The sequence below is a fragment of the Lethenteron reissneri genome, chromosome 14 (genome assembly GCF_015708825.2).
Source record: "Lethenteron reissneri isolate LAM-NWPU_2019-01 chromosome 14, ASM1570882v1, whole genome shotgun sequence".
In the NCBI taxonomy this organism is placed as follows: domain Eukaryota; kingdom Metazoa; phylum Chordata; class Hyperoartia; order Petromyzontiformes; family Petromyzontidae; genus Lethenteron; species Lethenteron reissneri.
The window spans coordinates 11,435,111-11,718,540 of record NC_083792.1 but is presented as its reverse complement, the minus strand read 5'-3'; the positions used below and the strand labels follow the sequence as shown (position 1 = coordinate 11,718,540).

Genomic DNA, 283,430 nt, shown 5'->3' with positions numbered 1-283,430 from the left:
TGGCTCTATGCCTACCCGGGAAAGAGTAGTCACACATCTGTTACCTATAATATCCTTAGACTCTTACAATATGCCGATGTGCTGTACTTTACTTACACACACACACACACAAAAACTGCAAAGGGTTCCTCCCGTCAATTTTAAGCTAGTTAGTTTAGGACAGCCTTATCTTTTGAGGAAATATTACTTTTTGTTTAAGTTTGTAATTCATTTAGGAAGCAATTCGTCTTCGACGCAGTGTTGTGTCAATGGAAGATTGCTGAAACAAATATAGCGTCAATACCCAATGAAGGTTAAGAACATTCAATTTTGCCCTCTCAATCTGAAGGTGCAATGCGGTATTAAAGACATCCTGCAAGGAGGTCCGGTGGCCTCAGAGGTCAAAGTTCACCGAGCTGGCACTGCTTAGGTGCTTGGTTTGAATCTGGCTTCCAGCTGCCTGTGATAAAAACAGGATTCCTCAAGTGTAGGGAGTTGATTGATGGTCTCAGCCCGGTCACCATGACTACAAAAAAACCCTCAATATACTATATTTGGGCTTTCACTTAATTTGGTAAAATGTCATCTTTGAGAACTGAAAATATTGGTTTGACTGCCAGGATGGTGAAACCAGTCCTGAGTTTTCATTCTTAAAGAAACACGTCGGCCAATAAGCCCATCGACTAGAATATATATTTTCGTGAAAATATGGGAAGAAAGGGTTTTTATTTCGTGTCAGATATGGAATGCTCCACTCGAGTGCTTGGTGAGATGTCCTCCATTTTAATTACAGTCCGAGGAAATCCCCATGCAGCTCAACGTGAGCACCAGGGCTACACTATTTCAGCAATTGTCATAAATAGCCGACGACTAAATCATCTTGAATCTGCCTCGTATTGTCAGATCTCAGCAGGCATGAGCCTGGCCAATTGTAGAAGTGATCAAGAGATGGCATTGAAGCGACTGATAGTTCAATCTATATGGGCAGAGCTGCCCGTGCCAGTTCATCATAAGCATGGCTTTCTGCGTGTACTCTGAATTACCTTACTATATTATCTGAATTGTAGCCAAGTGAAGCTTTCCTGGGTAAATGAAGGGCATCATTATTATTATGAAAACGATACCGTCATTTTGTCACACTTAAATTAAGATTCCGTTAAAAATAAGTTATATTGTATATATAAAATACCGAGTCTGCATGTTTTCCCACTATTTGTAGGAATCTGAAAACAATTTAGTCAATATACGAAATGTCATACAATCCGAAAAAAAAAGTTCCAGATTAATCTGAAAACATGACATCATCAGAAGCAATATCACTTTAATAACATCACTTATGTGCCTTTCCTGCCAAATTCTACGTCGCATAGTAACATCGAGGAGTCTCGTATAGCCACGGCATATGAAGCCAGAAACAGAGCCAAACGAGTTACAGGGTCAGCCAAGTGGGAGCACAGTCTAATCCTGGGAATGCAGGTACGCCCGCAGATACCACAAGTTAAGGTCGTTTCCAACCATTATTTCTCGTAACATCACTACGACATGAGCGTTTAAATTATGTCTCAGTCAGTCACGTACATTCCAAAATTGCATCACTAAAGCACTATGATGTGCCTGACAGTGACTGCGGAAGTCTTCATCATTAACAAATATTCTAACCCGTGTCAAAATTAAAGACAAATATTCCACGTGTAGCCTTTAACATACTTTGGGGAAGCGCTGTTAGCGAGCACCTATGAAGGCGGGCATGGCGCACAAGAGAGTGGGTGGCCAACACCATACCCGGCCACCCGCGTCTTCCCAGTACCGATGTTTACACACAATACCAGGTACTCATTTAAGATTGATTGGACCTAGGGGAGGCCCAGGACCGGTGAAAATATTCCCCACTCTTATTGTCGTGAGCAGGAATTTTATTCGGGTGACTGGGTTAAGAGTGCAGTGCGCCAATAACTACACTCACCCATGTCACACGTCCAAGGAACACACATCCAGGCTAGGCGCTATTTGCTTTTGTGTGTGATTCAGCTTGCTTTTAAATGCAACGCGATGCAGGCAAGGCACTTTAGGCTTTCCTGGGTTATGGCCATTGTTATTGCGAATGAGCTTGGGCTGTAGGAGGTTTGATGAAGAATAAAGAGAACCCCACCCCTTGGCAGGATTTTCAGTGAGGCTAATGTGTGTCAAGCTGCCAAACGAGACCGAAACTCTGCTGGAAATGGAATGTGTTCGTGTGCACGTGAATGTCTGCCCGCGTGTGTGCGTGGACGCATACAGGTCTTTTGTTTCAGCCAGCAAAGTTCTCTGTCGGGCGATGTATGAACATCAACAAAATGGTTCCGATATTTTACACGCGTGAAGTGCTTCGGAGCAATGTCCCAAGTTGACCCGATCGCATCGTGAATAAGCCCCGTGACACATTGCGTAAACAAAGCAAATGCAAGAGGGATGGAAAAAGTGCACTTTGTGCTTTTTTTTTAGGCGAAACGCCCTTCGTTGTATTTTAATTGTGAGAAGAGATGTTATGAAACAAGTCTGCTTTGGATATGAAATGTGATTTGTAAATATACAAACGTTTAAAAGTCAGCCCCTCACATAATAGCGCGCTAACATCGCGAGATTTACTGTTTGACTATACTATTTTTTTTTACATTCATTGCGAAACAGTTTAAATGTATGTGAAATGCAGCCTCGGTTTTGGAGAAAAACAACACTTGAGGCATCTATCCAACCGCGCTCAAACCTTCCGTAACGACCACAGCAGACATCAGCATCACAGTTAACCCCATCAGCAATGAATTAAAACGGACACATGCCACGCAAAAGTTACAGTCTTGAATCCGCGAGCATTTAGCCTTAACACGCAGGAATTCAATTTGGTTAAGCTGCAAGATGATGAAGTTTGTGTTATGGATGGCAGCGGGTGGCCACTTCCTCTATTTCATCAAAAAGCCCTCTACATAATGGATTCTCCAGCTGCGTCTTGCCAGATTCACTTCCCAGAGTGTTTTTCACGTAAACAAAAAACGCATTTCCATGGGAACAGCAATTAAACCGCTCTCCACACGTGCAGCTTGCAGCATCCCACCCGTGTATCCTGCTTTGTGATGGGTGCGCAGCGTGACCTTTCCTTGCCACCTTAAAAAAAAAACACACTCCAGGTTTTCTCAACGAGGCGAAAAGAATGCGCGTGGGTCTGTAACAATCAAACGGTCAAAACCCGCTCTAAAAAAATCAGAAAGCGTTGACAAAAAAATATATAACGGCACGAAAGCCTACAAAAAGATGGGCCTTACACACAAAGGCGTATTTGTACGTAACTGTTTTGTGTCCTGCACAGTTTACATGGTACTCATCGCTGCTCGCAGTTCTGACCTGCAAAAACATCTGTGCGTAACATTGCACGCTGTGCATACACGTGTCAATTATTGACAGCGTGCCGCCCATACCCACCCAGCACCCTCCTGCGTCAATTCACCGCTGGATGTTGGCCGCCGAGTTGGTTTGACGGGGACATTCTTAGGTTTTTTCGGTAACGTCACGTAGGTAAAAACATTAAAAAGTAAAATAAAATAAAAATCACGACGTTTCGGAGGCAACACAAGCTTCCGTCTTCAGGTGGTACCGTCACAGCCACGACAGCTGTATCAAGTAAATGAGAGATTGCAGTAACGGAGTGGTAGCTCCTGCAATCTCTCATTTACTTGATACAGCTGTCGTGGCTGTGACGGTACCACCTGAAGACGGAAGCTTGTGTTGCCTCCGAAACGTCGTGATTTTTATTTTATTTTACTTTTTAATGTTTCTACCTACGTGACTTTACCGAAAAAACCTAAGAATATGAATCATTGCAGTCACGAAAGCTTCAAATCTAGAATTGACGGGGACAGTTTGACCATGCTTCACCACCGCGCTGTTCAGTGAGCGCGAGTGATGTGGGTGGCTTCCTCTGGAATGGTGCAGATATCACCCTTCACTGATGGCAGCTTGTGACCGCGAATCGAACTCCAGTCACCGGGTTCGTAATTGAACGTGGCCAAACATTACGCCACCACTCCGTCCCAGACCTGTGTTATGGTACGTACAATGTACCGAAGCGTTTTAGTAATATTTACTTTGTCACGGACAGCCAAAGTATTATTTTCCTTCACGTATTTATTGGAAATGTGCCAACCAGTGTTTTGTTGTACAGCCTCCTTTTAGAAACCGAGCACAAAGACATTTTGTTTTTTTTTGGTCTTGCAAGCACAAGCTGGCGGTTATGTGCAATTATTCAGTGCGTAATTATATCGGTGATGGATTTTTTTTCATGCAAAATAATGCCAAATTATATCAATGTTGATCCGTGGCTTGAACACGTGAGCAGAGCATACGTAAGTACTAAATATTACCTGACGAACGGTACAAAGACTGGCACGAAGTCTATAAAGAATTACACACATAAGTCGTATGGGTCAGTCAGTTTTATGAAACTAATAAATAACAGAACAAGAGGGGGTACTCATTATGAGTTAAATCTATGCGGGGGATAGACGAGACTAGATAGATACACGTTAGTCAATAACAATGCCTTTAATGTAGACAAATATTTTTAAATTAACGGCTGTCTCATTTCTTTGGCAAAATAGTTTAGATATGGGTGAGGTTTTGGGTACTCGTGATTGCTTGGCAAGTATGTCTATGCAGTACAATGAGAAGATTTTAAGTAACTTCATGTGTGGACGTTAACCGCTGACTCGGATTTAAATTTCGATTTAAAGCTTTCGTGACTGCAGGGATTCATCTTCTTGGTTCTTTCGGTAAAGTCACGTAGAATGGAAATAATAAAATAATTAAAATAAAACATAATAAAATTATTCTCACGACGTTTCGGCCACAACGCAAGCAGCCGTCCTCAGGTGGAGAGCAGGTCATTCAGACTCTGTCTTCTCGACAGACCTGCTCTCCACCTGAGGACGGCTGCTTGAGTTGTGGCCGAAACGTCGTGAGAATTATTTTATTATGTTTTATTTTAATTATTTTATTATTTCCATTCTACGTGACTTTACCGAAAGAACCAAGAAGATGCTGACTAGGACGTTGGAAAACCGCCTAAAAAAAACGACAGCGGCTCCAAAACAACTTGTCGGGTCTGCTGTCCTGGGCATTAGGCATGGCCACATGGCTTCCGTGGCGTCACTTCCTCTTCTTCTTGTCGTATGGCTACAATTTCACATTCAGGTGGTCACGCCAGACAATGGCGTCAGGAGCAGCGGAGTGTATCACTGTAATGTCGCCTTTGTATTTGTGGATTGGGCATTGCGTCGTTTATATGTTGTACGGTCTGTTCTGGATGAGCACAGTCGCACACTTGAGTTTTTAAGTTTCCATTTGTGCATCAGGTATCCACATCTGCCATGGTTTGTGCGGATGCGATTTAGGATGGACCATGAGCTTTGTGGAAAAACGAAGCTCATGGTTTCACTAAAAACCTTGCACTGGCTCCCCATAAATCGAGGCTGATACATTACAAAATCTCTATCCTGTGGCACCGAGATGTTGTTCAAGATCTCCTGCCACACCGCTCCCCCCTTCTCACACCAATAACCACGGAAAGCCAGCACGTCCTACAGAGGACGTCTAACAATCTGCTCATCACACCCAGAACCAGGACTGTCCTGGTTGGAGTGGCGTTTCTCCATCACTGCTTCAGCAACTGTCTGAAACTCTCTCATGCGCAACTACCAAGCAACATCCATCTTCAAACAGCAGCTCAAGTTTCACCTGCTCGTCTCTCACCTGTCCAGGCCCTCACCTATCCAGGCCTTCACTTGTCCAGGCCTTCACCTGTCCAGGATGGCGTAAGGGGACGTTGAGCTCTGACTTTGCGCCTTCAAGTTGGAGTCATAAAATATATGCGTGATATACATTGTCTATTATCACTGTATTATCTCTACACAATGGTTCACATCTGTGTCAAGTAATATCTGAAACGGTCCTGCTCACCCTCAAACTTCACAAACCTGTACTATCGTGGTGAAAAATGGTCAAACAACCCCCATGACTGACACGTACGAGGAGAATGTCCATCCAGCATTAGACTGAACATCAATGAGTAGTTATCTTATAGTACAAAGCATAACAACAACACAACAAAGAGAGAGAGAAAAAAAAAAACCCACGCACTTTAGTTTTTTTTGGTCAAAAGTCAAAGAACAATGGCGGGGAAACTGCAAGAAAATAATGTAATGTCATTACAACAGAATTGTTTTTGTGCGCAAGGTTTGTGCACACGATTTAAGATGACCCTGCGGTATTCTCACATCTGGAAATGGTTCAGGGTCGGCACTACCACGACAGACTTGCTTCTGTGCCTCGTTAGGGCTCGGCAGATTTATGGCAAGTAAACAGGGGCAGTCCCCCAAAGGCATTACCCCTGAAAACCATACGACCATTGCATACCCTCCTGGACAGCACACAGCTCTCGCTGGGCCCTCTGTCTTTGTACTAATACCAGTCACTAGTAGTGGGGGTTTGCCCACTCTCGGTTTGCTTCAGTGACATGATCCTTAATAAAAAAAAAAGTACAAGAAAAATGTGGTTACATTACCTATGCAGGGCTTTCGTGGTTGAGCTGCTGTAGCTCTTGGGGTTGTACCACCTGTTGTTTTGGCTTTATGTCTGAGGTTTTTGCAATCCACGTGCTTGGAGCTTCTTCATGAAAGAGAGCTTCTTTATGGGAAAACTTCCGAGCACGTGGGGCGAAACTTCAGGACATTTTTGGCAAACATCACGAGGTGCACGACCCGGTAACACGTCGGAGCTAAAAATGCAGTTGTCGAAAACGTTCAAAACCACCAGCTACAAACTTTTGCAAGACGAAGGTTCAGAATTGGAAATGTTCAACACCTTTACCCTCTGGCTTGAACACTTTGATAGTATGTTATTGCCCCTTGTCAGTCCACTTCTGATGACGGCTTCTCTATGCCATAGCGGTCACCTTGCTGGCCAGCGCGGGTTGGTGAAGGCAGGGCAGCACCAGTTCAGCCATCACTCGCCATAGATGTTGGCAGTGGCTTGGAATCAAACCCATGTTGCTGGGTTCGCAGAACAGTGTGCTCACCACTGCGCCTCCACTTCACTCTCCTCTCCCAAATGTGTAGGCGGCCCAACATCTAAACTGTTGTTTTTCAGTTTGTCTCATTATAAGCTCAACTACATTTTTGAAAAATTATGCTTTCTAGCTCCTTTAGACTATAATTATAATTAGAACTCACGCACTTTCGTATATATAAATATAATAACTGCATAAACAATTGCACTATTGCACGTGATAACTTAATGGTCTAACATCATCTTCGTGAAGGGTATTTCGACGTGGCATGGTGTGTAAAAAAACCCACAATGTTTGTGTTTGGTGCAAACATCACATTATCATTAAACTCATCATGGGCCATCGCCTATTCAGCTTCCCCATGTGCCACCCTATTCACCACATCCCTGCATTATTTATACCGAAACATGATTTCCCTGCATTTAGGAAATCGAAATGGATAGTTGTCACAGAGTTGGCAAAGAAGTTTATAATTGACGATAATATTTCTGCTCTTAAAAAAGCACCCCACACAGAACATGAGAACGTTGCACATACGGTGATAAATTCCCATTTTTATATTTCTTTGGAAAATTGGACCTACGCCAACATACATATTCTTTTAAATCCGTAATAGGGAGGCCCACGACACCTGGTGCCTACAACATTGCGCGTTTAACAGCCAAACGATCTGCTACCCTTGCGTTACCGTATTTTTTTAAACAACTTCTGCCCCTAATTGGGGGAGATGCGGCGACAATGTGGGGGGCCTTCGCTGCGGCACACACCAGGGTAGAACACACGTCATCGTGCTCGTTGGAGCAGAACTTGAAGATGCAAAGTCAGAGCTCAATGTCCCCCTTATGCCATCCTGGATAGGTGCGTACCTGGATACGTGAGAGACCGAGCAGGTGAAACTTGAGCTGCTGTTTGAAGATGGATGTTGCTTGGTAGTTGCGCATGAGAGAGTTTCAGACAGTTGCTGAAGCAGTGATGGAGAAACGCCACTCCAACCAGGACAGCCCTGGTCACGAAGTTCTGCGGAAAAGCTTTACGGTTGTAGAGTTGTTCTTCCGATGTGTATCGTGATTAAAAGAGTTTTACATTCATCTTCTTGGTTCTTTCGGTAAAGTCACGTAGAAGGGAAATAATAAAATAATAAAAATAAAACATAATAAAATACAATTCTCACGACGTTTCGGCCACAACGCAAGCAGACGTCCTCAGGTGAAGAACAGGTCTGTCGGAAAGTCGTGAGAATTATTTTATTGTTTTATTTTTATTATTTTATTATTTCCCTTCTACGTGACTTTACCGAAAGAACCAAGAAGATGAATCCCTGCAGTCACGAAAGCTTTAAATCGAAGGTTTACATTCATTAAAGGAGTTGTTTTGAGAGCATCCTGAGTGTGAATAAGGAAATCGACTCTACGTCCGAGTGGACAACGGATCGTCTCCCAGGCAGTAGGCAGCGTGCTGGGTATCGGCTCCGGCAGAACCGGCCCTAGACCTTTGGGGGCCCTAAGCAAAATTTGGTTGGAGGCCCCTTTGATGTATGATTTTTTCACCCACTAGCTAGCAGTGACTCTAGGGGGCCCTCTGCTGGCCACGGGGCCCTTTGCAATTGCAAGGGTCGCTTAGTGGCTGGGCCGGCTCTGGGCTCCGGTCATGAACTAACGAGACACAGCTGCCGTGAGCCGCTTACAGTGGCATCACAAAGTCGATTTGTTTAAATTCCCATGACACTTGTGGCGATTCCCAAAGACCAAGAGGACCGGTGGAAATGAACGGCCGCTCAAATCCACACCGAATGAACATCCGACCAGAAGGGAAGAGAGAGCAGCGAGATTTTAAAAAAGCAACGTCTTTGTTAACTCACGTGAACTCAGACAAGCCGAGAGGAACTCTGGAGCTAATTGAGTTAATGTTAGCATAATAAGTTCAGGAAATTTTGGGTGTTTTTTTTAACCAAGGGGGGTCACTTGAAGGAATGTACTAAGTGTGCAAACGTCAGGATGTGGAATAATGATACTTACATACGTAAAACAGGACTCACCGTGTAATGTAAAATGTGGTTGCGATGGTTATTTTTGTGCACGTTAAATAAGTTACACATTTTCGTGTTTGTGTAAGTCGTGTTGAAATGAGTAAAGGAATCAGAGGATGCTTTAAAATAGGTATGCAGAAACATTGAATGTATGGAATGATGCATTATCCATCCGTCTCGAGCCATTAATGCATCATTCAAAGAATGGATTAACACACACACAAACATAGCAATCACATGCGATGCACCTCTTGTATAGAAGGGTGAAAATAGCCGAAGGATTTACTCGGAAACAAGCTTTCTTCAATTCCAGGAAGGATGCTGAGCATTACAATCCCTGAAAATAAAAAACAAAGGGGCTAATGATGGCATTTCAGAGGACGGGCGTGCGAGGAGGGGCTGATGGCAATGTTTAAAAAATGAAACGATAAATTGCAGTAGCGTTTTTAGATTTTTCTTTTTAGAAATCGTTTGTTTCTTCTCCTCCTCCTCCTCTCTCTCTCGCCATTTTAAACAAACACATTACTCAATTGATGAAAGGGTGGAATGTTGTTTGTTGGGGTATAATGCATTATGGCTCGGACACGATGCACGTGCGCGGTAGGGGTTTGGTTCTGTAATGTAACATTTGAAAGCAGGGCTTGTGGAGCACGCACAGATTAGCTCGGATGCAGAACCGGTTTAATATTGAATCGTATTAAATATCCATTAAACTCTGTCCCATCGCTGCTTCTTTTCACGAGAAGCTTATCAACGTCATCACATTGTGAACGAGAACACTGTTCGCACGGGGCAGCTTGAGAGTAAAGTCGAGCAACGATTGGAAGTTGACCTTCATCCAGCAGTGGATGGAAAATGGGGTTTCTCACCCTTAAAAAAACAACAATGAGAGCTCTAAATTAATAATGTGAACGTTGGAGATGTGTACGCAACATTACAAATGTATATTTTAAAATAGGAAACACAAACAACCGCATCATGTTCTTGGTTCTTTCGGTAAAGTCACGTAGAAGGGAAATAATAAAATAATAAAAATAAAACATAATAAAATAATTCTCACGACGTTTCGGCCACAACGCAAGCAGCCGTCCTCAGGTGAAGAACAGATCTGTTCTGTCTTTCCGACAGACTGCAGTCACATAAGCTTTAAATCGAAATTTAACCGCATCATGTGTTTTTTTTAGAAGCCAAATTTAGTTCGTTTTGGATGTCTGTGCTGGTCTGTGCTGCTCTCTGCTGGATGAATATAATACAACGTGAATTGCGTCTCCGAGAAATGAAACAGCCGTTACCACATAATGTTAAAACGGACATGAAATTGTCTTGAATATATTATTATTGTAGATACATTCCACAAATAATTCTTACAAAGGAAAGTTGCTGCCTACGTTGTCCACAAACATCATCTGCAGACTAAATATTTGCCGTCTGGCAGTGTGACTTAACGTTACTTCCTTCAGCTTAGGACGTGCATATATACGATTTTGAGAGTAATGGAATAACCATCTTTCAACAATCCTGTAGTAGGCATTGTACTTTGTACAGACTGTAGCAATAAAATATATACTAATGTGTTTTAAAAAGTTCAAAGTGTTATCTAGAAAGCGGCATTTTCTTATTTTAAAGAATACGAATTTGCTCCAACACATTACTATCATGACCGCCAGTTCGTGATATAAAATAACTCATAACAACCAATGTATTTCACCAGAAAAGCTTCACCGATTGTTAACACTTATTCACGTGGGCCTTACATTAGGATGTTGCAACTGTTCTCATTTTGTGATTTTGCATGAAGGAAATTGCAGTACCCAGAGCAAAGCCATGAATGTAGAGGACAACATGCACATCTGCACAGATAGACTAAAGCCACCGACACCGGATTTAATCTTCGCGGAGCAAATCTATTCGGTGGACAACACCCATTGTTCTTCTGTCCTCTCCTAGCATCTCACAACCCCTGCGGTCATGTGCCTATAACACCTGGTATGCAACGAGAGAGTATATGGGCGATTAGATGCAAACTTAGATAAGTATATATATAAATACTTCCATTATTTTTTGCGTAGTCTCCCATTTTATTCTGGCCTTAATAAAATCATTTCTAATTTCCCAACGGGCACAAATACGCCGGATTACTTTCAGCTCCTGGCGAGGATGTAAATTTACTTTAAAAAATGCAATGTTAATTGAGGGGCGATGTTTTCTCTTTCAGTGGGAGACACTTCGTGCGTGTGCACACACTGTTTGCAGAAGTTGTATATTAACCTATCAGCTCGATATTAAATATTGACACCTTAGCCGAGATTACGAGACTGCAAATAGATTTAGCTGCAGCACGTGCATTTACACTGCAGAAACATATATACACACACACACAGTTGCAGATGACTGGATACATTGTTCGTTATTAATGACTCTGAAAGTCTGTCTCAGCCATAGCCTCTTGCAGTGACGTATCACATCAGCAAATCTGGCTGGGTGTCACTGTGCCAAAGCTCCCGGACTCAGGATCGGATGTTTGCGAGGTAAAATCTGGCCGGAAGGCGATTCACGTCATCATCTGCTCGGGGATTTATAAAGCAAAAACATTTGCCGAGTGTCTGCACACGACTCGACTTCATTGCTCCATCTCCTAAGTTGACGTTCGCTCGATCACGTTTTCCTCATTTGGCTGGCAATGCATCGCCTGGTATGCAGGAGGTCGTGGGTTCAATCCCGGCCCTGACGCCTGCTGCTGTATATTTGGAGTTTGCCTCTTCTTTCTCTCCGTGGTAGCGTGGATTTTTCTCCAGGTCCTCCCATTTCCCTTCCACATTTAGAAACATGCGTTTAGAGTTTGTGACTGCTATAAAAGAGCTCTGTAAGCTCAGTGGGACTAACCTGGTAAAATAAAAATAAAAGTTAAAAGTTTTTCGTTTTAGATTAGTCTTGAACACTGGCTTCTTGGGACCTTTTCCGCCCAATACCACCTTATGTCTTAACGATCAAATATAATTTCTGTACATTGCACATTTAAGCTACATTCAGGTTATGTGTTTACATTTCAGTTGGGGGCCAACTCAACGATTTATTCCTCTGAAGTGGACAAAATAAATACCTCTTTGTTGAAAAACCAGAGTGGTTATCATTTAGTTTTAGGCATGGGAATGTGAAATATTCACCAATATTGATACGCACAATATTTAAATATTATTTATTGGCCAAAAAAATTGAGAATTTTTTTATGATGTTTCAACGACAATTACCCAGACAGTATTTAAGGCCAAACATAGTTTGTAATCTACTTGAGCAATTTTGATAAAATTTAATATATACAACATATTAATATATCACATTCATATGCCTAGAAAGACCTTGTAAAAGGTGTATGGCCTGAGATGGCAAGGGTTCGCTTCTCAATAAAACAGCAATATAAAAAAAAAACATTAAAATGTCTGCTCTTTCCACATGACATTTAAGAGCGATCAGTCTTTGTGGCAAGATACAGTCCATAAAATGCCAGATCCACATGTCAGATGTGCGTGACGAACATCAGACACAATTGCCCTTTACAGCGGGCCCGAACAGTACATGGCAAGGGGCAAGCGACGCAAAATAGTGGGACAAAAGGCAGATGTTGTGACACTTTAATAAACAACTGTCGAACAATGGGGCAGCCACACACCAGCGGTGCCAGACCTCTGGGAGGTAAGGTATGCAGAACGGTTCACGCACTCCCAGTTTTGGCTTCGTATCCTTCCAGGTGCACGTACAATTTTGGATTTGCGCAAAAAAAAACTGAAAGAGAAACTAAATAATTAAATGCATAATAGGAAGAGATTGTCGGAGTGCGTTTCATTTGCTGCATTGTATTATCGTTAAGCGGATTTAATGCAGGGCATGTATTTGAACTGGTGGGGGCATCATTTTATTAAGTTTGCCTGAATGGTGCAGCATAAGATACTGGATAGAATTTTCTTATGTTTTTTTAAACATTGTTTATTGCATTCTTCATGTTTTTTTTAAACACTGAATTATATGTTTCAATAAATGCAGCACAATAACATTATTCAAAAATTTACTACACTTGGGAAGTCATACTTTTAAAGTAATTTCCCGTGAAATCACAGCAGTAAAAGCATATGCCACCACTACCTTATTGAAAGTCACCTTGAAAGCTACCTTGAACATAGTTCCAGTCAAGCACTTTGCAACAATTGGAAACTCTGCTTTTGAAATAAATCTTCAGAGAATAAAACTGAATCTAAGCCAAACATTTAATTAACAAGGCCATCACACCATGCCTTCATTTTGGAATTCCTAATAGCGATTGCTATTATCAAGCAACAAGAAAAAGAACTTGACAGCTTTCAAGTTATGCTCTGCTTCTTAATTTATATTTCATTAATTCCCTCCATTTGAAATGCGTTTTTTTTGTTCTTCTTTGTATCATGGAGCTGTTCCCTGCAATGAAAAAAGATGAAAGCTGTGAAGTAAACAACGGCTGGTCAAACGTGTCAGACAAAGTTTGGATCTCTTTGTCTTCAATCAATGTGGTTGATAGGGCAACATCTGGAGTGTGGCTTCCTTGGAAAATGAGGGCAGTTCGTGGCAGGCATTGTGTAGGTGAGATGCCAGGTGAGTGCTCAGCACTCCAATCTCAGCAATGTTCCCTTTGATCAAACCAATACACTGGTTGAAAAATATTACTCCTTGGCTTTTCCCCCCATAGAGCACCCAGACATGCAGCTGACCGTGTTAAATGATGGGGGTGAATCTGAGAAGAGGCATCGCTCTTGATGGGTTATATACAGACAGTGCTGCTGCTATTTCATTACTCCAATACACACACACGCACATGTAATCTCTGGAACGACCAGGGCATTGGGAGACGGTGACCAATCCGATGGACATCCATTTAAATATTTACAATGGCTAGGACACTTTGTAAGTGCCTTTCTTATGGGCACCGGAGATTGGCCAAGAAAACCATTGCCTCGGAAAACACGGTCTTAAAATCAAGTCAGGGCCAGCCGAAACTTATATCTGAGGTATTATGTGCAGGTGTTATGTGGATTGTTGTGTCGCTGGATAATCGGAGATAGTAACTTCTTGGGGATTCCATCATCCAGGAGTGGATTGATCATATCTGATGATGATGATCTGTGGTACTCTACACCTGCGCCAAATAAATTTTCTAGTTTGAAATTGATATTTGGGCTTGTTAGGTCTCTCACCGAAAACTCAACGCTGAAGAATGTATGAACAGCTTCTACTAAATTGAAAATGTTACTCGAAGCCATTGCAATTTAACCTAGTTGTCGATATTCAGGAAGAATTATCGTAAAAAAAATACCATCGCTTTTAAAGCCACAGTAATATGAAGGAGTTGCGGTGACCAAAGTCCATCACGGCCACCCGCTGATGTTATTTCCATTACCATCACTGTAGCTACAGTTTGTATTTCATACACAATATATGGCCAGCAAGTCTCGTTCAGACAAAACAACACTGCAATGAGGTTTATAATAAACAAATAGTAGGCCATGTAACCGCGACATCAATTTAATATCTCTAAAATGCCAATTTAATGCGCAAACCCTCACTCCCTGAAGATAGCCAGCAGAGCCCACCACTTAAAGGATACTTTATCCTCAATGTCTGTAAATCCTATCAAGAATCTGCCTGGCAATTAAGAGTTTAATACAATTTCTGGCATATCCAATACTCATGAAAAAGTCATCCCAATTGTTGTGCAGTCTATGCAGTTATGAATAGACATTTAATTGCATCAGGAGAGCGGGTGTTCACACTTTTTTTATTTAGTCCCCCCCCCCGCCTCTGCAGTGCCCTTTAACATCAATATGAAAGCTACAACCGAACTTAACCTTCTTGTTAAAGCATTTGTCTTCAATAGATGCCAAAATGCACATCCAGCGCTTAAGATGCACTGATTTTATATCACTTATTACAGCTCAGCCAAATGTGTAAGATAACAGTAAATGGACCTTTTTTATGAAATGTTTTCACACCATTGTACGATAACTAGTTTATGCATGCTTAATTAGACTTTCCACTCCAATTACATTTTAAAATTAGTTATTATAATATAATGAATTATCTACAGTATCCATTGCAAAAACCAATGTTCTTTTCGAACGCAATCACTATATTCATTAACTGGAATATTTCTGTACTCATTAAAGTTTATGAATTTTTACAGCACTTTTATATTTTTACATTTCGGCCCACGCGTAGATTATTACTGATTAGTTTCAACAGTTGTGATGCATATATTACCAAAAAAATTGACACACACATCGACACAAGGACAATATCGATTGATAATTAAGCCATGTATATTGCTGCCATCATCATCAGCCATGTTCCTTGACCTCTGCCTGAAGGCCTCCCCACCTGGTCGCCATCGCCACGTGTCATGCGAGGCAACAGTCAACTCACCGATCTCGTTTCTCGTGGTGGTCATCCTCTTGAGCACATTTCCTCCTTTGGCCATTCCATCACCGGTGATACCCATCTGCTGTCGTTCTTTCTAACGACGTGTCCCTGCCCAGGCCCACTAACTTTCACGAACAGTAAACATGGTCTCTGTTGTTGGCGCGTTTTCTTTTATCCATGTCACGTTCTTATTACTCTCATTGTAATTCCCAGCATGCCTTTTTTCCTCGCAGTACTTCTTCACGGTCTTTTCAGCCTCTTGCTCCGCACATCGGAGATGGAGCGATGACATTAGCTCACGTTCCAGAGCTGCGTGGATTGTTCCATCACGAGAATATGAGGGATGGCAATGCGACTTTACAAAGGCCTTCATCCAGCAGTGGGCAGAGCAAGGTTGATTATGACTATACAGGTTGTTGTGTTTCTCTGTTGTGTCCCTCCAGCGATGAGGTCCAATTGTTAGGAAGACTTTGTTACCTGTGACTTATTTTGCTCATATTTTATTTACCTTAAGCTCCATGTTGCAGCCTTCTGTATTACATTCTTCAATCAGTTCATGTAGTTAATGTCCATTGGTTGTTATGACTGTTAGGGACTGATATGGTTAACACATCTACCATTTGCGTTTATGCCTTTATTTCTCCAATCCAATTTTAGGAAAAGATTGTGCGATTGTCGCTGTGAATAGCCTTGGTGAAAATGTATTCCCTTGCCCAAATCTTCTTCTGATAGACAAGTTGTTTCATTCTTTATGTAATCTCAGTGGAGCCGTTCAATCTCCACAATTAATTTAGGTAATTTCTACATTTTTGCATTAAAACCTTGGGTTGCTGAAGACCATCGTTCCCACCAAAGTAAATGCCTTTTCATCGTCTACAAATGCTTTGCATAATTTAGACGTTATTTGTCCTTTATACAATCCTATTGGTCGTATGTATGTGGCCAATGGTAGAAAATAATAACATAACTAACATAACAATGGTCAGTAGTCAGAATGTAGGGGGCAGCGTAAAATAAAAAAAAATGTATAAGTTAATACAACAACGCCTAAGATCATATCACTGTAACTGCTTCCAATCGTATTGGATCTTGGAAGCTAAGCAAGGTTAAACCTAGTTAGACTTCGGATGGTTGGTCACCAAAGTTGTCCAGGTGTTATAGGCACGGGGCTGTGAAGTGGCCAAGAGAGAGGAGTGTTCCCTCTGCTGTGCATGGTGGGATTTCTCTGGGTACTCTGATGTCTTCCTACATGGAGCCAGCCTTTCAATCATTGTCAACATATCCAAATGTGGCAGCAGCAACCTGAAAAAAAGTGTTGAGGCTTCCTTGAGTAAATTATACTTCACATTTTGTTGTTTCGATGGCTGAACCTCAGCAAATAGTTTGGAGATATGAACTGGGAATGGAAATATATTAAATTTCTCACCGACTTGCTATTAGAGATTTTGTTTATGCATGTTGGTAAGGCTAATAACGTGGTTCAGTACGTGTAAAAAAAAATCTTAAAATGACGCCGAGGAATAAAATTAACGTGGTGTAGATGAGAAGTAATCTCAATGACATTTAGTCTCTCTGTTAGAATATCGCCCTGACTGACCCCTGTTCATCGCCAAAAACACAGCGCAGCGCCACTCGCCTTGTAAGCTGTCCGATTTCAATGTCTCTTTTCATCACATTTTCATTTGTCTCCCACACAACACATGCTTCTGTAAATATCCTTTGTACTCAATATCTCACAGCAAAACGAAGCCCTTAGTTGGATGTATTATTCTCAAACAGGGGGGGGGGGGATAACATTTGTCACAAGTGTGTATGCACATATGAAAAATAAAAAAGACTCAGGAGCACATTGGAAAACTTTTTTTTGTTAACTTACAATGTTCGCCAAAATCTAGTATTGTTTGGAATAAATTATTTAAACTTGTACGACAACTAGTTAGTCGACATGGCAGGTCCTCTATGGGTGGGTAAAGTGTGGGTCCTCCCACCTCTTCCAAGACATCTGGTCAGCGTGGAAGAGTAGACCAAATTACTCTCCGCATGGCTGCATATTTACCTTTTAGAAAAGAGTCTAATTAGCTTTTCCCAATGAACTTGACATGCAATTTGTTGCACGACTCTGAACACTGAAATTAACTATTATATGTACAAAACAAAAAACACATTGAATTGTTAAAATAAAAACCCACAAGCGTTCACATTCATGCCGTCATGACAATTCTTACTATCGTTCACACTATGAGAACATGTTTGCATGCCTGTGTGCCCGTATGCTATTTACCCTTTAAATACGGTTGCTTTTTCTTCCTCTTCTATAAAAAAAGGCTCACATTTATCAGAGGCTTGAAGCCTAATCGAAGGCAGCTGTCTGCCGGTCAGCACCCGCATTTAAAAGGGGCTTCCTATAGCCATTTGCCATTAAACTCTCATAACATATTCCAACAAGGTCGGCTGAAGGTTACAGCGCTTGATAAATGAAGATATATTCACCACTTGGCCTGCCACGCCATGTATCAGGATCGCACACGCGAATGATCAATGTATTCAATTCTTAATCTGCATTTAATACAGACTCAACCTCAACCCTGGGTTTGTCCTGGAAAAGGACCAAGTGTGTGTGTGTGTGTAAGTGTGTGTGTGTGTAAGTGTGTGTGTAAGTGTGTGTGTGTGCATGTGGGTATGTGTGTGGGTTGGAACTGGTAGAATAACAGTTAGCGCTACGCTGCGCTACGAACGCAGTGACCAGGGTTCAATTCCCGCTCACGGCCAACACCAGTGACGATTATTTGAACCAGTCCTGGGCCTCCCCTAGGTCGACTCAGCCTCACATGAGAACCTGGTTCTCTGTGTAAAATAGTCACAGGGGAGACAAAGGCGGTAGGGCGTGGTGCTGTCCACCCACCCCATCGTGTGCCGTGCAGACCTTCAGAGGTACTCATTTACAGCACTTTCCACAAGTTTGTTGAGGCTATTAGTGGAATCTTTGTCTTGTGTGGGTATGGATGTGGGATTTAAAAAGTCTAATTCAATGCGGTTATAAATGTTAATTACCAAGAATGGCAATAACTAAAGGGGGGATTGGTGATGCGGTGGTTTGTGCGCTGTGCTAGAGACCTGGTGTTCTGAGTTAAATTCCCAGCCATGAGCTAACATCAGTGGCGAGCGATATCTAAACGGGTCCATCTTCTTGGTTCTTCTGGTAGTCACGTAGAAGGGAAATAATGAAATAATAAAAAGAAAACGTAATGTAAAAAAAACATATTTTATAATGTTTAATTTTTTTATTTCATTATTTCCCTTCTACGTGACTTTACCGAAAGAACCAAGAAGATGAATCCCTGCAGTCACGAAAGCTTGAAATAGAAATCTAAACGGGTCCTTCACCAACCCGTACTGACTAATGCAGTAAAGTGCAAAGAAATATCCATAACATCCATAACCGACGCCGTGTTTGGAGGCCTTCACCCAGCAGTGGTTTGACAAAGGGATGATCATTATTATAATGATTCTCACGTTGTATAATTAAAACACAGCACATGCATGTCAGAGTCCACATTTACAAATGTACCGTCAAAATTGTCTCGTCAATTTTACATAATAGAATATTCTTCATAATGTATTATGTATATTCATTATGCATTTATGTATATTTATGTATATAGTATGCATTTTTGTGATTCTAAACCTCTGCTTTTTGTGGTTTGTGTGTCTTAGGCGTGAAAAAAATGTACTAAGTATAACTTAATGAACCATAAAACAACATCGCTTTGGACATAATTACCTCCATTATTAAGCTTAATGTGTATGTAATTTGAAACCAATTCACAAATACATTGCCTCTGTTATTGAATTCATGGTTTGTCACTTTATATTTTGTTCTGTATGCTTGCAAGCAAGTGACGCTGCATGTAAACTGTATTCGGATTTAACCTGTAATGAATACAATGGTGACCTCTCAAAGTCGAGTGTGCTAACCATTGCACCACGGTAGCATGTAATGCTCATTCTCTCGGCGCGGCAGTTGAAGCAATGGAAACCTTTCTTAATCCCCACACATCCATCCACCCAGCAGTACAAATGGGTTCACTACAATTAGTCGATTGGCAGGTCACCAGGTAAGGCCCACTGATCTCTGTCGGTGTTTTCAGAAGCGACCTGGCCACAAATGATAGCTCAACGAAGTGGCTTATCACGTGGAAATTTATAGCAGCCAAATACTCTAAAAGCATGTTGATTCTAAATGTGGAGGGAAAAACCGGAGGACATGGAGAAAAATCCACGCGACCACGGGGAGAACATGCAAACTCCAAATATATAACAGGCGTCAGGGTTGGGATCGAACCCATGACCTCCTGTATACCAGGCGAGGTAGTTAACATCTCGCCACCATGGCGCCCTGTTTACCCTCCAGACGGGCTCTATAGAGCTCCCTCCAGTGGAGGTTCTTCCATAAGCATCGGGATGAGCAGGAAATTGAAGAGCTGCACCTTTACCTTTGTCTGAATACAAGAGCACAATTGTACACTTGACTTATTCTTGTTATATTCATAACGCAAACTTACCCAACCCATTTGCCTCCAAGTCCAATAAATATATATCTCAATCGTAGTCCGATTATATTTTAACGCTTGCTTGTATTTGGTGCATAAATTATTGCCTGTGCTTCATGGTTGTACAAGTTGTCCACTGATGTACAGATGAAGACAGATGCGTGCGCTGGGCGCTTGCAGTAAGTCACCTTCACTGAGAGAACTTCCCTTTAAAAAGAATCATATTGGTCATCAGCAGCCACGATCCATCCACCGCTGGATGAACATCCCCCCACATACAAGTGATTTCTCTCACAGTTCTACGATCCCTCGCAAAAACAATCATCGAAATAATTTAAAACGCACCGAATTTCCATTTGAATTCAACGGACAGTCAAAGCCATGTGGACAAAAGTTTATTTTCTCAGGTTGGCGAACAAATGCAAAGGCGAGGGCGGACGGGGGGGCGGGTTAACACAGCACGCACAATGCTCCCTGAGCCTTTGTAGCACAAAATTAAATGATGTGGCGATATCCATTTGGGTAGCAGTGTCCAGCTGGCGTGTGCCACAAAAAACCTTTCTGAGCCAGTGAACTAAAAATACCACTGTCTCAATCCATCTGGCTGGGGAGCTTTAGACAAGCCTCCCATTTCGATTCAAGGGCTGTTCCAACAATGACCTTTTGCAAAGCATCGCAGAATCCAAACATTACGCTAAGTTGATGGAGCATGGCAAAGACTTTTCAAGGGTAAGCGGTTGGCTTGACACTGAGCATGGATCGACACTGGATTAGAGGCGTACCTTGCCACGAGGCAATGCAAACATTTCATTTCATCCAAACCATTGCCCCCCTCCCCCACCCTCGTCTTGACTGCTCAGTCTCCCCGCGGTTTTAACATCTGACAATAACGAAGGACTACCCGGTTATGTCAATGCCAGTGAGATGTGTGTTTGCCTGTCAGAGCCCAAAGCTTCCGCACACCTGAGCCTTCGCTCACCCAAACATAAGAGGCGAATGTAAAGATTTAATACGTCCCCCCGCTTTCAACCGCCGCCCACCTCCCCCCCAACCTCCCTTTTTGGCTAATAATTATTTGTGCAGTGACCACAAATATTTGCATTCAATAAAAATAAAGAACCGTCTATAGAGTTCACATTCATTCGTAGTAGTAGTATTGTTGAATCAATATTTCTCTGGTTGATAATATTGACCAACAATGGGGCATGGGAAAAAAAATGTTCATTATTTGGTACACAACATATGTTGGTCTGTGGCACCGTTGATATCTCACAGTACCACTCATGTCTGGACCCCAGCTGGCTCATAGGTGATATACCTGGTCCGCACTTGTTAATAACCGTATTCAAGTCTATTTATTTTTTACTGATTCAATACTGTATATACGGACAGCGGTGGCATGGCGAGTTAACGCACACTCTGCTATGAACCTGGCAACCCGACTGTGACTCCCGGCCACAGGTATCATCAGTGACGAGTGACATCTCGACTGCTCCAGCCCCCTCTGGCCCCCCACTTCACCAACCGATGTGGCGAAGCAAGGTCATACAACCCCCTCTGAATGACACGGAATGGCCTTCATCCCGCAGTGAAATGAGAAGCTACTGTAAAACCATTGAAATCTATTCATATGGAATTGTTGTAAGAATGGCATCGTTTAAGTTAGCGTTATTTCATTGCTGAAACAATTTTGGTTAACGCCAGAAAATCGAGTTGACGTTGCATTGTGATATACTGTACCGTTCTTTTAGGCAACCTTATGAAATAAAATGCTTAGTAAACCCTATTTAATCGGAAGGCAAAGTCAATTATGTTTCAAATTGGAGGATACACTCTGTCACATGAGTCACGTTGCTCAACAAAAGCAATTGAAAAACAACCGCCGCTCGACGGATTCACCTTCGCACGCACGCGCTCGCACGCACACGCGTGCCACTCGCTTTAACGTTGTTGCAAGCCACTGCCGAAGAAAACTTTAAGCCGTTGGCGCACCGACGGACGACGGAAGGTGTCCTGCAAAGGTTACGCGGGATGCCAAGTGCTTTGCTGGCGAGTGAACACTCGCATGTCGGTGGCAGTGGGGGGAATTTGAGCAGCATGCTTCACAGCGGGCTACCGCTGCTTGTTGATTGTCCATAGCCCTGCTCAAAAATCAAGAAAGCTCAGAGGCATGAAAACATGAAAAATGTGCCCGGACCATCGAGCAGGTCACTGGCCTTAACTGTGGACAACTTACTCGGCGTCAAGGAAGTGACAAGGCTCTGTGGAATGGGACTGAATATTGATGGGGGGAAACAAGTCAATGCCGCATGCCAGCTCCCTAGCCTCAACCATTCCGTGCGGCATACGACCGAATGCATTTGGACAGGAATACTGTGCACACAGGGACACTCTGCTGTGGTTTTGAAAGGTTAGTGCATGGGAATTGCAAATCAAAGTTTGCCGATTTTGTTCAATCTCCAGGCGTGGCATTGTTGAAACAACGATGCAAGTTTCTTCAAATCGTCCCCACCGACCTCTCGTCCACCCAGCAGTAGAAACGTGTACACCACAGTCAGTCAATGGGCAGGTCACGTGGTGTGTGGTGGGGTCAAGTGTGTGGTGGGGTCACGTGTGTGGTGGGGTCACGTGTGTGGCGGGGTCACGTGTGTGGTGGGGTCACGTGTGTGGTGGGGTCACGTGTGTGGTGGGGTCACGTGTGTGGTGGGGTCACGTGTGTGGTGGGGTCAAGTGTGGGTACCTCCACGTGGACAGCACGGGAGAGGAGGCCAAATCGCATCTAAATGGGCGTTCTCGTGCCATCAGTGGCATGAGCAAGTCATTGCAGGGCTGCAGCTTTACTTTTGCTAAGCACACGCTGCACGGTCATGTTTTGAAAGTGCGTTTACGTCGCAATGTGGGAGGTGAAAACTACATACATTTATTTTTTACGTAAACAGGTAACATGGTTTAATTCAAACAAAACCTATGTGCCTTTCATATCAATGTCTCCCAGTAGCACTTTGCTAAACAACGATGGGATAATTGTCGATTTACTTAGTCTGTCATCAATGGGTGGCCTGTTCTCATCATCATAACTAGGAGCCACTTTTATCCACCGTTATTTGTCCCCATGCCATCACCATCCGTGGGAGTCCCGTGATGCTACGTAATCCACCTCACTCCCGCACATGAGCTAATGTCATCGCTCCGTCTCCTCAGGAGTCAATATCTTGCTTCATGTTCTCTCCTTTGGCTGTTATTCCGTTAGGCCTTGACCGTTAATTATCAACCTCTCCAGCGATGCACCCTGCTAAATATTTTTTTTTTCCCTTAACAATGTGATGCCTCTCATTTGTATTTTACTCTCTGACCCATGTGTTCTTCTTTCCGTTTCTCAATGTGATGCCCGGCATACACCTCTCCATGTATCTTTGTTTACGTTTCAGCTTGTTTAATTTTCGTCAGTGTCCGTGATTCCAATCCGCATGCTACAGCGGTGAACACGCTCGTGTTGAAAACCTTCAGATTCACGCACAACGGCAGATATGTTTCATTATCAAATGCAGTTTCCTAAAAGCACTGAAAACTTAACTCACTTTGCCACTTTCATTCGTAATTAGTTTTCAATCCTGGTCTGCCATGAGTAATTATCCGATATATACACAGTACATAGTGTTTTTTCAAGCCGAGTTCCTCTAAGAGATGTATTCTTTTTGTTCAGCAAACTTGCGTACGACTTTTGTTTTCGCTCGTATCTATCTTTTAACCCAACTTTGCAGTCTTCTTTAAGTTTAATTGCCATTAATCGCTATGATGACTATGCCATTATCACATCTGAGATGATTAATACTATCCATATTAGTAATGTCTCAAATGTTATTTTCAGAAAATATCTTCTGACATCGATTCACATGGTTTGCTACGTACGATGCGAAATAAGTTTAACATACATATATGCATCATTGTGAATAGCCTACTGGTGAGAGCGTATCTGTTAAACCTTTGCTAATGGCAAACATATTTCGTCTCTTTTGTTTTTATAAAGATCATCTTCATCTTTACTCGGATCTCCGATTTACACCAACACCGCTCTAAGGATCCTAAGAATCACATTCAAAGTAGGCTTTATATCTATGCAAATTTTGTGTTTAAATATAGTTTGTGAAATTAAGTCTGTTTTTAATTTAATGGCGTAATTTGTTCGATCGAATTAGCAGCAGGATTGTTCATTAGCATTAAAATAAGATTGGCCCCAGCTTATTTATGAGTTATCGCAAGAATAACACAGTAATTTCACAGTCACTGGACAAATAAAATAAAATGCAGCTGCCGTTTAGCATAGAGCTCTGCAACCACGCATTAATTAGGCTGATAGAGATGTGATTCACCATTTCACAATGCGGGGAGAAGAGCATGAATTACAGAAGAATGACACGAACATGACCATAAAGCACATCATGTGCCTCAATAACGAGCAAGTTCACATCTCAGACTTAAGTCTAGATGCTATAACACAGGCTCTGAAAAAAAATAGATTTGTCTTTGGGTTTATATTGTAAATGTTAAACTTAAGGACTATGCTATTTTTGATTAAAAGAGTAGTTATATAAACAGTGAATGTTTTTTAGTTGTATTCATAATTTGAAATATCATTTACCAGTGTGTATACTATAGTGCTAAAGAGAATGCAAGTTTATTAAATCGCAGCTTTTAGTCAATTCGCTTCTGGATGAAGGCCTCCCTGAAGGCATGTCAGACCATACTTCACCACGCTGGTGAGTGCAGATTGCTGATTCAGGTAAGACTCACCGCTGATGTGAGCCATGGTCGGGAATTTAGCTGAAATCGCGAGGTTCATAGCGCAGTCTGCTAACCCCTTCACGACCGATCCATCACATAAATACGATATTTTACGTGGGGTAAAAAACAATGACAATAAAAACCACTAGCAGTGCTTCTATTTCTTCATGTTGTAATAAATATAAACTGTATTAATGTAATTCTGTTTTAACAAAATTCATCCAGTATTCTGTTTACAATATTGACAACAAACACAACAACAGTGTTATAAATTCTCCTCTTAGAACATTTCAACAAAAACAGGGCACTCCTCTGCTGCATGAATATGCATTCAATCAGCGGCAACAACAGTGACCAAAGGCTCCGTTGACAGTTGATCTGCGTTTGCCTCATGGCAGGGGGGCCGAGGTGGGTGGCTCAAGACAGGTTGACAGCACAGCCCCTATGAAGGGGGCCTTGTTACATATTAATTTGGCTCAGTCCTGTCACTCAGTGGCCCAGGCCTGCAGCGCTGCATCGAGTGGCAGCTGGCTTGGGTGGCACCTGAGTAAGCGACGTCTCTGCTTGCAGCGGCTGGGTGTTGTTGTTGTTGTCCGTTCGTTTAGATTGTGAGCACGAACGTGGACGGAAGGGTTGGTGGATTGCCGCACATGCGAGGACCTCCGATTAGCACGGTTGGCTACGTACGGTGCGCGAAAGCAGTCCAACATACAAGCATACATGACACTTACTCGACATTGAGCAGGTTGCATCACTACAATTTATTGCTAGAGGGAGAGGAAATTTTGGCCTACTCTTTCATCCCGGCCAGAAGTCTCGACCGTAGGAGTACCCATACTTTATCCGACCACATGCAACCTGCTTGTCGAATAAACTGTGGTGTACACATTTATACTGTTCGCTGGACAGACGCGGAGGGATTTAAGAAACTTGCCAATTGTTTCAGCTGCCCTCCTGGCAGATCGAACCGAAGACCTCGAGATTACATCGCCGCAGCATCCCCTACTGAGCAGCCTATGTCGTGTGTACATTGTAGCACCGTTTCTGTAAATTTGGGAGCAAGCTGTCACTCTTTGATAGATTTCCAAAGGGTTCCCTTTTCATACTATAAAGTCACTGTTTATTTTAGAGTAGAGATTCCGTCAGGAATTTGTAACAGCATAGACAAGAATAAGTTCCGTAAAAATGTGTTATAAACTCCCCGAAGGAACAAGCAAGATTTACACTGCTGTGCCTCAACATCTTTTAGCACATTTTCAGCAATGCCTCTTCATATTTTGCTGTACATTCAATGCTGCGCGAGACTCGAATTGTTTGAATTCGTATTATTGTTATCTTACAATAGGACGGTGCCACACGTGCCAATTATTTCATAGTAGTAATATATATGATCAAATGAATACAAAAAGTTGTTGATTTCTCAAATCTATGTCATTTAGCGCGGGGCGATAGCGCTCATCTCTTGTTTACAGGCGTGAGCTAAAGTGGTGGAAATTCCCCATTCCTTTGGCACGGCATGAGTCTCTCAACAAGACAGCCATTGTTGACTTATCTACAAAGTCGTACACACATTGAATCTACTCGAGGGATGATGATGGACCGATGGATTTGAGCTCGCAACGTTCTGATCGCGAGCCGCTTCCTCTACCACTGAGCTATCGGACCGATTATGAAATGAACAATCAATTTAAAACTCATTATATATAAAATGTCATCATGAAATTCATATACATATGCAACACAATTACGCGGTCAATGAGGCCTTCCTGAAAGACGGCTCAGCTGCATGGATATTCACATTTACATGGTGGGGCTCAGCACGCGAACAGCCTCAGAACAAACATCGAGGGACGAATAATTTGTCCAAAAAAAAAGAAAGAGGTGCGAGATCAGATGTAGTGAGATATATAAAAACACTAATACCCTGTGTTCTGTTAACAAAGCATCTCCGTATAAGGAATTGGCAGATGTCACAGCGGGGAGAGTGGAGGTGGCGCGGTGAGGTGTGTGGTGCAATCGCGCCACTCACGACAATGCCACCACGGGGGCCTCCACCTCCTCCGTGGTTTCTGTGCGGCTGCCTCATATCCTATGCTAATGCATGCAGCATGCCTTTTTACTTGACATTATTAAATAATGTCACCTGGTGATAATGTAAATGTTTTTTTTTTGCTCTCCCCCCCCCACGCCCGCCCCCCTTATTCATCGGATGAAAGGGCATAATTGAGTGCTCCGAATTAAGATGTACAAATGTGTTTGACTGCGGCTGAAGTTTCTAGGGCATGTGCGTATCAGCACTCAGTGGCGTGCAGAAGGGGGCACAACTTTACATCATCGCAGGGGCGACGTCGGCGGAATGATCCCCCCCCCCCCCCTGAATACACGCTCGGGTTATCTAGACTACGCAGGTCATTTATATCGTGACCTCCCATTTTTAGGGCCACCCAGTGCCAGATTAAGCTAGTGCGGAGCCTGTAGCATATGTTATCAAGGGGCCCTAAATATATATTTAAAAAAATTGCAAATATTAAAACACATACATGTTTAGCTTGCATAGTAAAGGTATTGTATTGTTTAATTTGCTATACAGCCAGATAATACGACCAATCGCTAACCTTAAACACCCAGTCGTTCGTAAAAGTTGAAGGCGGTATAGTACTATAGTAATAGAGCAAGTGCAGAATTACTGAACCGGAATTGATAGCTTGAAAGCATTTAGCGCGGGGCCCTTGATAGTGCGGGGCCCGTAGCATATGCTACTTTTGCTACTAGGATAATCCGGCACTAGCCCCCCCCCCCCCAACAATACGCAATGGTTTATAATGTGGTTAACATACGCCACTATCGTGATGAACCCAAATTCGGTACAGTATGTAGTTTGGTAATTAAAGCCGAGGCATTGCTGTGTCAGTTACGTGCCGAAATGAAAACAAGTTTTGTTAGTTTTTGACTTTGATTTGAGACTTTGCAATTCGTACATCGCATGGGAAAAAAACTGGGACAGAATAAGTAATGGTGGGGTGTTGGCCATCGGGCAATGGGTGATGATAAAAGAGTAAAAGGGAAGAAATTACATTTACAAAGAGCCTAGCCAAACCCGACCCTAAAAAAACCCAATAACAGATACAATGCCGCCCATCAAAACTAATCTGGCCTAAGTAAGACTCAGTCTACCACATTGGTTACAACCTCGACATATGCCGGTCTCCTATGGCAGGGTAGCAAATGGGCTCTCACTAACGCGACTACTGACGCCTCCAGATGAGCCGCATCACGTGACTTGTATCTTGGTTTTGAATATAAAAATGCACGCCCATCCTTTAAGGAAAACGAAACACGTGCAAATATGTTGGTCATTTATATTTTTACCGTTTAAAAAAAATAACACGTGTGCAACTTCTTTGTCCAGAAATCAGAGTTTAAAAAAAAGACATAAAAACTTATTTCCATGTTTTTGACAACAAAAATCTTCACAAAAGGAACGTTTTTAACAATGTTCTGTTTGTATACGGCAAATAGCTAATCAAAAAAGGCCAGAAAGAACACAAGCAAGGAATCTGCTCAAGGCGGTGGCTGTGGGGGTACCTAGGAGGGATGCTGTTATTTATTTCATAAACACAGAAAGCAGCGGTGATGTTTGATAATGTCAATAATTGTGTTTTTACCCAATATCAACCACAGCAGGATTTCGGCTTTCAAAAAAAAATGGCAGAAATTTTGCTTCTTGGCAGGACAGCTATTGAATCATGATGCTATCTGTTCCAAAGAGGGATGTTATACTTTGAAGCAGCATGCAGGGGGGGGGGGGCTTTGATTTACTGAGTAATCATATGTCCTTGATGGAATATTTGACCGTTTTCTCCAACAAAGCTTTGATTGTTCACCCATCGGGGAGGCCCAGCTAGTCAATAGCCAAATCAAAACAGCCCAAAGTAAATTTGCTCTTATTATGTACATCCAAAAAAATCCATATTCAATTATGAGAGCCTCTTCTAAACAATCCAAACCAATAAGCTTCCCTCTTTTTCTTAGTACCTCCCTACCATTCAGTCTCAATTGTCTGTTTATAAAGAAAAGCACCAAGATAATTACATTTTTGCTGTGTAATGTCCCATCTCTCGTGGGTAAATAGGCTGTTCCTGAAGCAAAAGCCAGCCATCGGTCCTCCCACAAATGACCGACGGATTATAATTATCATGAAGACACACACACACAGGCCATATTGCACTGAAATTTAAGGCAAGACTGCAATTTTTATTTCAAGTTTTCATGACAAAATCAAGCAAAGTGTGAGTGGTGGCAGAGTCGGTAGCGCACTATGCTATGAACTCGATGACTTGAGCTTGATTTCTTGACATGAGAAAAAATTGTTCTTCCATGCACTTAATCAGCATGTTTCGCTTAAAGAGATTTTCTAGAATGGCAATCACGATGCCTTTATGTGCACACATCTCTCTCTCTATCATGTACCTGGCAGCTGTGTGCCTGCTATGACCATTTAGCCCAAAGAACAATGAATTACATTAATCTGTACTGCCATCTATTACAGTGTTGCTTGCCGATAGTGTTTTGGGGCTCTGCTGAGACGGCAGAGCAGTGCGACTTTAATTTTCAAAATACTTTCACCGTATAATTCGGAACAAAGCCGCTGTCCAGAATTATTTGCAAGCATTTTATTGTTGTTCAGTTTAAACAAAAGGGCCACTTTGTTGGTGTTGTTGCAAAGAGGTGGATGGAGAGCTTGAAGAATGTAAAGGAAATGACTGAAGTGTTGAAAAAAAAACTGCAACTAGGGCACAATCTCTTAAAATCTCTGGAAAGATAAAAGGGCCATTCACAACCACAAGCAGTACTGTACATCTGTTTTATCGGAAGCCACTTGCCTTATCTGGGCAGGCTGAAAAAATATATGCCCATATATTTTTTTTCTTAGAGTCAATAAAAAAAGCCGCAAGGACAAACGGGAGAAATTGCATTGTTCGGGACCCACCATTGATGGCATGAAATATATTGCAATTTTTAAACACGATTGCATCAGATGTTTACTATGGATAACAGGATTATAAGTGGAGCTTTTGATTGCAACATATTGCAAGAGCAATTTCTCCTCCGTGCAATTCCCGACAATTCGTTCGGAACTAGGTTCTGCAATTATCAGGACGTGTGCCTCTTCGGCGTTCTTGCTATCGTGATGAGGCTGCGGAGAGCCGACTCGCACTTATTGCAAAATGTAGCATTCCAGCCCCCGCCGATTGTTGTCTTCGTCTTCTTTAAATAACGAAACCAACAACAATATTCGTCACCTTCAAAGACGTGAACACAACATTTCCAACGTAACGCTGCACAAAGAGACACGGTGGTAATTTCCACTCGATGATTGATCTTGTTATTGGTGATGGGCAAATACGCTACACGTTGGCTTGTTCGATACACGGCACAAGTTGAAAAGAAAAGGAAATCCAATGTGCTCATCATCTCAATAGCCGGGGCTCTCTTATACATTGGAAACACGATGTTCCTTCCCCCCACTGAAACGGCCTGCTGTGATAAGGTCAATGTGAACCTAGCGGGTGACTTTCACGAGGGCTCCGCTCCCACCTCATTCCACTGTTTTCCCACATCCTTGCATATGTGTGTATAACTTCTTTCACACCGTACGTAGTCAACCATGATAACCCGGGGGATGCAGGGGGAGGACAACGAACTAAGCACAAAAAAGCAGTTCTAACGAATAGAGTGTTCCATCTAGATTTAAAAGTCTGTAGCTCCGTTCGGATTCCTAATATCGGAAAGAAGAGCATTCACAGACGGTTGGAGAGGTGCTTTTGAAAGCGCGCGATTCTGTGGCAAGCAGGTTGCTATACCTTGCCAGTGATGCCACCATAGGGAAACGATCAGCCACATTAACGACAAGATCTTAAAATTTTCAGTGGTTATTTAAATATAAAAGGAGGATTACGGAGGAGTAGCAGCGGAGTCGTTTGTGAACTTTGCTCTGAACCTAGTGACCTAAGTTTGATTGCTGGTAAGCTGCTAGCATCAGTAATGAGTGGTATGAGAACCAGATTTGCCCCCCGCCCCCGCTCCAAATGTGATGACCAACGTGGACTGACCAGTGTGGTGAAGTATTGCCAAACAACTCCCGTAGCAAAGCATGGGGAGACATTTTTCCAGCAGTGAATTCACAAAGCACAAAAGGTTGTAGGTTAATGATAATTAAACACAAAAGTGAATATACATCAGTCTGTGTTGCTGTGACATTTGTCAAAAAGCCATAGCAAAACAAAATGATAATTTCGCTTATTAAATAAACTAAAGGACAGCTCGACTCATTAAACTTCAAACATTCAGGGCACTGCCACCAGACAATCGTTTTACTGTCCTCTTGGTTCATATCTAGCTCTTGACGAAAGGCATTCAAGTTTCGAGAATTACTTATTAATTAGTTGTGTTTTGCTTTGTTCTAGAAACTGCTGAATTCACAGAATAACACACTTTGTAGTGCTCCTTACCTTCAAAAGTTAAAAACAAACGTCCCATTTTGTTTGTTAATAAGGTTAATGACGATTGTCAATGACGATGACGGTAAATCATTTTCAGCCAGTGCCGCTCCACGGCTGTCAACATAGTTAGTGAAATGTTTACGGCGCATCGAGTTCACCTGCCATCCGTATTCATCTCTCTTGCGCTTCTACATTTCTCATAATACTAAACCACGTGGGCACACGTTAACATAACACGGCACACCGAGTGAACAATAAAATGTAAATATATTCAGTGTTGTTCATTTCTGAGTTCAAAGAGATGATGAGCATTTTTTTTTTAATCGAATACCACAAAACATTTTCTTGCGCATTCTCCACCTACCCCACCCACCACCACCGTCCCGTCCCCCCTCCTCAACCAGAAAAGAAGGAAATTTGCTTTCTGCCAAGCCTGCAAAAGGGATAATCAATTTCGAGTCCTGACGACGACCTTTCCCTGTCCTTGCAACTTCATCTCACCCCCCCCCCCCCCGTTTGGCCCAGCGTTGTGGTATTCACGCCGTGCTGGCAGCCACCTGTGGGTTGGTGAGATGATGACATATCCACGTGCCCCGTCCCCGCAGCTCCCCCAAGGCACCAACACAATGCGCAGGCATCCCAAATCAGAGCTGGCAGCGCAAAATCACCGCATTAGAGACACGCCGCTGTAGCAGATCAACGTTGTAACCTTCACAAGTCCCCGTCTGCATAACACACACACACACACAAGTGCGCATTTCATAATAAATATATTTTCATCACGCATTAGTTTCCAATGTAAAGCTTGGTCCGATGGCAGGCAAAGGTGTTTATTTTTGTGCCTGCGCATGTTAATTTCGCTTTGAGGTCGCGACCAATGAAGTGTGTGTGTGTGTGGGGCGGTAGTGCCGCTGTTAGCGCAGCGGTTAGCGTGCTGCATTACGACCTGGCGACCCGAGTTCGATTCCTGCAAAACGGTCAACAGTGACGATTATCTGAACCGGTTCTGGTCCTCCCCTAGATCGACTCGGCCTCAAATTAGTACCTGCTGCGGTGTGTACAAACATCGCCACGAGGGAGACAAAGGAGGTTGGGTGTGGTGCTGGCCACCCACCCCCTCGTGCGTCGTTCCGGCTTTCATAGGTGCTCGCTAACGGAACTTTCCCTAACAGCATGTTAAGGCTATACAGGGGATCTTTGTATGTTCGTTTGTTTGTTTATTCTTTGTTTGATATATTTTTTTCTCTCCATGTTTCCAGTTTGAAATACAAGTTCATCGAAACAATGCGATCGCAAGTGCACGTCTCTAACCAAACAGTCAGTGGAGTGGGTGCCGTGTGCATTACACAGGACCCAGGGGCTGATGACATGTTGGGTAAATGTCACTGTAAGCCTCGACCAGCCCTCTATTATTTTCTCTATCACCAGCGTCTTCAAATATTAATGACGGCAGGCACCTCGGTTTCGAGGTCCAAAAAGCAAATGCTGACTGCACGTATTGCGAGGAAAAGGTCTGCTCACACATGACCCCTGTTTACACAAGATAGTGCACCATTTTAATAAAATATTCATGTGCCAGGGATAACTTCCAGCATCGGCGATGGGCTCTTACCAACCGAGGGTTGTGCGTGCAAACTCGAGGTTTACTCTTGCCGGTAACAGGATGGAAGACCGCCGTGCTCTGAAGGTGTTTTTGATTAAATTCCGTGGTCGTGGTTTTAGGACACCGTGGCTATTATAATGTCAGACTTTTTAGTGGCGGCAAAATAAAATCAGTGGAAGTAAATTAATTGAGCAACATTCGAGAGTTTAGACTTTTTCATATTCAAAACATTAACCGTTTTTGCATATACAATGTATTAATAGTGCGTGCTACGCATAATAAAACAAATGACTATTTTTATATTTGGCAAAGTTTTTTTGTTTTGTATCAGAAAGTGAGAACATTACATGCATGAGTACTGTATATTGTAACATTTATACGTGGGGTAAAATTATCTAATCTAATTCATTATTACGTGTGAGTTAATGATGCCAAGATTCAATATCCCAGAGTCATTAAAAATGCACGGCGAATGTGATTGCTTCCCGTGTTCTGATACAACTGCTCTCCCAGTGAAGGAGAGACTTCAAAATGTGTATTGCAATCTACTTGGCAAAATTTAAATCAGGAGGTGTTTATTGCGGTGCATATTACTGCTCAGTGGCACAGAAAGCTTGCGTCCCTTTTTATGATTTTTTTTGCTGACTTTAACCCTTGTGTAACTTAAATAACCCATTTTTATTTTGCATGGTACCTGCATGTCAGCACGATGCTGTTAATTCTCTGATAAACAACCACCTGAAGTGCTCGGAATTTCATGACGATCTTCAAAATATTTAAAAACTTTTCCAACAGCTCCAGAGAAGCATGGGAAAAAAACATTATGCTTTTCAACTCGATACAGCCACGATGTGTCTGCCGACAGTTTGTGATACGTAACATTATTGCTTGTTTACGTCAACATTGTACACAACATAATCACAAGGGAAAAAAATGTATTTAAGAAAATGTATTTTTTAAAGCACGTTTGTATTTCATTAATTGTGCTTATTAAATGCAAACGTGTTTAGTTGTGCAAGATGGATTAGCCCAACAAAACATTACGTACAAATTATATTACGTAAAAGTTTTTGTTTACCATCAGCCTTAATCTGTCTACTTGTGGGTAAACGTTTCCCCCATTCCTCACGGTCCTGCGAATGCCACGATCCATCTTGCCCCTGTGCATGAGCGGAGCGCTCATTGGCTTCATCTCTGCAGTCGTCATTGCTTTCAGGTGTGTTCCCTTCTTTGGCTGCCAGTCTGTCATCAGTCTCATCCACTTGCTATCATCCCTTCGAGTGATGTATCATTCCCAATCCCACTTGCTTTCTTTCACAGTCAACACCATGACGACTCTCACTTCAATTGATTACTCTGATCCACGTGTCACTCTTTCTGTCTTGTAGAATTACAGAATCCTTCAGTGCTAAAGTACTAGCCCTGCTTTCAGTCGCAACTTTAACTCTATCTTATTATGTAAATACATTAACCGAACAATGCAATGAATTTTACTCAACCAATGCATGTTTAAATTATTACACGACAACATAAGTGTATTTGTAAAATCACAGTGTCTGCACGATCGTGCTGCAAAATATATTGACACGTGCATTCTGCAAATTGTTTGACTATTTGGAACTAATTTTCAGTTGTGTGAGTGTGGCTGCAATCATGGACATTTTTACATTAGCAGCATCCAGCCAAGTAAATCTGAGAAGACGACAAAAAAACTACTCATTTTCATTGGTAAAAAAACAAAACCATCCAAAAGGGTGTTAAAACATTCCATAGTCAGTGGTGGAAAATGTAAAAAAAAACAACTTTGCAATGCCCGGGCATAAAATTTGTATGCAAGCACTTCGAAAAAGGAAGGAGTAGAGGCTACAGTGACTGCACATGGATTAAAATTATGAAGTGAATCATCACATTTTGGGTAACAGTAATGAGAGTGGTTTTCAGGCATGAAATCGCAACTCCGCTCTGATATTCATGAAAATTAAAAATATCGTTCTCTCGCTGAGCCATTGAGAAGTTGTAATTGAATGACCAGAGTTTGAGAACGCCACGGATTCTTCTCCAGCCACAGCTATGCAGCCCAGCAGAACCCAATTCGAAACGCAGCAACACAAACCAATATCACTCGCAAGATGCTTTTGACAATCATTGCTCAAGATATGTAAAATGTTTAAAATCCAGGCACACCTTAACACGATTTCCAAATACATCAACTACAAAGTAAGTACATTTATAAACATGCAACTCTTATAACCCAGGTTATCATGAGTGCACAGTAGTATAATCAGTACACAGTATAAGTTATGCATTGCTATTAATGTGATTGAATTTCAATTTCTATATAAAATATATAAATACACAATTATACCAGTTCAGATAGCACCTCACCGCTTACGTCAGCTATGGCCAGGACAAAAAATCAGGTTGCCGCTAACCTTAAGTATAATTATGGCGATTTAAAAATAATCATCTCAGCGTTTTATACCATGAAGTCTGGGTCTACACAAAACTTTGGGATGTCGCCTTTGACACATCAACCATATCCACTATTTACCATTTCCCATAATCTGCTCGTCAGCTTGTTGACTCTCAACCATGAAATCAAACGTTCCTGATTTCAGCTGCTGCTTGACCTTAGTCATTTATGAGTAAATCATTGGGCTCTGTGGATGGAGTTGTGCGACCAATCAGACTAAAGTGTTTGCGATCATAATACTTGTCTGAATGAAGGAAATGTGCCGAGAACAGAAACATGGCAATACATGTCATTAGCTTTGCTGTTGAAGATCATCTGATTAAGCCTTTATTGCTGATGCACATCACTTTCCCAATACGATGATTGCTGGGATTCCTGTGGTAGTGCATGGGCAAAACCACACGCTTCGTTTTCCATGGATAGTGTAAACCATGCCTCGTTGGCCAATATCTTCCACATCCACCATTCCGCTATTCCAGCTGCCACTTAGATCCTCATCCATGCCTTCATCGTGTAGCAACTGAACTATTGCAACCCTCCCTGTGACGGCGTTCCAAAATCCCTCAACTCCCAAATGCCTTTGCCACAATATCCAACATGCAGCCTGCGAGGATTCCCTCCTGCACCCTTGAAAGAAGGCCATTTCACTGAAATTCTCCAATGCCTCTCTCTAGCTCCCAATCCAATCGAGATCAATCTTAAGATTGCACTCAAAAAAACTGCAACATCATCCATGGACTCACCCCTGTCCACCTCTCTCTTCTCACATCACTCTACTCCGCTCCAACAACCAAGGTGTTCTCTGGAAACTCCCAGTCAACCTTAGTTCAGCAAGAGGACACTCGCTCCTCTCCACTGCTGTCTTCCCAACGTCTGCAAAACCTCTTCTCCAGCTCACCGTGCTGTTGACTCCCTGCCACTGTTCAAGTCCAGTCCCAAGGTCGCCCTCTTCACTTTTGGTCACATTTGGACTTTAAATGGTAGAGTGATCGTATTATAACGGTGTGCTGACTATAGCGCCACTGCTCCCCAAACAGATACAAAATTGTTTTTTAAAGATCCGTCCCCTGTAAAATAAGCCACAAACTTGACACCAATATGAAACAAATTTTGTATAAGTACAGAACTAAATATATGATGCGTACTGCTTATATATGCATACAAAAAAGAACAATGACTTTTCAAGCAAGCAGTCTAGCAAGAAAGGCACACACAATTGCTATGTATGTAGAACTTCGTTCGCACCGTAGGTAACCAACCACGCTAATTGGAGGTGTGGGATTAGAATCTCATTTTGAATTATTAGAATCACGCTGTGCTTGTATGTATGTAGCATCACGGATATAGCAGTATAAAATTGATATGTGACAAATCATTCGGTTCAAAGTGTACTATTGCATGATTGTTGAATTTCAATCAATTCACCATGTAATTTTTTGAAAGCAAAAAAGGCAAATTTTCCATATATAAAACAATTTAAACTATGAACCTGGCAAACCTAAGTTTGATTCCCAGCCAATGGCTAACACCAGTGGTGAATGGCATCTGAACCGGCCCTGGGGGGGGGGGGGGGGGGGATCCCTCCAACTTCATAAACCTGCACTGACCAGTATCGTTAAACAAACCTGACAAGTTCCACAGCATAGATAGGCCTTCATCCAGCAGTGGATCAATCAAAAGGGTCGTGCATCCAACTTGAGGTCGCAAGGTGAGCCAGACAATAGGCCGCACTCGATGCAGCAGACGTAGTGGAGATGAATGCACTGCCTTTCATCTGAACGCACAGGAATTCGGAACATTTGGCAAATACTTGTAGATGTCTTGTTACGCTGAAAAGTATGGCATGGCAACGAATGCGATTCATAATGGGGTCAGTTTAGCAACGGAAACAATGCCGAGCCAAGAGCAGGAGCCCACCCGACCAATCCCGCATTGTTTTGTGAAATGCCTCTCCTTGAGCAATTCAAGATGTTGCAAACACCGCGGAGCTAATTCATGAAGGCGAAGCCCACACGCGGCCATTATCAGAAATGACCCAGGCAATCTACGGACAGTTACACGACACTGCGGTGTCCATCCCATCACCTATTTGTGCTAAAATTGCTTTGTGGGCTTGTGATTCAAGCACCTGGCTTCTACCCAGGCCTTGGCTCTCCATCCCTTATAGCCAGCAGACAGCCCGTTAAATATTGCACACTTGAGAGGCACTTAAATGCGGCCAACAGACTGGAAATGTGCTAGGTTAACTGCCCTCTCCATTTCCCAAAGGGCCATTATGTTGGCTCAACTTTTGCTCTAATTTTAATTACTCTACATGCAAGTAAGAACTCTAGAAAATGTTCACTGTAATGAACGCATCATTACAGCAGACTAACCTATTTAATTACTTTTTAAAACCATTATTGCATTCAGTTTGTACGCTGTGCTATCTGCGTGTGCGTGTGTCAGTTAGTGTAGCTTTAGACTGTCTATACAAGTGGGGAGTGGTGGTCTAGCGGTTAGTGCGCTTTGCTACGAAGCCGGCGACCCGAATTTGATTCCCGCTCACAGCCAACACCAGAGACGATTATCTGAACCGGTCCTGGGCCTTCGCTAGGTCGACTCAACCTCAACTGAGTACCTGGTGCGATATGTAAAAACATCGCCACTGGGGAGACGAAGGCAGCTGGGCATGGTGCTGGCCACCACCACCCCCTCGTGTGCCGTTCCGGCCTTCATAGGTGCTCACTACTAGGGGATCTTTGTCCTTGTCGCTTTAGACTGTATATACAGCTCTCAGTCCACTGTTGTCTCGTTGCTGCAAAAATAATACATAAAACAGGGATTTTATAGGTGGGCATACAACATTCGGCTTTGAAAAAAGGTACAGTAACCAATGAGCACACCAGTAAATTTAGCGACTTAACAAAGCTTTATGGAATTTCTGTGACCTCACACAGTCCACGGGGACCTGTGAGCACCCAAGCATTATGCCATGCCATGCTGCCCCTGAATTTAATGCCACATGATTCGCCATGCGGCAGGCCCTGGGCAGCAGTCTTGGAGAAAATTACCCACATCCCAGGTCCCAATTCTATTTCCCGATGCAAATTACCTTTGGATCTGCACTCGTAAAAATGGCCTAAACTTGTCTGCATGGGTTCCTCCAAATTAGAAGTGCAGCCCCTTAATGTTTGAAGGAATTTATATCCTCATACGTTCACAAGTCTTGGTGCGGCATGCTTGTCTTGTTTTTACAGAAAACCATTTTCTCTAAAGAGCACATGAATCCAGAAAAGAATATTGAACATGATTTTTTTGTTTAAAATAACCATTACATTGACGTCTCCCCTATTGAACAGCATTTTTTTTAGATCGTATTTGTGTCCCAAAGATTTTTTTTCTCTTAAAAGTCTAAACACAGCACACATTTCCATCGTGAATCGTAACTTTTTATTCTTCTATGGTGGCTTATTTTAATCTATTTATTTAATCTGGTTATCCACACTCAAAACTGAGTACCCTTTTTAATTATTATTGTTATCCAGCTGATAACAAACAAAAATCATCAACCAAATATACCAAGCAACTAACAGGTTAAAAATGTAATCATTTTACCACTGAATCTAATATATTTTAAGGTATTACCTTTTTCAAGCCTTATAATTCAAGTGCCAAGTTGAATCCATACATTTCCTAACAATACCAGCTTTTTTAGTTGGCTCAAAGCCAGAACCTTCTTGTAGTAATTGTCCTTTGTAAATAGAAACTTCTACCAGGGGACTGAATGTTCTACAGAATGTGATTTTATGGTTAATTTATTAAAGGGCCCAACTTTTGGTCCCCTGCGGCAGTTTGCCTGTAAGAGTGGTGTGTCTGCTCGTGGCAGGACTTGCATGCATGAGAGAGAGAGAGCATGTCCACAGTCTGAACTGCAGTATCAGCTTACAGCCAGCAGCGAGTACAATAAAAGATGATCATGCCAGAGAGCGGCATGCAGGGCCAGGATCCACCGCTTTCAGTCACAAATTTAATTCAAATTTCGATTTAAAGCTTTGTCAAGGCGCCCCTTCCCCCCTCCAACCCAGCTTAAATATACGCTGCCAAGCCTGGTGGTGCCCATTCAGACGCTGTCTTCCCGACAGACATGTTCTTCACCTGAGGACGGCTGCTTGCGTTGTGGCCGAAACGTCGTGAGAATTATTTTATTATGTTTTATTTTTATTATTTTATTATTTCCCTTCTACGTGACTTTACCGAAAGAACCAAGAAGATAAATTGTATTCAGTATACGAGCAGCAACTGAGAGGGCCTTTGTCAACAGTCACCTCTACAATAATTGTTTATGTGTGCTTAGAATTCTACAATGAGCTATTCTTAAAGTTCTTATGGGAACAATGCTTAATTAAACATTAACCATGAGCTATGAATGATGTTTCTAGAATAACCAATTATCACGTGTTTTATACGCATGGTGGAAAAAAATGCAGCCCTGCAATTCCTTGCTCACGAAACGACTGGTTAATAAAAGGCAGCTCTAGGGAGCCGAATCCAGAGAGCCTTTGGCCTACTCTTCCATGCTGGACAGATGTCTTGTAAGCGGTGGGAGTAGCCACACTTTCCTCAAACGCACACGACCTGCCTGTCGATCGATTGTGGTGAACCCAATTATACTGCCGGCTGGACAGAGGTGGTGGTGGGGAGGGATTTGGGACCCTTGCGTTGTTGTCGTTGTTTCAACTGCCACGCCGGGAGAACAAACCGATGACCTATCGTGCTCCAAATATTTAAACGGAGCAAACAAACGAAATATATACATTCTTACTCTTAATTTTTTCGGTAAAGTCACGTAGGTAAAAAATAAAATTAAAATTGAAAATGAATAAAAGTAATAATAGAAACAAAATAAAATAATAAATCACGACGTTTCCGAGGCAACACAAGTCTCCGTCATCAGGTGGGACCGTCACAGCTACATTTACTGTATCAAGTTGATGCAGTAATTTTAGCTGTGAGGCAACACAAGTCTCCGTCATCAGGTGGGACCGTCACAGCTAAAATTACTGCATCAACTTGATACAGTAAATGTAGCTGTGACGGTCCCACCTGATGACGGAGACTTGTGTTGCCTCCGAAACGTCGTGATTTATTATTTTATTTCTATTATTACTTTTATTAATTTTTTATTTTTATTTTATTTTTTACCTACGTGACTTTACCGAAAAAACCTAAGAGTATGAATCCTTGCAGTCACGAAAGCTTCAAATCTAGAATATACATTCTTGTTACCAGGTAGGGCCCACTGAGCTATATAGCTCTTCTGCAGAAGCGACCTGGCCACAAATGATAGCTCAACGAATTGGCTTATCGTGTGTAAATTTAGATTAGCCAGATAAGCGAGATTTTAAATGTGAATGGAAAAAAAACAGAGGACCCCGGAGAAAATCTACACGACCAGGGGTTAAAGAGACATGCAAAGTCCAAGTATACAGGCATCAGGGTCGGGATCAAACCCACGACCCTCCTGTATACCAGGCGAGGTATTTAACATATTTCCACTGCGGCTAAAACGAACTCAAAATTAGTTAACCTGTCTATTCATGGTTGCTGTTTATTTAGCTGAAATTGGGCAATAAAAACACATCAAACTGGGCTCTTATTCAGGCGTTCTGCAGTGGCGAGCTTTGTAGCCTTCTTTACCAATGTTCTTCAATCAGTTCCTGTACTTCATTTCCATTTCTTGTTACGATGTTTTCCTGACTGCCCATCTAATATCGGCGCCACGGTGGCGAGATGTTAACTACCTCGCCTGATATACAGGCGGTTGTGGGTTTAATCCCGACCCTGACGCCTGCTGTATATTTGGAGTTTGCATGATCTCCTTGTGGTCGCGTGATTTTATCTCCGGGTCTTCCGGGTTTTCCCTGCACATTTAGAAGCATGCGTTTAACTAGTTTGGCTGTTATACACATTCCACACGATAAGCCACTTCGTTGAGCTATCATTTGTGGGCAGGTCGCTTCTGAGACAGAGCTATAGAGCTCAGTGGGCCTTGCCTGTTAAAATAAAATTAGTTAAAAAAAGTTGAATTGATCGTGGGTCACCGTTCATCCTTGTTCATGGCCATTAGCCGGTGGTAGAAACTCCACATTTCTATGGTGGGGGTCCATCCTCGCCTGAGATTTGAACTCACAACCTTCTGTCTGTGAGCCGCGCACTTTACTTTCTGCACCACTCAGCCGAAACTGGAGTTGCGTACACACTCTACAAATTGTTTGCAAAGTTATTCATGGCAAAAAATACCATCAGCATTTTTGTGGGTGGTAATTCGTACCTTTGACACATTGCTATGCACTCTGCAAATGCAGCGTGTTTCTGCAATACCGTGAGCATACGTATATTTTTATACTAATATGATTTGGCAGGAAAGGATGAAGCGTGCAAATTATTGTACTGTGAAACTAATACTGGTATCTAAAACATATACCTACACCAACAGAGGTCACGTCTCTGTAGTGATTTAATTCAAACTCAACTGCAATTGCTTTTAAATTATACAGCAGGCTGCTGCTGCGCTGAACATTCAAATGCGTTATGGCAGACAGCTTATAAAGCAGGTATTATATTCTACTAATTTCCTCTGTAGAGGGCAGCCTTGCATCATACGGTTTTGATGCATTAGGCCTCAGTCTTAGTTGAGGACTGTAGACCTACAGAGATAATGCGTCGTATTGTGCTAAATTAACGGACAATTTAATACAATGTAAAGGCGCGCACACGATCTAAACCGAATGCATTCGTTGTGGGTTTTCTGGGAGGTGGATTGTCCGGGAATGGACCTAGGTCCTCCTAGCTCTTATACTGGAGCCGCCCTGCATCTGAAGCACATTTAATCTGGAACTGCCTATACCCAACAGACAGCGCTTATTACACAAGCTTAACGTTCGCCTCAATAAATGATGCACTTGACTGCAAAACACTGCTAAAAGCCATAACCGACTGATAGATCGATACATTTTAAATCATTCTCTTAAAGCTAACTTCGGTACAGCATCCACTTTCCAGTCTCACAACCCGTGATGAATTCCTCTATTTACAACAGACACCACACTTTTTCTGCCATTCTTTACCTGGCTATCTGATCTGCTTTTGGGTCGAAGGTTCTATCCATCACTGCCTTAGAATAGGTAACTGGAATTCGGGATGGGTTTCAGTTGCTGCTCTATAATTATCATCCACACAACCGAGATGATAGCGCTGGGGTCTTGTAAGCAGCCAAAACTAACACATGCGTATTGATTGCATCTGCTCCCTTACCAGCATCAAATTATCTGCACTAAACATATGCAAAATTGTGCCCTGTCATTAGGCACGTTTGTGAGATAAAAGAGTGCGTGTGGGTTTTTTTTGCAATCGCAATTGTATGGTGCTGTGCACAGAAACAACATATGGTGATTAACAAGCAGTCTTTGCTTTTGAGTTACAGGTAAACATCCAATTAATGGATGAGGCGTTACAATATTTGCATAAGAACCATTTACACACTGAGGCGGTGTGTATAATGCTATGCGCTGACGTTAAAAAGCGTCTGCGTTATTATGCCTCGCCATCCCTTCAGGTGCTTATGAGATTTCAGGGCATTTATGAGTTTCAAGAGTGATTACCGCTAAAAAAAGAGCCGTCTATTGTGATAAATAATCCAGTTAACCTATTTTTTCATTGACTTGGCAGAATTATCCATTTTGTCTCATTGCCAAACCTCATGAATTCAGCACATAATACAAAGCATATATATTTGTTGTCTTTCAGTTTCAGTATGATTAAGCTGCTTGAAATAGACTCAAGGCATGTCACCAGTATGAACAACTGACAATTATTCAAAGTAAGCACGTGTGTTCAACTTAAAACAGGCATATCAGAGGAGTATGAGATAAGGCCCAATTGTTGCAACGTTAAATGTGGGCACGGCAGGGTAAAGGGTTGAGAGAGTTGCCCTGGGATGTGGAATGTTGACATCTGCCACATCTGGAGGCCCCTGCAAGGACAGGAGGACACCTGCCCCGTGGTCCGAGCACAACTCAAGCAACAGCTGCCAGAGTTGACAATTTACCCATATGGGATATCCCAGCTGCCTGGCCACATTGAACAGGAGAATTGCAACGCAGGATGAAAGCAAAAGCATATAAACCACATTCTACAAACAAAAAAAGCAGGATGAAAGTAACATTGTATCAACATTAAACATATATATAATTACAACGACAAGGAATGGTTTACAAACTGGTCCTGCAATCCAGAATTCGCTGCTTCAATCTTTTGGCACACAACACGTGACAGATGAAGCACGGGGACAACTTTCTTAAATCCTCCCTTGCCTCCCAGAAATATAAGTGGAGGTGTATCGGCAGGTCGTGTGTGGTGGGGTAAAGTGTGGCTCCTCCCACCTCCTCCAAGTTGTCTGTGCAGTGTCGAAGAGCAGGCCAAAAACACCCTCTAGGAGGTGCTTCTACAGTGGCCTCAAGTGGAGGCCCTGATGACAACAGTGGCGTGATTAAGCTATTTCAGGACTCCTACCATCCATTTAATTTACGCACATAAACTGATCGCGCTCAAAGTCCCATCTCCATGGTGGTCATCCTCTTGGACATGTTCTCTCATCTGGCTATCATTCTGTTGCCAGCGTTGTCAATCAGCAATCAGCTCATCAGCCCCTTTTTGTTTCTTACTCGCCATTGGTGGCGTCTCTGATTTGTGTTCGGTCCCTGAAAAATGCGTTTTCCGTTTTCAGTTTATTTCCAAAGCGTGCATCTTTCACGCTTCTTTGCGTACTGCTCGGCGTTTGTTTCACATTCTTTGTCTGCGCCCGCGTTTCTGCTCCGTATGCCAAAGCTATGCACTATCACGTTGGTGAAGAATAGTCGGGGATTAAATATGGCTTCTTGTACAGGAATAAATGACTCTCTCCATTGTTTCTCGCTTGGTGAAACAAAAATAAAACATTCGTAAAAATGTGAAGTGTGAAAACAGGAGCAAACATATGCACTTTCCACACAGTATATGCATATTAAAACTCTACACATATAAAAAAAAAACATAATTAATAGAACCACACTAAATATTCAATACCACAACACAATTACAGTCACATGATATTCCATATTAACACTAATGTGCAAATAAATACCTGAAGATGTTCCAGAAAAGAAAAAAAACGTGTAACAGTATGCACATCATGTACTGATGACCTCGGTGTAGCACTGTATGGTAATAATACATGGTGTTACAAGGGAAGAGAGATTTTTTTTATATACCATTTTTGGGCTTATTTGCTCTTGGCCATGTGGGTAGACACAGACCTGAAGAGGGATCCACAGAGAGCCACAGATCTAATATTTATGCCCTTTGCAAAGGTCACCGGGAAGCAGGCATTAACCCTGCTATCGAAAAAGTCCACAAAATGAGGACAGATTAAACATTAAGGAACGGTAGTTTTGTGCTCACTAAAACCTGCCTTTCTGCAACTATTGGCTGCGACTTAGTAAAATGTTCATCGTTTGCGCAAAAAATGATTAAGTGCAATCTAGTGCTGCCTCATTATCGATACGTGTATGAATATCTAAACAAAAGTGGTGCTGCGGATCAAATAATAAACAACTGACTATGGTAAAGTGTTAATGTAGCATAGTTTTGTCTTCCATAGCCATGCATGCTAATTCTGATATGCATGTAAATAAATAAATTAATACCACCATACAATATCCCAGCGTGATAAAACGTTAACAAACCTCCCCTGTAAGGAAAATGCGACAAGATATTTCACAACATGGGTAACAAAGTTCAATTATTCGGTGCTCCAAGTGAAAAAAACATGACATTAACAGAATAACTTTGCAAGTTTAATACAAAACGGAATAATTAGCCAAAACTAGTAATTTCAAACTATGAAAAGTGAGGGTTAGGGTGATACATACATTTTAGTTAAACTTGTTTTAAGTAAAGGTATGTAGAAGGGAAATAATAAAATAATAAGAATAAAAATAATAAAATATTTTATTATTTTATATTATTAGATTATTTAATTAAGTTTTATTTTTATTATTTTATTATTTCCCTTCTACGTGACTTTACCGAAAGAACCAAGAAGATGAATCCCTGCAGTCACGAAAGCTTTAAATCGAAATTTGTTTTAAGTAATACAATTTGGAATTTGGTTGCGTCTTAATATTATCTTTTCTAACAATTGGTCATCAAGATCATCATTTCTATTCCTCCGGGTAAGAAACCAGAGAATTCAAGTCTCTTCTACGTGGGTCGCCTTAGTCACACAAATAAATCTATGAGATAACCGTGCAGTGTAATCTTTTGGGTCTTCACTTTCAAAGATCAAAGATCCCCGTATAGCCTTAACAGACTGTAGGGGCAAGTGCTGTTAGCGAGCACCTATGAAGGCCGCAACGGTACACGAGGGGGTGGGTGGCCAGCACCACGCCCGACCGCCTTTGTCTCTCTAGTGGTGATGTTTACACACCACACCAGGGACTCATTAGAGGCTGAGTCGACCTAGGGGAGGCCCGGGACCGGTTCAGATAATCGTCACTGGTGTTGGCCATGAGCGGGAATCGAACTCGGGTCGCCAGGTTTATAGCGCAGCACGCTAACCGCTACACTACCGCTCCCCATCGTGTGTGTTACTGTGTCACTTTAGACACAGTAACACACACACGGGCCAGAAACATTTCACATCTTGCAGCACGGAAGGGCACTGGTGGCCTGTTGTAGAACAAACGTCTCCTTTTTGACTCATAATGCTGGATTATCAACTGTCCAATTACGTCAACACAAGGTGAATAGGTCACCACAGGCAATGTCATTGCTACCAACCACACCTCGCAATTGCATCCTACTGTTAGATCCCATAGTTGTTGCTAAATCGACACCAGACCTCAAAGATCTGCTCATACCTTATCCCACCATCTGGCTTAAGGTCTTCTCCGTGGCCACTAACCTCTGGGTGCCACTCACATGCGTGTATCAATAACTGGGCCTCATCCGCCCTGTAAATGTGCCCAACCCATTGCAATATCTTCTTTATGATTACATCTATAAATACTTCAACGTTCCAATCATCTGTTCCAAACCTTCAAGTTGCTTATGCTATATTTAAAATAAAACAATACTGTCCTTCGCATGCACCTGTATTCAAAGACTAACCGCGTATCGCCTCGTTGCTTGCCAATGCAGCCACACAGACATATCTTGCCTCAAACATCCATGTTTTATAGCTGAATATGACCAATCCAAAGTGGCTTCTATAGTCCATCGAAAACTTACCTGGCCAATGCGACGACTCCAAGTCTCTATTCACCTATTCTCAAACCTCCGTATTTGGAACAAGATATTAATGAGCTCAGGCATTGAGACAAAGGACAAAATAAATTACGGCAAGTATGCAAGTCAGTGTACCCAACCGTACCCTGAACACGACAATCAAATACTCGGCTGATAACCATAACAGCTATCGTACAAGATTGTGTTGATGACGTTGACTGGTTATTATGCAGCAGCAGATGTTCACGTGTTAACGGTTGCCTTTAGACAATGGCTTTACCAGGGCTAAGGTGGGGTGAGGGTTGCAGCGCATTCTGGCCTGGGCCTCCAGCCCGGTGCTTTTACAGCCGAACTCCGGTCATCCTCGGAGCAGCAGCAGCAGCTTTTGGTTTGGCCATTCTGCGGCCGTCTGGAACGTTCTTCCTTCCGATATTAAAAGCTCCTGGAGCTACGCACTTTGAAATTAACTAGATTGAAACTCATTTATTTAAGAATAGCTTTTTTGTGTTTAGTTTGTTGTCCGCCCCGCGCACCTCCGATTAGCACGGTTGGCTATGTACGGTGCGAAAGAAGTTAAACAAACATACATACAACATACGTACGCGTTTATTATAGCATTTCCCCACTGTGGGATTTCTTGTGCCCCTCTTTCTATGAACCTCTGTTATAGGAGTGGGGGGAAGACGGCTGGAGAGTGGATTTTAAGCAGTTGTGAGAACGTGGTATGATCATCACGCGTTTACCGAGTGACCAACAACGCATATCACGTGCGAGTTCTGAGATGTCACTGGTGTCACGGGCAGCGAAACAAATATATGTTGATGTGTTAACATGCAAAGGAGAGAGAATTAACTGGTGCAGACTGGAGCCGAGGGACCGTCGTGAAGAGTGCAGAATGCGCCAGTCGTGCCACGAGTTATTTCAGAGCAATGAGACCCAGTCTTGGCTTAAAACAGATGTCCCCAGTAGAGGCTAACACACACTGTCACGCTGTCATTTTACCTATGAAGAAATATCGTGTCACCTTTAAAAATACCACATCCGAACTATTTATGTGCTCTAAATCTATTTGACAATCGGGCTTAAAAGCTCACAAAGCTTGCATGCAATAAACAAGGGACAGGAAAAAAAAAACTCCATATAAAGCAGTGGAATGTTTGCCTAAGATATGACATACATAAAAAAAAATGCTGATATATATACGTAAAGCATGCAGGAAAACACCACAAAGCATGAAGACACATGCTCTATTTGAACATGCACATGCAACCTGCTGTCTGGAGTGTTGTGCCACCATCAATATTTTATTAGGGACCTTGAAGCTTGCAGAATACTAGAGTAATCTCTGCCACGGCACAGATCGTCACTTTACTGTTGTTCCTTTTCGTCGCATCTTGTCTTGAGCAGATATTTAACTTTTCATGCAGCCCGAAACTGCACTGTGTGGTGCCTTCAGAGAGCAGTAACGCACGTCAAATTAATATTTAACCTCAATGAATGCTACGCCTTGTAATGGAACCTAATTACTAAATCCCAGGAGGTTTTTTTCCTACTCTCAAACACATTTCTGTCTAAAAGCATGCGTTAATTGTAACAAAGGCATTCTAACGCCAGAGGTCCAATATACTACAATACTACATACTAAGCTGTTTACATGCCACCCATATACATTTAAAATGTGCTTTCACATAGTTTTAACTATGACCAAATTACCCGCAATGCGTCCACTCCCATCAAATCTCGGATGCCAAGCAGATTGAGGCCTGAAGAGTGTTTGGATGGGTGGCCACCGTGCATTCAGGTGTTGTAGGCTGCTGCGGGGATACGTTATCAAGAGGGTAACTGTGAAAAAAACTACTTTGTTGCACTGTACTCTGCTCGAGCATACATGCTCCCTGCCATCTGCACTTAGCAGCGTGGGGAGATCGGGTGGAATCATCCACACGATCCACGAAGCGTTGGGAGGCCCTCACCTAGCCATTGGATTGATAAAAACAAAGTGCTGTACGTGTAACTGCTTTACAGTTGCTGTGTCCGTTCAGCGAAATACCATGTTTACATAAATAAAGAAGTATTAATATGGCAATAGATGCTGCGTACAAGTTGAGTCCTGCTCCAGTGTGGGGTGAACACCATTTGCCGTTTACAGTCCTGAGCTGGTTGTGGAATTTTCCACATTCCTTTGAAAAAAAAACAATTATTGATATCACACAGAACAGTACTTATTTTATTGACGATTCGAACTTGCTGCCTTCAGACTGTGAGCCGGCATACTCTATCCAAATTCAATATCAAGTCTCACTTCCATTGATGATGGTCTCTATCAAGTTGTAGACATTCCACATTCATCTGCAAGGGCACAGCCAGGATTTGGTGGTGCATACCTGTGATTCAGCTCGTTGGTGATAACAGTTGTTGGGTGACACAGATTTGTGGAACTCCCAAACCCATTGGGTTATGAGGTGGCGAGGAGATGACAGTTCAGCAAATGTATTAATTAACCGAGCTGCGTGTAACGTTGCGTGCTATCACCTTACATACGTGCGGGTTTCTCCACATATCCCGGTTTCCTTCGACACTCAAATAACTCACTTATGTTATTTGGCCAAACATCCGAATGACGGATCCTGCTGAAAATGAGCCTTGAGAAACGGCGAGGCTTTCCCGGAGGACGACATCATAGAGTCTCTACAGGATGACTAATTTGACTTACAACAAAGGGATACAACTGGTTTGATCGACTCCAGGGGTATGACGGGTTGAGTTCACCTCTGTTGGGAGGATAAAAACATTTTTTAATTTGTCCAACTTAAATTTCGATTTAAAGCTTTCGTGACTGCAGGGATTCATCTTCTTGGTTCTTTCGGTAAAGTCACGTAGAATGGAAATAATAAAATAATAAAAATAAAACATAATAAAATAATTCTCACGACGTTTCGGCCACAACGCAAGCAGCCGTCCTCAGGTGAAGACCAGGTCTGTCGGGGAGACAGCGTCTGACGTCGTGAGAATTATTTTATTATGTTTTATTTTATTATTTTATTATTTCCATTCTACGTGACTTTACCGAAAGAACCAAGAAGATTGTCCAACTTGTTTTCGGCGTTGCACCACGTGTCCGTCGGCATGATGCTCTACACTTCATACCACGTGCTGGGCGCTTCTTCAGAAACCGAATTGTAATCTGCTATGATCCATTGTCGATGTCCCCTGCCTTGCGACATCATTCTCCATGCAACGGTAGCTTGGAAATGTAGTTCCCGAAGAAGCATCCGTCAAAAAAAAAACCGTCGGACATCGTGCCGAAGAACACCAAATGGCACGACCCGAACCACACGCCCAAGAGCCACGCAGCACAACCGCGAAAACCCCACGCGGGAGAATAAATTAAACAGATTTTTCAAGATGACCCATTCACATCGTAGTCATCTGACAACAGCCAGTCATGTTTCCTTTGGCGTACATTCTGTTCATTTATTAATCGCAATAATGTGTTGGCCCTTGCCATGTCGATTACGACCATTCTTCAACCCGTCCCTTTGATTGCGTTCGTGTTGTATGTATTTATTTATTTCGCATTCAATAACGGTTCATTATTAGCTGTTGTTATAAATGTGGGCTTTGTTTTGCTTATTTGAAAAAAGTAACTTTCAGAAAAAATAAACATTTATTTTGCTAAATTCCAATGAAGACATTTTAATTTCTAATGGCCTGGCCTAACTTGAAATATGAACATATCTTAAAACATTGCCTTTTAAACATTACAATCCATTAACTATTAATTCAGAGATATTCAAACATCACACTCATCGCTGAGGATTATGTTAAGGGTATCGACACAATAGCGCTATTGCCCGATATATTTCAATTAACGAAATAACCACATTACGTCTTTGTAGCGAGCGAGCGAGCACACGACCAACAGAGGCCTCAATTTACACCGTGCTCATTTCGCCAGTCTGTATCGTCATTAGTTTTATTATTATCATTGCACCTGCGAAACATTTTGCTTTAATGAAAGCGCATGATCAGGTGCACGGTCAGAGGGTAACGGTGGTGGAGCATTAGCTCATTGTTTACGTTGGCACATCTTGGGCAGGAAGAGGTCCCTTCAAAGGGTTAATCCAGGCAGTGTGGGAGGTAGCGGTGAGCTCGTGTGGTGACATTTGTTTAGTGTCTGCCGCTGAATTGGCGATGAAGTAAGATGATCTGCGGAGAAGGTCTCTTGGGCAGGCTGGCCTGACAGAATAATTTATGGGAACCTCTCCAGAGAGTTCTGCTGCTGCCAACCTCCCCCTAAACTCCTGCCAGCTCTTAAACTGCTTTGCATCACCTGCTCGCGCTATGCTCGCCGAGCAAAACAACAAAAACAACGAGAAAAAATGGAACAGAATCTGACATTGTTATCTTAAGTATGCCGTTTGTTCCCTAAGTCAGTTAAGCTGACGTAGCCTCTTTTCATACGGTCACCTTCATATCCTCCATCATGCTCAACACACTTCCATCATCAACAGGCCTGACTATTAATCTTATGCTTCTCCATGACTATTGCTACAGTTTCTATACAAAATGTTTGTACAACGCGTTATATATATATATATGAGGTGAGAATGTTTCCCCAAGTTGGCTGTGAAGAAAATAATCATCAGCCATGATCAATCTGCTGCTGGATGAAAGCCGCCACAAGCTGCCGCCATCTGTTGCAATTCCACGATGTTTGAATCTACCTAGCACCTGCAAAGGGGCCAAGTGGTTAACAAAATAGCACGGGGATTTAAAAATATATATATATAAATGACAAATTAAACAATATATATATTTTTGTCATTTTTGCACAAAAGCCTGCCAATGCAAATGCCATTTTAGAATAAAGTCTAATGTGTTTGCAAGTGACATGGCACATTGTTCCAGCGTGAAGCAATTTGCTAGTGACCTATCATGTCAGCTTTTTGTGTGGGCAACACCTTCACTAATCATTAAAGGCAGTGTTTATATTGCTGACACATACGCAACAGGACATAGCAATAAATAAGCTGACATTCATCTTCTAACCTAGCCCTTCACCGCAACCTAATTACGTGTTTGGGAGAACATGCAAAAAAAAAATCAATTTCCCGTCAGTCTCGGCGACTCTCATCACACTGCTAAATCATTCATTTACACCGCAGACGCTCCCCGAAGCCTGACCCAAACCGCAGCATCTCGCTGCCTTTTTTAATTCTCACTCGCTTGTGCCGTTGCATAGTCCACGAAGCTCTTCACAAAGACCTTCAGCTTTAATTTGGTTACCTTCCAGAGCAAGAAGACACCCCCAAGGGATGCAAATGCACTCGCTTTGCGAGTCTACCCAGAGAACGGAGACCTCCTCCCCCCCACCCCCATCCCGTTGTGCGGACAAACGGCAGAGCAAAGCCCCTCCGGTCTGTACATTTACAAGGCTGCTAAAACTCTATTTTTTTGCATGCCAAATATGTTTAGCCGCTCTTTTATGTTGAGATTTGCACAGGCTTTAACTTAACATGCGGCATGGAAATATATCGTCTACGGTGACAAACAATGTGCGTTGTAACTTATTCCTGTCTATGACAAGCTCAACTCTTCTAAATGTATTTATTGTGTATGCATATGCATACAACGACAAAGACCCCCCACCCCCCCTTTCACCCCTATCGGCCAAGCATATTTGTTGGGTAAAGTGTTGTTCGCGAGCACCTATGAAAGCCGGTACGGTACACGGAAAGGGGGGGGGGAAACCTCGCCTGTTCACACACAAATGTTAATTGATTTCAAATTCTCTCCACTGCAATTGTCTTGACAAATATTTAATAAATAAAGTGGATTTTAATTACCACAAAAAATATTATGCACAACAATCGAAAAACGGTCAATTGTTATGAATGTTTACTTTGGTATCGGAATCTTACGTAAATTAAAATGTCCAGTATAATAATATTTTAGAAGGAAACATTTAATTAGAAAATTAAATGTAAAGCTTTCATAATTTTAAATATGTAAATTAGTAAGACATGCTGAATTTTGAGCCATTTGAGCCCAAAATAGTAATGTGTTTTGCCATTTAAAAAAAAAATCTGTTCGCAATTAACATATTTTAATAGACCTTATAAATTGCAAATTGCACATTCACGTTGTCATCAGCCAGTGGTGGACAATTAAACAGGGTTGCAGAGAAACGTAATCCCTCACAATTGTTATCCCCATTGCAATTTCAGAATAAAAAGCAGACATATACTTGAAAAGTTTAAAAGAATGGAAATTTATCGCGGCGACTTACATATTATTTATTTATTTGGATTTAGATGCATAAAAAATACAAAAAACAGCTATTAACAAAAACCCGGTGAAGGCTTTAACGCGAAAATGTAACCTTTTTACACGCAGACAAACGCTTGACCTTTAGGCAAGTGAAAATTGGTTTCGTTCATGAAAGTTCACAATTCGCTCACCTACCCAGTTTCGTGCCGAGCTAATTCCCGGATGGAAGAAGAGGCCATGGAAACGATATTCTTCCCTGAAAATCAATTTTCTGCAGTCATTACCATACATCTGTGCTCTGGGAGCACCTCATTTGTCTCACTGAATGTTCCATTTATCATTTCAGGCCATTTCCGTTCAAACCCCCTTATAAAAAGTATAAAGAGAGTGCCTGCACGCTGGTTTAAAGTCGGGGATGACATAATCCCATGAAAATTGCATAACCTTTCTAAAGAGAAAAGAACAAAATCTATCCAAAAGATAAGACTGCACCGTGAAAAACAAATTACGAATGGCACACTTACATTTCTTTTGCTCCAGTGTGATTGTTTGACCTTCATAATACCACTTATACGTGCCAGTCAAGATAATTTAGAAACTATCGTTTTGCTTAAACAAAAGTCCTTCATCTGAAATGCAAAAAGCATATGCTCTAAAACGAGACAGCACGCTGCTGATACTTATTTGATAAACATGACAGCCATGTTCTCATTGGTGCAGCTGTCCTTTAATTATATTGTTTCGGCATTTGAACTCGTACACATTATTTCTGCGGCTTGTTTGTGGACAATGAGACACACTACAGACTAAGGACCAACATACAATTCTCAACAAAAAAAAACAACCGTCTGGCGTGCCACACGAGTTATTAAGTACGCAGGTTAAGACGAGACAAAAGTTTAAGGTTGTTCCAAAACAAACTTTGTTTTATCTTCACCGCGCAAGGTTGCTGCTTTATAGTTGTAAACAATGAGTGTGACGCATTTCGCGGATAGTATGATAATTATCACGTAATGCACAGTCTGGTGGGTATGGTGAAGCTGTGTGTTACGTAAATATGGACAACTAACTGTGTGTGGGGGGGGGGTCAACACACATGGACACACATCCCTCAGCTACCACGTGGCATTTTGGACGATGCTGCCAGGGCATTAGTAAAGTGTGCCATCTGCTGTGGAGTGAATGTTCACAACATTGTGATATCCATCACACAAAAAACGGGCCATGTAAACCGCAGGCATGTGAATATCGATTGATAAAAAATCGATTCTTATGCTCACGAAAGATGCATTGTTTCACCACACGTATGAGAACCATTATTCAATTTTCCTGAAACTGAATGCTAAAGTTATGTTAAGGCTAATGCAGCAAACTAAAACGGTACAAACAAGACAGCAAAATTAGAAACAATACAGATGACAGTAAAAATGAGATAAACGTTTTATTTTTGGGGATTGCAGCGAAGCCCATAAATATGACCATTCCTCGTGGTGGTGTTGAATCCTAATATGCCTCGTAACATTCTACTTGCTACTTGTATGGTTGTGGGATGTTGTATTGTTGCATACAAAGCAAGTTCTTCCCCAGGTATACACACTCTGATGTGGTTTCCAGGTGTGTTCCTTTGACATACATTTTAAATTGTTTATCAAACCTGTTGTACAAGACTTTTGTTTTTTGCTTATATGTTCTTCAATACATTCCTGTACTTCATTTAAATTTCTTGCTATGACTAAGTCATTGGCAAATCTGAGATGCTGCTGTGAATAATTAGCAAAAGAATGTTTCCCTGTCTGACTGTCCTTCCAACATGGGGTGCCACGGTGGCTAGAAGATATTAACTACCTCGCCTGGTATACAGGAGGTCGTGGGTTCGATCCCGACCCTGACGCCTGCTGCTGCTGTATATTTGGAGTTTGCAATTTCTCGTGCATTTTTCTCTGGGTCCTCCGCGTTTTGCCTCCAAAGTTATAAATGTGCGTTCAAAGTATTTGGCTGCTCTCCAACTCAGCATGATTGGCCACTTTGTTGAGCTTTCATTTGCCGCTAGGTCACTTCTGAGAAAGAGCGAAATAGCTCAATGGGCCTTACCTTGTAAAATAAAAACAGTAACAAATAGTATATTTAATTTACTCTTCTTCATTGAGTATCAGTGTTGCATTAATAAACAGTTATTATTGTTGCATTGATTTCGGCTTTGATTCGTGAGAGCGTGGATGACAATCAAGTTGGAAGCAAGCAAGTTGGCGTGCTTTGGCAAAACTGAACTCAATAATTAAAGGCAACATACGAATGTGCTTAAAGGTAAAATATATTTATCCATTCTTATTTTTTGCTTTGAAATGAACGTGAACAATGGCAAATAAATCGAACAAACGCTGAAGTGTGCAGCACATAAGCATTGGGAGGTGCAATGCGTTCAATTTCCCTTATATGGATCAGAGAGCATATGCAGGTTCGAGACATTGTATTGACTTTTCGATATAAAGCTTTCGTGACTGCAGGGATTCATCTTCTTGGTTCTTTCGGTAAAGTCACGTAGAAGGGAAGTAATAAAATAATAAAAATAAAACATAATAAAATAATTCTCACGACGTTTCGGCCACAACGCAAGCAGCCGTCCTCAGGTGGAGAACAGGTCCTTCAAGTGGCCGAAAAGTCGTGAGAATTATTTTATTATGTTTTATTTTTTATTATTGTATTACTTCCCTTCTACGTGACTTTACCGAAAGAACCAAGAAGATTGCATTGACTGTTCAGAGAAAAGTTAGGTGCACTTGGGAAGAACAGGTGGCTAGAAGGGAGGACGGACGGTCAGTAAGGTTGAGATTCACGAAGAAGGAGTGGCAGCCGAGCCCGAGAGGACATTCACCACGGAGACAGGACTACGTCTTCGGCTCGTGTTACATCGCGATAGCATTAGAGATGGCGGCGGATTCGTAAGGCCTTCATTTCGGCAGTGAACAGATCATGTGTGATAATGATATGCAGTCTATAAAGCGATACAAGGTTAAAGGGAACTGCAGAGCTTACGTCATAGCCGTGTGCCTTTTCGTGTTCGTTATTCCACGCTTGTCATGTGCTCTCATTAAGATGCTCTCTCTCTCAGTTTGTGGTTGGTATTCCAAGCCACGGGCAATTCCCACTGAATTATAAGAACCCTTACATGTGTCTACACACACTACATACCTTTGTTAGATGTGTAACTTTGTCGGACAATGTTTTTTTATACAAATCTTTCATCAGCCTGACAGTGGGATTTCAGTTTGCTTTTGGCATGTAATAGTCCAAAGTAATCGGGCCCATTATCACTCGCTTTTCTTTTTAAAACACAACACAGAAGATGGCTTTAGATGGCCTCTATTAGGGTAGCTGCCACTGTATCCAGCATCTCCAATATATAAGATCAGAAAAAACAATGGGCGTCTCTGAAATGCGACTGTTTATTGTTAAACTGGAGCCAAGTGCTTGTTATCGAGAGTGGGTTTTGCATTTGTTTAGATTTTTTCTCCATCTGAAAAATACAGAGCACAGATTCACTTCCAATGCTAACGAATGTCGATAAGGTGACAATAGCCACAGACAAGTGTCTCTAGATGACAACTTTGAACGATTGAGAATAACATGTAGACCATTTACATGAATTAATCTAACAATGTGCATGTTTAAATATATATTAACATGTACACATTCCAAAGAAAGATAAATTACATATTCAAAAGACAATATTTTATCCGGTGACTTATAAGTGTACATGTATAATACTCCCACCAAACAGACTACGGAGAAAAAAATATCATTGAATGTTTTATGTAGGTTATAAAATCTTGTCAAAGTATATTTAGTTAAAGCAATTTTGCCTTTCAGGTTACAGTATCACTTTGAAATATAGGGGCAACTACCTTTTAAATTGAAAACTGGTGACCATTATATCTATGTAAACCATATTTACATATTTAACACCATTAAATTACCAAAATAGTTTTCATAAGAATGACCGGAGTAGCCACATAAAGGAATCCCTTTAATGTTGTTTGTTTTTATTATACTGAACAGTTCAATAGTTTATATAGAGTAAACCAATAATGTCTAGTAACTAAGCAGCATATATTTAATTATCAAGATCCTGCTGATGAGACCCAGAAAATCGAAAGTAAAAACAGTCCAGAGTTGACTTGCTAAAACAAAATCTTCTTAATAATGGTCAGCAAAGCTCATAGGTTGATGGACCAAAACATTTTTAGTTATATGTACAGACACACAAAGGTCTGCTTATATATATATATATTTTATTATACTGTACAGTAGGTACAAAAGATATGAAAACATACCGCATAGTTGTACAAAAAAACACAACCTCAGAAGACCAATACAAAGGCAGCAATGGTCACCTCTTCTCTATTCTACCCACAGGGGTTGGGCATAGAGAGCAGTCACTCACACCACATGAAAAGGCCCCTGGTTTCAGCTAGGGAGGCATGTGGCCCTCCTGCCCGACCTTCTCACCACTGCCTCATACCCTCTCACACCCCATCGCACCCCCCCCCCGCCACCCCAGATATCACTAGTTACAGGCAACTTCGCCTTTTTTTTTCTCCCACTCTCCGAACCTTGACAGTACAAAGAGCCATGCCCTGCGGCTATCTGATTTCAGTGAATATGGAAATGTGCCAGCTCTTGATCATCCTGCAAATTTTCCCGCCATCTGCTCCCACGGTGAGGCCCCATCTCCGTGCGTGCTAATGGCTGAGAAGCCACACAGTCTCCACTTGGCTCCGCTTACATCAAAACACTGCGGTTTATTTCATTTCAGGGGCTGCTAATCTGGAATATTTGCTTTCCTGTGCAGACAAACTATCGAGGACAAAAAACTTTATCTGGACAGAGTAGCTGGATTTTTTTTCCCTTTTGAATTGCATGTGTTTTGTTTTAATTGTCGAAAAATTTCAGTTAAAATATCTTTTGTTTTACATGCGATTCCAAATCGCCATTGGGCAACTGGCAAATAAATGTATAATTGGGATGAAAACAATTCAGTGACGACCCGTGATCCCTTTGAACGTAGTCAAACATATATTGGAAACACGCAAGAATAGATTGCCAAAAGGAATGTTCTCCAATACAAATTGAGGGAAGAAAGTGTTTGTAATTCTGCAGACAAAAGCCACTCAATTTTATTGAATTTCAACAAGCTTTTTTCAATCAATTGAGAGGACTTTTCATTACCTTTTTTTACCCAAGTGTGGGGCGTCTCGGCTCAAGACACGAGTCACGATAAGCGATTCGAGGGGATGTGCTTGAACACCCAATCCGGTGGCAGGCTCGACAGAATATTCGCTGAATCATTTAAAGTTTCAATGGGAGCCCTGCCAGAGTGTTTTATCACCCTTTATTTTTCACATGGCAATGGACTATGTCATGCACGCAGCAATGGTCTCATCACGGGAGAGTTTACAGCGTGAGCAGGACTTGGCTCACACCGATATTGATTTTGCACTTGATATGTGGCCACTTCTGGAGCAGCCCTCTTTGGATATGTATACAGTAAAGCAATAGCACCACACTCACAGCGGTTGCTACAACTTGGTATTTCATATTCCACGAGACACAAACTGCGGTTGAGAACTTTTTTTTTCTGTATCACGAATTGTTGAACGAATATATGCAAGGTACAGGTGCTGCCCTGTAATTGCTCGCTCAAACCATTGCTGGTGGAAGGGGCCCTTTGATTCAAGTGAGCTTTCGAGAGTTCGTCGAAAGGGTTTTGGCCCAACTCTTTCATGCTGCCTAGTTGTATTGGAAGAGGTTCAGCTCACCCACGCTTTACTCCACCAACGTGCGAGCTGCCGACCAACAGTGGCGTGCTCATGGACAGAGGCAGAGGGACTTGGTAATCGGAATGCAAGTCTAGTGTGCTAAGCATAATAAACACGTGGCGGCATCCAAAATGAATGCCGTATAATTATTTCAAAATATGCAGCCATTTTTAAATCCACCCATGGCTGAAGGCTTCCACATGATGTGTCGGTCGTGGAGGTTACTTTGAGCATACTTTACCATGCTGGTGAGTGCGGGTTGGTGAAGTTAAATGTGACTTTAAGTGTTCAACTGCTGAAAACAGTTGTCTCATTCTCGGGGCCACATGGAGGCATTGAGCAGCAGGAAGTGCAATGCATATGGCTAAATCTTCTACCCAGAGCAATTTAATAGACTATGCAATATCTAAAAAAGATATATATTATCACTGTGCAAGTTACGTTAACGATATGTAATTAATTGGTCGTGACTGTGAGATATAGTGCAGAAACCTGGACAATTCATAAAGAGGCAGAGAAAAAACTGGACATATTTAAAGGTTTCTGTTATCGGAGGTTTCTTAACTTTCAATGACAGGATCATGTATCAAATAATGGCCTCGATGATAAATCTGAACAGCCACCACTTAACGTAATAACTCAAGAAGAATAACTGTGTTGGCTTGATCATGACTCAAGAATATGCCTATATGGATCTCCCAGGTCAGAAAATAGAAGCGGGGGGAAAATACAATACAATTTTGATTTATTAGTGTCTAAATTGCAACCGGATCTCAAGATGCTGTACAAAACAGTGGGGCGTGGGCTTTCTGGAGGAGAGGAGTATTTACTTGTATTGTTTATCTTCTTGGTTCTTTCGGTAAAGTCACGTAGAAGGGAAATAATAAAGTAATAAAATAAAACATATTAAAATAATTGTATTATATTACTTTATTATATTATTTTATTATGTTTTATGTTAATTATTTTATTATTTCCCTTCTACGTGACTTTACCGAAAGAACCAAGAAGATGAATCCCTGCAGTCACGAAAGCTTTAAATCGAAATTTGTATTGTTTATTAATGTAATACACAGCAAGCGACGACACGACCGGGTACGGTTCTCGCGGTTGTGCTTACGAGCCTCTCCAACCACACTTCCGGGTTGCGCAATGTGTTGCTCGCGATCACGGCTGACGTATCACTCAAGAGTAGCGGGAGAACTCTTTTGGGCACTTCCGCACTTGAACACGTGTTGCTGACGCTTCAAACAGCACGCGGAGCTGAGCGGCAAGCATCGTGACGAAACAATGCGCGGCACGACCGGAAGGCTCCCTAAAAACAAAGGGAGCTTGAAAAAGATGGTCATAGGCAGTGGAGAATTAAGAAAGTTCTTGAGTTTGGAGCTGCATAGAGGGCAGCAAGTCAAGAGCAAGGGATGGATGGGGCCAGCAGAAGAGGATGAGTGACATCCCATTGAGTGAAGGTTAATTAGGACCTTGACCAGAAAGCCTTGTTTGATGGGGAGTGCATGGAGTAGAATAATGGAAAGATATATTTGGGGGATGGCGGTGAATCCATGGAATATCTTGAAGATGGCGGGGGTGACCTTGCAGTTGATCCAGGACGGATTAGGAGTCAGTGAAGGTATCAGTTTATCGGGGTGTCGTGGTCACATTTACAGGTGAAAGTCCAAAGTCTGGCAGTTTTAGAGCATCCGGGGTTGAGATGAGGGATTCGGGGTGGCCATAGGAGGAGAAAGTTGAAGTAGTCAAGATGCGAATGGAGACCAACGGTAGTCTCGTGGGGAAAGCTGGAGTCTGGATGTGGGAGGTATGGAGCTTTGAGGCCCCTGCAGAGTCGCGTTAGGCAGGAAGACAGAGCGAGCTAAGGATACATGACAATTAGGGATGTTTGGTACACTCGTTGACAATGAAATATCAGTGTTTAGGAGGTGCATGCTCAAACAGGCAGAACGTCTTAGCGAATGGGAGGGTCTTGCTTAAAAAAAAATAGAAGCTTAGAAAATGCAGCTCATCTTTAAATGACCTTGAAAGTAAATCCACAAATAAAATGATCAGGTTTAAAAGGACTTGTTGGCTTCAGCAGCTTAAGGCTATAATAAGATGATGGAAGATAATACACTGTGGATGGCAATGATGGATGACTGCAGATACAATATTTTTGAATTAAATTGTATCAGTCAATAGTGACGTAACAATGTATGGCCGCTTGTCAATCCACTGCTGTATGAAGGTCTCGACTTGCTGTATGGGTCGTGGGGATTGCTTGACCGTAATTTGTCATGCTCGTCAGTCCACGTTGGTGAAGTGGGAAGGGGGTAAGAAAGAATGGTTCAAACTATAAACTAATTTTTATTTTACCAGGTAAGGTCCACTGAGCTCTATAGCTCTTTTTCAGAAGCGACCTGGCCACGAATGATTACTCAACGAAGTGGCTTATCACGTGGAAATGCATAGCAGCCAAACACTCTAAAAGCATGTTGATTCTAAAAATTGTGGAGGGGAAAATCGGAGGACCCGGTGAAAAATCCACACGACCACGGGAAGAACTTGCAAACTCCAAATATACAGGCGTCAGGGTTAGGATCGAACCCACGACCTCCTGTATATCATACGAGGGAGTTCACATCTCGTCACCGCGGTGCCAGAGATCACTCACCACAGATGTCAAAGCCGTGGCAGCACATTTCACTCAGTTCTCATTGTTCATAGCCTATTGTGCTAACCACTGCGCCACGAGTCCCTCATTAACCACATAAAATCAGTATATTTAGGAGCAGAATAGCAAACAACGAACACAAGACCAAGAAAGTGTTCCTCGCACACATTGCGAACTGCTGAGCTCTAGAGATAAACACACCCTGCGGGTGGCAAGTTCATAAACACGTTACTTGCTATGCACACTTGATTTAGTTCACCCCTAATGCATCGATCTTTAACTGTTTGCACCACTAATGTGCATTGCGCACACCTTACCCGCAAATGATCATGCATTCTTAACGCGACCATCAAATGCCCCCGTAAGAAGCACATTTTCACACAGCGCAAGGGCGGGTGTTCTTTAAATAACAATTGGTCAACTGGTTAAATAAAGGTCACGGAGATACAATCCAGCTCGGTGTTTTATAACGCGATCAGATGGTTCAATTTCTTAGGAAAGGTCACCAAAAGGTTTAAGGATTTCTTGGGATTCACGCAAGATTTTACGGCAGGATCCTCGGTTGGCTTTTTAACTGTGTCGCCCCGAGCCCAGAGCATTGCTGCTTGTGGCTCTCTTGTGCCTACAAAGTCGCCCTGCAGGAGTAAGACTTTCAAAAGGTTGGAGAGCTGCTCAAGTCGGCGGTGATAATGAGCCTAAGAAGAAAATCACCAAGAGTTTTTTCTTTTTACATGGTGCGTTCATTTAGTTAACACTGGATGCAGGATGGTAAAGAAATAGTCAATCTTGCGCTGTGCAGCGTCTGCTTGAAGAGCGCCCTTTTAAGTAGTGGGCTATACATCACGTTTAGCAGGTGGTTAATTTGTTCATGACACCGGCACACAATGGCTTTCTCGCCAATAGTCCACGAGACTGCGTCAGGGACGTGAAGATGCTCGCTTGTGTATCAGTTCCCCGCTGTACGGTGCGATGGATCTGTCTTCTGGTCAATGTGTAGGATTAATGATGATAATAGTAATATGTTTAACGTTCTTACGTTTTCAAAGGAATCTTCGCCAAGTCGTAAGACTGCTCCAGCAGAGTCCTGCTATTGAGATGTTTGGCATATTCCATGACATTGTGTTTAACATGTGGGAGGAAGCTGGGGTACTTGGAAGAAACCCAGACATACAAGGCGGTAAGCTCCACACAGATAGATCCAATCCACTATTATATTGCCATCTCTTGGACACCTTTTACTGAGGCTGGATGTAGCCATTTATTTTAGCAAATTATACCCCAAATTAAGATTCTGTGTTTACATTTAATAGAATATATAGTGTTTGGGATTTTGTATTTTGCAGCTCTCCATACGTGCATGAAAAGCATAGCATATAAAACAACTGCATAGGCCTCATTATGGCAGGTTTGTATATATGTAGAACTTCTTTCGCACAGCACATTGGCTGACCGTGCTAATCGCAGGAGCGGGGAAAGGACAAACTGAACACAAAAAGCAGTTCTAAAGAAACAAGTTTTAAATTTAGATTTAAAAGTGCTTAGCTTCAGTGCCTTCTGAACATCGGAGGGAAGAGCATTCCAGACGGCCGCAGAAGCACATCTGAGAGCACGCGAAGCAGTGACCGTCTTTGCGCTGGTGATTTAAGTACAATACAACTGATGGTGTGTCTTCGTAGAACAGTGGTTCTTAACCTTGACTGCATACAGCCGGGACACCTTTGCTTCTCTAAAAGGGCATCTCTCACCCCCAAGGGTGCATGCACTCCAGGTTCAGACCCACTGCCGTAGAACATGAGGGGTAAGCGCAAACCTAAGAAGAACTCCATTATGTATCTACCTATATGAATGCAAATATATTTTAGTCCAGAATTGTGTTTAAACAAGCAAGCTCTGGGCTAGTTTTGACCTTTTGGGTCTCATCAGCACAGCCAAGCTGGTTAAACGAATACGACTGGATTCCAGATGTTATGAGCAAACAATATGAATTAACATGTTTTAATAGCAAAAAAAACAGTCGGCATATATTTTAGCATAAGTATCGGCGTGCCACATTAACCGGACATTAGTTAACACGTGACGAGATTATTCAGTGCTCACAATTTGTTAGGAAAGGGTTTAACCCACTATGTTCAAGTGAGATGCTTGTGAATACATTGCATGGGCCTCAGAAAACTCAGTTCAATTCTTACCCATGCACCTCATTGGTGGAATGAGAATCAGCCCTTATGTTGGGCCTTCACTTAGATTAACCCAGTTGGAAACAATTTGCATGTAGCTGTAAACCAATACTGGTACGAATAGAACAAAGGTCAGATGGGTGATGATGAAACCGTTAACTTTTGCCATCATGTCATTCATGCTAGGCAAACCACGTGCTTCTTAATAGGAATTGCCGCCACAATCGAACAACATTCATTCAACAATTTAACAACATTTCCCCGCAGTGTTTATTGACATACAATTAGTTGTATGCTGCATGCTAAGAGTACCCAACATAATTCCATAAGCCTCGCTTTACAATTTAGAGGCTGGTCACAACATTGTTCCCACCAGTTGTGTGCTTTGAGATATATAGGAAATTGTTGTCAAGTTGACGCAGATAAATGGCTAATAACATGTGAATGGGAGGTTTCTCCTTCTCTGCTTCTGCCCCCCTCCAAAGTCAGCAACTCCTTCCCCACAACCAACCCAACCATCGGTACAGCCGCTCATGGCATTCGTCTCCTCTGCCAACGACACTGTCTGCTATCTACAAACCAATTTCAAATCGCAGATTTCCCTTAATACTCAAACGCCTCATTTTTGGCCTTGTGACGCACATCTCACTTTTGGTGAAAAGTTTCGTGACGCGGCTGCTACGTAGACGCTATAGAAATCGAATTTGAATCGCAACAACGAGTGGCAATAGCACCGCTTGCTTGGCCAACATGCTGCCATTCCTCGTCTTACCCTCACGCACTGGACAAAACCCGACTAGATGTGTATAACCAAACAACCCCCATGGCGATTCGATGCAACGTCACAAATCCGGGGTGACGACGATTCTATTCTAGGATCGCTTCTTCTTTTTTTTGCCATCGTCTCCTTTTGCAACGGTGCCGTCTCACTTGTTCCGTGCAACTCTTCGGTGCGTCGCTCCACGTGTCATTCGCGACGACAGCGTGCTGGCACCGGTGTCTGACATTTCCCTCCACGTGCCGAAAAACGTCAGACATCGTGTACAAGCCGAAAACACTTTGGAGAGAGCTCTACGGCACAACTGTGAAAACCCATGGCCTGATATTATTTTGGGTCTATTTTGTGTCCCGTCGCGTTTGCTCCATGAGCCTCACGGTACATATCTGAACATCAGTTCTAACGTGCACGATTCGTTGCATGCTCTGTAGAGTAACAAATTGACTTTCGCACATCCATTCTGCATCTACGAATGCCGTCTTACGTTGGATACTGAAGCAGATGTACAGGCACATTTTAAAAAAAGGAAAAAAAACACATTAATTTGTGGGAAGTTAGGTTTGGGAAAATAGACATTTGTTTGGTTAATTTTCCATGAATGTGCTTTATACGAATGGAAGCAGGATTGCATGGTGCAACTTGTGGGATTTTGGATTAACAAACGATACGGAAAGAAAAAATCTACATGTAATTGTTTCAATTTATGTTTTGTATCTGGTGCAACTTTAGTCGCATGCATATTGTACGAAGCATGAATTGCGCATTGTAGGTTTTAGACACTCCACGTATTCCTTATTATATCTACTCACATCCAAAACTCATTATCCTCAGCCATGATCTATCCACTGCTGGATGGCGGCCTCCCTAAGCTGTTGCCATCTCTCGTGGTCTTGCGATGCAAAACTCCATCTCACAACGGAGAATAGCAATTGGCTGCTAAATTATGAACTGCTATCAGCAAAAATGTGTGAAATCATTAATGTTTTAGCTTTGTAAGGAAATATATATTTTTTTAATTACATGAACATATATAGTAGTTGATTGCATGCCATTAGGGTGCAGAATTTTTTAGTGAGCAGTTCACAAATGGACTCGTATGTAATTGCCTTCCCCGCAAATTGTTAAAACAATTTTCTCAAGGCGGCTCATTTGTAATGTAATCAGAACGGCTCTCAAAGCGACTCGGGAAACGTGCCACTTCCTGAACTCTCGTGACACACGGGAATGATGATGTGAACATTTAAATGACCGTAATGATAAACCTGTAAGTTATTATTAGTGAATCAGCTGAAAAAATTAAGGTAATTTTCAATCAGTACTCAGAATGATTGTTTAAAAAAAAATGTGAACATGTTTCTTATAAAAACACGTAGTAAAATTAATTTGCAACATCGCATTTAAGTTTATTTCTAGTTTGCCGTTTAGAACAACGGCTTAGGTTTGTTATAAATACATTACTACACTAATTAAATCTTAATGAAATTGAGGCACGGCTTGAAAATATGCCCTCAAATTTTTTCATCAATAAACTGCTTTAATGTGACTCATTACACGAAATAGATAACCATCACCACACCAAAATCTATTCCAATACAGAGTATTATAAAAATCCATATTTTTATTGTTCTTGGAGAATACGAAATAAGGACACCTCGTTTATGATGATAAATAGCCATATTTTCACTAACATTATGAGTGAATGGACCCCGATCTTCTTGGGGGTTAAACAAGTGGAACTGTAACACAATCAATACTAATTTGTATAACTGATTGCTCTCTTTACAGCTATCATTCCCTTAATCACGGGGGCTTTGTGTGGGCAAAATAAAGCTGTAGGAGGCTGATGATTGCGAAGTCGTTCTTTTTTTAAATTGCTGTTATTAATCAAGCAGATAAAAACGGAGGGGGGGTGGATGGGGGGGGTGGACACGCCTACACTTTTGTTTGCACCCCCCCTCCCCTTTACAAAGTTATCCCGATAATGGGGGAAAAAACCTGCACCACCTTGTTAGGACAATTTGCATACACAATAGCGGCGCAACATTCACTCCACGCATGAACGTCATCGCCCTCGGCGGGTTTTCTTTTTTTTATCTCACAGCGGCAAGGTTGCAAACGCCCAAAAGCTGGAGGATGAGCCAACGCACGGGCAGCCGTCGTTCACGTGACACCAAATGGTCAGCAAAAGGGTCGTTTGTTTGTCTTTTTGGACGCGAGTAGATTTTTATTTTCTACGGCGCCCGGCTTTATACGGGCACGTGTGTTAAGTGCGAGGAAATAAATGCGAAGCTCCCTAAATGCTAATTTCCTTATCGTTTGCCAGAATTCATGTCGTATTTAGCTGAAGGAGGGTTAACCAAAAGCTTCCCATGGACAAGGCCAATGAGCGGGTCCATTAGAGATAATTTGCATTGTTTTCACATCGACTTTTTTTCCATCTTCAAATGTTTGTGAACATTAGTTTGTCGTTTGCGTCACGTCTGAAAGTTGGCGTAATGAGCGCACAACTGCGAAACGCAGAAAAAAATATCCGTAGAATTCCCCCCACCACTTCCCCAATCACCTCCAAAATAATAAAAACAGTCGGGGTACGATAATGAGAGCATCTTGAGGCTCCGTGACCACTGTCTTCAGAGCAATTGGAGGAAAAAAAAACAGGTTGTGGCCTCCTAGTGCTACGCAAAAAAAACACGATTAATTCTGTAATAAAAACTTCTGTTACCATTAACTATGATAATTAACTTTGGAAGGCATTCAGCGAGAACATTCAATGAACTAAGGGAATGGATGAGCATTCTGAATTATGCACAATACGTTTCATTGCGGATTTTACTTTCCATATGTATTATGAGCGAAGACCATGCTTGCTGTTTTCAATTTCCATGATGAAATCCATTTGGGTGGAGCGGTGGCACAGTGATTAGCGCAGAGTGTTATCAACCTGGTGAACCCAAATTAAATTCCCGGCCACAGCTAACGTCAGTCGTGGGTGATACTTGAATCAGTCCTGTGCCTCTCTCTTCACCACCATGGTAAAGTGTGGTCATATAACCCTCAACCAGCATGAGATATAGTCATATAACCCTCAACCAGCATGAGATATAGTCATATAACCCTCAACCAGCATGATGTGGGTATACCTTCATCCAGCTGTTATTTTCAAAACTGCTGTAAATCAATTGAAAACGATATTCATTCGTTTGTCATGCTCAAGCACTGCTTAAATAAACGAAACGTCTCCAAACCACAATTATTTCTGTTTTGCATGTATATATTGCCAACATAAAAATCGCTCTTGCAAACCGCATGTCGTTTGCTATCTGCATGAAATAATCACGGAGAATGCTGCGGTAACAATTACCTACTACGCCAACAGGATCGTAGAGCTCTCCCTATACAACAGGCTGATATAAGAAATGCAAGCAGTAAAGTTAAATTAAATATTTATTTTGTCATTATCACACGCATTTGATTCCCGTCACGGGTGAGTGAGCGAGCAAGCTGCCTGCTTAGTTGGCTGAGCTCGGACCGAATGACTTGCATGGGGTTCCTCTTGAAATTCCTCTTCTGTCCCCTCAGCCCAAACCAATGAATCACATCTAATCACTCTACAACCTTAATTCCCTCCTTAATCAATAGAGGGTGCCTTCATTTCAAGCATGTGGGAACACTGCAGGGTTATTAGTTTTGGGTAAAAAAAAAAGCATTTACAAAAATAACTCTTTCTATATATTGTACTCTATATCTGCACGAGCACACACACACAGAACAAATAACAGCAGGGCTTACTGTGGCGGTTTTCCATAAGCCATGACTTATCATTAGGAACCACACTTTTGGTGTTAATGTACTATGGACGATTGATGAATACAGCTCCGACTTTGTCAGCATGAGCTATCCATTCCATTATATCTGTTCTATTGCTAAGAAAGCATCTGATCATCATCATCCTACTCCTCATCCTCCCCATGATTTATCCACAGCTGGATGAAGTTCTCCCTAAGTTGTCAACATCCTTCTTGGCTTCACGATTCAATAATCCACCGAGCTTCTTCTGGGCAGGTTCCATCCTTTAGCTGCCATTCCATCACCAGTCTCATCAATAATGCCGTCATTCCCTTCTAGCTACACCATCCCATTCAAGCACTAAAGTCACCACGATGTCTCAAATGTGTTATATGTTCTCCGAAGCATATGCTACTCTCTATCTTCGTGTAATGCCAGCCATGCATCTCTACAAGCTTCTTTGCATACTGTGCAGATATGATCTAGGTAAGTCGGCAGCAGTAGCCCGCACCACCAGTCACGTGCGTTAGCGGTTGTGATATCTATTGGGCAACAAAGAAGAACCCACGGGTACTGTATGTAGGTGGCCCCATTATCACCATGTATTGGATACTTTCAATCAAAATATAATGTATTTATGCCAAAATATTTCAGAGTGTCAATGTCAGCAATTGTGGAGGGTCATAATTCGTAAATACTTCAATAGATTAATTGTTATTTGTTAAATGATAGAGCATCTAGACAATGCACGTTTTGTGTTGGGTCGTGATAGGTTAACAACAATAATGATAATGGCATGTGTATCCAGGAAAGCTTCACCGTGTCCTAAGACTCGGTTTCAGGAGTCTTGAAATTGGGATGTTTGGTCAATTTCAGTTGAGTGTTTGGCATTAAGGCAGCGTGAGGTCCTGTCAACATTTTTTGTCATATGCTCAGCTAACATCATCTGCAAAAACACAAAACGGGGACTTTCATTTATCCAATCACAAAAGGTCACGCACAATGTTAAAGCACATGCAGCCACATTGAGGTCAATATTTAATTCCCACCACAGTTATTGGGTATTTTAAAGAATAGCCAAGCATAGCCTTTCCTAGAATTGTTGGTGGCGAATTATTGTCATAAAAAAAGAGGTTATTTTATAAGCTGATTTATTTTGTTTTTATGTTGGATGACCCTTTTAAAGAGTTTATCTCAAAGGAACCAGTCTTTCTCTATGGCTTCATTGTTGCTTATTTTGTAAAAAGGACTATAATGCGATTATAACATTTCATGGTATTAAAAAACACCCTACAAAATGCAACCCTTTATTACCAAAGCGTGACTTAGCAGCTGCATTATTATATGGTGAATGGTTTATTTTTGTTCAAATATTAAAATCTTGATAAGCAAATGTAACATGTTTGTTGCAGTGCCACGAGTGTAATATATAATATATTATATTTTTACATATCATCAAATGTAGTTAACAAGGTATTTAACCACGTGGTTTTAACGAAAGTGCTAATTAGGAATGAAGCGATAAATTAAACAAGCGGTTACACAGACATCGTGTTGTGGAGGAGGCTCCGAAAAAAGGAATTGATATAATTCCCTGCGTCAGTCCTACAAATACCACTGACATATAGGAAACATGCCCTCGCTTTAAAACTCAAACTAAAACACTGAACTCTGTCGGCGAGATTGTCAAAGTGAGCAGGCGGATCGAGATTGGCAACTCGTAGCAGCTGACAAGGGCTCCGGAAAAAGAAAAAAAGGTAAGAAGGAGACGGAGGCAATGGCCTACTGACCCCAGTGTTCCCCAGTCAATCTTCCTCTATCGATCACGGCATGCTGCCACGGACAATCTGCTTTCCGGCTTGATTTAAACCTCCTGCTGGCCCACCGGACAGAAGTGCCGACATTGGCGTCGACAGGGCTCGATGCGGCACCTCCGTGTGCCGAGGACTAATCGACCAAATTAACCAAGATGAAACATTTCTTGCCACATATCTGGCAGAGCTGAAGCGCAGCTAGCAGGCAAGGGTCTCTGTTTGCCTGCGAGATTATCGATAGCAATACTTTTAAATATGCGAAACGTATTTACGACATCGTCACGTGCGGATACGCATCTGTCACGTTCGACACACTTTTCTGATGAATCTTGGATAAGATTAGTATAATATTTGAAAAGCAATTGCTTATATTGTGTACGAGAGGTGACGCAGTGGTTAGCGCCTCGCGCTCAGAACCCGGCAGCCCGAGTTCGATTCCCGCTCACGGCCAACACCAGTGACGATTTTTTGAACCGGTCCTGGGCCTCCCCCTAGGCCAACTCGGCCTCAAATGACAACCTGGTTTGGTGTGTAAACATCGCCACTGGGGAGATGAAGGTGACCCTGGCGTGGTGCTGGCCAGCCACCCCCTCGTGTGCCGTGCCAGCCTTCATAGGTGCTCGCTCAATGCACTTGCCCCCATAGTCTGTTCAAGGCTGCACGGTTTTTTTTTCTTTGTACGCACATGCGTGCATGTACACAAATTACCAGGCATTTTATGTATAAGCAAAGGTTCATATAAGCATTCATTTTATAATCCAAAATGTATACTTATTTGTTAATAAGCGTTTGCGGTAACACAATAAAAATTGTTGTGATATATACGTGAGATGCCATATAGCAGCAAAATAAGCGTGAAAACTAACATGAATTGTCAGCTAAATTGCATTATTTATGTGAAAATAAGAATTTGTGAAAAGCTATTTGTTTTTTGGGTTGAGTATATTTTTATTATGGAGGGGGAGGGTCATGTCACACTTCAATAATTTCAAAATTGCCGTTTTTGTAAACAATACCATTGTGTATTTATATATAACAAATTCTTGATGCATTACGTGCCTCTGTAAGTTCCACATATGACTGACTCAGTGGCATATGAACATCAGTGATTTATGAAGGATCCTTCCGCCATTCCCACGAAACTTCATTTTGAAAACTGCTGATGTGTCCTTTTATTTATTATCTCTTGCCACTGCTTGTTCGTAGATTTAGATGTAATTAATCCATCACATATCAAGTTTAAAACAGAGACATTTTGCCCCCCCCCCCCCCCCAAAAATGTCACGATCATTCAGAGGAAAAAAAGTCGTGTTAAGATATTGCTGCTCCCGTTTTCTACCGCATTTACTTATCTGAAATGTAAGGGAAAAAACACTGCACATCAGGCCTTTTGCCATTTGCACAAACAAATGGGGAAATGGCAAAAAAAAACTCTCAGTTTGCATCACTGAAAAAAAAATACAGTATAGCGCATGACAGCTGGAACAATAACAGAACTTTCCAGATGGAAAAAAAAACTGGTTTTCCAACTTATCAAAAATATTAAAATATACATAGAATCTTTCCAGTCCGTTGAAATGTGATTTTTTTTCCCTCTCTCCAGAAATTTTTACTTCTCATTATTTGAAAACACTGGATAAAATCCCACTATTTAAAAACAATTTGCTTGCCAGAAACCCCAGTAGGCAATAACATGATACCATGATTGTTTAACTAATAAACAATTACATTGAGTTTTAAAGCTTGTCACATTTTTACCAAAAAAATTATTGCATAAAAGGTTCATGAAGCCTCCATCCAAGACAGCTTAATTAAACTGTCACATTGCGCACCAACGCATGCTTTATCAGGCCAAGGCATTACACAAAGCATTCAGACTTGGTAGGCTGAAAGCCAACATAATTCGATATTTAAGTTTAATTTTCAGCTGTCAATCACTAAACTGGCTTCTTTTTGTATTCCGTCTGCGAGAGTGGACAGTGATGAGAAGTTGTGTAAAATCAATGCCACAAGAGATCTGAACCAAAGCCTTAATGGTCATGTACAAATTGAGTGAGCCAAAATATACAATCACTTTCAAAGTCAGAAATCACTTGAATCACGAAAAATATAGCATATTGCCTGCTCAGTCTGTGTGTGTGTGCAGGTGTGCGTGTGTGCGTAACATGCATAGTGTATAGTTTCCTTGATTTCAAAGTAAATTTTATTTTTTTCCAAACATGAGCTGCCGTACATCTTTACGCTCGAGCAATTGAAAATGTCAACAGTATCCATCAAATGCTGCCACAACTTGTGGACCAATTGGTCTAAAACATTGTTTTCAGGTTGTTGTGAAAGGTATAATCTCAAATATATACTGCAACATAAAATTTATCATGAATAGCAGTGATCAACCATGACAGGGGCTTTTTTCCCCCCTCTACCACAATTTGTTCTGGCAAAACACTTAAAAAACAATAACAAGAAAAGTACAAAAAAAGCAGCTTATACAAGAAGTCAGACTATTTCTCTCCTAAATTTTTAAAGAATATACATGCAAAACATTAAATATTTTCTTTAACAGGCATTCGTGAGCACACGTTGAAAAAAAAAAGTTGATGCACAATGGCATTTCGTTGACAAATTAAACTACACAAGACAATTAAATACATGACAAACTCAGGGGGCATATGGACAGCTTTTTCAGCTGATTATTAATTGCATTCGCAACCACCGCAGGTTGACATCTGGCAAAAAAATGTGATGGGCTGATTACAGTGGAACGCCGACAGAGATTGATAATTGAAGATAGCACCCGCGTGGCATGCCGACACCTCAAAGCCACCTCCTGGGTTTCATCATCATCATCTCTGCCAGAGCCCTATAATTACCTCTCCGCTGTGGTGCAAACCTTTTTCCATGTCTTTGCTGCTCTGGCCAGCAATTAGCGAGAGGATTGCACACACTCTCGCAACTTGAAAACAAAGTGGGAATGTGAGAGGGATTTGATTGATGTGAAAACAAAATATCCAGAAGAAAGGACGGAACAAGCAAACAGATGTTGCCTCGATAGTCGTCAGATGTAATTGTTCAAGGTGTGAAGTACAAGATGATTCAAGAGGTAATATTTTCAGGCTTAGATTTTTAACTGTGATAATAAACAGGTGATTCATTCAGAATATATATATTTTTTCATTTCATAAAAAAAACTATTTATCCTAGATATGTTTCTGCAAATAAATTGTATTGTTTTTCTCAGCCTTCTGCACTTGGCATGACATTCGATACGTTTGTTTTTACCACATTACAGCAATAGCAATGAAAATAGTAAATCCTTCGAAGGTATACTTTAGAAATATTCATGAATAAATAATTTAAACTCCAAAACCGCCTTGTGGAATTGCTCATATTGCATTTCTTGTTTAGTTTTTAAGATACGGCTCTTGTCATTTCCTCAATTGCCATTGTTGAATGGGTCACATTTTAAGCTCATCCCTCTAGCTACCATCGAGACAGAATTTCCCACCAGTGGGCTTGCGTTTAGAAAAGTATTCACTCCTGTGCCAACAGTTATACATTTGTTAACATTTTTTTGTCTTTATATTTTCTAAAACAATACAGATACAAATAGGCAAGGTACCCGTCCTCAACATTAGCAACAGGTACACAGAAATTCGTCGTGCTCCCCAGCTCCGGTCTAGGGAGCAAAAAAAAAGCAGAAAAAAGATTAAAAGAGAGAGGGATGAGGAGAAGATAAGACAGACAAGAAAGAGAAAGGAAGAAAATGGATGGTTGAAAGAAATCACTTTGTTGGGAGAGAGCCAGATCATGAAGAATACATTAAATGGGACCATTAAAAACGTATCTACACATTTACCCTTATGAGATCTAGCCTCTTCTCCCAGTGCAAAATCGGATACCGTGAAATATTGTCTGGACAATTATTGGGTGCAACTGCTTCTGTTGCAAAAAAATGTCCTACCTCACCACCTACTGAGAGACGTGCTGATGACATCTGTTGTACGCCAAGCCAATACGATGCAGCAGGATTCCTCATCAAACACCTTAATCATATTATGTCTTTGTTGGAAGTAGCAGTGATTTGTTTTCCCCTATAAAATAGTTTTCTATAAATTGTTTAGGACCTTTTTGCACCTGTTTGTGGAGCAGCTGATATGCAGCATTATCATCAGGAGGAAAATAGACATACATACGCACAGACATATATTGCAATTAAAATAACGTAAACATATGCTTGCTCATGCCACTGCTAACAAAAGGAGGCCTTCCACTAGAACAAGCCCGTCGAGAGGGTAAATGGATGATTCTTCATGCTGGCCACACGTCTTGGGAAGAGGTGGCAGTACTCCACGCTCAACCCAGTGCGCGCGACCTACTGATCGACGAACTTCGATGTACCCATTAAAACTGCTGGGTGTGGACAGAGGCAGATGTGATCTAAGAAACTTGCACCAGTACTCAACTTCTGCACGGGGAGTATGAATCTAGCCAGCGATCTCTGCATTTCCAAGTCCATTGTGCTAACAATTATACCACGGCAGCATTTATTGCAATACATGTACAGAAGCAAACTCCAAACAATGAAGCGGTATATATTACCCAAACTCCTGTTTGCAACCGAAACTACATTATTTTCAACTTTATTTTCAAACCAGTTTGCAATGCGAAAGCCAGGGCAAACGACGATGGTGAGCTCTATTTTGATTGGGTGATCGTTCACATTGTATCCACTTAATGGTGTGCAAGTGGCTCCGGGTTCTAAAGCAACTGTGGAATCGAGCCACATGCAACTCGTTAAAACCTCCCGTGAGCGCGGTTGGCTACGTACGGTGCGAAAGAAGTTCAACATAATACACCAACCAGTGAGAAGTCGTAAGCCACAAGGTGTACGGCACTCTGTTATGCACATATTTGTTTATCATTTTAGATGTTAACTCTTATTTGAATACAAGATGCTCTTAATTTTTTTCGAATCACTGTTAAGAGAGTGAACACACCATTCAATACACATAGCCAAAACACACAAACGCACGCTGCTTTGTATACAAAATGAAGGATTTGTAATAACAGCCATAGAGGGTTCACGTGGGGATTGGCTTGCCGGTCCTGCTCGTAACCAATAAGGGTTGAGATTGGGACCATGGCCCATGCGTCATTACGACAGGTCATCGGAAGTGATTGGCCTAGCCATTCGGGGCCCCAGCGAATGGGGAGCCGGATGAGGGGCGTGGTCCCGGGATTGACAGGGAACCATCGAGAATGGTGAGAGCTGTCCATACATGATTGGCTGGGGGAACCACGTGACGAAGGTCTTAAGAGCGAGCGAGAGGGAACGATCGAGAGCAGACTGAAAATAACAGAAGCAGGGTCACGTGCGGACGGAGCCTCGGGTTGCCACGTGCGCGAAGGGAACTTCGTGTGGAGTCTGTCCTCTCTCTCCGTTGTCTGCCAGCAACGGAGAGTGAGGGAGTGGAAATAAAAGGACTGATTCCGAAGCCGTCTCCTGGAAGATTATTACAGATTTAAGCTCTCGTTTCCCACCCCCCCCCCCCCCAACTTTTTCTGTTTAGGGCCAGCAAGCAATGTTCTTGCCCTCCTTGGATTACGAGCTTACCCCAAGATGGAGAATGTATAACGCGTTGGCATCTATCGCTTTGTGGACGTTCTCGTCTGGAATAAAACATCTCGGGAGGCAAATTACAAAGCCCGACCCCGCCACGCCAATTTCAAAGTGCAGCTGCGTTTGAATCAGAAATATGCGGCCACGTCATCGCGACGGAATGCAAAATGCCCTGCATCGGGACGAGCTCGGCCTTCAAGATGTACAGACATTTGACACGCACATGAAGGGATTCCGATGTTGCCATGCAACAACGAAGAAATCCGCACACGCGCACGCACGCACACGCACGCATTTCAGCTTCTTGTTTATAGACGAAACCTAATGCCAGATCTTGCGTGCAGACCCGTATACCCACGCTTCACGTGTGTCTGGGTCCATATGCAAAGGACGGGCAAAATAAAACAGATAATAAACAATCGAATCCAGTGAGCAATTGACACGTGGCCTGGGTTCTAACGCGCTTGGTTTTGGGGATTTTAAAACAAAGTTCAAGGTAACGAACAAATGTACACCCCGATCAAATGACACGCATTAGTTCTGGACACTGTAGATTTGAGTTTACATTCGGGAGGCAGCGTGTCCAATGTTCACAAAGATGACAATCTTGGAACTCTTTTTTTTGCTACATCAAATTTTAAGCTGTTTGGGCTGACCAATCAGTCGCAGGCGCCGGCTGTGCCATGGCAGTCCTCACGATACATGGACAGGCGACCCTGCAGCGTGGCAGACACCACGCCGAGTGTGCAGGCTGCCGAGATTACGATGTCTGAGATCGGCATTAAATGGTGCGAGTCCAGGTCAGCCTCCACCCGTCGCTGGTAACCCGTGTTAATTGGGTGGGATAGACATCACCAATGAATATTAAAACACACACGGGGGGGGGGAGGAGGGGGGTTAACCCATCAGGAAAGATTCCTGCACCTCCGATTAGCACGGTTGGCAACGTACGGTGCGAAAGAAGTCTAACATGTATGCGGTAAAATTTCGATTTAAAGCTTTCGTGACTGCAGGGATTAATCTTCTTGGTTCTTTCGGTAAAGTCACGTAGAAGGGAAATAATAAAAAATAAACAATAAAATAATTGTAGCCGAAACGTCGTGAGAATTATTTTATTATGTTTCATTTTTATTATTTTATTATTTCCCTTCTACGTGACTTTACCGAAAGAACCAAGAAGATGTATGCGGTACTCCTTTCGCACCGCACGCAGCCAACCGTGCCAAATCGGAGGTGCCGGGAGAAGGACAACAAACGGAACACAACAAGCAGTTCGAAAATAAAAACTATAAAAGACTCGTCAAACCGAAAGCATCTCATGGCAAACAACGTTGTCGCATCGCTCGTTCGTCGTTCCGCTGCGCGCGTGTCCGCGTGCACTGCGGCCATGCATCAGCTCGTGCAGCCGCGCAATCATTTGGCGGACCGCTCGAGTTCACCCCACGCAGCGCCGCCGCCGCCGCCGCCTCGGGTAACACAATATCCGTCACGCGAGGATGGGGAAAGATCTCCCAGATTACCAATATCATCATCCTGGGGCCCCGCAGGTAGTGTCCAAGATAGCGCGCTGCGAGCGCCGTGCATTGACCTCCCATCAGTGGCTGGCGACGGGCGACCGGAGCGCCACCGCTTCATTTGAAGGTAATTTTCAAACAAAGCCCCTCTGACAGCTAAATCAATCCCCGTCTCCCTGGCCAGTTTGTTCCCGACCGCGATAAAAGGAATGAATTTGCAGCCGCTTACTCCGCACCCTGCCGAGATCTTTGATTATCTGCTTTGCTAGAATGGGTCAACAGCCTTCTACCTGCACGCACAGAATGGAGCCTATTTGGAATGGGAATGTAAATAAAACATTGCTTTCGTTTCTTTCACGCCCCCCCATGCCCCCCTTCCCTGCCCCCCCCCCCTTTTCCTGCAACGCTCCCCCCCCCCTTTTTCCCTCACGACCCCCAACATTTTATTCGTTTTTTTTTTTGCATTTAGGTACCAGCCACAAAATTCGGTCACACACGTTGGCTATGGCTGGACCCAAGTTTGCTTCGGGCCAGGAAGGATGTCTGCGTGGTGTCGTTTGAGTGCGCGTGTCGTGTGCGCTACTTGTGTTGAGCATCCAAAAACGATAACGAGCGTACGCAAAAGTTTGTGCGAAATTACCTTTAAAGAGAGTTCCTCGTGAGCTCGGAAGAATGTGTACACATGCAGGCAGTAGCGAAATAAATATGCACGTGTTGTATTAATAATAATAAAGATTGACGAGCATCAGAAAGCAATGTTCTAGGATGTTTTTTTTTATTCTTTGCACTGCTTATTCATAGATGTTATCTTTAAACATGGCAGAATAACTTTTTGTAATACCCTGAAGCCTTTCACAGCACAGGAGAAGTTACAAATAGAGACACTTATGAGAGAAAGGGTTAAGCTGCACACGACCAGCAAGACATTGTCTCTCTCCCTTCAGTCACAATCAATAATGATACACGCTATGCCATGCATTTATTGTTATTGCCCTGCACGAGTTTATACATATACATATTTGCACAATTTTCGAGTATGTTTTTCAACTGCCACAATGTGATTTTAGATAACATGGGGGGCAGGAGGGGGGGGGGGTATTTTTCCCGCACTAACCACTTCGGTGTAGAAAGGAAAAAAATCTCATTTTAGGGTGTTGCAGATTGCTCCAGAAAAATAGCACACTGTACTATGGCTTGCAGCGCACCTCAATTTTGATAAATTTGTCAGGAAATAGATCTTGTCACCTCTTAGTTCTATTTAGATTCCCTGCAATAGGACACTTACAGACATGTGCTTTATTGCTTTGCACGGAGTCCCCCCCTCCCCCACAAAACAATACCCTCAATACAATGAATTCACGCCGCAAATAAATAAGCCGGAAAATGAAATGATAATAAATAAACAACAATTTTCCCTCAGAATTGATCTAATCTTACGGAGTGTGCATTTTAAAATGTGACACCAAAATCCATTACAAGAAACGCTATTGAATCAGAATAACTCCCGCGATGTACCAATAGAGTGTGATAGGGTGTTACAGCCTGCAGTGTTAAAACAGTGTGCTTCCTCACACCTTGCCTGGGTGTGACCCAGCAATGTTGTAAATTGAACAGGTCGTCCAAGTTTAAAAACAAGACCACAACAATCGTCTCTTGCTGGCAAGGCAATGCATGTCCCCCCCCCCCCCCTCAAATCGGCATTTACATTACAAATCCGAAGAACACCTAATTCCAGTGGCACACTTTGAATTTAAAGTCACTGTGCTCAGTTACAAAACTCCATCCATGGGAATGTGATGTGGGCTAGCTTTGGGTCCCATTAATAGTAAATGTGCTTATTGTTATTTGAGTGCCGAGGTCTTATGGTTTGGTACTGCCCTTTGATTAGTGCGCCAGCTCACCAACTAATGTACTCTAGTCTTCCACGAACCGACCAAGAGAAACACTGATTATAATTATCCATTATTATAAACTGCCATAGTTAATCCACTGCTGGATGTAGGCCTACACAAGCTGCTGCCACTTCTCGTGATCCTGTTACAATAATCCACCGAGAGCCAGCGCATTGTTTGCGTTACTCCATCTCCTCAGTGGCCTTGCCGTTGGACACATTCCATTCCTCATAACCGACAGTTATTCATTCAAAAATATATGTGCTGAATATGCTCCAATTCAAATCACATTATCCCCACCCATTATCAAACACCACACATTGTGTACATTTCTTCTGGGCTTACAATAACAACACAAAATGCAACGTTTGGCTTAGCTCATATGCAACAATAAACCATGGCCATAATTGCAGCCAGGCAAGAAAGGATGGAAAATTGATCGTTAAAATTAGCCTGGCAATTCTCACTTGTGAGTGAGTGAGTGGGTCAGAGCGGGGGTGAGGAAAGGAGGGGGGAGATGGCGCGCTAGATATGGGAAGAGGTTTGAGTTGAAGGAGAAGATGATGATCATTCATTCTTAGGACTCTTAGGATTCTGGGAAAATGCCTCACGGCTCGGAGAGCCACGACACAGCACCACAGCACGAGGCATGGCTCAATTCAAAATGCTCGCCACAATAATAATAATAACAATACCACGACGTGTTTTGTTGTTGCTGGGCTCGATGCTGTTTTATAATGGTGAGGTGAGATGTTTACGAGAGAGGGTGAGCATCTCGATAATGTATTGAAGAAGTGCGCCTCGATATCTATTCATACAACACTAAAAATTAGTTGGGTGACACATGCAAACTATTCTATTCAATGGGAAGTACTAAATTAGAAACATTGAGCAATAATCCATATTTGTTTTTGGGTGAGGCAACGTGGTAGTTTTATGTTAAAATCCTTGTCGTTAACCCTCCACTACAAAATATTGTCATTAATACAAATACTTTATTTATATCTTCCAATATACAGTATTGATCAAGTTCCAATGAACCCCATCGGTGGCTGAATACTTTTTATGACTGAAATCTAACGTCAAAATACAACGTTTCGCCGAAACAGTTTTGACCTTCTTTAGATAGTTCACCTGGAAATCGAGTGAAATCTTTGATTACGTTACAATCCTGTCAGGTGGTGGAGAGTTAGCAAACACAGTTTGCCCATTAAACTACTACGTGGCCGAACCCAAAAACAAATATGAATCATTATATTGACAACCTTCGTTTTTTATTTCCGAGTCGAACACTAACACGCATATTTTGCTAAGACCAAAAGCTATCCTGAAAAACATTCCCACGGGTGCTGTGCTGTTCCTCAACATTGCAGTAAACTTAAATGTGTACAGAGTATAGTGCACATTTGTTCTATCTAGCATAAAGAAGGGCCCGTTGCCTGAAACGTCACCTATTGTATACATGTTTTGTTATCCACTTTAGGTCCGTGGTTGTAACGTGTTGAGTTTTTTGTTATTTGTGCTAGCGAACGCGAGCCTTGGCGGCCCCGCAGCTTAGCATGGAAACACCAGCTCGGCGAGTCACGTGCGAGATGCAGAGAGATACACGGTCCAATGTCTTTATCCACTCCTCACTGGAGCTGATGGAGCCCGAGGAGAGATGGGTTGGGTCATCGTCAGGCTGCGTTCTGGCTGATGCAGGTCACTGCCTTGTCACAGCAGCTGCACGCAACATCCCAATAGGCGAGGAGGTCATTGCGAGCGAGGACGGCGAGACAGACTGGTGCGTAGCGGACAGAGGCAATTACAGGGCGTCACGATGGCGAGATGTTAACTCCCTCACCTGGTATGCAGGAGGTCGTGGGTTCGATCCCGACCCTGATGCCTGTATATTTGCAGTGTGTACGTTCTCTCTCTCTCTCTCCTCGTGGTCACGTGGATTTTTCTCCAGGTCCTCTGGCTTTCCCTCTACATTTAGAAACCTGCACTCAGAATATTTGGCTGCTTAAATTTCCACGTGATAGGCCACTTCGTTAAGCTATCATTTGTGGCAAAGTCGCTTCTGCAAAAGAGCTGTACAACAGCTCAGTGTTTCTTAGCTGGTAAAATAAAACTGTTTTAGTTTTAGTTTATTTTACATAGGCAATGTCCAGCAAATAGAAATAAAGCAGGGCGTAGTTTCATTAGACATGGGAATGCAGCGCCTTAACCAGCCACTGTCACCGTCAAGGTGAGGCTGTCACTATCACGGTCTACCATGCATGGGAATATTGTTGTCTCTTTGGGAAACTCAGGTTTTCAGCTGTTATGCATTTATAGGAATGCTTGTTATTTTCTCTGTAGCATTAAGGAAAGAAAATGAGAAATAAACTACAAAGTTATGCAGTTAATGAACCGAAGAGCCACTTCCTATTACTTGTAACTTTCCCCATTTGAAACACTGGAAAGTAATATTATATCGGCGACAATTATTAATTTTACACGATATGGAGGGTTAAAGCAATCATTACTTGAGAAATTTGATATAAAACACCGTAATTTCATCTTTACGTTTTGCAAAAACCGGCTGGGTAAAAAAATGTTAATACGATACTGAATATCACACAGTAGAAGTGTGCATGATGAAATAAAACAATAACAAACACGATTATTCAACAGTGCGATGGTGTGACCCATTGCGCATCCATCACGCGGGGCCTTTTTTTAAGTTTGCTTTGTAAGAAATTCTGAAGGACGTTACCAATTAGAAACTGCACATTCTCGACTCGTGAAATAGTGCAGCGTCTGGCTTACCTTATATGCACATGTAAACTGATTTGTCGCTGCTGTTACAACATCAAGCCTTGACCACATGGAGAGATAATCCCTCATTATCCGGACAAGACATTTCATCAACCAAGAAAATGCCCAAGGTCTCCTTATCTAACTCAATTACACACGCTTAATTACCTCCTGTCCAAATTATGCGACTTCTCCAACAGTTTCCAATGGATTTCTGTCAAGGTTACCACTTGCCAACACTTCAGCAGGAAATGTCCCAACTCTTCTCAAATAGTAGTTGTCTCAAACGGCAGCTATTTTTTTTCCAAATGGCCTACAAGTGCCCAATTAACGTGTAAGAGAAATTGATCCTCATCTGTTCATTTATTGGACGAATGAAATACTTCTAATGTCGTTCTTGGGGGCCAAGCAGTAAATTGAATGCTTAATACAAATAATAAATGACAAACCTATAAGTGAAACATGATTTGGGTTGTTTTAGTTTGTTGGGAAAGTGAACAACTAAAAGTGATAATCAATTGGAAAAAAGCAAACATGGAAATAAAGTTTCGATTTAAAGCTTTCGTGACTGCAGGGATTCATCTTCTTGGTTCTTTCGGTAAAGTCACGTAGAAGGGAAATAATACAATAATAAAAATAAAACATAATATTATTGTATTATATTAATTTATTATTTTTATATTTTTTATTTTATTATTTCCCTTCTACGTGACTTAACCAAGAAGATGGAAATAAAGCTTTCATATTACAACCCAAATATAACATTCATGGAGGCAGAATGTATTTACCACGACATTTAAAAAATATATAAGTTAATATAAAAGTATAGCAGGGCCCACTTCGGTGGGCAGAAATAACAAGCAATAATAGAGACTGCCATTCAATTTAACGGAGAGTGTTGTTGCCAGACCTCCTCACCTTTGTGATTATTTCCAAGCAGGAATGCAGTACTTGTGACCTTTAAACCAGTTCTTTACCAGATAAGACTGCATTTAGATGGGCGAATTGTGGAAAACAAGATGGTCAAAAAGTAGCAACAGCCTCCATTGTTTATCAACTCCTGCTCGAAGCTCAAGAAAAGCTCAAAACACAGGCAAGCTCAGACCACTAAGCAAGCTGAGAATATTCAAAGCGAGACTTGATGAAATGCTAACCAAGGAAAAATAAAATGTTACTACACAGTATTTGCATTTTTTTTTTATCTCAGCAAAAGTTTATCTTTCTGTGCTCTTCCTGACAGTGAAAGAAAAAGTAATCATACGTCTGTCAGTGTGTACACAGCTACAATATTTCTCGAGCTGTTCCACCAATCTTTTCGGAATTTTCTTGGATGGCCCATGACTATAACACCTCGCAAAGGATTGCTTTTCAAGTCCAAGGGCGAAAGGCCAAGGTCATAATCCTACCAGGGATTGTCTGAGAGACAGAAAGGCGGATTACAAAGTGCAGAGGGGAAATTTACCAAAAAACCTCTTTGCAGCTCACCTTGAATGTGAGAGTATGTTGTTATGTTTCATTACAGTAATCATTTCCCCCCGATAATATGCACCATAGCCAGAGCAGCGTGACATTTTAATAACACACTGTTAATGTGTTCTGAAATGGTTAGTGGATTTGACAATGTATAGCTTCATGCAATTTTTTGCCGTAATTATCACACTCTTGTTTGTGAAACAAAAGTTTCCTTTCTCGACCAAAAATATTTCCACCCCCCCAAAAAAAGGGTTTCGTTTCCCCATTTCCCATGGTAAAGGACTAATTCTGATATTTCTGACGAAGGTCAAGGACATTTTCTTGTGCCCAAATTGTTATTCAAATTGGAGGCATGGGCCTTATTTTCATAATTTTAGTGCTCCTCAGAGAAAAATCCATCTTATAAATTAAACATGACGAATATTTGTTATCTGTCAGTTCGGTTGGCCCTCAGTTAATCAGACTGTTCAAACACTGCAAAGATTGTCTGCCCTGTGGTGACTTTCAGAAGACTGGTAATTAGGCTTGTTCAGGCTTTATCTGCCTGTTTCTAAGATTGAAAATTAATTGAATAATGTAGTCGCATGTAAAGCTTTAGACAAATCCCTTTAGAAATTATTTATATATGGCTTATGTCAGGAGCTCAAATTGAAGGTTAACGTTTTTTTGGTGGTGATAACCAGGCAGCACAGAATGTCTTGTAGGGTTCTTTTCACTGCATGCCACATCCCACCCACACGCAACACTTTATCGCATAGAGCACCATACTGCTCCTTCATTGCAAAGTTACAGAATCTTAAAAACACAATGAATTAACATATTAATCCCCGTGCTATTTATAACTGGCATGTTTGTAGATTTTGTTTGAACATTTTTCTACTCACACGACCGCTCTGCATTTATCGCCGACGTGACGAACACGTTAGCAGTTGAAATCGCGTGATAATGTATTATGTATAATGATAATGGACTGATAATGCAATATCATCACGTTACTAACCCGACAGATTCATCATTTGCAGTACACTTAAAAAAATCATTTTTGTTCTCTTCAATAAAAATAATTGTCTCACTGTACTTATCATTTCCATTATATAAAAAAAAAGCAATAGGGAACGGGAAAAAATGCAATTCACTGTGCAGTGAATTACATTATTGCGAATCCAATTCTTGATTAAGGTATTGGGTTACTTTGGCCAGCAGGTGGTGCTCCAAAACATATTAAATTATGTACGGTATTAAGCGCACATATTAAACTCATTTCGCGACTCACACTGTGCTTATTCATGTAAAAGTGATAAGAAATGTGCAATCTAAATAGAAAGTGTAATCTTTTGGTCACCCGCCCTTGCATGCCTTTCAAACAAACTCCGCAATGAACAAGGAAACACAATTAGACGGGTGGTTCCCAGTAATTAATAGCTCTTTATGTTTGAGCCACTCAAGGTCAGCTGGATAAATGGAACTCGGAGAATGGCATCTGTCCATTTCCCCCAAAGGACACCACATCTGCAGGAACTGACACGGGCTTTAAATGCATTATGTTCCAACGCTTGCCCATCACTGAAATTTAACATGCAGCCTTGTTCATGTTTTGCAATGCCCCAAAAAACCACCGCCCCATTAGATGACAACTTTGGCAGACATGGGATGAATGCACTGAAGCTTAAAGTAACATATTCAATAATGCTGCACAAGACTGCAATTTTATTTTTGCAGGCAGGAATATTATACTTTTATTGTGTTATATGAAGAGGTTAGCCGATATAGGATTCTAAACTAAAAAGAAACTTGAAAGAGTATACAGTATATCAATTTATACCGTCACCAATTTAATTTCACTCACAGTCCCATTGACCAGGGAGTAACATTGAATAATACTAGAAGAGAGAAATGTATTTAGTTTACAAGATTGTATCATTGACTACTCATGTATAAGAAGAAAGAATGTGTTAACAGATAGATGCTAAAGACGTTTCTTTAAAATAACGATTTCATGGAATGAACTATTCTTGTTTTAAAATTATCATCATAAAATGTCACGTGCAGCACCGTACCATTTGAGCTGATCCATTAAATGTTATCATCATTATCATAAAAAAACATTGATGCTTTTGAGAGCACTTTTAGATACAAAAAAAGACTCGGGGCTGCAATATTCTCAAACAAAAAGTGCAGGCAGTGACAGAAATTCCCCAATTTACAATCATTAGCGAGCATGTTTTTGCACAAGTAGAGCTGATAAGCGGGAATCCATCCATTCATTCAATATGCCACCAGTCGAGCCATGGTGCTGGAATAATTACTGCATTTATAAATTGAGGTCTTACTTTTTTCAGTGTTTGCACATTCTAACGTATCTGCAACAAAAAATGTCTGAAAAGATTAATAGGCAATCATTAGCAGGCACTAATTTATACCGTAATTGCACAGTAAATGGTCCCAGTATAAAATGGTTCTATTGTACAGTACTTAAAAAGTATAGTATGAAACACTAATTCACTCTTAAATCAATAAATATGAATTACTGGTTTCTTTGTTTTATTATAAAGAATGCAACCTCGTTGGGTTTTTTTGTGGGGGTGGCGTTGGTTGCACAAGTTTGTCCATAACTGAAACTAATTAGTGACATTTTAAAATGTTTTTTTTCTAATTCCACAGGAGCATGCTCAGTTGACCCCCATGGTTCCCTGGAGACGTGAAAGGCGGAGCTTGTATGTGGTGGCGAGGCCACATCCAGAAAATTTCAGACCACCAACTTCCGCCGAGCCAAATGAACCCGTGGCCTGATAGATAGAAGCGAATGAGGCCATGACCAAAGCATTGGGCAGATGCTCTCAGACTAGACCGGTGTTAAAACCCTTGGGACAGCAGGGCTATTATGGAGCAATACGAAATATACGGTGTGTTGCACTGTGCTACACACCTGGTGACCCGAGTTCGATTCCCTCAGTGGCAAGTGATATCCGAACCGATCCAGGGCACCCCCCCCCCCCTCTTCACCAACTCATACTGACCAGCCTGGATAATTGATTTAAAAGTGTACATTTTGATTAAAAAATATAGCTGCTTGTTTTTCATAACATGCGTAATACACTACATCGCAATTCACATTGCCCCAATAAGAGTCAATTAGGTAAAGTGTCCCTTTGTATGTCATCATAATAATGCCATTTGCTTAGCAAGGAAACCCCCACAGTCTTGTTTTGAATTTAGGCCCTGCTTTGGGATGGTTGGTCAATTAATTTTAACGAGTGTTTGGCATACCAAGTGAAAATTGTATCAATGAATGCCCATTGTATTACCATAGTAAGACCATTGTAGTTTTAGTTGTATACATATGCGAATAAAATGTGATGTGTTTCAGCAGACTGGTCTTCTGGTGTACAATGCGAAATCTTTGCACTCATTAACACCAACTTCAAATTCATTATATGGCTCTTAAAATAAACAAAAGCTTTGGGTTTCTACAAAATTATAGAAATAAATATCCATCAATAAATATCACGCGCGGCTATGTCATCCGTATTTTAAACAAAATCTGTAAAATTAACAGTAAATAAATAACACACACAGAGCCGAATACCTATAACGCAGTAAATATACGGCAAAAGATTTAGAAACAATGCATCTACTTTGTATATTTATAGACGTGTGGCTCCCCTTTCAAGGGCTTCATTGATCGCGGCTTGTATCATCTATTTAGCTAGAGTGCATGGCTATTGGCAGTATTGATGGAAGTTCTTGACAGTAAGGCAAGCCCCAAGCACCGTTGACATTATTTCATTGCTCTGATCAATGCCGAGCTCCAACACCATGAATATCAAGTTGTCGATGCCTAAGAACATAGGCATAGTTACTCCAGAGCACGGTGCGTGCAAACAAAATTATGTGTAGGCTGCATTAAAAAAAAACGTATTGCAAAAACGTGTTCTTGAAGCATCTTGTATTTATTTGTTTTGGTCAGACTAATGCAATGTAAATTAACTTTACTGTATTGGCAACTGCAGAACCAGAGAAAGTTCCAGTGCTCTCGATAAACAGTGCTTATAAATTATCTTAATGAGGTGCATTATTCTCTGCTGACCTGCTATGTAAAGAGAGTTTGTTTTCAATCTTGATTGTACGTATTTCTGTGCCTGTGTGTATGCGTGTACGTGGAGAGAGACGTAGCGTTGTGATTAGCAACACTGCGCTATGAACTTGGTGAACGGAGTTCGATTTCTATTCAATACCAACATCAGTACAAAATATCTGAACTGGTCTTGGGCCTCTGCTATGTTGACTCAGCCTTAACATACGTATCTGGTGTGTGCTGTGCAACCATCAGCATCGGGGAGACAAAGGCGGCCAGACGTGTGGTGTTGGCCACATGATGCCAAGCACTTGCCCCAACAACCTGTGCAGGCTATGCGGGGGATTGTAGTTTTGTCTTTGTGAGAGAGTGCACACTTCGGATGAAAGAAAACAAGTGTGGGTGTTTGTGTATAAAAGTGTCCACAATAGGCAAATGCAAACAAAAAGGCACGAGGGCACAATGATATACAGCAGTCTATTTCGGAACATAACTTTATATGCATTGCTTGGTGAAGCAATTAAGATACGGCAAACAAGCCAACTTGTACTCACTCCTGCAGTCAGTGGAAGAGTTTTAGGACTATGCCAAGGGGAAACCCGTTTGCATACCATTTGGGGTATTGCAGCACATGCTTACAATCCTATGATTTGGAGGCCGTGTGCGTGGATTTCATTTTTTTTTTACTATTTACAATAAAAAAAAAGCTTACATAACCTTGACAAAGTTGTCCCAATCGTCTTCATTTATTTTGTTCATAAAAGTCAGTCCGCTTGTGTGGATTTTTGAGATTTGACAATCTCCATCTCTGATGCACAGTGCCACATTACCATACCCTTCTCAAATCTCTGCCAGCCCCTGCCAGCGTTGCTGAGTTAGTGGAGGCTCATTTTTTGACAGCTCAAGTTGTCTACAGGGCACACACAAAGACAAAGATCACCCAGTATAGCCCACAAAGACTGCTGGGGGCAAGTGCCGTTTGTGAGTAACGATTAAGGCCGGCAACATCGCATGCGAGTGGCGCCGATGGAAGAACAATGCTTGGTCGCCTTTGTCTCCCCGGTGCTAGAAAAGGTAGTTCATATATAGCATAAATTTATGTATCACTTTTGTAAATGTATCTGGAGCTTTGACTGTGGGAAGTTGCGTGAAATAGCATTCGCTGAATTAAAAACAAGTTAATATAGTCACCACCGATGTTACACCACGGGTGGGAATCGAACTCAGGTGGGACAGGGTTCATGGCAGCGCACCACACCATCGCATCGCCCACACCCGCGCACGCACGAATCAATGCCGACAGGTAACAATATCTGCACACAACTTCTCCGCCAATTTCTCTCCCATAACAGCATTGTGGTTGTTCATTTGCGAATATCCATTGCAGGCGTGCCACCCCCACGCTCCAGGGTACATAACGTTCACCAAGCCCCTCATAGCTTTAGTGCATGCATGGCTGCTTTGCCAGCTCGCAATGCCAAAAGAGATCTCTGGGAGCATGACTCCAGTGCCCTGCCACCATACATGGCACTCCAAGAGCAACCTCATACTCATCCATCTGCCTGTCATCTGGGCTTGACCAGCCAGGGCAGCGTGGCCGCCTGTTTTCTTGGCACGCATGTGTTTTGCACAGGTGTGGATCCACAGGGAATGAAGGGCGGCTGGGCTTGGTAAAGCCTGCCCTTCCAAAAGGCAGGACGGGGATTCTTTTATTTTGAGTGCATATGGCACAAAGCGAAGTTAACGGAATTATCGGGTTTTCTTTTATGGGCACGCTGCAGTGCTTCTCTGCCTCTCAATATCATCGGCCATGATCTATCTGCTGCTGTCACAATATTGCACTGTCCTGCGATGCAACAATCTATTGAGCAGTTGCACATGAGCCGATTTAGCGTTGCTCAGTCCGTCGGCATTTTCCATCCTTTGGCCACCACTACATTATAAAGTCTCGACCACCGGCCATTCAACCACCACGAGCGAATTGTCCTGGTCCAAACAGCAATCGCAATGCGATCGTGCAGACTCGGTTGGATGAAATAAACTTGCCCATTGTTTTAACTTCCGCTCCGGATGATCAAACCGCCAACCTCTAGATTGCAACTGTAGTAGAGTCCGACTACTATTTCTACGTTTTATTTTGTAGAGGATGGTAAGAATATATATTTATACTAGAGAAATTCTATGAGCTATAAAGTATTTTTTTCACAGATGCCCAGTAAAAACGTCACGAATCCCCACCGAACCAGCGTGGTAAAGTACGGTTGAACAACTGCTATGACCGAGATGGCATGGGAAGGTTTTCATCCAGCAGTGGATTGATGAAGGTTTTTTTTTTTTACAAGCTAAGAGTAGACTAAAACCATAACTTTAAAATTACAATCACTGTTTTGCATTCTAGATGCCTGGGCTTGCACACACCAGAACCAACATCGCATGAGCACTTAGCGTAACGGTGACATACTCTGCGCAGACATTAGGTTGCTGGTTGAACAGAGGTTCACATTGCCATGAAAAAAAAACGATGTACTTGTTTGCACGTGTAACTTCAACAAGCATGCAAATAATAACGAGGATTATTTATAAATGGCATTAAACATGAATTTAAAAAGTTTGGGAATTTAAATATTGCATTGTTCATTTGAAGTGAACTGCCGATGGACAATAGTCCATGTGGTCACAAGTGACATATCCACCGGTATATATTAAATAACCATGGATGTTTAAATTTAATATCAGTTTGTGTTCACACAAATCCAAGCTTATTACAAACTGCTTTGATTTCACTCTTGTTATTAAAGTATGATTATGTTTGTTATGATCGAAACTATGCCTACAAGCAAATCACCCGTAATGCGTGCCATCTCATCAGATCTCAGAAGCCAGGCAAAGCTGAATCCAAATAAAGATGTTGGTGATGCTGCTGCAGCGTTGGTAGTGGTGCACAAGCCCAATTAACAAGAGCAATTCACAATCGCGAAGATCACCGTCTTAAGATAAAACGAAATAGATACAGTCAGTCCCCGAGATACGAACACTCGACTTACGAACATCCGCACTTCCGAACGAACCGAACTGAACTGGAGCTATTTTGTTCGGCGGAGCGATCCTCTGCGAGCTGCAAGAAGTCCCAGCATTCTTCTAGAAACGCTCCTTCCGACAAGAAAACCCGCAACAGGACTCAACATAAGTGAAAAAAATATGTTCATATTTATTTTCACGTCACTTTATTTCAGGATGTATTTACTGTGCAGTATTTATGAGAGTATTATGCATGTAGAACTTCTTTGGAAACGTATGTAGCCAAACGGAGATGCAATTACTACATGCAAATTGTACAATGTCTTATTTATGGGTTTAACAATGCTTCCCTTCTTCTTGGTTCTTTCGGTAAAGTCACGTAGAAGGGAAATAATAAAATAATACAAATAAAACATAATAAAATAATTCTCACGACGTTTCGGCCACAACGCAAGCAGCCGTCCTCAGGTGAAGAACAGGTCTGAAGATGAATCCCTGCAAGTCACAAAAGCTTTAAATCGAAATTTAATGCTTCCCTTTTTTTGTATATACAATTTAATAGCGTTTCGACATACGAACAAATTAACTTACGGGTCTTAGGAACGTAAGCCGTTCGTAAGCCGAGGACTGTCTGGAAATGAAAATCTGTGACGTTTTCGGCAATTACCATTGTCTTTAAAAGTCACCGATTCCATACATTGTTTTTTGAACCTGAATAATTCTTGCATGGTTGATCACCATGGATGCATGAAGCAGGTATTATAGGTGCTTGTGGGCAGCAGAGGTAAGTGCAGTAACGGCCATTGTTATGCGGTACGTCTATGCTCCCCACCTTTACCAGCGTGCTGACATATGCCAAACCAAATTAAATTAATCAGTACGCATACAGCGTACAGCTCCTTGGTGCAGTCGGGACGTATGCCGAAACCATTCTTTAGCTCGCTCTTCTATGCTCTGGCAATTTAAATATCCTGATGAACATTTTTTTTACGTCTAATTTTCTTGAATTAAGGTCATCAATGAATTGCCTGTGAACTTCAGTGGTACTACAAAACTAATTAAGGGTAGTGTTTTCAGTGCGATACCTCAATTGGATTAACAGCTGCCAGGTGGTGTTCGCTAATGAAGTCAATTAAATAATTAGCTAAGCTAATGCATGTGCCAATTAATTGATCAGACTTCAGAAGCAATAGTGTACCTCCTGCCTAAAAACAAAAGCGCAACAAAGGGTCGGTTGTGATGCCGCATAATAACGTAAAAAATCATTTATTAGCAGTGTGCATTTTTATTAAAAAAACGTAATTAAAGTATAAGCGTTTTTTTGTATATAAAGGACATGGGGAAATGCACTATTGCTACGATCAGTTAGACTTGCTTCAGATATGCAAACGATGGCAATAGAATAATACCTGTGAACTATTATTTTTGAAAGGACAAGGTGAAACGATTTGTTATTTTGGGGAGGGGCGGGGGGGGTGAAAGTGGTGGTGGGGGGGTAACCACCAGAGTATATACATCACAACCGCTTTATAACAGCCACTGTTATAAGTAAAACATTTCAAAACGTCGGTATCAATATCTCCAATTTCCCGACGATAACGAATGCTGACAAATGTCAATAAATGCGAGGTTTTTTTGTTGTTGAGAAATTGGATGTGAAATTCAAGGAAATTACATATTAGGCAAAACAAGCTGGAGCAGTCACGTCCAGATTCTTTGCATTCCATTTCTGATGTATGCAGCAACTTTGCATTTATGACATTTGTCAGCACGGTAGACTCAGAGTGAATGTGATCCTGGCAGGATTCCTAAAACGAGTAATCAAATACGCAGCATTTTCAAAATGGGCTGCTTCTTCTTCTACAGCGCAAGCACGAGAAAAAATAACTTCACAATAAATTACACATTTTTTCGTATAGAAATTGGTATATTGATTTGATTTTGGAACTATAAGTGCCCGGGAAAAGAAAAAAAAGAAAAAATCGTATATATAAAAATTGGGATGATACTTTTGCAGAAATACTGTGATTTGTCTAAAATTCACGTGTAAACAAAAGCTTCCGTATTACCACGACAAGTTTGCGTTGGGCAACACGCAATTTAGCCATTACTCAGAAAAGCACAACATTTTCCCTTCTCTCATCACGTCCATCCCTCCCTTTCTTTCCCTCTTCCCCTCCCGCAAAATCCCCGCCGCACAACTCAAACTCCAACTAAAAACGCAACCGCAGAGCTTGCCCTCTAGATTTAAATTAAACGCTATTTCAAACCAATCGATTTGCTCCAAAGGTGACCGAAGCCATCAAGGTATGTGGAGGAGGAGCCTCGTTTGTTTGAGAGAAAAAAAATGATTTATGAAGTCCTAAGTGGGAAGACAGGTTTGCAAGCAACCAGGGAGATGTGACAATTGACTATTGAGTGTTGCATTCCTCGGGTAACGTATTGGCCTCTCGCTTTGCTATGATCCTCAGCAAGCCATTCGAATTGAACACAAAGTTGTATTAAGGGCTCCATTCTTTGGCGCGATCAATATTGGGTGGAGCATCAGTCAGCGATGGGTGCACGCTTGTGACTGATGCTTTGCTCAATTTAAAGGAACAATTAAAGTGGACCGAGCACTTATTCTGCCTCTGACATAAATTGCTGCGTTCATGTCGGCTGAAACGTAGATGTAAATTTTCTGGAATCACTGGAATATATATTAATCAAAGGGCACAGCAGCAATTTCCCCCAAAAATGTAAACATTCTTGGCGGGCGTTTTTCTTGGCTTCTTTCGAATCGCTGCTCAAGCGATCAACAAGGATTTTTCTTGAAATCTGATGGTGGAACGTTATATATTTGACATTTTGTAATAACATGCTGCACGGGCTAAATTACGTACCTTTCTGCTCCTCATTTTCAATTCTGCCACAGACAGAACAAATGAGAACTTGCTCATAACCTTTCGCAGTTTAGGGTTTAAAATGTTTTAACGGGCTTCATTATCCACTCCGACACAAAAAAACATAAATTGTGCTGAGCGCACATTAAAAAAAACCATTGTATTCTATCAACCTTGTAGATCTCGTATGCAACCATTTTAAAACTCTGAAAATGTGTATGAAAATGTTCTAGTTTTCTCTTATAAAACACACATGCAGAAGCGAAATGTAATTATGCACCATTTAGACACGTAGGATAGGGTGTCGAGGTTCACATTCTGCACTATTCACCAGTGTTCAGAGTTCAATCCCCGGCCACAGCTAACATCAGTGGCAAATGATATCAAAACCGATCCTGGCCATTAACTGTTTGCAAAACCACAATAGCCAACATAATACTCCTTGTACCAGTTGAAAGGGTAAAAACCTATTACTATATTTTGCCACTGGTAAAGGAGGTCTCATAGTGTAAATGCTTACCCCGAGCTCTCAATACTCTGATAGTGCGCTGTGTCTTTGAGTTGTACGCCTTTTGGCGTCATCTGGTCCAACACCAATGGAGACTAGGCTCTAAGAAAATCTGTCTTGGGTGTGGACCAATCAACTTCAAGGACACTGCATTTCATTATCATCATCAGAGTTGTTCCTTTGTGTTTGCATTTTGACTGCTTGTGTTGTGGTTATTGCAAACATGATGCCTTGTATAAAGGTGTCAGTTTTTGTACCAGTTGAAAGGGTAAAAACCTATTACTATGATACTCTTTGGTTTTTTCGGCCAACATGATGTCAATATTTATGATCAACACGGATTGGGAAAGTTTTCACCCAGTAATGGATTTTACAAAGGGCTGTAATGTATTATTATTATTGTGCATACCAATTTATCTGGAAGTTATGTGAACTGCCAGAAAAAAGAAAGCAATGCAGAGGATTGGTGGCAACAGTGGTATTGTCCGTGATGACATATTATTCTATGAATATGTAATTCGCCAAGTACAAAGCACCATAATTTTTCAGGCAGTGGTGACTTGAACAAATATTGTTGCAGAACCCTTATTAAGGGCATAATGCCAGAGATACAAAGGGATGATATGATTTGCACCAGGCCTCGTCACCTTCTCCTCTCTCGTAATGTAACTGATCCGGCCCCACGGCGTTCTGAATTGACCAATGGGATTGCAAGGCTTTGTGCAGATTATAGTTACACACTTCCACTCATGTATAATTAATAATAATAAGACATCTACCTACAACTGGGAATTCCTCCATGTTAAAAATGGGTTATACAGCGCTTCCATGATCAACGCAATATTATCTAACGGCACATGCATACATTTAACGTCTTCCAAAAACTAAATACAATTAGAATTTATAAAGCATATAGATATAAATATGACCACATTGCATGAATAAAGGGATATGCATTCGGAGCATTTCTATGATGATGACAGCAGGGCCCATTGCAGATTCCACACATTCACCGAGTAAGACCGTATCAACAAAAGATTCACGCATTCATGTTCGGCTTACCGCTCGGCAGCACACTACACATGACTGTTGTTTCATCAAAAGCGTGCCCTACTGCTGCCTATTCCTGGAAGGGCCTGAATACTGTGCAGCAAGGCCTCTCCACCCCCCCCCCCTCCCTCTGTGAAGCTTCTCCTAAATTTGGCAAAATAATGAGATTGTGGTCTGGGGTATGGAGACCAAACGGATTTATTTATTTGAATTTGTTTTCTCTGTAATGATCATTTTCTTGTTGTTAAATTTTTCTCGTTATTTATGTATTCATCTTTTAGTTTTTTTTTTGCCAAGTAATGCGGTTTTGCTTTTGTATTATCTGTGTAAGGAAATTGCTAATTGATGTGCAGCATTGTGGGATGCAATTGCATAAATGACGCTATATAAAATAAAATTATTATTATGACAGCCACAGCACATTATCCATATATGAATGCATCTTTTAGATGGTCAAAAAGTGTTCATTAGAATACGCAAGTTTCTGAAGACTTTCTACCTACGTCGACCGAGAAGTATAAATGGGTATACTACAATTAGTCGCTCGGCAGGTGGGAGAGAGGGCACAACAGTGGCGAGATATTAACTACCTCGCATGGTATGCAGGAGGTCTTGGGTTCGATCCCAACCCTGACGCCTGTATATTTGGAGTTTGCACGTCTCTCCCCTTGGTGGCGTGATTTTTGTTTTTTCTTCCGGGTCCTCCGTTTTTTTCCCTCCACATTTATAATCAACATGCGTCGATTCCGCTACGAATTTCCACGTGATAAGTCACTTCGTTGGGCTACTATTTGTGGCCAGGTCGCTTCTGAAAAAGATCTATATAGGTCAGGGGGCATTAACCTGGCAAAATAAAAGTTGTAATAAGTTGTGTGGGGTGGGGACAGGTTTGGGTATTCCCATCTTCTTCCAATGTGTATCGGCCAGCATGAAAGCATCGACCCAACATCCTTTGGAGGAGGCTCACTACATATTCTTTGGGTCTTTCGGTAAAGTCACGTAGATAGGTTCAAAGAAAACCACCTCGACGGGGAGACCACCCAGATTGTATGGCTTACCAAAAATCCATAAAGAAGGTACACCCCTTCTTCCTATTATCTCCACCATTGACTTACCCACCTACAAACTGGCCCGATTTCTGTCTGAGACCTTACAACCATTCACTGGTAAGACCGCATCAGCTGTGCCTAATTTAGCTCGATTGGTATAGCTATTTAAGCACATCTCACTATCTATAGGTGATTTGCCCGTTAGTTTGGATGTAGTCTCTTTGTTTACCAAAGTTACTGTGCCTGCCACCATTACAATCATTGAAGATTTGGTCCAACAAGGACTGAATTGCTGATGTAGCGACCCTGGTGAGACACTGCCTCACCATCACTTACTTCACCTGGAATGGAACTTTATAAAACAAGTTGAAGGTACCCAAATGGGTTCTCCCTTATCTCTGATTGAAGCCAATGTTTTCATAGAAAAATTTGAGACAGACGCCATCCAGGCATCCACTCTACGTCCGTCCTTGTGGAAGCGGTACGTAGATGACACGTTCGTCATCTGGCCACATGGCCTACCAGCTCTGAACTAATTCCTCAACCACATCAATTCCATACACCCAGCCATCAAATTCACCATGGAGGTGCAAAAGGATGGCAAGCTACCATTCTTGGATGTTTTAATCGAAAATTTACCAGATGGCTCAATGGGCCATTCTCTCTACAGGAAAGCCACTCATACAGATGCCTATCTAAAACCTGACTCCCACGACCATCCATCCCAGAAGAAATCCCTCATCAACTCTACACCATAGAGCTCGATGTATTTCCAACCTTCATCACCTAGCCGGTGAACTGGAACACGTACACCAAGCTCTCAAGACGAATGGATATTCAGACTACACAATCCGTAAAGCTATCACCCCAACCGTTTGGAAAGAACCATCTGAGGACCCAATCAAAACCATCACCTTGCCATACATAGCAAGGGTCACCAAAAAGATTTCCAAAATTATGAGCAAACACAAGATCCAGGTTAGATTTAACACAGTACATACAATTGGTGATCTGATCCCATCTGTGAAGGATGTGATCCCTGACATGCAATACCCTGGCGTCTACAAACTAAGTTGTGTCTGCAGCAGTAGTTACATTGGGGAAATTAAGCGACATGTCTCGGATCGTGTTCGTGAACATAATGCAGATCTGAAACATGGTAGGACCAATACCTCGGCCATGGCTGATCATTGTTTTAATGTGGTTGGCTCACACGAAATTGATTTCTCTAAAACGAAGGTACTTTGCAAACCGATTGGCTATCAACAAATATTTGTTCATGAAGCCATCCAAATATACAGACATAGACAATTTCAACCGAGAAGATGGGTACAAACTGAACAATCACTGGAAGGACATTATCAAACAGTTTAAGTCATAACTTGCTGTAATGTTGGCATTTCAGCACTGTCCATTGTCCACCCGTTTTTTAACCCCCCCCCCCCCCCCGTAACATTAACATAAACTTACCTCATTGGAACCTCATTTGCCAGTAAAAAATATGATAATTGTTTTTACCCTTTTATCTGGCAACAAAACTGACACCTTTTTTTTACAAGGAGTCATGTTTGCATAGACCACAATACCTGCAGCCATAATGCAAACAAAAAACATAACTCTGATAATATATGCACTGTCCTTGAAGTTGATTGGTCCACACCCGAGACAGCTTTCCTTAGAGTCTAGTCTCACATGGGTTGGACCAGATGACGCCAAAAGGCGCACAACTCAAAGACAATGCACCATCAGAGTATGAGAGCTCGGGGTAAAGCATTTACACCATTGGAACCTCATTTGCCAGTCATCTGGTCCAGGTGAAGCAGGAGAGGAGCAACTTCCCATTGAGTGGAAGTTGACCAACGTTTTGACAGGAGTCTTTGGTTGCATGTCAGACGTGTCATACCTCAGAAGCAAATCAAGGTTGAGTCAGAGTATGCCTTGGATAGGAGACTGTCTGGGAATACCAGGTGTTGTAAGCTCAGGTTAGGAGGATGGCAAGGACATGGTTTTTGGCTAGTCATCGAACTAAGACGGTTACCGCACCGCACGCTTTCTGATGTGCTTTTCGCAGCCGTCTGGAATTCCCTTCATTCTGATATCAAGAAACCGACTGGAGCTATGAACTTTTAAATCTAGATTTAATATATTTCTTTAGAACTGTTTCGTCTTTAGTTTGTTGTCCTTCCCCACATCTCCGATTATGGTGCAAAGAGGTTTAACGTACATACATACATGATAGCACAGCCGTGGATTCTTGAATAATATCGGTGCAGAGCTCATATGTGCTACGTTTTATCCGGAAACTCTGGTTTCCTCCCACATGCCAAACACGTTTGAATGGAATTGCTCAAACATCCCAATACACGAGCCTCATGCTCAAGTCATGTTCTTCAGCTGAGCCTTCATGGGTCATTAAGAGAAATTGTCGGTTTGAAGGGGTTGGAGGTTTTTGAAAGCGATGATTCCAAACTTGTAGCTGATCTGGGATTGGTATTGCGATTGAATGACTAACATTTTAAAGATATTGCTTCCCAATTTTAAAATAAAATCGTGGTGTTATTTAAGCCTCATCGTCTAAAATTATTTTGCCTACGTTTCCAGTATCAATTTTCAAGTGGTGCCATGTTTTCTGCAAACTTCACAATTAGCACAGCACACAATATTGCTAAGGAGGCCTCTCACTCGAGTGCTGAATTTCTAATGAAGACCTAACGGGGAATTGTAGTTACTTATGATGACTGACCAGCACCTCTGAGACTCTTTCTTGGTTTCAAATTTTTAGCAATCACTCAGACTAAACATGTTCTCATGCATAGATAATTTGAAGGTCTCAGGCCAGTCACGATAGAGGGAATGAAATTGTTAATTTAAGTTATTTGAATAGCATTCAGAACTTGCGGATAAAAAGTAACACCCCAATGTGCCCAATGAAGAATGTTTTTAAATAGGTGTATATTACCTGCAATGACATTTGGACTAGAAACGTGGACGCTGACAAAGAAAATAGACCAACATTTTAAAAGGAGTGCAAAGAGGTATGGAATTGTGCATACGTGGAATTATACCGAGACAGAATGTGGAGCTCATGGATCGGAGAACACACGAGATGAAGGGCGCCACTCTTTCGAGATGTTAACCATCTCGCCTGATATACAGGTCGTGGGTTCGATCTCAACCTTGATGCCAGTATATTTGGAGTTTGCATGTTCTCCGCGTGGTCAGATGGATTTTACTCCGGGTCCACGCGTTTATAATATTTGGTTGCTATAAATTCCCACGTGATAAACCAATATGTTTAGCTCTCATTTTCGGCCAGATCGCTTCTTAAACAGAGCTGTATGGCTCAGTGCGCCGTACCTGGTAAAATAATACAATTGTTTAGTTAGAGACATTATATTTGACTTGAGAAATAGAAGTGGGCTTGAGCAGGACGTGTCACTGGACAGACTCGAATGCCAGTGGTCGAGACTAATGGATGGCTTACCAGCCAAAAGGTCAAAAGCATGCCTGAGAGTACATCCACCACGTACATGAAGAGATGAAACCAGCTACCGCGAGAGAAGGAAATGGCTTGGGAGGCCTCCATCTAAGCAGTGAAAATAGCATGGCTGATGATCAAGTCCTGAGGTGATAGATATATAACAGTTAATCAATTTGACGAAAGTCGGTTGCTGTTACTCATGATGCATGATTCGAGTTGTGCACTTAAGAATCGGCCATTAAAAGAACATACAAGTCACGTGGCAATAATATGCTCGTGTTACATTTCGGCTGGTTGAGCAAACAAACTCTACAAACGAGTTTGGAAAAAAGATAAAAAGCAAGATGGCAAAATCTTACCAACTCGATTATCCAATGAAATCACAATCCCGAATTTTTTAAAATATATTACTCATACTGTTTGGGGGTATGGGGAAGTGAAGAAGCAGTGGATCATTACATGCCCAGTAATTGATTGGAGACATGCTACTCATGCACTCATCTGCAGAGGTATGTGCCTGCCATATAGTAGTTTTGTAAAAATATCAATTGATAAGGCACTGCCAGACTTTGTTGCGATGTGCCCGTCTTAGAAAGCTCGTCTTTGAACTCACAAACCTTTTCCTTCTCCGATGAAGCACAAATGGTTTGCTTTGTAGTTTCCACCGCTGAAGGACGATACAGCCTTTCAATTTGCTTGCTCACGTCACTGCTGGCAAAAGGGTCTACAACTCCAAGAAGTTTCTCGAAGAAGCCCTCTCGGGGGGATATTTGGGCTTACTCTTCTGCAAGGACCAGATATCTTGGAAGAAGAGGTGGAAGTAACCGTACTTTACGCCAACACACGCGCTCTACCAATGCGAGCAACTGGTATACACCCACTTAAACTACTTGCAGGACAGTGGATTAAGAAACTTGACAATTCTTCTTGGTTCTTTCGGTAAAATCACGTAGAAGACAGACCTGTTCTTCACCTGAGGACGGCTGCTTGCGTTGTGGCCGAAACGTCGTGAGAATTATTTTATTATGTTTTATTTGTATTATTTTATTATTTCCCTTCTACGTGACTTTACCGAAAGAACCAAGAAGATGAATCCCTGCAGTCACGAAAGCTTTAAATCGAAATTTAAACTTGACAATTGTTTCAAATGACCCCTGGATTGCAAGTCCAGTGTGGTTACCATTGCCCCATGGCAGCATTTCAGTTTAAATATTGTTACGTTTATTTTTAACATGTCCCAACATAACCCTTAATTATATTTGATTCCTAAGTCTTGGCCTAGAAGGGATCATCAGTGCCTGCGTGTAATATACATTCTACTTGGCCTTCCCCCGAACAGTTCACAGTGACACAAACAGAGTGGTACACAAGTAAATTTAGCCCGTTCAATTTGTATTAGATCTACCATAATTTTGTTTGCTTGCCAACAAGTAATAATAAAAAAAAAACAAATGCATATTATTTATCATGGCCCATAGGAAGATGTCCTATGTCTATCACTGTACCCCCATACATCGGAAAGATTGCCCTTAAAAATGGAATAGAACTACTGAACAGACCCAATGTTGAACCCTGGCCACAATCCCTTCCCACAAAATCTCCCCCCCCCCCGCCCACCCTCCAACATTTTTTTTCACATATGGAGTGGTCACCAAAGGGTTAATCAGAGCCCACCGTGGGTCAGCTGAAGCAGAAACAGCAAAGGAGTGATGCATACACTGCAGTGCAGTTACTGTAAATTGCCGTTATAAATCACGAGCAGGAGATAGCAGCCAGCGGGCCTTTCAGTCGCTCTCGAGAAAGGGGACAGCTCTGGTATGATGGGTGGCTTCTCTCAGATAAGCGGGCAGCCACACAAAGGAACAGACAAATAGCGCCCATTTAGCGCTATTTAGAAATAATTAAGTAGGCTAAGAGGGTGATGCTTCGCTAAATGTCTGAAATACTGAATACAATATAATTTGTGTATGTGTGTGTGTGCACGCATGTATGATGTGTGTCAATTTGAGTGGAGTAAAGAGCCACTTGCACAGTGTTGAGATGAGTTGAAGGCAGTGGATAGAGTAACTGTAAATGTGTTATGTGGGCCAAGTAAAAAAATTAGAAAGTGGTTTGATGTTTGTTTCATTTGTGCTTACTACTTGAGTTATTCAATGGACCCACTGATTAGAGTTATTGGAAAACGTATTTTTTGTGTAAATCCAACTAAAATTCATATTCAACATGGGAGATAAAAAGCCAAAGAAATACATTTCGTCGTTGGTTTATAAGACTTGCATAAAAAAAAATAATTGCCATGCTTTTTTGTGCAAAATGTTTGTATTTATGCTGCCAGAATAATAATATTGGAGTCTGATGTTTTGCAATAAATGTTTTCAATGTAAAGAGTTTTATAATAGTATCACATCAAATAACGTCCGAATTACGTTCAAAATTACTTTCCCGGACATTTTTTCCCATCCTAAATGCATCCAATGACACGTTGCACTCGAGCAAAATAAATGTTTTCCAGGAATTGCTAAAACCCATTTTTTTGTTAAACGGGTACTACATTTGTTTAGAATATTGCAGATAATAAATAACCAAAATGAATAAAGCTACTCTATAAACGTGTGGGCATTTGTAAAATATATACACTTACTTCCTTTTTTTTCATTTCAGTAAGAAGGGTTGTACTTAAAACATTTTAAAATGTTTTCAACTTAAAATTGGAAGACGCAAACCACTTAAAATTACTTGATGAGAAACATGCGTAGTTGCTTATGAAATCTGTGCTATACCAGAGCTATTTAATGTTCACACGGTGCAGTAAAATAGGCAAAGCTGTTTACCCGGTGTCAATATCAGGTATGGCCAATAGATTTAATTTGCATTACATGCAAAACTATCAATCATTCAGTTAAGTGTATTGAACATACCTGACACAAGCACTTTGGAAACCCGAGGCCGATTCATTTTACTACACACCGCGGAGTTTAAAAATGTAACTCCGCTTCGCTGGGGAAAAATACAAACCCTTCAGTTGAAACGACACAACCACACACAAAAAAAACCAGACGATTTCTTTTTTTTAAAGTTACCAATTGGGCCAGTGTTATTGCGTAAACAATTCAAGGGTGAGCATCACCCCCGCACAAAAGCTTGAGCGGCAGGATAGAAGATGCATAATGAAGTTATCATCTGGGTGATACGCATGCATTCCGCTTCTCTCCCTGGCACAAGTGCTCATCTAACCCTACTTATAAAGCCGGAGAGAATTAATACAATTGCCTTGCTACCATCTGGCCCCATTAATTAGGCCTCATTAATCATATCCGGAGAATGCTTCTCTGTGTGAATCCGTGTTCCTCGTGCCATTCCGCCAAGCGGGAATAGTCAAATACACAACCTGAAACCCATATGGACGAGGAAACACCCCAGACACTCTCTCTCACTCTCTCTCTCCATCTTCTGAGATAAATATGACAGAGTCTACCTTCAGGAGGAGGCTCCCGTAAGCGTCTATTATTATCAGTGTTTTATTTCAAAGCAGTTTAGGTTTGGAATTTGTAACACATTACCATAATCTTAACTGCCACACCACATTATTGTATGCATTTACAGGCATGGAGGTTGTTTGTTAAAGGACTGCAAAAAAGCTGCCGATTAGGTTGATAAAACCGGCACTGAAATTGTCTGTGTGTGTGTGTATTTTTGCTACCGATTTGCTTATTTCTACTACAAATGGAAAAACATAAAATAATTCATGTAAAATATTGCACATTTTCTAAACCAGAGCACAATGCATCCAACCAGTAAAATAATAAAATTATTCGCCTAAATTCTATAAAATAGAATCAATGAAAAATAAAATATTATATTGTTTTACATCTACATAAATTCCAACACGCCATGCGGAACAAGAAAGTGTTGCATATATATCCCCTGCCAACTGTGAAACTGTATAACTGGCTCTGGCTACGAGTGTAAGATTGTATGAACAACTTTGAGCAAATTCTGTTTAACTGTTCAAGACAGCGATTTGATGGTCTGAATTATGCTTTTTTTCTCATTTCCCTAAATCAAATTTTTATTTGACAGTTGGAAATGTGGTCTTGCCTTTTTTTTTGGCCCTGGAAAATTGAAAAGTGTAAGAAACACACATTTGTGCATTACGGGTCCAATTCCACCAGTTCGTGAAAAGTCATCGTTGGCCATTTCATTTGATTTAGGCTTTTCCAATAAGTCAATACTTGTCTGTATTAAATCATCCTACAAGGACCTGTAGGTTAACTTGGCCATAACGCAACTGGCGGCACTAACGGAAACACTTTTGAAAGATCAGAGATGCATCCGTTAATATGTAATGCAATTATACAGAGAATAAAATTAACACTTAAAAGTGGAACATTAAAAAAATATATTCACGTTTATAGTTCCTCCCATTCAATTGACTATTTTGACAGCCCAGGCAGCAAATGTGCAAGTTTTTTCTTGAACTACTTTCATAAGAATCACTGGCCCTATTCGAAGGTCCACAAAATGCATATCCAATTTGCAAAACACATTAAAGCTGCTCTGTGCCTATGACTTATAAGCTCTATTGGTCTAATGGCTTAAAATCCTTGAATGTGCTGAAGAGCACAAAAACTGCAATTGGGCATTATAAATAAAGTGCATATGCATCAAACCAAATTGTGGGCAAGGAGACGCAGATTTACTTCCAACTCTGCAAGATAAAGGCACGCGCCTATAAATCCCCCACTGTAATCCTTACATTGTCAGCATATATCCACCACGCCGCCCCTCCGCACAACACAACGCAAATTTCATTTATTTTCTGACCCAGCTCGCACTGCACCAAACGCAAAGTTTGTTGAGTTTCATTCCGGTCGCCGATGGGTGAGTGACAGTCGGTTTAGCGGCGCTGATTTGCCATCCCTGCAGGTCTGTGCTGTCTGGACCCTCCGCTAACTATCTGTCTGACTGCCTAATAGGAACGACAGGGCCATTTTAAAGGGAAAGAATGAAGCTAGAGCCCTGGGATAATGCAAAAAGAAATAAAGAAAAAGGAATCAATGGTATTTGCATGCCAAAGCCTGATCATTCATCCTGGCATCACTTTGTAGGAATGAGCCTTAAATTATTAAATAAACATGTAGATAAATGCATAAATATAGAAAAGAAGAAAACAAGCAATTTACCAGCCTATCCCTCAAAATAATTACATTTTGAAATAAAATGCAAACCCTAAAATAAAGGAAAATAAACCCCCGTTCCTTGCCGTCACTCACATCAGCCACACAAAAACATTATGAACTTGTGGCTGTATTTTTCTTACGGCATTAAACGTTGGAACTTGCAATATAGCATTGCAAGGAAATACTCAAGAATAACATTTCGGTGCTAAGTTTTTTGGAGAAACTCCAGGAGACGTTGCACAAGAATGAAATATCCTCATGAAACTGCATGGCAGGAGCACAATATGCTGAAGGATTTCTGACACGCTGAACTAAACCTGCAATTAATTGTACATGCAAACATTAGTCCTGGATTATATTAATTCACACATATGCATACTTGCAAGGAGATGCTGCCATGGTGTAATTCGTGATGGTAATCACAGTGGATTTGCAATAAACGAAACTAAAAGCCACGTAGATAGGACCAAAAAAATTACCAAAAAATAACAATAAGCTACGACGTTTCGATCCCAACACAAGTGATTGCGACTTTACCGAAAGACCCAGAGAATATGAATTCCTGCAGTCACGAAAGCTTTAAGTCAAGATGAAACTAAAAGCTTTTATTATTTCATTATCAGGTAAGGCCCCACTGAGCTACATCGCTTTTTCAGAAGCGATCTGGAAACAAATAATTAATAGCTCAACGAAGTGGCTTATCACGTGAAAATGTATAGCTGCCAAATACTTTGAACGCATGCTGATGCTAAATGTGGAGGGTAAAATCGGAGGACCCCGAGAAAAATCCACGTGGCCACGGGGAGAACATGCAAACTCCAAACATACAACAGGCGTCAGGGTCGGTATTGAATCCACGACCTCCTGTATACGAGGCGAGGTAGTTAACATCTCGCCACCACGGCACCCAATACAGAGGTCACCAGTTCAATTCGATATCCCAGAACAGGAGTTGAAACAATAGTGCAAGTTTCTTCAACCACCATCAACCCAGCAGAATAAATGGGTAAACCATAGTTAGTCAATGGGACTATTCCGTGTGGTGGGGTAAAGTGTGGGTACTTCCAGCTCTTCCAGGCGTGAAACAGAAGGCCACAACACCCTCTAGGAGGGGCTCTCTGAGAGCTCCATATAGAGCAGCGATTCTTAACCTGGAGTGCACGCACTCCCTGGGCATGTGAGACGTGCCAGATATTTTTTTTTGAAGGTAAATTATCGAAATGCAAATTAATCACGGGCACGTAAGTACAACTAATTTGTTTCAAACTAGACTCAAAGCTTTCGTGACTGCAGGAATTACTCTTTGGTTATTTCGGTAAAGTCACGCAGAAAGAAATGTAATTAATGATAACGATTGCTTGTGTTGCAATCGAAACGTCGTATTCTATTATTATTAAATTTAATTTCTTTCTACGTGGCTTTACCGAAATAACCAAAGAAAAATTTTTTCAAACCTATGTACTTATTTACATTGTATGTTTTTTTTTTTACTAGAACCAAATGGGTGCAAGGCTGCAGTAAAGGTTAAGAATCACTGCTCGAGATGGTCTCCATTCTAGCAGAGGCCCTGCCACCAGCAATGGCATGAACAAGCAATTGCAGGGCTGCATCTTTACCTCATATACCTTTCAAATATTACATACAAGTGGTTATTCAACGTATTTTAACCATTGCAAAACAAATGCAAAGCAGGCAATTCCTTGCCTGTACACTGTACAATGGGCTTACATTTGCAGCATTGTGCCTGCCTTATCGTTTTGCAGGTGTTCACTGACCCATGTAGTGTCCAAGCATCCGAGATGCACACAGTGAAATATATTACCTGTGGCCGGCGAGACGTAATAGCAGATCTACCACTTGTTCTTTTTTCACAGCCCATTACACCATGCAGGCATCAGTGGGCCTGACCATTACTTAGATGGATGGCAGCCAGGGTCCAAACCAAGCAGCCACAGTGTAATTATAAGCGCCTGTGACACAATCATAAAACCGTGGATCCAAACGACTTTCCCCCCATATTGCAAAATTGGGGTGACAATATCATGACAGATCATGGTGCCATCCGAGTGAGAAATGTGGCACAATTCATAAGAAAATAAATAGATAAATGAAGAAAGTATGGTATCACACTTTTTAAAGAGGCAAATGAATATAAAGTGTCTACCGCAAGTCGAAATATTTTACATGCTTTGGTCGCTGACAAATATCTTACTGCGGGGTTGCAGATTGTCGCCAAACTCGCTGGGACCGTGTTCAGGTGTAAACAAAGTTAGTTCCCTGAAAGCAACTTTCCGGTGGCAACACGAGTGTCATTTTAAATCACTACAAATGGCATCGTGTTCGTTTTTTTTCCAAGGGTGTGTATTATGTTAATTTAAATAACATCTTTGCAGCGTAACCTACACCATTATGCCATAGCTTAGGCACAGCAATATTTTTGGGTCAGCCATTTATGTTGTGTTATTTTGATCCCTAAGAATTCAGTGCTAAGGTCTATCATGCAATGCACTCTGTACAGGTGACCCCCAACGCAATGTCAAATTGCTTCTGAAGGCATTCAAGTCTTAAGGAAGTTGTTTTACAATGATTGCTCGAGGGCTGCGTAACGGATGATCTTCATTCGACTTTGATGATTTCACAAATGAATGAAATTAATCAGGAAAACAATGTGTGTTTGCAAGAATTATTAAAATGAATGCGTTAGCCCGAGTGTGTGAATAATGGTGTGACTGACTGTGAAATGATGGATGTAGCCGAACTCTTCTCAGCCCATGCCACCCATCAATTTTACAAGCTACACAAGTTTTTTTTTTCAGCTGCTGCCAAAGCTTTTTAATTCAACGTCGTTAAAACCTCCAGTGGTAATAAAATCATGCTGCCAAATGGATTTGCAAAAAAACGACGCACATTACAAAGCGGTGTATGATTTCCAAGCCCGCTCGGACCAAATTCTGGGCAAATTATAGCGTGTAATAATAATAATAACGCTGGAAAGTGACATGTCAAATTATTTGATTGCACCGGTGATTAACGCAGGGCTTAATACATTCATGTGCTCTTGCAACTCTTCCCAACTGCCATGGCAAAAAAAAAATCCCCCCACATTTTCATCAACATTCTAATTTGTGAAACAGTTTAAAATACGGTTATGCTGTTTGAGTGATGTGAAAAAATGTGGCACAATTCTGCCTGGGTGACAAGCAAATCCACGGTGCTGATCGCTGCCTTGGCACAGCCATGTAATCCCCTCCTCTGTCCCATGTTTATTCGTGGAAGACTGAAGCAAGTAAATAAATAAATATGCCCATTTAAGGCCTTCCTCAATCAAGAAAATCGATTGAAGCTCAATCTGGGTTTCATCTCAAGGGACAGAGCGCAAAATATCCCTATAAAACTCGGCACACTCCCGCAATGTCCTTCTCATTAATAACGCACACCTGTGCTGGGAAAGGCTGCACAGGTGTGGGGCAGGTGTATGACATTAACTCGGTATTAATTATGAAATGTGACACTTTTTACGGGAACGTTTGCTACCGTTTGGTGAGCCAGTTTGACAAACTCGCATCACACAATTCAAATAAAAACATGCAACTGCATTAATTGATGTGCTTAATAAAACACTCCACTCACAAAGTTGGCCCTTTTGAAGTGGAAATGAGAAATTAGTCAGCGCGTGGCCCTGCAGGGCACAGGATTGGTAATAACTTTTTAGGCATTGCTATAGTGAATTTCAATTTGACTCTCAGCTCCTAAGATCAATCAACCGCGCAATCACTCAATCAGGCTAAGCAACCTCGCACAATGAATGTTTCCGGGCATGATCAAGTGATGGCAGAAACTCCAGTTATATAGATATATAGTCATTGTTATGAGTCACATTTTAGAGAAGGCAAGCAAGGGACCTCCACAGTAGTAAACAACTCAACACAAGGGTGAAACAAAGTGTAACTGCAAGATGCCAATTGTGTGGTTTTATATTTCTCATCTTACAAGGTATTGAACTCCACATTGTGTGCTGTGGGCTACCAATAACAACCACAAGCAGCCACTTATTGAGCTGCGGAGCAACACACGTAGCTTCACACGCGTTGTTTTATTTGCTGGTTCTCTTGTTGACGTAATATTATAGTTCCTTTCAATCTCTTGGTGTTGTAGCTTGAGTCATCGGTTCAAACATGACCTTTGGTGCTTGTGTTTTAGAATCAACCGTTACAATTTCAGATGCAATTAAAACAAATACCGGAATGATTATTAATTTACTACATATAACCACATGATGTAGCTTTATATATTTGTCCAGGATTTTATTTATTATGCACTACTTAAAACCCTACTACTTTGAAACTAACAACACGTTGCGTTAGCAAGAGTTATTACAAAGTCTTACATCTGGTGAAAAACAACCGCGTTTGTCCTCAGAATTTATAACTTCTCATAAACTGCAAATTATTTTGCGGAACACGTAACTGATAGGCAATGAGTTGTATTGACGCAACAAGCTAAAAAAAGTTTCCCTCGTTACTTGAACCAAAAGTAGTCTCACACATCATGTGGCATCAGTTTCATCCTGATGAGGTATATGATCTATTAAGGTCTCTACACGTCATCACCAGCCCTCATGGTCGTGCGATGCCACAATCCATGCAGCTCCTGCACTTGAACCGCTCGCATTGATCCATCTCCAGGGTGGTTGACCTCTTGGGTGTGTTCACTCCTTTGAGTGTCATTCTGTTACCAGTCTCGTCCATCAGCTATAATATCCCTGAGGGGTGCCGTGGTGGTGAGGTGTTTAGTACTTCGCCTGGTATACAGGAGGTCGTGAGTTCGATACCGACCCTGACATCTACTGCAAATTCGGAGTTTGCATGTTTTCCCCGTGGTCGCGTGGATTTTTCTCCAGGTCCTCCAGTTTTTCCCCTCCACATTTAGAGTGTTTGGCTGCTATACATTTCTACGAGACACTTCGTTTAGCCATCATTTGTGGCCAGGTCGCTCCGAAAAAACAGCTATAAAAGCTCTATGGGCCTTACCTGGTAAAATAAATAAAAAAAGTTTAATAGTTTAGGTTAATTTAACACGTAGGCTTTCGCGACCAATATTATTCATAATCAACGTTTTTGGGTTTAAATCGCGTTATTTATAAATGTGTCGTAACCCTCCACCACCCGACACGGCCAATCAGTAAAAAAGTGTCACGTTGACAAAAGACAAATAGTTCACTGCTTTAGCCCACCGGTGTGTTGAAGCGTACTCAAATTGTAAATGTTGTGGTTTCACGCTTCAACACACCGGTGGGCTAAAGCAGTGAACTATTTGTCTTTTGTGAACGTGACACTTTTTTACTGATTGGCCGTGTCGGGTGGTGGAGGGTTACGACACATTTATAAATAACGCGATCTAAACCCAAAAACGTTGATTGTGAGTTTAGGTTAAATAGTTTAGAGCGATGTTTGCAGCCCATGCCCACTTACATTTCCTAACTACAACAACATGGATACATAGTGCCTAGGTGTAAGTGCATCTGATGATCGTGTACAGCAATGGTAAACAAATTACACGGTTTTTTTTGTCAGGATACGATGTGATGTATCATATTTCCATTTGTTTACTGGTTTATCTTCCTGTCTTTCGTTGCAATTCTAAGAAGGCATCTCCGCAACCTTCTTTGAGTTCTTTTAAGCTTTTCTTCAATGTTCTTTCTCAGAGCCCGTGGCTTTGATGTGTCGTGGCAGGTAACCCACACTTCCTTATTTGCATTTTGTATGCCGCTTTTCATTCATCATTTTATTTTTCAAAAAACACTACAAGTTTCATGTTGAACCACCTCCCATCATGTCTAGACACACACACAGCTGCAGATTTTCCAGTTGTGTCCCTCTAACCATTTTATAAATCCACCCTTCTTAAAAGAAAACATCTTAAGCAAATTTGTGCATTTAAAGTACATCGTGAATAACACCTTGAATGCTAAATCGTTTCACAAACGATGCGATATGGTACTGCACAATAAAATTAAGTTTATAAAACTGCACCGCAAACATAAACAGCCAGTGAAAGCGCGCACGTTGCACGCCAGAACAATGGAACTTTGTGCAGAGTGTGACACATGAAGGATGAACACCGTTGTAGGAACAAAGTGCTGCTTGCATATTTATCTTGTGCCTTCAAAAGCAAGTACACACTGCTCGCTTACTTGCAGCGCAATACATTATGGGAAGGGGGAGGTGGGGGGGGGAATGTCCTCGGCCTTTTTTTTACAGCCGAGTTGCCAGTGCATCCCATAAATGAATCAGCTTGCGTGACTCCTTCACCTGTCCTTTTGCGGGATACCGTGCCAGCTAGTCATTTCGGTAAGTGTTTGCAGTGTTACCGCAGCCCACAACCTTGGCGTCCCGTAGCTGCTATTAACATGTCGGTCCAATCACGTCTGGCCGTGTGCAAGGCTCAACGCTCTCATTAGCACAGGCAACGGGGGGGGGGGAAGGGGGGGGCGGAGGAGGAGGGGGCTCATGGGGGTGGTGTAGAGGGAGAAGTGGGCCTTTGTGGACTGGGGCAAGGCAAGAGACCCCACTCCGAGAGGCGTCTCTCCCAATTTATCAAGCTGTCAGGCAGATGGCCCCAGCCCCGCACGCGCCCAATCCCTGGAATTGGCCTGCACACCGCCGTTCCAGTGTTAATGAGCATGAAGATGAACAACTGGCCCATTAGCAGACTCTGCTGCGTGCGTTAGCTACCGGCTAGATTTAACAAGCTTCCCTAGCAGGCAGTGTGAACTAAAATATCAACTGTTTAATCTACTGGTTGATTTTGTGCTTTTTTTTTAGGGGGGGGGGGGGGGTCTTACTTCCTATGGTCACTCCCACCATTTCTGATGACACACACACCGAACACGCGGCGTGTGTTCGCACGGACTTTTCTTTTTTTTAAAGTAAGATTTGACAAAAACAAACTTCAGTGCCTCCTCAACAGCCGAATTGTAACAGTACTATGGTTGTATTTTGCACGGCACAACAAAGCAACTGCACCATGATTTAGTGGCTTACAAACTGCCATGTGTGTCACATTAAAGATTAAATTCGTAATACACCTGTAAAAATTCAGGCTTAGGGCAGATCGGTGGCGCAGTGGTTCGCGCACTTGCGAAAACAACCCCACACGACTTGAGTTCAACTCCCTGCTACTGCTAACATCAGTGGCGAGTGAGATATCTGATCCGGTACTCGGCACCCACCCCTCCCACCCCTCTTTAGCAACCCTCCACTGCGACCAGCGTGGTGAAATATGGTCAACCCACCAGGACCGATACGGCACTGGGAGACCTTGATCCAGTCGTGATTTAACAAAGAGGCTGTAATTATTATCATAATACAATCCGTGGAAATGTAACCTCTTGCCTGGCAAGACCAGCGGGAGCTAAATGGGAAACGGTGACAAAAAATGTCATTACAGTATGACGTGTTGAAATTACTATTATTATGATTCTTTTTTTTAATGAAGACTGCTGTTTTTACTTAAATGAGACTAGCAGACGTTATGGTTTGAGCTAGCAAAGTCCCGGTTTCGGAAAAGGTTGTCCTGGTGCCTCGAAGCTTTTGTGAAAACGAGGATTGTCCCCGGTTTCAAATGTTCTAAATTTGCGTTTCTGTTTCTCTCCACATCTGTTAATTTGTGTCATGATGCATGCCTTGTCCTCGTCTCCGTCTTGCTGCCCGTATTCTGTCTCTCTTCCTCTTCCCCATTTCTTTGTCTTACTCCAATATCTCTCTCACTCTGCGTATCTGCAATATCTGTGTCTCCGTAACTTTGTTTCCGCATCTTCTCTCCGTTGTCTCGTTGTTTCATTCTCTTCTTCCCTTCTTCACAAGGCCCCACTCAGAGATACGTCGGCTGTCTCCTGGCCTCACCTCCGATTAGCACGGCTGGCTACGTACGGTGCGAAAGAAGTTCAAAGTTCAACATAACTTCCTTTTGAGCCGAAATTGCCGACAAATAAAACTCATCACGTGCTGCTGTATAGCATTGTTAGGAAGACAACGTTTTTGAAAAATAATTATTACTATTATGTGGAGAAAAATATGGAACCCTTCGTAGATATAGTTTTGGAACGACCCTAACACTAAACCCTCTTGGTAACTCTATCCATACCACCTTCCATGCCTTGCAATCTAAAGCCTATGTATTTTGTTCGCTCCAAAACATCCGATATAAAATAGAATTCGTCTTCTCTGCAAACACTTACTTTTGTTTGTGCCACCAGGTTTCTCGAAGCACATTGGCAAGTAGAACTGTTGTGTTGTTGCAAGGGGTGTTATTCAAAACGTGCCTCATCATCTGGAGCACACATCCGAATGAAACGTGTCACGGTGACCTTGTTTGGCTTGGGATCTTTCATGTACGCGTCAGGTTTGATCAGCTCGTAATTTTTGCCAGAACAATTCGGAACGCTGTTCCCGGAATTATTTTGGCCACACCACAAGCATCCATCGCGCCTTATTTGCCCATTAATACCTGTTCACGGGCGTATAGGAATATATATGTATCAGATTATGCATTATGCGTACCTTGTACTTCCGCGGTAGTAGTAGTAGTGCCTTACGCCGATAATCTCCTCTCCCAGCCAGTCTTGGGCAGTGTTCCGGAAAATGTCGAGACTTTATGCCTTTGGGTCTTAACTCTAACGTTGATTTAAATATCCCAGGTTTATCCCAGGTTTACCCCAGGACGCACACGGGCCAAAGAAGGGCTCGATTTCCGGCTGTGTTTTCTCCATTAAAAAAAAGAAAGTTACTGATTCTATTCCTATTAAGGACATGCTAATTAACGTTCACGTGAAATGCTTCCAGATTCAACATTTAACTTAAGCGCCTGCTGTTAATCTGACACCACGCGGTTAGGGTAACACGTGTCCGTGTACAGTGACGACAATGATATTTATTGGCTGCCTCGGACAAACCGGTTCCTCTGTGACAGCGATCCGCACGTTCACCAACCTGCAGTCATTCACTGAATCGGTGTTCATACAACTGATGCTGCGGTTGGAGCGGTGGCGAAGTGGTTTAGGACACTGCACTCTTGAGTCTGATTACCTGAAATCAATCCCTGGCCACGGCAAACCCACTAAACTCCCTTTTCACCCACCGGCATTGATTGACACCATGGTTGGTGAAGTATTGTGAAACAACCTTCGTAGACCTTCCATCCAGCAGTGAATTGACAAGGGGATGTTAAGTTGTGTACAGTTGATGTACACGCACATGGCGGCTAGGAACGTGAGCTCATACACCACGAATCGTGTCGCGGCACCCCGACTTCTCATTAGACCCGAGTGAGTGTTCGATATTGCATGGAATTAATGAGTTGTGTTTGTGTCGGTGGGATTGCAGTCGTCTTAAATGTACCGACGATCACAAATTGGCTCGAGGAGGCACAACATCCACCGGAGTAAGTGAATGTATGCTGGACTTCTTTCTCACCGTACGTGGCCAAGGTGCAGGAAGTGGGTTAAAGGGATGATCGTCTTATTGAGGCTCCACATGAACAGCATTTGTATCGTATACAACACTTGTTCATGGGTTATAGGCCACACGGTAGATATATGGCAATTTTTTTTTACATTTAAAAAAAATATTCAAGCATTTTAGCATAAAACTACTGCGTAGCCTAACTTCACCAACACCACACCGACCAGCGTGGATACGTTGGTCAAAGACAAAGAGTCCCCCGATAGCAGTGGTTTTTAACCTTTACTCCAGCCTAGAAACCGCTTTGGTTTTAAATCATTTAAAAAAAAGTGTAATGTTAATAAATACATCGGTTTGATGAAACAAAGTCGTTGTACTTACGCGCCCGTGCTTGTGTTTCGATGATTTACCTTCTAAACAAATGTGGCATGTCTCGCACCCCTAGAGAGGGCATCTCGCACCCCCAGCCGGGTGCGTGCACCCCAGGGTAACAAAACCACTGCCCTGTCGCCTTGCGGCAAGCGCTGTTAGTGAGAGGTCACGTAGTTGTTAGCGGACTGCGCTACGGACCCTTCAACCTGAGTCGGATTCCCACTCACGGCCAACATCGGGTTACGAATATCTTAATTGTTTCTGGGCCTCCCCAAGGCCGACTCAGCATTAGATGAGTACCTTGTGCATTTATCGAGCGCCTTTTGGCGTCATCTGGTCGAACACCATATGAGACTAGGCTCTAAAGAAAGCTGTCTCTGGTGTGGACCAATCAGTTTCAAAGACAATGCATAAATTATCAGAGTATTGTTTTTTTGTTTGCATTTGACTGCAAGTATTGTGGTTAATGTAAGCATGATTCCTTGCAAAAGGTGTCAGTTTTGTTGCCAGAAAAAAGGGGGAAAACCCCTATAATTATACCTTGTGCATTGTTTAAATATCACTGGGGAGACAAAGGCAGCCAGGGCACGGTGCTGGCCACCCACGCCCTCGTGTGCTGTGGTGTTGGACTTCGTAGGTGCTCAAATGTGTCAGAGCAACCTCCAGTGACCAACGTAAAACAGGGAGGCTTTCATCCTGCAGCCAATTGGCAAGTGGCTATAAAATATAATTGTAAACATTCATTATCTTTAGATACGCTTACTTATTTATTAAATCGATACGTTCTCATCGATCGTGACTGTGACTGACCTCTGCAAATCCTAATGATATTCCAGAAGCGATAAAAAGCTGTCGGTTTGGCCCAAATGTATCCGAGTCTCTGCTGATTATTATTAGAAAAATCTGCAAACCCAAATGTTGCATTTTAAGATTCAAGCGATTTCAGCCCAGATCGAGCTTGATTGGTTTCACTCATTGGGCCAGGGTCAGCCTAAAGTCTACATTCTTCTCAGCCGCCCTGCTAAACACTTAATAATATAAGCTCACCATGACCAGCGAGCCAAGTAATTCGTGGAGAATGACAGTAAATCAATCAGAAAGTTACTAGGATTGCTGCTCTATTAGTGATAGAAGCGGCTGCTGGTCGCCTGGACTCGCCGTGAACGTGAATAAACACTACAGCACGGTGTAGGCTATGGTCTGTAACCTACACGTACTGTATTCGAGTTGTAATTGTTAAAATTGCAATCAGATGATACACTATTCACTGGCTTTTCAATGTTAAGGTGCCATTTATTGCTCATTGTATTTCTACTTTTTAGTTCATTACATTATGACTTCGAGTTCGTCTTGGAGGTGTGGTTTTTGCACTTGAGCTTACATTTCAAGCTGTTGGTCATACGTGTGTGCTTGCCAAGCTATATTACAGGCTCTGTGTAATTCGGCGATTCTGTCTACAGGGCTCATTGTGAACTCTGGCGAGGTCTGCATCTCGGATTTGCACGGTTGGCTACTTACTGTGCGAAAGAAGCTCAAAATACATACAGCAATGCCAGTTTTACGTGTGTTTTTACTCTTAAATCTTCTTAAATATGTTCAACTGCTCACCTCCAATTTTGTTTTCAAAATTAGAAGGCTACATTAATGTGCACATTGATGGATTTAGTATGCTGCACTTATATAAATTTAAGCATATTGCTCCCCGTCCCCTACATTTTTAAGTACAATGCCAGAAACGATAAAAGCTGATTTGATGAACGTAATCTCGTGAAAGTTATTGGATTAATTTACTTCTTTCCAACATGGGAACATAGCGCATGTGCTTTATTGCCATATAAAATAGACAACCATCAGCCCCCATAAGCGATCCACAAATACCATACTGTATATTTCTTCGTCGGTCTGTTGTTGATCGCGATGAATAATTAACCCAAGCACCAGTTAACCTGTTCACTGACAAGATCGGTGGCATCCTTGAGATGTAAATAAAGCAAATTGATCATATCACAGCCTACAAGAGGATAATCTCGATGCTGAATAATTTAACACGGCCACTAGTCCAAAGAGAACAGAGGGGAGGACATGAGTCATGGAATTGCTGTGAATCACTGTGCTTGGATAAGGTCGGCTCAAAATGTACTTCCTTCCTGAAAGGAGTGGAACACTGAAACATGCAAAAAATAAAATGGTTCTATTCTCAGATAACATCTTTAATTCTCCCTGAATTTCTCAACATTTATTACATCACCAAATCAATTTTAAAGGTCTTGAAGGGCGGGTTTTAATTGAAAGTTAAATTGCTTTCTTATACTTTTTTATTTATATATGTTAAATTGAATTTTCCAGAATACAGTTTCTATAAATCTGTTAAAAAAAAGTGTTACACCAGGAAAAGAAGCAGTTTATATTCGTTTCAACTGCATTTCCATACGTGTCGTAGAGTACCGCATACATTCACCAACAATAAAATTCTACCAAGTTAAGATTGCATTGGAAACATTTTTTCAGCAACTTAGAGCACATGTGAATGCATTATAGCAAATGTGCTAGTTTAAACGGTCATCATCACTGCATTCACTGTCTATAACCTTAATTAGCATATGCCTGCCGGTATGCATATCAAATGTGCGCGTGGAATACGGCGTACAAAAACTCTATTTGGCAGGTGTTTCTTTTCATCAGGCTCCTGGTGAAAATGTCTCCATCACCAACAACGAGGACAACATGATCAACGGCGATGGAATTTTTTTTACCGTTTCATCAAGATACGGATTGAGTCCCCACTCAGTTTTGATGTCACCCGCCACTGATGTTGCCTTTTGGGCTGATATCGAACTGAGATCGCTGGGCTCAGAGCACAGTACGCTCATTGACGCACCACTCCTCCTCTGATGCCATATTTATAAATCCTAAAACAAGGCAAATTAAATGAAATGTGCCTGTCTACTGCATGTAACCATTTTCACGAAAACAATAACACAATATCCATAAATAACAAAATGGGAACATGCAAACCACAAACGCACATTATTTTAAACCGTTGCCTTTATTTTTGTGCGATAGTACTATGATATCAAATGGGTACCCTTATGTGTGCCAGACAGTACAGATATGTTGCATCTATTTTCATGAATGTCCATCTCTCAAAGGTAAGTTTTTTTTTATTTTGATCGTGGGCAAATGAATAGTAAAAAAAATCTGATCCATGTCACTGGTACACCATTGTAGTAAAGATGTCACAAGCTTTGATTTAAAGCTTTCGTGACTGCAGGGATTCATATTCTTGGTTCTTTCGGTAAAGTCACGTAGAAGGGAAACGTCGTGAGAATTTAATTGTTTTATATTTTTATTATTTTATTGTTTCCCTTCTACGTGACTTTACCGAAAGAACCAAGAATATATCCCAAGCTATTTAATGTCCGCTTTACAATGGACAACAAGCTGGATATAAATATATACTATGATGTGTTTGCAAACTCGGTGACCAATGCTAAAAACGCGTGGATATGTATATACCATCGTGTGCGCGCACACACACACACAGACGCGATGATATAGAGTGTGAATATATATACTGGGGGATGCAAGTGAATTTCCGCTTTTATTTATTTCGCCCCTTTGTACGCTTGCGGGTTTTGGCCGCCGGTTGTGAGGGAGGCTATGATGTGCCCAAGCGATTAAGCCAACGTGATTAATGGTAGCACTGTGCTATGGCGCCAAGGATGGGCTTGGAGTGCGATGGCTTCGCAGTCAGATCACATCAGAGCGCGTTCCGCCAACGGGCTCATCCACCGCCTCTTCTTCCTGGCAGCGAGGGCAGACTGGCAACGCCGCTCCTGCGAGAATGCTTATTATGATCTGCAGCAATACGAATAAAAAAACCCCCGGCCTAATTACTGACCTGCCTCCCACTTAACCTTTTACCTGAAACCCGACGGAATTCTCCCCCAAAAGAAAATAACTACAGCGTCGGCCGGTATTCATAACAGTTGCACGCAGGCTAATTATGGAACTGGCACAATAGCCGTTGTATACAGTAAACATACGTTTTGACAGCTACACATATTCGTATACGTTGTAATGGTCACAGCATATGCCAGTGTTGACCTTTCATAAAACTACCAGCAATTGAAAAAAGAATGTTTCCAAATGTATTTATCCAAATACACATTAGGTAAGCTAACGCATTTTTATAATTTTGTTGCAGAAGTAATGCCATGTAGGCTGTACAACAGTTTGTTAGCACACGATACACAACATTGCCAATGTTTGCATACCACGTAGTCGCTTTGTATTCACGCCGCTGGAGGCATTATTTGTGGACATTAATGGCAAATACAAATTAGAATTGTCTGCAAAAAAATATTGCATCTGCACTATTCGGCTACGTTAATAATTTTCAGCATGATTGAATAAAATAGACTGTAGCTTTTATCAATTTTCAGAATGTAATATAACAACGCTACTATCTGTATATTTTCGTATTATGTATACCTTTTTAATTTTCATGCAGTTGCTTTGGAAATGGGTTTGCATATTGGCATGACACCAGACATCAAACACACCAATATAATATCGTATTTCTATGTAGAAACACGATTTTAACATGAGGCTTAAAATTTACGATGGAATAAATTCACAGTTGAACATTTCATCGCATGTTTTGTACCTCTCAAAATATCATCCGACAGAAAATATTCAATGTATTAAAACAAGTAAATGCAGTTAAAAATGTTATTTAGTTCAAATCAAATAAAGGGGGTTCAGCTGCTGCAAATTGACTTTAGATAACAAGGACAGACGAGTGGGAAGGCGTTTTCAGAAATGAATTATTCATCGTAACATCAGTGAATGCTTAGCCCAAGTGGTTTGGTAGAAACACCAGGACAAAAAAAAAACCCTAAACAATACAAAGACCTCTGATTAGGCGTGGGAATAAGGAGGCCAGGCACGAATGGAATAACAAAGTACACCAGACAGGGGACGGGGAAAAGCTTGTATAATTGTACAATATTTATCCAAATTCAGTACAGACAAGCGGAACGCTAAAGGACTGAAGCAATCAGACGACTGCAAGGCACACAGACAAAGAGCTTATGAGACAAAGAGTCGACATCAATTTGTTCACAATAATGTTCAGATTTGCCAACACCAACACTGTAAAGTACACTTGCTTTCCGGAGGAGGAGCAATAAAAAAGGATTTTTTTTTTAAGAATGAGCTGGACTTACACTTGTAGTTTCGCTAACGTTTACATGGAAGTTGAAGAGTGCATACGTTTCTCTCCTAGCCACATAAATGCAAAAGAAAATAATGATCTCCTTACAATCATTCATGCAAAAAAAAGTCAAGATTCGAAACATGCACGGCAAAGAAATGTCTTCCGATTTTAATAGCGCTTCCCTGTTAATATACAAAGACATTAAGAAAAGTAGTTAAAAACAATCTTACATACAATAAATTTCTTTTCTTTTTCCAAAAACTAAAAATATCCCTTTAAAATTTACATTAAAGCAACACAAATAATTATTAACCTCAGTCTTACTGAGTCTATGCTTTAAGACAATCAACACTATATATTTTTTACAGGTAGTTCTTCGCTTCTATAAAAAATTCACGTAAAACACCGACATGTTTCACTATAAAATAACCACTTTTATTATATGCTATTCCATCTTACTTTCTTTTAGCGCATTTAATTCACATTTTATATTATTTCATAGAGGACTTCTAAACTCTTGCACATATGGAGGGGCGGGCGGGGGGTTGGGGATGGTGATATCGGCCGGGGTAAAGTACTATAATCATCTTTATACAGTTAACACATTCCTTTCATTATATATAAATTAAGAAACCTTTCTCTGTCAGTCCACAGGCGCTAATGCCATCCTCACAGTGCGGCCCTACTTGCTCCCGTTGTGTTGTATCACGGACGCACTGCACGTGTCCTGTTCACGTATCCAGAACACCGGCATTGATAGCTCACGTAATCGTAACTTTATTTTATTCTTGAAAAAAAAATTTAGACGCAAGGCCTCTCGCTATGCAGGAAAGTTTAAAATAAAGTGTATTTTTTTCCCCTCTCTTCCAATTTCTACCGTCGTTTTAATATACACAGCTCTCTGTGAACGTTTATGATTTATTTACTTAAAACTTACAGCGTTTATTTTGTTATAACAAGTACCTTGTTGTTGTTCGACACAATTCCTACACCCTTGTGTATTTTCATGTTTGAATATTGTCATATATTTAGGGTTGCTGTAATAATATTTAGCTTAGAAATTGTGGGTGGATTGATGCCGTGTAAAATAGTCACCGTGAATGGGATATTATTAAGCAACTAGCTTGTTTGCCCGTCCAAGGACGGGTGTAGATTGCAGTAAATCTGAAATATTTAATAAAACAATTGTTCAGCTCATGATTATTAATAAGGGGGGTTGCCCCATGTGGAGTGACGTCACCCGCTAATGGTTATTGGGGAGGGGTGCGGCATGTGGAATGACGAGGGGAGGGGTGTGGCATGTGCGCGACCTTGTGCGTTAGTGGAAATTTCCACGCGAATGTCACGCACGGATGTAGCACTGTGCTGCGTAAATTAATACTGGTAGGAATCTCCTGGTTACACCAGCCCACAGGGGATTATTGTGTTCGTCGTGCAGGGAGGGGCTGGGTGGGGAGGGTGGGTGGGGAGGGGCTGGGTGGGGAGAGTGGGGCTGGGTGGGGTGGGGAGGGGCTGGGTGGGGAGGGGCTGGGTGGGGAGGGTGGGGTGGGGCTGGGTGGGGGGTGGGAGGGAGGGGCTGGGTGGGGAGGGTGGGGAGGAGCTGGGTGGGGAGGGTGGGGCTGGGTGGAGAGGGGCTGGTCACCCCATGGTGCCCTTATAAAATTCAACGTTTAACCTACTCACGCCGGCTTGTGCCCGCCCTCACAGTCGGGCATATTTGCGGAATACACCACGCTGCCGTTGACCCTGGCCATTGACCGAGCAACCCAATGTTCCTACCAGCTACCTCCACAGGAATGTTTTTTTTTTACCGTCACTTTCTGTAAAGAAACGTCATATTTGAAGCGACTTTGGGTAATACATTTAATTCAGCTCGACCTTCCTCTTGCGTTGGTGTAAAAAGCCACCCACTCATGAATATTAATGAGGGGGGTGGGCCTCGTGGAGTGACGTCACGCGCGGGACGGACAGACATTTCTGGGTGATTATAGAAGGTAAAACTTAATACCTTCAGGGTGTAGCAATTGCTCCTTCATTGTTTAATACATTTTGGAGGTTGTGCAAAACATTATTATGGTATTAATACGTAGTTTAGTGCTGTAGAAACTCATTTACTTGAATTTAAATCGTGACGCGTATTTTGTATTGTAACATTTGCTGTTTACAACCCTTTTAAAAAAGTAACCATCACTCAAAACATTTGTATCATAATGCCTTTTGTTATACATGTCTCCAAACGTTATTACCATAATTCTTAAATCATGAGTCTATTTATTAATTAGTGTATACATATGACAAAAGTCTTTTCTTTTTACATAAAACAAATTTGCAACAAACGAACAGCACATTTAATGTAACAGTTGGTGCGTTTATCGCTCAAAAGTTAAAAAGTCAATTATGGCACATTTACTCTGATGGAGACACTGAGCTGCATATTAATACACACAGTCTGCTCGAAACAAAACATTGGCTTTTCAAAGCGGTACGAATCACTACGACGTGGTTATCCTGTGTTCTAGTTTTGTACAGAAGGACAACAGGGGGGGAGGAAGGAAGGGCAAAGTGCTTTCGAAAGTCGGAACCGACGGTATTATTATAGTAGCCTTTTGGTTAGTCATCATCCTGATCTGGCGTCTGTGGCTGCTGCGAGCCATTGCTGTAGAGCGAGAAGGGAATCGTGGCCAGGTATCCATCCGCGGTCGTAAACACCGCTCCCGCCGACAGGTGAGAGAGCCCTCCGCCTGCCACCGACCCGGCAAACGGGGTGGGCACCCCCATCTGCTGCATGCGCTGGTAAAGCAGCACCTCCATGGGCGTCTTGCCGTCAAGTCCATGGTACCCACCACCACCGCCGCCGCCACCCGGCATTCCCATGCCGGGCTGCGTGCCCAGCTGGACCCCGCCGTCCCCTGCGAACGAGGATGCCGAGTCGGCCGGCGCGTAGCGGATCGCGCCCGTCGTGTAGAGGCGCTGTGCGGGGGGGCTCGCGTCCCCGCCGCCGCCGTCGCCGCCGCCTCCGCCCCGCCGCGTCTTTGGCAGCGCCAGGCCACCGGCGTGCAGCCGCTGCAGGGCGTCCACGTCGTAGAGACCCGACGGGCTGACGCTCACCGCCTGGCCCACTTTGCCGTCGCGCGGCGAGGCCGACAGCGGAGGGGACAGGGGGTCGGACGCCAGTAAAGTGCTCGCGGAGTTGGGTGCGGCGGGGTTCGGGGAGGCTGTGAACACGGACTTCTGGCTCGTGGCGCTGTCCGGGCCCGGCGGGGTCAAAACCGAGTCGGGGATGGCCACGTGTAAGCTCGACTGCGCACCGTGGCCAGAGGAGAAGTGCTTTGCCTGGGAGGGACCGGTCATGCTGTAGGGCAACTCGTTCCGCGAAATCTCCCTGTTAGGAGGGTAGTCCCAAATGCTGCTGTCTTCGAAGTTAATAGACTCTTCCATTTTCACCTGATTGTGTGACGAGGCCGAGTGTCGGGAATACCGTCTGCTATCCATGTCCTCTTCACGGGGACTGGGTAAGCTTTGCAGAGGAGTGCAATTCGGTCGTTGTCTCTTGTGCTTTTTCCTCTTAGGACGCTTTGTGGACTGCTGTGCGTTTGCCTGCCCGGTGCCGTCATAACCATCCACGCCTACCCGGCCAACGATGCCCACCACATCCGGCCGTCGCAGGCCAAACTCTTCGACTTTGACGCCGCCGGAACGCAAAGACACGCAGCGCTCATCGGCGCCGTAGCCTTGTTCCTCGCAGTAGGAGCTCTCCGAGCTCTTCTCCTCACTGCTCTCCTCCCCCTCCTCTTCCTCCACTTCCTCCTCTTCTTCCTCCTCCTCTTCCTCCTCCTCCTCCCCCAGGCTGCTGGAGCTGCCCTCCTCGTGGTGCATGTTGGCTCCCGAGCGTCGCCCGGCACTCCTGGTTCCCTCCGGGTCCCAGCTGTCGCCGCTACGGGACTGGCCATGCCGCTGATTGGGCTTGGGGCTGTCGCGATCATCTGAGACACAGACCCGGCGACACAGACAATGGTTACATAACAACGCCTACAGCAAAACGCCGGAAAACAAGCTTTGGGGGTTTTACGTTTTTGCGTGCGCATTTAACCATTTAAAAAAAAGGTAAAAGCGCAGCCCTGCAATCTATTTCTCGTCTCACACCACTGCTGGCAGAAGGGCTTTTACTCGAGGGAGCTCTAGGGAGCCCTTCTACTTGAGAGCATTTTGGTCTACTCTTCCACGCTGGGCAGACGTCTTGGAAGAGGTGGTAGTACCAACACTTTCCCCTACCACGCGCGATATGCCAATCGACTAATCGGAAAACTATGGTATCCGTTTCTATTGCTGTGTGGATAGAGGCGGTGGGGCGATTTAAGAAGCTTGCACCATTGTTTCAACTGCTGTGCAGGGAGATTGAATCGAACTGGTGACCTCTGGATTGCAATTCTGGTGTGCCCACCATGACACCGGGGGCAAGCATCACATTTAAATAATAATAATAATAAAAATCCGAGCATCCACTTTGAAATGGTTAACAAAGTGCGCAACTACAAAATCGTTTCGATTCCTCTGGCAAACTGGCACTTGCTTTTCTTTTTACTGCACACAGACCTGAATTCCCCTTGGAGTCTGAGTCAGAATCAGATGTTTCCGAAGACTCGGAGGGTTTCTTGTAGAGGTGTGGCAGTTGCTGCACATCCATTGGGCAGTCCTTGTACTCGGGGTCACTGCGATGCCAGGGGGGAATCCATTAGCAAAACGACATCAAACAAACAACGAGAAACTACTCCAGCAGTAGGCTTTGTTTTATCACGGGGCAAAGCTGAAGCACTCGCCCCATCCAATATGAAGTCTCAAACAGGCTGGCTTTTAATTGCCGCAAGAACGTTCAACGTTTTGGAGAACATTTTCGACAAATGAATCTCCAATTAGTTCTCTTTTTTAATGTTTTAAAATAGTTTTTTTTTATTACGAGTAAAAAATACATGATTTTCCAGTGTGATGTTTACAAAATGCGAATTATAATAAGGTGTCGTTTTAAGATTTAATATAATTTTTAGTAATGTGCTTCCCATAGGCATATAATAGTAATATTTAATACGTAATTATTACTAAATCTTCATAATAATTCAGATCAAGCACGAATATTAGTTCCTGCATTTTAATAGTTAATTGTAATTAATATTTTTCAAATAATACTCTCAATCATCCACTAAGTTTCGGTAATATAATGTGACAGAGTAGATATGTGTGAGAACATATTTATAATGCAACCACGAACACATATATTGTTTTTTGGGAAATTAAATTCACATTCAGTCGAAACTCCTAAACATGAGTGTAATGATGCAGAAATTAATTAATTAAAATAAAATCCTATACTCACAATGAATGGAATCCTGTGTATGAACATATTTTTGTAATTGTTGTATGTAATCTTTTCGCATGACCTTTTGCTGCAGCCATTGAGATACACTACAATGTGCCACAGCAAACAATAACTATTGCATAAAAGCATGATTGCAAACAGTGGCGATTCATAAATTTCCACCAGCAATCATGATCATTATTAAACTGTTTCACCTACATGGCTGTCCTGATGATGTCATGGCACCTATTCAACTAAATATGTTTTTTATTTCACCATTTAAGGACCACGGGATATATAGCTCTTTTTTCAGAAGCGACCTTGCCACAAATGATAGCTTAACGAAGTGGTTTATCACGTGGAAATTTAAACAGCCAAATACTCTGAATGCATGTTTTGAATTGAGGAGGGAAAAACCAGAGGACCCGGAGAAAAATCAACGCGACCACGAGGAAAACATGCTAATTCTAAATATACAGCAGGCGTCAGCATTGAGATCGACCCCACGACCTCCTGTATACCAGGCGAGGTAGTTAACATCTCGCCGCCTACTAACGGACCAGGAAACTCTTTCATGCCAGATCTAAGCTTTAGTTAACACCTGATGATGCTGAATATAATCCTCAGCGAAATGTTTAATACAATTATCAAAATTTTGCTAGCTTTTCAACATTCGGGTTTGCTGAAAAACTCAATTGCCATAATTGCACCTGTCACAACCTGATGCAGAAAATCTGGCTGTGACGGTCCCACCTGATGACGGAGACTTGTGTTGCCTCCGAAACGTCGTGATTTTATTATTTTATTTTTATTTTTTATTAATTTTTATTTAATTTTTTACCTACGTGACTTTACCGAAAGAACTAAGAGTATGAATCCTTGCAGTCACGAAAGCTTAAAATCTAGAATGGTTTGATCAGCTCTGTTGGGTGGTGTAGGATTATATTAAAAATATTTTCACGTGACACCTACATGATCTAACCCGCAGGAACCGAATCGTGAATCAAAATTGTTCCAGAGCTGCTCCTTGAAGATGTTGATACATTTCCATTCACCTCGATTAAAAAACATAATTACTCCATTTAAAGCTTTCGTGACTGCAGGGGTTCATATTCTTGGTTCTTTCGGTAAAGATGCGTAGAAGGGAAATAATAAAATAATAAAAATAAAACATTGTTTTTATGTTTTCTTTTTATTATTTCCCTTCTACGTGACTTTACCGAAAGAACCAATAATATATTTACTCCGCTTAGCTTTGGCAACCCTCTCTTGAATACCGTATCGTTAAATTAAAAGTGTATGGTTGGAATGAATAATGTTTTAAGCACCTGAGAACATAGTTGATCCATACAATGGTTTTCTCGTTGATGTTCTTTGTGTTGATGGCGATCGTAGCACTTGATTGTATCCAAACGTAGCCGCCACTTTTTTGCATCCAGCGGTAGTACTTGGTAACACACTGCCCCTTGTTCAGCACTGTGGAAAATAATGATAATTATCATCATTATCGTCATTATATTCATCTTCGTCCTTTGACAACAACAATAACAACAATAATTGATGTTTGTGGTTCTTGTGAAGGTGACAATTAAGCACAGAATCTGCACAAACATCGAAATACGGAAGACGGCAGTTATGTTTGTTCGTAAATTCCATTCATGTCAGCCACCCCCCCCCTCCCTGTACGAAAATACAAAAAAAAATTCTGTACAGATGCCATTAGCCCAAGGAAGCTATTAACAAGTCTGGCAGCATCCGTGCACACTGGAGTAATTAAACTGTCACGCCATTTAGTGACAACCGCTTTATTGTAAGTCAGGCATCCTAAAGGGCAACACAATACACTAAGCCTCAATTTGCCACAGGAAAGCCCCCCCCTCCCCCCACATACATTTGTATTCCTTCTATTTTAATGCACCTAGCCCCAAAGTTTAGCCCCCCCCCCATATCCCACTATTTTTTCGTATCCAGTTCTAAAATCTGTGAAGATAAACATTTGGCGCGAGGTTACGTTCCCACGTGTGCCTAAGAATGGACTTAGCTGGGGAGACGTGACTTTGGAATTCTACGTGGAGCAATATTTTACGTTGATTGCAACGTTATAAAGCCGTAAAATATATCTTAATTTGGAAATATTTTATGTTTTTTCTGTTTTCTTCGAATGAATATAACTTTAAAATGCACGTGAAGAATGCTGTGCATTTTAAACCGGCGTCATATGCTTTCCCCTCCCAACAACAATTTTTTGTTGGGAGGAGAAGTGGAGCTGTGCCACGATTAATTGCCAATGCAAAAGCTTTGAGGGTAAAGTTGCGTGCCAAAAAACGGATATGCTGTTGTTGTTGTTGTGCAGGCTGTTCAGTATGGCTGAAGAGTCCAATGCAGAAGGGCAGGGGTTGTGACGCACATTGTATGATTTTTTAAATCGTGAACAGGGCTTGCACTGGAAGGCATACACTATTTTCAGTGGGTAAAAAAAAAAGATCCGACCAAAAAGTTTGCTGTGGATTTTGAGCACCCTCCTACTTCAAAAAAAGACGTTAAAAATTCCGTTCCATCCCTGGCAAACCTTCAGAAGAGTAAGGTGTGTGCTGATGATACATCAGCTCGCTCTTTAGAACGCCGCGTTCCATACGTGGAACGTGTTGTGTAGTTTGCACCACAAGCATGTTTCTTACCGCTGCCACTGCATCTTCCAAAAAAATGAATCAAACACCCCAACCTCCCTGAAAATCAGTTTTTTTTGGGTGCAAAAATATAAATGTGATTTTGATCTGCACGTCAAATTCCGTGAAGATTCCTTGGTTTGCTTTAGGATATACCCTTGGTACGGACTGACACTCAAGGCAATTTCATGAGTGTTCCCTAAAATGCTTAAATAGGTTCTGATTTTTAAAAAAAGCACATCAATAATAAACAAAGTATTTTTTATTAGTGTTTGTAGACATTTCTACATGGATAAAAATGGAATAACCAACATGCCTACACATAAAAATAAATAAAGTCACATTAATAACAAATACTGCACTGCATTTTTTTTCCCGACAACACAATCATTCATCAATTGCTAAAGCAAATCGATGCAGCTGTGCCTATGGCCGAGAAAGATCACGGGGTGTCATGGGGACCGTGACCACGTCACGCGAGAATGTCACTGCTCGGATGAATTTTAAGCACGGAAAGATTCACCTTCTTGCGATCCATCGAACGGAGTGTCACGATTCGGGGTCTGAGCTTCTATTCAAGAACCGATTCCCTTTTTTTTTTCATTATGAGCAAAAGCAGCGCCTTTTAAAGTGGTCACAGAGGCCACGCAGGGGCCAGCAATTCAGTAAAACGCATGCAAATTGTAAATAATATTTAATATTAAAGCACGTGCTCGGTTGCACGAATCGTGTGCGAATGAGTAACAAATCGGTGCATCGCCACATGCCTACGGGCCTTGCGTGACAAATGACAAGTGGCATAACAACGCGTCTAAGAAGGAGAGTGTCTCTTAAGAACATATTGCCGGCTATTACGTATAGATGGGAAACAAAGAAAATCGAACACAAGCTGAAAGTGCACAAATAAGCATAGAGTAATGTGTGTTTAGAATTACAGAGAGAAGGAAACCTAAACAGACGTATTGGAGATGGATATATGTTGAACTTATTTCGCACCGTACGGAGCCAACCACGCTAATTGGAGGTGCGGGAGATCATACGTAATTTTCAACATGGTTTTGACTACTAAGAAAAGTAAGTGGGCTTGGGCCAGGGTACATCACTGGACAGTATGACAGCCACTTTACAAGACGAATGACGCAGTGGCAGACAACGGAGGTAACACGCTCAAGAAATCGTCCGCAGCAGAGACAGAGCGAGGGAATCGGCTCGTGTGCGGATGCGAGATAGTTCGTGGTGCCATCGCAAGAACGACCGTGAGAGGTGGTGACCACTCACAGAAGCCTTAGTCCAGCAGTGGATTTATCACGACCGATGACGACGACGACGACGATGATGATGCTGGACCATGCTAAGTGCGGGCAGGATGACTGAGTGCGCGAGCAGGGAAAACGTCTCCACTCGTGCGCTCTGCGCGCTGTGCACTACTCACTGTCGATGTGGTTCTGGCGAATACCCTCCACGTCCTCGGCGTGAATGAAGTGGTAGCAGCTCCTCCCCACCAGGTCGGCCGGCGCCAGGTCCATGTAATCACTTATCCTGAACATAGCAGCGTGCTCGCTTAGAGATAACAACGCAGAGCGCCGCGGCACTTTATCAATTGCATATGAGGCGTGTTTTAATGCGGCGGGCTACAACGGTGGGGTAGCGAATTGCGTGCGAGGAGGGCTATTCGTTTGAGCACGTGTTAGACCTGCGTGTTGAATTCTTAAGGTCTGAAGGGCTCTGCTTAGCATCTCAAGGTGAGAGCAATTTTATTCCTCTGGCACGATTTTGATCGCAGCCGCTGCATTGGAGGCTTTTCTTTTGTGAATCCTCATAAACCATTATCGTGCACAAACAGTGTCGCCCGGTTAGAGTTATTCTTGTATCATGAATGGGAGCTGGGTCTAGATTTCAATTTGTTGCTGAACCAGTGAACTGCCAAAGGGTTTTTTTTTCATCCTTTTCTTTCTTTTTTCAAAATTCTCCATGCCAGATGTAGCTAGTCGACATAATGGGAATGAGTTGATTCATGTTCACACTTCAAGGAGAGATGCTCCCTGACCGAATCGCAAAACCTCGCTTTGCATTGCATTGTGGGGCCTGCAGCTCCGATTGACACGGCATGCTGTTGGAAGAGGAAGAAGGACATCTTTTTTCTATCTTGATAGAAATTGCCGGGTTTAATGAAACGCCTTCAAGTGTAATTTCAAATGATGCTGCCGTGATGATATGGAATGGCACGTGTCCAGAACACCACCATGACTTACGATATCATACATGTTGATGGCAGAGCAAAGAGGTTTTTTTGTGATGTTACCCCGCCCCCCGCGCCGAACGATTGTCCTATATTACCTTGGATGAGGTTTTTTGAGAAAGTTTCTTACACACTTCCACATGTCAAACTAAATTAAAAACGTATTTACCCTGAAAACCTCCATTCTGCCCGTATTTACAAAAGGCTGAGTTTTTTACTGCATTGTTGGTTACCGCAGCCTCAATGAATCGTTTTCCCACGTAATTAAAAACTAAAATAAAGTTATTGCTTAAAACAACCGGTGGTGATGAAGTATTTCTTCTGAAACAACTTTTTAAAATTGTATGCAAAGAGGGCATGTCGAGATATTTTGTCATTCGTAACTGATAAGCAGATACAGCATAAAACGCAACTTGGAAAACTACGAACAAAGCAATTTTTATTTATTTTACACAATCTTTTCTTCATAAGAAAAGTACATCTCATAAGTAGTGAATGAAAACCACGGTGTCTCGAGCCAAATGGTTTTTGATATCACGAAATTTTCTTTCGGACAGGACTGCGATGTGTTTCGCTGTGTCATTCAAAAGTGGCGGCGTGTGGAGTGTACACAGACCAAGAATGGTTTATGCCCTGTGAGCCATAACAAAATCATTTGTAAGCTCGCTCATGTAGTGAATTCAGCTTTTCAGCATGGGTGCACAGAGCTGAATGCAGCCCTCGTTGTCTGACATGAGAATCTAATCAGTGCAAAAGAAATACCCCAACTTAAGGAGCACACAGGGAAAAACAGCGATATTGTTCTCTGTTTTTTTGGGAGGAAAGACAGATCTCGCCTTTTCTAATTTGCAGCATGACTGGTTTTAAGTTGCATTTTTTATAACCCATATTTTCTTTTATGGTGACACCGTGAGCCTCCGCAGCACTACACTGCATTCTGCATGCTACGTGTCCGTGAATTGTTAAGAAATAGCCGATGCGTGCAAGTGCTCGCTAGTTTAAGCCCAGGGTATTGCTGTGCGCGGTGTGTGTGCTCGCACACCGCAATAGAGGTGCGCCCCTAACAACGATACAAAATACCCCTTGATTAACCTGCTACTCGAGCTAATTTCAGGCATAGTGCAAAAGCAATCATTTTTGGCGCTTTGTAATATTCCTCTGAAGCAAAAAAAAATGGTGCTTAATCTTCAATTGTAAATCCACACAACTGTGAATGAAAATAAAACTGGGCAATTACAGCATAATCTCAAGGCGGAGGCGCAAGCGTGGCGGCTTTCTGTTTCAAAACCTCGGTGAACCTCTGCCCAGTGGAAGGTTGCCCACTCTCCTCTGCCAACCACAGAGCCACGGGGGATCCCTTTCCACAGGTATCCCTGCTGTCAACTCTCTGCCCATGTTCTAAAACTAAACAATATATATATGTTTGTCACCAGGTAAGGCCCACTGAGCTATTATTCTCTTTATATGTAAGCTACCTGGCCACAGATGATAGCTCAACGAAGTGGCTTATCGCGTGTAAATTTACAGCAGCCAAATACTCTGAACGCGTGTTTCAAAATGTGGAGGGAGAAACCGGAGGACCCGGAGAAAAATCCGGGTCCCGCAAACTCCAAATATACAGGCGTCAGGGTGGGGATCGATCCCACGACCTCCTGAGTACCAGGAGAGGTAGTTAACATCTCGCCACCGTGGCATCCCCAAGTCTCTGGCAAGAGATATTGCTCTTCTCATCTCCGTCAACGACTAACTGTCCCTTTCTCGCAACAAGATAAATGTGCCCAACTCTTCCATACAGCGTCTTGAGATGAAATTGCATTTTGACGCTCTCCAAATCCAAATCGTATTGTATTGCATGTGAAAACACGTGCACTTCTCTGAAAATATCACGACCAACTGATATCTGTACTCTCCAAATATCAAGGGGGAGAATGGAACGTTACAGGCTGACGACAACAACAACAACAACAGTGTAAACATTTTCTACCCCCTCCACCCGCCCAAAAAAAACAAACCCCGCAGCTTGAAAGCAACATAGCAACATTTCCGGCACCTGTTCTCACAGTAGACGATCTTGAGATCCATGTTGACTCGGGTGACGAACATCTGGCAGTCGATGCGTATCTCGTTCATGGTGGGTGGCGGCAGGGCGTGAGCCAAGGCCACCATGCCCATGATCTGCGTCGGCGCGCTCATGCCGTAGGGCAGCGCAGAGCGCACCCGCAGCCTCCCCGTCAGGTGTATCACCTGCATGAGCAGCGACAGGGCAGTTAGCCACAGGCCCCCCCACCCACCCAAACACCCCCCCCCCTCCTACTCCTCTTGCCTCTCTCATCCCCTCTCGTCCTCTTCGTTCACGATCTTCTGTCTCTCTCTCTGTCCCTCCTTCTCCCTGTGGCCAATCCCGTTTTCAGTCCGTCTCCCTCCTTGCACCCCTCCACTGGAATCGACTTCCCTTCTACATTAAGCAGCACTGCTCATGGACTCAAGACTCTCCATAGACTCACACTGCCTATAGACTAATACTGCACATAGACTAACACTGCCCATAGACTCAACACTGTCCATAGACTAGCACAGCCCATAGACTCACACTGCTCATGGACTCAAGACTCCATAGACTCACACTGCATATAGACTCAAGACTCCATAGACTCACACTGCATATAGACTCAAGACTCCATAGACTCACACTGCATATAGACTCAAGACTCCATAGACTCACACTGCATATAGACTCAAGACTCCATAGACTCACACTGCCTATAGACTAATACTGCACATAGACTAGCACTGTCCATAGACTCAACACTGCCTATAGACTAACACTGCCCATAGACTCAACACTGCCCATAGACTCAACACTGTCCATAGACTAGCACAGCCTTTGGACTCACACTGCTCATAAACTCAAGATACTCCATAGACTGGCACTCCCCATAGACTCAACACTCCCTCGGTGCGAAATAAGTTCAACATACATATATAGACACACACTGCGCATTGACTAACACTGCCTTCAGACTCAGCACTGCCCCTGTACATTAAGCAGTCTCCCTCCTGAACCTCCTTCCATTCCTCTCTTAAAGCTCACCTCTATTGCCCATTCTCTTCCTTCTACCTCCCCTCGCCCCTCCACTACTTCCCATCTCTCTCCGACACTTTCGTGATCCCTAAGTACTCCTCTTTAGCTGTCACTCAGTCCACAATCCTCGTAGCACGCCCCTGTCAACTACATCATTCCATTCTGTCACCGTTTTGTAAGCTATGTCAAGTTCCTTGAGTGAAGGCGCTCTGTTATGAAACCCCGGCGGTCCGTTTGTCATCTAAATTATAAGAGCGCCTTCAGAAGGCCTGAATCTAAAAGTTATAGAAAATGGACCCCCCTCCCCCGACCCCAGATGTGGGGGTGAAAAGTTGATTCAACAGGTTTACAACAATTGTAAACCCCCCCCCCCCCACCAAAAATAGGCAATGTATTTTGTAAGCATATATGCCTACACGCCCTACATACAATAATCAGTAGTATCCACATTGGGGGGAGGGGGTTGGGAGGAGGACATCAGTTGGGGTGACGGGCGAGGCGCTAAGAAGCCCTCCGCAGGAGCCAGAGCACCACGGCCGTAGGCCACTGAAATTCTGGTCGATAGATTAGATTAGAAATAAGATTTAAGATTCCGCTGCATCTTCTTCGCCAAAACAAGTCTCACTATTGCATGGGTCCAACCTGCTTAGATTTTATTTGACCATTTAACAACTGTTCTGTGTGCCTCTTCTTTGCTGCTGCCATTCACAACCTTTAGATAGACATTCAATAGACTCGCATGCAGTTTACACGATCCATAGGATTGCATAGAGTACCATGTACTTACATCGAGACCGATATATATATTTGCATAGGCTTATGTAAAGACATATCGACTTATATCTTCTTCTAGGCCAGAAGCCCCATAGACTCGCATACAAAAGTTATAGACTTATAGTTACACGATACATATACTCAAAAGAGAACCACAGACTTGCATACAAACCCATACACTCACACAGACCCATAGACCCAGATGCATTTACACAATCCATAGAATTACATAAATAAGCATGAACCTACATCGAAAATTATACACTGAAATGGAGACACGTACAATTTCATTTTCTAAGCCGAACGTTCCGTTATAGCTGAGAGTTAAGTTACTCAGATTTTCTTTCCACGTTTATCGATTCTGCACCTCTTCTGAACTCGTCACGTGCACTGTCATCAAGTCTCATTCCACCACATCCTCCTATCTCACACGCGGTCTCCCCCAACCATCTACCCTGCATTAGCAGGCATCTGCCTATAGCCGTACTAACTGCATCTCCTTGGTCTCTTCTCAACATGTGCTCAGGACATACCATTCCATCGTCCATTGCCCTTAACGCTGCTAATTTCTTCATTCTACCTCGTTCCCATTAGAGATGCCCCTAACCTCCTTGTAGTTGAAATCTCTACCTGAAGTTGCCCGCCGCTGCACTCTAAGGCGCAGGATTGCACTGTCAGAGTGTGCACTGTCGTGGCCACGATTTCAGGATAGAATGCAAGGACGTTTAGATAGCAACCAGAAAAGTAAGATCTCTGCACAAAATAAACGGTTTTTTTTCTCACCTGAATCTTGTCTCATCTCAGCAATATAGTCTTACAGCATATATAAGCAGAGCTCCGTTGTTTTAATTTTCATTTATCAACAAAAACTAGAAATATTTTAGGGTCCATCGGCCCATTGCTTTTCCAGAACAATATGATCAAGCAGCATGTATTTAAGCAAGACAACACTGTGTTGTTTTCAACACTTCTAGGTCACATCAGCTGAGTCAGGTTTGTGACCTAAGCTTTGGGTGTCCAGACACTGTCAGCAAAAGTACTCCTTTCTTAACGACGGGGTCCTGTTCAGCGCAAGAGAGCAATATTTACGTGGAAACCCAGATTGACGATTTGCTCATATATGCTTTTGCCCAAAATGCTCCACAACATTGCACAATAAGTTCGCACAATGTTACAGTATGCTCCAAAGTTTTCTGGCTATGCAAAAATAAATCACTGAAAAATGTTTCTCTGACAAGTGCTTAGACCTTCTATGCCTCATGCTGTCAAGCCACACATTCAAACCTCGACTAAGTTTCGCAACAACTGCTGTGCACTCTTTGGAAAGATAAAACTTGGCACACCTCCACACTTTGTAAATGTAAAAACAGCCGGGTAGCGTTTTAAAAACGACCCACATACACCTCTATGCAACGACACACAAAGAGCAAACCCAGAGTCCTGGGTTTGCAATGAAAAATGGCGTGGCAAGACGTATCGGTAAAAAACAGGGAAACGTTCTTCCTGAGCAGCACGAATATCCCTTAATTTAATGCCAAAGAGTTTACAATTTGACGAGTTAATGTAACATTTGCGCGCAAAGCAGCGGCTACATTTTTTTTTGCGTGAAAAAAGCACAATCGTAAATATATTTGACGCAAATGGTGAACATATTAAACTCTGCACGGCAGAAGTTGTCGCTTTGTTTGCAGAACATTGCTTCATTTGAAAGGGGGGGGGTAATCACTTAGGAGGCGACACTGGAGCACGATGACCTGCTCCGGGCGGCGCCGCAGTTTCCCATCGGGCCACGAAGTGGCTAGCGAGCAAATATACAACCCAGCCTTGTTGACAGCGAGCTCAAAGTGCATTCGCAATGGTACCTCGTTGGCGGCGAGAACCAGCGAACCCCAACAAAACCTCGGAGGTGAGCACGCCGCTAGACCGCTTACGCTTAATTAAAGCTTGGCATGTATTTTCCAGATCGCACGATTTCCCGGCACCCCAGGTCACCTCCACAGTCGAGAGGGCTAATCACAATAGAACTGGGATTGACGGTGGCTAAAGGGTGATCATTTAACCAGAGGGGGGATAGAGAACGAGGCGAAAAGGGTGTGATCCTGAAAGTGTCGGTTGAGATGTAATCAATTATAAGAAGAAGCCGGCACCACCAACCCCAACCCCAACATCCCCGCCTCACACCACCAGAAGCAGACAGCACTATTACATTGCACGGCTGTCCCATTGGACTTCATTGCAAAAGTGTACATTTGTAGCAGTAATGTATTCATAGCAGGAAACATATCTCCAATGTTATTTCATGAGATACAAAGGCTTGTAAAATTCAATGTTTGTCATCATATGTATATTTTTTCATCATGTGACTATGCAGATATGGGAAAATAGCATGCATGAGAACAATCTGCAGAGGTACCCCTACTAACGCGAAAGAGATAGATAATACTCTTTGGTTTTTTCGGTAAAGTCACGTAGGTAAAAAAATTTAAATAAATAAAATCACGACGTTTCTGAGGCAACACAAGCTTCCGTCTTCAGGTGGCACCGTCACAGCAAAATTACAGTATCATTGATTACTGTATCAATACTGTATCAATACAGTAATTGATTACTGTATCAATACTGTATCAATACAGTAATTGATTACTGTATCAAGTGGGTAATTTTGCTGTGACGATGCCACCTGAAGACGGAAGCTTGTGTTGCGTCCGAAACGTCGTGGTTTAATTAATTTTTATTTTATTTTTTTACCTACGTGACTTTACCGAAAAAACAAAAGAGTATGGACCCTTGCAGTCACGAAAACTTCAAATCTAGAATAGAGCGATAAGCATAACGGTTGCCCAGCACAGGCACAGACGTCTAAAATGTCAAGCAGCCCGCAACAAACAGCACTCTTAAAGTTGTAAGAGACCAGAGGTCACAACAGTCCATGGTACTTAAAACCAAAACTTCTTCATTTTTAAAAAAACCGACTCAGCTGTCCGTGCCCTTCCCCGAGGCCACATACCTTGTACCCCGAGGACTTGATGTGCACCCCACGCTTGGTCAGAGTGGACTTCATGCGGATGAAAAAGGAGCGATTCAGCGACTCGTCTGGGTTGAGCATGGTGGGTGTGGTGGGCTCCACTGGAAAGACAAAGCGTCAGGCGCACGTCAGTTGCCTCTCTGTGTCTTCTTCTTCTTCTTGGTACTTTCGGTAAAGTCACGTAGAATGGAAATAATAAAATAATAAAAATAAAACATAATAAAACAATTCTCACGACGTTTCGGCCACAACGCAAGCAGCCGTCCTCAGGTGAAGAACAGGTCTGTCGAGAAGACAGAGTCTGAATGACAACCCCATTCAATGACAACCCCATTCAGACTCTGTCTTCTCGACAGACCTGTTTCTTCACCTGAGGACGGCTGCTTGCGTTGTGGCCGAAATGTCGTGAGAATTATTTTATTATGTTTTATTTTTATTATTTTATGATTTCCATTCTACGTGACTTTACCGAAAGAACCAAGAAGATGAATCCCTGCAGTCACGAAAGCTTTAAATCGAAATTCTTCTTTTTTCATCGTTGATTTCTCGACCGGTCACGTTCTAAATGTGCCCTTGAAATCAGGGCGGGCGGGGGAATGGAAATTCCCTACAACGTTTCGGTGCAGCTCGCATTGGGGAGATACTCAGAAAGAGGCTGCCCCACAGAACTGCTTATGAGGGCCTCTTCACGGTGGGTGATTTGAATTGTGTCCATCAACAGGCATTGTTTGTTAAATGTGGGAGCAGAGAAGTATACGACAACAAATGTTTTTCGTTGCACTACCTTCTAATGCCCTCCGTTGCTGTACTTGTGCATAAAAATACACACACACACATCCTTATCCCCAGAGTTAGTTTCATCCAAATTAAGGATTATATTAAATTAATTTACAGCCCTTTGACGATTCACTGCCGGTTGAAGGACTATCCGTGGCCGTGTTGTGGTGGAGCTTGTTTGACCAAACTCCACGACACTGGTCAGCGAGGATTGGTGACGGTGGGGAACCAGGGCTGTTATTTTCTTTTGAGAAATTACTCTCCACTGATGCTCTGACCACAGCCAGGAATTGGACTTAAGTTGCTGGATTCAAAGCGCAATGCAATGCTAACCACTGTGCCACCACTCCACCTTATCCTAGATTTCGCCGTTTTGTTTCATGCAGCATTTAGAAACTGTCCCTGAACGATGAAACGCATTATATATATGGGACCTGAGTATCACATACAGAGTGTGTGACTCAAACCCAGGATGACGACTGACTTCATCAGGAAAGGATCTCCCAAATGTTAGAAGTTGACATGAACAAAGGGAGCCACGTTATTCAGCATTACAGAACATACCCCTTTTGATTTCTATATCCCGTTATTCAGGATGTGTGCCACGTTTAAATGATTCTGATCTTTAGGTAACAACCATTCAAGACGTATAACAGCGCTGAAGCTCAGAACAGTTCAATAACAATTCCCATTTTGGTAGAGGTCTTTTGTAATGCACAAAGGTAATGAGCATGCTAAGCCATCTCGAGAACACAGCGCTTTAATTACACGTTTGGAAGTTTCCAATATCGCTCTGTACTGTGCATAATGTTTTTAATTTTGTAAATGCATCTATTTAAAGTATGCAATCATCTTTTGCCAACAAAAAAAAGGATTCCAAATATGTTTCCCCCCACGAAGACAACTTGGAAAACATACTGTTAACTTTAATGGCATCACCATGGAATCATTTTCTTAAATTATACCAGCGTGACCATGTCAGTTTCTCAACTACATCAGAAATGAATAAGAAATAACTGCGGAAGGACCTTGGCAATCACAGCCATTGGGATGGAACAAAATGTATGTGCAGATTCCGTGCGGATTACAGGTTACATTTTCCACAGATCAGTGGGATGTGATCAGAAATTTATATCCCACTCCTTTCAATGGCTGATTTTGCATAGGTATGCTGATTAAAGCCGTCGTGAATCCCATGGATTTGTGCATGTATCGCATTGCTGTGACGCTAGACCCCTGCCAGGCTCTGGCGAATACTTTTATTGCTTTTTCAAACCCTGCTGGTATCTGTGATTGCCTGGATTTGGAACAAAAGCAGAACTTGGTGACCCAGGGCGCAGCGTCTTCAAGCTTGAATTGCACGTATCATTATATTACCAGAGGCTCCCTCTGTGAACATATCAGTATCTTAATAATCATACGCTGCATGTTTATGACCACGTAGCTGGCATTTTTTAAGGAATGAAATATGTGTTCATTTTATTTGTTGTTAGATTTACGTAGAGGACAAACCAACAAATTTATTTTCTCACTCTTTCAAAATGCATGAATAATCCTAACTTGTTTTTTACTACTTCTGTACTATTATTCTTTATTGCACATTGTTGTGCCACTTGAAATGCAATAAGCTGTTTTTTTTGCTGCCAGATAACTTTGTTGGGAGAGGGAAAAAAACGAAAGATCAGATGATGTTTTGTCACTGTAACGTGAATTCATCTGTCTGTTTAATTGTCAATGCAAGATAATTTAGCTATTGTGTAGCTAACAAGGAAAGCAAACAGAGGCCGACGAAAAAAAATCGGAAACAATTGACTCGGTAAGCTTTAAATTATTATTTGATCCTTTCGGCCATAGTGCTCTTGCCAAGATTAAAATATGCTACCTGTGGAAAAAACAATTTGCATTGACTTAGAGCAAGAATGGCCACGCATGTGCATTCGTTTCAATGAATACGACCAAAAAATGTAATGTTAGAACAATGCAATTTATAACCGTGGATATTTTTAATAAAAAAAAATCTCTCCTAAAATTCCTTTGCTAAGGCATATGTATGACAATATTGCAAACGCTAGATGATACAACTGCAACAAAATTTACTTTTTTCTTCTTACTTAAATGCTACCAAGCCGGTTGAGAGATAACATAACTACGAGACTCGAGTGGTGAAACTGTTTCGCTTTTGTTTACATTTCCGTGCGTCCAGGACAATGTTTTCCCATTCTCGGGCGGTGCTCACAACAAGTGCATTCGGCGAAACAAGGAATCGATTACTATGACAGCTGGAGCGTGACTGCATTGGATTCAGCCGAGCAAGGCTTTTGACGATGTTACCAGTGAAATTTTACACGCCGGAAAACAATTGAACAGTGGCATCACTCCATCTGGCTCGTCCGACACACCAACCGAACTTCATCGAGTGGATAAAATAGAAAATGCTGTACACGGCCACCATGGTGTTTAAACGTAAAATAAACAAAGTTTTTAAAGACATCATAAGTTGATGGCAAACTTAGTTTTTTTTCCTTTTCCCCACTAGTAAGATGGTGTTGATTACCAGGGGAGGAGGAGAATCATTAACGTGTACATGAAGAACGTTATTTATGTTCACATAGTTCAATTGTGTATAATCTAAGATAGGGGAAGGAATATGGGAGCTAGTAAAAGTGGAATTACAGTCGCGCACAAAATGTGCCGGCAAATGCCAGCAGTTAAGACGTGAAACAGATTACAGTTTTAGCTTCGTGTTTTAGGCTCATAAAAAATGGAACAATTATAATTAAACCATCACAAATTACATGCATACTACCCACCCTGACATGGATGTAATAACCAGATACATCTCCTTATTTACGTCACCTCCGCACACACAGGCCTGACCCATCCCCACTATAAACAGGGCAACAATATTAAATGTTGAATCCATTTAGGTTGATGGTCCTAATTTACAGAAAGATGTATGCCGACAGGTCCTAATCAGAAAGAAAGGATTAATTAATATGCAAATGAAAGCAATAAACCTGTTAGGACAAGTCAGCTTTGATCTGAAAAATATTGCCCTTGAGTCTAGTAATCAACTCCTTTGACCTTCATTAGGTTATATCTCTCAGTAAATTAGCATGGCCCAATCAGGACTGATAATCTGTACGGCTTTGCCAATCAAAAAAGTGGTGTAAAACTGATAGCAAAGCGTTGACTATGCCGCGAGTTTTATTTTTTGATAACTGTTGTTGGCTAAAATCAGCGTCGGGAGGAGAGGGGTTAGTACGAGGGGTTAGAGTTAACAAAGGACAGACACAACCCTCCTAACATTTCATAACACTCAATTGTTACGTGCATCCCCACTCCACGCTAAGTCACGAAGGCATGACAAAATGGAAGGCATAAAACCTCCTCGTGCGGAAAGAAAAGGGGGCATTTGATTTCTCCCCAAAATACAACTTCGTTATTACATTTGGCATTCTTTAGTGCTTGGAAATTCTCGGTATTTTACGGTAATGGCAAAACAGGGCAACACTATACCTTAAATAAAAGGGGGCTGCAGGATCACTTTGCAGCCAGGATGGCAATCAATACCTCTTGATCAATATCGCGGTCTCAACACCTACCAATCTCAACATAATGCCGCCCGCTCTCGACTCTTGGTTTATTGCAAGGCGCCTATGCACACTCAACGCGCCGGCTTGGGAGACATTAGCGCACATTGAAGACTACGGGGAAAGTAACAAATAATGAAAAAAGTAAGATTGCAATTGATCCAAATCAAAGGCATGTGATGGGGGAATTAACTGGTGAGAATGAATGGCAGAAAGTATAAACATTAGCCTTGCATTAACTTGCTTGGAATGTTATTTACAACGTTGGTTGTCATTTCTGCATTTACCTTGAGCTAGATTAGGCTATTAATTTTTGAGGAAATGTCAAAGTTGCATTATGTATTATGTCGTTTTGCTTCGAACTAGGACCCGTTTCTTACAGAAAGGCCCTTGCCCATGAAAGAATCAGGCAGGTCCACCAGTATTTGGTCCAAGCAAGCCTGACTCTGCTAATGAGATGCTGAATGTCACGACCAATCCAGAGTTTGCTTCTATTCAAATCAATGCGACAGTTAGTTTGCACTCCGTGCGGCTGATGGGTTGTGTTAAAAATGTAAAATAAAATTTGTGGAAAGACAAACGTGGACAGGAGGTGCTGGGTTTGTTTTGTTCCCTGACTGGTTCCCTAAAATGAATGTAATATAAAATAAAGATTTTTTTTTATTTTGTTTCCATACACATTCGTAAATTAAGAATTCAGTGTCAGAATTACCTAAGGAGCTATAAATTAATAAGGGCAAATATTATTAATGCCCGCTTCATCTCACAAAAAAAGTTCACAATTTAACACAACTTGCAAATGTTAGCACTTTCAGCAGCACAAGTCAGCAACGTGATATGCTGATCAATTAGTGGTGCTTATCAGCATCTAACATGCACAATGATTATATTACAAAACGCACTGTCACGTGTAAAATACTTGCTGATAATGAACTTCTCAGATCAACACTGGTGCGCGTTAGTGCTGCCTCAGCGCGTGAAAAAAAAAGGTCTGCTCGCAAATCTTAACAGAGGATGTTCATTATTTTTTTTTATTACCATCCCATATTGGTGGAACAATTGACACTTCACTTTAGCTTCGCCAAATGATTGATGACGCTCAGGGTAATTTAGGAAAATAGTTGTAGGCAATGTTGCTTGTAATGCTTGATAAGAAATCATGACAAACTTGTTTTATTGCTGGCTCTTCCATCACTTTCGAAGTCCCCCCCCCCCCAAATGCTACGGTGTACATTACAAAAATTGCACGTTTCACTTTGTATCGAAGATATGCGCTGCGAAAATAACGTTAATTTTATCTGCTTCGAGTATCAGAGAGTTGAGGTTCTGACCAATTTGTTTTCAGCAATTAAACGCAACGGGAGAGCTCTGTAACATCTACACCCACAATAAAATAAAATTATGCTGTTTGTAGCTTCACAGATTATTGGTGTAAACGCAGAGGTATTTTTCGTCTTTTTCCAAATTGTATTCCAATTCTGATATTGCTGTTGTGTAATGAACTACCCATTCGGAATGCTCACACAGAGCAGTGCGATCCTTTGTGTTAGAGAATGGCTCAGAGATACAGATATCGCAGAACAACATCTGAGATCCCTTCAGGTGACCTCGTTTATCCATCTGAGACGGGCAAACACGTTCTCACATTCCCTGCTGCAGTGGAATGTTCTTCACGTGGCAGTAAAACCAATATTTTAACTTCTCGTAGGTTGGAATGTTGCCAGTTTAATGTGACGGACTTTTCTTGTGCATGTGTAGTCATCGGTGATTGGGCTGAGACCCACAACTCGCCACCCTTGGGAACAGGGTTGAACTGTGGGCAACCAAAAACCCGGATTTGAACCCAGAATCACACGGTGGCAACTGAGCGCTGTGATCCCTGGCTCAACTTACAACCTTTCTGTCGGTCATTCTATTAAGGCCAGCTCTACAACCAGCCACATTTGTATAAATCAACATGGGGAAGATTTACACCACGATTGGATGTTTTTAACACAATATAGTGGTTTTGGTGGAATAAATGTATTGCTATAGAGTAGTAAACAAAATGTGTTCTTTGTGGAATTATACCAAACACACAATCTTGACTTATTCTGAGTTACCTTTCGTTTAATAAGCAATGACAACGCTATTAAATTTGGTGCATGTTTTCGATAATTGTACCCGTGAACTGTAGCTCACCAAGCTTAAGGATTTGACATATGGAAATCCATGATCCAACAAATGTGCGCATTGATTGCACTTATAGGTAGGAGGTGTCGTTTGTTTATTTTTCAAGAATCCATTCAATTAAAAAAGGCCAAAAGCAAAAAAAATGCAACGTCATGAAACTGAAATCTTTAAGCAGATCACTAACGCACACTCTTAAGCCAAATGGTAAATCCATTACCAAGGTGCCAGATTATGTAGCCAACATGGCTTATAACAAAGCCAAGAACCCTAACACGTATCTTATGGCTTTCCAGCCAATATGTTGAAAGTAGCTGCCAGTGCAGTGGAACCACATGTCTGGTTTGTTATTGGATACAAATAAGGTTGGTGGTTCAACTACAACAATCAGAGAAGCGTTACACATGATCACAGATTCTGTGATACGGAGGCAGAACCCACTGAATTATACATCAACACAAACATGCCTCCTACTCATCGCATCTCGGCGTAAATCGTCTGCGGTTGCAGTGAATTAGGTTGGGACACAGCCACAGTTGGCGGCACAGCAGGTTTCTCATGTATAAGACATGAGTTCAAATACATGCCAGGGTTTACTCAGTCAGCCCATCATTCCTCTGAGGAAGGTAAAGCAAGGCAACAATTTTAATGTTTAAAGGCCATCTCCATTCTCCAAGGGACTGTCTTTGTGCCTTTGATGTTGTTGAGATTTTTGTTGTATTCATGTATTATGGGTGTTATCATACGTTGGTGCATCGATTAAAATCGATTCTAAATGAGAAAGTTTCGTGGCTCAGGGATCAGAGTGATGAGCTGGCATCTGCTGAGATCCTGGGTTCGAATCCTGTGGTTAAACCTGGTTCTCAAGTGTGCTGAATTGATGGTTTCAGGTCAGTCACTGATAACTGCACAAAAAGAGCGATTATATTACATTTGGTTCTGCACTTTGAGGGAGCTCTGTTATATCCGTTTCTGTGGACCATTCTCTGAGTATGAAGGGCTGCATGGGTCTATGAGAGATCCAAATAAATAATTTATTCTGTAACATGATGCCGATAGCACAATCTTGATAAAAATTTGGGGGGGAAATCGAAAGTTAAAATGAGAAACTATGTGCATCAAATCACACTTTTAAGAATTAATTATTTTCAGCTCATTTGTGCTGAATATCATTCATTTGTATGACTTCTACAGCCACTAGAAGTGTTAAAAATACACCACAATGTGGTTGCGAGGAAGGGGGGGGGGTGGGTGGTGGGGGGCGGTGGCTGAATCGTTACATTGATGCATAATGCAGTGAGACACGCCATGGTGGTGAGATGTTAACTACCTCGCCTGTTTTACAGGAGGTCGTGGGTTCGATCCCGACCCGGACGCCTGCTGTATATTTAGAATGTACGTGTTCTCTCTCCCCATGGACACTTGTATTTGTCTCCGGACCCTCTGGTTTTTCCCTCCACATTAAGAAAAAAGACTCGTTTAGGGTATTTGGCTGCCTATACATTTCCACGCGATAAGCCACGTGGTCGTTCTAACATGTGTGGCCAGGTCGCTTGTGAAAAAACAACAATATAGCCCAGTGGGCCTTACCTGGTAAAAAAAAAAATTGTCAAAATAGAATTATCTTCTTGGTTCTTTCGGTAAAGGCACGTAAAATGGAAATAATAAAACAACAAAAATTAAACTAATAAAATAATTCTCACGACGTGTTATTTTATTTGTATTATTTTATTATTTCCATTCTACGTGACTTTACCGAAAAAAACCAAGAAGATGAGTCCCTGCAGTCACGAAAGCTTTAAATCGAAATAGAATCGCGATGTCGCTCGTCATCAAATGCCTCGGACTCACTCGGCTCTGGCGTCTCCGCTTGCGAGGAGGAGGCCGAGCTGGCGCCGTCCTCCGCGGCCGCCTGCAGGGAGGCATTCCTCCCCGGAGGCAGCTTCATCCCCAGCTGTTCGGCCAGCTCGGAGTGGTCCGCTGGGTGCACGTAATCGAAGGCGCTGCTCCCAGCCATCTCCACCTGCCAATACGCACGCACGGACGCGGCGTCGAACAGCGAGCAATGCTGCTAATAATGCGCGCACGGACACAATAATAGGTGCGTGGTGAAGGTGCAGCCCTGCGGTTGAATTGGAGAGAATTTAAGAGGCCGGCAATGGGTCTCATTTGCAAGAGTGAGATGGGTCGCCAAAATGACAAAAGCAACAACATTATTGCTGGTAGAGAGGTGTTCCCACTCGTGCGAGCTCAGGAGAGCACCTCTATTGGGTATTTGGCCTACTCTTTAACGCTGGCCAGAGGCATACACACACAAAGACACAACAAAGACAAATATTCCCCCTTTTAGCCTGAACAGATATTTGGGGCAAGTGCTGTTAGCGAGCACCTATGAAGGCTGGCACGTCACACGAGGGGGTGGGTGGCCAGCACCATGCCCGGCCGCTTTTGTCTCCCCAGTGGCGATGTTTATCACGCCAGGTACTCATTTGAGGCTGAGTCGACTTAGCGGAGGCCTAGGACCGGTTCAAATATTGGTCGTGAGCGAGAATCGAATTTGGGTTGCATGGTTCATAGTGCAGTGTGCTAACCATGACACCACCTCTCCCCATACATGCACGAACGCTCACACAAGCATGCGCGCACACACAAGCATGCGCGCACACACTCTTCATGACCACATGGACACAAAAGATGAATGCAAAGTGTAGCCCAGCAATTACTTGGTGGCAGATGAGCTTCTACTACATGGAGCAAATGAGTGCCCCTCTGTAGGATACTTGGCCTACTCTTCCACGCTGACCAAACATCTTTGAAGAGGTGGGTGTGCGCACACTTTACCCCACCAACACACACACGACCTGCCGATCGACAAGCTGTGATGTATCCATTCACATCGCCGGGTGAATAGAGGTATCGGGGATTTAAGAAAGTTCCGCAATTTGTTTCAACTGTCATGCCGGAAAATGAAATCGAAGCCGGCGACCCCTGGACTTGAAGTGCAGTGTGCCGATGATCATTACGCCATGGCAGCAATTCTATCCCCTTGCACACAAGATGTAAATAATATCAATGTATTTCTCCCGCTGCTGCTGGCACTTCAGTGGCACCAATAACACGGCAGGCTGTCGTATGCTCTAATAGCAAACAAATAAATAAATGCATTTAATTAAGTAATATTGTTCGGCAAACAAAAGCGAGAGAAAAAGGCAATCTACCAAACCCTTCAAGCATCTCTTCATATTGGTGGAAAATCTTTTTGGCCGTGAACATTGATTCCCTCCCTGAAAAATGTTTCAATCAAAATGTTTCGACTACGTTCTGTATAAGTACAGATTTTTATGCACAGCTGCGAAGTCACACTCGCTTGCCCATAGTCGCACACGCTTGTACAATATCCACATGAGCTTGTGAACATCGCAACACAATATGCCTAAGCACATATGAATTCACGAACGAGAAGGGGCTCATTTATCAAAATGCCAATAATAAAGCTACTCTGGACAAGTGGATATAGTGCATGTGCTCACATAAAATAAACAAATGAATATTTCATTGTAACTGCTGAAGCTGGCGTCATTTTCATTTTCAAGGAATTCTCCCTTTTATTCTACACATGGCTTGCTGTGTGCTCAGCGTGCCACGCATAAGCGCGAAGAAAATGCGGTACATTAAAGAAGCTTTACAGACGTGGATTAGCTTCTCCACACACCCCCACCCCCCCCCCCCCCAAAAAAAAAACATGCAATCCTTTTTAAAGCACAAAATAACATTGTGATACAAAGGAGAGAGAAAAAATCGTACACGTGAGATAAAATATCAAAACTTATTTCGCAAACAAAACACACGCAAGAAAAAAACGTATTGAATGGAGGCACTTAAACTCGTTACACAGAGTTGCCTATTTTTACTCCCTTGTTTTGGTGCGTAATTCCAGTAAAGCATTTATAAACATACAGCGGTAAGAATCAATGGGAATCCTGGGGCCTTTAGGCGGGCGAGCTGGTCCTCTGCCAGAGAATTTACTTTGCTGAATAAATGCTTGTTGTTTTGGGGGGGGGGGGGGGAGTACATCCCTCCCACGCCAAGGCCCTGGCGAAAACTATTCATTACAGACAATAAATCTCCAGTCAGCAATGCCAGCTGTAAAGAATGAGGAATTTATCATGTGATATGCCACCCACGGCTCTCCGGGCTGCCTAGCAATATGAGGGAGAAGACTACCCCATGATCGTTAATAGCAGAACAGTATAAATTTTGATTATGATCAGGAGCCGATCTTTCCTCGGGTACCTTACGTGGCAGGGAGAGATGAGGATAACAGTCCCTAAAAAAAAAACATCAGCGGCGGACGCTGAAAATTGGAAATGTAAATTTGTGCAGTGTCATCTGACACGGTGACTAAATTACACATAACATTTATGGGCCGTTTATCCACGAAGCAGTCAGCCCGCATTAGGGTACACAAGGATCAGTCCATTGCTTTTCGGAGGAGATTTATGGAACGTTTGGCTCCTAAACTCAATAGGCTAATTGTGTCCTTGTCAGAGAGCAATGACGGACAACTCGGCCTTTTCCCCCCTATCCAAAAAGCACAAGTCAGCCTGCCAGCCCCATCAAGAGCCATCAAACTAATGGGAAGCTGCAATCCCTGTCTAAAGATATCACCCAAATTAGGATACCCTCCACAACATGTTTTGAATTCCGTCTGATGATCTTGGCTGCAGTCCACAGCGCAGCTTGGCCGGTGATACTTTGATTTGGTTTATTCTCCGATGGAGAAATCTTACCAGGTTTTAAAAATGCATTCATCCACTTATTGATTCATGTTTTTGAGATTCGGTGGAGGAGCAATGGAGACATCGTGAGCAAGGGGTTACAGCAAAATAGGTGGATTGAGAATGCAAATGCAGCGATTGGATATTTTTATAGATAATTGTTTTAAAGCCGTCGTTCACAAATGCATTAACATTGGCGTTTAGACAATGGTTCCACGGAATTTAATCTCGCGAACGGAATTACATTTTAAAATATTCATTTGTATGTGATAGGACAGATTACGTTGGATTATGTATTGTATATTGTTCACACGTATAAAGTACGCCTATTACATCTGGGAGAACTATCAGTACAACATTGCACGCAGTGGAGAATTTACATAACAAGAAATGATATTTTTAAATTGTGGTTCAATCGACAATGTATTCCGCATATTGATTTATTAATGAAATACACTTGTGAAGTGCTAATGTGAAGAAGCGCGTGTTACTGCAGGGCCTACTATTATAACGCGGCAGAAGAAAATACATGCAGCATGCTGTTCCTCTGCGTATGCACTTGCCCTTGTCGGATAATTATAGAAAACACCTTCCGGTAAACACTGCAAATCTCTGATCCCCCTTTATCTCTCCATTTCAGCCCTGCCCGCCATTTCCCATGCTGCCGGTTTGCTAATTAATTGAAAACAAACGACCGGCTTTTTCAAAAGCGGGTCCCAACGGGTCCCGTGTGTTCCCGGCTGCATCGATCAACTTCACGCTCCGGCAGCTGTGGATGCCGATACAGTGTGCAAGTGCGTGTGTGTGTGCCCGGACCTGCGTGCATGCGTGCGCGCGTGTGTGTACATACACACGCGCGCACGCATCGTGAGCCCAACCGCCCACGGTATTGGGGGGGGGGGGGGGCCCAGGGTGTAAGATCACCGGAGGGATTGGCGCCGATTATCAACGCGTCCTGAGCTAGCTAGCGCACAGCAGATAGGCCCCTCAATCATCCTGCCACTGCAATCAATTTTTGCCTCTTGCCCTGAGTCATCGAATAATCTGTGAGGCCAAACTCAAAAGATCACTCTCAGCAATTTTGGCTCGGCAGCCCGCCCCCAGCGCAGTCTGTGGAGTTTGTATTTTTTTCTTGTGCGGTTTTGTATAATTTCTATCGCTTTTTGTTCATTTGAATTATTAACGAGCAGCATTTTGCTCAATTTGTGGTACTGGTAAAATCGTAGCCTATAGTGCCAGCTTGACCATATGATACGTGTTGCTTACAAACTAATTATTATATTTTGCATCTGGGAACACAATGCTTCACATATTCCAGGTGGTAATGAAGTCTGATGTGAATTTGTTGCCAATAATAAGTGATCGAAATAAATAAATAAATAATAGTGAAGTTTCCTCCCACCCCCCATTCTAAAGCTGTTGATTTTTCATGTCATATAAATACAAAAATTCTAAACTTCATTATGCAGTGCCCTGGGGGAAATGGGAGGGTGGGAGAAACGACAACGTACAAGAGAGTTGGCAACATTACAGACTCATTTGGTGTAAAAATTGGCCATCTGTTAACACACTTTGGACTTTGCTTTCATGGTAGGGGGGTGTCAGCAAACACTCGTTAGAACAAATTCTTGCTTCAAGTAATTACAAACTCTGAAGGTTAAAGCAGCATTAGTGTCAATTACTGGTCCATAATTATCCATGATGGGTAGTTAATTGTCCTTTGTGTGACAATTAATCCATTAATTTCATTACAGGCTCCAACAATTATGCCCTTTTCCGAGACTGTAAGGCTTCACCTGAAGGCAGGCGTCGCAAAAAAACGATGGTGATGCTTTCTGTCGCCCGCGGATCTGAGGCCACAGAGGTTGACAGCTACAGGAAGGTGAACCGCTCAGACACCGTCCAATCCAATCACAGACGATTCCCACTGCCAAGTGTCTGTAGCGTTTAATCGTTGCATTAATGCTGGATTCTCATCATACTTGGTAATGTAGGCATTATCAGAGACAGCTCTCTGAAGCATTGCAATGGGAAAGCTACTAATGGATTCAATGGCAAAAACACTTTAGACATGCGTCATAAACTTTTGATGCTACTCTTGTGGCTTCCACGATGATTGCCAGTTGGATGAAATGTGCACATTCCCTCAATCAGATGACGAAAAGGAGCCAAAACTTTTAGTTGGGCTAATCTGCCTCATTTATCCCAGTCATCACATAAAAGCTTAATATTTAACACCGCCTTCAATTTACTTCATTGGAGGTTTAAATTAATAACCACATTTTTTTTGTTTACCCAGGAAACGCTGGGTAAAAAAAAAAAAACACAATTTCAAGACGCCACTGTGTGGAATGTTTTTCCAGTTACGTTGCTACAATAAAATGTAATATAGATGAATGCGGACGCATCAAAATGCATCCGCATCTCAAATTCCTTCTCGAGAATTCTTGCCCAGAGAAAACCCACTCACGCACGGTAACACCATTGAAACAACTCTGCATCTGTACTTTCTGTACACACACGTAACTTGCCCCTTCATTGTGGGTGCCTCTACACGATCCATCCCGCTGCGGGCCATTGCACCACCAGAATGACTGAGCTGAATATCGAATACCTTTGGTATTGTCAGGTGCTGCGTAATGGCTAGTGGCATGAGCTGAGATCGGATCAAACACCGTGTAAGCTCACCAGCCATTGCTTTCATGACCAGCGCCATTACCTTCTCTCCTATCTCGCTCTCCACTCCAGTGAGTAGGGCCTCCTCTCAAACCCCTCTGTCGAGCTCCACTCAGTGGGAGGTCGCTCATTCTTTGCCAATATCTCTGTGGTCTGGAACTCCTTCCCCCATTCATCCCTGCCGCTAACTCCCTGCCTGTTGTCTTCTCCACTTCCTATGACTGGCTACCATCCCCTTAGTCTGGAGATCCTTTGCCCCCTGGTTATTCATGCCACCGATTCTATGCTCTCGTTCAAGTCTTCTGTTCTGCCTGTGACTGGATACTATCTATGAAGTGTATTAAATATGAAATTATATGCGTATATTTTAATTGGTTCCCCGTGATATGCACGAACTGCTTTTTGTAAAGCATCTCGACATGCTGCTGCATTTAGATGCTACGTAAATACAAATTGTATCGGCATCAGGTGCCACCAAAATAGAAAGGGCATTTCCGACGCTGAATTGATACATTGCTAATTAACTCTTGCCCACAGATGCTTTAAAGCAGTGCTCCACACATCTGACATTGACTTGCCGCAGTGCACCCCACTGCCCGACTCTACGCCACGTCATTGAATTTCAACACTGGCATGAACCGATATCATGGAAAGTTAATGTGGAACCATGGTGAGTGCGACCGGAGAACGTCCTACCTGAGAGAGTCCCAGGTATATAGACACCGTCTCTGATATGTAAAGGAACCTCCCATCGAAATTCAGCACAAACACGAAACCATCCAGGGACTGCAAGACACGAGCGAGACAATGCAATGAACGCAACACATCGAGTGCAGGGATCAATACGTTTCAATGGTAAATTAAACAAACATTTACGGTTGTATATTTGGTATAACATTGGAGAAGGAACGCCTATAACTCAAGGCTGCTGCTGCTGAGCTGATTCCGTGCTTGTGTTAAGTGGCAAGGGTTAGAGCCATCCGTCCTAAGTTTGTTTGCTGTCGTATGTCGGACAGTTTGCAAAACATTCACAACAGCTTGAGTAGAGAGATGCTGGAGCGTTATTGACTTTTGTAATGGAAGACATTAGATGCAGGCTACCTGAGTACCCTAATTTGAGGTTCGTCTGGGACGGATAATCCATTGATTAATCTTCAGCGGTTAAATATGGCCCTAATTGTGACACTCAAATTCCACAGAGGCAGCAAAGCTGACAGACATGTTTCACAAACTTCAATAATCCCAATGTCGGCATTGGAATTATTTTTCGCCTTAATGTATTCTTTCGTAGCCAGTGTACGTGCGCCCAATGTATTCATCTGTCATTTCGTGACAAGCAATTTGCATTAACATTAAGGGGACTTCAATTGATTCGCTATGGACAAGTGTGTTAGAAAACAATCTATACTGCGGATAAAAAAAAAATTCATTAACATTTGGTAAAAAGGTTAAATTAGTCATGCCTCTGAACAAAGACATCGCCGAGCATACTGTGCAACAATTGACTTGAGTTTTGCGCAAATGCAATAAAATCTGTGTGTTTTAAGTGCCAACGTGGAAATAAACCGATTCTTTTAAAGGATAATCTAAAATGTTCTGTTATCAGGCTGCAAAGGTACTGCTTTCATCAAGGTGGTGATTACAGAAATTCGTGTATTTGAAACATGGTAGTTTTGCAGACACCAGTGCATCGTGTGAAGCAGAGATTCTTCGGAAATACTTGGAAATATATAAAAAAATATATTTGAAAAGGACACGCTGATCTGAGCGATGCATAACGTTCGTTAATAGATCGTGAATGGATGGTTGGTTGCTAAGTGCTAATAAGTAATAAACTACACATGAAACAGAGCTGTGTAGCAACGCTTTGAACATGGTCTCAGACAGATCATTTATTGTAGAACCCGTGAAAACCGAACAAGACAAATAGTCTCTTATTGAAGAGGGCTCTGGGTTGCGAGGTCAAATGCAGGAGTAAGACAATTGACTCATGGGGAGAAAATTCAATATACCACTTTCACTAAACTCTAAAACCGAATGAAGCTATTCAGCATTTGCACTTTATTAGAAGTCATATATGAATAATATGATTTAATATTGGGGAAACATACGTGTGGATGTGTGAAATGTCTATAAAACAGCAACTGAACAGAATAATGTTTATTGTCCTGTTTAAACAATTGAGTAATCAAAGGCCAGGTTATCGTCACATTGCTCAGTGTTATGAGCTTCATGCTGAACGCACATGATTGCAGCCCATGACTGCTTAAGATTTTATGAGTTTAAAATGTGTGGCAATAACCTGGAGCCTTGTTATTTGTTTATGTACATCGTGATACATTACTGCTTTGTCTGTTTTATTAACCTACACAGCCAAGGGTTATTTTAGTCTCTATAATAGGCACGTAACAATGACACATTCGGCAACCACCGTTGATTTGATGAATTGCCATAATTCGAGGTCATTATTTTATTCAAGAACCATTTTTGTATTGTTTTTACCATTTCATTTAGATCGTTTCTAAATATATATTTTGGTCTCGATTGTATATTATTGCCCACCCTGTTAGCCTAAAAAGTACATCAGCATATCATTAGCACAAATAATGAATTATTCATTCTCGTACAAAATATTAAAAGCATGTATTCTGAACATGAAAATTAATTTTAATTGTTGAAAAAAAGAAGGAAAGACCGACAAAATATGTGACGTTTTTCGTAATTTCCCGAAACTATGAGAAAACTTTTGAGTCCTTCTTTATATGCGCTGGGTGCCAGCGCAAAGGCAGCATCACTAAATAATGTGTCTGATTTTAATGTTTGAATCGGTGCATTGTTACACTCCTACTATCGAGTAAATACCATAACTACTATTTAATTTACCAGCAAACGCCCGCTGAACTATTTGTTATTTTTCAGAAGCAACATGGCCACACGAGATAGCTGATCAAAGTGGCTCATACAAGAATCACACGTGGGAATTCATAGTCACAGCCAATTAATCTACACGCACGTTTCAAAATGTGCAGGGCAAAACCGAAGGAACGAGAGAAATTCCACGCGAACACAGGGAGAGAAAGAGAAAATGTTAACTCCAAATATACAACACAGGCATTGACAAGGTCGGGATCGAACACACGACCTCCTGCATAACTTCTCGTCATCGTGACACCACTAATAATTTTCACCTCGAATTCTCTACATCACAAGTGTAACACCGCATCAATTCATCGATCAATAATGATTCGTAAGCTTGCAATAAGTGCACCGAACCATGCGCGTGAGAATCGTGTTCTAATATCGTCATACACGTTGTGTGTAATGAGATCACGTGACTGCTGCAGCCACTAGTTGCCACTAAAATGTTGATGATGGTTACAAACTGAGTAATCATTGGAAAGATGTGATTAACCATGCAAAAAAGATTTAACTACACTTATTTGGCCAATCTTATTTGACAGACAACTATTACAGGTTTACCATGTTCAGCTGTTTTCTTCTTGTCACAGGTTGAGTCACAAACCGTACCTCTCCATAACAAAGGCTCATCCTCTTAAGCCTCACCTTACCATATGAATAAAAAGTGTGCTGCACTTGCCCCCTTCCCCCCTCTCCAACCATTATATAAACGGAGTGGTAGCTCCTGCAATCTCTAATTTACTTGATACAGCTGTCGTGGCTGTGACGGTTCCACCTGAAGACAGAGGCTTGTGTTGCCTCCGAAACGTCGTGATTTTTATTTTATTTTACTTTTATTAATTTTAATGTTTTACCTCCGTGACTTTACCGAAAAAACCTAAGAATATGAATCCTTGCAGTCACGAAAGCTTCAAATCTAGAATGAATGCCACTAAAATGTATTTTTTTTATCGAATCCAATCTTGACGTTGAATCACGAATCACAACTCAACAAATTTGGTGGTGGTGAGGAGGGTTGCGGGTGTGTGGGGTGGGTGTGAATTGGTACATATCTATTGTATACATAAAACACTGCTCCAGAATGTAAAACGTAGTGGTGCGTTTATTAGTTAGTAAAAATTAGTGGCAAGATGTTGTTTTATGCTTTCACTGAGAGTACAAAAAAGCTAAAAATGTCACTATCCTTTATGTAACGAGGTAACATTAATTTTAATATTTCTGCGTTGTAGACACATAAATATATAACACACATATCTGTGTCAAATGAATTGTGTTTATTTATTGACACGTTTAATTGCCCACAGTTAGCAGTGCTCAGCTTATAATTTACAATGTGCTTTGGTATCTTATTGCAAAGGGTGACACTCTCGCTTCTGGAAAAATTATATGAGCACCCTTGCCACCGAAACACTGAATATTTAGAATATTTATTTATTCATACTGGAGGAATCCGATGAGCTATGAAGCGCTTTTTAACAGTTGTCCAATAATACACACAAGATGTGCATTTTCAGTGCGGCACTTCAGCCCATCTTTAGTAATATGCAGGTGTTGGTGGAGCCTGTAAGGATGAAAGCAGCAACTCATTATGTCCGTCTGTATGTAACACGGGGGTCATGCTAATGCTCGCAAAGATGATACTATATAGACATTTTAGTAGAGCGTTGTAATGCTCTTAGGAATTTATCCGATTGAAAATTGAACCAAATTGATTAAAAGGGTTGCCCAAACCTGGTGATTAAAAAAAAAGACCAGAGCTAAATGGATCAGATGTGTTGTGTTTGCTTGGTAGGTCAGTTGGCATCAACCTGGGAGTCAGCCGGCTGCGCGCTCAGCCTGGCGTTCGTGATGGCATGGCATAACCGTCAGTTCTCAGCAGCACGGTCATTATCACTTTGACCTCTGTAGAGTCCACTACACTGCATCCAATTATTTTTTACACTTGTGTAATCGTGTCGTTGTCTTTAAAATAGCATCTGCTACGTTTGTTTAATCTGGATTTATTTTTTGATTAATGTTTCCTCTGTTTACGAGTCCTTAACCAACAGTTGAATCTGTGTGTACTCTTGAACAATTAGTTTGCACGTTTTCAACTCTTGTCTACATATCGTTGGTTTCCGTTGGATATTGGCAACTGGCAACATTAGATTTTAGTTCTGCCTGCACTGGGCTGATGTATTGATTAATTCATCACTCGCGCAGACTCGAGCACAGTCAAATGCAATGGAGACGTAGATGAAAGCATAAATTCCTGATGAGTAAGGCTACGGTTTTGACACGGAGGCCGTGGTAGTCACAGAAATTGTGAATTTGAATAAAGTCCGTGAAAACTTGAAAATTGAAAATGGCTAGAACAATACATTAGATTCCGCACTTCCTTTATTTCTTCCTTTCAAATATGCCAAATGTCAGGGGCAGGGGCAATGCCACACCCCAGTCTGTCACGTTTCCGAATTATTGTTTTCTCACCTCGGCCACGAATGTTATGAAAAATTACCACTCCAAAATCATAGCATTACGATTGAAGTTTGATGCTTTGGTAAAGCCCCCCACCCCCCCCCTCACGGGTTTTTCTCATTCCTACGTGACTTTTTATTCAGTCAGTTTGTGCCAAAAGTAGTTTTGCTTCTCACCTGGAGGATTTGGCTGCCGAGATGATGCTCAAACACTTCCATGGCCAGGGCACTGGAGCTTCTCCTCTTCTGCCCCATCGCTGCACCACACAATGACAAGCGACACACAGCATCAGCAGCAGCCCCCCCCCAGGCCCCCGTCAGCCACATGGCACACGCTGTACATTGATTAGCACTCGACAAGGAGGAAGCACATCTCACCAGCTGTTTGGCGCTGTAAAACAGCACCCTTAGAGCACGAACACAGGTGAGAGAGCGGCACCATGTCAACGCGACTGCGCTGTTGCCACCAGCCGTAATCCTACCCCCTCGGCTTTTATTCACGCAACAAAAAAAAGCAGGGGGAGTACAGCAAAAGCGCTCTCCTCCGGCTCATTATCAAATTGCCTCTGAAAACAAATTTCTTCCAGACATTTTCATCGTGCCGACTTGTGAAAAAGATCCACGGGCCCAGCCGTCATGTGCCGTTCTTTATTTATTTAGTTTTACTTTCTGCGCAAACACTGAAAAAAAATCAATCATAATATCTGGTTCAACTACTCTTGGAGAGATGATGATATAATGAGGATCTCCTGACTGGCAGAAAAGGGGAAAAAATGAGGCAGCAAAGGATGAACTCTATAGAAAAGCATTACACCGCTCATTCCTCTACATTGTAATTCATAAAGGAATTTTACATGCGAAAAATCCTTTATTCAGCTAATCGTACGCTTGACTTTCAGCCGCCCTTGAATGTTACTATAACTACAGGCAGTTACTGAATGATGACCCATTTAAGTACCTTAATGGGTGTCATTTAGCAGCAGTTAAATATAATGACGGGGCATTTAGCATACAAACAATAACACCGTTATATACATAAAGCTTGCATTTTGTGTGGATGACATTTTAAAAGCCAGTGTTACCACGGCTCTGCAGACTGATCTGGACAGGGGCCAAGAGCGGTGCACAGAATAGGGGGGGGGGGGGTTGTTTGGCGGCCTAGGGTTGCGGAAACTCTTTTGTGAAAAGGCACCCAAATCACACGGTAAGGGTCAATGTTGTGTTAGTGCCCAAAACCCACATGCGATATACAAAAAGGGGTGGATTTATGGGATGTGCAGCAGAAGGAGTCATTTCCCTTTTGATTAATTTGCATTTCTGCTATTTATTCTCCCGGAATCAGGTGCGGTGCCATCAATCGCTTCACAAATCGAACTGGGCAAGTCAATAAAAATAATCTTACAACGGAGAGTCACGTGCACAGCTCTTGTTGGCCCACCCCCCTCCACCCACACCCCTCCACCCACCCCCCTCCACCCACACCCCTCCACCCACACCCCTCCACCCACTACCCTTCCACCCACACCCCTCCACCCACACCCTCGCCCACCTTCTACCCCAACCCACTCCCCCGGTCTGTCCTTGGCAGAGTCTGAATCAAATGCTCGCACCGGGCAACAATTCCCAAATACTAACGCGTGACTAATTTGTGTGCAGCCACTGTTTCAAGCTCATTTTCTTTAGACCGAGTATGTTTGCAGGTAGCCAAATACACACAGGGTATCCATTTTTTACAGACTATGGAACCCAGCATTTTCCATAATCACAGTTATTGCATTTTCACTCAACGGAGTGATACACTGCAGCTTTGTTCCATGTGTAATGATAGATTTTTTGTTACACGTATATATGCGAACACTAAAAAAACAAGGATATATGACCCATGAGAGAGAGAAAAAAAAGACACAAAATGCAATGCGTCTCCTGCCAACATTGTATGTACATTATTTGTTAAATATCAAACGAACAAAATATATATTTCATTTGGTCTCTTTTTCAGACTAGATACTGGTGCTGAACCTTGGATCCCATCTTGTTTGATCATGAACACATTTCTTAAATCTTTTCTCCGATCTGAACTGGCCTTGGCCCCAACTTCGCTTGCCAAATCACAACTCACGACTGCACCCTTCTGTACTAAGTGTATCCCACAAGGCTCGTCCAAAGCATATATTGGAGCTCAGATGTACTGCCTTATTCCAAGACGCTGATGGCATAATCTTTACGTCTGGGATCTAAAAGCTCATGAAACCATTTGGGCTGAAGGGACATGCATATAAAGGCAGCACAACTAGTTTTTTTTTGTCATTGCCAGCAGGTCATTATCCCACAAAGAATTTAAAATGAAAGACACACTGACATTTCTTCCCCCCCCCCGAAGACAAAAGTAATATTAGAATGAAAATTTAAAATAGCCCTTTGAGAAATCTACTGCTGGGTGAAGGGCTCACCACAAAGTGGCGGTCATGGAGGTTGTTCAACCGTACTTCACCATACTGGTCAATGTGAGTTGGTAGAAATTGGAGGCCCGCTATCGTTTCAGATATCACTCATCACTAAAGTTGGCCGTGGCTGGGTATTGAACCCACCAGGTTCATAGTGATATGCACTAACCGCAATGTCATCAATTCGCCAAACAAACCATTATCATGCTTTAAAAAAACATAAATCATTTTTTTTTGCTGATGGAAATTACAGAAGTCTAGCATTTCCCACGCCCTATTTGCATTTGTTTTAATGCATTTTTAAAATGGAATTCCCAAGCGAGTTATGCTGTGCTATGAGTGAATTGAAGTGCAGTTCTCTATTTGCTGCAGACTTCACAGAAGGCGGCGTACTTTGGTATTGGTTAAAAGGAAGGCCGCCCACACGTGGGAATAGCTGCAAATGTGGCACTCTGCTGACACAGATGTGATGAGCACTTGCTGAAAATCAGCAGGTCATCAGACAAGCATGGAGATGGCAATTGCATGCAGGGAGTCACTTCTGTTTGGACAACACGAGGCTGCTGCTCGTGGACAACACATCATTACGCACGGGTGCAAACACAACCATTTTGGCAATGCGCACAAAATATTTTTTTACAGACTTTTTAGCGGTTTAATGATGCAATAAACACTGGTGCTCTCAGCGAGAGCCCAAATAAAGATACCCTTAATGCATTCAAGGCCACAAAATTATCTACAGCCTGGGAGAATGAATAATAATTTCCATCAGTAATAAAGGCTTTTAGGGTGGTGAAGTGAAAAAAAGTCATTCATGTCCACTGCATTCAAAAACCAGAGCAAGGAAAACAAGCTAATGGCAGTAAATAAAGCATGGTCTTCGAATGGAGGGCTCAGCCGTACAAGTGCCAGGCTTGACATCTGCTTCCACGCGGCACTCAGCGCTTTAATAGAGATGTAACAATCCATGAGGATGAACTCTTCACTGCCGCAAATGGAAAACTAATTGCCAAATGATTTAAAGACAAAGAAAAAAATATAAACGCAATGCAATGCGAGCTCATAATACAGGAACTCCCAAATAAAAATACAGCTGCATTTCGAACAAAGAGTTCGAACGCCGATTTTATTTGTAGGCATTACAGCCAACAACACTTAATGTTGAGTTATGTTATTGTTTTAAGTAGCTCAACTGATTAATTGTAATCATTAAGGCATCAAAATAAAGGTTTAGTGATGCACAAAATTGACCTTCACATCGGGATGCCTAACATTTTTTCTAAACTGTATGTTCAGGCCACAGTGAGCTAGATGATTATGGATCCCTTGCTGCATGATTTTGTTGGAAAAAAAATAAAATTAACGTGTAAAATTCTAAAGGAGAGCCGTTGACATTGCCAGGAATAGAACATTACCTCTCCAAAGCATTCTGCTTCAGATATATGTAGTTACTTAAAGTTCTCAATTATGTTACTTTGTTCGGGGGGGGGGGGGAATCTAATTATATTGGCTATTGACTAAAATATATGAAGACAGCTAAGAAGTTCAAGGAGGACAAGTAGCAGTTTTAAAACTCCTGCAGCTGATAACGGTCGTGATGAAGTAAATGGTAAAAATTCTGAGCACGCTCATCAATGTTGCATGCAACCTGTGTGTCCCCGGCCTGCTGGTGATAATGGTTTGACCATTATAGTTGTTAAAGCAAACAACTGATGGTTACATCTGGGCGGAGATGGGGTGGAGGGGAGGATTAGGAGGAGGGGTAGGGGGGGAGGTGTGTTCGGAAGGGGGGGGGGGGTGAGAAGAATGTAATTTCAATGATCTGACTGTGATGTTTAGTGCTTGAAATCATTATGTGCCATTAAGAAATGGAGTGAGTATTGTGTGATACACTGTGTCTTCAATTGGGTGTCTGTTCTGCGTGTGTACGCTTGGCATTTTAAATCAGATTGGCAACAAAGCTGGTACACAAAAGGTATCGGGCACTTTTTTTTTCAAGCAATTGACCCACTGTAAAATTGAAGGTCACATTTCTCATGATAACAAACTGGGCCAAGGCTTCATATGGCGAGGTTCTTTGTGTGTATCACAACACTCCTCGAGTTAAAATCACATTGCATTATTTTTGCCGAATTTTTTTCCCCCCAATTGAATTTTCATAAGTGACCCATTTTCTTTGACATTCAATATACATTACTGTTTAAGCTGACACGTTGAAGGATTTTGACTTGTTTTGTACCGCCGGCTACAATAAATCACGCAACTTCTGAAAAGTGCAAACAAAATGAATGCGAGTTGCGAAACACAGCGGTGTGCTTTTTCCGAATAATACTTGCATGGGAATGTTCGGTGATAGGTATTTGTTTATCAGTCAGATAATATTATAAGCCCTTCATTGTGTTTGAAAATCACAAATAAATGAAGTTTGCATGGGGAGGCCGCCACACCCATGACTTGGCAATACATTAATGCTGGGATGGTGCTAATACATAACAACCCCGTAATCATCCATCCTCATTACATAAATTAATATTTGAAACGGTGAGGAATATTTCCTATTTTTACGTGGGATTCCCCCCCCCCCCCCGCACTCTCTCACGTTTTTCCCAACGACAAATGGTGCCTCCTCGTATGATAAATCAGCTTAATCTTCACATTTTTATTCCACTTTTTTTATGCGTGCATGCTTAACGGCACATGTGCCGCACAATTCACACATGCAAAGCGAGACTTTCCTGGGGATATTAAGTATAAAAAACTCCATTAATATTACCATCACTGGAGCACTGTTTAGCGCTGTGCGGTGGCATACAGGGGCACACCCTTCCAATGTTAAGTCCCATTTTATTCAGGGAATATTTCCACCTGAACAGGTGGCAAAGTCACCACAATTATACATTTTTTATTTTTATTTATAAAAATCTACACTTCCTCTCCCATCAAATTGAAGGAGATTTGATATCCAATTAGAATGGATGCTGACTTGGTAAAGCAGTAGACATGACTTCGTGAACCCAGTTTGGATATCCTAACCAAAACAGCAGTCTCAGCTGAAATTCGGTCATTATTGCCTCATTATGCCGATCGTTAATTGTGCAATTCCTTTACATGAAATCGTTGAGTTTTGCGGTCATTTATACAATACTGGTGCATCTACATTTTCAATCCTTCATGTCATGTTTTGGGGATATTCAATTATCTTGAAAATAACTTTAAAAATAAAAGTGTTTTTCTGCCCATCATCAATCCACTGTTGGATGAAGACCTCCTCACACAGTGTTGGTCATGACCATACTTCACCACACTGATTAGGGGAAGGGAGGCCTAGAAAAAGTGCAGGTATCACTGGCCACTGAAGTTATGCATGGCCAGGAATCAAACCCAGTTCACAGAGTCCATGGCACAGCGTGAGAACCGCTGTGCCATTGCTCCCCACCGAAAGCCATTTATTAGATTGTCTTTCAGTTCCTTTTGTGCTCCGATCCACGTTTTCCTCTGCCCCTCAATTTTATTCCCAGCATGCATTACTCCACACTTCTTTGTGCACCTTTCAGTCATTGTTACAATTTCTTTGTCAGTGTCCAACTTTCTAATCCACGTGTCATAGCATGCAATATGCAATGATTTAAACGTTCCTTTTTGCGCACGGGTATCGTGTTTTTAATTTAAAATTAGTGTTATCGCCTAATGTTCTCAGATTTTTTTTCCTCAGGTATTCCAGTTTCCTTCCACATGCCAAATACTCATGAATGAAAATTGCCAATAATCCCGTTGCAGAACCGTCACAAAAAATTATCTAGAAAAATTGGCATTATCATTCCAATGACAGTTCACATATCTATTTATGGAAATAGGCGTAAGAAATTCAAGCAAAAGTTAAAGGCCCCTAGCAGCTCAGGGGTCCCAGATTCACCAAAAATAATGGTTCATAAAATATCAGCTAATATTCTAATCCTAATAAGTATTACAAGATCACTAGTATACATAATACAATCAATCTATGTCGTCTGCAATTCCTTTTTTCTCATCTTACTACGTACATTATTTAACACGTAGTTTTCGCAATCTAACCCAAAAAAACTTGTATTATGGATACGTACATTCTTGTCTACATTTCTCTAATCTCACTACATATCTCTCTCGTCTAAATCTCGTCTGTCACATTACCAGTAGTATTGCAGTGAATGTATGAATGGAGGAGAGGAAAAAATAATGTCTGCTTAGGCCCCCGCCCCCCCATGGGCTAGCAACACCACAGCACATACCCAGTGGCTTTTGAGTCCTGTAGCTACAATTAACATATCAGCTCGATAGCAACGTGGCCCCATATTAAGAGTCTCGGCTAAACTCGCGTGTGGGCTCAACTCATTAGCAGAGGCGAGAAGGAGTGGACAGTGGCTCCAGGAGAAGGAGGCGAATGGGAGAGGGCCTCTTTCCAAGATACGTCACTCCCAATTTATCGAGCTGTCAGCCAGACAGGCCATGCCTACAAGCACCCATTCCCAGGAATTAGCTTTGGCTTCATTGTCCTCAGTGTTAACAAGCAATATACAGGTGCTCTTATATATAAAATTGGCTCAAGTGGAGGCTGCTGTCGATATGCAAGCCTCCTTAACTTTGTGTTTATTAATTTATTTCCCTGGCAGAGGACATACAAATCCATTGTACGTGTAATAGAGCAGTCAGATGTGATATTTGTCAACTAATAAGCAGCGTAAACTAAATCATGTTCGACATACCGGCTTGCCTGTGTTATTTACCATTAACGTTGTTCACAGTTATTGTCACACTTCTTCTTTCTGAGAGAGGCAAGCAAGTTGAACAATAATACATACTGTATTCTGTCGGTGTGTACGCAGAATTAAGCTTTCACACGTAGGCTTTTGGGATCAACATTATGATTCAAAATCGATGTATTTTGGGGTCAAATCGCGTAAATAAAATTGGCACGCTGGTTTATCACGTGACACATTTATTAATTTGTTGTGTCTGGTGGAGGAGGGTTTACGACACATATTTTATTTACTCAATCTGGCCAAAAAAAAAATCATCAATCAGAATGAGCCTTATTGTAGAACCCCCCCCCCCCACACCAATGTTGCATACACAGCAGATAAATGATCCGATTTTAAATTAATACCCTTCCAGAATAAAAAAAAACAAATATATTTTGTTCGCACCATCCAGTTTGGCTTTATGGATTAATGATAGTATTATAAAATATTCCCCCCCCCCCACCTCTCCGCTTATACGGTATATATCACCAGAAAAAAAGGGCATAAACAGCCAGAGGCCTTTTAACTCAATTCACCCCCACGCCAGCCAGCCACCACAACCCCCACCAGCCCCCTTCCTCGGCCCCCCCACAGCCCCCACCGCTATCACGCCCTGGGCTCTCAGCTCTCGGCAAAGGCTTCGTCGTTGGCTTAGGCCTCGCTTTGTGTGATGTCTCTCTGTATCCTCCGGCGTGACACTCCAAAGCAAGTTCAAAGTCAAAAGGGCAAAACATTGGGGTTTGGAAAGAACTGCGGTAATATTCCAAACAGTGGGAAGCACTCTTTGAACTCGGCGTATTATTTATTTTGGACAGTTTATTGTTGGTTTTGTTTTCCTTTGCGAATGTATGTCATCTGATCGTGTTTATTGCTGCAATTAGCTAAAATGCCAGTGCAGAAAGATAATGTAGATGTAAAATAGTGCAAATGATACAACAACTGCAGCTAAATGTATATATTTACAGTAAACATGTATTAATTTTACCAAAGCTTTCACATACATCTCTTATCAGCGTTGTATAAAAAAATAACTCATCATATATATGTATACACGTAATCAGCGATACATATACAGAGACAAATCATCCTGCAGAGTAATACGAACTGTTCTGGCAAGTGCTGTTTGTGAGCCACTTTCGAGGCTTGCATATTGTCCAAGGGGATGGTGTGGCTAACACCATGCCCAGATATATGCATTTGCCTCCCCAATGCTGATGTTATCATACCACACCTAGTACTCATTTGATCAGAATTTTTACTTAAACTGGAGGAATCCGAGGAGCTATGAAGCTCTTTCTCGCAGATGTCCATAAAGAGCGGGTCAGAAAGTCAAAATAATATAAACACCGATAGCAGTGCAAAGTGTAGGAAAGGTAAGGAAGTCACTAAAATAAATAAATCATAAAGTATATACTAATAATATGGGTTTTCCCCTTTTTTCTGGCAATTAAACTGAAACCTTTTTACAAGGATTCATGTCTGCATTAACCACAATACTTGCAGTCAAAATGCAAACAAAAACACTATGATAATATATGCATTGTCCTTGAAGTATATACTGTAAAGACAAATTGCAAAACTATTTAAATTCCTGCCGATGTTAAAAGAATAAATGCAAGCTTAGGCAAGGCAGCACAATAACAACATTGTGGGGTGCTATTGGCATGAAGGACACGATTTCAAACACAAGTAGAATTATCAAGTCCCAGACCGCAGCAAGACAACGCAGAGTCCCTCAATAAAATTGCACATTAACGATCAGTTTACCTATGAGCTGCAATATATTTAGGAGCTAAAAGCCAATGTCAAGATCCGCTAGGAGAGCATTTGCGTAGTTTTTCTATTCCACTGAAGCAGCACAGACTACAGTGTTTTATCTCATGGTTTGGTTTGCAAGGCCACGATCGCACTGTGACTTGCCTTTAATTTTTCATTCATAAAGGCGATGTGTATATCAGCCTGCTGATCTGATGCATTTTGTGACACAGCAGTGTCTTCGAGGATTGTCAAAATCACCGAGGACGGGAATTTAACTTAGGCTGCCTGATTCATAGCAGTGCATTCACCAATAAATATTCCAAAAACGTGCAATCAGACAAGTGCAAACATACCAATTTAGTTTTCCAGTGACACTCAAGGATCCAAAAATGTAAGTAAAATTCAAAATCAAATCGTCTATTGTCCAAAATTCATACAACTTCTCCATTGTATAATATATGGGGTGTTTCAAAAAATGGACCCAATTTCAAAGATATAGCGATTTCAAATCGAGTCCATTTTTTTGAAACACCCTGTATAATAATCGTAATAATGAAGATCTATGACACCTTGTGTTGCTTGTAGCTTGGTGTTTTGGGCCTCTGGGCTTGTTTGCAGCAACTTTGTATGAAAACTAAAACACTAGGAATGAATGCACACTTAGAGGGTTGCTACCTATCCAGTTTGACCTGGATTATTCCAGGAATTGGCATCTGTGTTCAGGTGGCATGAATTGAGATCTAGAAATGGAATCTGGCACTGACATAACTTTGAAAGTTATCACAGTAGACTGCACAGTTTAGACAGACCGAGGCTGCCCGAGAAATAGGTTAGGGTTTTGGTTTCAGCGGTGACAGCGGTGATAGCAATCGCTGGCGGTGGTAAAGCATCACCTTTGACCAGTGGCGGCTCCTGCAAAATCTCTCAGGGGGGGCAAATGTCTGGATGATTGATAAGGATAAGGTCCACCCATGCAAAGGATAAATTAACAGCTTAAGCATGTAAAGGCAACTTCACTTCTTTAATATTAATGAAAAAAGTGACTCTTACAATACATCTTGTTTGTTTCTATACTCACTATTAATACAATCCACTCATGTTTCTTTTATTAAAGATTCCACTAGGTGGCGACAAATAATTTTGTTGGATGAAACGTCCTTACGTATGATGACGTAAGCACGTTAGTGCGAGCCCTCCCGGAAGCCATAGAGAATGCATTGCAGCGCCCCCCGTTCGAAAAAAAAACATCTTTGAATGTAAGTCTATGGGACCACTCGGGGTGATTCTCAGCCGGAGGGAAATCGCCCAAAAAGAGGCGGTACTCCACAGAACGTAGCATGACGCTGATTGGACTATATCCAGAGGCACAGTGATGGCTAGCGTGACTCTGTGGTTGAATGACATTGGTGGTGCGTCGCCCAATCGCCCTAATGAAGAAACCGCCCCTGCCTTTGACGGAGGTGTTGGGCGGAGGGCCGTCCATGTGCAGGTGCCAGGGTGGGTCTCCGTGCGCAGCAAAGTCTCGCATCTTCAGGTAGCTGATGGTGAGTCGGATGATTGAGGCCTTGTCCAGCTGGCTCGTGATGGCCCCGGGAAGAGGCAGCATCTTGGCGAGCTCGTAGAACTCGAAGTTCTCCTTCCCGCGCCGCGACCGAGCCGCATCCCGTGACTTCTCCTTGCGCAGCGCCTGAAGCCTGGGAACCCCACACACGGTAGCGGGGACACGCATGCACACCCATGGGGTTGAGTACAAGGCACCCTGTGGGCAATTTTTCTACCTGTCGGACAATTAATGCAAATATTGAAAAGCGTCAAGGGCGGATAAACTCATTGATGTTGTACAGTCTGATGCTCCCAAGTCTGACTTCACCCGCCCGCACTGAGTAGTGTGGTAAAGTATGGTCAAATAACCCCCAGGACCTTTAAGGCGTGAGGAAGCCCTCATCTTGGGGTACATTGTACACGTTGAAAATCACATGCACCAACAGCTAAGAAACACTGCTCAAACTCGTGGAGCTGTGGGTAAGGTTTTTGCGTCGAGCGCCAATGTTAAAAAAAATTGCTTTGTCGCAATAGTTATTTAATTTGTTCTATGTGTGCTGAGTATGTTTATATGCTTAACCTGTGCAACATGAAATTCAATCAATTTTTTTCTCATATCTGCCTTTAACGATATATGTGTGTACATCATCCACGACTGGATGAAGGTGCCCCCCCAGTGCCATCACCATCCCTCATGATCCTGCATTGTCACAATCCATCTTACTCCTCCACACGAGATGATAGGGGCTAATGGGTCCGTAATTCCTGGAATCAGTTTTGTCTCCACTTTGTGAATAGAAGATCAAAAATTAGAGGCCCTATTGCCAAAACGTTTACGCAGAAATGTAATTCCCCAATCGTTGAGCGTCGCCTCAATCATTCTTTAGTTCAAAAAGGGAGGCACAACTTGATGAGAATAACTACGGGCTCATTAGCCTCTTCGCATCACGAAAGCAGGTGTAACCTATTCACAAAATTTATGTGTACACATAATGGGATTTTTTGGGTTTATTTAAAGCTATCTTGCATATCCATACATTTCACGTACTTAACCATTCTTCTCGTCTGTTGAATATGGAACCAGCATCCACAAAGATAATTTGCAATACAGTGGTTACTATGTATGCATTGTAGTATACAAATTAACATTGTTATTATTAATAAGTATGTACTGATTCGTCCACCTCTCACAATCCCAAAAATTGTCATGAGTTGTAATTTTGATATTTCTCAAGAATCAAGTATCTATTTAGTGTTACATTGTGGCGCTCTGCAGAACCTGTTGTGTTTACAGAGAAATAAATACAACAGAAGGAATGCAAAGAATCGATCCGAGCACGCACAATTCAACGCAGAACAAACCCGTGGAACACATAATGACTCAATGTCCGATTCACAAATACGAAGGAGGCATCATCAACACTGACACACTCCGCTGCTCCTGACGCAATTATATGGCTCAGCCACTTCAATGTAAAACTTAGAGTTGTTGCTTTTAAATCAACGTCGCCATGCAAAGACGAAGCAGCGTTAGAATCGACTAATTGATGCATCATTAACACCGATAATCATTATATATTTGTTCTATGTTCACTGTGTATATGTTACAGCTGAACTGTGTAGGCATTCATCTCAGAGCAAGCTAGCTTATTGTCCGTGCGCATGGGAATGCATTATACATACGTCTATAAAAGGTGTGCACGCAAGTATATATGTGTGTGTCTGTGCACGCGCATCGCACACTCCGTGCAAACACAAACAACACACACAGCGAGCACAAAACTGACATTAGCTGCGAGTCAAGTGCTTTAAAGTTTGATGTTGCATATTCAAAATGCGCTGCATGTGCAACAAATCCAGGACTCATTAAGTATAGATGCTTTGCAGGGTTTTTGGATCTATATTGTCATGCAAAAATGGCACAATTACAATATGTTGGAATATATTTAACACAAATGTATTTTGATGTTCACAATACTTTTGACGAAACTTTTTGTAATGTTCCGTGTAGATAAAACATTTTTTAGATACTACGATGGCATCAATGGCCAGTGATATTTGAACTTTGTCCTAAGTGTCGGTGACATCACCACAGCACTTGTGCCAGGCTAGGTGCATACTGCATCCACCTCAAGTGTCACTCGCTGGCAGGAGGTCACTGGACAGACCCAGGTGTTATACGTTAACTGACTGAGATTACTGACAGATGCCCCACCTCCCACTGTGCCAACTGGTGAAGTATGGATCAACAATCCCCCATGACTGAAATCGTGAAAAGGCCTTCCTCCAGCAGTGCATTGACAACAAGCTGTAAATTATTGTTATTTATCAATTACATTTCCCAGAGCTTTATCTTGAGTTTCAAGATTGGTCTTTTGTTTAAACATTCGACCTCGTGCTCACGTTAGCACTAAAATGACCTCGCTTTGATTCAGAGTGCAAATTCATAATTGCGTTTTTATCCCAGTTTCATGTCATGATAATGAAGCATATCTTGTGCGTTCAACAATAACCGCGGCGTTCCAACCAAGCCAACATTCCATTTGTATAAAGCAAATCGTCTTCGACAAGTAGGACTTGTGACATTTATATGAGAGAGATATTCCCAAGACAAATGTTGGGTGGAAAAGTATGTAGATAAGACAGCGTAAGAGAGAAGAGTAAAAAAAACCTCTTTGATCAAACATTTCTACTACCTTGATGGACAACCCTGCTGCCATATATATGTGCAATGATGCATCAATTTACTTGTTAAAATTAAGTCCTAAGCTCACAATACACCCATAAAATAAGGCGTGTGAGTATCAATATTTTCTCCATTAATTTATTTGTCGTGTTTAGTAATGGGGTCACGTGATCCCCGTCAGGAACTTGAGGCAGCTACATTCACCGCAGTGTAAAACACAATTTGATTCTTGAATTGAATGGAATCTTAAATCTGAATCACAACAATTTATTTAATCCCAAGGGGAGTGAATTGCGAGACCACTGGTCTATATGATCTGCAATTACCTTAACATTTTTTCACATTCTGTAGACCAATTCAGTTTTAGAATAACAATAATTGAAATATAAACAATGTCGCTTTGAGTCAATATAAGTATATCTTTATCTAGTAACACTGCAATGTTGAAAATGAAAGTATTCAATGAGGCGAACAATTTTGGTGTGAAGGCCTAACTAGCATGAATCCATACAGAAAAACATACGGTTAGTTATACCGACTTGAATTATTGCTTTAGAGAGTAAATAAATCCTGGATGCATCTATGCGTGAGTTGAATTTTATTAGGAATACATTGGAAAGCCTTCCTCAAAATCTAACGATGGGCTTTTCTTGGTGAATATAAGTCACTGTCCTTTTTCAATTTACCGCTAGATGAAGGCCTCTCAAAGCCTTGTCAGTCATGGGGGGTATTTGACCATACTTCACCATGCTGGTAAGTGAAATGTGATAGTGGAAGGGGTGGGGGGGGGAAGGGTAGGTGAGTTCAAATATTACTCTGGTGTTGGCCACGGCCGATAATCAAATTCGGGTTTGTGGATTCAAAGCGCAGTGCTCTAACCGTTGTGCCACCGCTCTACCGCAAAATACTCTCAAAGGTGCTGAAATAAATTAACGGTGAGCTGTTAAGCAGGAGCATCAAATTGCGGTGTACATACTGAAACAAACAGACGGGGGCGCGGGAATGAAAAAAAAGGTGCGGGTTGGATCAAACAGACTTGAGCTGAAATGTTTTCTCCCCGAAGGGCTGTTCGCCGGTAGCCTTCCTAAAAGTGTTACTTTATCAACGTCTCTCTTTCCTGTTCACTTTCCGCTGCCTCCCTAACCACTCCAGCACTTCATGGCTCCCAGCCTGTCCCATGGACTATAAATCATCCCGGCTGGTAGAAAGGGCTCTTGTGTTTTGCTAGTGCTTGTGCATGCTCGTGTGTGTGTGTGTGCATGCATGTGCGATTTGCTGTTTGTGCATGCATGAGCGTGCGTGTGCATGTGTGTGTGTTCATGCACGTGTGTCTGCATATGTGGGGTAGCGATAGTGTGGTGGGGGTAGCGTGCTGCGAACCCAGCCACCCAGGTTTCATTCCAGCTCACAGCTCAACGTAGCTCACGAATATCGGACCACTCCCCTCTAGGTCAATTCAGCCTTAAAATGAGCACATGGTGCGTTGTGTAAAAATCTGTGTTGGGGAGACAAAGGTGGTCAGCTGTGGTGTTGGCCACCCACCGCTCATGTGCCATGTCGACCTTCACAGGTGCTAACAACACTTTCCCCAACAGTGCATTAAAGGTCTTAATCTCTGTGTATGTTTATGCATGTGTGTGCACATATGCAATTTTGTTTTTATCCTCCGTTGCGTGTTCATACAGGGCGATGTCGGGGGGGGGGGATGGGGCGGAGGACTGTAAAAGGGAGGAAGATCGACAAGATATCTGGCCACTCTCATTTTTTTCCGCCGTCCACACGACAGGACGCTGGGCTTTAGTTTCCAAAATTACACCCCAGCACCCACCTCCTCCATCGGCCATCCAAACAAACACACTGGGCCACTGTGTAATCCCACAGTCCCAGGGCAGAGTCGGCTTACGATTTATTACACACACAGGTTATAAAGGTGTTGCTGGCTATTTATACTCTGTCTGCGATGACTGAATGACTTTCAGACTTGGTATTGATTTAAGCATATTGTTTGTAAGCCAATTGCGGAGTCAGATAACTGGCAATTTAGTGGCTCGCAGATGTCCTGTGTTAATATCCTATTCAATACAAATTTAAAAAATTAATACAATCTTAATACCATATGGCTACAAATTTACTTTTGTCTGAAAGCTGCATGGAATTTGATGAACTGCTATCTATCGAGCTGCTCCTGACAAAGCAAATGAATTACAGTACTAATATGCATTTTCCAATTCAAGTCAATTATTCTGACCAGATAATAAAACTGTCAACAGTAATATTCAAGATATGTGATGATCTAGGTTAATTTAATGAATACATACAAAAAGAATATGCGTGTTAAATGCTTGCCAAAACATGTAGACAACAGCCCCTTAATGATTACCAACACTAATTTGTCTTTTACATTTGACCGTGAAGTCTTTAAATGATATCTCACATGTATATTCTGCAAACTAAATCGCAAATAAACTCTTGCACAGGATGCATCTTCATACTAAATCAAGTATCACAACTGTCATCGCGCACAATTGGGCTAATACACTGTTGAGCCCATAGCCATTATTTCACCTACACACAGTGGTTTGTTACCAATTGTAGCAATTCATGTAAAATGACGTAGCGTCAATGAATGGTGACCTAAATGCACACTCACACACACACCGTTTAATATGTGGCTAGCAAAAGACCAATATGTCGCTAGCTCTTGTTATCACAAGGTGTGCATGTTAACAACCGGTTACCAAATGTGCTCGCGGGGGAACATAAACGCTGCATTAATAAGGAGACGAAATGTATCACGGGGAATGAGATTAACAAAACCTGCATTTAATTGCCTCCTTTGAAAGTCCAATCAAAACAGAAACGTAAAGTGTCAATCTAATAGCATGGGATACAGCTAAGTCAACCGGAGCTATGATGACAAATCGGGAAATTTATTAAATGTGCTGCGCTAATTACCAGTTGTTGCATCGAATTTAGGAGATTGTTAATTTATTATACTCGAGCTTAGGGTTACTTGGGTAAATATTAATATACATTTTGCAAAGGCATAATAACATGCAATTACTCCCCGCATGTATTTTCTAGCCATTAACACTGGACCAATCTAGATTTTTGTTCGGATAGAAAAACGTGTTTTAAGTTTAAACAGTTCACCTGGATAATCCATTGAGATAGAAAATTAATTTTTGCATGAGCGTGCAGGTTGTTAACTGACACATACATGGACGCAGATAGCAAACGCATAATGATACGTATGTGAGTTAAATCTAAAACATGTCCAGTTTACATTCATACCATTTAAAATACATGTATACATGTAGAACAGGAAGTAAAGACAGCCAAGACAGTGAATATGCATGATACAACTTTTTTTTTACGAACATTTATAACAATAACGAAATAATAATTTAAAAAAACTCAGATGATGGATTGTTGTGTTTTTTTTTCTCTTCTCAAAAATCTAATGTTGCTTTTTTCTAATGCATTAAATGTGTCTGATATATTTTCATTACGAATTCATCTACACTTTTTTTCCAATGAAAATGCTGACATTTGTTTGCAACAAAAAAAATCGCAAAGGGAGAAGTATTTTTTTTTCCCTGAAAAAAATCTGCACTTGTTGCAAACTTCATAAGTTACCGCTAACACAAATTACAGTGTATTCCAATAAGCTGTCTATGAAGGTTGTATTTATACATTTGTATGGAAATTCACTTTATTAAAAATAAGTTTAGTATTTCCATCCAATTTCTTGCAACAATTACAATTTTCAGAAAGTCAAAATACTTGGAAATACGATACACTTTTCAATTTTTACATGTTATATTAAAAAAACAGACTCGTTGCTGAAGCACTGAAGATTACAATAATAACACGAAGCGTATAACATGGGGATTTTTTCCCACTGAAAACTGTAACATTGAGCCCCACTTGCTATGCATAGGTGTGTTATTCTTTTCTTTCCAACAAACAAAAATAGCTTCGACTCCGTGCCAACAGTAGTGACTTATACAAGGAGACAGAAAGACAAACAGCAAATGCAACACCGCTTTGCAGATGGAACAAATACCGCATTCTCTGGATTGTAGGTTTTCCACTTTTCATATTTCATTCAAAGCAAAATTGGAGTTGCGACTTACAATACGGTATGCGGCCTGACACCTGGAACTTGCACATGCAAGTCGCCACTTGTGCTCAGTGCCAAATCTACATGGCACTTGGTCGACATGCAGTCCACCCAAACACATTTCAACGAATCAGAATCAGAACGTGACGACGACAAACAATACAAAACCATGATAGTGCAGAGTACAGGAAAGGTACGCAAATCACTAAAAATACAAATAAAACTAAACTATATTTTACTTTACTAGGCTAAGCACACTGAGCTGGAGAGAACGTTTTTTTTTTTGCGGTGCTGTACACATGTACACTTGTGACATGTCGAGATACAGAACGGAGCTCCGCTTTTGTGGTACGCAAGAGTTTTGAGACTTCGTGCCCTGTGCACCATTCGTGAAGACAGCACAATGTTAGCGCTGTATTTCTTACCCGTTACCGTGATTCTCACAGCCTGTGTAATGTTAGAGGATATTTACCTGAATCATATTAACGGATTTCATTACTTTTTTTCAAATTGATCCACTAGTTGGAATGAGTCTTACTTTCTGGTGCATTTTTTAGTCCGGGAAAGTATTTTGGCACTGCACATTCACCATATTCACTGGGTAAATAACGTACCTTTATACATACTAAATTAATATTGTTTTAGGAGTAATTTAATTTCTCATGTTTACCATATCATTCCATCGGAGTTCAAGATCACCTTGACATCACGGATCAAACGATGCTGTCACGTGACATCATGAAGAGTGATTTCACGTTCCATTACATTTCACGTTTCGTCCAAAATACAAGAAACTACCTTTATTTGGGACATACACCATTTTTTTATCGAGTCCCATTTTTTTATTTCTCAGATTTATTTCAAAATTAGGAAAGCATTCCTCACATTCACATTCACGTTCTCCACTGCACTGCATGCAATATTCGTTTTATTTTTTATTCAGCCATCAATGGTTTTTCTCTGCTCAAAGTAGTGATTTTCTCTGCTCAAAGTGCCTACTGCTTTCTCTTAAACTGTACTGACAAAAGTAAATGTGGATATATATTTAAAATGCGTATTTTCTTTTGTGTAAATCCCCCTCCCCACAATGTTTTTAAATATATAAAATGAATGTAAAACATTTTCCTCTGTCATCTCATATCGTGCTTTAGGCAACTGTGCCCTTATATGATGTCAGTGACAAGGACACACAATGAAACAAAAATCCTCCCAAACAATCTTTGGCTTGCAAAGCTGCCGTGAAATATCAGCAACTTTAATTCACTTTATTTAAATTGAATTGACACAAACTGGTTAAACAAACCTAAAACGCATTTTATATTAACCGGGAATACATCCAATGTTTCTTTAGGAGAAATAAAAAAAAGAGGAACGCAGAGAGCACTGCCAAAATTGAACAAGAAACTCCTTTCATTGGAAAACCCAGAGAGCATTTACCTATCAATGCTTTTGTTTGCCAAACACTGCTGAAACGTAGTGGGCTTGCTTGGCTATAAAAAAAAAATGACCGTGTGTTAAATAATGTTTACGAAGTAGGAAGCTCCGAAAACTAATGAAAAAAATAGCACCTATTGGGTGGGGAGGGTGGGTCGGACACACGGCCATCGAGGTCGCACGCTGCCCGACTATGGGTCACGGCTGCCCGAGGCATTGATTTTCTGGACGCCGTACGGCAGCAGTGCCGCTGTTGCTAAGGAAGGCGGCGGCGCATCTTGCGATTGCGACATCCGGGCGGAGAATGGAGAGCGTCCGAGAGTGCCAAGACCCGCCGCTGCTGCTCACATTAGAAAGTGCGAACTTCCGTCGGCGATTGCCAAAAAGGTGACTCAGCCGCTTGGCACAAGAGAACGGCGAGGAACTCACAAACAGAGTATTGTGGATCACGTCAAAGGATAGTGTTAACATTTAATTGGCCCGCTAAACCAACTTGAGGGGGGGGGGGGGGTGTGGTGGACATAAAACATTTTCGAAAGGCGAGAATAATAAATGAGCAGTTTTTTTTATATATACAATGGGTTGTCCATTCATCAGAGCACAAATGACAGTGCCTACCTTTAATAAGTTTGTAGTGAACCACATACAGAGAAATAATTTTGCTAAATTAATACACAGACAAATGTAAGATTACAATTTTTCCCCCAAGGCTACTAAAATATACTAAATGTGTTATTTAGTTGACTCTGAAATCAGATCACTTATTGACATACAAGGGGATTCGTGCTTTATGTAAATGGTCAGGCGGAGTAAACGTGCATCGCCACTCAATGTCCTCAAAATCAAATGGCGAAACTGGTGTTAAATTGTGACAACAGACAGAATAAGCAGCCATCCACTGCTCTCCGGGACTGACTGCAAATGTTCCATGTCCCACCCGCCCCCCAGAGCCTAAACTGGAGCAGTCAAAATGTGGTTGACAAATTGCTCACTTACCTGGTCAAGGAATATATCAGTAATGAAAAGAGCCTGCTTTGCCTGACATGGAGCAAACATGATAAAGAGCTGATGAGCAGCATTTTCCACAGTGACACACAGCCACGCAGACAGTTAATCCTCCGCCTTTTTAGTTCACCCGTCCTTGCACCAGTCATCCGCCACTATACTTACACAACCCAAATCTCAAAATATGTCCACTTGCAAGGGGACTTTTTTCAACAACAAAACATCATATAAAGGTTGCTTCAAAAACATGTTAACACTTATACGGGACTATCGTTTTTAATGCAAAAGAACGGATAATTCACTGTAACATGATAACAAATGTTATGTTAATAGCTCTAAAAAAGTCAATCTCCACCTGTTCGCTAACATTGTCAACAGATGCCTGGAATCTTCTCCAGGTGGTCTCCAGAGCCCGGAGGCACATTTCTCGTGGTACTGTTGCAAATTCTCATACACGTTAATATTATTTTGAAGCACGCTGTATATTTGAATAGTATATATGTATCGTGGGAGCAGTGGTGTTGCAGCACTTTGAGGCGATGAACCTGGAATTTTAATCCAGGCCACAGCTATGATCAGTAGCGAATGATATCTGCCTGCTCTTCACCCGTCTTCACTAAGCTGCATTAGTCAGGATGGTGAAGTATGGTCAAACAACCCTCACAGTCACGTGGTGTGGGGAGGCCTCCATCCTGAGAACTATGCATTATTGTTCAAATATATTTAACCAGCAAAGAACGTTTGTTTAATTACTATTGCATATAATGAAGCATTTGTAGTCAATCCATACAGTGCTACACACATTGGTTGTAAGTATTGCCCATCAGTGTAAAATATCTAGAGCAAAAATGCCACTTTCTTTCTCGTAACCGAATTTAACAGTTCACATGAAAGTGGAATGGTCCGATTTTGTATCTATCTCATAAACAGTCGGCGGACAATTGTAACATTTGTTAAACGTATTTTTTGTAAACACCATCTAATCGCCAAGGGACAATCTCATTACGCATAATTAAATTATCAATATTTCAAACGAATGTATTTCTTTGCAATTCCCATTCAATTAAAAATATTATACTTTTATCGTTTACCACGCCACCACCAACGTGGACCGTTCTTCCCTGAAGTCATACACAAATTGCTTCCTCCTTTCCCAATTAGCTCACGACAACGAATATTATTGAGCATCGCGAGATAAATGGCACCAATCGGAGGATTGTACCGCACACACCCATTTTGGTGCTATACTAAGCTATGAGCACTCACGTCAATGTCAATCTAAACAATGCAGGTGGCAAAATGGTTGCAACAATTAAGATTTTAAAAGTCAATATCTTGTTTGCACTCTAAAAATTGTTACATCGAGTCGTGTAACGTGCGAGGTGAAATGGTTTTACAGTAAGAGCAATTGATTTTAAATAAATATTTTTTTTACAAAATGTTCAATGTGAATTTCTAGGTGATGTATCCTTGTCAATAATATCTACACGTATGAGTCTTGATTCGGTTTGGTTTGCCGTGTGACCAGGTGTAACGTCATCACTAATGGCACTTTGCAGCGACACAAAACAGCCTTTTGTCTCTTAAAAAAAAACACAAGCACTTTTTTTCACAAGTAACAGAACATCTATGAGATTGATACTTTGTCACAAGCAACATCACACCACATGCTGTTTGAATTAATGGTGATGTATTCCGGTATTTTAACACAAAGTACGTCTGCAATAAGCCGCACGTCCTTTCAATATATACCTTGCTGTGACAACTAAAGTCCAATTGTGTGGTTGGCATTATTTTGCATGTTTAAGCATATTTGAAACATTCTTTTGAGTTAAAAACAAAGGACACTACGGGTAAATACCACTGCAACTCACTCAAGAGGCTCTATTATTGGACTAAACACTTACAACTATTACAGCACCAAGGGCCCTACATAGTAATATAAAAAAAACGTAATATCATAACATTGCACAGCCATTGTATCGAAATGCAATTTTAATAATCTATTTGTTAGATCACTGTGGATTTGTGCAGTTTTGTAGCCCCAGTAGAATGGCTTGCAGACAGCAAGTTATTATTTATTTCATATAAGAGTTTTAATTAAGCAATCAAAAATATATATATACACGGTACTGTAATGTATTTAGATAACGCTGTGTTCCGACTTAAAAAATGTCATTACATAATATACTTATGAAACAATGGGCCACAAATATAGAATACATACATGAGGATAAAATGCAATAATGTTAAAATATTGCTTTAGCTGACGTACGTGATACTCGAGATTAATGGACCAAATGACGCAAATGCAACACAGATTCAGCGGAATTGTGTGTAAAGTAATTTACACCTGTCCTGCACAGAATTCGAGCCTTAACTGGTGGGTGATTGTCAAGAATAGAAAAAGAGTAAAGTAACCCCCTCCAATTAGGGGTGCTCTAAACACAAAAACAAAGATTTCCCATTTCCTTAGGTTTTTTCGGTAAAGTCACGTAGGTAAAAAAATAAAAAAAATTTTTAATAAAAGTAAAATAAAAAATCACGACGTTTTGGAGGCAACAAAAGCTTCCGTCTTCAGGTGGAAGCTTGTGTTGCCTCCGAAACGTCCTGATTTTTATTTGATTTTTATTTAACTTTTATTAATTTAAATAAAAAAATTTTTACCTACGTGACTTTACCGAAACAACCTAAGAATATGGATCCTTGCAGTCACGAAAGCTTCAAATCTAGAATTTCCCATATCGCCTTAATGCACTATTGGGGCAATTGCTGTTGGCGAGCACAGATGAAGGCCCGGCCACTGAGAACGACCTCGGGGAGACCCAGGACCGGTTCATACAATCATCACTGGTGTTGGCCGTGAGCAGGAATCGAACTCATGTAGCAGGATTCATTCGCAGTGCGCTAACCACTGCGCCACCGCTCTAAGTACACAGCATTTAACGTGCATCGCGATCACGAGGAATATTTCCTTTAATTTAGCGAGAAAGAACAAGGCTGTTTTTTTTCATGATTGGTCCTTGGGGTATAAGCAGACTAATTTTTCAAAGTTGTATCAAATCGGCGTACGAGATTTATTCTAATTGCACGGGAAATTGTGAAAAACTCACACGGGCAGCGCAGGCACGAGTATAAGCAAAACGAGTACAGGCACATCGAGTTTGTATCTGCTTTAGTAGGATAACTAATCCTCAAATGGCACTGCGCTAACGCAGGCTAACCCAAAATGTGAGTTCGACCAACCACTTTCCACGTAATGCCTAAGTAATAGCGTCTATAACTTAAAGCTTGGTGGCACGGAGTGAAGCGTCAACGCTGTTTCGGTTTAAAGAACTTTACAAAAAATGTTCGGCACGAAAATAAGTACACATATGTGTACAAATAAACTGCGTACAAATACTTGCGCAGACGTCGTTATAAGCGAACGACGTCAACACAACTCACCATACAATAAGTTAAATGCCGTGTAAAACTTTAAGCTTCTCTACAGCGCAAGTCTGACCGATTTGTGCGGTGGGGTGGTACCATTATAACGCTCGTTTGTTTATTTATTAATCTCCCCGTTTACTTGTTTGCTTATTTATTTATTAGCAGTTCAGCTAGTTATTCTCGGGCTCGCGCTCGTGTTTATTTGAATCCATCACGCGGTATGGATCTTGCTGTCGCGGATCTACAGACTCGCAAAGAAGGGTGGGTGGGGAGGGGGTGGGGGGAGTAAGGGTGGGGGGGGAGGGTGGGGTGGTGGGGGGGAGGGTGGTGGTGGTGGTGGGGGGGAGGGTGGGGATGGTGGGGGGAGTGTAGGGGGGAGGGTGGGGGTGGTGGGGGGAGGGTAGGGGTGGTGTGGCGGTGGTAGGGGAGGGTAGTGGTGGTGGTGGGGGGAGGGTGGTGGTGGTGGGGAGGGTGGTGGTGGGGGGAGGGTGGTGGTGGGGGGGTGGAAGGAGGGTGGGGGTGGTGGAGTTGGTGGTGGTGGGGGGAGGGTGGTGGTGGTGGGGAGGGTGATGGTGGGGGGAGGGTGGTGGTGGGGGGGGGAGAGGCTGGTGGTGGTGGGGGGGAGGGTGGTGGTGGTGGGGATGATGGTGGGGGGAGGGTAGTGGTGGGGGGGGGAGGGTAGTGGTGGGGGGGGGAGGGTGGTGGGGGGAGGGTGGTGGTGGGGGGAAGGCTGGTGGTGGGGGGGGGTGAGCCGCGCTGGGGAAAGTTGTGTGGCACGCCCGCCAGCCGCACGCCCCGGGAGACGCATCTGTCATCTTATCTGCAAACACATCGCTCCGGTCAATGACGCAAATGTCAGCCCGTGCGTGGATGCGTGCCAGCAAAAAGACGGTGGCACAAAACCTTCTCCCCCCCACCACCACCCACCCTTCACCGCTCGCCTCTTCCTCACCATCGCACCACATCGGGTCTAACCGCTAGCGCCCTTCGCTTGATTTTATTTCGTGACAGCCGCGTCCACCGGTGTAGCTTACAGGTGTGCGAACTAAGGTGATTAAATCATTGTGTGTGTGCGTGTGTTGCAAATGTACAAATTGATGCAACTTGGCACGGGTCATGTTCACCGAGTAAGGTGGGTTCGAAGCTTTCCGTGGCAGAGTGGCTGCTGTCATCATCATTGTGAGCAATGAAGGTGTTGCTTTTGTGTGCGCACGAGGACACACACACACGCGCACCGTATGAATGATGAACGTAGCCAACCGTGCTAATCGGAGGCACATTGAAGACGGAAGCTTGTGTTGCCTCCGAAACGTCGTGATTTTTATTTTTTATTTTATTTTACTTTTATTAATTTTCATGTTTTACCTACGTGACTTTACCGAAAAAACCCAAGAATATGAATCCTTGCAGTCACGAAAGCTTCAAATCTAGAATGGTATAGAGGAGTTGTTTGTGTACTGCAATACAAACCCAGTGTTCAGTTCCTGAACCTACTGGGTGTTTAATCATCATCAGTCGCCATACTCTTTGTGAGGCTCCGCACGGTGCAGCCGATTGTGAGTGTGTGTTTTGTACTTTGTCCAGTTTGTCAAGATGTGAATCCGACCCCATATCTATCGATTCAGTTACTACTGTAATGAGCCAAGAATGTCTGTCTGTGTGTAACGCGCGTGACGTCACTCCACATGCCACACCCCCCGTCATGAATATTCATGAGCGGGTGGATTTTTACACTCGAGAAGAAGGTCGAGTGGAAATAATTGTTTTTTTTCTTCGCAAATTCGCTTTAAGTTTGACGTTTCGTTATTGAAAGTGGCTCTACTAAATAATTATTTCGCAGCAACAAAGTGGATTTGGTGTCTTTATTTATTTCTTCAGCACTTGAGACAAAAGGTAAGTCTAATTTATGCTTCTACATTATGGTAAAATAGACATTTCTCGATGATTTTCCAGATATTGTATCGATTACAAATTTATTTCAACCCCAGCGACCGAAAACAGAAGAGAATAAAGTATCAGAGCAGTGAATTTGAACAAATTGAAGGTCAGTTATATACAGTGCTACAGTGACATGAAGTCGGACGTTTTATCACGTAGTTTGGTGCAAGAATCACTGCCATTAATACAGTGCTGCAGTGCAACGCAGCGAAGTGTTTTATGACTTCGTTATGTGCCAGATTCACTGCCATTAATACAGTGCAACAGTGAAACGCTGTGAAGTTGACGTACTTTTGTGCAAGATTCACTGCCATTAAATTCACACAAGATGCAATGATACTCTGCTCAATTTTTTAGTAAATATTACAGCTTCCGTCCTAGTACGGGCAAAGAAGCTCGTAACAGAGAGGAATGCAATGCACTGCAAATGACTGTTCACGGCTATACATCTATTTGCAGGTAGAGGTCATGGAATGATATGTCTGGGCTTTAAGGGGGGTCTTCTCAGGTTGCAATGGACTACGGCATGTGTCTGTTTCTAATAGACTTTTCTCAACTACAAACTTAAAAAATTAAGTGATATCTTTTAAATTAACTTAAAGTCCAACTAATAGCTTCTATTTCAACTCTTGGAGACAGTTTAAATTAGAAGTGTATGTCTGGCCGGTACGGTGTTTAGTGCGCTATCACTTTTGCCTCTGGGTCAGAGCTGAGCCATTTAAATCCTAACCTGAGCCACCTCGTAATAATGCACTGGGGGGACATCACCAAACAACGTAATTGTGCACGGCTACAAAACTGCCACAGGGGTGTAATGATAAGAACATTGGACTTCGATATCGCGGGTCGGAAGTGGAACCAATGCAGGCAAGTTTCTTAAATCTCCCCACTGCCTCTGTCCACCCAGCAGTTTAAATGAAATCACCATGGTTAGTGGATGACTCGATCACACGTGGTGGGGTGAAGTGTGGCAACTCCCACCTCTTCCGAGATGTATGGCTAGCGTGGACGAGAAGGCCACAAACCCATCTTAAAGGAGCTCTCTGGAGCCGTCTACAGTGGAGGCCCTTTTGCTCGGCAGTGGTGTGAGCAGGGAATTGCAGGGATGCACCTTTACCTTCATATTACCGCAATGTGATGTGGGAAATTACTCCGTGTGGTGCTCATGAAATAATTGGATTGACAAAGGAATGCATCTAATTCATATATTTTACATGTCATACTATGTAACAAAAGAAAACAAGTTTTGCTGGCTGGATTCATGCCTGCCTGTACACCATGCGCACGGGCAAGTGCGCGTGTGCGGTGGTGATGTCACCGCCGACATCTACGTGATGACGTCACCTACATCCCACAGTGCTGATGAGAGTTCGTGCATCGACCTCGCGTCACGCTACCCCCCCCCCCCCCCCCCATGTGGTGTCCCCACCACCCTCCATCCACCACGGCCATGCAGTCTCATAATAAACTAGAACAAAAAGCAACCCAGTATGCATATCTAGAGCAATCAATGAAGGTGCACCAGAATCAATATGATAAATTAAAGAGGGAAGCTTTTGGAAAATTGACAATGAAATGCAATGTGTCAAAAGAGAAAAGTGTCCAATCAGTGCATACTGCCTGCTATGACAAATGAAGTATAAACATCAACACTGAGAAATGTCAAGTAACAAAAACAGGATTAGACACAAATGACGCGTGGAGACATGCACGCAGGTAAATGACATTGACAGGCAGTCCGAAGAGCACATGGCTCAGAGAACAAATACAAGTTAGAGACATGATATTGGCTCTGAATAATCGTAAGTGGGGCTTGGGCCGAACATGTCACTAAAAGGGAGATTGATGCTAGAATGGCAGTCGAGGGAGTGTGACCACCATTGAGATGGAGTGATGAGATCAGGAGAGATGTGTGTATGCGTGTTGAACTTCTTTCGCACCGTACGTAGCCAACCGTGCTAATAGGTGCGAGGTGGAGTGTGGCATCACGGGATTTTGAGGAATGATGACAATATCATGGGAAGCCTTCATCCAGCAGTAGCTAAATCATCGCTGATGATAATGCTGATGACAGCGATCACAAGAGATTTGTAAAGTATCGTCTCTTACGGACGATATATTATTTCCGTGGTGAAGTATGGTAAAATAATCCTCATGACCAAAGGTCTGGGAGAGGTCTTCATCCAGCAGTGGATTGAAAAAGGCTTTGCATTTCATTTTATTAATCATCAAAATGATCCTTACTTCTTACTCAATATTGTATTGTGTTTAAATGCTTGGTTCTGCACTGCAACATTGAAAGTCATCTCCCCTGGGCAAAATTGCTACAAGGATGTCCTCAGCATATTGACGATAATGGTCGTAATTGATGATTAATTACAGCATTAATCAGCTGCAACTCATGAATGCTTGGTATGTGACATAATGGGTAAGCATTAAACGCTAACTTTAACTGAACTCTCTATGACGATTACGGTTTAAAATTAAATTTTACTCAGTTTTTTTATATTCCCATCACCTGCCATGGCATAATGGTTAGCAAAAAACTTGCAATTCAGAGGTTGCCAGTTCAATATTCCAGCATGGTCATTGCAACAATGGGCCACGTTTCTTAAATGCCCGAGCTTCTATCTAACCAGCAGTGAATTTGAGTTCACCGCGGTTCAGTCGCTGGGCAGGTTCAGTGTGGTGGGGTACACTGTGGGAGTTCATGCCTCTTCCACGATGGCTGGCCAGTATGGAAAGTCGGCCAAATGTACATCGAGCAAAGGCCTTTCTGCCAGCAGTGGTGAGAGGGGATCAATGCAAGGGTGCACTTTTACCTATCTATATATATATAAATAATGACCTTCATCTGTATGTCTTAGAAACCTCGAGGGTACTTCCCGACATGGTAGCTGAAATTTGGTACATAGGTAGCTTTTAGGACACAAACAACAAAAGAAATCTGAAAATCTGAAAATTTTCATTTTAAGGCCCCCAAATCTCGATTCTAAGTGATTGTCATTCAGAAACCGTTCAAAATATGAGTGCGGGTTTGTTTTGTTTGATAGAGCTTTTAATAGCAAATAAAATGTAAATGGAGAATCATTGTTCTATATATATTTTTTTTGATATTTAGGATTAAAGCGCTTTGGAACGAAAAAAATACGGATTTTATGATGTTAAAATCTGAATAATTCAACAACGGTAAAATATAGGAGCTTATCCTCATAAAGATTTAAGTTCATTCATTTTAGTTTTTTCTCATAAAAAAAGAACAGAGTCTTTAAAATTGAGCGGTTTCCAATAGGTACATCTCTAAATATAACAAGTTGAATCAAGTCGTCAACAATTTTTCCATTTTTGTGGAAAATTTTCATTTTTTGGAGTAGTTGTTAATGTCTTATCGTAGATAAAAATTGTAAAAAAAAAATATCAGGCTAATTATTATATTTTTTGCCTGGCGCAGACAGGCTTTGTGAACTAGTCTTTAACAAAAGGCAAAGGGACATTTTTTCAACCTAATGTGAGTGCTAATTGCACTGCTGCTGGAACAGTTCAGGGTTCATTTCCACTGTTTATTTACAACCGTTCCAGCTCAGTAACAGAACAGACCAATAGAATGCTTTGGGCAAGGATAGTTACAACTTAAGGAAGCATGTTGGTGCAAACACATCTATCCAGGACCGAAATTCGGTTGTGTAACAATAATCTGCTTTTGGCAAAAAGTAAATTAGAAGGAAACGAATAAGATGAAACGCTATTATTCTTGTTCACTCAGAAATAGGAGTCTCAATACAAATTTTTAGGAAGTTCCTGTCAAGTTTTCGCAGTCGGGAGCAATGTTCCTATATGTAATCCAAATTGAGTAATTTTCAGGTGCTTATTCAGCATTGGGATGTGTGGCCAATATTAGTTCGTGTGTTTGTTTTATTTAGTTATGGGGAGGAAACCAGAGAAGCCAGATGAAGCCCATGCAATTGGCCAATCAGTAAAAAAGTGTCACGTTGACAAAAGACAAATAGTTCACTGCTTTAGCCCACCGGTGTGTTGAAGCTTACTCAAATTGTAAATGTTGTGGTTTCACGCTTCAACACACCGGTGGGCTAAAGCAGTGAACTATTTGTCTTTTGTCAACGTGACACTTTTTTACTGATTAGCCGTGTCGGGTGGTGGAGGGTTATGACACATTTATAAATAACGCGATCTAAACCCAAAAACGTTGATTATGACTCTGTACGGTATCACAATTATTAAAACGTTGTTGTGTAAAAGCTTCTTGATTGAAATTGGCATGAGACCGGCAATGAATGTCATCCCAATGAATGTAGGCAGTGAAATGAAGATCATGGTCAGAGGAAGTGTTTGTGTCAACATTTCATTTAAACACAGTATAAGTGTTTGTGTCAACATTTCATTTGAACACAGTATAAGAGAACCTTTAGTTCGAAATCTAGTAAAGTATTCACGTTGGTGTAACAATACACATTCGGCATATAATGATCTTAATATTCTTGGTTCTTTCGGTAAGGTCAGGTAGAAGCGAAATATTAAAATAATAAAGAAGAACATTTTCTTGCTGTAGATTTCACACCTGATGATGATTGATTGTGTTGCAGTAGAAACTTCGTGAGAATTTTTATTGTTTAATATTTATATTATTTCATTATTTCCCTTCTACGTGACTTTACCGAAAGAACCAAGAATATGAATCCGTGGAGTCACGAAAGCTTTAAATCAAAATGATCTTAATAGTTTTAACCGTCCTCTCTATCCCCTCCCCACCACCAAAATCACGCGATTGTCACATTTAAGGGATTGACGCACTTCACTCTCTGTCCCTCACTTGCCCTCTTTATTTTATGATTTTAATCCTGTTTTGCTATCCGTAGTTGATCGAGCGAGAGCTATACCCTGTTGTGTTTTCCAATTGTGTCTCACAAATGCTGTTTTTCTTTTGGTTCAGCCAACTGGTTGTACGTTACTCTTTGGCTCACATTTATCTTCAGTTCCACTTTGCAGCCTTCTTTATTAAGTTATTCAATCATGTCCTGGAATGCATCGCCATTGATAGCTACAAGGACCATGTCTTCAGCGAATTTGAGAAGGTTAATAACTTCATCATTTATCTCTGTGCCTTATTTTTCCAATCCAATTTTACAAAAAACATTATCTATTGTGACTGTGAATATCCGTCGTCACAGTGAACCTTATTTTTTTCCTATTTTGTTAGTTTCATTATGCGATCGTAGCGCAGCATTGATATATATTACTATTAAAGCCTTGGTTCAGAAGAGCCCTGTTATAGTTTACAAAAGCTTAGGCATAATTGTATTTGATATTAATTTAGATTTTATACTTTTTTATTGATAGCATGTATGGGTCAAAGGTACAACATCCTTTTCTAAAACCAGCTTCCTCTTGTTAGCCTCTAAATTGGCCATTATTCTGTTTGCTATGATCTTCATGAATAGTTCACACATGTGAAAAGAGACGAATGGACCTATAAATCGGATGCGTATTATTTTTATGAATGTAAAAACCATAACGCTTCCAGGATTTTACCACTGACATATTTCTGACAGTAATTTTTTTTCTTTAAACATTTAGTAAATATGTCTGTTAACTTTCATCAAATCGCTGGTCCTACATCTGGGAAGTTGATAATTTTTCATACTGTGAAAGGGCGGAATGTAGTCATCTCTTCAGATGTTATGCCTAGAACATCTAATCCATTTGTTTCCTGGGGTATATGTTATTTATTTATTTGTTTATTCGGTATAAAGATCTGCACACAATTCCTTCATAATTCCTTTACGATTCTGTCTATCGTGCATTGCAGTTAAATTTCACTCCACTTGTACTATGAACAGCAAGTCATGACATTACATTTTCATTTGCATTTTTATAGAACAGTGCGTCATCCCGTTTAGAGAATGCTCCGTGGAAGCAGTTTTCAAAGAACTACTTCTGAGATCCATTTAAGCGACCTCTACTCACACTAAGTGCGCTCCACATTCCTACAGGCCATGATGCAGAGAAATGTTCATTGTACTGGCAGTGAAAGCAACATGTTTAATTTTTTTTACTGGAATTTATTTTAAAAAAAGTGAAAAACCAAGTTGAATATTACTTTTTTTGTGCAGTCTCTGTTGACCTAAGACCATCGACTCGCTATTCTCTGAGATGCCAGTTTAATAACGAGTGGCTGCTAAGATTTGAACTCAGGATCTCAGCAATACCAGGTCAGTGCTTTGACCCCTGAGCTACCCAGCTAAATGTTACTTTTAGATATTTGAATGTCACACAAAACCGCGGTATCAACACTAAAAATATACATACGGGGTAGTTAACACCAACAAAAACAACAGCAAACGTAGGGTCCAATAATCATATTTGAAAACAAGGGGAACTTTTCCCTTTTACAAGTAGAACATCTGTGCAAGTATTTGTTTAAAATCCTGTGTGTTGTGCTTACACACGGTGAGCATTGGCTGCCGTGTGCAGCTGCGATTGAAAACCCGAAAGGGCCCTCTGCCAAGAAAAGAGTCAGACAGTGTGGTCAATGGCGGCGGGGGGGGGGCTTTCTTTTTTTCCCCCGTTTGCTTTCTTTGGCTTCAATGCCTCAGTTGGGAAATGTTTTCTCCACCGATACACACAGCCGATGCAATATCAGATGACGGTTTAGATGCTCATTGTTATTGCGCAGTTCGCAGATGGGTTTTGAAAAAAAAACGGAGGTTAAATTTCTGCCAGCTCCACCTGCCACGGTGGCTGACATGAAGAAAAAAAGACTCAAGGTTACACAACCAAGGCACAAATACAAAGCTGTCATTGAAGAGCGGCTTAATCTCACACAGCATAGCTTGTTATTGCAGAAAATAAAAGCCCGATCCGAGATGTCATTGGGCGTTGTGGTGGTGGAGTGGTGTGTGCTTTTTTTAGTGAGAAGATCTTCCCGTTGGCATGAAAACAATTCGAGGCAGCATGCTGAAAGGACCAAGAGCAATGGTGAAGTGCCTGGCATGTCTAACACATCAAAGGAGTAGTTTATATTGGCACTCATGGCGAATTACCAAAAATAAGCAGAAATATTAATAACCACTCTACGCTAATGCAACACAGACACAGATACTGTACGTGTGTGTGCCTCCACTCGGGACATTATTCGGATTGTATTTGGCAAATACAAATGCTGTAAGTAATTGCGCTCACACTGCCAACCTCCCCATTTTAAAAATAAAATGCTGATTCACTTGGCTGTCTGTCGACAGGTATATGGATCGCAGGGTTTTTTGTATTCTAACTTTCAGCTGTACGCATCCTTAACCGTTGCCTACTCGAGCCTGTTGCGACACGTGAAGCATTTCGGATAATTATTGATGACGACTGCGATCTCCTTGCTGTTGTCGAAACGTCAGTCGTTGGAAACATCTCCACTTGGGAAGTAAAGAATAATAATCCCAATGTTGTCCCAACTTGTTGTCACGAGTAAATAAGCAACAAGTGATTATGCACGTGCATGTATATATGTGTGTGTGTAAAAACAAAGGTCAAATCACAATGTGTTTTTTTTTGTGAGTGAAAAAGTGGTGTCCATCTGCGATGGTGGATCTCAGGCAGAGGTCAACATGGTAGGTGCTAGAACACTGCGCTATGAACCCCGTGACCTGCGCTTGATTCTAACGATGGCAAACACCACTGTAAATGTGTATTTTAACATGTTCTGGGCCTTACCTAGGTCATCTAAGCCTTAAATGAGTATTTGGTACGATGTAAGACAAATGTGGCCAGGTGTGGTGCTAGCCACACCACTCGATTGCATGCTGTGCCAGCATTAGTATTTGCTAATTTACAGAATACACCCCAAAAGTCTACTTGACTGCACTGAATATATGTGTGCAAGTACGTGGGTATGGATGTGCTACGAACCCGAGTTTGATTTCCGTACACAGCCAACGCCACTGACGATTATCTTAACCGGTCTTGGGCATCCCCTAGGGGAAATGAGTACCTGGTGTGATGTGGAAACATCGCCACTGGGAAGACAAAGGCGGTCGGGCGTGGTGCTGGCCACCGACCACCTCGTGTGGGTGTGGTAGCCTTCATAGGTGCTCGCTGACAGCACTTGCCCCAATAGTCCGTGAAGGCTATAGGGGGGATCTTTGTCTTCTGTACGTACACGAGTAGTTTTAACTGGTATTTAACAAACACAGGCTTAGGAATGTTTGCTCACAATCATGAATATTTATATCAATATCCCTATTAACTATTTAATTCAAACATCTGTTATGAGACGTGGAAGTCACCTGCTACAATAACGTCCACGAATTAATGAATGTGCACGCATCACATTTGCAATTCGCATATTTTGCCAGGGAATGGAATGCGTCTGAGAAGAACGTTCAAGAAGGAGATGAAGAGATTAAATCAGCTCATGCACCTCGCGGTAGACAGAGCTCGACATCGCAGGGTTATGAGACATGATGGTGGCGGCTTGGGGATGCCTTCATTCGGCAGTGTATTTGCCATGGCTGATGATGATTATGATATCCTCATATCGATTATTCACAACGTTATACCACAATACTAAATTATATGTAAAACAAATGAGCATAGAGGCATACAAATTGACATAATGTCTTAAAACAGTACAAACAAAGTGATGAATAAAAATTGCTAGGTTTTAAAAAACAATCTTTAGAAACTCTCATGCACACACTGCCCATATCATTTTTTGAAAATGATCCTTTCCACTGACATGTAGATCTCAATATATCATCATGTTGTCAACCACGAAAAAAGAGGGGTACACTAACATCCCCAAACCTGTGTTTTGTTAAATGCCAGTGTCCAAGGCTGTCACAAGATTTTTACATAATGTATAAATCGCTCAAGTGCAACACAGTGAAGACATTCTTGGAAGCTGCACGGAATCGTTCTGGCTACACCGGCTTCAAGGGATGCTTCTTGCTTTATTTAGCGTTTTTTTTATTAACACCAAAGGTTACAAAAGCAACACCAGAGTTCAAATCTAGATCAAGCTATTCCTAGGAGAGCAACAATGATGCCCTATGTGGCTGGCTGGTTCAGAGGTCAGAGTGCTGAGCTCGGCACCAATGTAATCCTGTGTTCTAATCCAGATATCAGCCACCTGTGATTAGACCGCATTCTGAAGTTTCGTGAGTTAGTGGTCTCAGCCCAGTCTCCAATGTCTGTACAAGAAAACCATGAAATTAACTTTGGTTCTGCACTTTAATTTGATTCAATTCCGGCTCTGATAAATAAATGCAAGTTTTAATGTCATGCGACAAATATTACGCTCACATGCAGATCGATCGGGAAAATAATGCCCTCTAATGTGTGGACCAGAGGTCACTCGAAAGGGATCTCAGAGGTAGCTCTTTGAGATCAATTTTGGTGCACTTTTTCTCGAGCGTGAAGGGTTCACATTGCTCTGCGAGATATCTGAATGGGTTATTCATCTCATGAGTTGACAACAATAGCACAATTGGGATAAAACTGGAAAAATTAGATACATGAAGAAAAAAAACAATGATGCCCTCAAGCTGCATAATGTATTTGTTTTAGCGTATGTCTGATAATTGTGTGATTATTTAGCATCATTTAACCTTATTGTATATTCAATTAAAAGTGTTGCAGGCATTAAATATTTAATTTGTATGCAAATGAACATCAATGTGTCAATTTCCCAACATCTATGCCTATTACTGCATGGTTAAACGTCTGTTTATCAATGTTGATATGTAAGTCGCAATTGGCTAGATCCATTATCCGGACCTATCAACAAAAATAACTTTGGAAATCAGCAATATGAAGTGCAGGTAAATGCAGATAACAGAGTGAATTCACCACATGGACTCCTGTTATCCGCAAGAAAATTGTGGACAATATGATGAATTTAGCACATCCGGGTCACTGTTCGCCACAGATAAATTTTAACAAAGGTAGAACTGGAAAATATGGAGATTTGCAGATCAGCCCAAGCTTGCAGATAACAGGCAACGCAGATAACAGCAGTAGCGGATAAGTGGCAATTAACTTCATTGAAGTCATTTTGTTTACGATGGAAGCCATTGCTTGCTCTAGTTTTTGATATTTTTGGCTGCGTCCCAATGAGTGAACTGGGCACAAGCCGCCTTCTGACCAGGAAGAGCTCGGAATGGCATGCGACTGAAGAAACCATAACCATACGATGGACCACGCTGTGAATTAGTGCGAATACTGAAAATTCAGTAGAGGCATTGAAGACATCCATTCAGCTACCCCCAAGGTCGTGCTTCGGTCATCAGAACTGGACGTGGACTCATGAGTTACAATAGAATGCCATAGGATGCTGCCGTGGTGTGATGGTTAGCGGACTGGACTTGCGATCCAAAGAGCTGCGGTCGCGAGATGATGCAGTCTTGAAACGTTATCTCCTTCGCTTGGTATACATGAGGTCGTGGGTTTGATCTCGACCCTGATGCCTGTATATTTGGAGTTTGCATGCTGCGTGGATTTTTCTACGGTTCTTACGGTTTTCCCCACCACGTTTAGAATCAACATGCTTGCAAAGTATTTGACTGCTGAAAGTTTCCACATGATGATAAGCCACTTCGCTTAGCTATCATTCGTGTCCAGGTCACTCCTGAAAAAGAGCTATATAGTTCAGTGGGCCTTACTTGGTCATAAAAAAGTATATATTTGTAAATAGTATATCTCGGGTTCGATGCGATCTCTCGGTGTGGAATTTGAAACAACAAGTTTCGTACATCTCCCAACCTCTATCGACACAGCAGCATAAATGGGTAAAGCATTTTTTTTTATCGATCGGCAAGGCCACGTGTGGTGGGGCAAAAATACGGGTACTCCTCCCGGCTCTTTCAAAATGTCTGGCCGGAATGGAGGAATCTCTAGAGCAGTGCTCTTCATTGCAAGGCCCATGCGCCACTGGCAGCACCAGTGTGGCCCCTGGCGTGCGGCCTCCTGACAATACACATATTTGAAAACATCCCTTGCGGGCAATGTGGCGGCCCTCACACTGGTGATGTCTTATCGGCGAAAGTGGCACCCCCCTCTGAAAGTTAATGAAAACACTGCGTCGTGAGCAATCAATCACGGCACTGCGCTTTCACCTCTACCAAAGACAAAGATCCCCCATGTAGCCTTCTAAGACTGTTGGCCCAGGTGCTGTTAGCGAGCACCTATGAAGGGTGGGACAGTGCACGAGGGGGGTAGGTGTTCAGCACCACGCACAGCCGCATTTGTCTTCGCAGTAGTGATGTTTACACATCGCAACAGGTACTCACTTGAGGCTGAGTCGACCTAGGGGAGGCCCAGGACCGGTTGAAATAATTGTCACCAGTGTTAGCCATGAGCAGGAATCTAACTCGAGTTACCGGGTTCAGATTGCAACATGCTGCATGACACAAAGCCATGCGGTAAGAGGCGACTCGGTGCTCAGCGAGCATCTGCCGAGCATCCCAGCATGGAAAACATTTCCCTTCAATGAGACACCCCCTGCCTGGAAACGGGGAAACAAGAGCGACCGCCCGTTTGATCACGCAAGACTGGCAGGGCACATCGCTTTATCTCGTTCATCTGTAAGAGACTAATTTAGTAAAACAACATGTCACTTTGGCCTGACTGGGACACAGTGGGGCTGTGGAGATGGAAAGCCGCTTAGTCAGGTTCTAGTGCTGTCTGTGTGCCAAGACAGGCAGGACAGGAGTAACAAATTGAATGCGATTGCTTTCTTCCAACATCTCTGCTCCGCTTTAATCAAACTTTCTGAAAGATGGCACTGGGGAGGCCGATAAAACTGCTCTGCAAAAACTTGAAACAAAAAAATCATCAAATGGCATTGAAAAGGGCTGTTCAGATATTTCAAAGTGTTTCTTAACAACAAACCCAGCAATAGATTTGTTCAACTTTGAAGCAGCCGAATGGAAAATAAAATAACTTAATGCATTCTTCGGGCTGTCTTTAAAGATTAATAGAATTTAAACCATCGTAATTAAATACATTTTCCCTGCTAAATGTGCTCAAAAGGATGGTGGTGTGGTGAAATTATAAGTTCACTGGACTTGCAATCCAGAGGTCGCCTGCTCCATCTCCCGGGCGTGGCAGTTGAAACGATGCTTAAATCCTGCTTCCCCTGTCCACCCGGTGGTGTCAATGGGTAAACCACAAGTAGTCCATCAGTTGGTTGTGTTGTGGTGGGGTAATGTGTGGGTACTCCCACGAATTCCAAGACTTCTCGCCCGCGTGGAAAAACATTATGAAATTACCCTCTCTATAGGAGCCCTCCACAGACAGTGGCGTGATCCAAAAATTGCAGGGCTGCGATTCTACATTCTATTTTTTTTTACGTGCTGATCATTCTTGACCATAACACGTTCGTTCGTGATAATTGCCCTTATAAATCCTAATCTCGTTTAGTCGACCTGGCGAAAAATTAGAACAGCGGCAGAATATCATTGCCTCTTTGCTTCTCCTCCAAGGGCATTCAAAGCCGGGGTACGGCACTCTCGTGGAACGTTGGCAGGCTCCCGTGACATAATTTATGGGGTCGTGTCCCCGCCTTTAGCTGCTGAGCTGGCGTGCGGCGTGGCTGACAGGAACGTATGCGGACGTCAGCCGAGACCCCGTGTCATCCCACAGATTGAGCCGAGGAAGCTCTCTCTGGCCATCCTTTGCTGACCGCCAAGACGTTTTTTGCGCTGAACTGCGGCGGAGGAATTGCCACGCGGCTGAGTGCATGCATTATTCATGGCGTGGACAAGCAGGACCGTTCCCGGGCGCTCGTTACACTGGGCCTTGCCACAAGTGGCTGCTCGTAGGTTTTTTTTTTTTGTTATAGACGGGAGTTGCTTGAAGTATGTGGAAGTACGGGCAGAGAGAAAACAAAAAATGCCAGTTCACCCGGTCTGAATCGTATGTTTAAAAGACTAGTAAAAGTGTGTGTTAGAGAGAGAGAGACACGGCAAGCAGAGAAAATGTTCGCCATCATTATATCTAGAGAGAGAAAAAAAGCTTCACAGACGCTACTTTTTGTTTTGCAAGAAAGTAAACTTCATTCAAATGAAGCAATGTGAAACTGACTTGGCTATACTTGTAATGCGTCGTGGTGGAACATTTACTTTTCTCTCTCTTTCTCTCTGCAGACATGCTGTATAAGTTAAGCACAGCGTGTGTCCACGATGGAAGCGCACACCTATGGAGTTAAGCAAAATTAAAAGCTCTCTTCTCTCTCCGCCCCAAAACCACGCAGGCCTTCACCATTACAACGGCCACGCAAGACATCCTCAGAGAGCAGCTTGAAGGCAATTTCCCAATCGACCCTGGGGAAGAGGCAAGATGGATATCGATCTTGCCTGATACCCCTTCACACCCCCCTCCATGCCACCTTCACTACAGCCTTACTGGCTGTCAGAGCCCCTCCTGCACCATTAGGTGTGGCAGGGTCGCCATCATAAATCACCTTCTGAACTGAAGACAATGTCATCATTTTAAACTGGCTGGTGATTTTTTTTCCCCCTTTCTCCTGTGTGCTACTGCTTGCTGTTTAACGCGAGCAATTTCATCGAGTGATAGGGTAAGCGACTTGGAAGTTGGTAAAATAATGTGGCTGGCAAGGAGGCATTTTCATAGCAGTTATTTATTTATATATTTACTTATTTCTAGATGTAATATTGAAGAGGAGTTTGCGATTGCCTGGGCCCAGGTGTGTGTGTGTGCACGATGGAAAAGAAGCAAATTGCCAGGAGTGGAGGAGATAACCAAGTGCCTCCGAGGTCAGAGTGCGGATAATAATTATAACAAAATAATAAAAATAAAACATAATAAAATAATTCTCACGACGTTTCGGCCACAACGCAAGCAGCCGTCCTCAGGTGAAGAACAGTCCTGTCGAGAAGACAGAGTCTGAATGTCTTCTCGACAGACCTGTTCTTCACCTGAGGACGGCTGCTTGCGTTGTGGCCGAAACGTCGTGAGAATTATTTTATTATATTTTAATTTTTATTATTTTATTATTTCCATTCTACGTGACTTTACCGAAAGAACCAAGAAGATGAATCCCTGCAGTCACGAAAGCTTTACATCGACATTTAATTTGTCAGTAATTAAGCTGAGGATTGAGATTCTGGGTTCGACACCAGCGAACTACCCATGGATCAAGCCGACCGTCGGTGTTCGCTGTTGAAGGCATCACGGGTTTCGTTTTAATTCCTGTTGCTCCGTGCCCCCCCCCCCCCCCCCCCCCGTGCCGTTCCCTTTCTGCTGCAATGTGCACTGACGCCTGCTTTATTGAGGGCGATATTGGCACTTAAAATTAAGGTCGATTGATGATTCGGTGATGCGGCTGCTGTGTTGGCAGTCGTGCACAAGCGCAGATTAACAAAATACGTTTAAAAACCTCACACACTTCAATAACAGTGTGGCCTGAAAAGCAAAAACACATATCTAACAGGTGACGTTTCTGGCAAATTTAATTTTCAAAGCACATAAACCATGGTTAAGCTGGGCTATCAAGCATCGAAAATGTGGTGATCTCAGCCTCGCCACCATTAACTGCACACACAAACAACACGCACGACGTGGAAGTGTGTTTCTTTTCACTTGCATTCTCTAATTGCAGCTGAGACTAAACAAACGTTGATTTAATTCACATGCTGCAATCTATCGTTTAAAGGCATTGACAGGTAGATGTCACTTCGTGTGGATAAAGCGGCCTCTAATGATGTGACTTCAGAAGCATTTCTGTGACGTCGTCTTCCGGGGGCCGTTCTCGAATATCGGGTGGACGCACTGGCTAGCCGAAGAGATCCGAATGGCGATATCTTCAACTGTTGACACGATGCCGATAGCACAATTGCAACGTAATTGTGGGAAGAAGAAGAAGAAGAAAGAAGCTAAAAAATAAGTAGAAAAGGGGTTACCGAGGCAAGCATTGAGTATCACCCAGAGATCAGCGATGAAGGAGGTGCTACAACGACCTAAAGCCAGATTATGAGAGACTGGAAGAGTGGAGTTCGAAGGGGAGTGATGGCCAAATGTAGTGGCGTGTCCGGCATTGACCATGATGCCCACTTGATGTTGTGTGACCTTGCTGCCGCATGTAAACTTGACCTGCATTGCAGATGTCTCGTGTGATGTTGATGATCATTTTCAACGAGGCGTCTTGAATCGCAGCAAATTGCTTCCCGTAAGCAACATGCACGTACAAGAACATAAGGCCAAACAAGCTAAATGAATCATCTTTTTCTGGAAGAGGAGTCTTGACGCTCTGTTATTAAGCATCTGTGAATAAAGAACATTGCTGCATTGTGTTTTTTGTGTGTTCCATTGCGTGCAGTAAATGAACAGGTGCAATTTTGAGCGATGCGTTCACAAATGAACGTAAGTGGAGAAAGTGAATATCATGGCTATTGCTCTATCCCCACCTCCGTCCCACCCTGCTCTACAGACTCATGAGCCCCGTGTTTAGTTTATCACGCCGAAATAATATGAAGTTGTGCATTCGTGTTGCTGTAAATTGCTTTCTCTATTTTTCTGTCTGCATCAATTACCCTCGCACCGAATATTACCCCATTTTTAGGTGCAGCACAACATTGGACCTCTGAAATACCCTGGCCCAATAATAGCCGTGTATATTCTGCTTATGCATGTAAACTGCTTTAAAAATTGTATACCGCGGTAACACCGCAGTTTACCTCCCAAATCGTACAATTACCTTCCAACACGTTATCAAAGAGGGAAAAAATGTGTTCGTAATTGTGTTGCTGACAACCTGAAATTTATCAGTAAACAGACACGTGCTATTTGCCAAGACATGCAAACAGTAAACTCATTTGGCTAAAGTGCTCACTTTTGATGGCTATTTGTACCCTGACAGCTATAGTCAAAATTGTTCTGGTGTTTGTAAGCGGCGAGATTTCAAATAGTTTGCGAATGTCCCACACCTTATGCCATGACCTTGAGAAGCCCAAAAGCAATCGACTGCAACAATTCTTTTATTGTGCGGTCAAAGCAGATGGTATACTTGTTAAATGCTGCGTACACGAACGGCGAAGCGTAACCCCAGTGGTGGCCACAGCTGACACGGGGCACACAGATGGTGGATACGTGAGGCCGGCCTTCAAATGAGCTATTAACAATCTGCTGTGTTGCAGTTTGGCAGGTTAAATTACAAAAGGTTAAAATCCTTAAAAACATAATTATATATACGGACTACATTCTAATTACACGTTATTAGATTACGGCAAAGGTCAGCGACTGTGTAAATTATACAAGGGATTGGGTGCAATGTGATATCCAGGAATAATCCGCCTTTTAGATTCAATTGCAATATTGGCACAGCGTAAGCGTAAAGCGATCCTGCCTAGAGCTTCTCGGCTCCAATTTGTGCGCGCCAATCCATTACCCAACACCGCCAAACGGATCCCTCTCCTTTCTGGAAACCTCCGTTTGGGGATGGGCCCGAGTGAAGCCAACCAAAGGTAATGCCGGCAATAATGAATAGGACTGCATCCCAATTAGTGTAATAAAGGCTCTTTACATTATACTGAAAATGTCAGCAAGTCTGTGGATGTTACATGTGGGACCCCAGCACAAGAGCTATTTACATAGTGATTACAGTAATGTTTTTTTGTGTAATCCCCGTACATTTTTTTTGCGGCAGCAGCGAGTGCACAGTGCAATCATTGCGTGTAAATACGTGAACTTTAAAACACACACGACGCAACGAAAGGTCATATATATACTCCGCAACTAATAATTACGATTCAAAATAAATTCCTCGCGCAATGCTTGAAACGAATTGATCCACCACGCGCAAACTTTAACAATACGATTCGTGCCACTTGTGGGAGTTTCCACAGCTGTACTCTGCAGCACTCTCCTCTGTGTCTTTGTGGTAAAACCCGAAAACACTCCGGTGAGAGCGATACCATTAAAATGCCCATTTACTTTAAATAATTTTGCCAGATAAATATCTGTGTCACGTTGCATTCTACAAAACACAACCCGACATTTCTCTCATAATCTGCATTCGTTTTTTCTCCCAGCCCCCTCACCCGTTTCTCATAAGGTTCAGAGGGATTTCTAGACATCGCATAATGGCATTACAAGCAAAAGCATCGGTGCTTCCTGTACAGGAATGGAAAAGTTGGCAAGCCCTTTGTTACATTTTAAATGGACTCGCTGCAGGCAGCGCTAGCGTCATGCTGCTCCGTGTTTGTCTGATCCTATTAAATCAACTTCCTGCCGGGTTTATCAATTACGCATCTTTGAATGTGATCCCCTGCTCTGAAGACCCCCTTTTTATTTACAAGTGCGGCACAGAACATTATTGCGGCACCGCGGGGGGAGCCGGTTGCGGCGTGAATGCTGCCAGGCACTCACGGGTCACGGCATAGATTTTTCAATCAATGCCACAATCCGCGGCGCGGCAGCGCATAGACCCACGGTAGACACCTCTATTGACGTATTCATCATTGCCAATGCGTGGCATCGCTGTTACACTATAGTGCCCTCGCCCTTGTGACAAGAGTGTATTTACATCGCTAAGAGTTTTCACGTAGAAATGCCAATTTCCTTGCGCGACGGAGCCCTCTCGCGATGTATGCATTCCTCGTCGGCTAAAGCGGCGTGTTGCACTACTGCAGATGATTCCGATTATTTCATCAATATTCTGGGAGAGAGAGAGAGACAGCGGGAGAGAGGGTTACCAACATATAAACTGAAACAAGCAGCCATCTGGCCAGACACAAGGTTGTAAGTAATACTTGGGGTCCAAGTATTCTGTAGTTTGGCTGCAATTGCACCAAAGGGACTCGTTTGCAAATTACCCAATAATTATCCTGCAGCGAAGCGTTATTAGGGAATGCAAACCCTAACTGATGGCACCAGTGGTCTGTTGCCTGCCTCCTCCCACCTTCTCACAAGTGTCACTGGGCTATGGGCCATTAGAGTAGCGTGAGCTCGTAACGCCATTAGCAGTGGGCAGTTTCGGAGGCCACGGAATCTCATTCACATTTCGCGGAATGCCAGAACACAAACGACCCCGAGCCTGCGGAGGCATAACACATTGGAAACATTCGCTGAGCCGCCTGCAGTTAAAAGCAAATCAAAACATAATCAGGATTTGGCAACTTTAGGCGGAAATAACATCTGCCATTTTTCTTCGCATTCATCTCATAGAAGGGTCACAAAACGTTGGCACAATTAGTGGCTTAACGTGGGGCGGAGCCGCGATGGAATTTTGGTTTTTGTATGTCAAGTGTCATCTCATCTCATTTTACCCTAAGCGGTTATCGTTTCAGTGTCACCATGGTTCATCTATAAATACCACGGTTTAAAAACAAATATCCCCCAATATAGCGTTTAACAGACTGTTGGGACAAATGCCGTTGGCGAGCACCGATGAACTGTAAACTATTTTACAAGGTAATGCCCACTGAGCTATATAGCTCAGGCTTGCGCGGAACACGAGGGGGTGGGGTGGCCAACACCACGCCTTTGTCTCCGCAGTGCTGATGCTTACACATCTTAGCAAGTACTCGTATAAGGCTGAGTCGACCTTGGGGAGGCCCAAGGAATGATTAAAATAGTCACCACTGTTATTGGTCATGAGTGGGAATCGAACTAAGATCGTCAGGGTTGTAGCACTCACCACTGCTTCACCGCTCCCCTCGACCATATATGAAAGCGTGTGCATTTTACGGCAGCAGTGGCACACACACACACACGTTGTCCATGTCGCCTTTATCGAGTGGTTGGGGAAGGTGTTGTTAGTGAACACCTATTCGGGATGGCATGGCGAATGAGGCGATGGTGTGGTCAGAACCACCTTTGTCTCCCCGGTGCTGATGTTTACACATTGCACCACGTGAATATTTGAGGCCGATTTATCCCAGAGGATGCACACCATTTGCCCCTGATGTTGGCTGCTGCCAGGAAGTGAACTTAAGTCACCGGGGTCATTGTGCCACTGCTCTCCTAAAGATGCACACACTCTCATCAGACAATGATCCCCAACTATCCACACAGGCTAATGGGGCAAGTGCTGCTATAGAAAAAAAAGCCATGTAGGTCAGAATGGTGCATCAGGGGGTGGTGATCAGGGGGTGGTGTCGCGAGTGCCACGCCTGGCCATCTTTGCCTCCCCAGTGCCAATGTGTGTACACTGCATCAGATACGTATTTGAGGCCGAGTCGACCTAGGGGATGCCCAAATCTGGTTTAGATATTCACTGATATTGACCGTGAGCGGGAATTGAGCTTGATACATCTAATTCCTAGCCCAGTGAATTAACCGTTGTAGCTACTGCTCCATGAAAATGTACACACTAATACAGACAAAGATCCACGGTATAGCCCGAACAGACTGTTGGGGAAAGTGCTGTTAGCGAGCACCTATGAAGGCCAGCACGGCACACGTGGGGTGGGTGGCCAACACCACACCCGGCCGCCTTTGTCTCCCTAGTGGTGATGTTTACACACCACATCAGGTATTCATTTGAAGCGGAGTCATCCTAGGGGAGGCCCATGACCAGTTCAAATAATCGTCACTGGTGTTGGCCGTAAGTGTGAATCGAACTCACGTCTCTGGATTCGTAGCGCAGTGCCCTACACTACCGCTCCCCACACGCACACAAACGCACTTAGTCACACACACACACCCATGCGCACAGTGAATTGTCAGCAACTGAAAAATGTTGCCATCAAAACATGAAATTGTAGCCAGAGTATAATATAATGTTTGTTTTATATGTAAATGTTTATGAGAAGGATTCTCTTCAGTGATATTGCATTATTGGTACCCATGATGCCTAATAACTCCGTGGCTGGATAGCACGAAAGCACCCACTGTGCTCAAGCTGAAATGTAAATCCTTCTTCACAGTCAGTATTTAGACACTGAATGATTGTGCAACACATTGCATAACATTTGGTCATTCTTTCTCATGTCACGGGAAAATTAATCAACATTAATAAGCAATTTATTTCCACGATAGTATTTTTTTCCCCAACAGGGTTTGACCAAAACATACTGTACAAAGAAAATTATAGATGTAAAATGTGACTTCTGTGCTTTACAAAATGAGGTTTACTGTGTGGAAAACATACGGAAGCATTATTTATAAGTACATTGTATACATTTCAGAAGTTATTATAACCCATTTCCCCCTTCTCTCTTCGTTAAACAAATATATTCTAAAGATTCATCATATTCATTGTAGGTCACAGGTTAACAAGCCGCACAGTATAATATTCCCAAGTTAAAATATGCTTCTATAACTTATATGTTGACCACAACTAACCTCGACACAAATACATAAACTTGCATATAATCCAACGGGCAAAGATTAATTGTACTATAAACCACAGGAACTGGAGCACTTTGCTATTGGACTTATTTTACTTAAAGGTGAACAATATTAGAACACGCTTTTTATGATGTTACAGGCCTGCATTTACAATGGAATACATTAACGTCAACATTTCCTTTCATTAAACATTTAAATCATTGCGTCTGCTCAAACTGCTTTGGCCTTGGCAATCCACAATGTTTTTCAACATCGTTCACTCTTCCAACCTCAAAAGGCAATTCACATTTATTTGAAATATACGTAAAAAATAGTTAAACGCATGAACCATAAAAGTAATACAGATGTAAGCCTTCTTTCAGATGAACACAATCATGTCGTGCTAAATATGTATTGTTAGAGTTTTAATTTTACTGAAATGTTGTGGTGTATCTGACACGCGAAAAATATAAAAGTTTAATATTTTTTCCCCCTCATTGCCCAAACTTTACTTTCATACTCAAGCATTTTGATTGTTATTACGTGTTAATTTGACACTGCATGCAAAACGCAATAATATAATTAATCAGTCATTATTTTAAAATATGTGGTGTCCCTCCCTATAGCATTGTGTAGAAGCTTTCAAATGCAATGACAATTGTAAGTTTATTTGCAGGGTTGCTTATAGTGGGAGTACTCTCACACCTTCCAAGACATCTGGCCATAATGGAAGGAGTAGGCGAATACCCTCTAGAGGGGCCCTCTCACACACCATCTAGTGGAGGCCCTTCTGCCAGCAGTGGCATGAGCAAGCAATTGCAGGGCTGCACCTTTACACTTACTAATGTCAATGTTGACCCACAATACAGATCAACTGTTCAAACACATTCCTGCGGAGGGAGCTGGTAGGAACGTTGGGTTGCTCGGTCAATGGGCCAGGGTCAACGGCGGCGTGGTGTATTCTGCAAATATGCCCGACTGTGAGGTTGGGCACAAGCCGGCGTGAGTAGGTTAAACGTTGAGTTTCATAAGGGCACCACGAGGTGACCAGCACCTCCCCACCCAGCCCCACCCCTCCCACCCCCCACCCAGCCCCACCCACCCTCCCCACCCAGCCCCTCCCCTCCATCCCCACCCAGCCCCTCCCCTCCCTCCCCACCCAGCCCCTCCCCTCCCCACCCAGCCCCTCCTTGCACGACGGACGGACATAATAATCCCCTGTGGGCTGGTGTAACCAGGAGGTTCCTGCAGTATAATGTCCACCAGACACACATCTTACTCGCAATGAAAGAGCCAGGGCGTCTCATGTGTGCACACACTCCATGGAATTGCAAAACAAAAAGATTACCTGCCTTTCTTGAACAGACATAGATACACGATATTTTTTTCGAAAATGTAAAAAGTAAGATTTGAATCATATGCAATGTAAATAGTGGGTGGGCATTTGTGTCGAATCTCAATTTGTTCCGATTTATGTGTATTATTTAGTGCCGAAAAATCCATACTCCAACATCTATGCTCCCAGCCTTCACCATCCTGTCCTGGCCAGTTAAATAACCTCAAAAATTTTGCACCGCGTGTGAAGGCCCTCATCCAGCAGTGGGTTAACAAAAAGGGCTACACGTGTCCATTACTCCCATTAATTATCATTTGCACATTCCGTCTAAAATTACTCACTAAAACCCGAGGAAGTGATCGGCATAAAACGCAACTGTGAATGATGAAGGGAAAATGCTTGTGTTACTGTGATAGTTACGAGTGACCTACCATCGAATACTTTATGGTATCACGTGAACCATTATGTGTTTTATCATCATACACGCTCATCCCTTAGGCTGTATATCACCTCACATGCACACCATAAGTGTAACGTCAAAATAAAATGAAATACGGTGAGCTCCCTCTGTCCCAACAGTCACACTGGTAGTGAACTGTCCATTTGACAAGTCAAAGTACACTTTAATTCTACTCCAGTCACCGAATGTGGTCACTACACTTAAATACATGCAGGTCATAGACAAAGTTCAAATTGTTAAGTAAAATAGGTGGACTTGAATAGGAACATGTCACTGGAATGGATTATGGCCGATGGTTCAAGCGTAATGACGGACTAGCAGACAAGGAATGGAATGCGTTCGAGGGAATGTGCAGTGAGTAGGCAGAGTGATGAAATCGGTTCGCGTGCAGAGGGGCGACGTGAATTGAGAGGTGAGGTGGATTGAGAGGCGAGGTGGGTTGAGAGGGAAGGAAGGCCTTCTATCCAGCGGTGTATTGGCCGTGGCCGATGATGGTTTGTGAACGTATTGCATATTTAAACATGACAGCATGAGCGTCGTAGTCTCACAACAGCAGTGTTTCAATAAGTGAAAGAGAACTGTTTTACGTCCATGCCAGAATACTTTCTTTGAAACAGCTTTACATATATTACAAACGGGGCACCTCATTCTGGCTGTATGAGGCATTATGCGTCCTATGGCTTTATACCATGAACTTGACGAACTGTTTCAACGTGCTGCTTTTGTTTGGCTCTGAGAAACCTCGGGCGTGTTTCTTTTTTACTTTTACAATCTGAGGAATCAGAAATATTTCACTTGCTTTGGCTGGCCCCTTTTCATGCATTCCAGTTTGAGTTTCATTCGTGAGAACGACTGGCGGAGCCGATATTTGCAATCCAAAAGTATGCTGAATTATGTACATGTACAGACCATGATTGTCAATCCGCTTCTGCGATCAGCACCTCCCTCACTCACACCTTGCGGGCAGAGGGATATTTACCCATACTGCACCGCTCCGCTCAGCGTGGGTTGTTAAAGATGGTGGGTGGGCAGAACAAGAATGGACTTTCCCGCAATGCCCTTTACTAATGTCCACAAAGTATGCATGTTGAACTTCTTTTGCACCGTACGTAGCCAAGTGTACTAATCGGAGATCTGGATGCCTGCAATGCCAACTAGCCCAGTCTTGTTGTACAAGGTGATCACCTACACAGCACTACCCAGGTGACAGCATCGCGCGCTTTCAGACGCGCTTCTGTGGCCGTCTGGAACGCTCTTCATTCCGATATTAGGAAGCCACTTGAGCGATGGCACTTTTACATCTAGATTGAAAACTCATTTCTTTAGAACTGCTTTTTGTTTTTAGTCTGTTGTCTTTCCCCAGTACTTCCTATTAGCACGGTTGGCTACGTATAGTGCGAAAGAAGTTCAACATACTTTCATAGACTTCGCTTCGGAGATCTGATAAGACAGGGTGCATTCTGGGTGATTTGGTCATATCATAAATAAGATACAGTATCTGAAATTACCTTAACATAAATATTTTAGTTTACTTGTATTGCATAAAGTGAGATGTCTGAAACGTATAGCCTTTCAATGTGTAGAGTATGTAAATTAGAGTAGATTAAAAAATAAGGGTATCCATTACGGTATCATTCATTATTTAAGAATTCTAATTATACAGCAGTTTGGAGATAGGTCAATAAAGCTACACTTGGTATCATGAAGATTTGAACAAACGAGCTCCTTTACCCTAAACCTCAACAACTCCGCTGTGGCGGTGGTGACTCACGTCGGATTGAGGTTCAAGAAAGAACGGGGTACAATATTTGTCAGCATCTGCCTTGTGATTGTGTCGAACGCTTCGGACTTGTGCCATAGATATAAGAAATATAGCGCCGATATACATTACATTTGCTGCAATAATGGATGATATCTCTATGGACGAACCCTGCACATTTAACATTACTGAAAAGGCAGAGAATGCGCAAGCTGCAAACAACCACGGAAATACAAATACAAAGATCCCCGTATAGCCTTGACAAACCTTGGAGGCAAGTGCTGTTAGCGAGCACTGTGACGAGTGGATGTGTGGCCAGCAGCCACCCGGCCGCTTTTGTCTCCCTAGTGGCGATGTTTATACGCTGCTCCAGATACGTATTTGAGGCTGAGTCGACCTAGGGGAGGCCCAGGACCGGTTCTAATAATCGTCACTGGTGTTTGCCGTGAGGTGGAATTGAACTCGAGTCGCTGGATTGAACTCGAGTCGCAGCGCAGCACGCTAACCGCAGCACCACCGCTCCCCACACACACACTGAGATACACCTATGCATGCACACACACGAAAGGACGAAGCATTGGGCGCAATTTTCTTGCCTGAAACTGTCTGGAACTTGGATTGAAAGCCAAGAAAAAGAAATGATACTCTTTGGTTCCTTCGGTAAAGTCACGTAGCTATAAAATAAAAATAAATCACGACGTTTCGGGCGCAACACAAGCGTCCGTCATCAGGTGGGACGCTTGTGTTGAGCCCGAAACGTCGTGATTTATTTTATTTTATACCCACGTGACTTTACCGAAAGATCCAAAGAGTATGGATTCCTGCAGTCACGAAAGCTTCACATCAAGATTAAAAAGAAAGGAATAAAGTCAACGGAGAGAATGGCTGACTGGCACCGCAGATGCTGTAAACTTCCTCATTAAGATCTTCACAATGCCCTCATTTAAAATCACTTTTAATGAGCTTCTAGAGAAGGATTTGATGAATGTCAATGCAGAAATATTCAATAAAGATATGTTGTTTCGATGAGCCTCATTATCAATATCGCTATTCAGTTAATGGGGTGGAGCGGTGGTGCAGTGGTTAGGTACGCTGTGCTCAGAAACTGAAACCCCGAGTTTGATTCCCGGCCACGGCTCACATCAGTGGTGAGTTATGTTTGAACCAGACTCCCCCCCCCTATCCCTTCAGTAACCCACACTGATCAGTCGTGAATATGATTTAAAGTATATATATGACTGATGTGACATGTCGACTCTATCATTGATGGTTGGGTGGAAAATGGATGAAATGTGCATATTCATCTCGTTCACATAATGTATATCATTTATTTTTAAAAGGTCTTCTACATTTATTGTATGTAACAATTCCGAAAAAAACATATCCCACGTGTGCGACAATAATACAACACTCGCATCCGTGAACAACACTGCCACGAACGGTGCAAAATAAGTTCAACATACATACATACAACATCATATATGTAAGGCGACGTTTCTGGCATTGGTACCTATTCATTGCACGTCACGTGTGATGACGCAAAAACAATGTTAGCAGAAGTGAACTGCCAGGAAATGGTGGAAGAACTTAGCAAACAAGGGTACAAAGTTGGGCTCAAGATAAATACGAGTAAAACAAAAGTAATGCGCAAGTCCACTAAACAAGTGGTTACATCTGCTGGAAAAACACATCGGAGTGTGGATATTTAGGACGATTATCGAAGGTGGACAGGTATCCAAATGATAAAATAATGAAATGGACGACAGCAGGTTACAGTGCTTTTGGGAAAAAAAGTAACCAACTAATGTGTCTTAACAAGCACGTTTTCAATCAGGAAATATCGCCTGCTATTAAATGTGGATTGGAAGTACAGCATGGTTATTAAACGTGAGTAAAATTATACAAAAGTTGACCAATTCTGATGTAGTGGTTTATACTTTGCATTACGCTGAGAGACAGGAAGAGGAACACGTGGATCAGAGTAGAAACGCAATTTAGGAACGTCATATTGACTGCGAAGATATGTAAGTAGGACACGCTCTTGGAAAGGATGATGATTGATGATCGAGACTGATGGCTGTGGCAGCTGAAGGTTGGAACACGCCGGAGAGCAGGACCATCACGGAGATGGAGCAATGAGAGCTGCTCACACACACAGTAACTATAGATGACGACTATCTGAGGAGGCCTTCATCCAGCTGTAGATAGAACATCTATCATGATGATAATGATGATGGTGGTGACGAATTGGCAATGTGTTTTTTTAAATTATGTCATTGGAATAATATCTTTGAACGTAGAGAAAATGTAAATTAATTATCTAAGATCGAATTTATAATAATTGACAAAGTGCACATTTTTGCACCAGTGTCCGTGGTTGCGACGTGTTGTTTCATGAAGTCGACGTAGCAAACACATTTTTAGGCAGAATACATTTGAGAACCCTTCGCAATGTGACGAATCACTGAGATCCAAGGTAAATATTTGAAAAAAAATATTCTTTTCCTTTTCATTGTGGCGAATTTAGCAATTCTCGCGACTAGCCGGACCACTTGAGCCCATTTACGTACAACACACACGAGTTGAAAACAAACACATTTCGATGCTTACACCTGCAATGTAATATGCATGTGCGGCGAACTTGTGAATCGATATTAATCGACGACTCGGCGCATCGTTACACCCCCTGGTCGGCTATCAGGAGGGCATTGAATGTTGTCCAGCAATGATTGTGTGCTTTGTAGCTACCGTTAGGCACTGAAAGTGCTTCCAGTCCTCACTTTGCACCTTTATCTCCCTTGGGCTATTCCTCGGCACAATACTGAACACACTTGATATACTTGTTAATGTTTCTGACAAAAGCACAAATTTCCACAAAGTAGATTTACCGGATTAATTACGTGCATATGCACAATCGTTCGGTATATGTAACTCTAGCTATTTCTGCTGAGATTAAATACCGACAAAAGGATTTTTTTTAATTCAGAACGGAATTACAAAATACATATTATTATACGCTTTGGTTCTTTGGGTCTTTACCCACGACGTTTCGATCGCAACACAAGCGGTCGTCCTCAGGCGAAAAAAAAAGTCGTGATATATTATTTTTTATTTCATTTTTTTTTCTGCCCCGTGACTTTACCGAAAGAACCAAAGAGTATGGACTCCTGCAGTCAGTAAAGCTTCAAATCAACATATTAGTACGTTTCACATATACATATACACTTTTATTGCATACATTACCAGCTAAATTTGTATTGACCACTAATACTGTCAATTAATTTTCCACTAAGACCCCTTACAATGCATCATATATGTTGAATTTAGACACACCGATTTACACGGTGGTACAGTAGTTAGTGCACAGCACTACGAACCCAGCAAGCAGATTCTGCCAAATATCTCCTTCATCACGCCCACACTGACCAGCATGATGAAGTATGGTCGAACAACCTTCATGAGCAAAAGGCATCAGAAAGTCTTCATCTAATAGAATATTAGCAGAGGGGTGCAAATTAAGAATGCATGCTAACACATCTCTATGGAAATGCGTTGAAAGCATAGGGAGGAAAAAAAGTTCTACTATTTAGCGAGTGAAATAGTTATGGGTAGATGAAATTTCCTACTTTACTGCAATACTCATTATACAGCTGGCCAGGATGGATGGGTCAGCTGGTCACTGCTTTAATATCCACAGTGCCGTAACTTGTCCCATTATTGCATTTCTTAGCAGACAAGTGGTTCTTGAAAAGCAGACCTATTTGGTTCAACCTTAACTAACCCCTTATCCTTATTAGAGATATTAATATTTTTGGTTCTTAAAAAAATGGAAAGAAGAAAAAAACTACTTATTTTTTTTACCTTCACATTATCCAGCAAAATATAAAAATTTCATAAATTTTATGTTGTCACCAAAGGCTGCAGCTTCAATTAATCTGTTTAATAAAACATAAAAGCACAACCCTATTTGCTACATTTTGCAAATACGTTTTGGCTGCACAGTTAGTTATTATTGAGACACTAAAATGTCGCCTTTTAATTTTGGCAGTTAGACACACCGATTTACACGGTGGTACAGTAGTTAGTGCACAGCACTACGAACCCAGCAAGCAGATTCTGCCAAATATCTCCTTCATCACGCCCACACTGACCAGCATGATGAAGTATGGTCGAACAACCTTCATGAGCAAAAGGCATCAGAAAGTCTTCATCTAATAGAATATTAGCAGAGGGGTGCAAATTAAGAATGCATGCTAACACATCTCTATGGAAATGCGTTGAAAGCATAGGGAGGAAAAAAAGTTCTACTATTTAGCGAGTGAAATAGTTATGGGTAGATGAAATTTCCTACTTTACTGCAATACTCATTATACAGCTGGCCAGGATGGATGGGTCAGCTGGTCACTGCTTTAATATCCACAGTGCCGTAACTTGTCTCATTATTGCATTTCTTAGCAGACAAGTGGTTCTTGAAAAGCAGACCTATTTGGTTCAACCTTAACTAACCCCTTATCCTTATTAGAGATATTAATATTTTTGGTTCTTAAAAAAATGGAAAGAAGAAAAAAACTACTTATTTTTTTACCTTCACATTATCCAGCAAAATATAAAAATTTCATAAATTTTATGTTGTCACCAAAGGCTGCAGCTTCAATTAATCTGTTTAATAAAACATAAAAGCACAACCCTATTTGCTACATTTTGCAAATACGTTTTGGCTGCACAGTTAGTTATTATTGAGACACTAAAATGTCGCCTTTTAATTTTGGCAGTTGCAATTTGCCTGCGGTCTGTGCATCTCTGTTCCTTTAAAAATGTTTTTTTTGTTGCTGCTGTTGTTTTAGTTCAACGGCTCGGAGTCCAATTATAATGCGAGGTCTCATCGATCTGGACTGCACTGGTATTTAGATTGTTTTGGCATCTTGATGTGCGCAAAGTTCACCGAGCACCCACTTACTCGAAAGATTGCTATCCTAATGGCTGAAAAGCAATACGAGCGCCACAAGCAGATAATAATAGAGACATTCCCAATCTGAGAGGTGTTGTTGAATAAACAGTCTCTTTAACTGTCAATGAATGTTGACACATAATTTCAGAAATAGCGCTCGTTTCGACAGCGACATGCGCCAGTTTTGTTTGCGAAAAAATACATACCGTCCTTGTTTCACCGCATAAAGAATAGAACTCGCGATTCCCTCGGTAACAACACAGATTTTTGTTTTTATCTCACGATGCCTTCTTGGTGATAATTAGAATTTAATATCACCCAAGTTAGATTTTTGTCAAGTTATTCATTAAAACAAAAAAAATCTAACCCTCAAAGCAGGCGCACAAATCACATTAGAGAATCCAAAGAAAATGTACTGCACTATCCCCATTTGGTATTAAATAACACATTTTATGGCCCAAAACTGAAATTACGTTTGACTGGCAGTGTTACTGTCAGCGGCACCAGTGCGCGAGCCCTGAGGTTTGGTTACCCATCGCCACGAGCCCAGACAGGGAGATGACACACGGGCACTTGTGATGCCTCCACGGGCTTTTGCAGAGTACCAAAACAACCCAAACCACCACCCGATGAGACGTAAGAGCCACCTGAGAAACGAAAGAGAACTGTCGCCCACATTGGGGGAACGACAGACCAGTCGCAATGAAATTGATCCTGCTTGTTTGCAGCCCAATGGTGTTGCGCGAACATTCTTGCGTGTGCCTTGTTAATAGGAGCATTTTTTTTTTATTGGCGTTTAGATTTCATCAGACGCATTGCGGTTCGATATCTAGTGATGCGCTGAAGAGGAAAGAAAGAAAAAAAGAAACCTTTTGGGCAATGGCAATTCTTCATCGCAGATAGATGTTATCAATGAAAAAGGGCCACGTATTGATGAATGTGTTGAGTATTTTACTTAAGAGTAGAGCGGACATCTTTTTTAAAAATGTCTCGATTCATTCCCGTCAACACACGCCGATGAGCCAGATAACAAGATAATGAATTTGTTACACGAACAATATGCGAGATAACTGAGGTTTCTCATTAAGTAAAATAGATTTTTTCACAAACAGAATTTTACCGTGCAATTTGTGCCACTTCAGCATTTCGCAGCAGAACGTATACAAATTAAGAAATACTAATTTAAATTTGACATGAAATTTATTATACCCGTACCCCGATCAATTACAAGCAGCCCGAAAATGACTTTGGTAATGAAAGAATCTGCTCTCATTACGTGACTCTAAATTATTAAATGAAAAAAAAAACATGATTGACACGTAGTTTATTTGCTTATTAACTAGTTTGCCGGTCTGCGGGAGGAAAGTTCCGTTCGGATCCATGGTGTTGTCTCTCTCACGGCTAACCAGAGAGAATGCATCTGATTTTACTGGGGCGGGAGGCAAAATTCAAATTTGTTCGTGCTTTAGCAGCAGTGTTTACTTCATTTTTACCACCCCCTGCCAGCGAAGCCCACATATTTTGGCAGGCTGTGCTGCCAGCTATCATTTGCAACGATAATGCTACCACAGAGCCACCAAGTAACGACAAATTCCCATGGGCCAAAAATGGATTTTTTTGGCAGAAAACCACCCCGCCACACTGTAATTTACACAGTAACTGTGTCTGTATCAATATGCAAATCGCTACACATTTACTGCAATATCGCCAAAACCCATCTTTAATATAAAAAACCTATCATAAAGATACATTATTTTTTAACGCTTTGTTATACGAGCAAATGTGTATTGTGCAAACGGCCTTTTAGAAGAATAACGTTAGCAAAATACTGGGGAAATTTTATTTTACTAAAATACTGTAAAATTAAATTTAACCCTGCCAAATCACCTCCAGAATATTGGATCTTTATTTGATATGGAATGAAGTATTATATGCTTGTGTGTTGCATGATTGCATAAAGCCCGATGTTACAAAGTACATGTGAATGCTTCATTGAAATTTAATATCGCAATGTCGTCTACACAACCCAAGTACAAGAAAAGAAATGTGCATTGTAAACAAAGGAAGGCTCTTCATTTGGCATTTCCTTCACAACGTATCCCCACTGTGTTCTCAATTCGGATATCTCGCAAAAGCATTGCAACCCTTTATGTTAGAGAACGGCCCACAGAAGCAGATATTGAAAAGCTACCTCTGAAATCCTTCAAAGTAACCTCTGGTCTACACACGAGGGCAGTACTTTCCCGTCTGTTCGGCATATGAGAGTGATCATGGGACCTCCTTTGCCAGTACCAAAATATGAGAATAGGTTTTCCCCTTTTTTCTTACACCATTTGGGACTAGGCTCAAAAGAAAGCTGTCTCTGGTGTGGACCAATCAGTTTCAAAGACAATGCATATATTATCAGAGTATGTTTTTTGTTTGCATTCTGACCACAAGTATTGTGGTTAATGCAGACATGATTCCTTGTAAAAGGTTTCAGTTTGGTGTTTTAACATCTCAACACCTGTTTTGTTGCCAGAAAAAAGGAAAAAAAAACTATTCTCATATGAGAGTAATGTTCATAAAATGACGATCAAACCAATATGTAATTTTAGGTCTCAGAGCCGGAAAATAGCCAAATTAAGTGCAGGACCAAAATGACTGTCATAGGTTTCTTTTTTGTACAGTCATTGGTGACGGCGTTGAGGCTGTCAACTCACGACACTTGAGGGTCCAGTTTGATCAATGGAACTGCCTGGATTGGAGCCCAAGACCGTAATGGCACCAGCTCCAAGCTCTGATACCTAAGTCACCCCAGCCACCTCCACAAAGGGAAGGTTATAAAGAACATGTTTAGAATCCACTGAATGTTCCTTTATGCAGGTTGCTCTAAGACAATATCAAATGTTTACGCAACACAGAGCAACCGCGTTCTTCCTCATCGGTTTTCACAGCCACACTTTGCCTGCACTGAATTTTATAATCGCCCCATTGGCATGATCACATGTGTAATGTTTGATCTGGAAATGTTTTTTCGCAATAACCACATCAAATTAGCGCGGTGAATTATTTTACCTCTGCAAAAGATTAAAACGCATCGGACCATTTTGAAGGTTATGTTTTAATTATGAACCTTATGGATCCTCACAGATTGAAAACTAATTTCTTTAAAACTGATTTTTGTGTTTAGTTTGGTGTCCTTCCCCCGCACCTCCGATTAGCACGGTTGACTACGTACGGTGTGAAAGAAGTTCAACATACACACATACATGGATCCGATTCACACGAAACGTATGCTCCATTTCTGTGACACTCAAAGCTGTTTTTTTTTAATACAAACAAAATAATGCGCAAATACATAGTCACGTATGTAAAAGATCGTACTCGTCAAGTTATTTTCATGCACACCTAATGTAATGTTTAATTCGTTTTGAATGTGTTTTTTTTGGTTAATACGTGGAGACACCACTTTTCGTTCTGACGTGATTCACGAAGGAAGAGTTTGTTTTGTAATGCGTGTGCATTATAGAGGCGAGATGCAATGGTGTAATGGGTCACCAAGTGCATAGGACTTGCAATCCAGAGGTCGTCGGTTCGATTCAATCTCCCGGCAAGGGAGTTAAAGGGAATGGGCAAGTTTCTCAAATCTCGGCGCGCCTCAGTCCACCGAGTGGTATAAATGGGTTCACCACCATCGGGCGATCAGCTGTTCACTCCCAGCGGAGACCCTATTCACCAACAGTGGTGTCATCAGACAATTGCAGGGCCGCACCTTTATGTTATATATAATAAACCGATAAATGTTACTTCTGCTCATGTGCAAGGGACGAATTCTGGATATCATTGGGCTGTAATGTGGCATTAATGTTGAATTTTCGCTAAATATTAGGAAACTATATTCTATTTATTACAACTTTAATTTCATAACACCATCCTAATTGAGCATTTTATAGCGTTATCATACCCTCTACAATATATATTAAAATAATACGTTTAAGTATATTACAGTTACACGGGAAATATAAACGTTTAAAGGCTTATCCAAACTATATGTACAACTTCATGTATAGTTGTAGTATGTATGTTGAACTTCTTTTGCACCGTACACAGCCAAACGTGTTCATTGGAGGTGCGATAGTGGTTAAACATAATTGCTAATCATTAATTGTATGATATCTACATCTAAAGGCAATACAATCACTCTAACAGATTGCCACACATTTATATATATATATATATAAAACCTTAAATATTTATACGTATAATAATACATTGCATGTATGAAGTGCCCTTCTAAAAGGCGCTGAACATCTCTGGTCAGAGCAAAAATAAGTAAAGAAGTAAATAAATGGCCAAGGGGAGGAAATAAATTATAACGGCATGGAGTGGTGGTACAGTGGTTATCGCATTGCGCTGCGAGCTTGGGTACCTCAGTTAAATTCCTGGCCATGGCGATGATATTTGAACTGGTCATGCCCCCACCCCTCCCCCATACTAAGCCCCCTCCCCATTCATCAATCCATTTTTACCCATATTGACCAGTGCAGTGAAGTATGGTCAAACAAATTCCATGACCAGCATGGTATAAGTCGGCTGTCATCCAGCAGTGGATTGACAAAAGCCTGTGAATTATTATTAAATATGCATTCTATGTCAATTACCCCGTCTCTTACATTCAGGATGGTATTTAGTGCGAAAATGTATTATCCAGTTGATCATATCATTACACATCCACACTCAGGTAATCAATGTGCAAAATACAAGATCCGAACACGTCCATCCAGTGCTCGGTGAGCTGCATTGGCTTTCAGTTGCCGAACAAATATATTAAGAGGTTGCTATTATTACACGCAAAGTGCTCGCCACAAATGGACCATGATACCTTGGTGATCTCGACAAACTGTGATCGCCCGAATTAAGGTCATTGCTCACAGCGGCTTTTGACTAACCATCGAACAAAGACGCGTGTCACCGCTTCGCACGCTTTCAGATGCGCTTCTGCGGCCGTCTGGAACGCTCTTCCTTCTGATATTAGGAAGCCACTGGAGCTATGCTATACTTTTAAATCTACATTAAAAATTAATTTCATTCGAACTGCTTTTCGTGGTTAGTTTGTTGTCCTTCCCCCGCACCCTCGATCATCATGGTTGGCTATGTACGATGCGAAATAAGTTCAACATACATTCATACAAATGACGAGCAGAAGCAGAAAAAAAGGGCCACAGCCAGGCGATCCAACTTTCCGTTCCACTAAAGGGCCGCCGACTACTCAATTCAATTAATGCTGGGTTCAGATTGGACAAACCAATGGAGTGAACGTGTGAACAGGAACAAAGCAAACTAATGGAGTATCCCCACTATTGGGCAATGCTGATAAATTGGCCACCGCTCCCAGGATAGGCATCACACATGAGGTTTCACACGCTCATTGCATGGATGAGTGTTCTGCTCGTTTGTTCACCAAGAGCAAAAAAATGGATAAAAACCCTTCTGCTTCTATAGTATACGGACACTTTGAACTGGTCTATTGTCGGGATTGTTTCTTATGTGGAATGCCTTTAAATGCACCTAATAACCTCCCACACACTCTTCAGCTGAATCAATAGCCATGTACTACTTACTTAGGACACTCAGCTTTGTAAATCTGCTGCGCTTAAAACCGATTGAAAAACAATATTATTTTGAGCAAAACCGTTTGAAAAGTGGGTGGATCCATACCACACTTGGCAGAGCAGAACGATGTTTAATTTCTTTATTGCATCCACGGAGGGTCTTTTGTAAAATGATTGACGTTTTTTCCCAATACTACACACGACAAATGCTGACACACCAAGCACCAATTGACTATAACACACACAGTCCCATTGTACTCTACGGTTAAGCATGGCCTCTGTCCTTAGCAATGTCTCAACTGCATAATGTATGCATAGAAAACAAATCCATTCATTCAAGGACCATGGCAATAACTTAGGAACGTCACACCATAGTTGATGTATCTTGATGGTGCAGACAGTGAAATGAGAGTGAGGTTAAGTTTGTATCTTTTAACTGCATCTACACAATATTTCAAATCAATGTAAGCGACGGGCAGATTTTTGACCAGGGAAAAAATGAAATAAAAATCGCAATCACCTCTCGAGAGATGGCACGCACTAATTTAGTGTATACAATACACAGCGACATACATGTGCTTCGGCTTTGTTCTACGGGGAGAGGAGATTTTGTTGACTTTCTTTCAAAAGATTATCTGAGTATTTGAATACCGTTCAGACGTAGTGAGCGCCGCTTTGCCTCTTTTGAGTACAATGCAAAGAGTTCGCATTATTTTAACAAGCATGAACACACATGAGATACAAATCAATAAAGCTACGTGTGAAATATTTAAAGAGGTTTTATTTTTTTAATTTTTGGAAATAGTTTCCGCTTGTGGAAAACAATGCAGAGATGTTGAACACAACATAGTTTATATTTTAGCCGTAAGCGGAATTCAGAACAAAACTTATTTGGGTACAGCTCGACAGAAATATATTGCAAGCGTTATCTAAATTGCACATTTGTAATATTGGCTCAATAGACTGGGCCCTCGTCTGAACGAGCAGATACATAACTATTCTGTCTCCATTCTGTTCGAGGTTGCTTGCAGTCTCCGAGCTGGGTATGATTCGAAAATGTAGTCAATGTGTGATCGCTTTAAATGCAAGTTCATGTTGAATTTCGATTTAAAGCTTTCGTGACTGCAGGGATTCATCTTCTTGGTTCTTTCGGTAAAGTCATGTAGAAGGGAAGTAATAAAATAATAAAAATAAAACACAATAAAATAATTCTCACGACGTTTCGGCCACAACGCAATCAGCCATCGTGAGAATTGCGTTGTGGCCGAAACGTCGTGAGAATTATTTTATTGTGTTTTATTTTTATTATTTTATTACTTCCCTTCATGTTGAATGTAAATATTTTGACCGAGGCAACAAGTGTTGCTGCCGTTGTTGGTCTTTTAAATTGTCTGCTCTGCGCCTTCAACTGAGAATTAGGGTCAGACAATAGCAGGTTCACGGCTCTTTGCAGAGCTTCACAGGACCAAGCTGCCACGCTGATTAACGTAGATATCGCACCGTCTGCTTCACTGTGGATGTCAAATATCCCATGATATGATTCAAAAAATAGTGTGCCGTGTGTGTCGGCATCATGGTCCAAGTTTACCAAAATTTGGATAATTTCTACTCACAAATGATCTAATTGGGTAAAACCACAATGCGACATCGCCCATTACTGGCAGATTGCAACGGTCTGTGCAATGGAGTGCCTTCGTGATAGTCAGGCACTGTAAGAATTGCGTGGACACGAAATGTGCAAAATTATTATCGTTAGGAGCCATTAGCTCAGCAGCATCATACACACATCAGGCAGTTCCCTGTAGTAGCGGGTATATGGCACAACAACGTATTAATATTTCATTTGTTTTATCATGATAACGTTTGACAAGTGTTTCTTTTTGTCTGGTAATTTAAGGATTTATTTTGTTCATTTCTCTTATCTGGAGGCCAGTGAAAGACAATTTAGAAAACGTATCTTTTTAAAGAGACACAACCTGGGATATATAATGCAAAGGGGATTAATGTACTTAATTAAAATGGCGTGAACAAAAACAACAACATGCATGGATGCAAAAATAAATACAAAGATATACGTTTGAGAAATAGGCATCTCATGAATAACCCAGAAAGACAATGCTATTGAATCAAAACATGTAAACGTATAATTATTTATTTACATTGAAATAAGCAATCGTAAAATTGTGAAAATGAAGTTAAAATCAATCCACGTGTTACCGCTATCCATTCCATCTGATTGTTATCTGATTGTTATCGTTCCAATGTTGTCTCACAATGGCTGGTGAGACTCGTGCTTGTTTTATTTAATTCAAACATCACCATTGCAACGCCGGCAAAATGTTAACTGCCCCGCCTGGTAGGCACGAGGTCGTATGTTCGATCCCGACCCTGACGCCTGTTGTATATTTGGAGTTTGCGTATTCTCCCCGTGGTCGCGTGGATATTTCTCTGGGTCCCTCTAGTTTTTTGCCTCCATATTTAGAATCAACATTGGTTTCGAGTGCTATACATTTCCACACGATAAACCAATTCGTTGAGGTCGCTTCTGAAAAGAGCTATATAGCTCAGTGAGCCTTACCTGCTAAAATAAAAAAATTGTATAAAAATATGTATATATAGTTTATAGCATAACTAACTAGTTGAACTAACTCTCCGCACTCGAGTCAGAAATCAATGGATTTTTAGGGACGGATTAGGGGTGGAATGAATCCATGAATTCATCGATTAATATTGATTCTAAAGCTCACCTCACATCCGTAGCATCGTATCTAATCACTTGTGTCAAGATCAATGTTTTCCACTTCATATATGTTGCATGCGAAGGGTTTATATCACCGCTGTATCCCACTAGAGGCGTTAACCATTCTTCACCGCAATGTTAACAAATGATGACAATCCTTAATCAAATCGCGACCCAGAATGGTGACAATTTGTCAAATCGCTGTTGTGGGTGACGCAGAAAGGGGGGGGTGGGGGTGCATCGTTCAAGCCACAGTATACGGACAAAGGCAAACGAAATATCACCTTGCATCTCAGGCATTGCGCACAATTGCCCCCAAACACCTCTCCTCCGCTGTGGCTGGCTCATCGGGTAGGTTAGTGGAGTGGTCGGCCGGCAGCTCGCAACTTTGCCTCCTGCAAAGTCAGCTAGTGAAGCCAGACGCTATCAAGGGGTTTCTTCCTTCACTAACTCCAATTCATCTCCCTCCCCCCCCCAACATTGCACTCTCACTTACTGCAGCACACAAGCATGTGCTCTAGTTGACCCTCGGCGCAAAAGGACTCGATTGTTGCCTACGTCTTTGTTGCTTTCTACTTATCTTTTGTGCAACGTGCCGATCTATTTTTTAAGGATGCGTTGGGCAAATAATAAGTGGTAAAATAATAAAAATAAAACATAATAAAATAATTCTCGCGACGTTTCGGCCACAACGCAAGCAGCCGTCCTCAGGTGAAGAACAGGTCTGTCGGAAAGACAGCGTCTGAACGCGTCTGAACGCTGTCTTTCCGACAGACCTGTTCTTCACCTGAGGACGGCTGCTTGCGTTGTGGCCGAAACGTCGTGAGAATTATTTTATTATGTTTTATTTTTATTATTTTATTATTTCCCTTCTACGTGACTTTACCGAAAGAACCAAGAAGACGAATCCCTGCAGTCACGAAAGCTTTGAATCGAAAAAAGTAATAAGTGTATGAAGTGTCAGTGTCCGTAACGATGCATTGTGACGTGACCAAAACATTTTTGTGCTACACGTTGCGGACGTAAAATGCACAACGCTAAGGCTGTACGCGCGATTTTTATTGCAGCAGTGCATACCCATCTGTAACACTGGCTGCAGAAGAAAAATCACCCTTTAGCAAAATTTTTAACATACCCAAAAAAACATTGTTGTTCTTTTTTTTTCTTTCGAAGACATATTTACGAACAGTGAATTCCACGATCAGGACGTGTACAGTCCTTAAGTCTCGACAAGGAAGACTTATTCATCCCTTGTATTAAAAAAGAAACCCTCTCGTGATCCTTTAAGCGTCCATTTGTATGCGATTACCTGCAATGCACTTCACTTCAAATTATCTGTTTTTCCTCCACTTATCCCAGCAGGTAACATAAAATGACACGTGCTACTTCAAATGCTCTTCAACGAAATGAGGGGCTAAGCGCTAAGCAGATGCGCTGTGCCTTTTCCACGGGCACATGGTAGCATGGGCCTGTCGCAGCCGGGTGGCTGGCTTCAGACAGTTTTGCATTAGGAGATGGGTGATTAATTTGGAAGCCGTGCTACGGAGCCAAGCTTCATCGCTGAGAGGAAAGAAAAAAAACATCTTGATAAAAGCAGAAAAAAATAGAAACTTCCCTCCATCAGAATCATTTATCTGCATGACAGTGGAGCTCAACTCATTACGAAGAAGAAGCCATTTATTAAAGCTCGTGGTAATGCCCACAGGGATGTTACGAAATTGAATGAAGCCCCCCCCTCCCCCCCCAAAAAAAAAACAGTCACAGAAGCTATGGGGGGGTGGAGCCGGTGGGGAAGGTTTTTTCCATGGCCCAAACAGAATCAATTTAGCCCCGACACTAAGACATGGACTGTACGTTTTAATAATTACACCGGTCACTGATCCAACAAGGGAGCAAACTATCATTTGTATCTTTCACTTGATTGTCCAGCTAACAGAATCTTTATTTTATCCTGGAGAAATCCAATGAGCTACAATGCTCTTTTCCACAGATGTCCCGTGGAACTTTTTTGCTGGTGAAACGTCTCCTTGTTTATTTTTTTCCACCCACAGCTATTTCTCACGAAGAATGAGATTCCCTGATGTTTCCTGTGCATTAACATATCAAGGCTCGCTCGTAATACGCTTAATAACGCCTTATCGTGTAAAAATGCTTTTGACGTTGAATTCATAACCGACAGCGTTCCATCTGAAATGCTCACATTGGCTAGACATCGCACCTCTGCTGTGGAAACATCTTGGTTACATTATATTCTTGAAAAAATTCAACATGCTTTTTTTATAACTAACATTTCACAACAAGCTTCTGATCATTGTAATTTCACGTAGCATGAGCCACATTTTCCCTCAAGTATAGTACTGCAATCCCAATTCAATATGATTTGTTTTTCAGGGCATTACTAACTTTCATCCTAGCCTGATTAATTTGAACAAAATGTTCAGCGAAAAATTGCTGGAAATAATAAACTTGACATTTTCAGCAAATGGTATGACAGATGAGGGGATACAATAACAATTCAGATGTTTAATTGCTTCATTTTGACTATAATAAATATTAATTTAACACGCACGCACACACACACACGGAGAAGCCAGTGTATGTATTTCATTTCAAAGGGCATGTTTGAGCGGTGAGAGAGAGAGAGAGATGGGAGACTTGATGTAAAATCCTTGAACCAAACTGCACAGCAGCAGCAGCAGCCACAACAACATTTCTTGTGTTCAACTCTTCCACTTTTATCACTAAGGTGACACAGACCCTTCAACACGAATCTCCAGGGAGTTTATTTCAATTTAGCGGGACACATTCCCTAAGCCTATCGGACTAAGCCTGCACTGCCAAGTTCTACAGCAAGGTCCGTGTGCTCCCCCGCCCGCCTTTGCCTGAGCACGCAAAGGCGACAAAGGCCCATTCATAGCCCTTCATCCCCGGCACACCTCTGAGATGACCCATGCCTGCTGACACTACTCCTCTCGCCGAGAACTCATGGAAAGGGTTGGGGGAGGGAGCAAGGGTGTAGAGGTCAAGATGTGAGAGATGGGGTAGGGCTGCTGCAAGCTCTGTGTGTGTGTGGTGGGGGGGGAGATTTCACGCTAATGCTAGATGTGTGTGTAAACATGAGACACAAGGCTGATGTTATTGCTGCTGCTGCCGCCCCCATAGTTTGGAGTTCTCTCCCCCCATCCGTCCGTGCTGTCAACTCCCTGCTGCTGTTGAAGTCCAGACTCAACATCAACCTCTTTTCCCCCTGCCTATGAATGACTGCCTCTTTATTAAAATAAACAAATAAGCATGCCTCCTTTCCCGACGATGCCCACATCGCATTGATGTAGTCGCATTGCGATGCTGCATAAATGCAAATTCTATTGTATTGTACATTTAGTCACGCCTCTTTATGTCAGCGTGCAGAAGCCTAAAGCATGATAGACAACTAAATGTGTGTATGCCATTCTTATGTAGGATAAAGCATACATGGCCTGCATATCAGTAGGTTCTTACCTGCTAAAACAAAGTTTATTTTTGAATCAATACATGTCCCGCACCTCCGATTAGTACGGTTGGCTACGTACGGTGCGAAAGAAGTTCAACATCCATTCACGTGTTTGTGTTTTTTATTCCGCTCGTTGTATATAACAGGTTCATTGAGTTTTACAAGATACATTTTATATGGTGGTCTTGTATATACAATACGTAAAAGTTTTATAGAAAGTGTTTTGCTTTTCTACAAATGTTTCGGGATCAGTCACAGTTGTGCGTTACTTGGGCTCAGAGACTACATAATAATCATGGTCTCATTGGATCAATTATCTAACGCTGCTTCTTTAGAACCTGGTAAGACATCGCCGGGATATCAATGTAAGTGTTGGTGGACAAATGCATGAGAATTGTTTTCTGTTTGCACAGCGTCAGGGACGATGGGACAACCATCTGCTTGAACGCAACGTAAAGTTCGTCGTCTCTGGCGAATTCCTAACGGTACTCTCCACCTAATGAAGTACTCATAACGCAACTCCTAGGTTTCCGTTTATACGCAATAACAATCCGTGGTGATCTGTTGCATTTCATGAGAACAGTAAGTAAATAAAAAAACATGTACCCATGTAAAAGTGGAAAAAAACACTCAAGCAGTCATTGCGCGATGATTTACTCAACACAGTTAACATCGCTAAAATGTCTATTTTGAATCCAAATGTAAATTATTTATAATTTATTTATAATTTACAACATCCATCACTACCTCCGACTGAAATTCTTCAACTATATCACGCTGGGATAACAACACGGTTTGGAAGACTAGATTTGCTAATTAAGTGCATGGCATGAGTGTAAATCCTCATTGAGAACTCTATTGTGGTTCTGTTTTTTTTTTACAAATATGTAATAAAATGCTACTAAAACACTTACAACGGCTCGCAATGGGTAGTGTGATGTATAGTCTGCAACCATGATAAGGCGAGAGCACATATAGCTAGCGTTAAAATGATGAAAATTCAAACCAACTAGCGTTCATCAGGCATCTGTCTATACAGACTTAAGGATGCCGTGTTTGTTTTGTAAAATGTAATACGGCATTAAAAGTCAAAATACAATTTCACGGAATGTATTCCCGTTTAAAGTAAACTTGAACATCTTTTTTGTTGCATTATTCCGCATTTCACCAAACGCAGTTTCATCCCGTACGCAGCAATGAAATCGACAGAAAGACGAGAGAGACATTGGTCCTGCGTGGTAAATGCTAAACGTAAGTCACGCACCAACATTGGACACAGCGATTTGCTTCAAGACAGAACAGAGATGACCCAACTCACTTTTGCCCCATCACGTGCCATTGCCCCTTTTCAAATCTCAGAAATCTGCAACAGACAGACACACACGCACAAACACAGACGATTAAGTCGTGGTAATTAAACACACGCACACAACTAAACATTGACAACAGTAGCACACGAGAGGAACACAAATACATTCCACAAACTTGCGTGCAGTCTTACATTTTTCTTTTTTACGTCGTATGAGTTTTTTGCTACCGCGATTATGTAGCGTAGACTCAGTTTTGCTACTTCATGAAATGGCACGATCTTTAATTTTACTCGGAAACTCGTAAATATGCATACATTGTTTAAAGACGTGCATTGGTTATGTGCATTTTTTTGTATTCCTACGCTATAGTTACATATTTGCAACAATCTTAACACAGGCTTAAATGACAGCGCAATATTTATTTTATAATTATACAACTAGTTCTTGTTCACAGGATCCAATGTTGTTCGATTTTTTTTGTTGTGCTCGTTCATCATCTTTACTGACCAAAGTAGAAAAAAAAACCATAACGTACCAACAATAGCGTATCTCTTAGTGTCATTAAAGGTACAAGGTAAAAAGAAAGAAAAAAACACCGAGCGTAGCATTATTTGTGTTCTTCGCAGAGGGCTTGTGACACCCATCATCAATTGATTTGTGTCATGTCGCACGGAGAGAACACACGATGTAATAAGCGGCAGCGGAGGTAGTGCGACTGGCTGTCTTGTGCGTGGCTGTCCTGAGTAAGAGATAGTGACAAGGTTCAAAGAGTGGCATCAAAAAACTACGACAGCTTATTATGCAAATGAGCAGCCCTGGTCATCCTTTGCCCCATTCTTTACACTTCAAACATTACGTAAGTCACAAAGTCCCCTGCTTTCATAGCTCCTGCACGTGTATGCAAAACATCACGTTTAATTGTATTAGTTGTTCTCTTTTCAAATGAAGCCTGCTCATGCATTTGTCAAAGTGCGCACCTCAAAATGTTTTGCCTAACGAGAAAGTATTTTTTTTGTGCAAAAAAAAAACGAATCGAATGTTAATTTTAAACAGAGCACGTGTAAGAAATGTCAATGGTCAGTTGTGTGTGATTTTATTTAGTTATGCGCTATTACACTTTTAATACATTTTCAGGGACTTTTCAGTTACCGTGTAACTATTGAAAATCGGCCTGATATTACAATGTCGTCATCGGCACGGGCATGAGCCAACTGCTGGCTCTTCAGGTGCCACTTCAAGGAGTTATCCCCTGGACGGTGTTTTCCTTTTTCCCCAAAACAAGAACATGGAGAATGAATTGCACTCACAAACTCAGTGGGCAAACCTCTTCATCCCACTCACGAGCTCATGATGCAAGGACTGCAACTGCATGTGGTGATGTTACGAGGGAATTATATATATACAGCATATTCATCATCATGCTCATCGTCATCATCAGTCGTGGTCAATCCACTGCCGGATGAAGGTTTCCCTCAAGCTGCCGCAAAATCTCTCGCGATCCTGTGACGTAACGATCTGCGGGCACGCTGCACGAGCGGATCGCTTCGCTCCTGTCTCCTCGGTGGACGTTCTTTCCATTTGTAATGTAGAGGAAGCGGTGGTGCAGTTGGGTCAGGGCACCGCATTTGGGCCACGGCGACCCCGATGTTTGATTCCCGGACACGACCAATAACAGTGGCAAGTGTTATCTAAAACTGACCCGGGTCGCCTCTTTCGCCGACCCGCACTGAGCGGCGTGGTGAAATTTCGTCTACAACAGCCACGGCCAACCTGTCGTGGGGTAGGACTACATCCAACAGTGGATGATCAAACGGCTTGGAATAATTTATTTTATAATAACTATTATTTGTACGGTCTTGTACATTCCATTAAACACACGTGCACCGAGCACCCAACATTTACGAATCAATGTTTTGTTTAATTTATGCCATTATTGTATTTAAAAGCTGACCATATTGACGTGTGTTGCCATAATCCGCAGCTATGTTCTATCTACTGATGGATGAAGGCCCTTCCGCGTCCCCCCCCAATCTCTCATGGCCGTGCGATGCCACAATCCATCTCGCCGCTGGACCGCACGAGCTAACCTAATCGCTCCATCTCTGTGCCGGTCATCCTCCTGGGCGTATTCTCTCCTTTGACTGCCATTCAATCACCAGTTTCATTCATCAGTCATCATTCCTTGCTGCCCTACGCCCACTAAATTTTCTTACCAGCCATCATGATGTCATGATAATTTGCTCTATTTATCCTCCAATCCATGTGTTCCCTTTTTCTGTTTGTTTATTTAGCTGTTTATATTTCGGTTCTTGGAAGAAAAAGACACCATACACGAATGCGTCCAACATTTATTATGAATTTGACAGTGATCTCTTGAGCAGTGATAATGGGTTTGCGCGTGAATTGATGCAAAACGAACAAGAAAATGGAACGAGCTGCGACGTAATAAATTACGTAACGGTACAAACCGCGCCTTCCGTTCAAATGTTGCAGTGTGTGGTACATCGACTGCATTGCCACGAAAAATGCGTGACGGCCAACATTACACCTGCGATCATTTAAATGTCAACAAAAGCATTGGGTCTGCTGCTGGTCATTCAGTCGAGAGTGCATGGGCACGTCTCAAAACGTCTGCACTCCAGCCGGAAGCCTTGAAAAAGTTTCCAGCGGTTCCTAATTTCACCAGCAATTCTTTGTTTCTGCTGCAAACTGTGCGTTTTATTATTTATCTGCCAAACCACTGCCTGTGTGTTGTGAAAATCGTTCTTTGTAACGCCTTCTCGTTCGTTCATATATCTTGTAATGGCTGTGTAAACAAAACGAAGTAAAGACGCTCACACCATCGTGCGTATGGCCTTGTAATCGATGAATAATCTATCCGCCAAACGCTTTTTCGTTTTGTTTGCGACACTCACGCTCCTGCAATTTGGCTGCAAAATGTGACGCGTGAAACAGATTAATTAACAACACCTCCGCCGCCACTTTCACCATCTTTAATTAATGAATTGCAATCATGAATGTCGTGAATGTTATTTATATTAATGACTTCATACCAACGAATTAATTTGCATGTATGGAATTCACGTGCGTCTGATCTTCTTATTGCTCCGTCCTTTTTTCTTTTTCTTCAAGAGCACTCAATTGCTTTCACCTTCTGAAGGTCCGTTCTTTTATCGGATGCAGGCGGATCTTTTATGAGGTCCACCTTGCAAGCGATACATTATGAGCGCCCAGAGACGATGCATCACCTCCCGGCTAGGAGGCAGGGTCATGTCCATAAATCCATCCGGTGTGCGAACCTCTCCGAAAGACGTCTGCAACTGTTCTCTTTGTTCTCCACATTAGCCTAGCGTCGTATCGATTCAGTGTGATTATCCCATTGCTAGCCAGCCGTATCTGAGCAAAGCAAAATCAATTCTTGTACAATCCCTCAGCAAGCAACCCCTTTTCCACGTCGAAACAATTATAGGCTCAACAAACCATTTAGATGCGCCACCAGACTCAAACTCCGACCAAACACGAGCGTCCGCTTCCAGTTGTTGTTAAATTGGTGCGTGCGTTCGTGAGCGCCGATGACTTTGTGCTAAGTTATCCTTGCTCCTTATTTAAGGAAACTAGAAAAAAACAGCAAGCATGCTCATTTAAGAGTGACGGAGCATAATTACTTATATTTCGATTTAAAGCTTTCGTGACTGTAGGGATTCATCTTCTTGGTTCTTTCGGTAAAGTCACGTAGAAGGACTGGCTGCTTGCGTTGTGGCCGAAACGTCGTGAGAATTGTTTTATTATGTTTTATTTTTATTATTTTATTACTTCCCTTCTACGTGACTTTACCGAAAGAACCAAGAAGACATAATTACTTCGTGAAGCATTTTTTTAAAGGTATGTCAAGAGGCAAAACTTTGCGTTTGCTCTTGCTGCCAACGTTAGACATCGCGTACATTCTGACGCGTAGAGACAGGATGGGAATAGGCGAGATCATCAGTGCAGTTGTTGTTAAAACATATCATTATTATCGTCACCGTTTTGAGATGTGATTGGATACTCGCTCGTCCCTGAGTGCAAACAACAAAAGTTCAATTTACGAGCGCACTTGTGACTTGACGCAGTCACAGTGACAGCTCCTGACGAGGATGATTTAGACCCCACGCCCTCCCGTCGCTTCTCCCCTCGCTCTCTCCTCGCTCTCTCCTCGCTCTCTCCTCGCTCTCTCCTCGCTCTCTCCTCGCTCTCTCCTCGCTCTCTCCTCGCTCTCTCCTCGCTCTCTCCTCGCTCTCCCCTCGCTCTCCCCTCGCTCTCCCCTCGCTCTCCCCTCGCTCTCCCCTCGCTCTCCCCTCGCTCTCTCCTCGCTCTCCCCTCGCTCTCTCCTCGCTCTCCCCTCGCTCTCCCCTCGCCCTCCAGGGCGCAGCGCACTTTAAATTATTGCATTCATTGCGGGCGCCTTTATCAAATTTTCTTGGGAGGTATTTTCTTGGAAAGATCTCAATCGCATGTCGCAGGGCTCGCGATGACATCACGAGGTGCCGAGCGGTTGTGAGACGCGTGCTCTGTTGGGTGTAGGTTGAACTTCTTTCGCGCCGTACGTAGCCAACCGTGCTTATTGAAGGTGCACTCACTCAATTGGGCCTATGTGTGTGTACAAGCTTACAACAATTACAAAGCATATTTACGTTTTACAATAATGGACAGCCAATATGAGTGGGCCCTTCAAAAGTATTTATTATTAATACTTTCATGGCCGATTGCTACACTGGCACAAGTAATTGCTCAGACCCCGTCTAAAGAACCTGTCTTACTTTTGGTGTTGATGTGTTCATGCACTGTGCCATACAATTAGCTGGCATTATCGTGAGCAGCTGCGTGGTGGTGAAACGCAGCAACGATAATGGGTTATACACAAGAAAAAATATATACATTGTGAACCAATTCGTGTTCACCCGGTATGCGAATTTCTGATTGGAATAGAGAGGAACATTTGTTATTATGTACATCTTTGCATCCTCATTTTAATTCATGTGGCTTTCCGGCATAATGAGCAACCTGAATGAAGCAACCTGTTTAAGATAGAACCTCATTCGTTAACTATTTGATGAAAGATAAGTGTCTTAAAACGAATTAGAAAATGTATATATTCAAGAAAAAAAATCTGTCTTTCAGGTGTGCGAGACTTCTGTTCTTATCGACTGTAATAAATTAAATGCAAGCTAAACGAGTATGTGTGTGCACAGCTTGCTAGCCTATGTTCATTATAAGTGTGACTGGACATTACTACTATGCTAAGATTCTATGAATACACGAGGTGTGCTAGAGTGGTGTAACCATGCAGGTTCATGTTGAAGTGACAAATTGACGCGTCTGAATAGCAGCATGCAGTTAACATACACAACGTGTGTGTGTGTGCATGTGTGTGTGGGGAGCGGTAGTGTAGTGGTTAGCGCGCTGCGCTATGAACCTGGCGACCCAGGTTCAATTCGCGCTCACGGCCAACACCAGTGACGATTATCTGAACCGGTCCCGGGCCTCCCCTAGGTCGACTCAGCCTCAAATGAGTACCTGGTGCGATGTGTAAACATCGTCACTAGGGAGACAAAGGCGGCCGGGCGTGGTGTTGGCCACCCACCCCCTCGTGTGCCGTACCGGCCTTCATAGGTGCTCGCTAACAGTACTTGCCCCTACAGTCTGTTAAGGCTACACGGGGGATCTTTGTCTTTGCATGTATGTGTCAGCACACACACACACTTTATAGTGAATTAGGATAAGTTCATAGTTCAGATGTTTTTTTATTCTTTTAGTATGCTAAAACATTCATCCGTGAACCAACAAAAACCTAATATAAACCTATCGAACCTAACGAGTATAATATGAAAATCCGAACGAGTGTATCAATATTTATACACGTACGTGGTATGATGCAAAATATGAACTCACCCGATCGGAATACAAGCAGACAATGTGTACAATGCACACATCTACCGAACTACACACACACACACGCGCAAACCCCAACGCGCACACAGCACGCCACCGTCTATATCTCGGGCCACACAATTGCACAATCTGAAATGACTTCATGTGCTGGGTAGATTATTACATCGCAGAATCGCGAGGGGTGGCGGAAGCATGCGGAGAAAGGCCTTCATCCAGCAGCGAATGATTGGAATCGAGAGCGTTTATCATTCGGGTGCCTCTTCGACCATGGCTGATGATGATGATGATACAGACACAGAACTTATAGCAACGGACACATGCAGCCGTGGTCACAATTGTCACGCGCAGCCAGGGTGACAGTTGCGAGACAATCACTTGCCCATGAGGCAAGAGACACTGAGAGAGGCACTGGCAAAGAGCCGGTCATGAGTGGCCCTGTCCACGTGTATGAGATGGGACTGGGAGGTGGCTGTGAGCGCTGTGGCAGTGCTTACCTCTGCTGGTAGGAAGGCAAGCCGAGAACGTTGGGAGGCGCTCCGTTGCCAGGGTCCACCACTCTGGCCGGGCCGGTAGCGCCCGGAGCAGACCCACCACCGCCTTCCATCGTGGCTTGAAAGCCAAAGTCTGGGAAAATCCTGATCATTGCCGCGATGGATCGAGCGAGAGAGTGACTTGTATAAATTAAATGTTTTACTGTTTATATATTAAAAAAAGAAATACTAAATAAATAAAAACGAGCAATGTCCCAAACAGTTTTGAAACAACTACAATTAAAAAAAAATATCAGCTGGCAAAAATATAATTATTTTCTTTTCAATCACTCCTAACCACCCGGACGGAAAGATTAAAAACAAAACAAAAAAACTTGTGCGCCGCTGTTTGCTCGCTGTGCGCACAAAAGTCCTCTTAGCAGCAAAAGTTTGATGTGGTCTCGCGCAGAGCACTGGTGCCGTCCCACACGGACATTGTCTGCTACTGCTGCTGCGCAGCTTCCAGCCGAAGGGCTGCTGCTCTGGTGGCTCAGGGTTGAGGAGGAGACAGGACGGCTGAATGGGGGGTGGTGGTTGTGGATAGACTTGGGAAGGTGGTGGGTGGGGGGTATGGAAGGGGTGGTGATGTGGGTGCGTGGGGGAGAGGGGGGGGGGAGAAACGGTGGTGGTGGTGGTAGTGGGTGGTGGGAGTGCAGCGAGATGGTGATGGGATGGGGAATGAAGGGGGGGGGATGTGATTGGGGTGTGTGTGTGTGAGCGAATTGGAAGAGAGCTCACACACACACACGCTCACACACACAAAAGTGATAAAATGCCCTGGCCGTTGCCCACACTTCCGAAACTCGTTTGGCCTCTTCTCCGACGCACGTGGAGCGAACGGGCGAGGCAGTCGGCCAGTGCGCACTGCTTGCTGGCCAAGCTGGATTAGCACGGCACTGATATCGGCACAGAGAGAGAGGGCTGGGTATTCCGGGGGAAAATCCACGGGGTGAAACCTCGCGAAACAGAGAGCGCGAGCTATGAAGGAGTTGGATGGGGGGGGGGGGGGGGAGGAAGTGGGGGGAGGGAGTAGTGGTGTGGGGGGGGGGGGTTTGGAGAAAAAGAGAAAAAAAACACACAACCCTACCGTGTCCCCGAGTGTAAATTCCGTCACATAATGAATGCGGGCGCAGAAAGACGGACGCACGTGCTGCGCATGCAGACAAGGGGGGGGGGGGGGGCTGCTGCTGCTGCGAGGCTTGGCCGCCAATGCAGTCGAGGCATTTCCCTTTCACCCAGGGGCTGTGCCCATTTCACTGTCAATTTCACCCGGGCTGGGAGTGGGAGTCACTCCGGCGGCGCGCGTTGCGGGTCGGTCGGCTGCAACCGCACCCATGCGCACCGTCCCTGCCAGGTGAAGTATGGGTATCGTGCGATACGATGCGCACACTGACACTTCATTGCTGCTGCTGATGATGCTGCTGCTGTTGCTTTTCAGAGGGGAGTACGGACCCGTGTGCGTTTTATCCCAAGATTTGAGCGTGACCAATTGGACGCCTCTTCGACGCCAACTCGAGCAAGCTGCGAATATGAAACGGTGTAATTTTGTTGTCTTTTACTGTACAATTGCATGTGCTTCGAGTTCGCTGTTTTGTTATTGTCGTTCTCGTAGCCTTTTGTAATAGTGTTAGCATGTTTTTTTGTTTCTGTGCACGTTTGTCATCGCGTGATGTTGCGGATGCAGAAATGTCAAATGTTTTTCTTGTAGTGATGTAGTTTACAGCAAAATAAAGCCACGTTATTTTGTATAAATGGAATGCTTGTGTCGGTCTATCCCGTGTAATGTGTGCGTACGCCTTTCACGGCGATGGGGGAGTGTTTCTCCTTTTTTTTCTTTAAGAATTCACACATTTTCGCTTTTTTTCTTCTTTTCAAAATGAAATTTCGACGTGTGTAGCTGGCGGGCATACCTATGGGACGGACAAAATTGCAGCTATTTATTAACACCAAAAAATATTTATATTAACACCAAAATATATGACCCTATTCATAAGTTTCATTCGGCGGTTGATGTACAGATTGCTGCGCGTTGATGTGACAATTTCGAGACTGTTGGCTGTCCGTCTATCGTCGTCTAATAAATGATTATGATGATCATCAGCCGCAGAGGCCTCCCCCTACAGCCGTAACCATCCCTCACGGCCCTGCGATGCCACAGTCCATCTCACTCGTGCAACACGAACCATATTCGCGATGATCTAAAAGCAGCTCAGAGATATTGCTATCCGAACCCCCGCGTTTTCAACACCAACATGGACCACAGTACGCAACATGCTCACGATATGAACGCATTGCATATCTAGACTTCACTATTAAAACGTCGATGTATTGATGCAACACATCTCTCAATATGCGTGCGTGTTCTGGATATTGATGATGTTGACAATAATAATGTACAGCCGTTTGTAAAGCCACTGCTGGATTAAGGCCTCCGACACAATGTGTTGGTCTCGAGATTGTTTGACCATACTTCACCTCGCTGACAAGTGCAGGTTGGTGAAGATTGAGGCGTGGAGAAACCCAGAACCCGTTCAAAGACCAACCGAAACACACTGATCCTACTTGGCCGTGTCTGGAAATCGAATTACGATAGCAGCCGATTTCATAGCGCATTGCGCTAATCACTGCGCCACCGCTCCACCACCCGTGTGTTGCATTATCCGAGCCTTTACTGCTCACACGATTGTCAGTGGGTCCTTATTGGTCACACGATGCAGGACTTGAACACGCATTAAAGCCCGTGGACACGAGCGCCGTGCCGGTCCGCTCACTTTGCTCGGCGTCGGAGCACGTGTGCGTAATTACGCAACGACACGAGCAGCACACGAACAGCAGAACAAATTACATTCATTATTGCACTGCCAGGTGATGAGATTAATACAATAGGTTACAAAAGGCTTTAGCCGAGGTTCTGACGTGTATTTAATCAACACCCAACGGAAGGCAAAAAAGCACATCGCAGAGCACTAAACGTGTGTAAGGCTAAGACATTAATGGACATTAACGAATACTCGTGAAGTGTCCAGATGGGGTAGGTTTGTGTCATTGCCAAAGATAAACTGGCAGCTGCATACACTTCATAATCAACAGGCCTTAGGGTGCACCAAAGCGTACTCGTGTTATGGCTAAGCATATGGTGTCCATTAATAACAATGCACGATTACAACTCGAACACGCGCGCGCAAATACAGTTTAACTTCAACACCTTGCCGACGACGCCGGTCTCGTCTCTGCTCACATGAGCCAACAACAGCAACGGACGCTCCTACTCTCATACACGAGCCGAGCTCTTCTTCAGCGTCTTCTGCGTATCTCATCATTGCCAACTCGCCACAGCCCTGGGCTTGCGCGTGAAGGAACCCGTAGCGACAGAACTTCACGTTTGCCTTCTAACACCCTTGCGCGTGACGCCGGCACAAGTGCGGTTGGGCTCCCTTCTTGCTCGTTGTTACAAAGCCACGATTTCATTTCAGCCGGGAGCTGTCCAGGAAAAATATTTTAACCGGCAGGGTTCGTTCGGGTGTGTTATGGGAGGCCCGGGAATAATGAGTAATTAGGCTTTGTTTAAACCTAATTTGATTGCTACTCTGTATTCCGTTTAATGTTAGTATGTTTCATTCTGATGTATCTAAATTGTTCTGATATGCGTATGTGTCTTGCTGTAGGATATTTGCATTCAGATGTCAGTTTGTGCAATTGTCTCTGTTCCCCATGCTTTGCCTTTGGAACAACCGAGGTCCCCCTTGGATATAGTAAAAAAAAACACGACTCCACTTGTAGTCTGAATAGGTTCTAATGTAGATGAACTGTCCTTTTGTCAATCCACTGCTGGATGAGGGCCGCCTTCACACCGGCTAGATCGTGGGGATTATTTAACCATACTTCACCCACGCGTGGTCCAGTGCCGGTTGATGTGGGATCAGTGCCGGATTATCCTCGTCGCAAAAGTAGCTACATATGCTACGGGCCCCGCACTTTCAAGGGCCCCGCGCTAAATGTTTTCAAGCTATCAATTCCAGTTCAATGATTCTGCACTTGCTCTATTACTATACTACTATACTGCCATCTATTTTTTTATGAACGACTGAGTGTTTAAGGTTAGCGATTTGTCGTATCATCTGGCTGTATAGCAAATAAAAAAAATACGTGTTAAACTGACAATTACTTTACTATGCAAGTAAAAAATGTGTGTTCTAATATTTGTGGGTTTTTTTTTTATTTAGGGCCCCTTTATAACATATGCTACAGGCCCCGCACTGGCACTGCGTGGGATCACCGAAGTACAATGCATAAAGAGATTATTGTCTGCACTTAGCCTACTTTATTTGGAGCTTTCGTGACTGCAGGAATTACTCTTTGGTTCTTTCGGTAAAGTCACGTATAAAGATAATTAATTTATTATTTTATCTTTATACGTGACTTTACCGAAATAACCAAAGTGCACTTAGCCTCTGCTGACCACCACGTGACCCCGCAGCAGCCTACGCCAAACCTGACTGTGGATTGGTGGTCACCCATTCCAGAGCAGCGCCATGCAGACTCCACGCCGCTTAGCTTATGAGATCTGAGATGAGATCGGAACCATCCCGGGTAATTTGGTCAATGGTTTCTCACCTGGTTGAGAATAGAGGTTGCAATGATGTAACTTTGTGCTTTACATCCGCCTGGCGGATGGCATGAACAATACTAATTTGCGCAGGCAGGCAAATTAGCATGAAGACCGTTCACTAAACAGAACAAGCAATTAGGCTAATTAATATTGCTACTATTCGCTGTATAGTGTCAACGTAGCAAGCAGCGAAATACTCTATGTAATCATCGTCGTCAGCCATGATTAACTCTATGCTGGAAGATGGGCCTCTCTCTCTCTCCATGGCGCCCGCCGTCTCTACTGATCTTGCGATGGAATTAGACAATGCTGTCGTCCTAACAATCCACCTAACACTTGCACATGAGACGATTTCATCGCTCAATTTCCTCGCTCTAAACTAATAATACACATTTACTTCATTCAAGTGAGTCTCAAGACAGCGTTTTGTTTCCAGGAAGGTCCTGCGTTGGAATATTTGGCCAGTTACATGCAAGGGTGTGCTTGTTGGCACTCCTGTGGTCATTGCCGTGTTATGAACAATGACTGAATTTATTCGGATTGATCCGTTGTGTTTCATTTTATTTGTGAATGTCAAGTGCACGAGGCTACCTTCAACTATGATGTCGTTTGAAAAGGGGTGAGAAGTTTACTGGAATCTGCGGGATTATTGTGAACTTTTTCTCAAGCGTTTAGAATTATTGCAGAGGTTAATTAGACGTGACCCCACCCCCCCCCCCCCCCATGTTTAACGTCATTTCATTTCGCCAATATATTAAACGCTGTATTATTAAGGAAGCAACATTCACCTCTCCCGGCGTATTATTTATTCAAATATTCGCCGGCGATTAAAAGTCAACAGCGTATTAATATTAACACGTAACTGGTTGCAGTAATTTCATTTCTCCGATGCAAAGTGCTCCCGTTCGACCTGCGTTATAGCACAAAAAGAGTAAAGCGCGCGCCCGCGTTTGCTCATTTGCATTTGCGAAAGAGCCACGAGCTAATGCGTCTAATTGACAATGAGAGACTCCGCCTGTCAATACACCACAATTGGGGACTTGCGCACGTATCCCCGTATTTGCTGTGCGCGTGTTTAATTCCACCGCGCGCGGCAATGAGTGCGACGCCAATGCTTGCGTGGCTTTCAAAGTGCCGCGTGTTCTTGGGCAGCTCTGCAAGTCAAGTCGAACGCACGGCACACGTCTTCCGTTGCCGCACAAAGCTCCCATGCGTGGTGCGAGTGTGTGTATGAGTAATAGAGAACGATAATAAACATAATGGAAGCTACAGGTTCACAGATGCCAACGCACTCCGATCTGAATGCAGCCGAATTTATTGCTTGATTAGATGTCTCGCCATAAATCTCTGTCAGCGGAATGTAATTTATGTATAAAGTGATGGTCCGTGTAGCGGAGTATCAGACAGTCTCCGGCTCATCCATTACTTGCGAGACAGCAGGGATTCGGGCCAGATGTCATTATTTACAGTTGCATTAATAATGCATCAACAACATATGCATATACATGATTGCGGAGACGATGTGCTTTGAAGCAAGGCAAATTTAGCATGCGTTTGTAAAACTTTTTGAAACGGATGTTTCCGTCGGAGACACCAACGGTGGTGTCACCATCGCCGCCTTTTGCCCATTTCCCACGCCAGGACCCCGATCGCAGTGGCGAGGGGTATGCTCAGCCAGGGCGACTCCCCGTAGCTCGGCGGCTGTAAAAAAAATGAAAATGATTGCAAATTAAATGGGTTATAAAACCGCAGTTAAAGCTCGAGCCTAAATAGCAAAGTCACAGCTCAGAATAAGGGGTCCATAAATATTTGTAAATGTCGTCGGGTCCTGCCCAATGCCGCGCACATCATAATGGGGTCCAGACCGGTATCGTAACCATCGGGTGTCTATAAAGAAATTGTTATTGCAGGATTATCGATGCTTATTTTTACTTGACTCTTGCAAACAACGCTCGTTATTCATGGATTTAATGAAAACACATTTATTTTTTTACAATGTATTTTTGAGATGCGTGGACAGAGAGAACGATCGATGCATAGACAGCCGGGCAGCATGCAAATAGGTTACATTGAGCTCGCTATTTGCCTGTCATTAACACGCAACTGATGACATTTACACACTTCCGATACGTATCGGCAAATTCAATCCTTTGCCAAAATAAATCCTCTTCCGCGCCTTTCCAATCCCCACGAAGCAAGGCGGCTCTCGCCTCGAGTCCGTCGCGATACAAAGCATCACCCCCCCCCCCCACACACACACACACCTCCACTTATTCCTGCCTTCCTGACTGCCTTGCATCCTCCACCTTCCCCCACACTTCCACCACCACCTCCTCCTCGTCCACTTTTTACCCCCCCCCCGCACCAAGACCGCCCCCCCCCACCCCTTTGGCACACATTGAGTGTCGATCAGATCACGGACAACCCGCCGTGACCGTCCGCATTGCACAATGGGGCTGATCGACCACGTTCCAAAAGGCAGAGGAGCCGAAGCGCTTCTCTGAGAGCGCCTATAAGGGATCAATCAACTTGTGCATCGGGACCCCTTCTCTCTCCCCCCCTCCCCGCCCAATTTGTGGGGCAACCGCATTTGGAGGCAGTCACTGATTTTTAAAAAAGGAAGAGGGCGAGAGAGAGAGAGGAGAAGGGGTTTGTGTACAGGATTAGCTTGGATCCATCCGAGTGCAACTTAAGCCAGCCCCCGCTGCAAGAAGCCTTCTCCCTCGGCCGAGCGCGTGGATGGAAGTTTGAAGCGAGGCTAAAGCTTGCGGCCCTGAAGAGAAAGGAGGACCCCATTGGGGTGTGTGTGGGGGGGGTGTAGCAGTGGGACGCAAGCGAACGTAAATCGGGTTCACTTTTCTCCCAGGATGTTGAGCTGTGTGGATGCGTGGGGAGGAGATTGGGATTGAAGGGAGGAGATTGTATAAGGGGCGGCGGCGGGAGGAGGGAGGGTGAGCAAGAGACCTGGGCGCTTTTCATGCGTGATTGTCCGTGACACGACGAGCTGAGTAAGCAGGGGGAGGTTCAGACGAGACAGCTGTGCCCGCCTTGCGCCTTCTTCTACCGCAGATCCCGGTAGAAGCTCATTTAAAGGAACTTGAGCGTCAGCAAGGTTTTAAAGTTTTTTTTTTCCTTTTGCAGATTTATTTTGAAGGCGGTTTTTGTTTAAATCCGAGATTGTAACATTCCAAGTAGTTACAGGAGAGTGATGTGTGTTGTGTGTGCGAACCGTAGGTGTGATGGTGGCATCTATTTGGTCCGCGATTACGACTATGAGAGTAAGAAAATGAACTTTAACGCATAGGCTTTCGCGAACAATTTTATGCTCAATAATAATGATATTTATTGGGTAAGATCGAGTAAGTAAGTTGCAAATCCTCATCTACCTGGCACCGCCAATTTATAAAGTTGTCACGTGAACAAACGGGCCAATGTATGACTGCTTGCATGTTTTACTGCTTCTGCCTTGAGCCTTGGGTAGAGGGGAGACTTCATTGTTTTTTATTTTAATCTATTTTCTTGTTGCCCATTTTGCGTGTCCGGCGCTTACAAGGAAGAATTTGCGCTCGGAGAATATAAAGGGGGGGGGAGGGAGGGGTTGGTTTATGAGTGGTGTCCTCTGAATTAACAGTTCCCTTGTAAAAGGGTGCGTCCATGTAGGGAAGTCAGATAGTCTAACAAGGGAGGTGGGTGAGGGGATAGAGATGTGGAGGGAGGAGCTCATTGTTAAGTGTTGTGAGATTTCTATTTAAAGTTTTCGTGACTGCAGGGATCCATATTCTTGGTTCTTTCGGTAAAGTCACGTAGAAGGGAAATAATAAAAGAATAAAAATTAAAAACATAATAAAATCTCACGACGTTTCGGCCACAACGCAAGCAGCCGTCCTCAGGTGAAGAACAGAGCTGTCGGAAAGACAGCGTCCTAAGTCACTGAATAGAATTCTAAATTGTCCAAGGCTGCTTGCGTTGTGGCCGAAACGTCGTGAGAATTTTATTACGTTTCATTTTTATTATTTTATTACGTTTCATTTTTATTATTTTATTACGTTTTATTATTTATTTTTCCCCTTCTACGTGACTTTACCGAAAGAACCAAGAATATGTTGTGAGATTCCTCTCCGCCACATCGGTGGTGCTGCTGAAGCAGGAAAACACCGGCACGTTCGTTCATCGCGTGACAAGTTTAGTCAGAATATTTATTTTGATTGCAGGAGGAATCCGATGAGCTATGAAGCTCTTTGTCACAGATGTCCCAGTTAGGGGCGGGTCAGCAAGTAACAACAGGAGTACAAAATAGAGAAAATGGTAAGCAAGTCACTGAATATAAATCAAAATTGGGCAAGGCAGCAAAAAAATGACAACAACAGACCACGCCAAGATAACACCGCACAGTAGGAGTCTCTCAGTAAAATGGCACATTAACCTTGAATTATCGATACAGAGCTAACGATGAAACTTACAAATTACTTTTGCAAATGTGACTGCTGTATCGAACACTGGATCTTCTGCTTCAGGATATTTTTGAAAGGAGGGTTTAACGATGTTAATGGAGGAAAATAAAGTTGTTTCCAAAAAGGTTGGTGCTGCAATTGGGCCCGGTCGGATGGAGGGGGGTGCACAACACACAACTCACGTCCATCATGTGACCCTAAATCAATTACGCGTCGTAATAAAAGAGTTTGGGCCAAACAATAATTGGTAAGTGCATAATTTTTTTGTTTATTATGAAGCACGTTCAAAACATGAATTGCGTTAAAAGTGCAACATATAATACCTCACGAATTATAACATGATTCCATGAATACGCTTAACATAGCTAATTATGTTTTTTGCGAAATAATTAATTGAAGCTAATACACTATTAAATATTACAATATCTAAATACATCATTGCCAACCAAAACAGGCCTTTTTAACACCAGTATATATAGAAATCACACCACTTGCACCCACATTTCAAAATCTTCTTAAAGTATTTCCATTCAACCGTTAAACTGCACGTGCAAACAGCCTTGTTATTGGTTATTAGAATGCCGTTTTCTCAGTTCCGTTTACATGTTCAGCGCTTTGTAATTCCACTGCTGAATTAAGGCTTTCCATGTTTCACCATACTTCACTACGCTGATCCATTCTAGGCTGGTGAGGGCTGTGGGAGCCCAGGACGGAATCAGATATCACCCACTACAAACTTTAGCTTTGGCCGGGAATCAAACTCATGTTGTTGGGTTCATAGTGCACTGTTCTAACCATTTTCCCGCACACATCTGGTGCTCTACCCCACCAATAACCATAATAGCTTCTGACATTACAAAATAAAGTTGGCTGAATTGATGCAACACCTTATTTTAACATTGTGCTTTCCATAAAAAAAAATTTGTCTTGTTACTTGTTATAGTGGCATATGGCTAAATCACCCGCAATTGTGCGTGACCTCCTCAGATCTCAGAAGAAGCTAAGCATGCTTTGGCCCTGGACAGTGCTTAGGATCCATACTCTTTGGTTCTTTCGCTAAAGTCACGTAGGTGAAAATAAAATAAATAAAACAGTGAAAACAACTCGATTAAATCACGACGTTTCGGGCGCAACACAAGCGTCCTTCATCAGGTGGGGACCACCACAGCGAAACAGTTGCTGAGGAATGCCAAAGAGATGGTTTTGACAAGGGTTATATATAGCTATATAATATATATTATATATATGGCTATATAAACCCTTGTCCCCACCTGATGAAGGATGCTTGTGTTGCGCCCAAAACGTCGTAATTTAATTTAGTTGTTTTCACTTTTTTATTTATTCAATTTTCACCTACGTGACCTTACCGAAAGAACCAAAGAGTATGGATCCAGTCACGAAAACTTCAAATCCAGAATTAGTGCTTAGGATGGTAAACCACGATACATGATCGGTGTCACATGGCTGCTGTGGAGCTGTGCTGTGTTGTGGGCAGCAGAGGGCAGTTATACAAAATCCATTGTTGTAATGCCCTTCTACGCTCCGACCTATTTGCTCTCCATCATCACCGACCAGAGGTCGCAACCGGGTACCCGATACCCGTACCCTACCCGATATCCGGCTACCCGTTTGCGACCCTGGTGCGGCCGGGTACGGGTACGGGTAGACCGTGAGTCACTGGTGAGTAACTGTTTGTCACTCATTTCCCAACGTCTTGTCTCTTCTCACAATTCAAGTTCCTAGAATCAACCCACCCGCGCCTGCAACATGGCTTCATCCCAGAGGTCGCAATCAGGTACCCGATACCCATACCCGGCCGGGTACGGGTAGGGTACGGGTACGGCCGGGTACGGGTACCCGTTTGCGACCCTGGTGCGGCCGGGTACGGGTAAGGAATCAAAACCCGTTTGCGACCTCTGTCACCGACCCGTGTTGGCCAACGTGGTGAAGTATAGTCAAATAACCGCCCCCCCCCCCAATCGTGGGTTAACAAAGGGCAGTAAATGTCATCTATCGCGGTGCGTTCCATCTCGATTTGGAAACTAACTGTTTCTCGAAGTGCACACACTTTTAGAAACGTAACACTCGAATGTCACGTTGGTGGCGCATACGGACCGTCGGGAGGGTTTAATCATCTGCTCGCGGTCATGCTCAGGAGCAGTGGCAAAGTCATCGCATCGCAATGACTTCGAAGATAAACGATCGCGTGTCCAGATGTTATTAGCATCTAGGCACATTAATGCCATTCTCACTTCCCCGACTGCAATTGTATCTAGTTTGATAATTTGTTTTTAATGCGGACACGGAGTTTAATCGCTCTTGTTCCACTTTACGTTGCTTCGGGATGAATAACTCGCCTCTCCGACGCTCACCTTTTTATAAACAAATCATCCCATGCACCCCGTGCTTTCACAGCCAAGGTTCGGTGGTCCGATGGGGACAAAGGCTACGCAACATCATGTAAGGGTCCTGTGTTAAGTATGAACCGACATTCCCATGGTCGTACCACACACCCTTATCTGTAAACACCTCCCATGCCACCTGTTCTTTGCCCTCGACCTTTACCACCCCTCCATCAGTGTGGATTAAGGGCCACACGAGATACTAGCGGGAAGCCCATTGAGATTCAAAAGGCTCCCACCAACTCCACAGACAACTAAGACAAAGATCCCCCATATAGTTTTGACAGACTGTCGGGCCAAGTGCTGTTCGCGAGCACCGATGGAAGGCCGGCACGGCACACGAGGGTTGTGGCTGAACCAGCACCACGCCCGGCCGCCTTTGTCTCCCTAGTGGCGATATTTACACATCGTACGAGGTACTCATTTGAGACCGAGTCCACCTCGGAGAATCCCAGAACCGGTTCAAATAATCGTCACTAGTGTTGTCTGCGATCTCGAGTCGCTGGGTTCGTAGTGCAGTGCTCTAACCGCTACCCCTACCACTTCACACCCCCTCCGTGCACACACACGCACCCCTTACTAATGGCACGAGCCCACCCGTTATATGATTTTGAATCGGCTTTGCGTTGCACACATACCGATTGTAAGGTGTATAGGCAATGCTGGTGCTAATAAGCCCCATTTTTCGAACTATCAGGTCAAAGGTCAAGTGAGTTCTTAAAATTGACCTGGTTCGCATTACACCACGAATTTTAAGCTTTTAAATGATGCCAAATTAATTCATTGAAATCGGTGGAGCGGTCTGGGAGTCCTCGAGAAAAACACATAAAAACGAGCTGCTTGTTATGTAGGTATTTGCTGGTATATTGTGGCATTCAAACAAACACTAATTTCAGCTCACAACATGTGAAAATAACAACAGCAGGGCATCATCGTGAATACTGTACTTCATACCCATTCACCTTCACTTCGGCACAATCGATCTTACGCCACCGAATACTCAATCAAAACAAGCCGGCTTCTTTTTGTATGCCATTTTCGCCAGTTTTATCCCGATTGTGTTATTGGCGTCATGTCATGAGACAAAGTATCCATTCAGATCTATCGCAGGGCAGTGCGGGGAAGCAGATATCACAGCGCTACCTCTGAGAACCCTTCACGTGACCTCTGGTCGACACAGTTGAGGCAAAGCTGCTCTGAGTCGTAGTGTCAGAGACAACACTCAAGGCATTTTTATCTTTTTTTTGAGAACGTACACACGGGATAATTAAAATGACACTGAGAAAGTACAACTCAAGGTAGGTGACATCTCAGCCGATGGGATGTTCATCATTGTTTGTAAGTAATGTTTTGAAGACCTGTCAGTGATAATGGGGGGGGGGAGGGGGGGAAGCCACAACCAGTCTCCCGTTTGTTCAGTCGTTTTAATTGCCTTGTATTTTTAATATTACAGCAACCGTGTTGACAGTGCCAAGCTCCAAGTAAGGGTACGTTTAATACCCGCGAATTTTTAGCAAGTGGTCGAGGATGTATGGGAAATTAAACCCCAATCATGAGAAGTACAAGGCAGAAAACACATCCACAAGATCACCGAAAGCAAACGCTGAAAAAATATTAAACGTTTAAAAATTCGTTTTAATGTATTTTTTTTTGTTTGGCAAACGTGCACAGCTGCGGAATGTGTGCACACGGGCGTTACAAAAAATAAATTACCGCAGGGGATGTTTTTTCATCTTACAACTAGTCTACAAATTCACACGACTGAGTGTCTGAATATAACAATTCCCTTATGACTCAAGTACAAATGACTTTCTGACCATGGAGTAAATCCAGTACGAAATTATTGATGCCGACAAGAAAACCTCACTCAACGTTTTCCGTGCAACAAAAAAAAGCAGATTCATATTTTTTCGCTAACGAGTAAATGTAAGCCACGGTCACATCAGTCTTGGTGTGAAACTCAGTAGCGTGAATGCAATTTGAGGTTGGATTTTTTTCTTACTTTTCCTCTTCTAGACTTCACGCTTGTTTTGCACTGAAAGTGAGAAAATTTACATGATGGATTACAGGACACCTTCGATTCCATTTGGCTCTCTTGAAAATGTAATTAATCACGTTTAGATAACTAAAGGAAAGATTTGCAATGTTTCGTATCTTTTTTTATTGTACGTACTAAAATGTTGTTTTACCCAGTAGATTAACCATTTAGAGTAAAGGAGGGCAATTTGTGTAAATCCGTATGTAAAATGTAGTTACCTCTCAATATCCTTGAAGGGTACGATTTGTGTTACCGGTAATTATACATTCTTTCAGGTTTTTGTCATAAAAAAATACTAAATCGGTAGAAGACATATTATTGGTTCTTTCGGTAAAGTCACGTAGAAGGGAAATAATAAAATAATAAAAACACAACTATATTTTTTTATTTCCCTTCTACGTGACTTTACCGAAAGAACCAAGAATGTGAATCCCTGCAGTCACGAAAGCTATAAAATCGGTAGAAGACAGTTGCAATTTGGAAATTTTCCCAACAAATATCAGAAATGAACTTTCATGCAGGTGTTTCGGTGCCCAGTTTTTGTTTCCATAAATAAGTTGGTGCCACCTCAGGGCAATAAAAAGTATAATTTTTGCTCACACGGGAGGAGGCCCTTCTGGGTAGCTCAAGGTGAAAGCGCGATAGAAAACACTCCCCCTGCGACTTCTTACAATCCTTGGGCGGCAGCAGCAGCAGCAGCAATCCCAAGATTACCGCAGCTGCCAGGGCAAGGCACAGCGGACAGATTTCAGCCCGCACGCCAACTCGTCGGGCTCGGAGCGGCGAGCACGGCGGCGGTGTGGCAGCAGGATCAGCTGTTGATTCTCCAGCAGGACTGATGATGGCCTCTAAGAGGCGGTCACACGTCTGGAGTCCCGTGATCGCATTCCTAGACAGTGGGAGATGATGAAAAAAATGTTTACAGCAGGAGCTGGGGGAGATGGGCAATTGAAATGGTCCACTTTTTTAAACTGTAATTACCCGTACAAATAAGGCATGTAACTAAAAAACTTATGGTTGCTTCTTAAACAGAAAAACTCTTAATAAAGATAAATTACTGGTTATCAATCAAGTGTAAAATTGGGTTTCCTAAAATAGCTTTAATGGTTTTAATTACACAGCTATGCTCATTTCACTGGTCCCCAACTTAATGTAACAATTTCCAACATGTGAAATGATTGATGTTGTTTATGAATAAATTATATACCATCTGCAGCAATGTGAGCAATAACGAGGAGGGTTAGATGCAATCTTTCCAGGCAATAAAGTATATTACATGCAGCCTCCTGATGAAGGACAGCATGATTTGCTTACAGTGTCAAGCAAAAACCTCACGTAAATCAAAGCTTCCGAGAGACCGACCGCTTCACAGCGAGACGCGAGAATGAAGACGGGGAAACAGCATGATTACTGTACAATTAATTGCACTATCAGACGGAGAGAAAAAAAATGCTCATCACTTTAGCCATTTTTTCCCGCATACTTATAATTATTAGCCATTACCTTCTTTTTTTCATTGTCTACGTGAATGTTCATCACAAAATAATATGCAGATCCTCTACAGCTGAGATCTTAATTTACAACGTCGCTGTGAACGATTCCAAATTAATGTTCCTGAAATGGATTTTTAATATGCAATGTTTTATGTGCGTATATATGTACAGAATCATAACTAGACTTTTTAAAGCCCCGTGTATGCATACGGTTGGCAAGATATGTTCACATATTAACATTATTATCAATGTGACGTTTCATTATTTATGAATGTGAGGGGCGTCGTGGTGCCGAGATGTTGTCACCATCTCTTTGTACGCAGGAGGTCGTGGGCTCAATCCTAACCCCATCCCTGACGATGCCTGTATATTTGCAGTTCGTTTGTTCTCGCTCCCCGTGGTTGCGTGGTTTTTTCTCCGGATCCTCTGGTGTTGCCCTCCACAGTTAGAAACATGCATTTATATTATTTGGCTGCTATTAGTTTCCACATATGATGGTATAAGGAAGCCCCGTTGATGGGGTCATCATGTGTGGCCAGGTCACCTCTGAAAAGAACTAATAGCTCAGTGGGCTGTACCTGGTGAAATAAAATAGTTCAGTTCATTGCTGTGGCAGCACAACATGGATGCTGCGACATCAAACCAACTTGGAAAAAATCCGAGGAAGCATCGACCTCCCATTCCGCCAAGACCAGCTTGCTCGACCCTCCACGAACTCGTCCGAGATCGCGGAAACCGGTCTGGGATCGCCGCGCCGAGACGACTGCACGAAGCCGTCGACTGCAGAGCGCTGGGGGGGGGGGGGGGCGGGGGAACGCCGCGCGCGTCTGCGGAGGTTCTCAACCACGGCCGCATCGAGGGCCCCCACCGCCACTGCTCCGCGCGGCTTTCTTCTGCCACAATAACTCACAGTGGCTCCTCGAATCAACCGCTTCATCATTAAGTCTCGATGGAAAACTCGCTTATTTTAGAGCCACTTTTTTATGTTTAGTTTGTTATCCCTTCCCCCCGCACCTCCGATTAGCGTGGTTGGCTACGTACGGTGCAAAGGAAATTCAACATACATCAACATACATGCATACAGAACAGTGACCAATTACTGCTGTGCACTTCTCTTCGATAAGCGTGGCATTAATGATGACCCACAGGGCGGTGACTGTGGCCACCCGACCCATGAAAACATGGACCTTTCCATGAAACAATGGATCGTACCGTGCAACAATGGACTCTACCGTAAAACAATGGACCGTACCATGAAACAATGGATCGTACCGTGCAACAATGGACTCTACCGTAAAACAATGGACTGTACCATGAAACAATGGACCGTACCGTGAAACAATGGACTGTACCATGAAACAATGGATCGTACCGTGAAACAATGGACTGTACCATGAAACAATGGATCGTACCGTGAAACAATGGACTGTACCATGAAACAATGGACTGTACCATGAAACCATGGACCGTACCATGAAACAATGGACCGTACCTTTAAACAATGGACCGTACTGTGAAACAATGGACCGTACCATGAAACAATGGACCGTACCTTTAAACAATGGACTGTTCCGTGAAACAATGGACCGTACCATGAAACAATGGACCGTACCTTTAAACAATGGACTGTACCGTAAAACAATGGACTGTACCATGAAACAATGGATAGTACCGTGAAACAATGGACCGAACCGTGAAACAATGGACTGTACCGTGAAACAATGGATATTACCGTGAAACAATGGACCGAACCGTGAAACAATGGACTGTACCTTTAAACAATGGATCGTACCGTGGACTGGACAGCGAACGTGGCGCTATTTCCGAAGCTATAATCACGTGGCTCAACTTAAACCCGGACGTATCATTTACACATGCTTGTCAAACGCTAAAATAAGAAGAAGACGACAACAAGAAGCCCTGTCTATATTTGTGAAAACACGCTTTGTTAGAGCTACACATTGCGCCATCCAATAAGGCACAGTGCTGCATCACTTTTAACCACATATTTTGCTGAGACTTTGAAAAAAAAACAAGTTTTCTTTATGAGAGAGATAATGTGCCAAATATCACATGAACATCAGGTGAGCAGCGCACAGACATTATCCTTTGTAGCCGCGGTATTGAACGCCTAACATGCAGACGATGGACACATGTAACTCAATTCACACACACACATTACAGATTCTGGCGATTTGAATAATTCGTTTATATCGGCCCTCGCTTAAAACCCGTTAGGCTCACGCGACCATTTTAATATAATTGGAGGGAAAAGCAAATATTTAACCTTTTCATTTGTTGAAATAAATAATATCGCCAGACGCCTCTCTGCCCACTGTGTCCCAGTGATCTCGGGAAGTCTGTTGGGACTGATATGCGCTGTTTGCTGTGTTTTTGTAAAAAATATAATTACACGGCAGAGAAAGTAACGTGTTGGTGATGGAAGAAGTAGTAATAGTAGAAGAGATCTGTGTTGACATAAGATACAGCAGTGGCGCTCGACACAGGGAGCTGGTGGGGCCTGACCACACTCAACAAAAGGGGAAATAAGTATAACCCGTAAAAACAAAGTTTTTCACTCTAAACCCTTTATATGCATGGCGGCTAGAGTCCTCTCGTCCTCTGGGTTGAGATGGCTGCCACCTATGGGTCAGATGATTGTCTGCCAGTATTAAGCAATTGGTAGTTAAATATTTAATTTGTTTTCCCTAAATAGTGTAAAATTTAGGGAAAAAATTTTCACGAACATTAATTGTCTCGCACAACGAGTCTGTGTGCAAAATGTCAGCTCGATTGGATCACGGAAAGTGGGTTAAAAAACGACCGAAAGATTTGCACGGTCGTAAGCAAGCAAGCAAGCACACAAGCAAGCAAGCGAACTTAATATAAAGGATTTAAAAAACCTGCTCATCTTCAAACCGTTAAACTAAACTATTTCTTTTTATTTTACCAGATAACTTCGAACTGAACTATAGAACTCTTTTTCAGAAGCGACCTGGCCACAAATGATAGCCCATCGAAGTGGATTATCATCACGTGGACATTTGTAGTGGCCAAATACTCTCCATGCACGTTTCTAAACATGGAGGGGAAACCCGGAGGAACCGGAGAAAAATCCACACGACCACGGGGAGAGAGACCAGGCAAACTACAAATATACAGCAGCAGGCGTCGGGGTCAGGGATTGAACCCACGACTACCTGTACACCACGCGAGGTAGTTAACATCGCGCCGCCGTGGTGCCCGGTGGTATTTTAAAGTTGATAAACCACGCACTATTGAACCCTTGAAGAGCAGATAAGATACAATTCTGCAACAGGTGTCTGCTGGCACCTGGAGTGAACAAGTTGGCGTGCTCGTCCCCAGTGAACACGTGTTGAGCGATTGCACAAGATTTTTTTTCTGTTACAGAGCCAGTCCCCCCCACCTCCCACCGGACCACCTTCTGTGAGGCAATGCCACTCTGCGCTCTAACATTAGCAGGGCTGGTCGGGGACACTCACGCAAGCTCGCGCTTTAATTGTATCTCTGGAAAACGAACGGGGCAGGCCAGCATCAGCCCCCCCCCCCCCCCCCCCCCATTTTTGCCAGTTGTACGTTGCTGTGCACGCACTGGGGTTCATCGTTTTATTTTCCCTAAAAAATGTGGCAATACTCGGATTTACGTCAACCCCTTCGATGCCGTTCCGCAAAATACGCCGTCACTTCATTGGCACCGCTAGCCGGGGTTGCGTCGCATCAGACCAAACTCAGGCCGGTGACGGCACCTTCCGACCCTCCTCGCATCCGTCGCCTGCACCCAGCCCGGGCACCAACTACTTCGCGTCGCGCGTAAAGAAATGTACCGGCACTCTGAGATTACGGTGCATTGTTCACGTGCGGTATTGCGGCGATTTTCAAAAATTGCTTTGATTTACGTCGTTCCGATATTCGCCGCACATTTCAGGAATGCATCCCCGACCCGAGCCGGGGTGTGACTGTATTACTGCAAACATACGCCACCATCAATCACCAATTCCTCCCACCCCTACAGGCATGCGTACTCCACCAGTCTACATACATACATGCATTCACATCCACCGGCTTGCCGCTGAAATGCAGGATATTGTGGATTAACACAACACGATTGCCGTTGGGAGGTGTGTGCAACAGTGAAGGCGTTATGTTGAGGTCAAATTATCCACCATCTCCACGCAGCACACTTGAAATTAGCTCCGTGCTACCCCGAGAACCGGCGGCCACGGGGAAGTGCGGCTACCAATTTCAATCCGCTGTGTTTCCTTCGCGGTTAAGGTGACTCCTTTGTGTATCCAAGGACAGGTAGGTTTGAGAGAGAGAGAGAGGGTAAACCAAAATTGTGGTCAAATTTGCAATTTCATGCCCCTTGCACTAATATTGAGTAAGGTGATGTTACTGCTGTGAAGTTTTGCTTAAAACGTTGCTCTGCACAGCAGCACCAAAAAGCCAACAAAACGGGTTGTGTACGGAAAGTGCTCTTGCGACACGTGCCACCCTTTTGTCAATCCACTGCTGGAAGAGGGCCGCCACATTCCGCGCGCTTCCTGGCTGTTATCTGAACCACACCTCACCGTTCGGGTGAGTTGGTGAAGGTGGGGAGCATAGCCGCGCGAACATAGAAGTACAATACAGCAATCATTTGTTTTAAACTCTGACCTTTGTTGCCCGCCACATAGCCCATGAGCAGCCAACTGTGTGTCATAGTCGCCCATCCAAGCCTGTTTAGCTTACAACATCTAACAACTGCAGGCACATTCTCGGTGATTCGGTTATCGATACGGGAAACACAATGCAAAGACTATACAATGGTAAACCAGTAAACTTGCTGATCCAGATAAATATTTTTAATCACACGAAACCGATTTAGAAACAGCAATTTGGTTATTTACAACGAGGCAAAGAGTTAAATGAAATTTTAAGTTTGAAATGAAATTGCACACATATGTTGCTGTCTGTATCAGTATGAAAAAGAAGAATCTGTTTTACCCTTTCTGACAATAAAACAGGAGTTGTGTTGAGACGTTCAAACACCAAATAGAAACCTATTGCAAGGAATCAAGTCTGCAGCAACCACACTTGCTTGTGACGAACATGCAAACAAAACATGCTCTGGTAATATACGCAATGTATTTTAAACTGATTGGCGTACACCAAAGACAGCCTTGTTCTTCTAGATTTAAAGTTTTCATGACTACAAGGATTCATACTGTTTGTTTTTTTCGGTAAAGTCACGTAGGTAAAAAATTTAAATAAATTCAATCACGACGTTTCGGGCACAACACAAGCGTCCTTCTTCAGGTGGGGGCAACTTAGCGAAAGCACAACCGCTTAAGTGGTGGAAGCACACCGCTCAAGTGGTGGAAGCACACCGCTCAAGTGGTGGAAGCACACCGCTTAAGTGGTGGAAGCACACCGCTTAAGTGGTGGAAGCACACCGCTCAAGTGGTGGAAGCACACCGCTTAAGCGGTCGTGATTTAATTTAATTTAATTTTTTTACCTACGTGACTTTACCGAAAAAACCAAAGAGTATGAAGCCTTGTTCTTCATGGCATAGTCTCACCAGTGTCAGACCAAAGATCACCAAAAAGCGAACAGCACAAAGACAATGCCACGCGTATCAGAGCATGTTTTGTCTGCATGTTCATCACAAATAAGTGTGGTTGCTGCAGACTTGATTCCTTGCAAAAGGTTTCTATTTGGTTGTTTGAACATCATAACACCTCCTGTTTTATTGCCAGAAAGAGTAAAACCTACCCTTATTTTGCATATTTTGCTGTCTGTTGGTTATAGATTTTCTACACTGCTGCGTGGCAAAACATCCATATGCTGCGATTAAGTAGCTCACTCTTCTCGTTGAACAAACTACTTGCTCTGCGTCTTGGGATTTACAAGATGTTAAAATCTGACACCCGAGGGGATAAAGTCATTAAAATAAACCATGAATTCCCATCAAGTAAATTCTACATATACAACTTTCACTTCCAAAGCGTGAATATATTGTGAGGCTTGGCTTTGCATTGAATCAGTTAATATCTGTATCCGTTGAATATTTTTACTAATATGTAGCCTATAATTTCGATTTAAAGCTTTCGTGACTGCAGGGATTCATCTTCTTGGTTCTTTCGGTAAAGTCACGTAGAATGGAAATAATAAAATAATAAAAATAAAACATAACAAATTACAATTATATAATATAATGTTTTATTTTTATTATTTTATTATTTCCATTCCACGTGACTTTACCGAAAGAACCAAGAAGATTTAGCCTATAATAATGCACAACTCATCATTTATTTACGTATCACTATTTATAACTTTAGCATAGCCTGAGTATTCTTGGAAGTAGTATTTTATGGTAAAACAAACGAGTGTGCTGCAGTAATAAAGAAGGCATAATCGTAGCCTGTGAAATAACTAAATCTGGTAGGTAAAACATGCAATGAAATACTGCATCTTCAGTGACCATCGCCACCCCTCTCCCTGCCACACTGACATGGCCCCCGCCCAAGCCCCTCGTCCTGCGGATGGTGGGGCCCAGAGGTCTGGCTGAGCCCGACCGGGTTACGTGGGGGAGGGGGGGGTCACCAGCCCACCAGGCGCTTGCTGACGAACATGACCCCCAGGTCAGGCTCCAGGGGTGTGTCCCGGTATCCCTCGTCAGGGCGAGGTTCTCTGATTTTTGTAATTTTTTTAAACATTCATTGCGGCCTTTTTTTTTTGGACCGTTATTTGTCTGGAACCTTCCCCCCCCCAGACCTGTTCGCCAAGGGAGGCCCCACCAGGAGCACAAGACTCCAGGTGACAGAGCTCTGAGGGTTGTTGGAACACACAAACCCCACCACCACGATACGGTTACGATTCGTCGGTGGTCGGAGACCCCGGGGCCGGCCCGGGACACGCTGGTGGGAAGATGTCGCTCGGCTGGCCTGGGAACGCCTGGGAATTCCCCCAAGAAGAGCTAGAGTCTGTATAGTGTATAATGTGTTGTGTATAATGTATGGTAGTGTAGTGTATAGTAGTGTAGTGTATAGTGGATAGTAATGTAGAGCTAGAGTGTGTATAGTGTATAATGTGATAATTGTTTTTTTACCCTTTTATCTGCCAACAAAACGGACACCTTTTTTACGAGGAGTCATGTTTGCATAGACCACAATACCTGCAGTCATAATGCAAACAAAAAACATAACTCTGATAATGTATGCACTGTCCTTGAAGTTGATTGGTCCACACCCTTTGAGCCTAGTCTCACATGGGTTGGACCAGATGACGCCAAAAGGTGCCAGATAAAAGGGTAAAAAACAATTATCATATTTTTTACTGCCGAATGAGGTACCAATGGTGAGTGTATAATGTGTTGTGTATAATGTATGGTAGTGTAGTGTATAGTAGTGTAGTGTCTAGTGTATAGTAATGTAGAGCTAGAGTCTGTCGCCAGGGAAAGGGAGGTCTGGACCGCACTACTCAACACGCCGCCGCCGTGACCATCACCAGGACAAGCGGACTGAGAAACGAACGAACGAATCTTAAGTGATCATTAACATCGTGCTCAGCTCATGCGTCCAAAAGTCACCACCACCAAATCGCAAGTGATGTTATACTGTAGTAGGCACACCGCATATTCGTTGCACTCCTTTGGCGTGCTTAGTTACCTTTGACTTTGCTGGGCCAGCACTGTGGTTTGGTCATTGCAAGGGACAACAGTGGGTAAATACAAAGGATTTCAAACTGATATATAAATACATCATGGATAGAACTGGACAGGCGACAGTCGACCTATGTATTGGAAATATATACAATATATATATAAATCGGTTTGTTTAACAAGTAGGCTTTCGCGACCAACATCCATTATATACGTTTTTTGGGGGTTAAATCGCGTAAATATAAATGTATCGTTAACCCCGCCACCACCCGACACAGCCAATTAGTGAGGTTTGTCACGTAAATATTAAATGCTAATTCGCTACTGGTACAGCACACCGGTGTGTTGGTGGCGTGTTTAACGACACTTCTATATTCACACGATCTAACTCCCAAAAAAAAATTTATATTATAGAAAAATCTGTTTAAATGTTTTAATGTGTTTTGATGCATTACAACCAGGCGTGGGAGTGGATTGCAGTGCCGTGGTTTGCACACTGCATCATGAACCTGGTGACCTGAGTTCAATTCCGGGACAGAACTCACACGAGTGATGTGAGTGAAATATGAACTCGATCTGCCACCACCCCACTCGCCCCCACTTCCTTTACCAACCGCGACCAGCGTGACGTATGGTCAAACAAACCCCCCTGTAACCAACATGCAGTGTTGTTGAAGCCTTCATCCAGCAGTGCATTGGCAGGGGCTGGAATTATTTATAATTTTTTTGTTGTATCGAAATTTGAATTTCAAACAGGACACTGCTTGTTATTTTTTGTATAAGCATTTCTTCTTCATACGAGAATTTGCAAGAGTTTGTGAAACAGATGAAAGAAAGAAGACGATCAGGGCTAAAACAAAGTAAAAAAAACATATCAAAGAAAGGCGCTTAGGTGCCAAGAATCATCAAGTTGTCTGGAAAAACACAGATTGGATAAAACAGGCGTCCGGGCTGGGAAAAGTTCAGGAGGTTACTTTTGGGAAATGCAAACAACAAACGTTTGGTCTTGGGAGAGTGGAATGGCTTGACTGACGTCTGGGTTTCCAGGATACCGCTGAGCGAACTCAAGCCCTACCGCAACAATAGGAGGGGGGCAGGCAGCGAAGGGGGGGGGGGGGGCACTGCTTCATTATCGGTGCTGCGTGCTGCATCGCTCGAAAACTTCCCAGCACGGCTCAAGGAAGTGGGTTTTCCCTTTTAAGCACCCTTTGCTCTCGTAACGTGGCGCACTTTTTTTGACGAGCGTTCCATTGAATGCGCGTGGGTAAGAATCAGCCTTGAAGAGACCAAGCGTTTTTTTTTGTACACTGGAATTCATCGGCATATTTTATCAGCCACTTTTATCCACTGCTGGTCCTCGTTCATTCAGCATTGTTGGCGCCGTCTCGTGCGGTCCTGCGATGCCACGCATCTATCTTTGCATCTTGCGCGTGAGCTCGTCTCATTCACGGTGGTCATCCGCTTGGGTGGGCTCCTCTCTTGCGGCTGCTATTCCGTCACGAGCATCGTCCATAAGCCATCGTCCCTTCCAGCGATGTTTCGTGCCCAAGAATACTTGTTTTTCTAAAGTCAAGAAGGATGCATTTAATTGGTATTTTTTCTCTCCCATCCATGATCCTCTCCCTGTCTCTAAGCAGAATTCCCAACATGCATCTCTCCACGGGTCTTAGTGTATTTTTCCAGCTTCGTTTTGATGTTCTTTGCCAAAATCCATGCTCCTGATCCATGTTCTGACAGTATGGTCAAACAATTCCCATGATTGTTCTGCCAGTGTGGTGTCGGGAGGCCTTCATACGGTAGTGGATTGACACAGGGCTGTACATTATTATTATTATTCAAACGTAATATAATGGCCGAAGTATTAATGAATAAAATAAATACGTGGGTTTGTATTTATACCATCCCATAATGGTAAAGTTTTGAAAATCAACACTATTATAAATTCATGTGAATACAAAAATGGGATTCAATTTTATACTTTGAAGGCCAAGGCTACAGTGACGACAACAATCCATATTGTGAATAATGCTACAATAAAATAATTTAAACATATCTTTAATATGCACAATTAAAGCAGTGTTAAGGGACATTAATTTTGCAGTTCCCACAGTGTTCCATTTCATGTTGTATTTTAGCGAAACAGAGCTTTGCTGTGATGTTTGCACTCGACATTAAGTAAATATCTCAGTATTCAAGAAGAATTTGGCAGACTTCCGCAAGAAACTTGGCCAAACGGCACGAATACTTTTCATACATATCAATCAAATATTGCATTTCAAAATTCAAACCTCAATTAGCTATGTAATGCAGAACTTCAGCTGTCTGGCGTCTCTTCCTGTGCTCTTACCCAGCGTGTGGAAACGGACGGAAACGTGCAGCGCATTTTCTCCCGGGCCTCGGGCAATCGTAGCGGGTCGGCGCTCCGTCTTCGAGCGGTTACACAGGGACCGTCCGTAAATCCACACTCCACCGCCGGTTCCACACTCCGGCTCCTCGCGGACTCTCACAAAGCTTGACCCAGATTGCGCCGCCTTTGCCTAAGATGGGCTTGCATGAAAGAAATAAGTGTGAACCGTACGCCATTCAATCAGCTTCCAATGTTTGACAACAATAACGCATTAGCCTCTCCTTAAATGAAAAAAAAAACGGGCGAGCGTTGCTAATTTAAGAGCCTGTGCTAGGACTTCCATTTGCGGCGCGGAGATATTCTCAAAGGCTTGGAACAAACAGCTTGTGAGAATTGCATCAAAGAGACTATCAACATTCTGTAATTGAAGGCTGCAACACAACAAACGGTTAGGTGCATTTCGATCAACAAAAATACATTTTAACCACGTGGTTCACCAGAAATGGTGATGGGAGAGCAATAAATCGACTCGTCCATTCGATGTGCGACTTTGCAGACGTGAGCCAATTGCTGCCAACGTGGTTAAAATTGAAGGGTTTTTATTTTACATCATGTGACCTCCTTTGCCAGTATAAAAATATGAAAATACGTTTTTCCCCTTCTATCTGGCAACAAAGTATTACCAGATTATATTTTTTGTTTGCATTTTGACCACAAGTATTGTGGTTAATGCAGACATGATTCCTTGTAAAATGTTTCAGTTTGGTGTTTTAATAACTTAACACCTGTTTTGTTGCCAGATAAAAGGGGAAAACTTATTCTCGTTTTTTATTTAATTGTTTATGTCATCCCATATGTGGTGCCGAAGCAAAAGCACTCATCCAACAAAATAATTGCAGATTAGGATTGTTTTTTTTTTTCACTCGCACACATTTATGACCTTTTGTTATGAAATGTGTTGGCTTTTAAATGGTTCTACACATTACGGAGGAGTTTTGCTATAATAAGTCCCATTTTCGTCTCCGAAAATCTTGTGGGGCCTTTTGTAACGTGGAAAAGAGGCTTAATAATTCAAGGAAAGTATGTCCTGTATATGGTAGGGGTTGGAAGGGGGGGTCAATGCACAGTGATTAGCGCAGTGCTATGAAACCAGAAAACTGAGTCCAATTCCTGGCCACGGCTAGCATCAGTGGCCAGAGATATCTGACCCGGTCATCGATCGTTGATGCAAGAACATTTTCGCGTGGCCCCAAAACTGAGTAACTGCATGGTAGAGAATGTGTACAGTGAGTTAATATCACCACTGGGGAGACAAAGGCAGCAGGGCATGCTGCTGGTCACACTAAATCGTTGTGTGCCATCACAGCACCTGCCCCAACAGTTTGTGTAGGCTATCGAGGACATATTTGTATAGACGGTGTATTCCGATCCAACGAGAATGGAACACGTTCCATTCATTGGCTACCACATTCAGATAAGCCCCTCCCCCCTCCCCCTCCCCCCTCCCCCCTTAACTTGTATTTAAGAACTTGTCTCTTGGAATTTTGCCTCACTTGATACAGTAAATCTGGCTGTGATGGTCCCACCTGATGACGGAGACTTTTGTTGCCTCCGAAACGTCGTGATTTTTTTTGTTATTATTATTTCTATTATTTTTATAATTTGTATTGATTACTTATTATCATTTATTTATTTATTTTTCCCCTACGTGACTTTACCGATAAAACCTAAGAGTAGAATTACATTTCTGCCATATAAGTGCTCACCCGCAGACCCCATTCTCATCATAATAAACCCACTCCCCTGAAATTAAAGATTTCTCAGTATAAATATAAAATAGCATTTTATACATATAATTAATCTTGAAATAACATTATACCTGCATGTAAATATACGCGCTAAGATTTCCATCAGGAGAAATTAATTTACGATAAAAACAAAAATCCACGTCGCAATGCCTAAAGTGCAATGCGTGACCTCATTGCGACACGACAGGGCACTCCTCGTTTACATAACGGGCCTTTGGAGTTGCACAATGCGAGTGATTTGTAACAAACAAAATAATCATCGCCCTCCGGGATTCACGCAACGCCTTCCGACCGCAGCCGATTAAAGGCACACTGCTGAGCCCTTGGCGGACACCCGCCTCTGGACGACTCCCTCCACCCTCTGCTGTTGACCCCACCGACCTCTTTGTGCACCGGGACAACCGACGGGTGGCAACTCCCCGTGCCGTGCTAAGCGTGGAGAATGCCTTTTAAATCGGCGGTGAAGGCGCAAGCGAAGCAACGCGACTTCAGGGGGAGAAAAAAACCTTCCTCGGCAAACGTTGGCGACACGAACCACGACCGGCCTTTTGACTGTTCGACCTAATGACCGAATAGACAATTATTACAAAGTAGCGTTTAAACGGCGACAGTGCATGTTGGTCATTGACCAGCATTGTACATTTTGAAAAGAAGACGCCTCATATGATTAAATAGGTGCTGCGGTTCCAGCCGTATGGATTACTGGGGGACCCTTGGCTTTTGTGGGAACTATGATTTATCGATTGCTGAGATAATTAAATCAATGAGTGATACGATTAACATTGTTGGATTCATAAATGTTACATTTAATTTACATTGCCCTACATTTAAAAATAATTATTATTTTGTTTTCTAGTCCTCTGTCAATCTACTACTGGATAAAGGCTTCCCTTACTCCATATCGGGTTGTTTGACCATTCTCTACCACACTGATCAGTGCCGATTAATAAAGTGGATGGTGCCAGCAATTGTTCAGATATCACTCGTTACTGATTCTAGCTGTGGCTGGAAATTGAATTTAGGTTACAGTGCGTGAACCACTTCTGTGCTCATCAACGTGGCTTTATTGGAGAGCTCGCTCCAAATGAATAAAGCTTCGCGTGGAAAGCCAATAGTGGTCGTCATACGGATGGACTTGCCCCCACCATAGGAGAGTGGAATTTCCACCAGGGCCTCAGAGCTGTAAACAGGAGATGGGCATCACCTCAATGCTGCATTGAGAGTTACAATCGTGACATACGGAAGGAGGTTCCTAGAAATATTTCCCGAGACAGCAGTAATGACATTTTTAGACCTGTGCGCAACAGGGGTTTCGCCGTGTAAGCCCCGTGCGACAAGAAACACACACACACATTAAATACCCCACGCCTCTGCTGCCACAAGAGGGCTTGCACAACTACACAGATGTGCGGCATCAATTTAGAGTTTACTGGTCTGAATGTGTGGTTTACAAGGGCAGTCGATATGCCCTGTTCCCACGTCATTTTGCGAGGTTCCCTTCACTGAAGTGAGCCATCATGTAATATCACGGACTCCGGACAAATTATGTGCACACCTCTGCGAGACGTTTATGGCGATTTTCAGCAAGTTGATGCGCGAGAATACATGTGTCGTGAGTCGCTCAGAGACACTAATAGTAGGAGGCACTCTATCTATTACAACCTTCACAGGTACAAGGAGTAACTACACTATGGTCAGGACAGCTAACAGGCTGTCTGACCAACAACGCCGAGGAGGTGAAGACGGTGACGAATACTCCAGCAGCATGACGGTTCTACTCCAAACAACAGCCCCGAACCCCCGGCTCGGGGTCCCCCTTTTATCCACCCAGCGTGGCCTCGCTCCGCCCTCGGCCACGCCCCCCTTCTCGAACCCACGAGAAGGTTCCCTCACGTGCCCCCCCTGTCACCTTTGCCCCACATCCCAGTTCTCCGGCGTATCACGTGACCTGCTGACAGACATGGCTGCTACAACAGCAGACCCCCTTCTTTGCCAGCAACCAGGGCTACGCGCCATAGTTACCCATTCCATGTCACTACACATATGTATTCTCACACGCACACATATATAACGCATGCATTTCCTACTATTAAGTGTTGTTATTCTGAGGTATATTAGTGGTTTAATGATTAAAGCTTAATTTTCATGCATGGCTAATTTATAGGCCCGATGTCATAAACAGAATTGCAGTTTAATTACACCACGCTTGTTATAATTTTTTTATTAGCAGCATACTCTTTTTCATTATGAATAGTAATGACTTCCATTAGTTCGCAATCATGTCCGTTTTTAGTGGTATAATTGCAGCTCTCCTTTGGGACTGATACAACTTTCTAACAGAACTTGTGTTGGCTTGGTCACCTTGATGTCATTAAATATCCTTTCATTAAAACCATTAATTTTAAAAGGCTGTTAATTTATCATAAATTTTTGTAATTTCATTATCTTTTTAAGGTGAAAAAGAAGGTCACCCAGAGTATATTATGTTTAGTTTATAATTCATTATTATACCATTGTTATTTAAGAAATCGCGTTTCCAATTTTACCAATATTTCGTATTCTTTATACGTCCAATTCCAGTTTCTATTATAATGTTTTATTAAGTTTTCCCTATTCATTACTTTGCCAGAAATGGCAGTCAGAGCTAAAAAAAAAACCCACTGAAGCTAATTTCCTTTACACTTAGGTTACACTCATCTAAAGCATATGCATTTTTAAATTTTACCCGAATTTTTTTTTCCACAAGGACCGTTCTCAGATCAAATTACATTTTACTTTCCACAGCAAAAAACTTGGATTTGTTTCCATTGCAATTCCTCTCTTTAGCTGTCAACGTTGAGGAGCAGAGGGGGGCGGTTGTCATAATTGCTTTTCACAGTGTCTCCTGCAAGGCGTGACTCACAAGTGCTGTGAACACGTCCCCTGCTCCATCATCCCGAGGACGCTGGCTGAGCTTTCCCATCGCGGCGTTTGCTTCTCGATTGCCGTTGTCAAAACCCGCGGGCGATGATCGTCGAGATGGTTTGCCAGATGACGTCCTCAAACGCGGCGTTTCATTCCAATTTGTTGTCGAGGAACTCTAATGAATAATGTGCCGTACGCGCCACAGGTGGCCTAATTGCTGTTAATTCATCTGTTCTGCCTCGTCCGCGTCGCGGTGGGCATCAGGTAGACTCTTTATATAAATGTTGCCTGTCACGTGGAACACTTCCCGTCGCATGCTGGAGAACAGGCTGCCGAGCTGCAGCATTTCGCCGTCGCTCGGATCCACGCTCCCACATCGGGTTCCCAGGCTCTTCCAGCCCAATAAAGGAGAGGCTCGCCGATGAAGTGGGGACCTTTGTCATGCAGATCAGAAGCACGGTCGCTGCTCAGTTTTATTACACCCGCCGCTTGCGCTGAGCCATTCCCAGAGGATTTGATCGTCTCCCGGCCTCATCATCTAAAGATCGCAGAGGCTCTAACGGCAGCAGAGTTGAAACGTTGCCTTCCGCTGCCGTCGTCAGGATTTTTCGCGCTGCCTGGTTTGATGTGGCAGTGACAGCAGCGAGCGCCGGTCATGCTCATGTGAAGGCGGGCCCCGCCGGGAGCCGGCCAGAACCCCGCTCGCGGTTGAATGATGCCGACTCAAGCCCCGCCGTCAGACCCTCACCGGGGCAGCCCGGTGTTTCGCAGAGCCTCCGAAGACGTGTCAATGATCTCCTCGACAGAGTTGCGCGCTGACCTCTTGTCGTCCCAATCGGCGCGCGGCTCGCGGCCAACGGCCCGTCCCGGGCTGCCCCTCGCGCCAGAAGAGTTACTCACGACAGATTTGTCCCCGGGGTAATCAAGGCAAGGAGATATCACGTGGACCTCCGTGGCCTGACCCCTCATGACCTGCCGGCACTTGAGAGCGTGGCTCTTTGTGATCGAGAGATGAACAGAGCGGTGATGTGGATATGCTAGTCTCGGTCACTGTCGAGGAAGTGGAATCTCTGCCTCCGGCAGGACTGTCATATCTGAAAGAGCGAAACTTCCTCTCACCTAATGCAGCCTTTGGGTTTTTGCCTGATGATTTTTTTCAGAAGACGGAGACTGTCTACCTGTGCGTAGTGTTTAACATACTCCTTTGAAGCTGCCGCGTGGATCTGGAATCAAGTCATCCTGTGAACCCGAAGCGGCGCTCTGTGTGATCTTTACATTTGTATTCGGCAACATTGATTTTCCGCGTAATGATGTCCTTCTCCAAGTTGCCTTTGTGCGACCGTATCGTGGCACTCAGTCGCGGCTCTGAATTAAACTTGCTGGAAGTGGCAGCGTGCATTGCCTCCACGACGTTTGCACAATGAAGTTTTACTCTGTTTATGTTGCCATCGCCGGTTGTATGTAGGTCGCCTGTTTTAGTGTCCATTTACTGGTCACTATTCCTTTCGCGCCCACTGAATCAAAGACACCTGAGATTTTGAAATTCAGTTTACATACACAATCTGAATTATTTATTTGCCTATGTGCTCTCTCACCTTTTTTTTACGTCTCGGAAACAAAATTGTAAATGTGCGTGTGCTCATCCAAAATGCATTTACTGGCAGCACCGGCAGCCGCTGGATTTGTGTCATTTTTAGGGCGCCGCAAACAACACCGGGGAGGAGGAGAAAGGCGCACACGGGTTTAGCTCAGGTCGGAGCTCGTCATTCTGAGTCACGCGCTGCTGATGGCAGTTTAACGCCGTCAGAGGAGCTCGCCGGAGTAGCGGCGAACGGCGGCAGGGCAGAGCGGGACAGGGGTGGTGGGGGGGGGCGGCAGTGGAGGCTGCGTGGCCTTGGACGAACGTCGGACACGCTCCGTCTTTTTTTTTGTCCCCGCGCGGCGCTCCCGCAGTTTATGAATCGGGACCAAAGTGGCCGAGGCCAGGTTATGGCGCGGGCTCGGCTTTGCGACCGTCTGACAGGGATGACCTCTTAGAAGCCGCAGATCCCGGGAGAGTTGCAGGCGGCCGTGGAGTTACGGGGGAGGCCTGGCGCTGCTTACTCCGGTGTGATGAAGGCACCCATCAATATTTATGTGTCTTGTCCGAGAGGCGGGCTTCAGAACTCCCTGTCTGCGTTGGCAAACTAAGCCTCTATGAAGATTTGTTCTGATCTCCACAAGAGTCGGCCAGGGCACGTGACACCTTCTCGGATAAAATATTTGATTCTCCTGAATAGATTTTCTCTGAATCTGCCGGTTCCGCGGATATGTGCCTTTTGCACTTGCTTGTTATTCCATTCTGATTTATTATTGATGTGGCCCCGATCAGTGGGATGTACTGGTACATTGATTAGGTCTGTATTATTCTCCGTGGGTGGCGTATTGTTAGGAATGGGTTTGTCTACTGGAAAATCTCTCTGTGAATCCGCAGACATGGCAGTAACTTTGATATCTGCCGTAACGCAGCCATTATACGAGGCAGAGCTTAACAGGGCCTTGTACGTGTGTATTAAAGTTGCCACTCTTTGTTTCAAAGTTTTGCTTCCCACGTCTCTGGTTGGCGCCGTTGGAGTAATTGCATTTTTAAGGACTTGTTGTCGTGTCTGTATTCCCATTTCTTGCATAATGAATTTCTGCGGAGACATTCTCTCAACTGTGGTGCGCTGCCGCCACTTTATAAACAGATTGTGACCCTTCAGAAGCAGTGGGCGATGAAAATGAAGAAGTTAAAGCTGCGTCATTGCCGCAGCAATCTTTTAAATTTGAATTGGTTGGTGACAGATTTTCGTGTCTCATTAAAGCGGGATTTATAAGCTGGCTTTGCATTTTTGGGGGGAGGAAATTAGCCTCTGAGGGAAATCATCTCTCCCTCTCCGTGGCCACATCGTGCATCGCCATTACTTCTGCAAATGATAGGCTGACACAGTGCAAACGCTTCCTGCAAGGAAAAGAATGTCAAAGGAACCATTTAACGCTGTAACAGTCATCATAGTTTATTCCCTACAAGGCAATCACACATCTAGCGCACGCGATGCCACCCCCATTCACAGGGCAGGCGCGCAAAGGTAGCACGGAGGCACCGCCGATTTGAGGTGCTTTAATATGAAAGGCAAATAATATCAATATGTGTCGTCAGCTCGTCGTACAACCGTGAACACATAAACAGAGGGTACATACCTAACCGGTACTGAATATATATTTCTCCAGACTCAGACTCGAAGAAGACACTACCACTATATTGCGTTATATAAGTAAAAATGAGTTCATAGGTAATTTATTCCATTTTAACCCTAAGTACCTTGTCCTTCTATCCGGCGACCAACTACCTTTTATCCACTTTAATTCTGAGTTATATGGGCAATAGACCATATGCCACTTTGTCCCCTGCTATAAATCTAGCCCTGTAACGCCGGCCCGTTATTCATGAGAACCAAGTGGTAGGACAAGGGTGTTTGGGTTGGGCAGCATGTGGAGAGAGTGGCGGTGGGCGGTGGGCGGCAGGGGGGGGGGCAGGGAAGCGAGGGGTGGCAGACGAGCGCGGTTAACCCCGTGCCTATTTGAGTGCTTGTTCTAAATCCATTCAACCGCTGGGGGAGGAGTCCCATTAACCGCGACCTCTGCACTGTTCACGAGACGCTTTTGAAAGCCCACGATTGAAATTTTGCACCGAGGGGGGGGGGGGTAATTTTTTTGGAAACGATTATATTTATGATTATGGGGAGGTGGGAGGAGGGATTCAAGCTGTTAATTTCGAGAAAGGACCTCAACATGACTTGCAGTAAAATGGCAAAAGCTCGAATGATGGGCCCCTCTTGCGCAACAGCCAATTTTTAGTCATTCATTCATTTATTTGACTCGGTCCCTTTAAAAAAAATGTTACGCATGCACTGAAGGCTCCTCATCAAAAGTAGCAAAGGTTGATGGAAAATTGGTTTGGATAAGTCAGGGTTCAGACAAGTAGGATCAAAATTATGCTGCCGTGTCTCTTTAAATAATTACGTCGAGTGATATTTTTTTTGTTCCTGCTTTGGATAAGTTAAATTGCAGATAAAAGGAGTGTGGGTAAGTGAGGTCACAATTTAAAATGTGTGTACCCACACAGTTGGCATAGCTTAGTAATATTTATTTTGTTGTATCATTTTTATTCTACATTTTGAAAACACAGAGGAAAATTTCCTATAACGCAAAAGAAATTCAGAATATCACAACGCATTCAAGAATACCTCTGCAAATCGGTCCAAGTACATCAGATGTGACGCAATAACTGCAGCACCACAAGCTAGCCAGAAGAAAGCAAATAGGTTTCAAATGTACTTGATATAAATGTATCATCGCTGGACCAATATTTAACACTGGAATTGTTTGGTGACAGATGTGCATACCTCACTGAATTTCGATGTATAATTTGCCTTTGTATTTTTAAAGCGATGAAGCGTTTTTCAGCAAGATACTCTAATTTAAACAAAGCAAATTTAACCCAACTATATAAGCAGAACCATTTTAAAAAATCAACTCAGTGAAGCTTTTTTTCCTGGATAAATACAAAGCAGAGCTGATGGAATTGTTTTTTTATTTAATTTTAGGTTAGATAAACACCGTTATGTAAAAATATATACTGCAGCTCTGAAAAATACTGATGTAGCCAACGTGTGACCCTAACCTCATGCCTAAACCCAACCATATCCATCCCCTCTCTCTCCACATACGGTTATAGAATGTCCATTAGCACACTCATTGCCATGACCCATGGAACGCAAGACCATTTTTGATTGGTGGCAGTGGTGTTCTTCAGAGCAGAGGCATCTTTTGACAACTGTGGCTGTGAACGACATCCGACTGCGGTGTTAGTGGGGTCAGGGAGGGCGTCTGAAGTCTAAGTGGCAAAGACTAACTCCAGATTTTTCAGGTTTGCTGGTAATTCATAATTAATCAATATTATGACCCTTCTATTGCCTCCCATTTTGTCAATGGAACAGTCAATAGGGGTTTGAGGGGCAGGATTTATGCTCGTGAAAATGAAGCCAATTTGACTGAGAACCATAGCCGGAGTTCCGGTCAGTTTAAGAAGTCCAAACTCCAAAATGTCTGTCAATAACGATTTAGCCTGTGTCCTCTCTTTGGAATTCTCACACTTAAATTCTAACCTAGCAATCTTTGAAATACGTAATCAACCAGGCTATGCGTTAATTGTGTGTTGACCGACCCTCTGTGTTGTATTACATTACATTTCGATATTTTACTAGGTTATTTAATTTTAGTGTGTCCTTCTGATTTTCAGGCTTGCATGTTGTGCCATCGCACTTGCAGCATCACGTTTGTTGTCCACTCATTGATATGCTAATTTTTTCTCTAACCCCCTACCTCTCTCTGCCTCCGCCCCCCTCTGTCTATTTAAGGCCACCCCACAGAGACGATCACCCCTCTCTGTTACCTGTGTTGCTCTCTCTATGTATCTTGGTGATATCTGTCTACTAATGTCTGTCTATAGTTTTCTGGTTAGATTTTATGTCGCTATTTCATTATACCTGATGATGATTGCTTGTGTTGCAATCGATACGTCGTAATATGCTATTATTTAATTTATTATTTTATCTTTAGACGTGACTTAACCGAAAGAACCAAATAATAATTCCTGCAGTCACGAAAGTCCTAAAATTAAGAACGATTTAGCCGTTTCTGTGCGATCTTTTCTTAGCAAATAATCAGCTGGGATACACAAGTAAGAACTTCTGCCAATGCAATGAATACGAATCAACGGGCTTAAAAAAGTGTAGGGTAGCACCTGCCTAACATGCAGCATAGTCTTAATCATCATCATCATCAGCCATGGTGAAACCACTGCTGGATGAAGGCCTCCCCAAAGCCGCCGCAATCTCCCATGATCTTGCGATTGAAAACCCCCACCGAGCTCCTGACACACAAAGCCAATCTCATCGCTCCATCCCGTCGATGTAAAATGCTTCTTCGCTGCCACATTTATTCTTGGCCATTGGCCACCAAGCAGAAGACTTCACCACGACCCAATAAAGGAGGTCGTCGTCGTCATTATTATTTTTTATTAAGTTCACCCGCGGCGCAGGTTTTTTTTCCCCCCCAGGAGAAGTCGGCGATTATCCGACCATGCTCGCTCGCGAAACAACAACAACAACAGCGGCGGCGGCGCATGTAACCAACCACGTGCCACTCCGTGGGACATTACCCAGGAGACGCGGCACGGGCGGCTCCGCCAGGCCACGGCCTGAGCGATGATGGCCGTCCCGGCGGCGGCGCGAGCGAGCGAGGGCACGGCGCTCCGCCTCGGAGGGGGCAGGCGGCCGGGTCCGTGGCGAGCGCGTCGCAGGCTCGCAGCGCGCACGCCATCAGCACCATGTGAGCGGAGAGCTCCGCACACAGGCGCTGGTTGCACAGGCGGCACGCGCGCGCGCGCCCCACACGTGCACGCGCCCGCACGTGCGCGCACGAGCAGCACGGAGGGTCCGGTGAGATCGTTACCGCGCGTGCCGATGACCACTTGCGATATCGCAAACTGCGGAGTCAATGAGGCAGGCGCCTTGTGACCTACACTTATTTACCTATTTTTTTTATTCACCAGGTAAGGTTCGCTGAGCTATACAGCTCTTTTGTTGAGAAGCGACCTGCCCACAAATTATAGCTCAGCGAAGTGGTTTATCACGTGTAAACGTATACGTGAAAAGCGCTATAGAATTGTGAATCGTGATTATTATTATTATTAGGTGTGGGTATTTTTGTTACATTTTTTTTTACGAGGTGAAGGTGCAGCCCCTGCAATATCTTGCTCATGCCACTGCTTGCAGAAGGGCCCTTCTGCTTGCAGAAGGGCCTCCGCCAAGAGTTTTGGAGAGCCGCTCTGGAGGGAATTTGAACGACCTCGGCTGCATTGATTAGACGGCTTTAGCAGAGGTGGGAGAACTACCCACACTTCACCCCACTGCACGTGACCTGCCGATTGTAAAACCGCGGTGTATCCATTCATAATTCTGGATGGACGGAGGCAGCGGGCGGATTTCAGACACTTGCACCATTGTTTCAAGTGCAGCGCTGGGAGAGAAAAAAAAGGCATCCTTTCTGGATTGCAATTCCAATGAGCCAACCGTCGGATCACGGCAGCAGCACTTATTTACTATTATAATAATATTAGAATCGTAAGGGACATCCCTTTACTAAGCCACTGCTGGATACAGGGCTATCTAAGGCGCATCTGGCACGAGGCCTGCTTGGCCATATTTCACCACACCGGAAACTGCGAGTTAGTGAAGAGATGGGGGACCTAGGAATCTAATTCATATGTTAACCCTTCACTGATGTCAGCCGTGGGTGGGATTCATAGCAAAGTGCACGAACCACGGCGCCACCACCCCATTCCCTTACTACGAATGATTTGAAACTATGAATAACAAAAACACTTTAAATTCCAGTTATATCTAATTTTGAAAATTAGGATTCCTTCTTTTTTTTTCTTTGTTTGACAATCTTTCTTATTTTGCTGTTTTCCCCCAATTACGTTGCAATAATACCATCACATTAAGTCGTAAAACCAAAAAAATCCATTCGCCACCGTGTGCCGGAGAACAGCTCCAGAAGATGATGTGGCCAGAAACTACCGCAAATTACTTAACCAGGCCTCCTTATCCACAGCCGACACACAACGTTACATGTCCTGCAATGAAAGCTTATCAAACGTGAAGCCATTTGTTTATATTAACAACGGGAGTAAGCCAAATTAAGAGACAACCCATATTTAATGATGGTTTCTTTGTACAGTCATTGTTGACCTGGCAGAGACTACCAACTCGCCACACTTGAAGCCCCAGTTTAATCACAGGCGGCTGAAACCCAGATCTAAGCCTCGCATCTCAGCTGTGACCATTCAGCGCTCTGACACGGTATCAACCCCAAACACACGGTCACTCACTTTAAACATTATTGCTTAAATATTTTCGGAAACCAAAAATAGGTTTCCATTTGTGTTTAAATTACTGCTGTTATTGTTGTTAGTGATATTATCATCGTTATTTTATTTAAATGTTTACTTATTATGCCATAATAGAGGAACATTCGTACTGGTTCGTGACAGTAATTTGCAGATGAAAAATTGAATATTTGTTACTTCTATCCGAATATTGCATGTATATTAAAAAACACTATATTCAATATTAAATATAACTTTCAAAGCTGAAAAAAATCTACAACACAGAATAAATTCAGCCCAGCTGAAAGATTTAGTAAAAAAAAGAAGCAAGGCAGGACATTGCACTATCCTGTGTCACTGCACTGCATACTCTTATCAGGTTAAACAACACGCGCTCAGTTTAAGCCGAGGTAGCAAATGCTCCAAAAATATGTTGGGAGAGATGTGCCAATAATGACTGTGCAGAGCACACTAATGATGCCTTTCTTGCTTTGTGCTGCCTGCCGACTGGAATTTTAATAGTGTCTTTGCATCTTGAGGGCTATTTGTTAATTGCACGAGTGCAGTGGGCTCACCGCGCCACCGCCGTTGAAACCACACCATTGTGGACCCTCTTCTTTGGTTTCCCCTCTCAGCGCCTTGCACGCTCGCAGGGTTAACCTCTCTTAAAGAGTGCCTCTTCTGCGTTAAATGTGAATAAATAAATAAATTTAGGATTCGCATCCCACCTACCGAAGTGGAAAGGTAATTATCTTCTCTGTCATTCCCATGCTAACATAAAGTGGTGGTGTGCAGTGTGCCACTGAAGTGTGACCGCACACTCAGGAGCCCTCTGCCACTGGGGCATATTTTTTAATGCTCAGTCTTTTCCGCTCCTCAAATGCTAAATTAATGTGGAGGGTGGGGGGGGGTTAGAGTGGGTGGGAGGGGGGGTAAAAATATCTAACGGTAATTACTTTCCCTGCACTTACAGAGCAAGTACTGGAGCAAATAAATGAGCATTAAACTTCCGTAAACTTTTATAAGATCTGGAAGTTCACCATTCCGGTGGGCAATGCTGGAAAGGCCAGATTTTTCCTATTGGCTAGAGCAGAATTCCATACCGCTAAAGCTGGAAAATATCTCGGGAAACATAGCCACTTATGGTCAGGTCGCTTCTGATAAATAAGCTAATAGCTCAGTGGGCTTTACCTGGTAAGATACAAATATTTTAGTTTTACTTGCATATGTTTTTTTAAAGTGATTTCTTTACCTTTCCTATACTTTTCACTTCTATCGTGTTTTTGTATCATTTGTTGTTGTTGTAACATTCGGACATGCCCTTACTGGACATCTGTGAAAAAAAGCTTTGTAGCTCAACCGATTCCTCCAGTAGAAACACATATTCTGATTTAGTTTCTGTAAGTAGCTAACGAGAGTGGAGTATGTGAGAACTCGTGCAGAACAGCCACAAGTGATAGGACTTAGTTTGACCCAATTGTCACGGAAGCTGACGGGCTGGTGAGAAGCAAAAATGTGATGACATGCTTATTCTGTAAGGTTATTTCAGAAATCACTTTTGTTGGAAATGTCTTGCATAATTCACCATGATTGGAAATGTTAAGACGTGGGTACAGCTCAAATGTAGCCATCTCATGTGGCATCAACAAGTATAGCATTTTAGACCGGGCAATTAGACCAGTGGTTCTTAACCATTACTGCAGCCTGCACCCCTTTCGTTCTCAATCATTAGAAAAATGTATGTTAATAAATGCATAGCTTTGATGTACTTACGTGCCCACGCTTAATTTGTGTTGTCGATTATTTACCTTCTAAAAAATCTGGCCATGTCTCGCACCTTCAAGGGGTGCGTGCACCCCAGGTTAAGAACCACTGCTTTAGACTGAGGTGCTTAAGTCTGGCTAATATCTCCCTGGCGATTACATTATGAATTCGACAAAGGCCACCAGCAAACGCAAGTCTGACTTCATACCCTTAAGCATGACGTCATGCCACAAGGCACGCTAACATCACGTGGAAATGTGCTATCACACCAGAGTGCAAATTGCACAGTTGCCATGGTGCTGTGAATCTGAAAATGTAATTTACACCACCAAGAAAAATAACCTGTGACAATGTTGCAGTTAACGTCGCGCTTACGACTTCTGCCGGAATTACCTTGCAAGACAGAGCACAATTTGCTCTTGAAATTTGTGTCATGATTTGGCGTACACTTAAATGCCGACCGTGAAAACTTAGAAGTTTCATTGTGGAAGCATGGCTTATTTTTCCATATTGTCTCCCCTCACTACAGATGACACAGGGATTGATATTCACTGTTTCTATGATTGCATTTGGCATATTTGCCCATCACAATCCTTCTCACAATTTCTGCTAATACAGTGACACTGAGAATTGCATTATCACAGTTGATATCAATTTCAGGTAAATGCTCATGAATTTATACACGCCGGAAGACTCATACTTTCGTATAAATTATGCAAAAATGTGGCAAATTTCTCAATTCGCCAGCCTCTATGCGCTCAGCAGAATGCATGGATGTGCCACAGGTATGTCGATCGGCGGGTCGTATGCGGTGGGGTAAAGTGTGGGTGCTCCCACATTTACAAGACGTGTTGCCAGCGTGGAGCAAGAAGAAGAAAAAGGCCACAATACCCTCCAGAGGGGGGATATTGACTCTAGTCGAGGCCATTCTGCCAGCAGAGGAAGCATTTGCCAGGGCTGCAGATGTACAATTTCTCTTAAAGGAAATAGCAGATCATGGCCTATTTTACGAAACATTGTGCCGTCTTGCATTTCATTTGAAGACTCTCGCAAGGGTGACAATGAACGCGCACTGGCGCGGACACTTTACTTGCTTGTCCCTACAAAAAATACAAACAAACGTGCAGTTATTCCCAGGCTTATTTTGCTATTAGAGTAGGTTAACAAAACTTTCCATTGTTGCCAGAATCAGAACAAAATGGTAAACCGTTTTTCTCTACTGAACACACACACACACATAGATTGGGAGAGAGAGAGAAAAAAAAAACTGCAGCAGAATTGTATCGCTGCAGCAGCTGTAACGTAGAGCTGAATGCTTTTTGACAGCTCTATTACCTATTCACAACCCCCCACCACCGCCCCCCAAATATTTGGTAACATTTAAGAAGGGCACTCTTCCCTTTACTTCATCAGAACGGGCGGATTTGTAGTCGCGTTGGTCTGACAGGGCTCTATTGGAAAGGGCTTTAGACACCGGCTGGCCCCGGGCACACGGCAACGCAGCAAGGGGCATTTCATTATTTATTTGTGCGGGCTAGGTGGCGGCTGCCCATGACCTCGCGTGTGATTGTCCTGCGTGGCGGAAGGCCTGCTGGAGGCCGATATGCATACGCCAATTACGAAATGTGCACCGCATGCAGTGCCGTGGCCAATGGCGCTCCGAGCCACTGTCGGTCACATAAAATGCGTGTGATTATCAGGAAATTGTCCGACTTACAGTAAGGCGAAAAGGCTTCATTGCAACGGCCGTGCAGTAAATCAGTGTTAACACGTAACTTTTTACCTTGCGACCCATCAAACATTTCTTGGCAAAAATCCATCAAGGGTGGAATAGTTATCCTGCTATACTGCTGTCAAACCACCGACTACCCATCCGTTCCTTTATTTTTTATTTTTAAACACTGCCGATATGTATGAGTGACAGACTGATGCCCCACTCAGGAGAAATAGGGGGGTTAATGGAATTTCATTGCAAAGCCGGCAGTGGTATCAAAGTGAAGTGACAGCGGTTACCGTGTGTCCCTCCTTTTTCAAAAGCAAGACTGATGAGACTCATTCCACTAAAGATAATGTATGCGGAGGATTAATAATTGTAATCCCCCATTTCACTGCACTCATTAATTACCCGCTTTTCACTCCTGAGTGGCAAAATATGTCACTGTGACTGAAAGCTGAAAGCCTCTCACAGTAAATACCAGCCACCGCTCTAAAGTGCGTTAATGTGTGTTTTAAGTTCCACACTTAAATAGGAGCATTATACAGTCATTCAGAACATTTGTAATTTCTATCTAATGTCTTTTTTGTATTTTATATTAATTGCACGCAACTCCAATTTCTTTTCCTCCGTCTCGCAAATTTAGCAATCAATTTTAATGAGTGCCAAACTGCGGAATTAAAAACCTGGGTTTGTGGGAGGCATGGGGAGGGGGGGAGGGGAAGCCCGCAGGGGTTTACCTTAAATGGCTCAAGGCTCGTATGCGAACGGGCCAGGGCAAAGCAGGAGATGCAGATTAGGAGCAGCTCAGTCGCTCTCAGCCAAGCCGTCAGGTGTTTGATTTGCTGATGTAAGCTCAGCAGTGGGGCACGGCTGCCCACAGAACACAATTCATTCTGTTTAGAAGTCCCGAGCGACTGAGGCCTCCCCGCCGCACTCTCCTTCAGCCAACCCTGTGGTGGGGTGTGTTGGGGCAGGGGGGGGGGGGTGGATGGTGGCGGAATCAAACATATCAGTCGATGAGAAACCTAAAGAGACCGATATTAACCGTTTCACCTGTGCGCCTTTACTTTACTTTTTCAGCCACCGCCCGCGCTTTTGGACGGTCGGAGAAAACAAATTAAGAGCTAATTACCGCATGATAATTTTTCTTCCCCGCCTCCCAACAAGAGGTGAACAACCTTTGAACTCATCCCCGCCACTTGCGGGACATCATAAGAAATGTGAATTAGCGCATGCCGACCGGATGTTGCAATTTAATGTCGCCACCGCATTCAGGGAATACGGGGTGAATGGGTTAAATTTTCCATTTTCGCACACGAGTCCTGCGGCACGCCAGAGAATAAAATGTCACATGCGATTCGATTTCCCAGTATTTTATCTGCTTCTCCTGCTGCAGTGCTTGTGTAAATACAGAAGCCACTGAGATTGCAGGATCCCAGAAAAACAAAGCGTGGCCAGCTCATAGAGATTCCAGCATGAACCCTAGGAGGAGTCCCCGGTAATTGAATTCTCTGCTTCAAAAGCATTTCCTGTCTCTCAGGCGAAAAACACTGCGCGCCTCTCTAAAGAACCTGTCTGTATAAATATCACTGGAACAAAAGGAATCGTGAAGTTATTTTCTCCCATGCTGTACTGTGTAGAAATTCTCGTTTCTTCATCAAAGCATTTGGGAGCGATATCGTTTCAGTGCGCCGTTGCCTGATATACCACTCGTGGCAACCTCTTTTCAGAAACCCCGTAATGCATTTGCATTGTTGGATGACAATTCAAAAGCCCAGCTGCCTTTCCCAATCTTCCGAGAACAAAAACAAGGAGGACCTAGTCAGGGAAAATGCAGCAGACAAATGAAGACAAAGTTTGAGCAAAAAGAAACCCACAACAACAACAAAAAACAACTATACAATAAGCCGGGGCTACATATAGTCCGCATTTTTATGCAGGCTATTTGCACATCCCAAACTCCTCCTAATGGGATGCCAAGGCAATTATTTGTGAATTGCTATATCTTTCCGCAGCTAATGATCACCATCCATTATCGCACATAGTGGTATTTAGCACTTTGCTGATTAACGTCCGTAACTTAAGTCTGGCAGACGTTTTCTGGGCCTTGTACGTTAATCCGAATATTTGCACGTGTGCTGGGAAAAGGCTAGAAAAAATATCAACCGTAACTAGAATGCCAAAATATCTGACATACTGTAGCTATGTGATTTCTATTTCAGTCAATATATCTTTAACCCTTTGTTTTTAGTTGGGGTGGAGCAATAACACAGTGGTTCGAATCCAGCGGTACAAGCCCAGCATCCCGAGTACGATTCCTAGCCATGGCTAACATCAGTGGCAAGTGATATCAGGACCGGTCCTACCCTCCTCCCCTCCATCACCAACGTCCTACTGACCAGTGCAGTGAAATATTCTCAACAATGTGTGACTGACATCGCATGTTTCATCCATTGGTGATCTATTATTTTATCTACCTACGTGACTTCACCGAAAGAAACAAAGAGTATGGATTCCTGCAGTCACGAAAGCTTCAAATCAAGATTATATATATTTATATTTTCCATTTAGTTACTGGCCACCTGAGTGGGCGGGCAGCCAAAATTGCATGACTTACTTCAACTTCAAGTCATTAGCGAGAAGTGCTTGGTCAGCAGCAGAGGTTGGCACCCAATTAGCTTAGCTCCTGAGTTAGCACCGCACTGGGGAATCAAAACACTCCCACTCAAAACGGTAGTCCTTCATTACCTGGCCCACGAGCGTGACGCAGCTTATGTCAAAGGTAGCATCTGATGCTCTTCCAATTCTGTATGAAGGGTAAAGGTGCAGCCCTGCAATTGCTGGCTGACGCCACTGCTGGCGGAAGGGCTTCCACTAGAGGGGGCTCTGGACATCCCCTCTTCGATGCCTTTGCTGGGTGAACAGAGGCGGGGGGAGGGGTATGAAACTTCCCCGTTGCTTCAAATGCCGTGCTGGCAAATTGAACCGGCGACCTGGGTCGCAGGTCCACCAGTGTGCTATCCATCACACCACGGCGGCATCCCTCAGTTCTGTCTATGTAGGCGTAAACATGCAACGAAGCCGCCTCGTTCAAAGCCCCGTTGATAATAACAGCATTTTTTTGTTATGAATAATAAAATGGTTTACTTATCTGACAGAACCACGTTTTGATTGTGGCTGCATGCATGCTGCAATTCTTTCGCCACGGTACGTAGCCAACTGTGCTAATCGGAGGTGACATACGTAATGATTTCACACCTGTAAACAGAGCCAGCGACAGCGTGATTGGGGGTTGCTTTGGGTGAGGTGCGCAAGATGTAAAAATGTCAAATCTGGCCCACCCAAAGTCTCCAGAGAAATTACATCTGGAGATATTAATTTACGATGAGTCTGGTCAATCAATTAGTAGCGACTTAAAGCTTTCGTGACTGCAGGAATTCATATTCTTGGGTCTTTCGGTAAAGTCACGTAGATATGTTCAAAGAAAATAATTAAAAAAATAACAGAAAACTACGACGTTTCGATCGCAACGCAAGCGGTCGTCTTCCTGATACTATCTACGTGACTTTACCGAAAGACCCAAGAATAACAATTAGTAGCGCTTTCAGTTTCTTTATTTGGTACTAGCAATGTGCTCATTGAGATAATAACTTTTGTAAAGCCTGGTTCATGCAAAACTGCATCTCACAACGCTGTATAAGACAGAAAAGCAATAAAATACACTAAAAAATGACATTGCGAAAGTTGGGTATAGGTCATCAAAACTTATCGTGGAGATTACGAAAACAGATAGTTTCTGGTGGCCGGATGGCGCAGAGGTCAGAGCATTTAGCCAGTACAGCTGAGATATTTGGTTTTAGTTGGCGCAGCCCATTTGCAATTAAATCAGGTTCTCGAATGGGATTAAATGATGGGCTCAGCTCTGTCACCAATGACTGCACGAAATAAAATTACATTGAACTTGCTTTTACACTTGATTTTGTTGAAACACAGCTCTGAAAATAAAAAAAAGAATCAGTTTAACTGCCATGTAATGAATATGTAGCAAGGCATGCACAAAAATGTGTCACTGGTACATGCAATATAATTAAGGTCACTTAAACAGATTTCAGAAGCACTTCTATGAAGTTCCCTTCTGTGGACCGTTCACGACCACTCAGGGCTGAATTGCACGATAACCGATTTGAAAATCTACCCCATCGCGCAACGCACAATTGTGGTAAAAAGTTGGAGACCAAATGGAGAAAAGGACCATTTCTCAGCCGAGAAGCCATCTGTAGGTTTTGTGTTCATTTTGTTTTCAGTTGAGGTTAAACAGCATTCTGCGGTGTCCTTGGGCACAGCGCAGAACCTTCCTTCCTATCACGTCACAGGCATTTTCTGCTCCGATGCTCATGCTACTCACTCTGGTGTGAAAGTTTAGCAAGCTCAATGTATCAGTTGATGGAAACGTTGCAGATGAAGGAGGGGAATAAAGCACCTTAGTCGTGCTCAGTATTATTACAGCGTTCAGCTTTTATGATTTTATCGGTAGATGGTACAAAGGCATTACAAGAAAAAAGTGGAAGGGCAGAACGTTGAGCTAAAATGTGGCGCCATGGGACTCAAGAAACGGCTTAAGTTGGCAGGAATTATTCCAGCTGCAGAAGCATAAGCTCTCTAATCCTGGCTAGTTGGTACACAGTATTAAGTTCTTTCATTCTCCTACATCACCACCTCTAACATAAAAAAATATATATAGTGGGCTTTATACAATGTGAGTGTCAATCAATGAGTGAGGTCTGCAATGTGACGATATTCTAGAGAATAATACACAGGTGATGGTAAAATACGTAAGAACTAACCAGGTATATCCTAGGAATAAGACATCATTAACATCATCATCATAGAGACGTCACAGCAGAGTTCGTGATTCATCATATTTATCATCCTCACCATTGCGTGTCAATTCATCACCATCACATCTGTTATGATGCATAATGCACAAGACAACAGAGCATGTAATGATTCAGCATAATCTACATCACGCCGTGTCAATTCTCCACCATCATCATTGTCATCAGACTCATCATCATCACATCCGTCACAATTCATCATCATTTTTACTTTATTTATCATGCACCTTATGAGAGGTTGTACGTGAGAAAAACTTCGATTTAACAAACATCAAAAGCCAATTGATAAGTATTCTTAGCAAAACAAACTCAACAAATTCATCAATAACACGGTGGCCTTGAAATGAATAATACATAATTGGCGACGTATTGGAGAATAACCCTTCTTTACAGCACGCAAGTAGAGGTCAGAGAGATACAGCGGATGATCAGAGATAGAGCAGATAATAAAAAATCGAGTGGCAACAATAATAACAATTTTCTGAAACATCGCCCATTATATAATTTTACTTTGAAGGCCACAGTGTTATTGGCAAATGTGTTGAATGTTTTTGCTTTGTTTCTTAATTGTGCCTGTGCCCCACTGCCAACACAGCAGCATCACCAAATAATTTTTGCCAGGCAAGAATTCTATGTGGCGGTTATTGTCCTCCACTCGACCAGCTGGGAACGCTGCATGTTCCATACCTGTCGCTATTTTACGTGTTATTGATGCCAAGTACGACTTCAAGAATGGTAACAATGTCATGCACTTTTATTGTAGGAGCGTGGAGGGGGGCAGTTGCAGTTGTTAAATATATTGAAGTCGTGAAGGCTTCCGTGGCTGCGATGTTGCAACTCTCCCGTGTGTCTACGGAGGTTGCACCTCGCGTTGTCTGGCGCGATTTTGACTCCCGCAGAAGTTTCCCGGCACGTGAAGCAGAAACGTCGGACATCGTGCCGAACAACATGCGGTAACAATCCCGAAATCACATCGGAGAATGTATTTCAACGCTATGTAGGCCCCAAAGTTGCATGCTCTTTATAATTAATTATGGTGACTAAACTATTACAATTGACAACCAAGTATGTAATTTGGAATGGCTTCCCTATTGCATGATGCCATGATATCTTTAATGTCCACAAAGCTGACGCTGGGGCAAAGGGTATTGACCATTGCCCCCCATTTCAGCACTCAAGGGTTAAGTTTTTCCTTTATGAGTCCCGACTGGTAACAGTGGCTATGGCAGGCAGTCACATTAGCCCCGTTAGGTACATACAAGCTGCAGGAGCCCCACTGACTATATGGAACAACGAGAAAAAAGGAGCCCAATTGTCATAAAAACAAGAGTTAATTCGATTTTTTTTTTACTGCCCATTGTCAACCCACTCCCAAGTCACGTGGGTTGTTTGAACATACTTCACCGCGCTGGTCAGTGCAGGTCGGTGTGAGGGGGAGGGCCAGGGCCCAGTTCAGATTTCACTCACTACGGCGGTCGCCACCTGCCCTGGTTTTTTCCAGGATCATCTTACTTTTGAGGAAGCCATCCTGGGAATTGCTATTTCCAGAAATTAAATGTTCCGGTTTTTATGTCAATTGGATTATAATAATAAGCCACTCATCAAGCTATTCCTTCTTTCAGCATTGTACCTCGGTGGGGGCAACCCAACTCATCACCAGTGTTAGCAGTGGCCAAGAATCAACCTCAGGTCGCTGGGTTAATAGCGCACTGCACTATTACTTGACCGCCATTTCACCCCGGTTAACTTATTATAGGATTTATTTTTTCAAAACGATGTTTACAAAGGTACGACTAACAAATGATGTGAAATGCATTCAGAATTTATAGAGAGGAGATCAAGAGCAAGCTGACTTTTTTGGTCATTAAGACAGGTCAAACCAAATATATAAGCATAAATTCAGCATTTATAGTTCTTGGCAAATCGTTTGAAACTCTTACGGGAAGGGAACTTGAAGTGAGTTTACATTTAAATTGCCTATTATTCTTCAAGCTGGCTGCTTTTCAGAATCATGCTTTTAAAACATCGTGCTGGTAGCTTATCACCGCGACCCCTCGATGGGATATTTATTCATTTTGCTACAGTAACGAAATTAAAACAATAATACAATTGTGGACAAGTGGGTCACATCACAGGTAATTGCTCTCAAAACACAACGGATAATGTAGCGAGAAGAACAAGTAATTGCCTTTCCCGTTGGTGTTTTTATGATGAACATATTTGCAGTGGAAGTTGTCAAAGTTGGATTTAGCTGTCCTGTATTTTTTTATATTGAAACTCCGTGTTCATATGAATTATAAATATATATATATGCATGTAAAACAAATTACGTTGCCTTCAGTGCCAGACTTTGAGCTAAGCAACTATTTACTACTATTTTCATTTTACCAGGTAAGGCCCACTGAGCTCTCTTTCAGAAGCGACCTGGCCACAAATGATAGCTCAACGAAGTGGCTCATTATGTGGAAATTGATAGCAGCCAAATACTCTAAGCGCATGTTTCTAAATGTGTAGGGGGAAAACGGAGGATCCAGAAATATATCCACGCCACCACGGGGAGACCATCCAAACTCCAAAAGTACAGGCGTCAGGGTCAGGATCGAACCCATGACTTCCTTCATACCAGGTGAGAGAGTTAGCATCTCGCCACAATCATGAGGTCAAATAAAATCAATAATAAATATAAGAATAGGTTTTTACCCTTTCTGGCAATAAAACAGTTGTGTTAAGATGTTAAAACACCGAACAGAAACCTGTTGCAAGGAATCCCGTCTGCATTAACCACAATTACTAGTGGTGAACATTCAAACAAAAAACATGCTCTGGTAGTATATGCATTGTCTTTGAAACTGATTGGTCCACACCAGAGACAGCTTTCTTTAGAGCCCAGTCTCAAACAGTGTTCGACCTGAGGACGCCAAAAGGTGACAAGCACAAAATAAATTCTAATTAATAGGAAATACTTTTTGAAAGTAAATTTAAATAATACATTTGTTTGTATAAAATACGTGCATATTTATCGTGCTGACATAGAAGTAAATGTAAACAAATGGACTCAAATGAACTCAATTTAACGTATTTCCTTATTAAATGTTATGTTATCAACACATCGAAACAATTAGAAGCATTATCAAAATTACTATCTGCCAGAACCGAACAGTAGCCACAATTGAGTCAATTTTATACGTTTACAATTTCCTGAGCAGAATTTTCTATTTACTTTTGCAGATGCCACAAATGCCCTTGAGACAACGCAACACAAAGCAGAAGGGGAAAAAAACTGCCACAGCAATAGCAACAAGATAAATGGCACGTTTTAAACAACGACCACTTGAGCCTCATGCAAGGTGAGAGGTAGTGGTGCACAGAAGGCGCAGCAAAAAAAAAAACAAATCAGCTCTCTGCAACATCATTGCACTGACAAAGTACTGATTTCCATCCACAAGCTACGACGACTTTGTTCTCTCGGGGTGCTGTGATATGCAAGGGCATTCCTCCGTGTCAAAGGTTGCATCGGCTTGACTCCAAATCCTCGTCAAAATGGATTCACAGAGCGCAGAAGCTTCTGGAGGGGATGCTTAGCTTGCTGTCCGGTCCTGCCTTGAGATGATAAGGGGGCTCAAGGCGCTGTCTGGGACAGCAGGCGACCGTGAGCTTGCGTCAAGATCTGCAATGACTCACGTGACACAAGCAACCTCGCGTCCCGCACTATTGCCTAAAATTCAAGCTGGTATTGTTCTACGTTGCTGAACATCCCTGAACACGCATGCAAAAAAGGCAGACTTTATTCAGAGTTCAAGTACAAGTGTAGTGATATACTCAAGTTCAAGTTCATTTATTGGGTATAGCCCTGTGAGCCATTCGGCTCTTGAATCGGGTGCAACCGCAACAAACAGAAAACAAAAACATGAACAAGAAAACATCTTAAAGTGACTATGTGCAAACAGAAAATCCAAGAAAAGACAGCAAATTATTGCAGAAAAAGCACCGTACACCAACACTGTGTGCAAAAATCCCAGTGGGATGCAAGTCAAACAACAACAACCACAAGACAACTTAGATTAAGGCCATCAGTATAACTCTGTACTACAACAAACAAACATGGCCAAACCAAAAAACTTTTCGAAAATCACCAAAATAAAGCCATAAAAGCAATGAAACAGTGATCATAGGAACTGTGACCGAATTTTCACAATAAACGACGTAAACAACATGTACTACCAAACTCTGCAGCCATAGCTGGCTGCATGAGTCACTCCACAACAGAGACACTAGAAATAGGAGGCACTCTATGTATTATAGAGTGCACTCTATGTATAACTACGGTACAGTTTTAGTCAGGACAGCTAACCGACTGCCTGACTGACAATGCCCGAGAAGGTGAAGACGGTGACGAAGACTCCAGCAGCCCGAGGGGTTTCCATTCCAAGCAACAGCCCCGAACCTTCGCTCGGGGGTCCCCTTATCCTCCTGGCGTGGCCTCGCTCCACCCCCAGCCACGTCCCCCTTCTGGAACCTACTAGTGTGTTACCGGGATGACCTCACGTGCCCCCTCTATCACCTTTGCCCTAAATCCCTCTCTCTGCTTATCACGTGACCTGCAGACAGACAGGGATGCTGCAACCACAAATCCATTTCTCTGCCAGCAACCCGCGCTATGTTCCACAGCAACCCGTTACATGTCACTACACAAGGAAGGCAGAGGGGCCGTCCATAAATGACGTCACGCAATTTTATACGATTTTTGACCCCCCCCCCCCCCCGTCACACGGCGTCACAAAAATTCAGACCCCCCTCAAATATGACGTCACAAAGCTGTGCCCCCCCCCCAAAACCATATTTCCATTTTTAAAATAAAACATGCTTCAGATCGCTTTAAACTATTGTCATTGTAGTGCGTATTTAATGTGGCGCTGCACTCTGATGTTATAGGAGTGTTGTTATAACAATTAGTGTTGTTATAACAATTCTAAATTTATTTAAAGTTGCGCATTTTGATGTAACGTCACATTTCTCAAACCCCCCTCGTCACACATCGTCACAAAAATCTGACCACCCCCCCCCCCCGTCCCTAGGTGCGTAACGTCATTTATGGACGGCCCCATAGGTCCAGGAGTAGACCAATTGTGTTTGTGTAAAACCTCTCATGACAATGCATGCCGAGGTGAGGCAGAGGCCCCATGAATAAATGCAATAAATAAATAAATAGCCTTCGCGGCCCTTGATGAAACCGCTTCTGGATGCAGGTCTCTCCATGCCTTGGCGGTCACAAGGATTGTTTGACCATTCTTTTACCGCACTGGCCAGTGTCGGTTGGTGAAGGTGGGGGTGGGGGCATCTTTGATTGGTTCAGATAAGAGGTCGCAAACGGGTTTTGATTCTTTACACGTACCCATACCCGGCCGCACCAGGGTCGCAAACGGGTACGGGTACGGGTACCCGATTGCGACCTCTGGGATGAAGCCATGTTGCAGGCGCGGGTGGGTTGATTCTAGGAACTTGAATTGTGAGAAGAGACACGACGTTGGGAAATGAGTGACAAATGGTTACTCACCAGTGACTCACGGCTAACCCGTACCCGGCCGCACCAGGGTCGCAAACGGCTACCCGTACCCGGCCGGGTACGGGTAGCCGGGTATCGGGTAGGGTACGGGTATCGGGTACTCGGTTGCGACCTCTGGTTCAGATGTAGGGTTGCCACCTCTTAGATACAAAAATCTGTCCATATCATGGAAAGAAGGGTATCTCAGAGTAACGGAAGCAGGGAGAACTACATGGAAGTGCATTGTCTACTTACAGATTTCCAAGCACATCTCTTTCGAAGAGAAAATACTTGGGTGGTGTGGCAACCCTATTAAAATGTTACCTGACAATCACATTATCCATGACCAAAGATCGAATTTAGGTCACCAGGTTTATAGCACAGTGCGCTAGCCACTGCACCACTGCTCAACCTGGAATAACGTAAAATAATAAATGTACAACCTTTCGTCAATCCACTGGTTGATGAAGGCCTATTCACACCATGTCATTCATGGAGGTTGTTTGACAATATTTCATTATGCCTGTCAGTGCAGGTTGGTGAAGGGACAGGCTCAGGACCAGTTCAGATATCACTCACCACAGATGTTAACCAAAGTTGGGAATCAAAGTCAGGTCACCAGGTTCATGGCACATTGAGCTAACCACTGCTCCACCGCTCCACCAGGACTGATGTACGTTTCTCAAAACAAATATAACAATTCTTCCATAACCCTGTTCCTTAGCCCGTTGTGTGAAGAATTTGCTGCAACCCAAAAAATGGGCCAAAAATATAATGGATTCACAATGTAAGCCTTGAGGGAGTAAACACCATTGTACATTTTGATATTGCAGCACAGGTGTGATTAGCATGGTCCTTTCATTGCATAAGTGGATTACACTGGGAATACACTCCAGGCTGTATTGTCTGTTGATTTCCCAAATCCCTGCACCAGTGCCACAAACCATTGCCTTGGCTTTCATAAACCAAGGTGTCTTAATTGTCTGAATTTGAAAAAACGAAGTCTCAAAGGCAAGAATCGTGAGGATAAGGGCATTTGTGTCACGCTTATGATGTCATTTTGGCTCTAAGGAAGGCTTTGTGAGTCTTATGATAGCAAAAATTATCAGTTAAATGGCTAACATGCACTAGGCCTTCAACAACACAAGACCTTTATTGATGCGTATGTCAGTATAATGCCCCCTCAGAAAACGAAATTTTTGTCACCGTAATAAATGCCACGGCTTTACATTTCTATTTAAATTTTTTGGCTACTGATAAAATTATATATATTTCTGGCCGCGACAACATTAGTCACAAATGTATGTTGCGGCCGTAATTAATGATAAGAGGCGCCATATCCATCTTAGGGGATGACTGATGTCCGCGTGACGTATGTCTCCTCATTGCGGCGTCGCTGGGAGGGGAATCTGCAAAGACTTTTGGGAATTTTTATCCCATCAGGCCGATCAGCCGTGGCAGACAGCACATTTGTTTCAGCAAGGATGAATAACCCATGCTCTCTGCTCCTCTTTTATTTCTATTTTTATTTGTTTTATCTGGGACCTGGGTTTTTAAAAATCAATAATGTATTAAGAAAGCAGATTTGGCAAGCGAAAAAAAAAAGATCTATTGCTCAAAAATAGACTCTTTATCATGTTGTGTCACGGGGAAGTATGGAGGCGGGCCCCCTGGCCTCACGCAGAGTGCACCCACATTTCTATAAAACTTTGGGGGAATAATTTCCAGTGCATCAGAATTTTAAATGTGAGAATTGAATAAGTGTGGTCTGTGCTTCATCCTAAGAGATCCATGCCAGGTCATTCCAGAGTCATTATAAAACGAGTCTTGAACCAGTGGCAGGCTTATATATATGAAGCACTGAAATATAAACCACACTGCCCTAGAGAGATAGATAATGACCGTTGCTTACGCTGGTAGACTTTTGTTTTCAATTTTATGTTGCATCACATTGGTGAATGGTACCGTAATTAAAGTCCGTAAAGCCAACTTACTTTCTCAATCCCAGCCGAATGCCATTCATCACTACTCTCCGACGAATCTTAACTTTTGTCGCAAAGTTCACACATTCTATGAGAATTATAATGCTTCACTCACGTGGCAATTCGATAAATTGTCACGATTCAAGGTCACGATCCAATTTGACAATTATT

At 42.6% G+C, this 283,430-nt stretch overlaps 1 protein-coding gene across 1 annotated transcript; it reads right to left on the bottom strand.

Moving 5' to 3' along the window:
* Window positions 1-121,235: 121,235 nt before the first annotated feature.
* On the bottom strand, window positions 121,236-230,188 carry LOC133342393 (neuronal PAS domain-containing protein 3-like). The gene is made up of 12 exons (XM_061551539.1): window positions 229,639-230,188; window positions 223,225-223,269; window positions 166,571-166,815; window positions 156,322-156,401; window positions 151,466-151,555; window positions 145,167-145,338; window positions 136,759-136,877; window positions 131,946-132,139; window positions 129,089-129,195; window positions 126,319-126,466; window positions 124,234-124,349; window positions 121,236-123,623 (listed from the first exon to the last, which is right to left on the bottom strand). The coding sequence occupies exons 1-12, from the start codon at window positions 229,785-229,787 to the stop codon at window positions 122,251-122,253; spliced, it is 2,838 nt and encodes a 945-aa protein (XP_061407523.1). The 5' UTR covers window positions 229,788-230,188; the 3' UTR covers window positions 121,236-122,250.
* Window positions 230,189-283,430: the final 53,242 nt, after the last annotated feature.

What these genes read in the sequence shown, in the direction of transcription:
- LOC133342393 (XM_061551539.1), bottom strand. Translation starts at nt 229,787, where the DNA reads ATGATCAGGATTTTCCCAGACTTTGGCTTTCAAGCCACGATGGAAGGC. An exon ending in TCGCCAGAACCACATCGACA is followed by an intron (nt 126,467 to 129,088) that starts GTGAGTAGTGCA and finishes TATTTTCCACAG; the next exon opens with TGCTGAACAAGGGGCAGTGT. An exon ending in TGGATCAACTATGTTCTCAG is followed by an intron (nt 124,350 to 126,318) that starts GTGCTTAAAACA and finishes CTGGCATCGCAG; the next exon opens with TGACCCCGAGTACAAGGACT.